This window comes from Panthera onca, chromosome B1, assembly GCF_046562875.1.
Source record: "Panthera onca isolate mPanOnc1 chromosome B1, mPanOnc1 haplotype 2, whole genome shotgun sequence".
In the NCBI taxonomy this organism is placed as follows: Eukaryota; Metazoa; Chordata; class Mammalia; order Carnivora; family Felidae; genus Panthera; species Panthera onca.
Genome location: NC_138342.1, coordinates 130,222,079 through 130,510,436, shown reverse-complemented (window position 1 = coordinate 130,510,436; position 288,358 = coordinate 130,222,079). Strand labels below are relative to the sequence as shown.

At 40.8% G+C, this 288,358-nt stretch overlaps 3 protein-coding genes, 2 non-coding genes and 3 pseudogenes across 16 annotated transcripts; 3 read left to right on the top strand and 5 right to left on the bottom strand.

The window, feature by feature from the left end:
• Positions 1-22,061: 22,061 nt before the first annotated feature.
• Positions 22,062-64,647, bottom strand: FHDC1 (FH2 domain containing 1). 4 transcript variants are annotated; one of them, XM_060653981.3, is made up of 12 exons: positions 64,510-64,647; positions 56,988-57,610; positions 47,852-47,913; positions 47,095-47,197; positions 41,248-41,333; positions 41,060-41,160; positions 37,077-37,147; positions 36,869-36,976; positions 34,780-34,850; positions 32,572-32,689; positions 28,624-28,788; positions 22,062-26,380 (listed from the first exon to the last, which is right to left on the bottom strand). In XM_060653981.3, the coding sequence occupies exons 2-12, from the start codon at positions 57,471-57,473 to the stop codon at positions 24,359-24,361; spliced, it is 3,393 nt and encodes a 1,130-aa protein (XP_060509964.3). In that variant the 5' UTR covers positions 57,474-57,610; positions 64,510-64,647; the 3' UTR covers positions 22,062-24,358. The 4 variants fall into 4 exon arrangements, with proteins under 4 accessions (XP_060509964.3, XP_060509965.3, XP_060509963.3 ...); XM_060653982.3 differs by lacking the exon at positions 64,510-64,647 and adding an exon at positions 64,050-64,280; XM_060653980.3 differs by lacking the exon at positions 64,510-64,647 and adding an exon at positions 63,783-63,905.
• Positions 64,648-80,147: 15,500 nt separating this feature from the next.
• On the bottom strand, positions 80,148-208,457 carry ARFIP1 (ARF interacting protein 1). 8 transcript variants are annotated; one of them, XM_060653989.3, is made up of 10 exons: positions 208,193-208,457; positions 193,915-193,994; positions 159,354-159,455; positions 140,648-140,756; positions 134,245-134,340; positions 132,548-132,660; positions 123,845-124,066; positions 115,710-115,867; positions 109,312-109,486; positions 80,148-82,075 (listed from the first exon to the last, which is right to left on the bottom strand). In XM_060653989.3, the coding sequence occupies exons 2-10, from the start codon at positions 193,990-193,992 to the stop codon at positions 81,920-81,922; spliced, it is 1,209 nt and encodes a 402-aa protein (XP_060509972.1). In that variant the 5' UTR covers positions 193,993-193,994; positions 208,193-208,457; the 3' UTR covers positions 80,148-81,919. The 8 variants fall into 8 exon arrangements, with proteins under 8 accessions (XP_060509972.1, XP_060509976.1, XP_078301811.1 ...); XM_078445685.2 differs by lacking the exon at positions 80,148-82,075 and adding an exon at positions 97,259-101,432; XM_078445686.2 differs by lacking the exon at positions 80,148-82,075 and adding an exon at positions 97,259-101,432 and having other exon boundaries at positions 208,328-208,457.
• On the bottom strand, positions 113,736-113,820 carry TRNAR-UCG (transfer RNA arginine (anticodon UCG)). Its single transcript has one exon. It is a non-coding gene; the product is annotated as a tRNA-Arg (tRNA).
• LOC132693380 (U4 spliceosomal RNA) lies at positions 117,498-117,601 on the top strand (annotated as a pseudogene).
• LOC132693399 (U6 spliceosomal RNA) lies at positions 127,848-127,956 on the bottom strand. Its single transcript, XR_009616785.1, has one exon. It is a non-coding gene; the product is annotated as a U6 spliceosomal RNA (small nuclear RNA).
• LOC132692820 (large ribosomal subunit protein eL39-like) lies at positions 164,305-165,867 on the bottom strand (annotated as a pseudogene).
• LOC132692821 (rho GDP-dissociation inhibitor 1 pseudogene) lies at positions 166,347-166,989 on the top strand (annotated as a pseudogene).
• A 189-nt stretch (positions 208,458-208,646) lies between the features above and the next one.
• TIGD4 (tigger transposable element derived 4) lies at positions 208,647-218,771 on the top strand. 2 transcript variants are annotated; one of them, XM_060653985.2, is made up of 2 exons: positions 208,647-208,952; positions 215,821-218,771. In XM_060653985.2, exon 2 carries the CDS (start codon positions 216,362-216,364, stop codon positions 217,895-217,897), a length of 1,536 nt encoding a protein of 511 aa, XP_060509968.1. In that variant the 5' UTR covers positions 208,647-208,952; positions 215,821-216,361; the 3' UTR covers positions 217,898-218,771. The 2 variants fall into 2 exon arrangements, with proteins under 2 accessions (XP_060509968.1, XP_060509971.1); XM_060653988.3 differs by lacking the exon at positions 208,647-208,952 and adding an exon at positions 208,964-210,918.
• Positions 218,772-288,358: the final 69,587 nt, after the last annotated feature.

The window sequence follows — 288,358 nt, the reverse complement described above, 5'->3', positions numbered from 1 at the left end:
TCGGATTCTGTGTCTCCCTCTCTCTCTGCCCCTCCCCCACTCACGCTCTGTCTCTGAAAAATGAATAAACCTTTAAAAAAGTTAAAAAAAATAAAAAAGAAATGAGGATTTCCTGAGGCAGGTCGGACGAAGCACAGGTGCTGGCTAGATGAAGTGACAGGGAAAGTTCATCTAAACTGACACCTTTGTCCCACTTTCTTGCTTCTTTTTTTTTCTTTCTTTCTTCCCCCCACCCCCCACTTTCCTGCTTCTTATTGCCCTGATCTTGCTCCCTGTTTGAATGGGACCTTTTGAGGAGCTGGAGGCCAGGAGGCCCTCCTTGCCGCTCCCATCCCTCGAGGAGATGAGGACAGCGAACTGAGGCTACATTCCACTTGACTGAAGGGCCTGCCCAAATTCCAAACTTTTAAGAGAAGGAATTTGTAAATAAATTAGCAGTTTGAACAAGTCCTTCTCCTTCTCTCTCTCCTCACGTGTCAGCATATGCCACCCTTGTTAAAAAACAATCTTCTTTTGGGCCGCCTGGGGGGGTTCAGTTGGTTAAGCGTCCGACTTTGGCTCAGGTCATGATCTCACAGTTCATGGGTTCAAGCCCCGCGTTGGGCTCTGTGCTGAGAGCTCAGAGCCTGGAGCCTGCTTTGGATTCTGTGTCTCCCCCTCTCTCTGCCCCATCCCTGCTCACACTCCCTCTCTCTCTCCCTCAAAATAAATAAACATTAAAAAATAAAATAAAATCTTCTTTTCTATTTGTATATTCTTTGAATGCATATTTATGTGCCCCACTCAGAAGACATTGGGGCACAAGGGAGATCCAGTGCTCACCGTTGTGGGACTCGAAGCCCAGTGAGAAGGAATAAAAATTAACATTTCCTATGTGAGAGGCTGTCTTTCCCTTAAACATTTAAGAATTTCTGAGACAGGGCAAGGGAACTGCCAAGACCTTACTTTATTCAGTGGGAGACAGCGATGGAGGGAAACAGGACATGGAAAAAGACAGAAATGAGAGCGGGTGGAGACTGGGAGTGAGAGGGAGAAAGGGACTGCTTTATGGCGAGGTGAGGGAGAGGAGCACAGGGTAATGGAGAGGTGAGGGAGCGGCCACTCTGAGGGGCAGTTGCCTCAGAACTGCCCATGTGCCTGCTGGACCCCACTCTGCAGGCTAAACATCTGGCTGAAGACAAATCAGATTTAGGCAGGAAAAGGCCAGGACCATTAGGGCCTGCGTGTGATTCTGTCCAGGAGTGCTGCCTGTGCACCTGTGTGTGCAGCCCCTAAAGGGAGCTGTGTGGAGTCCCCTCTCTTCTGTTCCCCCATGGGGGTCATGGCCATTCTGCTCTTTTCTTTACCATCCCCAGGAGACATCTGTCCCAAGGCATCCTCCAAGATGGTATTTTAAATGAAAAGGGGAGGGCAAGAAAGAATAGAAGTGGCCCAGAGCAGGCCAACTAATTTATCTCCTAGTCCCCCATGTCCTCCCTGAGCAGGCCAGCAGCCTGTCCCCATCCACCCATTTGGGGCCCTGGTAGCAGCAGGATCACATTTGCTATCATTTGCTATTTTATTTTATTTTATTTTATTTTATTTTATTTTATTTTATTATTTTATTTTTTTGAGGTGGGGGCAGAGAGAAAGAGAGAGGGAGAGAGAGAATCCCAAGCACGTTCTGTGCTGTCAGCACAGAGCCTGAGGCAGGGCTCGATCCCAGAAACCATGAGATCATGACCTGAACCAAGATCAAGAGTCCAATGGTTAACCAGTTAACCCAGGCGCCCCTCATTTGATATTTTAAATGCCCTAATGGGTGGCTCAGTCGGTTGAGCGTTCGACTTCGGCTCAGGTCATGATCTCTCGCAGTCTGTGGGTTCAAGCCCCGCGTCAAGCTCTGTGCTGACAGCTTGGAGTGTGGAGCCTGCTCAGATTCTGTGTCTCTCTCTCTGTCCCTCCACTGCTCACACTCTCTCTCTCAAAATAAATAAATAAACATTTAAAAATGAAAAACAAATAATGCCCTAATGAACCATGTTTCTTTATCCTAGATGAGTGACACAACACCCCCTCTGTTAGGTGACATCTGTTCCCCCAGCAACATGTCAGCTGCTAGGTGACCACCTTGTCTGCTTTGCCTGGCACTGTCCTATTTTGAGCAAAGAAAGTGGCACATCCCAGGAACCTCCTCAGGCCTGGGTCACCCTAAAGCTTCCTCAGGGCCACACTGACTTTAGGGGTTTTCTGTGGGCTCCCTTAAGCACCCATGGGGTCCCGGCCTCACACTGCCTTCACCTCTGAGGACTTGCCCAGCACTCGGTCACCACAGCAAAGAAGTCCCAGGGGACTGGGCTCCCTTCTCAGCTGGGTGTCTTCACTGGGGGCTCTTCCATACCAGGCTCACGTGGCACCTCACATCACCCTCCCCACCAGCCTGAGAAGGCAAGAAGAGGAGGAAAATGAGTGACAAGCAAGGTGGATGTGAATTAAAACCCAGGTCTGGTGGGGCGCCTGGGTGGCTCAGTGGGATAAGCGCCTGACTCTTGATTTCGGCTCAGGTCATGATCTCACGGTTTGTGGGTTTGAGCCCCGTGTGGGGCTCTGTGCTAACATCACAGAGACTGCTTGGGATTCTTTCTTTCTCCCTCTCTCTCTGCCCCTTCCCCTACTCATGCTCTAGTGCTCTCTCTCTCTCAATAAATAAACTTAAAAAAAAAAAAAAAAATGAAGAAGCCCAGCTCTGGCTAGCGCCAGACCCCATTCTCTGAATAAGAAATAAATGTGTGCCAGGGGTGTGGTAGGAAGTTATTACACAACTGGAGAGTGAGTCCCTCCTAGGCCAATCCCTTCCACCCTCACACCTGTAGAGATTTAGAACCCGGTGGGGAGCGGGCAAATACATTCTTACAAAGCTCTCCAGGAGGTTCTGGCACATCCCCCACCCCCATCACCCCGCGGCCCACTGGGAAAGGCCTGGCTCTTCAAAACAGAAGGATGGAACAAGAACATCTTGAGCTTTTGCAAATGCACTGAAACTCTGAGATCTAAAAATCTCTCAGGGACACTGGTCCAGCTTCCATAGGATCATGATTCCTCATTTCAAATCCCTGTTCCCTGTAGGGGGTGGGGATCATGCTGGGAAGGTGACATGTTTCAGAGATGGCCATTGGTAACATTTTCAGAAACGCGATGCCTTACCGCCTGAATTTTCCTCTGGGCACAGCTGTAAGGGATTGGTTGCCCTCAAACATAAACCAAAACTGAGGCCTGTAAGAAATCCCCTTGAGCCTTTCATGGCCAGAGTAAAAGCCTTAGTACCACCAACTAAGCAATATTTTTCTCATTCTCCTTGTGAATGCATCCGTGCTAATGTAGAAATTTTTATTTTATTTTATTTTATTTTATTTTATTTTATTTTATGTATTTAATTTGTCATCAGCAAAGGCTTAGGACATTGCTACATGGTTTAGAACCTCAGGCCACACTTTCCCAGGAACATCTCTTCATGTCTTTTAGCTGCAAGATAAACACATCTCTAGTCTTTTCTAGAAATCCAGGCAAGTATTTCTTTAATATCATATAATTTCTTTTAATCATAAAACGGAGATGTCTCCAATCCTTTTTCTAATTCCCAGGAAGTGTTTTCTTGGGCTACTGGGAGGAGAAAAAGGAGATGTCTCTTGTTGGCTTGCTGTTGCCCTAAAGGGCTTTCTGCCATGACCCCCACCCCCCGCCCCCAGTAGCCATCAGTTCTCAATGGTCTCCTGGGTCATCTTTGGCTTCCAGACCCGGGCCTTTAACTCGAGTGTATTGAACTTGGTACTCTGTACCGAGCACCAGCCAAGGACCCTCCTGTGGAGATGTGTTCCTTGAGGTCTACCCGTTCCAGTCTCTTATTTGATATTAGATTTCTCAGGCTGGTCACAGCACCTGTCATTTGGTTGGCCCTCAGTTAGAGTGTTTTATTGCTGTACTTAACACTGTTCCACTTAACTTTCATCGTAATCCTGAGATGGGCATCTCTCCACCTAACAGGTGAGGCTCTGAAAGGTTCATTGACTCTCCCAGAGTCATGCAACCAGAAAGTGACATTGTGGCATCTCGATGAAGAACCAGCTTTAAGCTGGTTCCCCTTCTCCCATGACTCTTGCTTGCAAATGTCCTCACACAAAAAGCAAGCACTGGGTGCCCGCTGAGCTGAGTGACACAAAGACGTACGAGACACCAACAGAGTCCAAGAGGGACATAGAAAGGGATTGTCTAATCTGAGTGACAGTGAGCGTGGAGGCGTGTTCAGCTCCTGGGAGAAACACCCCAAAAGAGGGCTGGGTCACCTCTGCCTCAGTACAGGTCAGGTCAGGTTTCCCAGAGCAAATGACCCTTGAAACGGCTCCTAAAGGCTGAGAGGGATCTCCAGGCAGCTGGGGGAGTGAGGAGGCAGCTGGCCAGTTCCAGGCCGAGAGCGGTTTGGTGTGCCTGGAGACTGGGCTGGTGCGGTGGAGGGTGTAATGATGGAAACGGAAGTCCTTCTTCCCTTCACCTGCCCCCGCCCCCCTCCCCCCCGCAACTTGCCTTCCCACAAGTATCTCTCCCTCCCCAGCCGTAGGAAGGGATTTTGCTAAAGTAGCTCTAAGCGGCACAATTGCAAGAATGAGGCACAGGAACATTTAGGGTAGAATCGGGAAGGATGGATTTTGCAGCTTTTCCCAAAGTGTAAATCTCTCTCCTCTCCGCGAGCGCCTCTGCGCTCAGCTCCAGGCAGAAGGCGAGTGCCGGACATCCCAGGGCCCACCAGCTACCCTCTGAGATCCCTCCCACCTCTGCTCATTGCTTTGAGTCCGCAGGCAGTTGAGACGTCACTGGCGCCCCAGCTCTGAGCAGCACCCACTGCTCATCTTCCCACAGTGAGAGTGGTTTGAACGGATGGCAGGAAGGAGAGGCAGCGTGAAGGCAGTGCCTGTGTCTGGAAACCTCAGTCAAGTTCCCAGAGCACAACTGCTTCCGTTGGTACCGCACCACCTCCCCATCCGGCTGTGGGCCTGGCGTCGGAATGAGAACGGCTGTTGCAGAAATGCAGAGGCAGGAACTCAGTGCACCTCACGCTCTGGAAGCCGCTGAAGCTCTGACGTGGGTGGCCTCGGGCAAATTCCCCAGAGTCCAGGCCTGGCAGGAAGCTGAGAGATGTTTGGAGGCCACTGCTGTCCCTTCTTCCCCTTTTTCTCCATCCCCGTCCCCCTTCCCCACCTGCCCCTCTTTATAAAAGTACAAAATGGGGAAGGTTCACCCACAGCCTCTGAGTAAGTGTCCTTGCTCTTTGTATGTAGACCCATCCGATCCAGAATGTTCCGGCAATGGCATGCCCCAGGTTCAGAGACTGAAGGTGACGAAGCTCGGTGCTGGCAACCTCTTCATTGGTTTCAACCCACCCCCAAGCTGCCTCTGTCTGTGGCCGTCCTGGTGCCCCGAGAAGAGTCACAAGCCTCAGTAGCGTGAATAATTGGGTGTCACAGGAGTAGTGATGTATGAGTCTCTTTGACCGGCTTGCTTTCTTGCACTAATGTGTCATTCACGGTTCCTAAGCCTGCTGCACTGTGGCTGAGCATGAATCAGACAGGAGAGGAGGTTTTCAGGGAGCCCCTGTGCCCTCTGAAATAGAGGCACCACCACTTCTGTGTTTTCAGGTGTGTGCCCGTCCCGTCGGGCCATGACAGGAACACCTGAAGCACAGGCTGACGTCCACAACGCCACACCTGTTGCAGTCCCAGGAGCCCAGGGTCGCAGACCCCCAGGCATTGTGCCCACTTTCTTGGTGACCTGTGAACCTGTAAATTAAAAAAAGGAAGAAAGGGCATGAGTCACTGCACTTTGAGGGAAGGGAAGGTAAACTCCTCTCCACTCCTTCCTCCCACCTCTGGTTCTCAAGGGCTAAACCGGTGCTCTCTGCAGAGCAGGATTTTCTTGGTGGAACTTGAACCCAGTTCCCCTTTCGGGCTGGCCCTGAGAGCACTCAGAAAACCAGATCTGCTGGTTCCGTTTGGGGCAGAGCCACGCCAATGGGATTTAGTTGGCAGAGCTGGGGTGTGCTGCTGCGGGCCCTGCTTCCCGAGGGCCACGGGGCTTCTGCCCTGCTCCATTTCAGAGCCGCCTTCCTCCGCCTCCCTCCCGGCCGTCTCAGCTCTGCCCGGCCCGGGGTTCGTGGCCTCTTGAGCGCAGCTGCCCAGGGCTCTCGCATCTAGAGAACCGTCTGCCCTTCCTCCCACCTGGGCTCTCAGCAAAAGGCCAGAGGGCACAAAGCCGATTTGAACTTGTACGGAATGAAGTGCTTTGGAGGCTGGGTTCCTCTTCCCGCTGTTCTGTGTTCTCTAGACCTTTGGCCAGTGTTTGATGAGGGATTTTAACAAACACCACCCACCCCCCACCCCCCCTTCCTAGAGGCTGCAACCACAGAAAAGGGATTCTGGGAAGAACTAGTCACAGAACATCACGCTTGAATTTCCTGTGTGCTCTCTCTATGGGTAGAAGACAGGAGGTGACCTGGCCTAACACTTTCACCGTGTAGACGAAAGTGAAGTCCGTGCCTTGTCTCTTGTCACATGGTGGCTTCTTGGAAAGACTAGAGCTGCCCCAAGTTGGCTGATGCTCAGCCACCCTTCCAGGCACTGTCAGCTCACCCTATCATATTTTCTTTAGGGCTGTGATCGTATTTCCATGATTATGTCCTGTCTGTCCTCTACCCACTCACCCACCAGCATATAAACTCCTTGGGCTTTGTTTGTCTCATAGCCATGACATCCCTATGTCTGGACAGTGACACACAGTAGGACCTCAATAAGTAGTTGTTAACTGACTGATGGGCTCAGAGTCCAGTGCCCTTTCTGTGCCTCTATCTGCCTTTAGTAGCCCTATGAACTGCAAGGAGACTCACTCAGGTAAGTAAAACGGCCCATCCTTTCTAGACCCTTTACTGAAGTGAACTGGGCTAGTAGCAAACTGGACAAATAAGGAGAACGGCGCTGTGACTCACCCTCTTCGCTAGTGCTTTGGCATCGGAGAGGTGACCTCACCCACCCCAAGTCAGGAAAAACTGCTGGATTACTCACCTGCCAGAGAGCTGGGAACCCGGCTGCCAGCCCTCCCCGAATGTGCACCGGGCAGCGCTGAGAAGGCAGGGAGGTGGCGGGCCAGTGTGCGGAGCGGGACCCACGTGGGCGATGGCACACCTGTGCAGGGAAACGGGGCCTGACGGGTGCACGTATTCCAACACCTGGCCATTAGTGGTGGGTGCCCCGGGGAGAGGGTCAGCTCGGGGGCCAGTGTCCAGGGAGGGCAGCTCTTACTTTGCACCGTATAAATGTGTATAGCGTGAGTGTTTGAAGTAAAAAACCCAAAACAACAACAACAAAAAAGCTGATGTGAATCACTAAAAGTAAATAAATTCCCCCTGAGAATCCAAAATAGCTGTGCGGTCCCCTCCTCCTTTCTTACCCCCTTCTCCTCTCTTCCTATTCTACATGAGTCGCAGGCAGACCCCAGAACTCAAAAACCTGGCCTAAACCGCAGCAAAAGAGTTGAATTCAAAGACAGAGAAGAAGGTCTAGGTTTCAGATGTGTAGGTCTCTGAGGAATGAGGTCAAAGGTTTCATTGACCAACCGGCCAAATAGCTCCCTGGGTTCCATGGACACAAATTGCCACTCCCACCCCAAGCAACCACCTTTTTTTTCTATTCACTTTCCCAGGCCTTCACTCCCTGGAGACACAGGCCTAGGTTTAGCATCTAAATGACCCGGCCCCCTCCTAGTGCAAACACTGCACTAACAATACCAGGATGGCACTTTGCAAACCCCCAGCTGCACTGAATCCCGCCCCCATGCACCCCACGGAGACCTCCTGAGGTCTACCTACAGCTCAGTGGAGTGAGGAGAAAAGGAGGAGAAGGAAAAGAAGTGGGATCAGCATAGGTGTCACAGCTGAACTTCTTTTGGTAAAAACAAAAACAAAAACAAAAAGCCAGGGGCTCTTGATCTCAGGGTCATGAATTCAAGCCCCACGTTGGGTGTAAAACCCAGTTAAACAAAAGCAAAACGGAATTTATGATGGTTTTCTTTTTAAAAAATCAGCTCCCCGGTACTTTTGAGATCTCCCTGAGAGGAGAGCCACAGGTCTCTGTCACTGTAACCACTCGGGACTGAAACACATCCCCAAGTCCTGTTTGCACTACAAGACTGAGACAGCTTAGACCTCCTTCAGGACAGGAGGGCTGCAGGAGACAAGGGAGCGTCACTAATGTTGAAATGACATTACAGACCAATTTTGGGCACCATTTCTAAGCGTAGGGAGCTCGCTTGTGTCAGGAAGCTGGTCGTTGCCTGGGGTTTTCCTGGTCGGACAGATTCCACGGCCCTTTGAGGGGACCTGGCAGGGCATGGCCTGCTGCTGCTGCTTCTGGAAGCTGTGAGGGCTGAGGGGAAGGAGAGCAGAGGCTGCACCGGTTTTCAAGGTGGCCGCCTGGCAAGCGATCTGAAGTGGAGGGACAAAGAAGAGATTCAAAGGGAACAAACAAACCAAGGGGAGCTGTTGGGTGGGGGGCTGTGGGAGGAGGAGAATAAAGACCTGAAGGCAAGGACACCCCCAAACACTTGCCCAGAGAGCGGCTGAGCCTGAAAGTCCAGTTTGGTAAATGGGTGGGGAGGAAATGAGGGTTGCTCTTCAGTAAAGCGAATGGTGAAGTAAGCAGAAAGAAATTCCTCTCTCAGGCACTGAGGCTTCCTCAGTGTGGCATCGTCAGGATGGTCTTCCTGACTTACGAGTCTGGTTTTTAGGTTTCAGTTTCAGGGGACAGGGAAGAAAGAGCCCCCCCATCATGGCCTGTGATCACAGGTACAAAGAGAAAGCGCCCCCCAAGTGCCAGGGAGCTGCTCCCGCCTGGGGCTGTGTGGGGAGAGGTGTCTGCTGTGTCCCCTCCCTCCTGAGAATGGGACAACCAGGGGAGGCCGGATGGCCATTCCTAGGGACTAGGTGGGGTGGAGACATGCCCTTCATCTTCTGGACAAAGCCGAAGTTTGCCCAGTGGCCTTCCTGGCTTCTGGAAAACAACTTTGCTGGCGCCGTTGGCTTTATAGGGCTGGGGGCCCGTATTCCATACGGGAGGCATCTCTCTGGCTCTTTTTGTTCACCCCAGTGAGAGCCTAGCCACTGGCTCCCAGATGACTCAGCTCTTCCCTGGACAACCAGGGCCACGTGTTTACACACACTGGCACGAATGTGTGGTCTTCTAAAGTGCAGATTTCTTCCTGCAGCTCTCCTGCTTCCAATTCTTTGATAATTGTCCTCCGGGATACGATCCATGTGGCCCCACTGTACCTGGCTTTTATACTTCTTTGGTCTCCCTCACACATCCTTTCTTCCCGAAGCCTCACCTACGTGCTCCCCAGACCCACTACCTGGCCTCCTACCCTTGAACCTCTCACTCCAGAAACAGATACTCGCAAGCCCCTGACCACGCCGTGTGGTTCTGATTCAGCCCTTTGCACGGGGTGCCCCTGCTCAGACACCTTTCACCTCCTGCCTTCCTGACAAAATTCTACCCCAACCTTCACCTCCTCTATGCTGTGAGAGTTACCCACCCATTCATTCTTCCCTGCCTCCAATGTCCTAGGTGAGGACTTGTTCTTTTTTGAAATTTATCTTTGTGCATGATAATGATTGTTTTCATGTCCCTTCCCCTACTGGGCAGTGACCCTAACGATTTCTCTAGGCTAGATCCTAGGACTGGGTCAGGCACACAGGGAAAGGAAAGAGGGAAGGGGGAGAGGAAGGTACTACATTAGATGCAAAGTTTGAGGCCAAAAGCTTTTCAAAGGCAAAAATATCTGAGGTCAGAGGGGGCTCTAGAATAAGGCCGAGGTGGGGAGCCTGGATGGATCAGGCAGTTAAGCGTCTGACTCTTGGTTTTGGCTCAGGTCATGATTGCGTGGTTTGTGGATTTGAGCCCCGAGTCAGGCTCTGCCCTGGCAGCACAGAGCCTGTTTGGGATTCTCTCTCTCTCTCTCTCTCTCTCTCTCTCTCTCTCTCTCTTTCTGTTCCTCCCTGCTTGTACTTTCTCTCTCTCTCTTTCTGTCTCTCAAAATAAATAAATAAACTTAAAAAAGAAAAATAAGGCAAGAGAGACCCTTAATCTCAGGTCGTATATATGCAGGTCAGCAGCTGAGAACAAGACCTTCTTAATTTTTTTAATTTTAATTTTTTTTGAAGATTTATGTTTTTATTTAAAAATGTTTTTTAATGTTTATTCTTGAGAGAGACAGAGTGTGAGCGGGGGAGAGGCAGAGAGAAAGAGGGAGACACAGAATTCGAAGCAGGTTCCAGACTCTGAGCTATCAGCACAGAGCCCAATGCAGGGCTCGAACCCACAAACCTCGAGATCATGACCTGAGCTAAAGTCAGACGCTTAAGTGACTGAGCCACCCAGGCGCCCCTTGAAGAGTTTACTTTTAAGCAATCTCTACAACCATCATGGGGCTCAAGCTCACAACCCCCAGATCAAGAGTCGCATAATTTACTGACTAATCCAGCCAGGTGCCCCTAATTTTTATTTTTATTTTTTTTAATGTTTATTTATTTATTTTGAGAGAGAGAGGGAGAGCACAAGCAGGGGAGAGAGGCAGAGGCAGAGAGACAGAGAGAGAGAGAGAGAGAGAGAGAGAGAGAGAGAGAATCTAAAGCAGGCTCCACACTCAGCACAGAGCCTGACAAAGGGCTGGATCCCACGAACCATGAAATCATGACCTGAGCAGAAATCAAGAGTCGTACCCTCAACCGAATGAGCCACCCAGGTACCCCTAATTTTTATTTTTTTTATTTGAGTATAGTTAACACAAGGCCTTTTTAAATTTTGCACCTCAGTCCTGACCCTGCCAAGGCTTCATTTGTATTCCTCGCAGCCCAAGTTCCCTCACTGATTTGGAAATCAGACAGCTGTCTGCAGGGCATCGACCCTATTAGCTCTGCCTTAGGCACAGGGCATACTGCAAACACCTGTGTGAAAAGCACCAGGCCCGCCCTTGGAGAACTTGCAATCCGGGAGGAGAAAAGACAAATAGTAAATTAAATTGTATTTAATCACACACCATCGTTCAGGCTACGAAGGAAGGGGATACGTGGCTTTCAAAATTGGAGCCAGTCAACGAAAGATGTTCCTTCCCCAGAGAACCAAATCTAGAGCCCGCGTCAGACAAGGCAGCCGAGGGTCTGGCAACCTCTTTCCCGGGCTCTGCCTCTCCTGCCCCATACATCTGTGTTCCCCGTCCCCACCCCCAGAGCGCAGGCAGTACCTAGTGACAGCGACTATTACATGGACTGTGTGAATGAGACAGCAGTTCCTGAGAAGCTCTCTCTGGGCTCCCTTAAGTACACGTGTGTGAAAATGTTCAGTGTGGTCTGTGTGTGCTAACACCATGTGTGAGTAACAAAGGGTATAGCAACACGAGGAAAGGATAAGAACAGTGTGGTGGCCACCCACTAAAGGATTCTGGGCACCAGGAAGAATTAACAAGCTACATGTACACACAGCAACATGGGAAGATCATAAAAAATGGGGTGTAGAGTGAAGAAATAGAACAGGATCCATAGTAATGCTATAAGTTACATAAATTAAAAATTCATATCCAAAACAATGCTATGAATTTTACAAGGAGATGTCTATATATAGACATATAGATATACGCACATCTGCGCACACACATATCTAAGAACGGATATCAAGTACGTTATGGTGGGTGCCTACTGAGGACAGACGGATTGAAAGTGGAGAGTAGAGAGAAGGGAAAACAAGGATTTCCAGCATGAAAGGGCTTTGCACACACTGATGATAATTGTGCACCAAGAACTGAGTAGGGTTAGCCTTCTTCTCCGTTCCTGTGGTCCATCACAGAACAAGACGGTACAATCCCAACCAACCCATCAACCAGTAAAACCCTGACGGAGGACACTTTACGTGGGCATAGTCATTTCGTTCCATCTTTCTCAGGGGTCATGGAATTATTCCAACCCAGTTCCCCACTTTAGGGTTTAGGAACCCAAGGCCCAGAGAGGACATGTGAGTTGCCCTATTGCACAGCTGCCTGGTGGCAAGATAAAGACAGATGCAGATTCGAGCCCCTGGCCAGTACTCTGGGTCCTACCGTCTGTCTGCTTGCATTTTCTGACCGCTCAACCCAATCTCCCCACAGTGTTTGTTTAAAAGGCTTGGCCATGTTTATCTTAGCACATGGGCGCCCGGTCTGAAGTCATGTACTGGTGTTAACTGGCCTTTCCTGAGTAGAGTTCAAGGTGAAAACTTCACTGGGAGCTGGGAAGCTCAGGTTCTATTTTACATCACTGTTTAGTGGTTGTTTTTTTTTTGTTTTGTTTTGGTTTTTGGTTTTTTTTTTTTTTTTTTTCTCTTTCCAGGACAACTGCCTCACAGCACAGATGAGCTCACTGACTCACTTGGGCAGGTAAGTGCAGAACCTGGACAGGGCTTTATTGAGAGCGCATCGTGTTTGCAGGAAGTGATATCACTGTGGTGTGGAGGGCAGAGGAGTGTCTTTAAAGGACTCATCTTTCCCACAGCCCACTCAGCCTTGGCCCTGCCCATGGCGTGTCCAGAAGCCCCTGCACAACGTGGGTACGATGTGTTGATGTCAACAAGTTTTGCTGGAACCCACAGACCCATAAAACTGCTAACAAGAAAATTGAACAAGGTGTGAACGTGGGCGGTTGGTGAAGGTTTATGACAGTAACTTTCCTGAGAGAGGGGAATGGACAATAGGTCTCAGAGAGCCTCTCGAAGGAGCAGCCTTTCAGCTGGGCCTATATCACTAACACTCCCAAATCCTTCATGGCCTGGTTTCTAATTAAAGCATAATAGATGCACACAGGCGAAACTGCGCATATTCTAAGGATGACTTTTCACCAGTTCCACATACCCACATAATCAATACCTTGATCAAATTTACAGACCATTCCCAGACAGCAGAGGCCCTGCACATCCCTTTCGGGTCACTGCCCGTCCTCCAAAGGGTGGTGGACCTCGAACAGGATAGGTGGGTTGTGCGTCCCCTGTTTTCACCCCATCAACATCAGGGCCGGTAGGTGCCCACACATGAGAAATCGTGTGCTGCTTGACTCCTTTTCAAGTATCCGTTCCCTTGACCCCGCTGTTCTCTAGTGAGATAGGCAGGTGACAGGATATATTCCCATCAATGGCTGCTGAGACACAGCTGACTTGCTTAGTCATAGAGTCCTACAGTAAGTCAGCAGAAACCCGAGCTTTCAGGCAGGGCCCCTGGCTGCCTCCCAGCTTGCCCGCACCATCTGACATCCGTGGGCATCATGCCCCAGGCTGCAGCTCTTTGCTGAGCCACCTGGGCCCTGCTGGGAGGGCACAGGTTTGAGATGTGATGTAGGTGCCTGGGACAAGCTCCTGGCTCTGACCTCCGAGAGGCCTCAATGATGACAAACCTCAGAGCCTTAAAGACGCATTAGACTGTGGGAAACAGCCAAACATCGGAGGCATGTGTGAAAAGCAATGGCCCAGTATGCTCAGATCACTCACAGAATTTCTCTTTTAGAAATTCCTTTGAAGCCAGATGATAAGCCATAGTTCTCTTATCTTGTGGTTGTGTCACCTTTATGATGAAAGACGGTCAGAGGCGCCTGGGTGGCTCAGTGGGTTAAGCGTCCGACTCTTGGTTTTGGCTCAGGTCATGTGCGATGGAGCACCCCCGTTCGGCTCTGCATTGACAGCGCAGAGCCTGCTTGGGATTCTCTCTCTCTCCCTCTCTCTCTGCCCCTCCCCTTCTCGTGGTCTCTCAAAATACATAAATAAACATTAAAAAAAAAAAAGATGGTTATAAGCATGTTTGACTACCCACCATTTTTCACATGTGTGCCCATCAGAGAACAGAGCCCCAGCCAGTTGTCACTAAACATACAGGACATATTAACAAAACGGACTTCCCTGATTATCCCAGTTACTATTTATTGAGCACCTTCTATGCACCAAGATATACTTCCCATGCTAGTGACTCCCCCAAAAGATCATTTTTCACATTTTTCCCATGTACAGAGGAGAAACTGAGACTGATGGTAAATGACTTCCCCAACGTAACCCAGTTAGGAATAGCAGAGCTGGGATTTGAACCGGGTCTATCCAGAACCATAAGCCCACACTCACCTGTCAGTCTTCATGGGTCCCTAGGAAGGCCCTGTGGGGGGCCACCACAAAGACCAGCAATGGCCGGGCTCTTTGAACCCCTTCTGAAGAGATGGGCAAGGCCGTTTGTGTAAGATGTGAGCAAATGGAGCAGAGAGGTGGTTTACAGTGTGGCACCAACATCCCCCACACTCTCGTAAGAACCCTGTGATCAGAATCAAAGAAGGGGCGCCTGGGTGGCTCAGTCGGTTAAGTGTCTGACTTCAGTTCATGTCATGACCTTGCAGTTTGTGGGTTCAAGCCCCGCACCGGGCTCTGTGCTGACAGCTCAGAGCTGGAGGCTGCTTCAGATCCTGGGTCTCCCTCTCTGCCCCTCCCCAACTCACACTTGGTCTCTCTCTCAAAAAAAAAAAAGCACACGCACACACGCACACACACACACACACACATACACGCACACACACACACAAGACTCAAAGAACACGAGCCCTGATGAGAACTTGGAGGGCAGGGGGCCTCACCTCCTTTAGAGGAATGAGGAACAGACATTTAGAGAGGGGATATATAACCGGCTCAGGGTCACCTAAAGCGGGATGAGGGGGCCTCATGAATTCCAGGCCTCTGCTCTTTCCTCAAGGTCTGGCGGTCTTCTTTTTCCCAGTGTCCTCGAATGCTGGGACACTGGATGTCTTTCCCCTTTTTGTCTTGCCTTTCTGGCAGCCAGGGTGGCAGGTTTTATGTGGGTGGAGGACATACCCGCCCAGGTGGCCATAGGGCAGCCGGGGATCCTACGAGTCAGAAAGGAGTGTGCTGGGCTGTGGAGAGACAGCCTCCCATCCCTCACACTTGCTTTAGGCTTTGCTGATTTGAAGGAGACTCCAGGCACAGTGTGTTCCCTGGCCTTTCCCTGAACCAACACCTGCCTGCTGTGATGTGGAGAGCACCCCCCACCCCTCCATGTGAACACTGGGCAAACGTTTTCCCAGAGAAGGGACGCCAGGAGTCCCAGGTGGGAGGGAATCCCCTGAAGACTTTGGCCTCAAGGATGAAGTCATGGGCCTTGGAAGCTAATGCATTTTATAGATCCAATAAATTGGATACAGGCTGGCTATTGAGGGACTGTCACGTGTCATGAAGCCCTGCCTTGCTTACTCTGCTGAAGGAGGAAGCGGAAACAGAGGCACAGCTGGGTTTAGTGACCTGCCCAAGGTCACCCAGCCACATAGGGACAGAGTCCAGGTGAGACCGACTGCCGGTCTTCTGTCTGATGCACGTGGGTCTCTAAAGCCTTCTTGGTGAGACAGCCACCTCACTGGAGGCCCTGAGAAGTTGCCAGGTGTGGGTTCTGACCTAGAGCGGTGATAATGGCAAACAGGTAGACTGTCTTCACATATTACACTATTTAACACCCTCAGCTGTTCTGAAGCTGAGACTTCAGATTCATAAGACTATGATTCTTGAGCATACATGCTAAGCAATTTGCCCAAGGGCACACACCTATTAAGCCACAGACCAGGCAGTGTCCCAGCTGCCAGTGGAGGGCAGGCACCCAGCCATGTCCGTCTCCCCGACATTCCCAGAAATCATCCAGGGCCTTTTGTAAGTCAAGGATGTGGGGGCCATGCTTGAAAAGCCCAGTAGCTGCTTCTGTCTGCTCTCAGTGCCCGAGGGTGTGGCTTCGGGGTGTCCAGGGCCGATGCAGGGAGCCCTGCCACGGGGCTTTGGCCCACCTTGAGGGAGTTGCCTTCCAAAAGGCCTGAGAGTTGGCGGGGTGGCCATGAGGTTCCCGTTCCTCTCAATGTCAAGCATAGACCTAGTGCCTGAGGCACTCAACACTGTCTTTATCTTTGTTCTGGTTGTCCCTTTTCTGGCATCCAACCCTCTTCTCCCAGACGCCAGCTGTACTCTCTGTGGGGCCTTCAGCTAGGAGCCCCAGGAACCACACCTTGACCTATCCAAACCAAGCCCAGGCAGACGCAGAGACCTGCCAGTGAGGGAGGGGCCCTGGGAAGTGCTACTCGTAGGTACCTGAATGTTCCCCTTCCCCTTTCAATTCCAGCCCACACTTGCTGAGCACCTACTTAGTGCCAGTCACTGGCTGGGTCTTGGAGGGCTCCACGGATGAACCCCATGCACTACACACACACACACACACACACACACACACTCCAAGGAGGTCACAGCCTCATTCAGTAGTCAAACAAACATGGTCGCCTGTTGTCTTGTTTTCCAAGACAGGTAGGAATTGGTGTTATAATCCCAAGTACTCTGAGACATCCGCGGAGGGAAAGATCAATTTCCAAAGTGAGGGGTCAGAGGAGAGTTGATGGAGGGAAAGATGTATTCCATCTGGATTTGGAAGAGGCTGCGTTTCTGAGGAGTCACTGAGCAACATGAACCTGGGCACCCTGATTTAGAGACCCTGCGAGACGCAGAGCTTTCCAGAACCAAAAACTTTTCTTTAACTCCCACTGAGAATCTGTCATAAGGTGACTGCCCTTGTACCCCAGGACCCCTCCATATGGACAAATCCAAGAGGAATAAACAGATGTTGCCTATGGCCCTACACCCAGGAGACAATTAGTAAGTTCTTTTTGGCAAAAAGGAAGGATGACTGTCATGAAGCTTCTTCCCATGACCTAGTCAGGTACAGCTGGGCCTCCCAGGAGGTGACCCCTGCAAGGGAAAAGTGGCCTTAGGTGTCACTGGTTCCACTCAGCAACTGAGTCTGGAGCAGTCATTCCACAGATTCAAAGTCTTCCAAGTGGAAGGGACTTGGAGGGCCTCCGGCCCAGGGAGACAGACATGCAGCTTTGGCATGAACTCCTCTTACACCTGAAGGTTTATCTCTATTCTGTTTGGGAACAACACAGAATGAGATTAATCCCACTACCAGGTTCTTATTATCCTTTTTCAGTTTTTTTTTTTGTTTTGTTTTGTTTTTTTTTGAGAGAAAGAGACACAGGGAGGGGGGGAGGGGCAGGGAGAGAGAGGGAGACACAGAATCTGAAGCAGGCTCCAGCCGTCCGTCTCGGTGGCTCATCGTCAGGCATGGTGCCCAACCCTTGGCTGTCCCGGTCATTCTTCTCTGTCACACTCCAGCTCATCAAGGTTCCTCCTGAAAGGTGTGCCAGGGCTGGGGACAGTGTCCAGATGTGGACTGACCAGCTGGACCTCATGCTGGGGGCCGTCATTCCATGAACGTGGACAGAGATGGGGCTATGGGTAGCCATAGGAGGCCACTGCCTCACACACTCCCCTTTCATCTCTCCTAGAAGGAATTCCTCCCCCGAAACGTGGGAATGACAAGCTTCACTGGATCACGGGGATGACGGGCGTGTGGTAGCTCCGCAAAGCTGTGAGCTGCTGGGGAGAAAAAGAACTAGCTAGACTTCAACCCATTATGAGCTGGTTGAGCAAAACAGGGGCTTGGGAAAGGGCTGAGAGGATCAGGCAACTTAGCCCGGTGCTTATCTAGTGACTTATTTTCATTCTACTGGAGTCAAATCTGAACTTAGGAGGAGGAGGCCCTGTGGGGGTGGGGAGGTGATTTTACTATCTGTCTCTCAGCAGTGGCAAGAAGCCCGCCCTGTGGGCAGCCCACCTCTTCTCCCTCCTCCCTGGGGATGAGTCAGCAGGTGGGAAGCACTGGTGCCCTGGGAAAGAAGCAAGAACAGCCGACCAGCAAAGCTGACGTCTCCACTCAGCCACAGCTGAATGGAGGCACTGTTCTTTCTGTTGGGGCAACTTCCAACACCGAACCACCGTTTTAATCCAAATATTGCTCGAACTGCTCTTATTGCATCTGCCCAAACTGGTAAAGCGGCTGTCCCTGAAAGTGGCAAGACTGTCCAGATTCTCCCAGCAAATGTCTTGGTCTGATGGGGAGCTGTTTATAGCAAGAAGTGGAGAGAGGCGAACTGTTCCGTACTGCTTTGGAAGGAACCGGGGCCCAGTCCTCCTTCCAGGGAGAGCTTCCACACTCTAAAACGTGGTGGGGGGCTACCTTCCGACATCCCTTCTTCTGCTTGCTTTCTGAACACTGCACAAGTGCACTGTGCTCCCATCCGACACTGAGTCAGCACCCTGGAGAGCTGCGCCCCACCCCCTTCCTAACCCGTGAGGTCAGCATAGATGCTGGCCTGTCTGGCCCTAGCACACAGCAAGAAGGAACTGCAGCCACCGGGCAAAACCCCCAAGAGCTGAGCTGAAGTGACGGTCATGAAGGCTGTGGAAAGTTCCAGAACTCAAGAGGCCCGGGTAACAGGGTTCCAGAGAGCATGTCTGCTGACAAAGATCTCACTGTGGGCACTCATGTGGGCGTGGCATTGCTCAGTGTGCATTAGCAAATTGCTTTACAGACACTCAATTATAATCTTCCTAAAGAGCAGCCATTGCAAGACCTGAGTGAGGTATCACTTCCCATGTTCCTCTGGAGCCACAGTTCCAGAAGCTCTGACATTGCGTCACTGAGAGCTCCAGACTCAAAGGAGTGGCCGAGCATATGCTCGAAGGTGCCTCTGTCTTAAGATCCAAATCAGAACAACCCCTCAGGATCCTATGACAAGGCAGCTCTCCTCCTAACTGGGCGCTGAGCTCAGAATACATTTTCTGCATCACTTGCCCAGGAGACAAGCACCTGCCCTGCCTGACAGAGGCCAGGAGAGGGGCCCGGCCCAGAGAACAACTCATCAGCCTCTAACCAGGAACCCCAGTCTCTGGCCTCTGTCCAGCTCACTGGTTCTCAACAGCAGGGTGAAACATGGATCGCTGGAGAGTTAAAATGCAACTTTGGGGGCCCCACCAGAGAGATTCTGACTTGGTATAGGTCTGGGGTGGGACCGGGAATCACCCACCAGCCCCAGGTGATTCTGTTGCACCCGGGAGCACTCCACACTGTGGGACAGCGTGTGTCAGTGGCCACTCTGATATTGTCAGCGAGGCTCACCACCTGCAGCAGACATCCGGCCCTCACTGAAATGATTCACTTGCCCAGTTGACCCATTGTCCTTGGCCACACAGGCAGCCTCCCCACAACCTCTGCCATCTTCTCATTGGTTACCAGGAGGCAAGGGAGCAGGACTGAACTCAGCCTCCCTTCCGGGAAACTGAAAAAGCAGAAGGTGAACACGTTTCTGATGGGCCGGTGTTCTCGGAAGAACAAATGAAAGGTAGTCTCTGAGACAGAAATGGCACATATTTACTGGAGTTGGCCTGGGGGATGGGAGCCTCTGTGTCTGACCTCCAGAGCGGAGAGGACTTTTTTTCTGCAACAGTGGAGAGTGAACATTACTGGTGCCCTCACGTTCCTGTGCCTTAACCTCTGCTTGCTGCCATGAAGTTGGAGAGGGATGTTTCTGGCACCCTGGCATTTTCCTGTAGGAACTCTGCGACAAGTGAGGTCTCCTGTATAGAGATGTCGATGCCCTGGTCCACCCATGGATGAGTTCAATAGGTTTTTCATGGGCTGGCCTAGAAACCTGCCTATAACGCATGACACAGCTGCTCTGGGAAAGTGCATTCTCAACTCTTCATCATCTAATTGCAAGCAGACGCGGGAAACATCATTGGCCTATGACTCAGCCCTTGAATGTTTCCAGGGAGGCTGGGGGCAAACTCCAGGCGTGATTCCAAAGGCCTGGCATGAATGCATCAATAGGGACCTCAAGCAGATCTTCTTTGAAGGACCAGGCACCTTTGTCCCACAGGCCGACGGTCAGGCTGTGCCAGGCTCCTGGTGGGCCCTGGGTCAAGGGCCAATGAATGACTGGACTTTGAGTGCTGTCCATGGCTTTGACCTCTCCTGTAGTGGGGTCCTACCTACCAACCAGGAAGCCAAAAGCTTCACTGCAGAGCTGTGGCCTGGAAGACAGAAAAGCCATTTTCTTCACCTACAAGAATGTTACTTTTGTCTTCACCGAGGTGATTCAATGAGCCCTAGGACACTTTACTGGAAGATATTTGCAGATGAAAAAATTCCCAGGTAGAGCCTGCTCTGGGTTATCTTCAACCCTGCCACAGATGCAGTCCAAGCTATGCATGGTTACTCCATAGACGCTGACTAGAAAGTGACTCTGCTGACCCACCGTCCTCCGTGTTTTTGTGTGTTCATGGCCCAAATAAATTTTTTTTAAGAAATTCACTATTTTATTTTATATTTTTAGACAGACAGAAAGAGAGACAGAGAGTGAGCAGGGGTGGGACAGGGACAGAAGGGGAGAGAAAGAATCCCAAGCAGACTCTGTCAGCACAGAGTCTGATGAGGGGCTCGACCCTATGAACCTTGAGGTCATGACCTGAGCCAAAATCAAGAGTCAGACGTGGGTGCCTGGGTGGCTCAGTGGATTAAGCTTCTGATTTTGGCTTAGGTCATAATCTCATGGTTCGTGAGTTCGCACCCCGCATCCGGTTCTCTGCTGTCAGCAGAGCCTACTTCAGATTCTCTCTCTCCCTCTCTCTTTGCTCCCCACCTGTGTTTCTCTCTCTCTCTCAGAAATAAATAAACATAAAAACATAAAAAGAGTCAGACACTCGACCGACTGAGTCAGCCATGTGCCCCATGGCCCAAATAATTTTCGAGAGCACTTAATGAGTTACGAGATGCAATGTTCCTTATTCTAATTTGGTTTATACATTGATGCTTATTTGTGTTTGAGGACACATACCAAAAAACCCAACCAGCCAAACAAAAAACTGCTTTTTTTTGTTGTTGGGGGGCAGGACTGGAGCATGAATCAAAAGTATAAGAATTGAGGGCTGTCTAGATGGCTCAGTCAGTAGAGCATGTGACTCTTGATCTCGAGGTTGCAAGTTTGAGTCCCACGTTGGGCGTAAAGCTTACATCATTGCCAGATGGGAGCAGGCAGGCTATTCACCCTTAGAGGCAGAAGTTGGTGAATTTGTTCACCTTGCAGGGATGAATTAATAGTTCCACCAAACTATTCTACACAAATAAGCAGAATCTTGAATGAACAATTAGGAACTGTGGCCCCATTAAACTCAACATGTATCTTCAGGAGGACTGGAACACAGGTTCCTTTTCAAAGTCATAAAATAAAAGGGTTAAAACTACTTGAGACCCACTGTGCAAATGAAGTCTTTTTTTGATGTCAGTAACCCCTGGTACAATAGGTTGAAGGTACAGGAAGGGGTCCAGTGGCCCAACCAGCTTGTAACAAGCAGAACCAGGCTCTCAGAGTTCATGGGGGCAGACAGCAACTCACAAGGACATCATCTACTCATCTATCTCTCAGTGCCTGACCCAGGGATCAACCTGTAAACCGTTTCAGATAAAGCGCAAGAGTAGCCAGGACTAAAACTTGACATGAACCCCTGAGGTATGAGGTGCACCTTCTGAACAATTCCCCTCTCTTCTCAAATAAGCACCAGCACTGCATTTCAAATAAAGCCATACTTCCCTCCCTCTCTGCTCATTCCTAAGGCAGCCGCAGAAGTGAGCTGTGATTTCCCAATAGTGTCCTGAGCCAAAATGCATGAGGACACATAGGAGCAGATCCAGACTTGCTGGCCCCACAGAGATTACACAAAGCTTGGCCCAAAACATGGAACAATGTGAGCATGTATGAGGTGCTGAACATTCCATCGACGGCCTGCGTGTCAGATGCAATGCTTGCATTCCCACGGGTCTGGCACGAGGCCTGCTTTCTAGGCCTTCAGGTAAACACAGACTCTGCTCCCGAGAGGACACACACTAACAGCCTAATTTGGCTCTTGAGCCTTTTGAGGACAAGACTGCTGTATCTCAAAGCTGTTGTACCTCCTATATCGGGGCTCTTCTGTGTGCAGGAAATTATATACTCTTCCCCCAGGATCCCACACATACACACCCATCAGCAGAGCAAGTTGAGGATAAAACACAACTCCCATAAACAGGAACTTTATTAAACTACATGTTACATAAAAGAACATATAAATGAGCCTTTAAATACATTCAGTTCATCTTAAACAAATTTATATAGAAATTTATTTACATTTCTGCATTAGATACTTAAATTATTTTTCAAAGCTTACTACCAATAAAAGGTAATAGAATGATCATCTGCTCACACAGATGCATACACATAGGGTCCACAGGGCTAAGTAAAATGCCGCTTCTCAAGAAACTCAGCTTATTAGATTTCAAAGCAACAACACATTCTGAAGGTGCTTTATTTTAAGCAGGCCTTTGACGTTGAGGCCTCTGCTATGGAGGTGCTGGGGGTTGGTTTGGAGAAGCTGGTCCTGGGGCAGGTGGGTCCTTGGTTGTTGATAATAATAGCTCTCTCTTTGAGCTAAGGGACCTTTAGAAGCCATCACTGAAGCCGTGCCCCGACTTCCGTAGACTGGGAAACAGAGGCTTAGGGAGAGGGAGTGATTTGCCAAAGTCACATAGCATCAGTGACCAAGCAGGGACTGGGACCCTGGTTCCCAGGATCCTACCTGGAGGTCCTGACCCCATCGCTATCCACAAACTTTTGATCTCTTTCGTCCTTTTCCACCCAACCACGGGCCCTGTGCCTTGAATGTTGTTATCTGCACGGTTAAATATATGATTTCTTAGGCTTTTTGAGATGGTGAAAAACACTATAGGATTCCCATAACCATTTTGTGGGGCCCGTGAAATACGTATTCAAGGCTATTTTTATAAGAGATTTGGCGGTCAGGTGCCTTACTTCTTCAATCATAAAATTTACCTTTTCAATCTGGCTGACTTAGGGAAGCTCAGTTTCCAATTAATTTGGATGAAAGGCAACATTCTACAGGAGGAAGATTGTAACATCAACCATGTGGATTCGCTGAAATCCATCTACCGCTGTTGGATCTACACCAAGGTGTCACTACAGTTTCAATAAATGACCAAAAGTGAAAAAGAGTGGGGGATGACTTTAAAATAACAAGGAAGTTTCCAGAATTGCTTCATTTCCTAATTAGCCTCAAAAGGAAGTAGTGAAATGGGCAGTGAGTAGAAACAGTACACATTTTCTCCCTTTTGAATAAGCCTTTTTTTCCCCAAAATTTCCTGATGATATAAATTCTTCTGAAAGTAGTTTCTTTTTTTTTTTTCTTTTTTGTTTTTAGTTTTTTTTTTTTTTTTTGTTTTTTGTTTAAAAAAAATTATTTTTTTCTCAGGACTTAAAAACCGTTGTACCACAAAGAACAGACATTGACATTAAGAAGCATCATCAGTGGCATAAATAATACGCACAGACCCTCCCGGCTTTGTGTTGCATTCGCAAGAGAAGGAAGGGCTGGCTGCAGGCAGAGAGAGAAGGGAGGGACAAGACTGGGAGACAGAAGGGTTTGTTGTTCCCTGTAACTAGAGCGATCCCAGATCATAGCAGCCTTCACTCAGTTTTATAACAGATACACAAATGGGGAAACACAGAAGGGGCAGGTGTGCTCAGCCAAACAGCCCCTCAATGCCTTTCCATTAAAATATGGCACTTCTAAGTTCCGGAAGATCCAGCATTTCTCCCAGGGGCGGCTCCCCGTCTGCAGGGAAGGCGCTGCCCATGGTGCCTGTCCTGAGCACATGGGAGCATCCGATTTCCACGCACCAGTCTCACTTTCCCTCCTGCTCACAAGCAAACCCTCACCCGAAGTCACACACAGAAAGATGAGCAACACAGAGAGCCTTCGAGGAGACGGTGCCAATCACAGAGCACCCAGGGCCTGCAGAGAAGTCCAGTTGCCAGCAATGGACGGTGTGTGGGCAGGTGGAACCCTGAGGCCAGGGAACACAGGAAAATAAAAATGTCTTCATATTAAGGGTTTTGCCTTTTTTCCTAGGAGGCATTTCATTCTGCAAAAGGAACTAAAATATGCAGTTTTTGTAATATTCAAAAATAAGTTTGGAATAGGCAAACTGGCCAAAATTCTTTTACTCCGTACGGAAGAATGTCATCTCAGACATCTATGTTTTTCATGCGGTCTCTGCTTGGGGAGGAGTGTGTGAGGTGCCAGCCGTCATGGTGCACATCCAGACTGGGGACTTTACAGCAGGAGGCGTCACAGTGGGTGGCAGTCCACCAGCCTCCCGGACCACACCTTCGGTGACATGAGCGTTAGTGGCTGGCACCAGGGGGTGACTTTATGCGAACAGAGACATCCGGTGCTGGACTGTCACAGGAGTCAGTCCTTACCACCTGAGCCCCCAGCAGCGAGAGGACAGACACCTATCACTTCCGTGAGGGATCGAGGGTTTTCCCCAGTGTGGTCGGATCTGAGTTTTTCAGTCTGAGGGAGGCCCTTTCCCCAGCCCCTCGGCCCTTTGGAGGGGTCTCTGTGTTGGCACTGGGACCCCCAGCAGACTCCGGACACTTTTTGGGGGCCCGGGCGCTACTGGCCCGCCGCAGGGTGCCGCTGTCCTTGGGGATGGCATCCTCGGGGCTACCCTTCGGCCTCGGCTGACGCTGGGAAACAGTCCGAGTGATGCCAGGAGCCTTGGCCACGGGAGGAGAATCTGTTCTCATGGACCGAGATGAGGACGCAACTGTGTTCCGGGCAAAGCTCGGCACAGGAGGCGGGACACGGGGCACGCTGGGGGGCGGCGGGGCCTTGGGCTCCTCTTTGGGGCTCTCGGAGTTGGAGCGGCAGATTTTATTTTCTTCGGGCTTCTGTCTGGGGACGTTCCTGAGGGGCTTGGCGCTGGGCTTCTTGAACGAGCCCCTGGGCTGCAGGGGGTGTTCCTTCCCAGGCCGGACGCTGCCAGAGCTGCCGCTCCCCCTCGCCAGCCTCGGCTCCTCCGGCACAGTCACAGCCCCTGTAGAGGGCCTCCTGGGTGACACTTCCGAGGTCCCCCGCACGGAGCTCCGGCGTGACCACTGCTGCTGTGCTGGGCTGCTGGGGGTGTCCCCAGGCGGCCGCTTCCAGCCCACCGAGCTGCGGCTCGACCTGGAGATGGGCACGACTTTACGCATGCTCTCGCTCTCGGAGGCTGTCAAGGTCCGCACAGGCTTGGGTGCCGCCCCTTGGCTCCGCCTGGCACTCACTGCCTTGGAGGTCCCCTGGGACACCTCTCTGAGGGAGCTTCTCTTTGGTGTTGTCGCATCCTTCCCTTTGGCAGGTCTGTCCCTGGGAAGGGCGTCCTTGCAGCTGGGCTCACTCTTCCCGGAGAGGGGAGCAGAAGCCTCCCCGGGGGGGCTGGAAGGAGGGTGAGAGGAGACCTGGCTGCCTGTCTCTCCAGCCCCAGAGGACAGGGAGCCATCCCCACCGCCCCCCTCCCCTGGCTCCGAGCAGTCCAGGGTCAGCGAGCAGTCGGTGGCATCCGAGATGTAGAACAAAGGGCCGGGGTCTTTGCTCTCAGGGTCGCTGCTGCCTACAGATACCAGAGCCTCACCACTAGGTTGGTCGGGGGCAGATCCGTCATCCCCCTGCAGGGCTGGGCTGAGACCCCCTGGGGCACTTGAGCTCACAGGCAGCAGGCCACTGTGGCTGACAGCGAGGGACTGCATGCTCCCATCCCCCAGAGACACAGGCTCCACGGAGCTGAGGTCATTCAGGGTCAGCCGGGGCACCTCCTCTGGGCCCTTGGGTCCCTGGAGGTCGAACTGAGCCAGTCCTGTCACCAGCTCATGCTCCTTAATCCCCAGAGCCAATGGTGAGAGCGGAGGGGACCGGGCGGGAGCCAGGCCCATGGGCTCGCTGTTCCTCTTTTGAAGGATGCCCACCCCACTGCGCCGAGCTCGAGGGAAGAGGGGCGCAGGGTCCTCGGGTCGGGGGACTGGGAGCTGGCTCTGCCAAGATGAGGGTGGCTCAGGGGCCTCCTCCTGGCTCTGTGAGGCCTGAGGTCTGCGTGCGTGGCTGGGGTCCTGGGCCCTCGGGCCCCCAGGCTCCATCCAGGCCAGTGTGGGCCGGGCTTGCCGGGGGCTGCTCCGGGGCAAGCTGTTAAACTTGCTGGGCTCCTCGGGGCTGCGGGTGGAACTCTCCAGGAAGGTCAGCAGCTCCCGGTCAGCAAAGGCGCCCAGGGAAAGGCGAGAGCGGCGGGCGTTAGGAGGTCGGTAGGAAGGGCTGACGGGCCTGGGCTGCAGGAAGGGGGGCAGGTCCTCTGTGCCCTTCTTGGTCAGCAGCTCCACATCATTCTCACTGCTGCTCCGGCAGAAGCCCCCGAGCTCCCCAGCTGCCCAGGAGCGACGCTTCTGCTCCCGCTCCTTCAGCCGCTGCAGCTGTCTCAGCTCCTGCACCGCCCGGTCCTGGTTGTCCTGAACGAGGGGTGGAGAGAAGCCCCAAGACGCATGAGACGTGTGGAATGTGTGTGCAACTCCAGAGCCACCTGCCCTAAGACTCCAGTGAGATATACACGCAGGGAGGAGAGCCCAGCGTAAGCTTCACCAAGAGAGATACTGGTGTTTGCACCTGTGTGGGTGTGGACAGGGCTAGTTCTCCCAAAGCTGCGTGGGGGTGGCCCCACCAATCTAAGCTTATCGTCCCTGGGCCCAACTTGCAGCTTTCCAGTCAAGGCACTGTCCTCTAAATGTAGGCTGTGATTCCACACATGCCTGCCACTTCATTTCCAAGGGAACCCAACTTGGCTTCTAAGCAGGGCAAGATGGAAAGAACTTCCAGGGAAGGGGGAGTTAAGCAATGGCGGAGAGGAAAAAAAGGAGTCAGAGATCAAACCTCCCTGTGGCATCTGTGTTGACTGCATCTACACACACATGAGCAGCACATTCTACTTAATGCTTTGGATGCATAAATGTATACGCTAGATATTAAGAGATGCCTTTCAAATCTCTGTTCCCTGAATGCTCTTCAGTAAAGAACACCAGAGAGGTCATGTTGGCTCGGTCCCTCATGCTCCACCCCCTTCCACAATCAGACAAGATGATTTGCTTTATAAATCCTTCGATTACCCTTCACCCAGCTCCAAGTACCCAGGCCTCACCCCAGCAAAACTGAACCAGAACAAATGTATATGCTAAAGCACATTTTACCACCTGGCTGTGCACTTTAAATATATTTGTATCACCTAAATACATCTGTATCGTTGCAGCCCAGTCCTCTCCGCTCTCGCCATTGGCTCTGGGGATTAAGGAGCATGAGCTGGTGACAGGACTGGCTCTGTTCGACCTCCAGGGACCCAAGGGCCCAGAGGAGGTGCCCCGGCTGACCCTGGATGACCTCAGCTCCGTGGAGCCTGTGTCTCTGGGGGATGGGAGCATGCAGTCCCTCGGTGCCAAGTCCCTCGGATCTCACAAGCCACGCCTGTTATTGGTAGTACTTTTTACTTGAAGATCAATTTCCTCAAATGGTGGACTTCCCCTCCAAGTTTCCTCGAGACTCTGGCTCTGGCTGGGGAGGCATGGCCCTTCCTGCAGCTCTGGTCCAGCCTCTCCAGTGTCCCAGGTCCCCCAGGCCCTCTCCCCCAAAGCTGCCTGCGGTGGGAGTGGGGCCAGGTCCTGGCGCTCAGAACAGCTGGGCGGAGAGAATCACACAGGTGGCCTCTTGGGCCTGCAGAATTCTGACAGGGAGTGAGGGCCTCAGAAAGAGCCAATTTGGCCTCTACCACCCACCACCGCCCCCCTCTGCTGAGCTCACTGCTTGGACAAGGGAGAGGAAACGTGGCCACAGGCTCAGCCTCCTTCTCTTAGCTGGAGAGAGGAAGGAGGGGTTGAGGACTCAAGTCACTCTGGCCTACTCAGGGCTGGAGGGAAATGTGACCAGTCCCGCAAAGGAATTCAGCTATGGACAAACCTGCATTTAAATACGGGGGAGGGATAACGCACACAAGTATTTGGTTCCTCACCACCACTTGAAGTAAAGGGATGTCGTTTTGTCTTTAACGGACAGATGAGAAGTTGTATTTGCAAAGCCAAGGAACCCAGAGTTTTCTGGCTCCTACACTGAACCCAGAGATGACTGGAATCGGAGGCTAAAAGGCAAGAAACGCGGCCGTATTGCTCAGACGGCAGCAGACCCCTAAGCGCTTGAGGATTTCTAAGCCTGCTCTGGCTGAGGAGGACACGGTTTCTGCAGTGCCCACTGCCTGGCAATAGCCGTGGTGCCCGAAACAGGTGAGAGAACACCTTCCAATCATCCCACCACAACAAAGGGTTCCCCCAAAGGGGAAATTCTCTCCTGGGGAGGGGGGGAGGGAGACACTCAGGATCTTCAAAGACACTTGTTAATATCACGGCTGCCATCATAGATGAACTTTACTAACATAACGCTTTCAGGGCATCAAAGCAGGTGTTGGTGTGAGCAGCACCTTAGCGAAGGCAGCCAACGCTGGGCTCCCGGCGACCGGGAGGTGCTCGGGGCCAGGATGGTACAGACACTTCCCGGTAACCCCAACTGAGAGCGTGGCAATGCTGCCTGGGCCAGACTTCCCTGAAAGCGTGGAAATGTTGACCCATCTTTCTGCCAGGGACAGAGGGCTGGGTGCGGAAAGCGAAAAACAAAAATCCAAACAACTCAGAAAACAGGGAGATGCCATCGGCCATACCTTAACCGCTTTGTTGAATTTGACACAAAAATCTCTAAAGATCTGAAGGCACTCGTCCAGTTTCATGGTTTCTTTGTCTTCACAGAAAAAGTCTATAAGGGTGTGGGCCTCGTCCTGGAGCTCTTGCTTCCAGCGCTCCAGTTCTGTCAGCTTTTCCACAGCGAACTGCGGGAAAACAAACAAGCACACGCTCAAGTCAACAGCAGTGAGGAGACTCTCTGTGCGCCGTCTAGTGCCTGGGGAAGCCCTGCTCCTGGGCTCAATTTCAAGTCGAGAAGGGAAGGTGGATTGCAAACCCAATGCACTCAGAGCCAAAAGGAAAATAATTCAACCCAAACAAAGCCCTGGGGAAGCAAGGTGAACTCCTGTGTAAAGGCCTGGAAGCAACAAATGCGCCTAAAGAGCTTTAATCTACAGAATGCCTCTGACAAAATGGTGGCCTTTAAGGCTACTGAAAAATGACATAGGCGTAACGTTGGTTTTATTAAGGAAAACTCATTCTGTATCTGTTCTTCCTTCTAAGTGAGTCTTGGGGCGCCCGGGTGGCTCAGACGGTTGAGTGTCGTTAGACTTTGGCTCAGGTCATAATCTCATTGTTTGTGAGTTCGAGACCCACCACTGGGCTCGCTGTTGTCAGCACAGAGCCCACCTCGGATCCTCTGTCCCCATTCTCTCTCTCTCTCTCAAAAATACATAAACATTAAAAAAAAGGTCTGATACTGGCCAAGGGTTCACTTCAGGGTGCCAAAAGTCACTCGTACTGATGAGTTATCCTGTGGAGGAGGAGTTTAAGCCTCACCTCAAGTGACCTGTATCAGCGTCAATGTCATCCCATAGGACTGGAAGCCCCTGTGCCTAGACAAATGCCCCAGCCAAGACTTCCTAACCATGGTGCTTATCCAAGTCAGCTCAGATGCTGTGTCGACAGTGCATGCTCATACCCCACCCATGCGATTCAGTACGTCTGAGGTGTAACTGCCACTGGTATTTTATTAAAACTGCAGGAGACCCCGATGAGCCCCCATGGACAGGAATTACTGCCCTACACAAATCCATCCTCTTCACTTCTTCACCTCCTCCTCATTCTTCCAGGACAAAGTCTCCAGTGCCCCTACAGATTCAGGTGCCGAACACAACAAAGAAACAGAAACGAAAGAGGTTTGCTCTCCTCCAGTGAGCTCTCAGCCCTTTCAGGATGGGGACCTATCAGGCGCACGAGCACACTTCCCTGACATGCTGGGGACATTTCATGTTGAGCTGAAATGAGGAAGCAGCAGGTTAGAGGAGCCACAGCCGCATGGGGACCAAATTACTTGGGATCACACTCAAGTCAACCTTCTTTTTCACCAGGGAACAAGGCTTATGTGAAGAAGGAATGCGTGAAGTACGTGACTTTATAAATCACACAGATCTTGTTCTTAAAAAGGCTTCTATTTGAGACACTTCCTTTGAGTGGAAGGACCGGCCTAGGAAATGTGAAGCGATGGACTGCCCGCCCTCATGGAGTGGGATCGCTGCTGAAACATGCTTGGAGAAGGAAGAGAAGTTCTGAGGAGACACGTCACCTCTCACCCGCTCCCACACACTCTCCCCCATAAGAGTCCTTTCCTTACACCAAACACACTCAAGAGGTAGTAGGAAACCAAAACTATTCAGGAAACCAGATACCAGAGAAAGTAACCATCTGAGTCAGTAGCCCGAGGCAGTGTGCGCATTCATGCTGCATTATTCTTTATGGAGAGAAGGGTATTCATGAAAAGATAAATCTTTGCCTGTCATTCTTCCACAGGGGGAAAGGTGGATTCCAGCCAAGAAAAACTCAACAGCAGAAAAATAGGACTCTTGACAAGAATCTATCTACATGGGATAGATTAGCTTAGCTCCTCCTCCCATGTCTCATCACTAGATCCTGTGGGGATCGAGAGAAAACCAGGAAGGAAAAACTTAACATGCACTGTGGTCACCCTTAGGACTTGGGAAAGTGAAACATTCCAAATATGGGTGTGAAAAATCACCCGGCTCAGAGTCTTTTGCCAAGACTTAATTTTTGCAGTCAGGACCACAAATGGCCGTCCAGAGCCACACTGGCCAAGTATAATGGACAAGATGTCAGTAGCCGTGCCAGGAGACTCCACTTTCCGTGTCTCACTTGTTTGCTCCAGACTAAAGTTCCAAACCAACGTATTCGTTATTTCTTGCCCAGAGGGTCAAAATACTGACAGAGATTTGCAAGACTGTGTTCTTGTCTTTTCTCTGCTCAAAAAACTTCAATGTTTCCCCATGGCTAAGAGCACAAAGTCCAACGTTTTCCCTTCATGGCCTGACCCCACCCTACCTTATAATATTAATACCTGCCCCCCCCCCCATTTAAAAAGAAATTGAATATAAAAAAGAAAAATAAATAGCTGTATGAGAACATTTTATTTACAAAGATAAAAATGATTACGAGAAAGAAGCATTTAGAGTCAAACAAGGTTGCCTTTAAAGAGCAGCCTAGGGGCACAGCTAAGACAGAGCTGCTTTTCATCATAAACCTTTCTGTGCTGCTATGTAGCATAAAATATTAATATTTAATGTAAGAGCCAGGGAATGAGAGATCCAGGATTCTCATCTCACTGTGGGATGGGCCTTCCCCCCGTATTTCTGGATTTCTCATTTGTCTGCATGTGCTTACTGCTAAGAGCTTTCCTACCTGTTAGACCATAATTTTTTTTTTAATGTATGTTTATTTTTGAGAGAGAGAGGGAGTGAGTGGGGGAGGGGCAGAGAGAGAGAGGGAGACACAGAATCCGAAGCAGGCTCCAGGCTCCGAGCTGTCAGCACAGAGCCCGATGTGGGGCTCGAACTCACAAGCCGTGAGATCATGACCTGAGCCGAAGTTGGACGCTTAACCAACTGAGTCACCCAGGTACCCCAGCTTTCCTACTTGTTAGGTATTTTATGGTGGTGTTTGCATTGTGGAGAAAAATCTGTGCACTTTAAACAGAGTATTTGTTTGGTTATATCTGAAAGAAAATACATATTTAATCATAAAAATAAACGTGCAGCAGAACCAAAGTGTTCGCTGATGGGAGCTGCAACTTCCAATATTTGATGTAGCTTAATTCCGAGGAAACGAGTCAAAGCTGAGGTTGGCAGGACCTTCGGAGCACGCCGTTCCCGGCACCAAGGGTGGCCGTGCTGCACATGTGTCGCCTCGAAAGGCGCAAAGCACGGATACTGACAGTAGCATACCACTTCCCTGGAGACCAAAAGCATGAAAAGCTGCCCCTTTTTTTTAAATAAGGAAGATACAAGAAGTATGTCAGACTATGTGATTAGTGAGTCACAGTGAGCTGTCACAAACACGTCCACTCGGCTGTTTTTTGTTGATGTTATTCAGAGCAGCTCCCGACACACCCTGTGCGGCTGATGTGTTTGGGGTGTTGATAGTCACGGCTATCGTGTGTGCTCCCGCTCTCATTATAAAAACATGCCAAAACCTGGCTTGTTTCTTGAATAAAAACAAGTGAAGGAACAACAGCCCAAGTTGTCAGGTGTCTATGATTTCCATGGAACTCCCTTCTGTTGTCCAAAAGTTGGATTAGGAGGCAAGAACTCGTACACTGCGGTTTTGAAGCAAAACCTGAACTGCCACGCATATGCCGTCAAGGGTCAGCACCACATGCCGATACCAGTTGGCTACAGCGCGGGGCAATGATGGACGGGGAGCAGGGGTAAAGGGAGGCCAGCCCTAAGCAAACACCTTACGTGCAGACCTCATTCAACAACGCCTGCCAGAAAACCAATGTGGCAAGGAATGGGCATTGAAATACAAAGTTCCTTCTACTGAGCTGGGAAAAAATACAAGAACCGGAACCCGCTGCTTCCACAAATGCGTGCAGATTTAACCAGCCCTGCTGGGTGCCTGGAGCCGAAACGAGAGACGGACTCAAATCACCCACAAACCTGAAGGAAATCTTCCACCTGCTGACAAAGTTCACCATCCCGCTGAATGTTTTCCCTCAGAGATCTCGTCCTGATAAAGAGCGAGCGCAGTTCTGCCTCTGTGTTATCCAGAGATAATCTGAAAGAAGAAAGGGGAGAGAGTGGGCAGTTGGCACAGGGAAGCCATGTGTCACGCAGGCACGTCAAACGAGACTAGCCGTTGGTCAAACCTAGAAACAGAAGGGCAGAACTACCTCGATGACATTTACCACCCCTGTACTTAGACTCAGATACTTAGACTTCCCTCTGGAACCAATGCAAAAGCTCTAACTCACGGAAAGCAAGGCAGTGTAGACATTAAGGGCAATAAGGAGATACTAAGCAGACTTCATGTGGCCACAGACAGCCAGAGTAAGCACTCGGTATTTCAGAGAGAACTAACCATGCAGCTAACAATTCTGCAAAGAAATGACAGAACTGATCATTTTTTACATTTGTTACATTTTACCTTTGTTACATACATCACATCAAGATTAGTAGTGCACTGAGTGATATTTTTGTCACCAGGTAAAGTGAATAGGTGATACCTAGAACCCAGTGCAATTCACTTAGCAAATTCATAAACTAGAATGCTTTCCTGCTTCTATCGCAAATTCTAACTTTTCGTCGTGCAATCAAGTTTTCCACCTTCACTGGTCATCAGCATCCATTTATGATCTGTCTGTACTTCACCAGGATACCTCATCTTCTATTTCAAAGAAACAAACTTTACTGACTAGGTTTTTTTCTAAGACAGCATCTAGCTGAACTTTCCCATCTAACCAGAAATGTCAGAACAAAAATGTAATGATTATTTCTATGTACACCTCTTAGTAACATTTCTATACTAGTCAGAGGAAAAAATATTCTCACACAAGTTGCTTTCAGAAATTCAAAACCGAAACAGTTTATATCTTTTAAGATGCTCATTCTTTGGGGGAATAATCTGAAAATCTATAAACATGAACTATGAACTATTCACAACTTTGGACCAATAATTTCCCTTTGGGAAAGACATGTAATCTGTGGTTAGATGTTCACAGTTAATAATACTGAGCCATTGGCCAATGACAGGGCTTAGCTTGAAAAGCTGCGGCTTGTGTATTTATGCATATGGTTCATGGCTCCCCTAACTAGAAACAGTCACACAGATAACAAGCAGGTAACACGAAGGGTGCCGGAGCCAGCTTGCAAGAGGCCACTGTGGGTGTTGGCATCCCCTCCCAGCTCCTCCCTCAGTAAGGCCACACGGGTAGCTTGAAATCTGCCACCGTAGCAGTATTTACACTATGGAAATCAGCAGGTGCTACAAATTAGGGCTTCTTTCTGGGAAAGCTGGTTATTGAACATTTACCACTGGATACATAGATATGTGTTGTAAATTTAAAAACACGGAACTCTGGGGAGCCTGGGTGGCTCAGCTGGCTGAGGGTCCGACTCTTGATTTTGGGTCAGGTTGTGATCTCACAGTTCATGAGTTCGAGCCCCACATCAGGCTCTGCACTGACATGACAATGCGGAGCCTGCCTGGGATTCCCTCTCTCCCTCTCTCTCCACCCCTCCCGTGCTCTCTCTCAAAATAAATAAACTTATAAAAAATAAAAACACGGAACTCAACATAGTACATATACACAGCTTATAGCTACATTAAGACACACATTTACACTGGGATAAGAAGCAAATTAAAGTGATGTAAACACAGCTTTATGTTCGGTAGCTACTTTCTCTGTTGAGTGACTAATTTAAATACAATCCTTTCACAACCCTTGGTATGGTTCCAACTTCTTCTAATGCAATAGAAAATCAATGTACCATGTTAGATTCTACAGGGAAACAGCCCTGGACGTTTGACTGATATATGCCAACTCCCGAGGTAATAGGCTGTGTTGTTTGAGCTCTACCTGTTGGGTGTGGAGGGATTTGAAGTTCTCAATCCATACTGTTTTTACACTGATGATATTCATTAGAAAAGACTGAAATGGGGTTTTTAGCTTAAAAATAAAAGATTAAGTTTTCAAAACCCCCAATTTCCAAAGATGCACACACACCTCTGTAAGCAAATAAAAGGAAGGTCTGAAAATTCAACAAGACAAAACTTTTTAAAGTTATAATATCTTCACCAGTTTTCATTAAAAAATAGCTTCAAAAAAATGCGAATCTTACAATTCACTTTCAGTCTTCCTTGCTTACCTAGCAGCCTCCTGAACGTGATGCAATTTTTCAGAAAAGTTTAGAAGAATGGCATCTTTCTTTTGGGCTTCCTAGAATAAAAACAGAATTTTCTCTCACTGTATGTATAAAACTGGAAGGAAACAATTTTCCCAAGGCTGAAAGGAACCTTAAAGTTCTTGTTTTTATGCTTGGTATATTCAAAGCAATTCACTGAAACATGAACTCTGATATTCTTAACAAGATTTACCAGAACTCCCCTACTCTCAAGATATATTTAACTTCCCAGAGCAACCAATCCTGACGTGAAATACAATTCATGTGCATGCAGAGTCAATGGAAGTGGGTGGTAGCTTAGCAGGGCCCATTGTTTCTAAGAGAATCCAATAAATCCTGCTTAAATACCACCCATACCTATGAGTGTGCCTGTATATGACCAAGATACCTTCAGCTGTTAAACCAGTTTGCAAAATGACTTTAATCAGAAGGTGCACGAGCCATGGAGGTATTTGCATTCTTCATCTGTTCAGAGGATACAAGGAAGGTAGGTATGAAGGAAGCAATCACCAACTCCGGAAACATCCCCACATGGGTAGGGACCAAGTTAGAGCACCTGGATACGTGGATCTAAAAGGACTGCCAGGGGAGCACCGGGTGGCTCATTTGGTTAACCGTCTGACTCTTCATTTTGGCCTAGGTCAGGATCTTACAGTTCGTGAGACTGAGCTCCATGCTGGGCTCTGAGCTGACAGCACAGAGCCTGCTTGGAATTCTCTCCCTCTCTTTGTCCCTTCCCCCACTCACATGCTTTTCTCTCAAAAAAACAAAACCAAAACCAAACCAAAACAACAACAACAACAACAAAAAACTTTTAAATAAATAAATAAAAGAACTGCCAGAAGGCTACCTTCAAGGCACATAGGGTAAGGAAGACATTTTCTGGTTTTAATGCCCTGAAAATTAACTTTTAAATTAGCCCTGAGTTCAACATGTCCTTTGTCTTCTGAAGAATGTCATAGTAATTGTTTGTATTATTTACGGGGCACTTACTCTGTGCCAAACACGAGTCTGGCACTTTATGGAATGATCCCCTTCAACCCTGTTGGTTACCTGTTTTGCAGTATCACTAGCCCCATGATTAGATGAAGAAATTGAGGGTCTTAATGTTTCAGTAACTTGTCTGAGGAAGTACAGCTAATAAAGGACAAGTCAAAATCCTAATTCCATCCTGTTCTGAAGCTCACACTAGAAACAAGCCCAGCTTCCTCCCCAGCTTAAACCTACATCTGTGTGATTGCTGTCAAAACAACTAAGGTGATCCAGTGAAGGAAAAACAAATCGATGTAATTCGTAATTTGAGATAATTTAACAACAAAGAGGCAACTGTCTTTGGCTGACTTTCCACTTTGTAATTGGTTGTTTCGGTATCACAAAGACCCAGTCAGAAATGGAGGTGATGGACGGGGGAAGATACCAAACCCTGTGCTCGTGGCAAGGCGAGCTAACCTACAGTTCACAGAGGGACACCGGTGGAGGTGATCTTTTTCATTGCTCTGACCCCTTCACTCTACACGTACAAATCTAGTCAACCCAACATTGGGAATGTCTCACACCCAGGCCTCTGCTCTCCATCCACGTGGCTACGACTCTGATTCTCAGCTCTTGCCAAGCGATCAGAGCCAACTTCTGCCAAGAGGTGCCCTATTTCTAGTTCTCTCTCCACTGCAGCCCATTCTCCATATTGCCTTATTTTCCTAAAAACAAAGCCAACCTGCTCATGCCATTATGCCGTGCATGAACTTCTGCTGGCTCCAAAACGCTACAGCATGAATCCAAATTCCCCAGCATTTAGGATGTGAACTCTTCATAATCGGCTTTTGCCAACCCTGTCCCCTGCCTCCCCCACCCCCTCCTCTTTGCTACTGTCCTACAACCCTAGGCACAGTTCAGCTCAGGAATCTGCAGAGTGCTTCTGCAAACAGAACCTTCTTAGAACCCACCACACCCTTTCCTATTTCTGTGTGATGCCCCCTTACACCTGGGAAAAACCTCTCCACCCCCGGGGACGATTCACACTCATTCTCTCTCTGAAGTCACCATTTCCACATACCTGTGCAACAAAGTGCAGAAGATTCATCCCAGGCTTGTTTGCTTTTGTGTCTGCCAATTTGAGCAAAGAAGACAGTTTAAATCCTACTGCATTGCCAGCATACCCTCCCTAAAGAAGACAAATCAAAAGAAAAAATATATACATATACCTCTGCACAGACAAATAAAGTGAGAAACGCAACATTTTAATGCTTTTGAATTTTACTTACTGCATTCATGATGTTCCCCGCCTGCAGCACCAAGTGTAATATTGAATGTAGCTCCTCACACAGCATCAACTCTGTCAAAAAAGAACACACCACAGTCCCTTCAGCTTAAATGCACACGACAGCGACCACATCCAAGTTCAGGAGAGTCTGAAGCAAACTCTGACCCTACACTGCATACAAAAACTGGAGGAAACAAATAAAGCAGCACATGCTGTGGTAGATCTAACGCACCATTTGCTACCGGTAATCCACGTCCTAGTGTTTACCTGGGAATCGAATAGGTATGATAGTTAAGTTTCACAAAATACTTCCATAATGAAAAGTTTCAAGTAGTGGAAAATGCAAAGGCCTTATGAAAAGCAGCATACTGTTACAGGAATAACCTTTTTCTCAGCAATTGTTTATTTTTTCCCTTTATATCCATTAGCCTTTGAGACTACATTTATAGAACCTGCAAACAGAGAGCAACATTCTGCTTAGTCAAGGAGCTACAAGGAGATAAAAAATAAACAGGTTGGGATGGCATGTAAATAACTTGCAAAGCACTAACCCTTAGGGGCCAAGCACCCAGAGAATCTGTTTATTTTATTCAAAACTATACATTTCATTTGGATTGGCTTAAAGGTTAAAAAGGAGCTTCTCACTGTAATATGTTTTTAAATTAGCTCTTTATTTTTATTTATTTATCATTTTAATGTTCATTTGAGAGAGAGAGAGAGAGAGAGAGAGAGAGAGAGAGGAAAGTGAGCAGGGGAGGAGCAAAGAGAGAGGGGGCAGAGAATGTGAAATGGGCTTCAAGGTGTCAGCACAGAGCCCAGTGTAGGGCTCGAACCCTTGAACCATGAGATCATGACCTGGGCCAAAGTCAGACACTTAACCGACTGAGCCACTCAAGTGCCCATTTAAATTAGTTCTTTAACAAACACAGAGGCTTTTGTACACACATCTGTGCAAATAAACAGTATTAAAAATTGTTAATGTATTTAAGAAGCTAAAAAAAAAGCTTATTAAAATTACACGATATATAGAAAATAAAATGTCACCTATGATTTTTTTAAGTTCATATTCTCCAATAAGTGTGGTATTACTTACAAAAACTTACATTTGGATCATTGCCTGTATTATGTTATCTAAGAAGGCCAGTATTTCAAGGTTAACCAGATAAGAAACGTTTCCACCGTGCCCACAAATTTGCCTTGCTCATTATGAAAACTATTCCTCCAACTCGATTTGAAGAGGCAGAACAACTCTTCCAACATTGCTGCGATAGCCTTGGTGTACAGGAAAAAATTAAAAAAAAATTTTTTTTAATGTTTATTTTTGAAGGAGAGAGAGAGAGAGGCAGAGTGCAAGTGGGGGAGGGGCAAAGAGAGAGGGAAACACAGAGTATGATATGTGCTCCAGGCTCTGATCTGTCAGCACAGAGTCCAATGCAGGGCTCAAACCCACGAACGGCAAAGATCATGACCTGAACCGAGTTGGATGCTTAACTGACTGAGCTCCCCAGGCGCCCCCAGGAAAAAAATTCTAAAAGGCCTCTCTACTGAAAGAAGAAAAATCGTCCTTAATTCTTAGTCTCCTCTCTAAAATGAATAGGATGGACTGAAGAGAAACATTTTATCTCAACACAGACCAGAGCAACTAAACAGGAAAATCAAATAGGAATCAACAGTTCTACTCTTAACTGATAACTAGAAATCTAGAAAACAACCAAGAGGGAATCAGGCTGGCCCTGAAAACCCTGGAAAATGTGAGGGGTAGGGAGCACTAGGGACTCTGCCTTGGAGATGAGGAGTGCCCACACACATGCGAGGCCTGCCTGCTCAGCGCCAGAAATGCCAGAAGGCCAAACCTCATCACTGTGGAGTGAGACAGCAGAGCAGCTCTCAGGAGTCTATCCAAGCTGCGTAAGCAAGCTATTCAAAGAAACAGACATAACCCATTGGCTGCTCTCAAATGTAAACAGCCCACCAGGTGTTAGAGTCTTGAGGGGAAGCAGGTGGGAGAGGAAACAGGGGGCAGAACTATCAGGAACCTGCAGAAGAGTCATGCTGGAGATGCCCAGGAGGAGTCAGGAGGCAAGGAGGTATGCTTCCGGCAAAGCAGGTCCTGGACACCAGGGGCCAGAGTGGGGGAGGAAAAATGCAGCTGGCCTAGGCGCCCAGGCTTTGAGCAGGAGTCAGCACCCACAAGCAGACACTACACACTGCATAGTCAGAGAAAGCTGACCTGGGAGAGGAAGAAGAGCAAGCTGCAAGCAGCAAGGCTTACTCTGAAGCTTGGAATGAAAGAAACCTTCTTCTACAGGAGGATAATATGCTCACTGATGGATTAATTGGCTAATTAATTGACTAATTAATCAATTAATTACTTAAGGAGGAAAGTAAATGGAAATAAACCTTAATTGTCATCCCAGGTAATATCTCATTTCCCTTTTTAGGGTGTAGCAGATCTAGGCGCTTGCACTTCTAATTTCAATTGAATAGTTTTTATTTATTTATTTTTTTAATTTTTATTTATTTTTTCACCGTTTTATTTATTTTTGAGACAGAGAGAGACAGAGCATGAACAGGGGAGGGGCAGAGAGAGAGGGAGACACAGAATCGGAAGCAGGCTCCAGGCTCCGAGCCATCAGCCCAGAGCCCGACGCGGGGCTCGAACTCACGGACTGCAAGATCGTGACCTGAGCTGAAGTCAGACGCTTAACCGACTGAGCCACCCAGGCGCCCCATCAATTGAATAGTTTTTAAAAATAAGCTTATACTGGGACTCCTGGGTGGGTCAGTCGGTTAAGCGTCCGACTTCCACTCAGGTCACAATCCCGCACTTCGTGGGTTCGAGCCCTGTGTCAGTCTCTGTGCTGACAGCTCAGAGCCTGGAGCCTGCTTCAGATTCTGTGACTCCCTCTCTCTCTGCCTCCCCCCTCCGCCCCACCCCACTTGCACTCTGTCTGTCTCCCAAAAAGAAATAAACATTAAAAAAAATTTTTTTAAGATAAAAAAAAAAAAAAAGGCTAATACCAAGCTGGTGCAGCCACTGTGGGAAACAGTACAGAGGTTCCTCAAAAGCTGAAAAATAGAATTACCATATGATCTGGTAATTCCACTACTGGGTATTTACCCCAAATATATGAAAACACTAATTCAAAGGGATACATGCACCCCTATGTTTATAGCAGCATTATTTACGATAGCCAAGATATGCAAGCAACCCAAGTGTCCACTGACTGATGAATGGATAAAGAAAACATGGTGTATATATATATATATATACAATGGAACATTAGTCAACTATAAAAAACAATGAAATCTTGTCATTGGCAACAATATGCATGGATCTAGAGGATATAATGCTAAGTGAAATAAGTCAGAGAAAGACAAATACCACATGATTTCACTCATATGTGGAATGGAAGAAACAAAAACAGAGAAAAAGAGACAAACAAGAAAACAGACTTAATTACAGAGAACAAACTGGTGTTTACCAGAGGGGAGGTAGGTGGGGGGATGGGAGGAAGAGGTGATAGGGATTATGGAGTGCACTTGTCATGATGAACACCGAGTGATGTATAGAATTGTTGAACACTACATTGCACACCTGAAACTAAGATCATACTGTACATTAAGCACACTGGAATTAAAAAAGTAAATGAATTTGTAAAAATTAAGAGAAGAATGCTTACTAAAAAGAATAAATATTTGGGGTGCCTGGGTGGCTCAATCGGTTAAGCATCCGACTTCAGCTCAGGTCATGATCTCACGGTTTGTGAGTTCGAGCCCTGCATTGGACTCTGTGCTGGCAGCTCAGAGCCTGAAGCCTGCTTCGGATTCTGTGTCTCCCTCTATCTCTGCCCCTCCCCCACTCGCACTCTGTCTCCCTCGGTCTCTCAAAAACGAGTAAGAAAAGAATAAATATTAAAATAAAATAAACTGCTACCAAAATTAATAAAAACAAATTACACGAAGCATCACGCATTCACTTACCTTTTGTAGCAGTTCTTAGAATTGTTATGTCCGTGTATAGAGAAGAACAAGAAGGTAAAAATTCCTTCTTTAGCACCATGGCTTCAATCCGAAGTGAATAGCTGAAAAATAAAAAGTAAAACTGTAGAATTTTATGTCATTAATTTTAAAACCTTACTCTGAAAAGAAGAGTGATGGATTATCCTTACTTTGGCACCTGAATCAAGTAGTGCAGAAAGGAATCTGCCAGCGACAGCTTGGACACATCTCCACTAAATGTTTTTAATTTCTTTATCTAAAAGACAAATGGAAAAGAAGGCAGACAAAAAAATAACTTATGATTAAAAGGTAACATTATTTTAAATTTCGTCTTAAAATTCCTTTAAGAAAATGAGACTTCAGTGCTCAATTCAAATCAAAAATGTAGGTCCAAGAAAAGACAGAAAAGGCAATCACCACATTTACTATGTTGTTTTTTGAAAGAAGATAAACCAAACAAATCAGAAAGAGAAGAGTTGTGTCACGTTTGTGGGTATAAACAATCCCAATCAAACCACAGAACCGGAGCCACAGGAATCCTCAGGGAGGTTACTAAAGGGTCAGATCTAAGGATGAAAATTTTCTGTAAAGTTATAATCTGGAAGGGAGATCACTGGGAGAAGACAGAAAAGACTGGGTTACCATTATAACATGGTCCTCTAAGTTCTTTTTTTGTTTGTTTTTAAAATTTTTTTTTTAACGTTTATTTATTTTTGAGACAGAGAGAGACACAGCATGAACGGGGGAGGGGCAGAGAGAGAGGGAGACAAAGAATCGGAAGCAAGCTCCAGGCTCTGAGCCATCAGCCCAGAGCCCGACGCGGGGCTTGAACTCGCGGACCGCGAGATCGTGACCTGAGCTGAAGTCGGACGCTTAACCGACTGAGCCACCCAGGCGCCCCTGGTCCTCTAAGTTCTTAATGAAAAAATCTTAATATTTTGGGTATTCTGGATATAAAATATTCTGACTGGGTAAGTGCTAACCGACCTTGCTGTGGCCCAAGTCCCCCTCCACAAGAGTAACTTTATAGGAAGGGGATACTGTGTGCTGAGGCCACTACACTCTGGCTCTCCAGAAGGAAGGTAAAAAGGAAAATGGCTTAAGCAGCTGAGGTCAAGGTCAAGACTTCCCCCTATGAAAAAAATCAAGTAATAAAACAATATATACAGTCAGATCCCATTTCTATAAATTTTTTAAAAAGCGTCCACTATGCCCCCCCCCCACCCTCCATGTACACACCTTATACACAGGCAAAAGACTAAAAAGGGCCACTTACACGGGTGATAGGATTAAGGCGACTATTGTTTTCTTCTGCTGCTCATTTTTATTTTCTCACGTCTACAATGAACATGCATTACTCTTGTAAAACATTAAACTCAACTAAAAGTTATTCCTTCAACCATAGCAAAGAAAAACAAAAGAGTTCTGACATGGGAACATAGCCAAACAGCTAGCAGGTGGGGATGGAAGCAAAGAGAGAGTTCTCAAACTGCATCAGAGCAAGTCAATGCCTTCCTCACATAGAAAACGGGACCCACCCAGTGGAAGAAACTCTTTTACGTCCCCTGTAGTAGTATAGCATCTTCCAACAAAAATACTTTACGGTAAGTAGAACCTTGGGACTACTTTTAAGTAGACGGCCTATCTCTGCAGCTAACTGTTGCCAATAAGCACCTACCATCTCTCAGGACTCTTTATAAAGCTTACTACTCTCTTCCATCCCCTGGGTTATGGGGGGTCCCATAAAAATAACATGATGTCTCTGTCTCTTGGAAAATAGGAAACGACAGTTCCAAAACACAGGGGAGGGAAAATCTGCAAAGATCCACAAGCTGAAGTAGCTACATCAACTACCTGAAAATTCAAAACGTAATAGTGCAGACTCACTGGTGGTTAAGACTGTGGTGTTTTTGGTTTTGGGTTTTTTTTCCCCAACGGGCAGAAAATAGCCATTTATCAAACTGCATTATTTCCCCTACCTTTAGGGCCCCAAAGTGAATTTACCATTTTTAGCCATACTCAGTTTAAGGGCAGACGGAATTTCTGGTTTAGCTAAACCCAAACCAGTGCCTGGCTGAACCGAGAAAGCCACAGGATGAATCCTGATCCCTTGTGAACTAGAGTTTGGTAGTTCACTATATATGGGCAGGGGCAGATTGAGGTTGTACCTTTTGTAAGACCATCTATGCAGCATGTGCAAAGCTTCTGAAAACAGCACAATTTTCTGTCTAAAACATAGGAATAGGTCATGCTAAATCAACTTGGTAGATATTTCTATTAAACATGTGCTCAACTCTAACTGAACAATGATTAATCTCCTTCACTTGTATAAAGAGCTAAAAAAATGTTTATGGATTTCAAGAGAATGGTGATGGAAAGATAGTCCTGAATTTAAGTGCCATGTATACAGTTCTTAGTTCCATTTCAAAATGAGCCTTATGTTCATTAAGAGGGATTATCGTACCTTCGCAGTGGTAGGGAGGTAAAAGAGAGGTGAACAAACCCTATAATTATTGTGCATTCTCGTCATCATCAAACAGCATTTATCAAACATTGTTAGGCATAATTTTGTTGGCTGAGCCAAGTGACTCTCATTATGACCTGGCTGTGCCCGGTTTCTGTCCTAATAGCAAACAGCATGCTCCTTAAGACTCACACATTCCAAAGGGCAGACCTCCTTCATCCCATCTAATTCCACTCACATGGCCTTGAAATAGCAAGATTTCCCACCAACAAACTCACCCAACAGAAGACCTTGGGGCTTCCCCCCTGTCATTCCCCTCCCAGGGGCAGAGTCAGCAAAGAAGGTAGGGATGAAGTGATGAAAATGTCAAAGGACGCAACCAACCTGATGCCAGAGAGAACAGAAAATCTCTACCACCTTCCCGCCCTTTATCCTTGACAGTGATGCAGGGACGGGGCACCAGCCCCAACACAGGGAAGGGCTTGCAGGCTGGGTCAGGGCTCCCTTCCACCGTCCTCCCGGCTCCTACACAAGCCTCTTCCCTGTCCCCTCTCTGGGCACAGGAATACTTTTCAGGACAAAGAACCCACTCCCACTGCTTTTATTTCTGGGTCTACCCTCTTCCTCTGCAAGTTTCAACTACGAGTTTAAGGCGAGATGAACAAACAACGCCAGATAAAAGATTTGTGGTGAAGGGCAGAGAGATCCTGAAAACAAATTAACCTTCTGCTGGCTTGTCAGCTGAGAATGCGGGACAGAAAAGGGCTGTTTCCGCTCGTATTTTCAACATGCTGATAAGATTACGGTATCATTCAAGTGACACTCACACTGGTCCTCTGTGAAAGTAGGGGCGATGAAAAGGCTGGGAAGCCAGTGCGGTGCAAGGCGGGGTCTTGAGAACCTTTGCCCTTCCTTCCTCAAAGGGAGGCAGTGGAGCGCAGCAGAAGGAACTGTTGTGGGCTCAAATCACGCGCAAATCCACCTTCCTCAACGGCTTATCAACTATGTGCCACTAGATGGGCTCTGGCTAACTTGTGTGAGCCTCAGTTTCCCCTCTGTAAAATGAGGAGTATCTTACAATGTTGCTAGGAGAATTAAATGAAAGACACACACTAAATAATCCCAGCTATGGTTTAGTGACTTTCTATGTGCCAGGCACTGGGCTATGGACGCACTTGAGCACATTATCTCGCTCGACTGGATTTTGCCCTGCCCAGTGCCTGGAACATGGGGACACTCAATAAATGTTTAGTCCCTTCTTGTGCAAAAAACGAGCACAGAACGTTACACCACAGACTTAGCAACATGCAGTTACGCAGACACTTGTGCATTTATTAACATATTTCTGCCACATTCCTAAACCTCTCTCACTTGGCACTGACTCCCTCTTGGCCTCATCCCCATCCTCCACCCTCCACCAAGACTCTGGGGTCGGCCCTGGTCCGGGTGGTGCCAGAGGCCATGCAGTACTCACAACAAGGCCTTGCACGGGGCACTGGTCATGAGGTGGCTTCGGCTTTCCCTAAGACTCCCCTGGCCAGGCCAGTGCAGAGCCCCAGAGTGGGTTAGGGAGGGGCGCCAAGATGCCCGGGGGACTGTCAGGGTGTTCCTGCTGAAGGAAGCTCCCAGTTGAGTGTGGAGGGTGTGGTGAACTGAAGCCAAGAGTCAGTAATGTAAACAAGAAGGAGTGTGACCAAGCTTGTCGGATATTCAGACTGAGGATGACCCTGCAGAGGAGGGAGAAGCAGCTGCAGCCTGGCTTAGTGGCTGGGACACCTGTCGGGATCCCAGGGCGGTGTTTCATCCCAGCAGGACACTGTCTCCGGGGTCAGCTAATTGTCTGGGGGTGAGTGAAAGCCTCAGGACTCAGGGAAGCGCCTGGGTGGGTTTTCGTCATCTTGCCCTTAACATCCCCCCCACCACACATTTGAATTATATCCCACACACAACTCAAAAAGCAGGGTTCTTTTAAACATGAGAGGTTTGACAGCTAAGCTGCTTCTCTGAAAAATCCCAGAGTCTTCCACAGCCTTTGCATTCTCTAATCACCTCTGAATTTAAAATTAGAAATGAAGACATTAAGAAAACTGTACTTAATCTGCCAGCTCTTCATGGCACAAAGCTGGCAGTCTCCCCCATGCCTAACCTCCATTTAGTTAGAAACTCAGAGCTTTTTAGAGCATATTCACATGTACTATCAAATCTGATCCTCACTTAAATAAACGATGAGGTCAGTTAGGAGTGGGAACCAGAACAGCCCTAAGGAGGAGGCACGAAAAAAGCCCAAGCAGGAGTAAGATTTTGAGAACAACGCAAACCTTTTAAAATTCAAATCAATTAAATCCTATCCATCCTCATTAAAGGTTTTTGGGACTCTCATTCTTTACATTAAAAAAAGAGAAAAAGAAAAAGAAAAAGACTAAGGACTGTTTAGCATATAAGACCCAGGGTAAATTATGATTTAATGTACCTTCCCTTCAGGACTTTAAGACCCTCCACTAACATTAATAAATGCTGTTAATTAATCTTAGCTTAGATAAATTACACTTAATTTGCAAACAGAAAACCTGACATAGAAAGAGAGGTTCAGGTTACCAAATACACCTAGAATATCCAGTTACCTCGTAAGACCCTCAAGTTGGCATTGTGAGTTTATCATTGATCGATATAAAAGAAAAATTACAGATATATACTTCTCTTGTTATCAATAGCACTAAAGTCGAATTCCATAAATTATGTCTGGGAAGAAGAGAGGGATGCGGGAGGAGGAAGCAGTGATATGTGTAGAAAGGATAACTTACACTTTTTACTTTAAGATTCTGTATTATTCAAATGTTTACAAGCACATGTATTCATGTAATTTCTTACTGAAGTTTTTCAGGGTCCCCTTCTTCAAAAATAATCGGCAACATGACAATGTTATAAACTGTTTTTTTCTATCAAGCTCCTAACCATTCAACAGTTAATTCAGTCCAAAAAAAAGATCAATAACTTTATATTGTAGTACTATATTGCTACCACAGCAATTTTCACCTTTTAGTCAATTAGACATTTATTAACAGTTTACCTACCTCTCCAAAATTTTAGAGCATATCCATCCCAAAGCGGTTTCGTTTTACTTTTTTGTTTAAAAAGTGTATGTATTTATAAAATAACCTGGGTACAGCCTAGGCAAAAACCATCACTGGAAGATGGAAAAGGAAACCAAAGTTCATATTCAGGTCCCACATGCCGAGTACCACATCCAGCGCATAGCTAGGCTTTCAGCATCGTGACAATCCAGCGAGGCAAGCACCATCATCCTCTCTGCATAGGTGTGGAAACTGAGTTCACTGGAGTTAGGAAACTTGCAAGGGTACAGCTCCAGTTTAAACCTAGATTCCCTAACTCCACAACTTACACTCCCTCTCTTAGGTGACTTTTTACTTTTAGGTGAGAAAACTCTGGCTCCGAGTAGCAGAGTCCCCTTCCCATGTGAGTTTTGACACTCTGAAAAATGTTAAGGTTTTATCATCACTCCTAACATCTAAAATTCATGTGCCAAATTCCTTACCTCCTCTGACTCTGGCAAAAGCTTAAGAAATTCTCGCAGGGTCTCTGATCCATAATGTTCACTCTTTCCTTGATGAATATCTTCTACGATGGACTGAGGAGACCTTGAAAAGACAATTAATCAGATTCCATTTCACATTTGCTGAAGTGCCAAAGAAACACAAGCCAGTGGAAATTAAAACAAATCACCTCCACCCTCCTGCCATCCCGCCTTCTTCCCAGTCTGAGGGACATGCTGTGTCAGTGATCACAAGAGCCCCACTGCCAGGGAAAGCAGGGATGTTGACACGCTCTTCACCCAGAAGCCCATCCTTGGGCATCCCAGAAAGGCAACAACCACTGGGGGTCTTCTCTGGGTGAAGAAAAGCAATCCCCTTTGGTCACATGGAAACCTGGCGAGCCTTTCCTTTCCACTTTAGAACACTGGCATTTAACCACTGTTGACTCACCAGTCCAACTTCCACTCGAGGGGCAACACTACAGAAGAATTTATAAATTCCCTGACATGACAGGCTTGAACAGACACCCCTAGGCAACTCTCCCTGTACTTCAAGCCACTAGGTTCTGTTTTCATGCAGGAAAACAGCAGAGAATGACAGACACTTGGGTACTCATCACACCATGTATCTAACAAGGATATACAAGTATGAGGAATGACTTTTGCTTTTATTAGAAGCTGAATTTCAGCTCAGCCACACCCAGACTGATGCTGACAGTGTGGATGAGACTAAAGTTGCAAATATGTGCAAAAACCTTACTTCTTAAATTGCTTAAGAAATATCCCAATGTTCATGCTCCGTTTTGCATCCAAGATAGTAATCTGAAAAAAATAGACACACGTAAGACTAGTAAAGTACAAATAAAAAGAGTTGGAGGAAAGGAGAGAATTAAAACCTATCAAAATACGACACTAATTTATAAAAGAATAACTTCCAATATGTAAATCTGGTGATTAATCGATATACCTAATGCAGCTTTGCAAACATTAAAATATTATCATCTCTCCAAATTTTCTGCAATGATATATTTCCTTGACTATAATAACTATACATACCTATTTTATTTTTAATTTTTTTAATGTTTGTTTATTTTTGATAGAACACAAGGTGGGGAGAAGAGAGAGAGGAAGACACAGAATCTGAAGCAGGCTCCAGGCTCTGAGCTGTCAGCACAGAGCCTGACATGGGGCTCCAACCCAAAGACCATGAGATCGTGACCTGAGCTGAAGTTGGTCGCCCAACCAACTGAGCCACCCCAGGCGCCCCGTACATATCTATTTTAATCTTATATAACTTTTTTAAAAGTTTTAAAATGTTTACTTATTTTTGAGAGAGAGAGAGACAGAGAGAGAGAGAGAGAGTGGGGGATGGGGAGAGAGAAAGGGAGATACAGAATATGAAGCAGGCTCCAGGCTCCGAGCTGTCAGCCCAGAGCCCAACATGGGGCTCGAACCCACAAGCAGTGATATCATGATCTGAGCTGAATTCAGATGCTCAATCGACTAAACCACCCAGGTGCCCCTCTTACATGACTTTTAATGAATAATGTATATTAAAATTTTTTTAATTTAGCAATTTCCTCTTAGAATAACTAACAGCCTGCATTTAAAAGCCCAAATTTGACAAGAGCACACTGTATGCATTGTATGTTAGCTAACTTGACAATAAATTATATTTAAAAAAAAAGAAAGAAAGAGAAAAAAATAATAAAAGCCCAAATTTGAAAAACAGGTGTCTTAGCATAGCAAGATCATATGAAATTTAAACTAAGAAAGTAAAAAATAACTGAAGATATTGCAGAGTCCCAACCCTGATTTAGGGATATAGAAGGACCAATACTGTTATTTTCAGAAATGTAATAAAATTAATTTTTTTTCAAAAAGAAAAATTTCTTTTCATTGAAAAAGAATATATATGTCCAATAGCCCTTTCAGGAGGAGGTAAGAAAGTCTTCTAAATTTTATTTACTCAAAATTTATAAAGGAAAATTCTTGTGCTGTCTTTCACCAAGTCTAAGATCCATGTTAACATCTCTGAAATCAGGAGGTATCTTACAATGTATGGCGTCTTTGAGTTAATGAAATACGGTGCTATTCTAATGTACTGTCAAAACCCAGATTTTGGCTGCAATAGGTTTTAGTTGTCCAAAATCAATAATTGGGCAGGGTTTTATCAGACTAGAAATTAGACAGAACCTTTTTTGGACAGTGGGGTGGATGTTGTTATTATAAACAGAAGTTTTTCTTTCTCTGGCAGCAAATATACAAGAGGCGTGGAGGCAAGATAGCCTTAAAACTGCTGCAATTTTTTTCATCTGGTTTTTGCTAAAGGGAGACTAGCTAAAACAGGAATGTTGTTATAATTCTCTTCCTTTCCAAATGTATGTGATTCATTGTGAACAAAAGAGAATCAGGTTTCAGATTAAATTCCTGGTCTCTGGGCCTGCTTCTAAGTTTATAAGCAGCAGCAAGAACTGTTAACCCAATTTAATGGCACTTCCTGGCTATAAGGTTAAATTTTTACAAGAGTATGGCTGCCTCCTTTTGAAGACTAATCTTAAACAATCACATTATTTACTATCCTAGGGGTTTACTTTATGTTCACGCAATCACCTGCCAGCCATAAAATAAACTCCCAAGCAATCAGGACAGGCTCCTTATTGGACTCCTACCCAAGGACTATAGTTCAAGTTGAGTGTGAAGGTAGGGGAGAAGAGGGGGGAAGAGAGGGAGAGAATAAAACCTGTCAACCTTAACACCCTTTAATGAGGAAAGCCCACACCAGACAGAGGAATCTAAATTCAGTAAGACAGAAAACTATGTCTTATTATAATTCATAAATTAAAAAGCCACAAGTAAGAACACGTATACTGATACAGTGACAGACATTTCCAAAGAACTTCCTCAGCACACACTTCTTGCCCCCAACTCCAATTTCCACCCTTAACCTTCTGATGCTCTGTGCCCTTGACGGATTCACAGCTACTGCTGCTGGAAGTGACAGAGAAATTACTCTTATTGTTCCTATCTGACAAATAAGGAAACCGAGCCTCAGAGATGTCATTTTTTATACTTTCCCCAAAGCAACACGAGAACTGAAGTGCTAGCCTGGGTCTCTCTGGTTCCTTTTCTCTCTAGTTCCTGTGAGTTTTAACACTGCTGAGGATACAGGAATATTAGAGAAGTGGCAATGTTCCCCCACAGCCTCGGGCGGGTATCCACATTGGGATGTTCCTCCAGGAATGGGGGCAGATCTATAGAAAGCCATCCACAGGGCCTGGCCAGGTTCCCTGGAGACTCCAGAGCTGTCTGTGTGGGATGATGGAGAGAAATCGTGTTCTCACAGCTGACACAGCCTCCAGGAGCTGCTGTCATACTTGACACAGAGCAGCCACAGCCTGGGGCAGCGACTGTCTCCACCTCTTGAAGCAAACCTTCTGAAACTGGTCGCTAATTTAAGACAATTCAGCAACAGTCCAAAGAAAAACCTGGGCTGGCCATCACAGAGCACCTTCCAGGGAAAACGACAGGAAAATGAGACAACTGGCTGCCTTCCAGGGACAGTCCCATTCTCTCCTGGCATCCTCAGATTTGCCTAGTGCACAATCTGGCTCTCTCTCACAGGTTATCATATCCGATCCTTCTAAAGGAGTGTTATAAAAGTGTCTGTTAAAGTGCTTTAAAGTGCTTTAAAGCAGATTATCATTTCACCTGTAAATTAGCTTATCTTACTTCCCAAAGGCTTGCCGCCTCAGAGCTGGGCAATTCAGGAACCCCATGCGTGTGGGACCGGGTGGTGTTTTGGAAGCATCCAGAGCAGTGGACTTGCTGGCTGCACAGGCTGAGACAGACAGCCTCAGGAACAAGGATTCCCTCCCTGCCTACCAGTTCCAGTTGAAGGTAATCTACTTTTCTGAACACTGCAGGACACGGACGCAGGACCTGGACAGAAGTCAGGGCCTGTCTTAGCAGGTGCAGCCAGCGTACTGTAGAGCTCAGGGGCTTTCCCATGAAAGGTGCACTCAAGAGTTAAGCCAGCCCTGGTGAACAAGGGGCTCACCTCGTGCCACCCCGAGGACTTCCCACCAGGATGTGAAGTGGCCCTGCTAGGGGAACAGGCTCCCCACAGACTGCCAGGGTGGCCCGGGGGGCTCCGCCACCCTGAGGCACTGAGACTGCATGCAGCACTCAGTAAAGGGTGTGATTGGCTGTACCGCTCCTCTCCTGCAAACCTCCAGATAAGTGCTCCTACCTCCTCCCACAATTATTTTTTTTGTTTATTTAGAGGCAGGGAGGGAGGGAGACAGAGAGAGAGAGAGAGAGAGATCCCATGCACAGGGGAGGGGCAAAGACAGAGGGAGACAAAGAGAATCCCAAGCAGGCTCAGTGCTGTCCGCGCAGAGCCCAACATGGGGCTCGAACTCACGAACCATGAGATCATGACCTGAGGCCAAATCAAGTGTCAGGATGCTTAATCAAGGCGCCCCCCACCCCTCTACAATTCTTGTACTTTTATCTACTACCAACTACTACAAAATCTGCCTCCCCTGTTCTTTAAAGAGAAGAAATAGCTTTTCGTTTTTAGTTGTGGTAAAATACACGTAACATTTACCATCTTAACCATTTTTTTTTCCAAGTAATCTCTACACCCAACATGGGGCTCAAACTCACAACCCCGAGATTAAGAGTTGCAGGCTCTACTGAATGAACCAGCCTGGAGGCCCCCATCTTAACCATTTTTAAACGGTCAGTATCATCAACTGCCTTCACACTGTTGTGCACCCATCACCACCACATCCACAGAACTCTTCCCATCTTGCAAAATTGCAACTCTGTACCCATTAAATCCTAACTCCCCATTTCCTCCTTCCTTCAGCCTCTGGCAACCACCCTTCTACTTGCTGTCTCTATAAATTGGACCATTCTGGGTACTTTACATTAAGTAGAATCATACAGCATTTGTCCTTTTGTGAATGGTTTATTTCACTTAACATAATATCTTCAAGGTGGAAGAAGAAATTTTTAAGCCACTTTTGTTTCAATATGTCCAAGAGGGCTTCCTTGACTACTTTAAGTACCACTAAATGGTGTTTATTTCAATGCCATGTCAAATTCTGAAAAGCAAAATTTTAAAAATCTTCCTGTATCTTCTACAGATGTAGCTTTTGGTTTCTGAGGTTTTTTATGTGTACTTTTCCAGCCCAGGTTTGGGGAAAAATATAAAAACCTAGGTTTTTTTTTTTTTTCTTCTTTCAAATGTATTTCAAATACTCATCTAGTTCTGTAGTTCTGGATTGAGCATGTCCCAGAATTCTAGAACTTACTGGGATCATAACAAAAATTGAGAAATAACTGATAACCTGAATGAGTGTGAGAGAATAAGATATTTCTTCTCAGAAACTTAGAAAAAGCAATCTTCCTTCCATCCTCTCTTCCTCTTTCTCTTTTTCTAGTAAGTGATTTCAGTTATTTCTTACATAGTATTATTAATTAATGTTAAGTGTAAAGATTAATTCAGGGGCACCTGGGTGAATTGGTCAGGTTAAGCGTCCGACTTCAGCTCAAGTCATGATCTATGGTTCATGAGTTCAAGCCCCGCATCGGGCTCTGTGCTGACAGCTCAGAGCCTGGAGCATGCTTCGGATTCTGTGTCTCCCTCTTTCTCTGTCTGTCCCTCCCTCCCTCCCTCCCTCTCTCTCTCTTAAAAATAAACATAAAAAAATTTTTTTTAATGTAAATATTACTACAGACATCATATTGTGTTCCAACATTTGTATCTTCTTTTCTTTTTTTTATTTCACTTTACTGACGTATACTTGACAAATAAAATTGTAAGATATTTAAAGCGTGCATCATGCTTATAATGATATATGTAAACATGGTAGAAGGACTCCCCCATCTATCACCTCCCATATTTATCTCTTTTTTCTCTTCTTTGGAGAAAGGCATTTAAGTTCCACTCTCTTAGCAAATTTCAGTTATACAACACAATGTTATCAACTGTAGTCACTGTATTACATCCTCGGGCTTCATTCATCTTGTGTTTTCTTTGTCAGTCCCAATTCTGATGTATCATATGGGCAAATACTCCCTTTGCATCCTTGGTTCAGTTCTGCCAGCTCAGTTACCTTTAGTTTCCTTTGGAAGATACCACTTGGCCAAGACGGTCCCTTCCCTTAAGAGCATTTCATATTCTAGAGGGAGGCAGGTACAGATCCAACTAACCAGTGTGAGTGAGACTCTGAGGGGGCTGGGGAGCCACAGTAACAGATGGACAGGGAACACCTCAGGGAAGAGGTCAGTGAACTCCAAAAAGAAGGTGGAGCTTGAGCTGACTCTTGTTATTATTATCTCCAGTAATATATTTTTGTTACTTCTAATTACTTTATTATACTTTAATTATTACTCTAACATTTGTAGCTTCCTGAAGTTAATTTATAGGTAACAGAGATACAAGGATAGCAATATTTCATAACTTCCTCCTCCACGTACTAAATGTTTTCATTTACTATTTTGAGTGTTGTTCTTCCTAAATCCGGCCATTCCTGAACCCAGCTCTTCCTTATCTTCTAGCAACTTCTTTCTTTGGAGTATAATGGAACTTATTTGTAATGCTTTATGCGCCCTTTGAAGTAGCAGTCAACCACATAATGGCAGGCCACTTCTGTAGGAGGTTATTTCACATATTTCAAGGGGACATTATCTGATCTCTGGCATGTCTGAACCTCCAGAATTATGGCCTGTGTAGTGGCAGGTTGGGATGCCATGTTTCCAGGCTCAGGATGGGTCCCTCTGCCAAGCCTGCTGTTCAGGGTATTGTCCATTCCACACAGACAGGTGGTGACAACTATTACGTTTAACCCTGGGCTCCACTTACTACCAAGTAAATCGGAAGATTTATTAACGGGCCTTGTGGAAACTATAACTGCTGAGTTGTAATTTCTTTAGAAGAAAATCTAATGGGGGAAGAAAATAGCATGTACTGTAGTCTTTTACTGAAAATTTTAAAAAGTATATATACTTCTAGCCATGTTGGAGATAGCATGAAAAATTGAAAATAATTCCGGATAACCCTCTGTTATATGACAGTATTACCTATTACACTTAAATCCTTCTACCTAACTACTTATCCTATCTGAGTACTAAAGAGTTGGAGAATTATATTATCTTATGACTACATAGTCATGGTGATTTAATTTTTCTTTCTAGCGACTCTCAGCTTAGGACCTACAAGTATTAAAAGTGAAAACACTTGCACACCCATGTTCATAGCAGCACATTCACAAGAGCCAAAAGGTGGAGCAACCCAAATAGCCATCGATGGAGGACCAGATCCATCAAAACGTGGTATCTACGTACAATGGAATATCATTCAGCCTTAAAATTCTGACACATACTGGAACATGGAGGAGCCTTAAGGACATTATGCAAAATAAACTGTTACCAAAAGACAAATACCACATGATTCCATTTAAAAACGGTTAAGATGGGGGCGCCTGGGTGGCTCAGTCGGTTAAGCATCCGACTTCAGCTCAGGTCATCATCTCATGGTTCATGGGTTCAAGACCCGCGTCGGGCTCTGTGCTGACAGCTCAGAGCCTGGAGCCTGCTTCGGATTCTGTGTCTGCCTCTCTCTCTGCCCCTCCCCTGCTTGTACTCTCTCTCTCTCTCTCAAAAATAAAACACTAAAAAAAATTTTTAAATGGTTAAGATGGTAAATGTAATATGTATTTTATCACAATTAAAAATAATTTTAACAATAATCATTATTATTTAATTTTAGTTATTTTTTAAGTGAAAGCAAAAAAAAAAAAAAAAAAAAGTAAAAATGCATCTAGGGTGAGGGGGTGGAGGGGGATGAGGGGAAAGCCTTTTTATTCCTGAATTTTAGACGCGGCCTAGAGATTGACATTTCTGCTCCTGCTGTAGTTCAGAAAAGATGCCATACTCCCTGCTATTTCCCTCCCTAAGTGGTTCTTAACCCCTCTTGAGTTTGCAGACATAAAGCTGCAAGTTCCTTGAAGCCCCTCAAACCATCATTTGGCAAAATAAAGGTCTCCAATTTATAAAGGATGCCACCCATTCCAACCTGGGAGGTGCCTTCCCAGGAACCTGGTGAGCTAGACCCCCTTCTGTCAGAGGTGGTATCCTGAGACATGTGCTCCACTTCCACATGTGCCGACCCGCTCTCTCCTTCATAGTCGCTGACATTCAGTAAAGAGAACTAGGAAACAATGGTGAGAAATGCCCCACTGTACAATAAGAAGTCTCTGCTGGACGCTGGGGCAAAGGCCAGGGTACTAAGGAAGTGACTTCTTGCTCTTTCCAATACTGAAAGGATACGCTAAGAAATAAAAGGGCTTCACATAAAGGGAAGGAGCAGGGAAAGTCTATGCTCAGCAGGGGAGGGCGCTAGGGACAGTCCTGAAGACTTCCTGTCAAATTTACTTTACACACTTAATTCCAATCCCAGCATTTCCACATTTTATAATTAATCGACTCTTGGCTATTTCAACAGAGGACCATACCACCAAGTTCAAGGACCCCCAAGTGAATTCGTGGAGAGAAGAAATTCATACGCTCCTGGGACACACAGAGAAAAGAGGTCAAGACTGTCAACTCAGGAATTCAATCATGCAGAGAGATGCGACTCCATCCCAGAGCCCTGCCTACTCTCTTACCTGATCCACTCCATCTTTGACCTATTTCTTCTGTTCCTGTAGAACAGATTTTAAAAACCATACATTTGGGGGCACCTGGGGGGCTCAGTCAGTTAAGCATCCGACTTCGGCTCGGGTCATGATCTCATGGCTAGCTTATGAATTCAAACCCCACATCAGGCTTTGTGCTGAGAGCTCAGGTCCTAGGCCTGGAGCCTGCTTCCGAATCCGTGTCTCCCTCCTTCTCTGTCCCTCCCCTTCTCACACTCTCTCTCAAAAGTAAACAAACATTAAATAAATAAATAAATAAATAAATAAAACAAATAGAAATAATACATTTGTTGCCCCTCCCCCCCTTTTTCTTTTCGGTGGGCAACATTCTTTCCTTTCAATCTCTGGTTTCCTCATGACTCCTGCTAGCAAGTGGAGGAGGTTTCTCAATTTACTTTGTTTCTAAACAATACTTTCAAATGCAATTTTTAATTCAGTTTCTATAATATATATGTATGGTAATCAATAGTTCTGAAGCCGTGCTTTTGGTGAACTTCTTATAACCTGCTAGCTTTATTCTCAGTACGACATTTATTGTTCACTGGAAATATGCTTCCTAGAAAATCCATCTAAAAACTAGCTTTATGCACTGAGCTTTCTGGAAATATCTATTCCACAGTGGCCATAGTTGAATTCAGAGCCATAGTTTAATTCAAGACTAACTCACAACACTTAGGGAAGGAAAACTAGAGGCATAGTTTTTATTGCAATAGGGGTAAAATCTTAAGGATGTAGAGTAGTTAATGGTGTATTTAACAAAAGGCATTTTGTCTCAGAAAGTTCCTGTTAATCGTAGTTAACTGAGTTCAAGAACTCCGGTTTTTGTTCCGACAGAGACTACTAATATGGACTTGAGCAGAACTGCCCCACCAGGGGAAACCACAGCAGATGTGTTGGAGACAGGGCAGTGCTGAGAGGCCAAAGGACGATGGCCCCAGATAGCATGTTCTCGGCGTGAGGTCATACTCCACCGGGATGTCTGGGAGGATGTGGCATGCATGCTTCTTACACTTTTTTGCTAGTCAGCTCAAGCTCATCGCATAAGGCCCTTTCTACATTTCCAGAGCACATTCGCTTGCATTATCGTATTTGCGAGTGATTTAGCAAGTTCTGAAATGTACACAGCGTTCCAAACACAAAACAATGCAGCATGTGGAGGATCATCCCTCCTGGATCCGTTCTTACCTCTTCCTTAGGGTCTCTGAAGGATGAGTTTAAAGTTCCTCCTCTCCTAGAAAGGGAAGGTTTGGTGGTGTCTTCTTGCTGCCCAAAGAGCTCCTCGATGGTCTTTGTATCGATCTGGTAGTGATGCTGCTGCCTGGCCGCCAAAGTCCAGATGTTGGTTTTGCCACGAACTTGCTCCTCCGGAATGGTTTTCCAAAAAAAGTTTCTCATCCGCTTTTTCTTACCCAGGTGGCTGTAGCCGTTCATGTGAGAAGCCGGGGGTAGTCCTGGAGGGGGAGGTGGGACTGGAGGCACCCCGGGGAGTGGAGGAGGGGGTGGAGGAGGGGGAGAGGGCAGAAAACCCTCCCCTGAGTATGGACATGGTGGAGGTGGAGGGGGTGGAGGTGGTGGGGGTGGGGGGGTTTGCCCGATCATGAATCCAGCTGCCGAGGCGACATTCCCATTTTCTTTATCGCTGACCAAGGAGACACAATTCATAACATGCATAGTACTGTTGCCTTCTAAGGAGATAATTTCTTGACCTTGGGGAAGCAGACACAAACATCAAACTCGTGTCATACTTTTTCACCCGCTAGTCTGCTGCCAGAGAAAAAGGCAACTGTGTTGTGTGTCATCTTCCAAACCTACAAAGATAAAACAACTTTAAATCAGTACAGGAAAACATGTGAATACCAGCTCTTCCCTCCAGAGCCTAGTGCCAGTCCTCGTCGAGTGGCTGGGTATTACAATCATCCAAAAGAGCATTAAAAGAGACCACTACTTTTCTAAATGTGAACCAAACAAATTTTACCTCCTGGAAATGCTGCCAAAGCAGAAGCAACAAATCAACTTGGAAACCTTCCGTTAATCAATCAAAGACATATTTATTGGGAACCTGCTCACTATAGGTTCAGCAAGTACTGGTCACTTTATGAATAAACTACTTGTTCACTAACTGGCTCATTTTCTTTGGGCAATGGATACCCAACCCCTAGGGAAATTACCCAAATGGCTGAAGCATTAGGTATTAGTGTATGATCCTGCCTTTCACCAGTATGGACATGTCCCCTACCAATCACTTGGTCAAAGGGCATACTCTGCCTTGCATGTAATAGGCAGGGCATCTGGAGATGATAAAATAGTGACCAAACTCCTTCTCCCGGAGTCAGGGGCCACCAAGTCCCTGCTCCACTTGGTGATGGGGCTTCCCCACAAATAGAGGAAAAAACCACTAAATGTAAAGATTAAAGGTTGTGGCTCTAAATCAAGTGGCACTGCTTACATTTTAGACAAATCACTTCGCCTCACTAGACTTCAGTTTTGTCATTTGTAAAATTAGGAGGTTGGGATCCATTACATGACCTCTCCCATTGCTTCCAATGTTCTCATTTCAGATTCTAATTAAGCCACTCTTAGGAAACAATCAGAACTTCTGGCCAACCTCTTCTGCTTCTTCTGTGACATTATTAGCAAAGAAGACATATACACACGAGGATATGCTGTCCGTATCATACCTGCCATGTCTACCCCTTATCCACAGTCACTGACTAATTTTAGTAGCTTGTGTTTTTATTGACCTTTAAATGTTTGCTTTTGGTATTGAGTTGTTATGGACCTGATATGAAAACAGAGGTCAAAACAACTACATTTCTTCAGAGATGAGGACTGGTTCACTGAAGATGCAGGGACCCTTATGAAGTGAGCACCCCGACTATGTGGGCATGTAAAAAGGACCGTTTCCTCCAGGTCATAAAGGGCCACAGGGAAAGGCTTTTTTAGACTGGCCTTCTGAGTGTAATTATCCTTTTACAACATCATTGTCAGAGCTCACACTTACAGACACACATTGGTCAAACAACACTGGATTACGTAGGAGTGATCTGTCTGATAGCACTAATTCAAATATTTTCAGATACTTTGCACAGAACCATGTACAAGAGGCAGCATTGCCTTGGGAATAAGAGTGGAGAGTTCGGAATAGATTTTTCCCCCTCAGATCTCGGTTCTGCTATTTGTTTGACTGAGCAACCCAAGGTTATTTGATCTACAGCTCAGTATCCTCGTCTATAATATAAAGATATACTGTTTCATCAGTTTGCATAAGAATAAATGAGCTACTACATGTACCAAGATGCCTGGGTACCATAGTTAGCTAGTATTAACAATAACCAGTATCATATGTCCATATGATTTCTCTTTACTTTCCCACATTTTCTTCAAAATATGTATTGGGTTTAATAGATAAAATGCTAAGTTACTCCTGGCTGCTAGAAAAATACCTTTAGTAGTCCCATTCTTTGCTTTCTAAGTTGCTAGGTTTGTCCTTTTTCAATACTCAGTGGTTATATATCATCTCTAAATTACAAGAACAAATGTTTTTATTAAACATTTGAATACTTAACTTTTGAAAACTATATGTGGGTAAAAGATGGCACTGCCAGCTACTAATTGGATTTTTTAAATGCCGTTTTAACCATTTATAAGTGTACATCAGTGACATTAAGCACTTTCAAAGCGTTGTGTAGCCATCATCACTAGATAATTTTTTAGAAAGTAAAACTGAAATTATTTACCCAAGCCAACTTACAGCTCACTCGAGATGCAACTGGCTTTTAAAAGGAGTTTTCATAATTATCATTAGGGGCATAACTAGGCTGTTTTCATAGTTGGCACCCCTTAAGCAAATGACTCATTGTCAATTACAGTTTATAGTTACATTTGAACTCTTCTTTTTTCAAGACTGTACAGGTAATCTTGGCAGTTTATCCTTACATAGTTTCAAATACTTCTGTACATAAAATATCTCATGTATTGAAGAGCTGCTAATCCTCCAATTCACCTCCAACTGCAGATATGCTGACTCGATTATAGATTACTCAAGAATAGGTGATCACCTTAAAAAGTCTCCATCCGGGGCGCCTGGGTGGCGCAGTCGGTTAAGCGTCCGACTTCAGCCAGGTCACGATCTCACGGTCCGTGAGTTCGAGCCCCGCGTCAGGCTCTGGGCTGATGGCTCAGAGCCTGGAGCCTGTTTCCGATTCTGTGTCTCCCTCTCTCTCTGTCCCTCCCCCGTTCATGCTCAGTCTCTCTCTGTCCCACAAATAAATAAAAAAACGTTGAAAAAAAAAAAAAAAAAAGTCTCCATCCTAGAAAGCAATAACTCACTCAGTGCTGCATACGTATATATACAGATATACCGTTAAACCTCACACAGCAAATACAGAGATACTAAGAGTGAGAAAGACCATACACTTGGTCCTGCACCAGCACTGCTTTGCTAACACTAAAGCTCTGAAGGATGCAAGTCTGTCTGAGTCTTGCACATTGCACAGAAGTACCAGATAAAAGCTTATCAAAGTAAAAAGTGACGGGTGTTAGTCATGCATTGGCATAATTCTAACCACTGCCCCATCTTGAGAAAGAATGTTATTTTCAAAAGTTAAAAGAACGAAATAAAATTTACAACACTGTTGCTGGTATGCTGTCTGGCTAATTTTTTCCCAGGGTAACAAATAAGGATCCTAGGCCCCCAACAGCTTCTAATGAATAAATTCTCCAGCAATGATTAGCTTAGATGCTAATGCTTTTACTACCGGCTTCAATAGGGCTTTGATAGGGCTTTCCCTTTGGCTGGGATTTCCAATGTCAAAGAGACATTGGAAAAAGAGTACAGACAGACATTCTAACCCTTTCCACAGTCTCATCAGGCAGTAAAACAGAGGATACACAAAGAACATTTGATTTACTAGGGTACTGTCCACAGTAAAGATGCAAACACATGCTCTCCAAACATGCTAGAACACAGGTATTGCGGGAGCCTTAAACCCACTGCTGTTTCTCACAGCTGCCAATTGCCAACAGGGACAATGGAATTAGCCTTGGCTCTGTCTGGAAAGTGTCAAGTGTCCCATCGATCTCTCCAGGGCAGATAGAGACAGGTTTGTATTTAACATGTCACCTACAGGTTGGGGACCTCAGCAGCAGGGAGGGCAGCTGCTAAGGCTGACAAATGCCCAGCCCTGAGTAAAATGTAGGGCTGTCACTGTAAGGTTCTGAAGATAACTCTTCAAGTCCCCTGAGTGCTAATCATGACCCATCAGGGGTGTGCCTGAGTGATGGACCCTCAAGGGAGGCGGTAGCTCCGTGGAGCATCTTTTAACCATGTGAATTTTCAATAGGGGGATTCTGGGACCATGTCTTTAGCTGATCAGAAAGCAAAACGTCTTAGAATGTGAATGTTCATAAGGGTCTTCAACGAAGCCCTCTGGCCCAACAGCAAGCATTGCTTTGCTCTTGGTGTTCTCTTAAAGGGAGTGAGTGGGAGGGAAGAAGAGAGAAAATGTACATTTCATTTCACAGCATATTTAGGAGGAAAACATGTTCCTGAAAGTCAGTTCAGAGCTCAGGGTTTTCCTCAAAGAGGGTTAGTGGGGCCCTATTGCTCAGCACCTCACTCACCCTCTAGGTCAACAATAATCAAAAGTAAACCAGCCAAGGAAAACCCTCCAGGAAACCTTTCCCCTTCATTCCTGACTTGTGTCACAGATGAGGTGGGAGCAGGAAGGGCTGGCCCACACCCTTCTGATGACAAACGGGGCAGAGTAGGCCAGGTTTGGAGAGAAGACGAACACTCAGCCCTATTTAATCTGGGGAAGAAGAAAGGGTAGGGAGAGTACGAGCGATTCTAAAATACGGAATTTTTGCTCTCACTCCACTAATTCATTGGGAAAGGCTCCTCCCCGACCACCTATCTTTCAAAACCTTTCTTGATTATTAAACACAGAATGTCAACCACGCAGTCAAATCAGAGCTGGCAACATCCAACCCTTCACCTTGGCACTCCAGCGTGCAGCGAAAGAACCCAAGACTGTTTGCAGTCAGCGTGTTTAATCTGCAGCACAACATAAACACTTCACAGATGCCCCTGAGCGCAACACCCGGAGAGCAGAGAAAGAACGCTTGTTGTTCGAATGTGCTTTTTCAATTTCTCTCAACGTCCCAAAACCAAGAAAAAAAGCAAACGAGCGCCAAAGATGCTCATGAGAGAGGGAGGGAAGGAAGCGCTCGCCACTCATTCCACGAAGACAACTATGGGTCAGTAGAGGGGGGTCACAGACGGCCGAACAGTAGGGGCAATTTCTGTGCAAACAGATGTTTGAACACTGCCGGGTCCTGAAGAAATTCGGCGTGGGGCACACCGGGGGCACGATTTCTTTCGCGAGGTCTAGACACACAGTAGTTTTCCAGGTCTCTGCACCGCCGAGCGGTCCACCGAGTCCTTCCGCCCCCAGCCCCGAGTCCTGCGTCCCGCCCCAGCCACTCACCAAAACGGCCCCGGCTCGGCCGCACAGAAGGCTCGGGGGCGCCGCGTCCGCCGAATCCCTGGGTAGCGCGTTGAGGCGCCAGCGGCCGCAGGAGGGACGCGGGAGGGAGGTCCCGCGGCCGCGCACGAGCCCCGGGCGGCGTCTTTATCTGGACCGCTGCAGGAGCCGCGGTGGGGGAGCGGGCGCCGGTGCGCCGCGGAGATAGACTCCCACACGGCCGCGCAAGCTCGCCGGCGACCCCTGCGGCGGGGCGAGGGCGCGCTCCAGGGAGACTCAAGTGCCGGCCGTGTGGGAACCAGCGGGGCCGAAAGGGCCGACGCCGGGGAAGGGCTGGACCCTCCTCCTCCCGGGAGCGCCGAGCGTTCGCCGGTCTTCGGGCAGAAGCGACTGGAGGGGCCGCCGCACCAGCTCGCCGCTCCCGCGGCCCCAGAGGCCAGCTGGCCAGGCGTGCAAGGGGGAGGGGGGGGGGGTGTCTCTCGGCCCCGCCCCCTCGCCTGGAGGGCCCGGGCTTTAGGGTCCGCCCCCCGGCCCCGCGCCGATCCCAGGGTACCCGCCCCTCCACCCGGCAGCTGCACAAAGCTCCAGAAAGCCGGGAGGGGTGGGGGGGCTAACTAGCGGAGGTGTTTCAGTGTTTGAAGCAAAGCCGGCGGCGGGGGTAGGGGGGGGTCTCCTGGTTCGCAAACGCGAGCTCCACCCAGTCCTCGAACCTTCGCGGTGACACCTCCCCCACGTCCGGGGTCCGGGTCCTGGGCGCAGGGGAGAAAGCCCTGGCGGCCGCACTGCAAATCACCAGATGGGAGCCGGGAAGAGACGACGGAAAAAATGTAGAGGAGAGACTCCTGGTGTTTGGTCAGAGGATTAAACCGAGAGCCCGCGGTCCTCGAGCTAGGGGCACCGCAGCGGCTGGAGCTGACTCACCAGCCCACCCGCTTCCTCCCCAAATTTCAAAGCTCAGGGCGCAATTTGTAACCTGAACTTCGCACGGCCAGGACAAGTGTGCAAGTGCAAGAGCCGTCTTGTCCTCAGTCCGCATCACCCGGACGCGGTCCTCGCCAACCCCGCACCCACTGTCCGGAGGGCCAAGTCGTGGCTCCCCGCTGGCCGGTTGCGCGCTCTAGGACCGGGCGGGGATCAAGCGGGGGCACAGTTTATCCAAAAGTCTTAGCAGCTAAAACTAAATTAGCCAGGTCCAACCCGGAGGCGGCCCGTGACCTAGCTCGTTCTCTAGACGCGGGTCCAGGCCAGCCCGTCTTATCCTCAAGAGGCCGATCGCTGTCCTCTAGCGCAAGCACCAAAGTCACTCGGGTGGGTGTGGAGGAAGCGCAAACCTCCCCAGCCTTCCCACTGAGGCTCGAAGGCAGCCGAGACTTGGCGCCGCAGCCCCGGGTCCTGGCTGATCCTCCACCTCGGCCCTACAGAATCGGGAAGTGTCTGGGACCCGATGCCCCCGAGCAGCGGTCACCCCTGCCTCGGCCGTCCGGCTCCCACTCACCGGCGGCCGGCTCTCCGCGCGCGCGCTCCTCGCTCCCCACCGCTGTCTCCAGCACCAACGCTTCTTCCCGGGTCTCTGCAGCCGGGGCGGCCCCGGACCGCGAGGGGGCAGGGCGGCGCGGGGCGGGGCTCAGGCGCTGCCTCAGGTAACAATGCCGCAGTCCAGGCTGCTCCCAGCGCCAGCCGCAAAGCGCAACACGCCCTTTCATGCTCGGCCCCTTCCCTCCTCCCACCCTCCGAGCGCCACCGTCGGCGCTGCGGTGCTCACCTTCACCTACGCGGGGCCCTGGGGGCCTGGAAGCCGCCACCCCGCACGCTGCTCCCCGCACCCGAAAGCCCCCGAGGGAAGTAGGGGCGGCGAGAAACCGACAAGTACGGAGTGTGAAGAAGAGTCGGGTGTCCTCGAGTAACCAGCAAGGGGAGGTGCCAAGCCGCTTCTGAGCCCGCAAGTGCTTTCCACAAAGCAGCCTCTGCCGCAACCTCCCCGGCACCCCCTGCGCACACGCACTCTCCTGCACGCACACACTCCGCGCGCGCGCACACACACACACACACACACACACAGACACGCGCGCGCTCGCGCCAGTCCACCCTCTGCCCCCGTGCTTGTTTCTCCCTGGAGCACAAGACAGCATTTGGGTGAACTGTCGCAGCCCTTAAAACCGAATCCCGGTTGAGCCGGAGCTACCCAAAGGTCAGCTCTTCCGTAGAGTCTGTAGGTTTGTTACCTTTTTATATCTATATAATCTTCTCAGTGATGATGGTAACAGGAATCTTTCAGCTATACTTAAGCAAAGCAAAGAAAAAGTCCAGTGCAAGCCAGATCTCCTGAACGGACGCTGTCTGGGAAAGACTCCTCACAGGAAGAAACCCGGGACAGTTTAATCGCATTTTTTTTTTCAAAGTAACTTGTGACTCCAGCCAGTGAGAAACATAGTCAAAAGATCCTGGGCAAGCCCGGCCCATCGGAAATCAGGTGGGGAGGTGCCCTGTGTGAGGATGAAGTCATCCTTACCTCTGACTTTGTGATCCCAGATAACAGACCGCACAGCCTTGCCAGCCTCTGGTGCCTCATGACTTCTGACTCTCCACCCTGGTCTTCAACCCCTGAACTCCCACGACAGAATTCCCGACCTCCATATGGATGGAAAAAGTGAAGCTATTAGGGCAAAAACAAAGCAAAACAAAAAACAAATTCCATGCCAGGCAAGAGCCCATATATCAGTCATTGAACAGGCTTATACTACACGTGAGGGGTAGGTCCAACCAAGCCCACAGGAAATCTCAAGGAGTGGGAATGTAATGAAAGGGAAAGTCCCATGCTCAGGAAGATAATATTAATCCCAAAGGAACAGCGACTGCACAGGCAAAAGCTGAATTATAGAGTATCAAAATCGAGGAGCCGAATGGTATCCTCTCCTTTTCTTTTATGTGGGCCTGGCCAGATGAGGGGTCTACACCCACTGAACACTTCCCACTCTTCAAGCACCCCCCCCACCCCCCCCAACCCCCCAACCTGGGCTTTACCCACACTGTACTAAGTATGCACTTTAAAATCAGCCACTTTTTTGAAGGGTCAAATCCAGTGACCCATCCTTAACCTCGTGTCTTTTTGATCTCCCTGCAGCATCCTGACCTACCGGCCTTCCCTTTGCCTCTCTGGCCTCCTCTGCTGACCCTTTTTGTCCTTTGAGGACAGTAACTAGATTCTTCCAACTCTTTATCTCTCATTCCCCCACGGGTGCTACCTTCTGACTTGAACCTGGAAGGTCCAGATTTTATGGGGCCTGAAGTTCGTTTAACTCTTGAGGGAGCTTTTTAAAGAGAAATGATAACAACCTACAGACACAACACTAGGTATGTGTCCTTGGTAGTGTCTGGGAAAGTAAGGGGCAGCAAAACTTGAGCTCCAAGGCAAATCCACTTCTGATTTCACCTCCGTGTCACAGACTCTTAAATCTTAAATTGTCTCTGTAATATCTCAGGTCCAAATTAAGTGTCCAAGGGTCAATTCTTCTTTCTCTTAAAACTAGGACTCTTCCTGCCTGCACCTCTTAAGACCTGATTTTTAAAATTTACAATCAAGGGGTGCCTGGGTGGTTCAGTCAGTTGAGCATCTGATTTTTGATTTCAGCTCAGGTTGTGATCTGATAGTTCCTAAGATTGAGCCCTGTGTCAGGTTGGGATTCTCTCTCTCTTCTCTCTGTCTCCCTCCCCTCCCTCTCAAAATAAATAAACATTAAGAAAAAATAAAATAGGGGCACCTGGGTGGCTCATTGGGTTAAGAATCTGACTTTGGCTCAGGTCATGATCTCACAGTTCATGAATTTGAGCCCCAAGTTGGGCTCTGTGCTGGCAGCCAGGAGCCTTCTTGGGATTCTCTCTTTCTGTCTCTCTCTCTCTCTCCCCCTCCCTCCTCAAAATAAATAAACTTTAAAAAATAAAGTAAAATAAAACTCACAATCCCAGCTTTCCTCTGGTTCTTTTTCTCTTCTAAATTCCTTAGATCTAAGTATTTGCCAAACTTGCTCTTTCCACAAGTCATGTCTCTTACATCTGTACTTTGTATGCACATCCATTAACCCCAGTTAGAGGAAGGAGGAGCTGATACTTGCTGTTGGCCATGTGTCAGGCATCACACTTGATTCTCACAACAATTCTAGAAACTCTCCATTCTGCATTTTCTAGCTTACAGAAGTTAAATTGGACTCCAGAGTCCACTCCTTGGCATCAGTACACGAAGAAAGCAGAGATCTTCAGTCTGATGCTGGCTGCTTCCTACCTCCCCCTCCTGCAGTCTGAAGTGTTCTATTGTGCCCAAACAGCATTGTGTGCTGGTCCTGAATGTGTCAGCCTTAATTTTTGGCTCTTATTTACGTTTTTTAAAGTTTATTTATTTTGAGAGAGAGAGAGAATGCATCGCAAGTGAGTGGAGAAGGGGCAGAGAAAGAGAGAGAGCGCTCGCTCGAGCCAGTTGGCGAGGGACAGATAGAGGGGAGAGAATCCCAAGCAGGCTCAGTGCTGTCAGTGTGGAGCCCAGAGCCCAACGCAGGGCTCAATCCCAGGACGGGGAGATCACAACCTGAGCCAATATCAAGAGTCAGAATCTCAACTGACTGAGCCACCCAGCACCCAATTTTTGGCTCTTTTTATATGGTGTGCAAATGAGGTGGCCAAAAAGTAGTTGAGTAGCACAGAGCCCAAGTCTGAAATACAGTCAGTGTCCCCACGGATTTGAATCAAAGGCTGCAAATCTGATGGGCAGTTTGTTCTTCATCTGTTTATATGCAGATTGTTAACCAAGCCTTCATCTCACCTAAGTTTGTGCTTGGGAGTTAGGGTCTGCTGTTTGTCTTCTGTACCCCAGAAACGCCAGCAGCCCTCTCTGGGAGGAAGGCTGGAAAGACTCCTGAAGCCAAGTGTGTTCCAAGTCAGCCCAGGCCCTGGAATTTGTGGCTTGGAGGAAGCTGCTGTTTGACCGCAGGGACATCTGAGCAGCAGGGAGTGTGGCCGGCACGCACTCTTCCAAGCAAGCTGACCTCTCTGGAGCGTGTTCTAGCTTAGTGTGGCCCAGGCCACGAGCCTCACAGGTGCCAGCTCCGACCCTGCAGAAGAACTTCTCTGTCTGCGGTTTGCTTTTCCCTCTCCCCAGACTTTCCTTTCCAGATGGCAGATGGCTCCTTTTCCTTTGCCCAGTTCATTTTTTCTCTTCTGGCTTCACTTCTTCAGCCCTGAGAAGCTTTCGGTTTCTCCTACATCAAGCATTTTGTATTTGAATCTGTCATTAGGAGCCACTAAACAAAACCTTGAAACCAAAATGAATCAAATGTCAGAATCCATCCTTTTAAAAACAAAACAAAACTTTCAGTTCTAAAGCAGGCGTGTTTGCTTAAGGAGTTAAGTCTAATGCATGAGCTGACTTACTGGGCCCTCTAAGGAACCACAATGGACACAACGAAATAAGTCCCCTCTGGCATAGGATTGAGGCATCAAACTGATTTTTTAAAATCTCTTTCTCTGATGCAGACTGAGATTTACTTAATCTTTGTTCTTAAAATATAGCTGATGAGATCAGTTGTTCAGTATTTAGATTATAGGCTCTTAAAATTGGACACTGCAAAAGAAACTAACTCTACCAACTCTAGATTTAAACAGACTTGCAGACAAATGCAAAGACTCACCAACCCTTCTAGTAAGAGCCATGTCTAAGAGAAATCACTAGGCCTTGTTCCATTCAAAGGTTGAAAAGTGTAAAATAAATAAATTCAACAGAATTGTTGCCGTCACCATGAATGTGAATTTGCATCGCATACCTTATTGGCAAAATGCAGACACTGGGTTGCTATAGTTTTCTAGACAACTTTGAACTGAGAAGATGATGTTTTCTTGTTGCAGGCTAAGAAATGTAGACAGTAAATTGCTTTTAAGTGTAGTAAATAATGACTGGGCTCTGATTATGAAGAGGGAGAAAACTTTTTTTGTGGGTGCTAACAAGTGATTTCTGAAAAGTTTTAAATAGAAAATGCTTTCACATGTGATGTTGATATCCATGGTAACATCAACAGGCATTTCTCTTGCCAGAAGTAAACACAGGTACTTGGTCAACAACAATGCCTGATTTGTTTGAGGATAAGAGAGATTACAGACAATCCCTACCAACATGTAAGAATGAGGTAATTAGGCAGCTGATGACCTTTTTCTCCTGCTGTCTATGTTTCCTTAGAGCACATTGTTCATTTGCTTTTTAAGGTGTATGTGTGTGTGCGTGTGTGTGCGTTTTGGAGACCAGGATGGAAGCGGAGACTAAGGTAAGAGAAATAGTGTACACATTACTGAGGCTCTCCCTCATCCAGAAAACCCTCAGCTAGTCCTTTTCTTAGCTTACAGTTGATACAGTGCTTAGAAAACCGCTCAGTACTGTTTGAAAATGTAGGTACTGGCTGTTATAACATTCAAATTTTCAGGAGAAAAATACCTTTAAAATACAACATGAAAGTGTATTACTTCTTTCCACTTACCACCATCAAAAAACAAGTATGTGAGTCTCAGTGAGAGGAATTAAGTTAACGAGGATGTCAGATGCCAATTTCTTTTGCTACTGGTTTTAACTGTTTTAAATTGTTTATCCTTTGAAGAAGTTAGAAGAACAAAGAGTAATTTGAAACCATAACACTCACAGTTACAGGCAGTCAGCAAACAGAAACTCAATGAATCAACGATATTGGTATGTGGTGGTGGTGATGGTGTGTGTGTGTGTGTGTGTGTGTGTGTGTGTGTGTGTGTGTACTTCCCTGGGGAAATAATATGTGCAATCTTGTACAAGATGTATGGCATATAAAGGTGGGCAAAAGGACATGTTGGTGACTTAGCAATTTTGTAAAGCCCTTTTTATTTCCCTTGCAAATTGAGTTTGTACTTAGTTTAGGGACCAATTATGCACAACACTTCGGCGCTAAGCTTCTATTTCCAATAAGATGGTAAATACTTCGGGTATGATAGGAAATAATAAAACCAGCCCGTAACAATTAGCATCTTAGTATTACTTAAGCCAGATACCTAGAAAGAATTCAAATGGACCCTTTTTTGAGAACGACAGTAAGCCTTTTGGTGGCAATACCATTCATTATTCACGTTTTGACAGGCCTTGGCAGCAAGGAAGATCCCCACCAAAACATGCAGCATCACAATTAGCTCATATTTGCATCTCTTTGTGGGCCTGACCAGGCCAAACCTGAACAGGGCTGTGTTGGGGTTAAACCCTGGACTTCTCTGTTCATCTTCACTCCTAACTCCTGGCCCCCTCCTGAAGAAGGAGGTTCTTATATTTAATCTAACTCAGAGAGGTGATATTAAACATCCAGCCATTTGTAGTTTACAATAAATGAAAGACATTCCCCTCACATTTCTAAGTTTCTTTTACCTGGTGTTTTTTGTGCACATGATCAACTTTTCTGTGTTAAACTGTATATTGAGCTATAAAATGGTGGTGATTTCTCAGGATGAGGCTACAGAAAAGAGCAAATAATTTTACTTTTAATTTTTCTCGAAATGTTGCTGATATCTGAAATTAAACCTAGGCTCTTTCCCCACTGCACCTCTTTGCTGAAGGCACGGGTACGTGAATTTCTGGAATATTTGCATTTTGAGTTGTGTCGTGTTTCCTGTGGGGTGATTACTAGGCACTGGCTCTCCGGGTGTCCTTTTTACACAGGGGCAGAGGGGATGTGGGCAAACACACAACTGAACACAGGACTTTAACTTACACTATGCAATGGAATCATCTTTATGTTGGAAATTGTGCCCCCACCCATCCCCAAAAAGGACAATTTCTCTTCCCAGGGAAATTGAATACCATCTCACTGTAGATTCTTATTCTCCCCAAGTTTGGGGTCACAAAGACACATCACATTTGTAATTTCAAGAGGAATATAAATAAGGGAAAGCAGAGAAAATGCTAGCTGTTCATCCGTCTTCATTTCCCCTCTACCTTCCGGCCCCCTTATCAAAGATTTGAACATATCTTCTAGCTTTGCATTCTTTTCGTTATAAGCATGCCCTTTTCAGACTTGGTCTCAATAAGGAGACTAATTTCCAAAGGCGCCTATTTGCTTGCTGGGCACAATCAGGTTAAACCTTGTCTACTGGAGGGGAGGGCAGAGGAAGGAATTCTGCCCTGGCAGCGTCCTGCACAGGAGCTCATAAAAAAGGGGGCCCCTTGTGATCCTCAGGCTCATGGTACAGAGTCTACAGAAATCAAGTTGATGGCTCAGAGACCTTTGTCCTATGTGACAGGCTAGGTAGAGCCACCATAAAGAAATCAGAGGGGCTAATTCAGAAGGCTGAAGCAGGGATGGGGGATATAGGGGGCAAAGGGGAACAAGGAAGATTATGACTCACTCCCAAATTTTTATTGGCATCTAGATTTTAAAAATGTTTTTCTAATGTTTATTTTTGAAAGAGAGAGAGAGAAAAAGAGAGAGCACGAGCAGGGGAGGGGCAGAGAGAGAGAGGGAGACACAGAATCTGAAGCAGGCTCCAGTCTTTGAGCTGTCAGCACAGAGCTTGAACTCTGGGCTTGAACTCACGAAATGCGAGATCACGACCTGAGCTGAAATTGGCGCTTAACCGACTGAGCCACCAGGGCCCCTGGCGTCCAGATTTTTAATAGTTGATAAAAATTAATCAATTTTTAAAGTAATCTCTACACCTAATGTGGGGCTCGAACTCACGACCCCAAGATCAATAGGTGCATGCTTCACCAACTGAGCCAGCCAGGTGCCACAGCATCCAGGTTTTTAACAAAAGTTACATCTTCTACTTTAGCCAAAGCTCTAACGAGATTACCACCAAAGACATCTTCCGCATGCATTTGTATTCCATGTCAAAATAAGCTGATTTCTTCTTCATCAGGCTGCAACGATCAAAACTGCAATAAAGGACTTTACCAGGATTGTGTTCAAATTCTCATGACCATGAAACACTCATGCACCCCACTGCTTGGGTGCCTACTTATAACCCACACATTTGAGCGCTAGGTAAATGGTTATTAATTTATTAGTTCTTTTCTTTCTCAAAAATGGGAGCACTCAGGTTGGCCTCCAGATGTTCGTATCTCCTTAAGGTCATATACTAAACTGCTAAACCTTCTGACCAACAATTTTCTCCCGAGAATTGAATAACCTAGAAGCTATAGACAAATTCTGTCTCTTTGTCCAAATTCACACTAGTCCTAGTTGGTAAAAAGGAATTGAGCATTCTGTTGAATGACCGGTAGGGGAAAGGAGTGTTAAGATTCAGAGCCTACAAGGAAATAATATTGTATTCATATTGAAGATGTGATTTATGTGAGGTTTAGTTTGACAACATGGATTTGGCCATTTCCACTGACCCAGCTGTGGTGGCAGGGTGGTAAAATATACTCTTCTGTACCCAACACACATAGACACATGCACAAGACATTCCAATTTGGAGCTGAAGGCTGGCCCCTTGCACACTCAACTGCAATAGCATGTTCGGCATACTGGTCCCTCTCCTTGTCCCACACCATTCAGTCCCAGGATTTGCATAGACTTTCTCCCCATTAAATCAAAAAGTTTGAGGGGCACCTGGGTGGCTCAGTCGGTTAAGTGTCCGGCTTTGGCTCAGGTCATGATCTCACCGTTCATGAGTTCAAGCCCCTCATCGGGCTCTGTGCTGACAGCTTGGAGCCTAGAGCCTGCTTCAGATTCTGTGTCTCCTTCTCTCTCTGCCCCTCCCCCTCTTGTGCTCTGTCTCTCTTTCTGTCAAAAATAAATAAACATAAAAATTTTTTTAAAAAATGTTTGAGAGCAGGGCTGTTTTATTAATCTTTATATCCCATGGCACATACTGTCAAAATTCTGACAATGGTTGGTTGCAGTGTCTGTCAACTACACTTGGGCCTCATCACCAGTAAATGACACGAGTGGGCCTCATCCTTCAAAGTGAGAGGCTCCACCAATGATAATCGCCATTACTGACAAAACTGAATGCTTTTTGTACACAAGGCACAGGGAGAGCCACACAAACATTCTGTCCTCAAGGGGCTTCCCTAATCCAGAAAGGAATCCACCAGATCAAGTTCTTTGAAGCAGGATGTAAGAGCACACAGAGAGAACGGCCAGCTATGGTAACATTTTATGGGGAACCAAAGACATGGAGGCATGCATGGGCCAGTCACGCGAAACCTCTCCGAAGACATGTTGATGATCCACAGAAAGCCATGTGGCTGGTGCCCGACTGAAAAACACTTTCAGCTCTGACATGGTTTGTGGAGAAGACTGATTGGGATTGAGTTCTGGCTTCTGAAATCAGATACAGAGGACTGGGAATCAAAGCATGAAGCTTGGATCCTCTCCTTCTCTCAGGGCTTCACCACTGAGCTGTGGATTCCGGATTTCAAAAGAGAAGAGACTAAGCATGCCCAGGTAAGCCAGCTGTCTGGCTCTGTCACTGCCTGGGTAAACTGCTTCCATAGGCTGTGTGTACAGGATTTCAAAGAGGCTACTGTAAGGAAAAGAGATACTCAAACAATGAAAAGTCAGCGCACTAGTAATTTAATTAATCATGAAGTTTTTCTTAATTAATTGGGTGATCTCAGCTCACTATGAACAGAAATTCACATAAAAATGAGCTAAAAGGACTAAACAGAAAGAGTTCTTCCTAGAATAAGTAAGTCAAGGTCAGTGTTAAGGTCACTGGCAAGGAAGTCTGGAGTGGCTTGAACTGAGGCTACTTGTGTCTTGGGGAAAAAAAGACTCGTTTTCATTGCTGTAGTCATGAGCACAAATAGTGACTCCAAAAGCTTGAAAAGCAAAGACAGCACAATGACTCTTATTATGTCACTGTAATTTTTTAAAAGGACAAAGAGGCAAGTTAAGACTAGAGTCTGCTATGAAGCTTTTATACTTTCTCTTCCATTGGCAGTTTAGGCAAGTTATCAATCTCTCTCTCTCTCTCAACATATATATGTGTGTATATGTGTATATGTATGTGGGTATATTTATGATATGTGTGTATCTATCTACCTATCATCTATAGTTGGACTTGTAGCTATTCATTTGCAATTTCTAACCAATTTCTCTTAGTTTTTGGCTGGCTTAATTGAAGGAAAATGTTAACCAAACTTTACAAAGAAAATATAGGGAGGCTTTTAGATAAATAAATTTTAGAGAATATAAAAATATATTTTTATACGAAATATATATAATATATATATACGAAATCTAAATGATAAACTAAAGGTCTGGCCTTGTCTGATGGTCAACATCGGTGCAAGAAGAAATTGTTAGACCCACTTCAGGGACCATCTGGACCTCCGGAGGGTATTAGTGGAATCAGGTGAGGAAAAGTCAACATGGGTAAACAGACTGGTCCTTCAGCAAATACTCATGACTGTTTAAACTTAAACTTACTTAAACTTTTTTTCGACTCACTTGATTGTACCAGTGATTATTATAGTAACCATTGCCATGGTAAAACTCAGTTCTCAAACATCATCTGGGCTTTTTGCTGCTCCTATTATTGAGGCAAACTAGTTAGAAAATTTCAATCCGCAACATTTTCTGCGTTTTGACCTAAGGGAGGGGAGGGGTGAGGGAACAGGAAACAGAGGATTTGAGAACAATGTAAACATCCATTATTTATTTGGGGAATTCTTTAAAGATTTAAGCTATTTTATTAATTTAAGAAGTGTGCATTAGGAAAAATTTGACCAGCTCATAAAATAGCTTTATAGATTGAAAATAACTTATTAGAAATTATCAATGTACAAGTATAATTTATTTTAAGCAGTCTAAGTTGTTACAATAAATGAACTATATAATCAGCTACGTTTTAAGAAATCCAGAGTAGCAGTATGGAATAGTAGTATATACTTATTTATGAGAAGGGGGGGCGGGGAAATTGAGACAGTAGAAACCATTGGTTTTAAGCTAAAATAAAAGTGTTTTGTTTGGGGGGTACCTGGGTGGCTCAAGTCGGTCAAGCCATCCAACTCTTGATCTCAGCCCAGGTCTTGATCTCAGGGTTGTGAGATTAAGCCCCACACTGGGCTCCACATTGGGCATGAAGCCTACTTAAAAAAAAAAAAAAAAAAAAAAAAAGTGTTTTATTTGGGGCTTAACTTCTCTTAGTTTCAAATAGCTATTTAGAAAGCTGAGAGAAAGGAGAGAAAAGAACCTAGTTTAGTGAAATGCAGATTTTCCTACATGACTTCTTTTTCTAACTAGCCTCATATCCTAAACTAGTTATGCCTCTTTAGTTGCCCTTTTTCTTCCTTACTTACTTCAGTTGCCCTAATTCTTACTAATAGAAACTTGTTCGACTTTACACTTTCTTGCATTTCTGTGTTTCCACATACAAACCAGTTTCTTTCACATGCTAGGGAAGGGATTTGGTTATTTGCAGGAGTGAAGCCAGTGTTATCATAAGCTTTACCAAAATAAGCCCTTGATTGCCACCCTGGTGCAAAAGGGAAAACTTGGCAGAATCCTACCTGCATTTCTAGACAAAATATCCTAATAATTTTTTTTTTATTATGAAAAATTTGTAACAGGAAGAGTTAAAAGACTGGTACAACAAACCCCCCCACATCCACCCATTTCAATTGCTAACATACTGGCATATTTACTTTAAAACATCTTTCTCTTCTTCCTTTTTCTCTCCAGCTTTCTTTCCACATACATAAGTACATATGAATGTATATATTTTTGCTGAGCCATTTAAAAGTAAATTGTAAGCATCATGCCACTTCTCTTTAAATGCTTTAGGCATGGATCTCCTATAAGGCTATTCACCTACAGATATAATAACATACCTAAAAAAACTAACAGAAAGTCCCTACTAGCATCAAACATACATTCGAATTGTTCTTGTTCCCCAAACGTCTTCTGTAGTTATTTTCTGAACTGTGATCTAAAGTATTTTATTTAAAACTTTTTTTTAATGTTTATTTATTTTTGAGAGAGTGAGAGCAGGGGAGGTGCAGAGAGGGAGACACAGAATCCGAAGCAGGCTCCAGGCTTTGAGCTGTCAGCAGAGCCCAATGAGGGGCTCGAACTCACAAATCGCGAGATCATGACCTGAGCAGAAGTCGGATGCTTAACGGACTGAGCCACCCAGGTGCCCCATAAAGTCTTTTATTTTATAACAGTATTTCTAAAATATTTTTTCTTTTGTGGCTCACGTTTTGGAGAGACCAAGTTAATTATCTTGTAGAATGTTCCAGATTCTGGATTTGTCCAATTGATTCCTCATGGTGTAATTTAAACTTGTATTTTAATCCCCTCTATTTTCTATACACTGGAAGTAAGGGCAAAGGCTTGAGTAGGCTTAGGTTAAACACTTCCAACAGGAATATCTCATGAGTGATGTTGCATAATTATATTGCCTTATATCTGGAGGCACATGATTATCAGGTTATTAGTGATGCTAACTTGATCACTTGAGTTGGATGGTAAGCACAAATCTTTTATTTTTTAAGAGATTTTATTTTTAAATAACCTCTACACCCAACGTGGGGCTCGAATTTACAACCTCGAGATTAAAGGTCACATGCTCTACTGACCTGAGGTAGCCAGGTGCCCCAACACAAATCTCGTATTAATGGTACTTTTTCCTTTGCAAATTGAGTAGTATGTAAGGTCATACTTTGGTATTATGACATAATCTGTTTTCCTTCAATCTGATGGTTTTAGCATCAATTGGTGATCGCTGTGTGAATCAGTATTAAGTGGGGGCTGCAAAATGGTGATTTTTCTAATTCTGCCAATCTTTCTACATTTAAAAAAAAAGTTTATACTTGAGAGACAGTACACACGCATGTGCAAGTGGGGGAGGGGCAGAGAAAGAGGGAGACAGGATCCAAAGCAAAGCAGGCTCTGCACTGATAGAGAGCCTGATGCAGGCTCGAACTCATGAACTATGAGATCACGACCTGAGCCGGAAGTCAGATGCTTAACTGACTGAGCCACACAGGTGCCCCTCTTTCTACATTTTTTAACAGGCCATTCTTCTGTAAACATCCTAGTATCTGATGTAACATCCTAACAATTTAGAATAAGTTATACATATACTGCCTTTGTTAACTCCTACCAATGAAATGGCAGTGCAACCACCAAATGCTTTATTGAATTCTGTATCAAAAAAACTGAACAAATGTTTATTACATGGCTCCTTAGAAAGAATTATGCATGGAGTTGGGAACACAGGGTAAATAAGAAAGCATACACCGTGTCTTCCTTAAGAGCTTAGAGTCTAGCCATAATAAGTATACGCTCCTCAAAGGAAAGAACTGTAATTATCTGCCTAAAACTTTAGCTAGGTTTTCATAAAGAGCTTCCTAATATAGAATTAGAAATCATTTAGGGGGAAGACAAAAATAAAGTTACATTATATAAATAATTTGGGTATGTTGTTATTCTAAAAATTTCATCATTTCGAAATTTTTTTAAATGTTTATTTTGAGAGAGAGTGTGTACATCCAGAGGAGAGGCAGAGGGAGAGACAGAATCCCAAGCAGGCTCCACGCTGTTAGCTTGGAGGGGGTGGGGGGACTCGATCTCATCAACTATGAGATTATGACCTGAGCTGAAACCAAGAGTTGGACGCTTAACCAACTGAGTCACCCAGGTGCCCCTCATCCCTAAAGTATTTATATAAACACATACACCTTTGCTTTACAAAAGCAAAGCGATATGGAAGTCTAAGTCATGGAAAGTTACTTTTGTCTGAGATCAACAAAATGGTATCTTGTCCCTTTCATCGTCCTTATGAATCAACAATTCATGATCAACCATGGTTGCAGAAAGCTCACATTCCTTTACAGAGGATATTCATGACAAACCCTAGATTTGGTCCAAACAAACAAACAAACAAAAAAGTGTTTGGCTTTTTTTATGTTTAAGTTTTTTTAAAGTTTATTTATTTTGACAGAGACAGAGACTGCGTGATCAGGGGAGGTGCAGAGAGATTGGGCGAGACAGAATCCCAAGCAGCCTCCTCACTGTCAGCACAGAGCCCGAAGTGGGCCTCAACACATGAAACCTAGAGTCAGATGCTTAACTGACTAGCTGCCCAGGGGCCCCAGTGGTTTTGTTTTTTTATGAAGTTTCATTTGTAAAAATGTCACTGAAATTCCTAGCTCTGATATTAATCCAATTTACTGCACAGAAATAGAGTCCCAGTTCTTGGACTGGGTCTAATTTCCTTTCCTTGTATCCATAGTCTTCTCTTCCCATATCAGAGTTACCACCAGAATACCAAATAGTTCTCACTTCATTTATATAAACTACTAAGAGTTAACTTTCATTTCGCAAAACAAAGATGAACTGCACAGTTTTCTGTACATTTAAGAAAACCACTTGGCAATTTATTATAAAGGCCCATTTCTGCCAGAAACCTTTTGAGCAGGAAACCTTCAATGGGAACATGGAGTATGAATTCATCTTTTTTCCTAAGTTTGTTTATTTATTGGGGGGGTGGGGTGGGGAAGAAAGCATGTGCACAGAAGTGGGGGAGGAGCAGAGAGAGAGGGAGAGAATCCCAAGCAGGTTCTGTGCTGTCAGTGCAGAGCCCATTGTGGGGCTCTATCCCATGAACTGTGAGATCATGACCTGAGCCAAAACCAAGAGTTGGCTGCATAACTGAGCCACCCAGACGCCCCTTTGGAATAGAATTTAATAAAAGTCTTCAAAAAGAAGGAAGTTGTTTGTGTTGTCTACTTTCGTGTCTTGCTATATTGTAACAATAGTAAAGAACCTGTGGCCCTTGGAAAAGCTTTGAGCCAATGCAAAATATAACTGGCCTTTTGATTAGAAAGTAGCTTATTCACAACTGGGTAGTCTGAGCCAATATAAAAATTTGCAGTCTTACAGGTGGAAGATGTTTTAAATGGCTAAATATGGTTAGAATTGAGTGGTGAAGGATCTTACGTGGTCTCAAGTCTCCTAAGCAACTGGAAGTTTCAAGGAAAGAGCTACCTGGCAAAAGATATTTAGGAATATTATTACAAAATACAGGCATTCTTAATACTTCACAAAAATTAGTACAAATTATATACAAATGTTACACTTAACTATTAGATCATTTGCTTTTATTTTTCACATCTACAGTCATCTCCAGTGAAGGAATAAGGAGACTGGGCACATTTTGAGGTAGACACATTATTCTTCAAATTAACAATTCCATGATTGAAAGACACTTACATGTAGCCTTTCCAATATGCTAATTTTACTTTATATAGCACTTATCAGGTTCACATGATTTCTTTTTCAGAACAGTTTTAAGATAAGTAGATTGGAATATATTGTAGATATATGAAATACACCTAATATGAATCTATTTTAGGGTGAATGGATTATTTTTTGAACCAAAAAGACCTTTAATACACATTGTACTTGAGGAGAAGAAATGCCATTTTTGACACATTGATTTCATTATATAGTTGAAATGGCAGGATTTAAAGGGAAATTCATATATTTAGTTGCGAATAACTTACCTGGCCTTACGCTTGGAAATGGGGGTTGTCTAAGCCAGTTTAATGTATCTTTGGGCCTTCATATCTTCACCTGTAAAAATAAAGACCTTGAACAGACCATCTCTAAGGAAGCATCTAGCTTCACACTCTGATGGGACAAGCTTGGCTAACATTATTAGTGCAGTGCACTTTGAATATGGAAAAGATGGTTCTTAAAGTCTAGCAGATTTCAGATAAATTGCTTCTACAAGCCCTGGTCCTTCCTGGGCCCTACGATTTGGAAGCTTTGGGGCTATTTAATTAAACAAGGAGGCCATTAGATTGAGGTGGTTTTAAAGACTTGGTAGCCTACATAAGCAACCCAAAACCCAAGCCTGAAACACCTCAAGGTTAAATCAAAATCTAAGGATAATGACAAATAGTCAACAAGTCCTTCCTAAATAAGGCAACGCTTCAGCTATAGCCAATCAAATCATTTCCTTGCTTTGCTTCCACTCTTCTAAAATGTCTTTTCCCTAGCTCCTGTTGGTGGAGGGATCCTAACCATTTCTAATTTGATCTTGCCTGATTTGAGTCCATTTTTATTCAAGTAAACTCTTAAGTTTTTCTTTTTAGTACACTCCACACCCAATGTGGAGCTTGAACTCATACCCTGAGATCAAGAGTCTCATGCCCTACTGACTGAGCCAGCCAGGCGCTCCTGGTAAAATCTTCCTTGAAAGCCACCAGCACTACTTAAAAGTCTTAAAAGTGAATATATACTTTGAGGGCTCATCTTCACTTCTAAGAATTGAACTCAAGGAAATAACTACGTAAGTGGACAAAGATGGATGCATGCAGGTTAAAGAATATTCAAACTAGACCTTATAATATAAATAACTGGGAACTAAAGAATCTCTAACTCCAGGGGAGTTAGGTGGTCCCATGCAGTACTTACAGACTTGGGAAGTTATTTTATCTTCAATTTTTTGAAGTTATCTTCTAATTTTTTTCTACAATGAATATAAATTACTTTCCTGACCAAGTTAATATACCACTGGCTAATATGTTAACTCTTTCTTTTGCACATTTACTCACTACTCAGAATCACTGACATTTTTAGTTTAGTGTAAAAAATCATCAGTCCCTGAAACTGCTTAATTCCTGAGCTAGTAAAATTGTTTCCAAAATGTGGTAAGACTGGACATGTTCTGCCCCCCAAAGGGGCTCCAACTGAGGAAAAAGAATAACTTACTGAGAAAAAAGCAATTATAAGTGACAGATCAACCAATTATTTGTTGTTTTTTCTTAAAGCCAGGAAAAGACAAAACATATGTCCTCAGAATTTCCAAAGAGTTGCTTCTTAAATCATGAAGAGCCAGAGAAACAAGGTACTGCAGCAAACACTTTTAATAAGAATACAAAATTCACACCAGAGGCACATTCTGGGGAATGTAAAGGAACTATCACAAGTATTAATTCTGCTGGAAGAATAAAATAAGGCTCTCTCAGAGTACAAATATACAGGAAGGAATGATTTAAAATAGGCTTATGATTTACAATCACATTACATTGTACATATTAAGCACTGAAAACAGGCATATTAATTAAAAAGCCAGCTAAAAGGCATTTGAACATATATAACAAATCTTACAGTCCACAAAGTTCATGTATAACAGTAATTTTAAGTACTTCATTTCAACACAAAAGAAATGAAGATATATTAATTTATGTTTATGACAAAAATCAAGGGAACTTATATTTAAAAGGCTTACATTACTGATAGAACCACACGGCAGACAGGTCAACCACATAACATGAAACCAACCAACAGTGCTGAGCAACTAAAACAGTACTGGCCTTTCCAATCCCCTTTCTTGTTACCACCGCGCTGTCCCGTATTACCTTTTCATTGCTCGAATGAAAAATATTTCTCTATCTTCTCATTCCACGAAAGGAATGAAGAAACACCAAACAGCAAATTCAAAAGTTGATTTTACCATAAACCTTAAACACGGTTTAACGAATACAAAGAAACCCAACACTGATACACGGTGTTCCTCTCCAAGGAAGGAATAGACACGTCAAACATTATCTGAAAGGGGTTTCTTTATGGATTATGTACATTGGTTGAATGAGAACTACTGTATCTGAGAAGGCACATATCTGTGATTTAAGGCTTAACCGGTATTGTTACATATGGAAGTCCATGAAAGCTGTCTAGGAATTCACTTCTGTCAAAATGGAATTTACCCCAAAACTAGCATTCTAAGCACAGATTTCTACTCTAGAAACCATCAAGAGTTTCTATTCCAAGTCCACCTGCCAAAAAAAAAGAAAAAAAGAAAAATTCTCTTAAGCAGGTTTCATTGTGAATCAAAAGAAATTGCTAACATAACTGCCCAATGACTTTGGGTGATGCAAACTCTTAAGCTCTAAAGCCTCACAGAAATGACAGTGTGATTCCTGCGTCTTAAAAAAAAAAAAACCAAAAAAAAAAACCCCAAAAAAACAAAACAAAACAAAACAAAAAACCCCTAAACAAAAGTACAATAGTACAGATTCATTTTTAAAAAGGTATTTGCCACAACTCCACAAGCCAATCAGTCATTCATCAGAGCTGCTGCCTCTGTGTGGATGCTGCAGGAACACCATATAATTTTACTCTGCAAAATAGTTTCTTTTTTCTTTAAGACAATACATGAAAATGAATCTCCCAAAGATGTTGAATATATTCATATATAAAATATCTGATGTTGATACAAATCATGTAAACCTCCCTTTGGAAAAGTTACAACTGGCCCTCACTGCCAGGACCAAAAACCTTGAATTTTTATCTTGTCAGTGCAAATCTATATTAGATGTTTTCAAACTACAGAAATAGCCATCAACCCTCACAATACAAAAGGATTTCTCAAAAAGGAAAATTATTGTGTTCCGATTATAGAAATTATGTTTACATTAAAATCACCCACCTTCCCATCAAATTTAACAGTTCAATTGTTAAAGTATGAAAAAGGGAAAAATTAAAGCTGTTTGTGCAAGAATCACTACAATGGTTGTGGTCACCCCTTCCCTAATCTTAACCTAACTCTGCTTAATTCTTATTAGGTTTGTTTAGAAATAGAACAACATGACTTTTTTTTTTTTCCCCAGGTATGCTTTTACTGTTCTTCAAGCCAAGATGGGGCATCCACTCCAGGGGTTTTCAATTTGATATGGAACTGTTTAAGCGTCTGTTCAAGCTGCTTCTGATTCCCAGCAAAGTAAGCGGCAATGGCATTGTGGAAAAGGACCAGCTGATTGTGCAATACCTTAACCTGTGAACAGGGCAGAGTTACAAGACCAAGCATTAACACCAATGGCAATGAAATTTAAGGTGACTTATTACATGTCCTAACTAAATGGTGTATCTCTCATCAGGAAAAGCTGCTTTAATAACGACAAAGTATTTCACACACACACCAACTGTATGTTGCTTTGCAGGGTCACTGAGGCTTTGATGACTTTTTAATTTCTCTAAAGGGAATAGGTCATTTTAAGAAGCTGAACCATACACAGACATTATTGAGGGCATTAATTAAAAATATTATTAAATATTATTAAATCCCCCCTCAAAATAAGTATATTCAAAATTAACTACTGCAGAGGGAAAATTACACAGTTACTCTACAGTATATGTTATATACCAAGTACGGACATCATTAAGGCTAAATCTTCTATAAAACTGAGTAGGTCAGATACTTTGAAATACTGCAGTTCCCTGCAAAGAATCAAGCCAAGTGGCAGCAAGTGTTGCCCAAAAGCCAATTTACTTGAAGTTCATATGACTCTCCAATGTTTTCAAATACTTAGCGTTTCTAACGATACCAAGAGTATGTTTTAACCAAGTAATGCTACTTGTGTAAATCTTTATTAAAGAAATCAGTAAAGGATTGCAAAGATTTATGAATAAAGGTGTTTCTTTAGCTCTCATTTATAACTGTAAGTGCTCGACAATAAAGTATAAAATACACTCTGACTTACCCAGCTAATGCAATATTTATTAAGATTGAACTTTAATAGTTTTAATGGTGTAAAAACATCTGATATAAATGCTAAGAAGAAATAGGATATGGCATTTTATATGTGGTATGACATTTACATTCACTTTATTATACACACCCGCATGGTCTCTCTAACTATTTCTTCATCCATTTACCTCTAATAAAGGACACAATGCAAACATTTACATTGGATATTTTTGATTTGTAAAGCCTTGATTTAAAAATTAAAATATTATAAAAACAACACACTCAAGATTATAAAGTAAAACCTTCTGATCCATACTTTTGGCACTTATCCCCTCCCCTGCCACCCAAAAATCACTATTAACATTTTACTGTGTTTCCTTTGAGAATTTTTCTAGGCATATACATAATATTTAAAAACACAAAGAGACTGCACTATGCACACTTTCAGTACTGCTGTTTACTCAAAATATCTTAGTTTTTTTATTCTAGTCATATATTTATTCACCTAACATTAAAAAAAATTTTTTTTTAATGTTTATTTATTTTTCAGAGAGAAGGAGAGACAGAGCCCAAGTGGGGGAGGGGTAGAGAGAGAGGGAGACACAGAATCCAAGGCAGGCTGTAGGTTCCAAGCTGTCAGCACAGAGCCCGAGGCAGGGCTTGAACTCACCAGCCGTGGGATCATGACCTGAGCCGAAGTCTGATGCTTAATGGACTAAGCCACCCAGATGTGTCTCAACTATTATTACTTAACTACCTTCTATGTACCACACACTGTTTTAGGTGTTAGGGAAATAGGAAAAAATCCCCTCCCTTATGAGCTTTTAACCTTAGGGGGTGGGGAAAGAGAGGAGGGAAGTAAGAAACAAAAATAAGGATTGACATCCCAGGAAATTAGTATCTCAAGCCTTGAGAAGAGGTTGGGCTAACTCTCAGACCCGGAGGGCATCTGGCATTGCTGATTTATCTAAAAGTTATTTAAAACCAAAGAAATTTCTTCTTTCCGTCTGATAAAGATTAGAAAAATTTCTAGCAAGGATATAGTTTAAGAAAACCAGATAGCATGAACCAATGAAAACTAAAAAATATCTGTACAAACTAAAAGAGGTACATCTTGCATTTACCTGGTCAGACCTTCAAGGCCTGCAACCTTTGTAAATAAAAACCTTTGGTACCGGGTACAACAAGGACAACAATGAAACATTTAACACCATGTGTCAGGCACTGTACTAGGGATACAAGAATACAAGAATAGTAAGACACGGGCAGTAGAAAATGCCAGTATGATAAATGGGCAGCACAAGTACCCTGGGTTAACTTTTTTTTTTTTTAAAGGGCACTCCTGGGAGAATAGGGTTTTTTCCAGAAAGGCTGGAGGAGAAGTCTGGGACAGAACAATAATTCCTCTGCCCTCTGCTTTTGAGATATGAGGGCTATTTCAAAAGATGATGAGCCTCAACCTAAGAGCAATTACTAAGGAAACAGGATAATCATACGGAAAGCAGGTTTCTAAAAGGCAATTTAGTAAGCAAGCAAAGTATTTGATTATATTGGATTGTTACCATGATGGCCCCAAAGAATTACTCCTTTCCGCATCCACACCCTTGGGGAGCCTTCTGCCGTGAAAATGAGCCTGGCCATGTAATACTAGAAAATGAGGCCTGATAAGCAAGTGCTTGCCTTCCTGGACTGCCTCCACCTTGAGAGGAAGCGCAGTCTAGCCTTTCTCCATGAAGCTCACAAGGAGGACCTGTCACTTCTGCTATGCCCAGTGCCCCAGCAGGCCTACCAGCTGAAAGTGAAGCCAGAAGAACCCATCTACCCAGCCCACATAATTGTGGTAAATAATAAATCATCGCCGTTCTATTCTACTAAGTTTTGGGTATTTTGTTATGCAATAAGAGAGAAGTGGTACATCTATGAAAAAGGTTAAGAATGCAGCTTCCTCACAATGAATAAGGGGGAGAACAGGCTTAGAAAGAGGAAAGGCTAAGCTGGGTGATAAATAAAGGAACTGAAGAAAGGCCTGTACTTGGGGAGGTTAGGAGTTGGGAGATGAGAGAAATGGAGACAAAGCAGCTAGGAAACAGATTCAAATAAGAGAGGCATACTGCTACTAACCAGTCCCAAGATCTAATTGCACTTTTGGAGTAAATGTAATATAGGTATCTTTGAAAACTTTTACTTCCAATTTTCTAGGAAGACCTAACAATTGCATTAGGCATAGTTTGATACTGGTCACAGCTTCCCCAAATTTGTATTTGTTATTCCTAAAATTTTTTTTTTAAGGTTTATTTATTTTTGAGACTGAGAGAGACAGAGCAGGGAGGGGCAGAGAGGGGGGAGACACAGAATCTGAAACAGGCTCCAGGCTCTGAGCTGTCAGCACAGAGCCTGTCGTGGGGCTCGAACTCATGGAATGTGAGATCATGACCTGAGCTGAAGCTGGATGCTTAACTGACTGAGTCACCCAGGCACCCCTATTTATTCTTTATTTGACAGAGAGCAAGTGAGCGAGTGGGGGAGAGGGGCAGAGGGATGGAGAGGGAGAGAGAGAGAGAGAGAGAGAGAGAGAGAGAGAATCTTAAGTAGGCTCCATGCTCAGTGAGGAGCCTGATTTGGGGCTCCATCCAATGACCCTGAGATCATGACCTGAGCCAAAATCAGGAGTCGGACACTCAACCAACTGAACCACCCTGGTGCCCTTGTTACTCATTTAGATTATTAAGTAAAACGTCCCCATTATTGGTATTGTTCCTTTACAGGAATTACCCTAAAGAGCTTTGGAATCAGAAAGCATATATGGCGATCTTAGTTGTACTACTTTCCAGTTTTCTTTGTGATACCAGGTACAGGTCACTTCCAATTTCACTGCCCAAGGTCTTTATCCGTTTATCAGGGATGCCATTACCAAACTGAATTTGCAGGGCTATTGTAAAGGGTTAAGTGAAATGAGATACTACCTAGCACAGTGTCTGACACAGAATAAGTACTCATTCAATTTCAGTGGAATCTAAGTCTACCTAGTGGACAGTCAAATCCTCAAACGACATGGACTTTTCCTGGTAAAATTTCACTTATTTAGAACCCACTGATTTGGAACTTGCAAGAAGTAAGACTGTAATATTGTGATTTAACATTAAGAAACACATACTTGGTCTTAGTCCTCATTTCTGGCACAAAGCTCCTAAAACCCTTGTAATTTCCAAAGTGGTAAGAGTGAAGGGAGCAACTTTTGTTCTAATATTTAGTGTGTGTCTTGTTCCTGAAATAGCCCCAGAGCTATACAGGTGGGAGGAATGACTTTTGTTTGGAACAATCACTTTCTAATCATACCTGACTTTGTGTTAATGAGATTTCTGGAAAGCCCCTAGAAAACCAGAGGTAAGAGCTGGTTGTCAGGGGAACTAAATTGTGATTACAGGGTGGGAATTTCAGCTCCACTCCCTAACCTCTGGGGAGGAGATAGAGGTTACAGGTTGAATAATTCACCAATGGCCAATGATTTCATCAATGATTCCTATGTAATGAAGAGTCCTTAAAAATCTCTGAAGTATGAGGTTTGGAGAGGTTCTGGGTTGGTGAATATAGCCACATGTTAAGAAAGTGGGGCACCCCCAACTCTATGGGCACATAGGCTCTTGTGCTCAGGAACTTTACAGACCTTGACCCCTATGTACTTCTTTATCTGGCTCTTCATATGTATCCTTCAATATTTCCTTGTAATAAACTGATAATCTAGTAAGTAAACTGTTTTCCTGAGTTCTGTGAGATACTCTAGCACATGACCCAAATTGAGAGGTTGTGGAAACCTTCAACGTACGGTCAGAAGCACAGGTGGCAACCTGACTTGCAACCGGTGTCTGAGGGTGGAGGGGATGGGGGCAGTGTCAGAACTGAACCAAACTGGAGGATACCCAGCTGGTGTCCAGGATCGAGCATCAGTTGGTGTAGGAGAAACCCCAGGCATCTGGTGTCAAGAGGGTTTGAAAAGTGCTATGAGTGTAAAAGAAGACACAGTTTTCTCCTTTCCAAAGGAAGAAACGGATGTGAAGTTTACCCTAGCATGATGAAAAAAAAAAAAAAAAAAAAAAAAAAAAAAAAAGGTGTGTGCTAAGCAAATAAATTTTGTTAAAAAGGTGCAGGGGCACAGCTGGCTTATCAACGCTGATTGCCTTGACATGGCCTTCCATCCAAGAGGCAGAAAACAGCCAGGGATGCTGCAGAAGGAATTCCTCTGCTTGACAGATCACTCAGAAGAACTATTTTTTTTTTAAATGTTTATTTATTCATTTTTGAGCGAGAGAACAAGCAGGAGAGGGACAGAGAGAGAGGGAGACACAGAATCTGAAATGGGCTCCAGACTCTGAGTTGTCGGCGCAGAGCCTGATGCGGGGCTTTAGCTCACAAAGTATGAGATCATGACCTGAGCCAAAGTTGGATATTTAACCGACTGAGCCACCCAGGTGCCCAAGAACTTTTTTTTTTTTTTTAAAGATTTTATTTTTAAGTAATCTCTACAAACATGGGGCTCCAACTTACAACCCCGAGATCAAGAGTTGCATGCTCTACTGACTGAGTGAGCAAGGCACCACAACTCAGAAGTTTAAAGGGTCAATTTACAACCCCACAATTCTGTGCTTCTAACATGAACATATTTTTCAAGCACCACAGAGGCACTTCTTCCAAATTATTCATCAGTAAGCACCATTGGAGTTAATAGTATTACATATAAAATTTGTTTAAAACATTCTTAATACAGACTTCTACTAAATTCATATTGACCTTTCTCCATGTCTAGACAGAAAAGTTTTACATTGCAATCGCTTTTAAAACAAGCTTTAAAATGATACACTGATTTGCATAAGTACTAAGAAAATGTCAGATTATTCTAATTAAAGTTATAACCAGGGTTCACCTTACATGGGTAGAGTTTAATTTCAGGACCAAATCTCTTTCTTTGTTTTTTTTTTTTTTTTAAGTTTTATTTATTTAAGTAATCTCTACACTCAACATGAAGCTTGAACTTACAACCCCGAGATCAAGACTTGCATGGTCTTCTGACTAAGCTAGCCAGGCGCCCCCCAAATCTCTTTCTTGTAAGACATTGGTCAATTAAAATTATAATTAGCAAAAAATAAGCAAAATAAGACACTGCAGCTTAGCTCTCATTTGATTCCTATTTACATAAAAATGTTTTTAAAAACTGAGCTCTTCTCAGTCACCTGTTCTTCTGGAGAACAGGTTATGAGGGAGTGGTCAAAAGAGGGCTCCAAGAGCAGTATGTTTTAACAGAGGGTGGAAGAGTCCCCACATGACCTTAGATAGGGAAGAACTTTTTTGTTTTTAATGTTTTTTTTTTTTTTAATTTATTTTGAGAAAGACACACACATGCAGAGAGAGAGAGAGAGAGAGAGAGAGAGAGAGAGAGACGTTTACAGTGCAAGTGGGACAGGGGCAGAGAGAGAGAGGAAGAAAGAGAATCCCAAGTAGGCTCCATGCTTTTGGCACAGAGCCCTATGTGGAGCTCGAACTCACTAACTGCGAGATCAGATCATGACCTGAGCCAAGATCAAGAGTCTGATGCTTAACCTGAGCCACCCAGGCGCCCCGGAAGGAACTTTTCAAAACTAAAAACTCATAAAGAAAGGACTGAGAAATTAAATTCATTAAAATTTATAGTTTCTATTCATCCAAAGACAGTGAAAAGACAAGTTACAAACAGAAAATATATCTGCATTACATGTACTGACAAAGGTTATGTATCTAGAAAATGTAAAGAACTCGACAAACCAAAAGCAACCCAAACCAAAAGAACAAATAACGTGGATGGGTATTTCACAGAGGAGGAAACAGCGACAGCCAATTAAATCTGAAAATATATCCAGCCTCAGTAGAAAACAGGAAAGTTCAAATTAAAACTAACTTGATGAAAGAGGACTTCAACTATCTCCATTTTGACCTCAATATCTCTAATTGACGAAGTTCTTTCCAGCTTATCTCTTAAGTCAGGCACAATACCCCGCGGGCAAGGCATCCAGTGAGGAACTAGAACTATCGCCTCAAGCAACAAGGACTGCCGAGAGCCCACAAGACCCCACGAGCCTCATCCGGAGACAGTGATTGACTTGACCTTTACTGCCTACCTGTACAAACCCATCGCCCTTTGTCCCACATTTTCCTTACAGAAACGGAGAAGTATTTCTAGCACTTTGGAGGACGGTCTTTGAGACATTGTCTTCCCAGTACTGGCCTCACTGAAATAAATTCTTTTTCTGTTTCACCACCGCTGGTCTCTCTTGCCTTTGGGTTCTGTCAGCAGTGAGTGGCCAAACCTGGTCTGTTTGGGACCCTCGGAACCAGGCTCTCTGGCACCCCTGCGCCCAGCGACACTGGGATGCCATTTTATAGCCTCTACATTAAGAAAACTTAAAACAGTTAAAACTCTTGCCCACTGTTGATGGTTGTATAAGTTCGTACAACTACATTTGAAAACGACTTGGCATTAATCCGTAACATGAAGGATGCATATACCCACCGAACAGCGTTTTAACTTGTAAGAATACACCCTAGAGAAATCTGCACCTGTGTTTTATGAGACAGGGACAATTATGTTCACAGCAGCACTGTTTTCAGCATTAAAGAACAGGGAAACAAACTAAAGCTTGTATTTACAGGAGAATGGATAAACAAACTGCAGTCTCTTCACGCAGTGGGGATACTATATAGGAGTGAAAATAAATGCACTGCAGCCACGTGCATCAATGTGGATGAATCTTGGGAACATCAGACAGAGCAAAACAACGAGCTGCAGAAGAACACCCATAGGAGGATTCCATTTATACAGAGTTCAGAAATACACGTGTGACTGAATGACACATTCACAGGTGGCAAAACTGTGAAGAAAACCAACAGGAACAAAAAAATAGGGGTTCAGAATAGGGGTTCTGGAGGGAGGAGAAGGAGAAGGATGAAGTAAGAGAAAGCATGGAGGAGGCTTCATTTCTTAACCTGGGTGGTGGGTGGATGGCTGTTTTGTTGCTGTTATTCTTCATATTTTGCCTATATGTTAAACATTCTTTTGAATGTACTTAACATCTTTACATTATTAAAAAAGGGAAAGGTTATGAAAGATAAAGTCTGTCTATATATCATAACTTTGCTGAGCATCTGCACTATTCAGTGCTCTAATGAACTAGTCATCCCCCTTTTATATTCAGAGAGAAAAAACACCACACCTAAAATGTTACTTACGTTCATTCATTCAATAAATATTACTAAGGGTCTGTTGTTGTCAGGCACTAGTCTAGGGTCTGGAATGCAAGCAATCAACAAAAAGACAATTCTGCTCTCAAGAAGCTTATATTCTATTGAGAAGAAAGAGAAACAAGGTAAGTAAAATATACAGTATGTTAGATGATGGCATGTGTTACCCAGAAAAATTAAGCAATGGGGAATATGAGATACATATATGGCAGAGTGCAGCAATGTAAACAGAACGCTAGAAAAGGTCTGAGGTGACATTTGAATAAAGACCTAAAGGAAGTGAGAGAGTAGCTTTAAGATACTTTAAGTTTTCTTGTTTTCTTTTTTTTTGAGAGAGGGCGCGAGTGAGGGGCAAGGGAGAGAGAGAGTTCACAAGGTGGGGGAGGGGGGAGGGAGGGGGGAGGAGGGAGAAGCAGGGCTCACCCAAAGTGGGGCTCGTGCTCACTTGAAGCAGGACTCGAATTCATCACGACCTGAGCTGAAGTCAGATGCTTAACCGAATGAGCCACCCAGGCACCCCGATACTTTATGTTTTCTAATGAGGCTAGAAGAATAAATAATACTCTGGATAGAGGAAATAACAAGTACTCTAGTCCTAAGGTGGATGGTGTGCTTGGTATGTTTGAGAAACAGCAAGGAGGCCAGTGTGGCTGGTCATTGTATTAAGGGTGTGGTAGGAGATGTGGTCAGGTAAGTAATGGGGGGGCTAGATAATGTGGGACCTTAGATGTCATCATAGAGCCTGTGGCTACTTTTCTGAGTGAGATGAGAAGGCACTGGAAGGTTCTGAGCAGAGACATGACAATATCTGATTTACTTTAATAAACATGCAAAGGTAGAAGTAGAGAGACCTGTTAGAATACTACAGCAATAACCCAGGTGAGATAATGGTGGCCTGGACAAAGGTGGTAACAGAGGAAGCAGTGAGAAGAGGTGGGATTCTCAATATACTGTGAAGATAAAGCCAACAGATGAGGCTGTGGGAGGGATCAAGGACAAAGAAGGTGCCGAGAGTTTTGCCCTGAACAACTAACTGAAAGCATAAAGCTACCACACACCGATATATGGCAAAGGCTATGAGAAGGGCAAGTGTGGAGGAGGGGGAAATGTGGCTATCAAGAACTCAGTTTGGGACAAGTGAGAGATGGTTTTTCAGGCAGACACATGGCAATGCTGATTAAGTAACTATTTTTGAGACTGGATAGAGTTCAGGATAGCAGTACAGTGAAGAAACAGATTAAGATAACTTTTACGGTTCCTTTCTACTAAAATTTTGAGAAAACTGCTTTCTAAATAGAGGTGTGTGTGTGTGTGTGTGTGTGTGTGTGTGTGTGTGTGTGTGTGTGTTTGGAATAAAATATATATATTTGGAAACTCAAATGGCTCCCCCAAAGCCTTTCAGTTGAAAGGCTCTCTCTTTCAACAGAAAAACATTATTTTAAGGACAAAAACTAGCTTTTCTTTCAGAGATTTTTAAAATTCAATTGAAAGTTTATGAACCAGCCCATTAATCAAACACTCTTCCCTATTTAAAGGTATTCTTAGCTTTCACACTAGTAACCTACCTGGGTCGCAAAGTAATTTTACAACTTGCCTTACTAGTATGATCTGGCCTTTCTTGTTTTTTTGTTTTCTTTGGATGATCCTTGGCTCCTGGAGTTATAGAGCAACTGAGGGGTTTCTGTATTTTTAGTGTGAGATTCAAACTTTTAGAAATAGATTCTAGACAATTACTTTATGGCTTTTTGGGTCATGAAAATTTTTGACTTGAATGTTAATTCCCAGTGTTTTAGAATGAAAGGAGACAGTAAGCACGGAGTGCGGGATTTGATTCATGTGGTGTACCTGGAGAGAGCTGTTATAACAGTCTGAAAGTTACTGTCGGAAAGTGGGAAGGGCGTCAGACAATTTTGTAGCTAACTCTACGAGTGTCAATCAACACAGATGTCCACTGAGAAGTCAGTTTCTGTACCCCCTTGAGGTGGCTGACAAACCCAACACAAAGACACAGCAACAAAGCCTCAAGCCAGGTGTATTACCTGTATGCAAAATGTTCCCCAACTCCACTGAAACTTAACCCGTGGGAAATCAAGGAAAGAGGGTGCTTTTTAAGACTGACTTCTAGTTTTCACAACAAAATGACACAATACCCATTTGCACCAAAACATTCTCCCAGTAATTGTGAGAAGGTTGATGTGTAAGCCTCTTGAAGTATATCCACACTTCAGGACAGTTCCCTGGTATAGAGACAGCCGGTGGGGATTCACAGCTTTTCAATTGTAATCATGGAAATAAAGTATAAAACTTCATTGTTACTTTCATCTCAGAAGCCTTTTTATACCAAAACAGGTTAACTTACCTCATTTTTCCATTAGCACCGATTATGTAAGTGTTATCCTAGTACACTAGTTTTGGTAGTAGGTCTTAAAAATCAGATGGACATTTAAATAGGAATGGTAAACTGACTCTTAACCACTCAAACCATTACTAGCCCAAATATAAATGGGAACTAAAATAAATTAATAAGTCAATTATCAATATGAATATACTTACTTTCTACATAAACAAATTAAAAGCTTTGGGCTTTTCTGCCTATTTTTGCTTCATTTTCTCTAAATTTTTGATAAACTAATTTTCACTATAGTATGTATTCATATGATGTCTTCATGTAATGACTGTATTATTTATAGAATATCAATGCAGCTCTGACCGATGCCACAAAGAATCCTCAGGACGTTTAAGAACAATTAAGTAATACAGAAAAAGAGCTGCAAATACAATTTTAAAGAGAACTAATTTTTGCAATCTTTATAATGACTGTGCAGTTGTCACTATGTATAAGTAGTTTTAATGAGACTTAAAAGTGTTGGTCTAAGTTACTTGGCTTGTTTATCAGGTTTACTTTAGTAGACTATTTGGCCTTGTGAAAGTCAGTGTAGGGTAGATACCAGTTTCTCAAACACAACTGGGAGGAAGATAGATGAAGAAAGTAAGGTGGAGGAAAGGTCAGAATGTACTTTCAGGAGAAGGTGCAAAAAGCCAAAAATGCTTGAGGAAGTATTTTAGGGTCATTACACTTTTGCAATTTACGTTTATATTTATATTATCGGATCATGAGAAGTGATGAGCACACAGAATAAAAAAAACGCCAAGTATTTTTGTCAGACTATTTGATATGGTGGGTGACACTCACTTTTGTGAAGCACTTTCTATGTGACAGGTAATATGTTACCCTTACATCTACTCTGTACAGGCTTCTCTTCTCTCCATGTTACAGTTAAAAAACCACTCAGAAAGTTAAGTAACTTGCTTAAGGTTAGATAGTTAGCAGATGAGCTGGGAGTGGAAGGTCTTATCCCACGACAGGTCCATGTTTTTTTACCTATGCCAACCTGACTCTATTCATAAGGCAACAGACATTTTGGAAAGCTTTTAAAGAAAGCTTGAAATAAATAAACAAAAGGTATGGCAGGGCACTTAAAGGAAAGGTAGCAATGTACAGAAGGTATGTTTTAACCTCCTTCTTCATTTTGTCACTGGCTCTGATGTGGCATTTAAACATCCTCAAGACAGGATCTAACACAAGGTTTGGAGCAGATGAAAGAACTAAAAGTTAATTCTTTTTAAATTATGAAGAGTAATGCAGTATTAAACTTTTGTACACTCTTTCCATACTTACACAGCAGGAACTATTTATTTATGTATGTCCTAACTTAGAAAAGATTTAAAGAGGCTATAAGGATGAGTGAAATACAAGAGAGAAGCAGAGACTTAAAAAAGGAGCAAAAGAAGATAGAGGTAACAGTTCCAGGCAGAAATGGGATGATGACAAATTTGACAAATTTTCAAAACCTAACAGCAGAAACAATTACAGTAATTTAGAAATACACTAAATCATTGTGAACTCAATTACAAAGAACTTTCATAAAGATCTGCCAAACAATGAGCAACCAGGATCAGACATAAGCAAAACCACGATAGCAACATCTGGTGAATGACCTAAAATATGCCATACAATACTTTGATTGTTAAAGGGCAAAACAAACTTCAACACTGACTACTAAGGCAGAGACAAGCTGAGGTTTTAAATAGAAACTGGGTAAGAGAAATTTAAGAGCAGGCCTGAGAGCTGATGCCAAGTGGATTATACTGAAAACTTTCTCCTGCTTACACAGCATATATCAATAGAAGATAAATACCATTTACAAAGTTTACCAACCGAAAAATTTAAAGTATTACTGCACAGGCATCAAAACCATAAAGAGGTACTTTATTTCTACCAAATGAACTTTTTTTTCCAAATCAAATTTAGATTATTACCTACTTTCTTATCAGAGATACTTTAAAAAAGAGGCACTTTTGGGGCGCCTGGGTGGCGCAGTCGGTTAAGCGTCCGACTTCAGCCAGGTCACGATCTCCCGGTCTGTGAGTTCGAGCCCCGCGTCGGGCTCTGGGCTGACGGCTCGGAGCCTGGAGCCTGTTTCCGATTCTGTGTCTCCCTCTCTCTGCCCCTCCCCCGTTCATGCTCTGTCTCTCTCTGTACCAAAAATAAATTAAAAAAAAGTTGAAAAAAAAAAAAATTAAAAAAAAAAAAAAAAAAAAAAGAGGCACTTTTTAAAAAAAAATTTAAATGTTTATTTTTTTGAGAGACAGAGAGACAGAGCATGAGCAGGGGAGGGGAGGGGAAGAGAGACAGGGAGACACAGAATCCGAAGCAGGCTCCACGCTCTGAGTTGTCAGCACAGAGCCCAACGCAGGGCTCAAACCCATGAACGGTGAAATCGTGACCTGAGTTGAAGTCAGATGCTTAACCTACTGAGCCACCCAGGCGCCCCAAAAAGAGGCAACTTCTAATTCAAATAAAAGTAACTTGTTTTAATATATTTATAATTGTTCAAAGCATTGACTCTCCCAATAACTCTATAAAATAAGGGTTTATATTAAGTGAACAACAATACCGAGGTTAGGTTAAACATGTGAGGAAAAGTTGAAATAAAATCTTTTTTTTTCAAGATTTTATTTTTAAGTATCTCTACACAACGGGGGGCCTGAACTTACTACCCCTAGTTCAAGTCGCATGCTCCACCAACTGAGCCAGCCAGGCACCCCTAAAATTATTCTTTAGTAAGAAGTCTCTAAACCACTAACATGTAAAGAATTAACTCCTTTCTTTACCTCTAATTATTTAAACAGGGAAGTATACCTGTCTTGGCCTTTTATTAGGTTTGTGAAGTGTAATTTTATTACTTTGTAATAGCTTTGGAAATGCCTGTCATGTCAAAGCAACAGCTGAGAAAAAAGTACGATAAAAAATATGGGTGTGGACACTGGGAAGGGAGTTAAGGGAAGGAAAGACAAATATGAACCACAAGTGGAGGTGGAAGAATAGATTTTATTTTTTGACTCACTGGGATAGGTTTCAACAAATCTTGGACAAGTATGTTTCAAAAAAAAAAAAAAAAAAGCATCCTAGGAGGGAAAAAAAAGGGCAGTCCTATTTCGAAAAGCAGATAACCGATGACACATAATTCCAGTAATGATAGGTCACAGAATGTGCTGAGGCCTTATAATTCTTTATCCAATGGTAGGTTAAAATTCTCAATGCACAGGTTTTCTCCCCCTTTAACAAAAATGTCTATCGCCCTTTCGTTCTATGGTTTACAGTGTTAGCTCCCTCCCCTTCTCCCTTCCTTCTAAGAGCTCCAGTTTTGGATATGACCCACATGGCTTCTGTTTTTCAAGGTTATCTCCCATCTTCTTCCTCTGCTATGTTAAGAACCCTACTTGGAGCAGCATTATAGCACATTAATTAAAAGCAGGGTTGTGGAGTCAAACAGATCCAGATTTGAATCCTGGTCTGGTTGTGAGACTTTGGGCAAATTATTTAACCTCTGAACCTCATTATCATCATCTGTACGCTGGTATATGATCATCTAGATTACAGTAGATAGATATACACATAGGTATTAAACAAAATACTTATAGAGCATTTCCTCCATATACAGATTACTCAAAGATCAGTGTGCAGCAATTCACTTGCTGGAGAAGGAGAATGCTCTATAGATGCAGCCATGGAGCTTACCTCTAAGGAAAGAAACTGACTAACAGACATTCACAGCACAGTATGGTATGTGCTTTAATTGGAGAAAGCCCTGGGTAGCAGGGTAGTACACAGGGGAAGAAAGAAACTTTCAAGTTGCTAGTGGAAATATTAAGTACCAACAATCATTCAAGATAGCATCTGAGCTCCTAGATAAATATGAATTTAGGTACAGAAGAGTAGTTAAGGAGCTGAGTATTTCCTTCAACCAATTAGGTGACCTTGTTCTCACTGGCCTTTGGACATTGGGCAACAAGAACTTCCAGCTAAACCAATGGCCCATTCACACCCATTGTTATATTCATAAAATAGTTTTCCATTGTAAGTGTGGTTCTGTATTATATCTTGGAAAACTTTTTTTTTTTTTTAAAGATTAAGAACCCAATCTCTTATATGAGTTACAAAAATTCTGATCGTATGTACCTAACAACTGTTTATAAGCTTAATAAAAAAGCTTTATCAAAATTTGTTATGATAAAAACACCCTTTTTCTTTAAAAAAAAAATCCACAAGCAGTTATACTACACTCTACTTTAAGAACAGAAAATTTAACAAAAGTTTACAGCTAACTTAAAACATATGCTCCAGAGTTTCTTCAAGAATTTTTTTTTCCTAACCTTTTCCACTAATGCTGTTACTCATTCTTGTGTGGTTCTGTTCAAGTCATCCCACCTAGCCTAGCAGGTACTTCTAAGAGCCCACACTGTCCACACTAATATTCTTCATCAAATTCCGTAGTTCTTCTTTCTCCTGCATAAATCAACATTTTGTATATAGTAGGTTTTACTAAATGTCTTCCATTAGATTGTATATTGCTTGTCAGCAAGAAGTCTATCATAATACCTTTATACAATACTTCCTTAGGATAAGGCATTATAATAGCCCCAAACAAGCACCTTAAAAATTTTACTGAAAGTCTGTGAAAAGTGCATTTTTTGAAAATTTAATGGGAGAAATACATATAGAAAACCAGAATATTGTAAGGTGTAACATTGTAGGTGGAAGGCATATGGTCAAAACCAAAGTGTTGAGTCATTACTGAGAGGACTTCAAGTAAAGGTTAAAAAGAACAATGCTAAGTCAAATGATTTATTTTTTTTAAAGTTTATTTATTTTGAGAGAGAGAGAGAGAGAGAGAGAGAGAGAGAGAGAGAGAATATCCCAAGCAGGCTCCCTGCTGTCAGTGCAGAGCCCTCCATGTAGGTCTTGATCATGTCCTGAGCTGAAATCGACAGTTGGGACACCAACTGGGCCACCCAGGCATCTTAAACACTGCTAGTGTCTTCTGCAATTTTACTCAGAGATGCCAATTAAAGGTTTTATTTTTAAGTAAATCAAAAGACTGTAACTAAGGAGAAAAGTACAGTACTGCCACTGCCACCAAAACTAACGCAGATTACTAGTGATCTGTTCAAATCTTAAATTGATCACTTGAAAACTCACCTTAATCACAAAACCTGGCAATCTGACTTGGGTGATACATAAGGTTGGCAAAATAAGTGAAATGTGGATCTGAGCAGTACACAGGTATCAACCATTTTATAGGACAGATAACACTACAGAAGTAATAAGAAGTAAATTTTTTAAAATGTTTATTTTTGAGAGAGAGAGAGAGAGAGAGAGAACGAGCGCAAGGAAGGGAGGGGCAGAGAGAGGGAGACACAGAATCCAAGCTGTCTGCACAGAGCATGACTCGGGGCTTGACCTGAGATCATGACCTGAGCCAAAGTCAGTCACTTTACTGACTGAGCTGAGCCACCCAGGTGCCCCAAGAAGTAAATTTTTATAACTGCACCCTATTCACACAAAGTGAAAGCAAGCAATCCATTCCCCTCTAACATACACAAAAGGAAAATGAAACTCAAACTCTAGCCTCCAAATGAACTGATCACTTCTGACCAAAAAGGGTCAGAAAACATAAGTACCTTATAACTGCCAGAGAGAGAGAGAAAGAGAGAGAGAGAAGACTAAGTCAAATCTATAAAAGCCAGAGAAGACCAAGTCAAATCTATAAAAACAACAGTTGATGACTATAAAGCTATCCCTTCTGGGAGGCTTTTAAGTCTTGTGTATAAAATACTTCTTCATGGGGCGCCTGGTGGCTCAGTCGGTTGAGCGCCTGACTTCGGCTCCGGTCATGATCTCAAGGTCCATGAGTTCGAGCCCCGCGTCGGCTCTGTGCTGACAGCTCAGAGCCTGGAGCCTGCTTCGGATTCTGTGTCTCCCTCTCTCTCTCTGACCCTTCCCTGTTCATGCTCTGTCTCTCTCTGTCTCAAAAATAAATGAACATTAAAAAAAAATTTTAAATACTTCTTCACAAAAATCTGGAAATCTCAGCACAACTGACGAATTGGTTAGCTAGTTGTACTCTCTCTCTCATTCACCAGTTGATGATTACAAATTTCATACTGATTCCAGACAGGTATGCCTTAGATGATACTAATTTCAAAAGCAACCCTCAACTCCCAATTCTTTTTGGCTGCATGGTTTATACAAAGATAGTTAATTTCTGCCTCTTTTCTGAAGAAAGAGAGGAGGCAGTGCAAACCCCAGACAACTTTTTCCTCCTTCACGTGGGTCTAGCAAAATGTTTAAAGAGACATGGAAGCCAAACCACTAGCAATAGCAAACGCAGTACTATACATGAAAACATTTTCTTTTCAAATTTGTATTTAGGAAATATTTTCTGATATAAATAAAAGGTACTATATCACACCATTTCTACATTTCTAATCTGTCACTTAAGAATAATGTAGGGAACTCATGTCCTGGCAAGTTAACAGTTTTTCTATTCTCTCCAACACAAAATTGATCATCTGATTTTAAGCCTAAAGAAAAATTATAGGCTATATAAATACATGTATTAGATCATGTCTGAAAAATAGAAATCTAGTTGGGTCTCATTTTGAAACAAAGATAAGGTGTACACTCCTTAAAAAACAAGTATTTTCTAGCTATACTTTCATTTCTTTTAAAAATTTAGTCTTATCATTTCAATAAGTAGGATCAAAACTGAAAGAATATAAAAAGTATATAATGAGAAGTCTCACTTTCACTCCTGTCTCTGACCAGTGTCCCCTTATAGGTAACTGATTTTAGTTAATTCTTCCAGGTTTTCTTATGCAAGCACAAATCTTTATGTAAAATTATACATTTTTATTTCCTTCCTTTCTTACACAAAAGATATTCTACCATATACACTGCTTTGCACCTTACTCTTTTCAATTAACACTATGTCCTAAGGATCCTTCTATCAATAGCATACTTACTCTTTTTTTCTTTAATAGCTGCAAAATATTCCATTCTGTAAATGAACCACAGTTTATTTAACTTGTCCTCTACTGGTGAACTGCTGCGTTGTTTCTCTTCCTTTGATATTACAAGTGATGCCGCAATGAATAACCCTGTACCTATGTCACTTCATCCTTATGTAGGCCCTATATACCTGTCTGGTTTCATCCAGAGCTATTCTTCCCCCATCCTCATTATGCTCTGGACTCACTGACCTCAACTGGCTTTTGCATATTCTATTCCTTTTATTTAAAATCCCTTTCCTCCACACACCTTAAGTCAGCTCCTTTGTAGCCCTCTGGAATTCAGCCTCAATGTCACTTCCTCTAGCCTTCCACAATACCCCAGACCAAGCCAAGTCCCCTTTGTATACTCACATGACTCCTCTATTTTCCCTTTACAACACTTATCATAGTTTGTATTTATATAATTATTTGGTTAATGCCGATTTCTCTTATTTGACCATAAGCTCTACAAGGGCAAGCCCATTTATATTTCTACTATTTATCCCTGGCTCATAAAAAAGCAACCAATAAATATTTGATGAATAAAAGAATAAAATGTTAAAGGTGCCAATTATGTATCGATCTGCTCTTAGTATTTTATATGTTTTTTTGTTTTACCTTTTAAGTATCTCTTGACATCCTCAGTTCATTCCATATCCACTACCACCACCCTAAACAAGTTCTCATCATCTGTTGTCTAAACTACTATATTCACTCTCAGGTTCTAACTAAGATCTATGCTCCATATTTTAGACTTCTCATTGGCCAAGAATTCTTTCAATGGCTCCCCACAGATACTAAAACAAACTTTTCCTTAATGTAGTCTATAAGACCTGCATGGATGGTCTGGCCTTTGCTTGCCTCCCGGTCAGTCCTATACTCTAGTCACATTGGCTCCTATCATATTTACTCTTTGAACATACCACACCCTCTCCTGCCACAGGGCTGTTACATATGTGGTTCTTTCTACTTGGAATACTCTTTGCTTCTCATTTTACCTAGTTAATGCTCAACATCACTTTCTCATGGAAGCCTGCCCTGACCACTTAATGAACTATGTACCTCTCCTCGAGACCACCGCTACAGCGAAAATTTTATATACATGTTTCGGTGTGATTTGATCAATGTTGTTTCTTTTATTAGGCGATAAGCTCTTTGAGGGTAGAATTTGTTTTTGTTTGCTCGCTGGGTATCAACAATATCCAGAACACTTCCTGGCACGCAGTATGTATCTAATAATTGTTTGTTAAATGAATGAAAAAAAGAACAATAACAACACGATATTATGATACCAAATTATATGATGAAATATACTCAGGAATTAAGTCTGGAAGTAAAGTTGCATGAGTAAGGGAATGTTCCACAGAATCCAAATGTAGGTAATCATATTTGGCACAGTGTTGAGGTTGCTTATTATACATACTTACATATTTCAATCTATAAATGCTTATTTTTTTATTTAGAACCAGTAGGGTTCTTTTACTGTGGAACTTAATTTCATTTGACCTATAAGCAAATACCAAGAGGTAATCCCATTTATACCTCCAGTTGTAGAAATAAAGATGATGGTAAGTCATTGGCATGAATATTTAAAAATTATCAAGAGTAAGAAGTTAGGGTCCTTTTCTTTTGACAGTGAAGAAAAAGATTTCAAGAATATCTACTTGTACAGATTAAGTAATGGTTAACATGCTTCTTAATATTTGGCAAGAAATAGCCAGTTTTAAAATTTAGACGTTTATTTTTTTTCCTCTCAAAGACAAGTTTTAGTAAATAAGAATACCTTTGCCTTCCAAGCTTTTCCAAACATTTATAGCCTATTTTTACAAAGATGTACTAGGTTTTAAATATCTCCTATTACCGTATGTATTTGCATAGTCACCGAAGCATCACAACTACATATATAGCTGGATATTACATGAATATGTTTACTTTGTTCTAGGTGTTTTATTCTCTGTGTATTCTCTCTTTCTCCTGCGTCCCATTTTAGTTTATGGATTTTCTGAAAAGCCAAATTCATAATACGATACAAATGAAATAAATCTGTAATATACTAGAAAAAATAGTGTATTAAATAATATATTAGAAAAGAAATCCTAATATTCAAGAATATTATTGTATTATGATTATATACGAAACATGGCATCAAGTGAAAACAACAGTTTTTTCATCAATCTAAGATTCAGAATGACTATGATTTTTTTAAAAAAGGTTTTTAAATTAAGTAAGTGCATTAATCAAATATGTGTCCAGGATACATCCCCAAGTCTGGTTCATCTTTTTTAGTCCCCCTTGTCATCCTCAAGTCACTGAAATATAACAGAGGGAAAAACCCTGCATTTAATGGGTATTGCTAATTAATTGACATTACCTTAAAGTAGGAGTATATTTCATCTTTCTTAAAATAATAACATAATAAAATCAATAAGATCCTTACTTTTTATTTTTACTCTAAGCTGCTTTGTTGACTCTTTTGATATATTCAAGTTTTCCTCCCCTAATACATTAGGAGCCCTGATGGGAGATTTACCACTCCCAAATTAAATTATAGTTCTGTTAAAGGAAATATTAATCTTAAATGACTTTTCATGTTTTATGTGATTCCAAGCCATGTAAAAAGTTGTTTTAAAATAATAAACATGAGGGGTGCCTGGGTGGCTCAGTCGGTTGAGCGCCTGACTTTGGCTCAGGTCATGATCTCAGTCTGTGGGTTCAAGCCCTGCGTCTGGCTCTGTGCTGACAGCTCAGAGCCTGGAGCCTGCTTTGGATTCTGTGTCTCCCTCTCTCTCTGCCTCTTCCCTGATCACACTTTGTCTTGCTCTCTCCCAAAAATAAATAAAAACATTAAAATTTTTTTTTAAAAAACCATGAATTGCTCACTACGATGTGCATATTTTTTCTGTAAATTTTTTGCCTTCTCTTCACAAGCAACAGTACACACTGCAGACGATAGAGGCATTTTTGAGAGTATGCTTTGCCCTCACTAAAGCAAAGAATGAAGTAATCAGGATTTGCCCTTTTGTCCCGTTATGGTGGACTCTCATTTTCTTCCATCTCTTTCTCTTCCCTGCAGTATACCTCAATTCTGGGAAGACACACAAACTCACGTTTGCTAAAATAACTATTATATATTTAAACACCATTGCTAGGCATCATGAGGCTGTAAAAGGAGGCATGGTACCTTTCTCACAAAGTCTACAAAATTCCAGGAATGTCTAGTCTCTTCTCGTTACTAAAGTAGCCTATGTTTTGTTTTGAACCATGAAAGGAACAATGAAAGGTAAATAAACTGCCTTAAGTCACAAAACAGCTCATGTTACATTACTGAAAAGACAGGAAAAAGAGAAATAATGATGAAACAGAAACATTAGAAAGCCTAATTAACTCTGTTGTTACTGCTATGCAACTCAATGTTGTTTAGTAAAACAGGAAGAGAATATCAGAGATTAATAAGGATTGTTTAGGTTAAAGGTAAACATAATATATCTTGGGGGTGGGTGGATAAAGAGCACAGATTGTACATAATAGAATTCAAATTTCTCCATTAAAAGTAAATGACAAGAGAGATGTGCACATATCACTCAGCATGAATGCACACACAGGAATGTGTGTATTTTACACATCTATTTTCTTTGTTTTCCCAGAAAGAAGGAAGGCTAGACTAACTACATATAAACGCTTCAATTTTCTAAAATATAGAGAAGAATCCACCTTTCAATCCTTCTCAAAAAAATTTTTTTTAAGTTGTAAGAATGAAACAAAAACATTCTCACAATGTTTGGCTACTAAAATATATTACAACAGTCACAGGAATGGTTCTTAGTCCTTTACTCAGTGACTGTTTGCTTTTACTTTATGCATCATTTTAACTGTCGGGTTATCTGGCCTCTCATTTTAGAACAGAAGTGTTGCTATGGGAAGACACTTGAAAAGCCATGAAATGAGAGATGTCAAAGAAAGCCTCCTCCCCAAAAGCTGCAAAAAACAGCTGTAAAGACAAGCATTAACCTTTGGGATATTATCAAATTACAAACTAACACACTACATTATGTTTAAAATAACCTATGTTTTAAAAAATTCAATATACAATATTTAAGAAATAGGAAGAGTATATTTTGTTAAAATTCAAGTGCTACGTGGATTACCTGACACTTTGTATAAAGGAGATATTAAGGTACAAATTCAGCTTATTTTAACAAAAGAAGAAAAAACACAAGATTTCAGGCATTTCACACTGCCAAGAAAGCAAACAGGGATAAGACAGTTTGTAAGCCTAAAGGCTTGCTTTTTCCTCCTTTTGTTAGAGTTATTAAAAATAAAAGGGTAAAAGTTGCTCAACAATAAAAAAGTTTTCTCATGAATCTAAGTCTTCATCCAAATTACAGTTATTGATTGCTTAACATAAAACAGAGACCAATATTATCTCTTTATAGTTTTTAAGAGTTAAATAAGAGAAAAAGATCAGAGTTTCTTTATAGATTTTATTTTAGTTGATTTTTAGCTGATTACGGAGTTCAAATTGAAACTTAGGTTAATGACAACTGTGGAAAGCTGAAAACAAAGACTATCTCTAGGACTCTCTAAGAACATAAATCCTTGAGAATAAAGGCAAATTAAAAAAAATTTTATAGTAAGGTCAAAAGAAGATGTGACAACAATGTTATTCTCAAAGGCAATGACTTCCAAACCTTTATCTCTGAAGCCTTGACCCTGCTCATTCCAACTCCAAACTCACATCATTAACATCCTACCAACTGTTTCTATGTGAATATTTTGTCATCACCTCAAACTGAGCACTGGGTTAAACGGAATAAATACCCATTCCTCATCCCTTACAACCTTCAAGCCAAATTAGCTTCCTCTCTTGATTTCCCAACCCCTGTCATGCAGACTTGAAATCACTGTATTCTTTCCTTTCTGCTGCTATTGGAATTTACCCTACGTCAGGCTCTTTATCACTTCATTTGGCTGTAAAAGATTCCTCACTAGTCTGCGTGCTTCTACTTTCTTTCTTCCTTTAAACTGTAGTGTTTTTAAGTCATGTATTTTTTTTTACTCCTAACTTTACAAATTCTTCAATGCCAACAAGATAGAGTTGGATTTTAAGAGCCATCTTGGCAGACATTTAAACTTCACAGAGATGACCTGGCTGGTCCATTACTCAGTATGCATCCTTTTTGAGGCCACAATTCAATCTTTATGTGAACAAGGCTCTATACAATGTGGCTTCCAATTACCTTTCTGATTCTCTCTTCCTTTAAAGCATGTGAAGGTTATGTTTCATCACGGTAGTCTATTTCTCTACTAAACATGAGTATTCCTCTATTCTTACATGCAGGCCACTGCCCTTGCCAAGAAGGTTCTCCTCCCAATTCTTTTAGGCCTGTCCTCCTGATCTTTCAAGGCTAGGCTGAAGTCCTTATCTCTTCCATGGATCTTTAAGATTTCCCTGAACAGTCAATGCATTATCTTCACTTACCACTGAGAAAGTATTGCTTATGTAATGCCAAATGATATAAATTTAATATTTCAAATTAATATGTTTGTTGAAATAAATATAGTTCATGTCTCCTGTCACATCTTTTCTAATGTCAATTTCTGCTCGTATCCGCAAAAGAGACACAAGGGAGGCAGGATATAGGTTAAGTTCAAAAACCACCAGGGGAAGGTGTGAAGGTGATGACTTCTAGAAAACAAACCCATCCTATGTTTTTGTAACTCCCTAAGATCATAAACTTTATTTTCCTTCTCCTTCATCCCTTCACCTAGCCAAGTGCCTGGCATACAGCAGGAATTCTATAAATACTGGTGAACAGTACTTTACCCCTTATAGACAGTGTGTTTTTTTTCACTTGCTTAACACAAGGCATGATTTACCCTCATTTTTCCAAAGGAAAATACAGAAGCTTGGAGAGACTTGTCCAAGATCATAATGTTATAGCAGGTGGCAGAAATGGGTCTGGAACCCAGGTTTTCATGTTCTTACTCTGGAATTTTTTGCAAAAGATACAGTCCAACTTGCCTATTCATTAGCCTATGGTGCTCAACTCTAGAGCAGAGCAGAGGACAGCAAAAGACAAGTGAGGCAAAGCAAGGACAGAGGAGAAAGTATACAATTTCTTTTCTACCTGCCACCTCTGTACTCCTTCGTATTTCTCACATTAGCAACACAGGGCTACTTCAGCCAGTCATGACACTAGATTTAGGCCCCAAATCATTTCTTCAGTCTATCTTCCACAGCTCAAATATTGATTTTGGTGTTCCCAGATCTAGAACTTTTCCTGGACACATGAAAAGGAAGAGCCTAGGTTATGTCATACAACTCTTCCTCATAAGTGAGGAGCAACTTTGCAGTGGGCAGATCAGAGAGAGGTTCAAAAGATCAGAAGTGAAGGGGATACATGATCACAGAAGATTACGTGAGATGAATTCACTCATCTGGGAAATACAGATGACGAGAGTATATGACTAATCAGAAAGTAAGCTTCAAAAGGACAGAGTTTTGTCTTTTTTTTTCACTGACCTATTCCCAGTATAGAAAGTATCCAATAATTTTTACTGAAAGAATGAAAGTATGAAGATTGTCATGAGGATTGAGAGAATACATGTAAAATGCATAGTAACTGACAAATAAGAAGTGCCTTCACTAATTCAAGTCTACATCTGGGATCTCCTAAGATCCAAAAGTAGTTCTATTAAGACACGTAACAGTCACGTGGCCACTGCTTATCTTTGTGTGGTTTGTCTATTTTTATTTACTCTGGCAAGAACCATATAAGCAGAGCTGCTTTGGGATACTGATTCTTTCAACATTACTTTCTCTTTTTTAGAAAGGGAACACAATCATCTAAAATATAGAAAAATATATAGAAAACAAAAATTACCCATGATCTCACCATCCAGAGGATAGCACACAATACCATTACATTCCGACGGAACAGTTACCATTTTATAGATTTCCTAAAGTCATTTTCTCTATTTGCAGAGGTCCTGTACCCGTAAATTAGGTGAATTCCTTTCCCTTCAAATTAGCTTTGGATAGAGCCTCTAAAATGTTAGCTGGCGCATACCTCAAGTAGCACTATACAGTATACAGTGCTGAACTGTTACAGTGGGAGTATATAAAAAATATTTTTGTATTTAAAACATATATCTAAGTATTAATATATTCCTATCCATTAAAATATTAAGCAGTGTAACTGATCTATCTCTCTGTACATATGTACCTACAGAGAGATACATCTACGGAGATATATACGAATGACTAAAAAGAATGACATCTGATGTGCTAGCTAATGAATGCTGAAAGGCTGCACTGCATTCTTGCTGGAATGATGCGGAAATCTGTCTGATAACTCTGCTCAGGTTTCCTTTACTGACACTGTAATGGCTTCTGGTGAATACTTTTCACCCACTGCTGCTAAAAAAAAAAGTGAGTGATGGTGCAGGACTTGGTCGATCCTAAGGAAATGTATTATTCTGCAACTCTTATGGTAGCCAAAAGAGGTTCTAAAAAAATGTTAAGGAAAAACAAGAAGATATCAACAGACAATTAAAACTGAAGAATAATTTTGAGAGGTACGGTACCTAAAGAAAGCAGATTTGAAGACCTACTGTGCCTTCAGAGGATGCGAAAAGCACGAGTGGACCACTAACATGCAGTGGGAAGACCCCATCGCCACAAGACTGAGCCACTCCGCCTGCTCTGTGCTGCGTCCACTACTGGCTCCTCTTTCCAGAACTGCAATCCCCCTCACAAAACTGAGTATGCAGACATGTTAAACAAAGGAACCTGTCCTATACGTAAACCAAAACTCGGGAGCTTGTTACTATGTGAATCCACCTCCACATGAAGCCTACAGCAGGCCCATCTCAGCTCTCACCATTCTCGCCTTTGGATGGGTTCACGTTACACAGAAGTAATGTGGAAAACTGATTTCTTGGCTTATTCCTTCTAGGTTATGCTAATGAGCCTTTTAGTCATTCCTCATTTATCAATTACTAGGAAGAATGTTCTTCTCTTCCTAAAATCTGTACCTATCATTAATAAAAAAGTTTCAAAATATTCAAAGCAGAATCTCTCATTATGTAACTTTTAATTTTATTATTTACTTATTTATTTGTTCTTATTTTAAGATTTTGGTTTTTTTACATAATCTCTACGCCCAGTGTGGGGCTCGAACTAGTAACCCTGAGATCAAGAGTTGCACACTCCCCCAACTGACCCAGCCGGGTGCCCCAATTATGTAACTTTTTAAAGCATCTGTCATCAACACCAATCTGAACATCAATAGTTGAAACATCAAATATTTTTTTGCAACTCCATGTGAAAGACTGGGACAGTAGGGTTGATGATGACTTTTATGACAGAAAGATAAATATATTTTTTGTTCTTCTAAAAACTCAAACACTGATTACAGCTGAAATTCCATTTTGCACCTGTAATGAAAGGGAGTTAACAGAAACAAAAAACTTTCTATTTATCTCTCTAAATTTAGGGTGGCATTTTATTTTATTTATTTACTTTTTAAATGTTTATTTATTTTGGGAAGCCTGGGTGGCCCAGTCGGTTAAGTGCCTGACTTCAGCTCAGGTCATGATCACATAGTTCGTGAGTTGGGCCCCACATCAGGCTCTGTGCTGACAGCTCACAGCCTAGAGCCTGCTTCGGATTCTGTGTCTCCCTCTCTCTCTGCCCCTCCTCTGCTTTCTGTCTCAAAAGTACATAAACATTAAAAAAAATTAGAAAATCATTTTTAATTTTTTTAAAATTTATTTTTGAGAGAGAGAGAGAGAGAGAGAGAGAAAGAGAGAGAATGAGAGAGAGAACATGAGCGGGGAGGGGCAGAGAGAGAGACACAGACACACAGACACAGACACACACACACACACACACACACACACACACACACACGGAATCCAAAGCAGGCTCCAGGCTCTGAGCTGTCAGCACAGAGCAGGATGAGGGGCTCTAACTCACAAACTGGGAGATCATGACCTAAGCTGAAGTCAGACGCTTAACTGACTGAGCTACCCAGGTGCCCCAGAAAATAATTTTTAAAAAAATGTTTATTTATTTTGAGAGCGAGCGAGCGAGCTTGTGTGCATGCCCGTGGGGGAGGGGCAGAAAGAGAAAGAGATTGAGAGGGAATCCCAAGCAGGCTCCACACTCAGCACAGAGCCCAACATGGGGCTTCATCTCACGACCATGAGATCATGATCTGAGTAGGAACCAAGACCCAGAGGCTTAACCAACTGAGCTGTAGGGTGACATCATTTTAATGTCCATAAACACATGCACCCCAGTGTTTATAGCAGCACTATCAACAATAGCCAGATTATGGAAAAAGCATAATGTCCACTGACTAATGAACGGATAAAGAAGGTGTGGTATACATACATAATGGAATATTACTCGGTGATCATAAAGGATGAAATCAAAAGGCCATTTGCAACGTGGATGGAACTAGAGTGTATTATGCTAAGTGAAATTAAGTCAATCAGAGAAAGAAAAATATCATATGATATCACTCACATGTGTAATTTAAGAAACAAAACAGATGAACATAGGGGAAGGGAAGCAAAAACAAGATAAAAACAGAGAAGGAGACAAACCATAAGAGACTCTTAAATACAGAGAACAAACTTAGGGCTGCTGGAGGAGTGTTGGGTAGGGGTAAGGGGTAAATGGGTGAGGGGGAGTAAGGAGGGCACCTGTTGGGATGAGCACTGGGTGTCATATGTAAGTGATGAATCACTGAATTCTACTCTCGAAATCATTATTACACAGTATGTTAACTAACTTGGATTTAAATTAAATTAAAATAAATAAATAAATAAAGTCGTGAAAGTTTATCTCAGAAGGTAAAGACTGAATTTACCTTATTTTCTTCTAGAAATTTCAACTTGATAGAAACATCATTGCGCATCTTATCGTATTTTTCCTTATGTGCTTGAAACAGATGCTGTGACTGCTCAATCTTTGGCAGGGTGTTTGCATCCCGTGGTCCAAGATTCAATTCTTCCAAATCAGTGCGATAGGCATCATATTCGATCCTGGAAAGAACAGAGTAAGTGAAGCATATTACAAAAACAGAATGAAATAAATTCAGGAGGTGAGCTGGAAATACGTGACAGTCTCATACATTAATAAATAATAATTCTCGTATATATTATATCTTATGCTTTTAAAGTCATATATTTCTTTAATACAAAGAGCTGTTAGTACAAGCATGAAGGGGGAGCTGGTTATTAATCTAATTAACTATTCCTTCCAAAGTACAGTATTAACTGACATGCAGAATTTCCAAAATTGAAAAACCAGTTTAAAAAACAGGTGTCAAAACCTAACGCTAACAATATCAAGTGATCTATCTCCCATGGGAATTGGTTAATACCAACAAAACAAAGCATATTAAGATGACGGACTTGAGGATGACATACTTTAAGTGGGAAAAGGAAGGTATATTGAGGGTCAGCATCCTTAAAGTATGATCTAGCCAGCAAGGCACAACAGAAACAAAATGCAAGCCACATACGTAACGTAAAATTTTCTAGCATTCACGTTAAAAGAATAAAAATTAATTTCACCTTTTAAACAAAAGATTTTATTTTACCCAATGTATCTATAATATTATCATTATAACATGTAATCAATGTAAAAAAAACCTGTTACTGAACTATTTTACTTTTGGGGGTGGGCTAGTATTGAATCTTTGAAATCCATTGTCTATATTTCACTTCTATCACATCTCAATGTAGGCTAACCACATTTCAAGTGCTAAACAGACATATGTGGCTAATGGCTACCATATGGGACAGAGCAACTCTGAGTGGATTTCTGAAACATTAGTATTGACAACGTGACAGTGCCATCTATTATAGAGCACTTAACACCTTGTGCTCCTTAAAACGCCTACTCCCTAATATTCTCCTACCACTAACTGAAATACTACCCACCACCATCACTCCATGATCACACAGCACCTCACGATGCCTCTGTCACAGTACTTGTGTAAATAGTACTACCTTGCTTATTAAACAGAGACTTATCTAGCAGTCTCTACTGAAGAACAACGTGACCTCTGATTTAGTCAAAATCAGCATTACAAAGCTTATGCCGTAGAACTAAAGCTCTTTATTCAAGTATCCAGAGTACAATCTATATCTCCTATTCTGGAAATTAAGAATATTTTAAACAACATAAACTATATCACATATGTGACTTGAGAAAGAACACATCGGTCCCTTGTACTGAGTCTAATTTATTTTTATCTTATACTGAATTTAACAAACTTGAACTTTCAGGGCCAAAAGAATCATTCATTCATTCACTGGCACATCCAACAAATATTAAGTGAGCACCTTCTAAATGTTCCTGGCACTGTACTAGAAACCAGAGCTCTAAAGATGAATAGATAAAAGTTTATCTTCAAGAAGCTTGCAGTTTAGAAGGAGAGAAGCTCTTAAACAGCTATAACAAAATGAGACAATGGTAACTGCCATGAGGGAGGGAGAATAAGGCAGGGTGGAAATCAAGAGGAAGAGTTGCCTAATTAGGTATCTCAGAACAGAATTAAAACACCACAATTAAATTTTAAAGGATGGTAAAAGCTTCCAAGGTGGACTGGGGCAGGGAAATAGAGCAATCCAGGAAGAGAACAGTACGTACAAAAGCAAAGAATTGTAAGATACCATGATACATTTGGGAAGTAATTCACTATGTTAGAACCTGAAGTTGGAACATGATAATGGAAGGAATTAAAGTCAGACAGGTAGGCAGGACTGCCATTATGCAGGGCCTATAGACAATGTCAAACGGAATCAGATTTAATCCAGAAGGTCAAGTAGTGATGGGAAGCCACTTAGGAACTCTGATCTAGAAAGTAACATGTTCTATCTATTCAGAATAGATGGATGGCTCTAGTGGTAAAAAATGGAGGATGGACTAGAGGAGATTAAGAAACAGAAAGAAGAAACCAAATAGAAGACCATGGGCAAAAGACAAATGAGTCACTGAATCAGGACAATGGCATTGGGGCTAAAAAGGGGAGACAGATATTAAAAATTTAGGAAGCAAGACTGACTTAGTAATGATAACAAATTAAATTCCATGGGTTTCTAGCCAAACTGAAACCACTCTGATCTTTGCTGGCTCTAATGTCTTGAACTAGATGTTTTTACCTTTCCGCTCTAGTTTTTCATCTATAAAGGAGAATAACAATCTCCACAAAATAATCATGTAAAGTACTTAGAATACCTGGTAATAACTAATATCTTTAGAGTGCTTATTATTATGGCCAAATTAGAAGGGAGCTAGCCAGAAGCAAATATACTAAAAACAATAAAAAATGAAAGAAAAAAACAATGAAAGAACAAAAATAGTGATACATGGTGATTTAATGTGAAGACAAATATCCTTCATTAGTCTTAGAGAACATTTCTAAACAATAAGATCAATTTCAACATATTCAAGGTTACAATACTGACCTTATATCCCTTAATTTTTACATCCAGAGTTTGTAGATGGTATCAAAGTAAAACTTTCCGTAAGAGCTTCTCTAACAGTGCTCATTACCAATAAGAGAAGCACACTAAATTTTCAAAATGCAACTCTTCACTTCAAGGGTGCCAGTCTGAACTGAATCCATATCAATATAGTTAGTGATAGTTGGTTACTCTATGGCTTATGTAAAACTTCTAGAGAACAGGTGTTGACATCTGAAAAGTCCTGACCACAAATGACTCCCTTGTTGGTGCTGCTATGGAGAAGTGCTGAATGGGCTGTTACAAGATTTTCTATACACGAAGCACCAGAGGGCTAGGAAATACTTGTACACAATGCATAATAGGGAGCATTAAAAGGCCACCCGGACATTTGCCTAAATTGCCACTTTTTGTGCTGATCAAATAGCTGACCCTTGCCCTAAAAGTCAGTAAATTCTGGTTTTGACAGAGAAGAAAATTCAGCTACTGAGAAACTTTTAATCTGGGATTCTTTTTTAATGTTATCCCTCTGTAGGCAGAGGTTGTCTAAAGGTTTCCTGATAAGTACATACAACCTGATTTATAACTCTGTTCAAAAGTTTCAAATAAACCTATATAATGGATAGATTGAGATCTTTTATCACATTGTACTTTAAACATCAGATATCTCAATATAAGATGTGAAAATTATTATTATTGTTAAAGATTTTATTTTTAAGTAATCTCTACACCCAACATGGGGCTCAAACTCACAACCCTGAGATCCAGAGCTGCACGCTCCACCAACTGAGCCAGCCAGGCGCCTTATATTTTTTAAAATAGATACGAAAATGTGAGATAAATCCAGTTCAAATTTGAGGCTGAATGATCAAAAGTAAAAGGTAGAAAGCCAATGGGCTCTCATTTTGGCTTTGAAATTGGCTCCAAATGAGCAAACCTTTTAATCTCCAGAGGCTCTTCTCTACAAATTAAACAAAAAATGATCTGTGTGCTGTTCAGTGCCTTATCTAATGACATTTGTCTTTCTCTAATACAGGTAAATATTAAGAAAAAAATTTTTTTAAGTAAGCTATACGTTCAAGGTGGGGCTTGAACTGATGATCCCAAGATCAAGAGTTGCATGCTCTACCAACTGAGTCAGCCAGGCACCCCATTATATGGGTTAATTAATTTATATTTAAAATTTTATTTTATTTTAGAAAGAGGGCAAGAGAGAGAAAGTGCGCAGGAGTTGTGGAGAGGGGTAGAGGGAGAGAGGGAGGGAGGGAGGGAGGGAGGGAGAGGGAGAGAGAGAGAGAGAGAGAGAGAGGGAGAGAGAGAGAGAGAGAGAGAGAGAGAATCTCAAGCAGACTCCACGCTCAGCATGGAGCAATGTGGGGTTCGATCCCATGACCCTGGGATCATGACACAAGGCGAAATCAAGAGTTGGACACTCAACCAACTGAGCCACCCAGGAACTCCTATTTTTCTGTTAAGGTTTATTTATTTTGAGAAAGAGAGAGAGAGAGCACACATGGATGTAGAGAGAGAGGGAGAGAGAGAATACCGAGCAGGGTCCTGTCTGTCAGCACAGAGCCTAACGCAGGGCTCCATCTCATGAACTGCAAGATCATGACCTGAGCCCAAATCAAGAGTCAGATGCTTAATTGACTGAGCCACACAGGCTCCCCTGGGTTAGTATTTTTAAAAGCATTTAAAAAAAATTTTTTTAATGTTTATTTTTCAGACAGAGAGAGACACAGCATGAACAGGGGAGGGGCAGAGAGAGAGGGAAACACAGAATTGGAAGTGGGCTCCAGGCTCTGAGCCATCAGCCCAGAGCCCAACGCGGGGCTCGAACCCGCGGACCACGAGATCGTGACCTGAGCCGAAGTCAGACGCTTAACCGACTGAGCCACCCAGGCGCCCCAAAAGCATTTTAGAAATAAAGGCTGAAGAGAAAGATTTTACATGCTTAAAATAAAACATATTTTAAAACATACTAAACAAAAATATATTTTAGGCACTAAAAACGTATTTCAGGATAGGTGGACAATTACAAAGTACAGAAACAGAAACTAGATTCCTGTAGTTCTTTACTGGGAGGTGATAGTGGGTAATTTTGGAATAAGAGAATTTTTATCTTCAAAACCCACAAATATTAAAACAATCTGAAACAACAGAAAATAAGAATGCTTAAAATAACTAAAGAGATAAAAGGAAGATTCACTATAAACAAATTAGGGCATTATGAATAAGGAACAGATTTGGAAAAGGACCAAATAAAATTTATAAAAATAAAATAGTATACATAATATTCCTTTGAAAAATATAGACAATGTCCACAAAAAGATTTAAATAGAGACTGGAGAACCAATTACTAAGAGTGTTATTGAAGGGATTCCTATTGAAGGGTATCTTACTGAGAAATTCCTTCAGTGTTACTGATAGACTCCTTCAGTTTATTTTTTTCTACCTTCTGATTTTAATACAGTGTTATTAAATAGTTCAAACGATAAGGAAAAGTAAAAAACCAAGTCTAAAACCTAAATAAGGCACACAACCCCATCTCTACCCTTCTATCAAACACCTGCAGCTATTTATCTTGACCTTCATTTCCAAGTCATTAAGAGTCACATTAATACTAAACCTAAAATTACAAACACAGAATAAGACAGAAGCATCTGTTCTTGTGAAAAGATTAAAAGTTAACTTCCCAAGGGTTTTGGACTTTACTTATGCAAGGCATAAGGAAACATATACTTCAGAATAAGCACTGAAAGACTAGAGAGATGACTTTAGTTTTCATGGCCATTTGTCATGTCATTATATTAGGGCAAGGGGCCAAATACTTCTAAAAGGTATAGTTTGCACTTATTTTCAACGATGCTATAAAAAGTTTAACAGAAAATAAGGATTTCAAGTATTTAGAGGAAAAAAAAACCCCAAAGGAAATCAGAATGAATGGGAGAAAAACTGGGCTGGAAATCAAAAGTTAAAAAATGCTATCACTGATCTGCTACTTTTTAGATCTTTGTAAGTATTTATTAAAATGTACTTGGGTTACCTAACAGGGGAGTTATGAGATAGAGGAATAATGAGTGTATGTGTGTGTGTATAAAATGTATGAAAACACTGCATTCAAACAGTTCTGAAAATAAGTAAAAGGTAAAATATGAAAGAGTTCGAAGCTGGTCATAGCCTAGATAAACGGAAGACCAGGAAGTTGGTATCCAAAACACAAACAAAATCACGAAAGCAGGTATGAGCTTGTACACTGAAGAGAAAGTGAAACTGTACGTCTGCTGTTGCACTGCTCCTACTGGGAAGCAGCAGTAAGAAGGCTGAAAAGATAGGCCCAGGCCAGACTGTGGAGAGCATCTAGTATCTACCTGGTAGAACACAAGGCCCTTGTCCTCTTCTAAGGAAGCTGGAGCTGGGAGATCCTCCACCTCCCTATTCTCTAGCAGGCAGGGTTGGGCACATGACCAAGGTTCAATCAGACACTCTCTAGGCAATGAAGCAAAGTATTCAGGGGCCTTTTGGAAGCGACGTATGGTAGCGGTGGCAACATCAAGTACCAGAGGTACCCAGCCTCGAGGTCCTAATTAGATTCTTCTGAGGCATTACCTTGACTTTTGTTCCTGCTTGTTTCTAGAATCTGTTCTCCTGCCTTTCTATTAGTTCTATGAGCTATCCTATAACCTTGCACTGCATTCTTTTTCTGGGTTGACTTCTATCACATGCAATCTAAGACCTTAAATGAATTATGTACCATCTGCAAACAGACAATATAATGAAAATTTACACCTACCTCGCACTTTCATATTGTTTCACAGTCATTAATGTATCTTCAATTGTTTTATTCACCAAAGTGTTCACACTGGCAATAAAAAAATTAATGGCTCCAAGAAGAGTCTCTCCATTTTTTGCCAGTAGCTTCTGGGTATCTGCATTATAGCCAAATTCTTCCTAAAACAAAAAAGTCACCTTAACTTACCCACTAATAAGTTAGTGAATGTGACAAAAAAAATCTCAAACATATCACTAATGGGAAAATATTTGACTTAAAATACTTAGCTATAGAAGTTTTTTCTTTTATTTTTTTAATGTTTATTTATTTATGTATTTTGAGGAGGGGGGTGGGGTACACACACACAGAGAGAGAGAGAGAGAGAGAGAGAGAGAGAGAGAGAGAGAGAGAGAGAATCCCAAGCAGGCTCTGCACTGACACTGCAGACATAGGGCTTAATTACATGAACTGTGAGATCATGACCTGAGCCGAAATCAAGAGTCAGATGTTTGACTGACTGAAGCCCACCCAGGCGCCCCAGAAGTTTTTTCATTTAATGTTTAAATAAACGGAAATCTAAATCACAGCTAGCTAGCTATATAGTTACCAAAAAAGTTTAATAAACCAAAATTGCCATCAGCTCAGATGTATAGCTAAAATTAAATGATTTTGAAAGTTAAACTACTTGAAATAGAAAGAATATTTTCATTTCCATGTTTTGTTTCTACTATACTATAAGCACAGCTGTTAAAAAGAAAAATATAGCAGATTATTAATCAAAGAAAACTATAACTTTCACAACCAAATTAGGTTAACAATTGACTAAAACTTTCAGCCATAAGACAGATTGCAATTTTTGTGTTTTGACATAATCTCCTCAGTCTATAAATATTAACAATGTACGTTTCTTTGTAAACTCAGTGACTAGTTGACTCCCAAGCTCAGGTCTACGTAGGTGCACGGCTGGGGAAGGATCACTCAACACCAGTTTGAGCACATTCTCTCTGAATAAACTGAGTCTTGGCTTAGAAAATATTACATATAACTCCTTCAGATATGGCAAGTTGTAACTCTAATTTTCAAACTTGGACTGGTTTTCCAGTCCAAGTTTGATTAATTAACCTATTATGAGGACACATCTGACCAAATAAAAACTTTGGTCATATCTTCAGAGTTCTGAAGTTATGAAACACTTTTTAATTTCAGCTGAAAAAACATATAACATTAAATTAAATATTAGAAAATGCAAGTTTAATGTTAGTGCTACAGATATAATTCAATTTCTAGGTGATAAAATATTCAATACTAATAAATAGCAAGAAAGTAAGATTATCTTTATTGTGCTAAAAGCATTTTCCATTTAAGAGACATCCATATAACTGTTTACTCTGGAATCAGTCTTCAAGATTTTATAAACCTTGATTTGTAAATATTGGCAGATACAGGATTACATAAAGGGAGTATCAATTAATGTATATAAAAACGAAAATGAAAGGCAGGACAGCTGAAGCTTTTTGGCATCAAGTATTTGCAAGCTAAGTTATATACTGAAGACTATATGTTACTGGAAGTATGAGCGCCTGGGTGGCTCAGTCAGTTAAGCGTCTGACTCTCGATTTCACATCAGGTCATGATCTCGTGGTCATGAGATCAAGCATGAGCCCCACATCAGGCTGGGTGTGAAGCCTGCTTAAGATTCTATCTCTCCTCTCCATCTGCCCTTCCCCTGCTCACTCTCTTGCTCTCTCTGTCCAAAACAAACAAGCAAACAAAAATGCTACTAGAAGTAGAATAATACAAGAGAAAACAAGCTTTGTGCAGTGGCAGTATTGTAGCCAATGAGGTTTATCCGAGGAGCTATTGTTGCTAATACAAGAGAAAACATTTTTACAACTTTTAGAAAAAGTTCACATAACATACTACAAGTACTTATTGTCTTTGGCATTCATTAAGAGACACAGGGTAAAATTAAAAATTCTATAAATAAGAGCAAGAAAAATACGAAGTTAAACTGGTGTTAATACCATGGTTCATAAAAAATAAGAAAGCCTTTTCTACTCACTGTATAACAAAGTATATATGATTAAAACATACCCCTGTAACACTGTTCATATCTAAAACTTCTCAACATCCACAATTTTACATTAACACTGAAAATGCCACAAGTCCTAACTTAACCAGAGAGATCTATACAACCTAGAAGACTACTCTTTTACTAAAAACAAACAAATAAAAAACCCCAGAGTGTACTAAGATGAAACAGCAGCAGGTTGAAAAGTTGTAAAGCAGAATTTGCAATACTGTATTTACAATAACAAAACAGGCCTAAATTCAAAGCAGATAGGAAGAGTAAACTGCCACTGTTCTGTTTCACGAATATAAATCCCACCTGTAATTCTGTGAATATAAAACTTAAGGTTTTAATGTATAATTTGAAAACTAGCTAGAATTAAAGGGCTTTTTTTATAGTAAGGTACAAGAGACATAGTAATAAAAAGATATACAACTGGGACGCCAGAAAGAAATGAATATATTATGTATATGCATTATAAAGAAACACATAAATTAAGTATGCTCTTTTATAATTAAGTATGCTTTTTTGGCACTGAAAATAAGTAAAACACGATTTGATTCATAAACTTCCTTTAGTTGATAAGTTGTCTCAGTATTTCTGGTTGGGCAGGGACATTTTATACATTGTACACTGCCTTCACAATTACAAATAAACTGTACATAAAGTAATCAAAGGGTATATGCATTAAGAACAGGGCCCTGGTTCTAATCTGCTGCTGAACAGCGAAGGCCAATACAATTCCTTAATCTCAATATTTGTTTGCTTTGTACAGGGAAAGAATAAAGTTTCAAAACATTTCAATTTTTTTTCTCTTTAGCAGCTCCTACATCATTTACAACATTTACCAGATGTAAATGACCACTATTTCCCATTAAACTTATACATTAGGACCAAATAATAGAAACGGCCACTGGATCTAAAACCTCCAATTTTAGTACTATAAATTATTACCTAATTAATAACAAGTGGGTTAATTTAAACCATGCAAAGCAATAAAAAATTAGTCTCACAGGTACTAACTGATAATTGACGATATTATGGACTGTGTGAAATTCCCTAATCTTGAAGTATATGTTACTTTCTAAACTGAGAAAAAACAACTTAATGAGGTGCCATGGTAGAACACAACTGGGAGTCAGAGGCACATAAATGGTAAAAATTGAGTTTGGGAATTCAGTTTGGGATTTCCTACCCTGATTCTGCTGACTGGATTTGTCTCTTGTATGAATAACTCAAATTCTTTTTGTGTCAATTTCTTAGTAATAAAATGAAGATAATTCCCTTACAAGTTTGATAGGAAGCGTAATAAGAGAACCTTCATAAAGTTTCTGACAGATGACAGGCATTCAATAAAGTTCCATCTCCTGTCCCCCTCAGATCTGTTTTCTCTACTGCTGGATACTGGTTGTTTCTCCAGAAAATGAAAGAACTGAACTGATCTTTAAAATCTTCCTTCCCAAATGCCACAATCCCCAAACAGCCATAACCATCATACTTTCTTCAGTGCCACTACGTGCCATGCCTGTGCTAAGTATTGTCAATGAATCTCCTGTCCTAAGGCAGAAGGAAGTGAACACCAGCTCTTCGTTACTGAACTCTATAAACTTTTTTTCAAGAACAATCCATTGACAAAGAAGAGAGTTATTTTGCTGGCTTGCATAATTGATCCCGATTACCGAAAGAAAGGAAACTGGACTGATAAGGAAGAGGTTGCCTGGAATATAGGCAACCTCTTAGGGCATCTCTTAGCACTACCAGGCCCTGTGACTAATGTCAATGGAAACTACAACAACCCATTTCAGTCAGGACTACCAATGACCTGGACCCTTCAGGAATGAAGGTTTGGGTCATCCCACCAGGCAAAGAACCATGAAAGGCTGAGGTGCTAGAGCCAATGTAATATGGAATGGGTAGTGGAAGAAGCTAAGACCTTGTAACAATTTCTACAACTGAGGACTATAACTGTTCTATTTTGTTACTAATATGTGTGTGTGTATATAAAGCAAATAACTTTGTTTTCTTCCCTCTCTTATCCCCTTAGCATACAACATAAGATATATTATTAATTTTACATCGTAGAACTTAACTTACAGGATATCAAGGAAAAAAGTGAATGTCACTCAAGAACTCTGCATCCTCTTCTGGGGAATAGGTTACTGAGTCTTTGAGAGTATGCAGGATAGTCATATCACGTTAGGTGAAAGTAAGACTTTGTTACTGTCTTTATTTGGAGATTAAGTATGGCTTAATGATGATGGTTAATTTTATGTGTCAACTTGATTAAAGTGTCCAGTTATTTGGTCAAATACCAGTCTAGATGCTGCTATGAAGATACAGATTTTGGGGGTGCCTGGCTGGCTCAGCTGGAACAGTGTACAGCTCTGATCTTGGGATTGTGAGTTCAAGCCCCATGTTGGGTGTAGAGATTACTTAAAGGTAAAATCCTAGAATAACAAGATACAGATTTTGTTGATGTGATTAACATTTACAATAATAAACATTCCAGATATGATTTAAAGTTGACTTTCAAGAGATTATTCTCCATAATATGAATGGACTTCATTTAATCAGCTCTTCCAAGCAAAAAGGTTGAGGCTTCCTGGAGGAGAATTCTGCCTTAAGATTGTGACATTAGAAATCTGGCCTGAGTTTCTATACTACTGACCTACCTTTAGGATTTCAGACTTGCCAAGTCCCACAACTGGGTGAGCCAATGCCTTAAAATAAATGTGTGTGTGCTGGTGTGTGTGTGTGTACAGTGTGTGTTATGTACACATCTCCTATTGGTTTTCTCTGGAAAATCCTGATACAAAAATATCCACCCTGTAAATACTGACTCCAAATTTCATAGTCTCTAATAGGTTCTAGTTTACCATTATTTTTATATTTACAAACACGAGTTAGAATGTTCAATCCAATAAATTTTCTATTTCTTACATTATTTCCTTCAAATCACTTCTGCATACACATTTGACTTTAGCCATTTGTTCACTAAGAAATCATATCAAGTATGTTTTGGAGTATAAGCATCATAAAAGAAGAATATAGTATGTCTTTTTAGCAAAATAGGATAGTCCAAATTCTTGTTTAAAAATGCTGCATGATGGTGTCATGCCTATTAAACTACTAACTAGATAAAACTACCTGTGATGATTAATTTTACATGTCAACTTGGCTGGGCTATGATGTCCAGATGTTTGGTCAAATATTATTCTGGATGTTTCAGTGAAGGTGTTTTTTGAATGAGAGTAATATTTAAATTGGTGGAGTGCAAAAGCAGTAAAGCAGACTGTCCTCTGCAATGTGGGTGGGTCTCATCCAATCACCTGACCTCCCTAGAAGAAAAAGGAATTCTGCTAACAGACTGCCTTCGGACTCAAACTGCAACTCACATTCCTTGAGTCTCCAGTCGGCCAGCCTACCCTACAGGTTTTAGATGTACCAACGCTCCATAGTGCTGTGAACCAATCTCTTAAAATACATCTTTCTACATATCTACATATCCTATTGGTTCTGTTTGTGTAGAGAACTGGACTAATATAGTACCACATTTCCTTTTTGTCCTTAAAAACTCATTGGCTCTTGAATTTAAGAAAACTCATCTAGTATCTCATCATCAGAAGACTCATAAACTCAGATTTCACTTGTATTATCTATTTTGTCATCACCGTTGAGTATCTTTGCTGCTGTCTCTTTGCAGTCATCTTCTGATTTGTCTAGTAATTGTGAAATATCTTCCTCTGGTAGTATCTTCTCTTTGCCATTATGGGAAAAAAAGGAAAAATTCTACATTTTCAACTATGTTGCATAAACATTAAAAAAAAAACTACAGAAACAGTTTCTTCAGATTTCATTTTGGAAACACAAAGAATACTTATCTATTTCACTTTTTCTAGGAAATGCTATCATTCTTTTATTTTCTTATCATCTTGGTAATTTTTAACATGGTTGGAAATAACTGATGAGTAATGATGAAATAATTCCTAAGATGATGAAATAGCAAAATGTTTTAAGTAGCAAAATATGATCATTAAGATCCCATTCTGTGTCTTTGATTTCCAATGGACCCGTATGGTAGTTGTAAGATAAAAAGTTGTATTCTGTTAAAAAAAAAAAAAAAGGAATAAGTACATTTTCTCACTGGACTAAAACTCATAAAATATCAATCCTTGCAAAGGGTTAGAAATGTTCAAATAAGAAATTCAAAAATTAGAGGCACCTCAGTGGCTTAACTGAGTTAAGCATCCGATTCTTGATCTCAGCTCAGGTCTTGATCTCAGGGTCAAGTTCAGGCCCCTCACTGGGCTCTGCACTGGGCATGAAGCCTACTTTAAAAAAAAACCAAGAAACTCAGGGCGCCTGGGTGGCTCAGTCAGTTGAGTGTTCAACTTTGGCTCAGGTCATCATCTTGCAGTTCCTGAGTTCGAGTCCCGCGTCAGGCTCTGTGTTGACAGCTCGGAGCCTGGAGCCTGCTTCTGATTCTGTGTCTCCCTCTCTCTCTCTGCCCCTCTCCTGCTCACGCTGTCTCTGTCTCTCAAAGATGAATAAACGTTAAAAAAAAAAAAAACTCAAAAACTCAAACTGGGTCCAATGGACATAAATACGGAGGATTAACCTCTCAGTTCTATAAAAACAACAACAAAAGGATCTGACATCTAGAAAAGATATCAAAGGTACCTCCTACTAGCTAAGACAGAGCATTAAATGAGCTAATACATAGATAAACCACTTAGAACAGTATTCGGCACATAGTAAACTCCTAATCCGTGTTAACTACTATAATTAACAGGGTCTACTGAATGTAGCATTACTGAGAACACTGAGAACACTGTTGCAGCACTTCTGCAGATCCTATACCCTGGCTACCTCCTTCCACACTGTGGGGGTTTTTCTCTAGATCACAGACCCTCTAAATATTCTACTTACAAGGGACAGCCAAAAGGCCACTGAGAAACATAGACAGGCCTGGTAGCTCCTTCCTGTGCACATGCAGAGGTGAGCTCCACCCAGAGGTGCCCCCTCCTGGCCTCACTGTCTGTACATGGCCTTGGCTACTAAACAAAACAAATACGTGTGTGTCCGTATGTATAAAATACAAATAAATTCTATATATAAAATACAATTTTAAGCTCTACCTCTTATTTGTTTTGTGATCTTATAAAAATTACCTAACTTCTCTTGGCTTCAGTTTCCTCATCTATAAAATGGGGATAACATTTCTTGCAGTCTTGCTACATAAATTATATGATATAATGGCTATAAAGCACCCGGATCATTACAGTGAAATTGTGGACACCCAATAATTGCAGCTGTTATGATTAATCAGCTTCCCAAATATTCGATTAGCTCTTTTTGTCTATCTAATGACTCAGAATTGAATCTCAGTATTCTTTGCTATTATGATATATATTGCCATGTCTAGCCAAACTTTCTTTTCCAAGACTGTAGATATTATCAAATGCCTTAATGCTCTAAATTATCTAACTCTTCAAGTTAGATGTCTGTAGGAAAGGGATTTTGCACCTTTTGGCTCCAGGTGAGGAAAAAAAAAAGACATCAAAGAAAACACTTCATATATCTTAAGAAATTCTTAGGAATTCTCTGCTGAATGCTTATAGGGATATATACAGAAAAATGATTTCATAATTATTCTAAAATTCTTAATCTCTAAAATTCACAATTCCTATTAATGAGTCAGTAAAAGTATATTATGAATCCAGTCAAGCACGTTACTATTTGTTCAAGATACTTGGACAACTGGTAAGAGATTTTCAATAGGTACCTGAATTTACTTTTTATCCATGCTCACATACACAGAGCTATGATTCTTTCTAGATTCAAGCAGGTTGAGTATTTTCCTTTTCCTTTCCTCTAACCAAGTTCCCTTCCCCTGAAACCTCCAGCTGACATCTCCGGTCACTTGGGCCTTATTAAAAATCATATAAAGTATCTTGAAAGAACACCTCAAGATTCCAGTTTTATTAAGAGTTAAGCAAATCAGAAACATAACAAATTATATCTTGGAATACTATTGCCGTTCTCCTCCTCCACACTCTCCAATAGTTATTTAAAATAATCTTACATGGAGTTCTAGGGACTTCAAACTCAGGTCAGCAAATGCATCTCCAAGTTGCCTTTGGGTATGCACCATCTGGAAAAGCTGGGTCGACAGTGTCTGAGCCAGTCTTAAAATGTTTTCATATTTTTTCTTGTTATCTCTTAATATATCAATCTGAGCTTCAAGTTCAAGGTCCACAGTTCTTGATCCACGGCCTAGCTTCTCAGAGATAATTTGTCGAGTACACTAAAAGTGGAAAGATGCACTTTGTTTAGGAAGAAAAAAAAAAAGAACAAAAGAGAAAAGAGTAATATAGGATCCAAAGTACTAATGCTAGAGCATTTGGCATGTAGCATTTTTGGCTTCAAACAAGCTACCCTTAAAAAAACTGAAAACTATCAGTCCACTTAGAAGTTCACTCAGACTCAAATAAACTTACCAGTAATATCTACTATTACTAATCAGAGCAAGTTTTTTTTTTTAATGTTTTTTAAATTTATTTTTGAGAGACAGAGCACGAGCAGGGAAGGGGAGAGAAAGAGAGGGAGACACAGAAGCCGAAGCAGGCTCCAGGCTCCGAGCTGTCAGCACAGAGCCCGACACGGAGCCCAAACCCACAAACTGTGAGATCATTATGACCCGAGCCGAAGTCGGACGCTTAACCAACTGAGCCATCCAGGCGTCCCACTAATCAGAAGAAGTTTTAAGACTAAGAGAGCTAATTTATATACTGCTAGATAAGCTCTCTCACATAATCCTATTTCGGGCTTAGTGTACTTGGGTAGATTATTTACAACAACTGAGATCCTTGGCAGTGACTTAAGAATATTACTGGGTTGTTAATAGAGGAATAATAAACATACCAAAATTCTACTCTCCTGTTTGTTTCAAATGCTTTTCTTCCTTCAATCTTCCTCTTAAACTAGCTGTGTGTATGTGTGTGAATAGGAGGAATGAAGGGAAAACAGGAAGGAGAAAGAATAAAGAGGTGGAGGTGGGAAAGAATGAGGAGAGAGAAAGGGGTAGAAAGAGAGAGAAACAGGGGTTGGGGAAGGGAAGGAGGAAGAGAAAGAGGTAGAGATTAGACATTCCTGGATTCTTTTACTTTATTCAGAAAGAATAGTATTAAATTATGATATTATTGTGTCCTAACCCAGAAATAATAATACAGGAAATTTTTGTTAGCAATAAAAAAATTATAAACAACTTCACTACTCAATAATATAAGAGTAACCGTATAGGGCACTAATAAGCTTTTCATCATTTAAAGTTAACAAAAATATTCTAAAAAAGTAATAAATAAATATTGTCATTTTTAAACTTTACAAATTTGCTCTTTTATCACATCTTTCAAAGTTTTGGTTATAGAACTAATATCTACTCCAAAAATTAACATAATGAATGAAATAAAAGTTGAATTTTCTCTTCCTTGAATCCCCCTAAATAACAGAAAACTGCTATTTACATAGTCTAAACTCTTCTGTAAACCTCTATACTCACATATGTGATATTTGTCAAGTAAACATGAGACCAGGCTACGCTATACATAATATCCTCAATATTTTTCCTATGAACAAGTATCTTGAGACTTTTCCTTGTCAATACATATAAATCTATATTTATCCTACTAATGTCAGTATATTATGTACTACTCATACTTTTCTATTTAAAATTGAAATGAATTCCCTGACATATTCTCTGTTCTCATCAACTGAGGATCTTTTTTTTTTTTTTTAAGTTTATTCATTTATTTTGAGAGAGAGAGCACGAGCAGAGGAGGGGCAGAGACAGAGAGAGAAAGAGAGAGAGAGAGAGAGAGAGAGAGGGAGAGAGAGGATCCGAAGCAGGCTCTGCTGTCAGTGCAGAGGCCAATGTGAGACTTGATCTCACAAACCATGAAATCATGACCTAGGCCAAAATCAAGAGTTGGATGCTTAACCAACGGAGCCACCCTCACACCCCAATTAAGGATCTTTGTGAATAAACCTTTAAAAATAAAGGAGTTCTTTTTTTTTTTTTTAAGGTAGAGAAATTAACTATACGGAAAGTGATAGGAAAGGTGAGAGGTCGAACCCACAGAAGAGAGATAAAACTATTTCTAAGGAAAACATACAAACACACACTCAGGAGATTAAAATCATATCCAGAGAAAAGCTTAACTGCAGACTTGTCATTTTTATGAGGGAAACATCAGCAAGAAATACTACCTGAAATGGTAACGAAATAAAGGAGATATACCATTGCATTCACCCACACAAAACAGATTTATTTCCCTGTGCAATATCATCACACACATTTACTCCATTTGAAAGCCAAAGCATGTGGTGCCTTCCACAGCAACCCAGATAAAACAGTCTGTTCAAAGTCAAGAAGCCAGAATTCATTGAAGAAGCTTGGTAGACTGGACAAAATGAAAGAAATGTCTACTGTTGTCTGAGTGGCCATTTTTCCTCAGAAATAACAGCTATAAGCAGACAGCAGGGTCAAAGGTTTAATGAGGGAATGTTTTTTGTTTCCAGGAAGCCAGGGCAGTAAGAAGCATAAGGTGACAGTGATTATGAAGCATGTTAAATCTTGACACTGGAAACAAGTGTTGAAATGGAACTTTCCAACCTTGTATTCTAATATGGATAACGTACAACCTTAAGGACAATCTAAGTAACCTGGAAGTGAGAGTACTTCAGATAGCCTACATTCCTGAAAATGCAGATGAATTACAATGAGCTGGCAGTCCCATTCAGTTTTCCATACTTATAAATTAAGAATCCATTAAGATAATGAGACAAAAGGAGCAAGATTAAAGGGACAGAAAGAAGCAAAAGTAAATTACTGCTCTATGTAGATCTCCTACTTGGGGGAGGGTGAATATAATAAAGTGATAAACAGTATACAAAATACTGTGAATCATTGTCATACAGGTCATGAATTTACAAGATAGTCACTGTGTACTCTGAGTATTTAAATAGCACCAAGAGCTTTTTCTGTAAAACCAAAAAGTGAATAAAAACACTTAAATACTATCAAAAGAATAATTTCATGGTATAAGCTGACAGACACTAAAAGAGTTATTAATGGTGAAGGATAGGGAAGTAGGGACCATAAAAGAAAATACTAGAAATTGAACAGGGGAAATAGGTTAACCAGTAAATGAATAAGGCAATATGACAAGAAAAACAGGAATGAAAGTTTAAAAGATACTGGCTTAAAGGCAACAAAGATTAATTTGAGGTGTGAATACTGATGGCAAATTCTTAAACATTTAAAAAAAGTATTTATTAATGTTTGTGAAACATGCCAAACAGCTCTGAATGCTGAAACCGAGATTATTCTTAAATAAATAAAAATAATAATAAAATGGACTTCTAAAAGTACTCTATTCTTTTCTTTTTTAAGATTTTTTAATTTTTAAGTAAAAAATCTCTACACCCAACATAGGGCTCAAACTTACAACCCTGAGATTAAGAACTGCATGCTGGCTCATCCACTGACTGAGCCAGGCAGGTGCCCCTAGTCTATTCTTTAAAAAAAAATTTTTTTTACCTTTATTTTATCTTGGGGGGCATCTGGCTCTTTTGGTAGAATGTGCAACTCTTGATCTCAGGGCTGTGAGTTTGAGCCCCACATTAGGTGTAGAGATTAGTTAAAAATAAAATCTTTAAAAAAATAATAGTAAGTTAAAATTTATTTTTTAATTCTTTTTTTTTTTTAAGTTTATTTCTTTATTTGGCAGGGGGAGGGGCAGAGAGAGACTCCCAAGCAGGCTCCATGCTGTCAGCCCGATGTAGGGCTTGATCCCATAAACTGTGAGATCATGACCTGCGCCAAAATCAAGAGTCAGACTTTTAACCAACAGAGTCACCCAGGCGCCCCTAAAGTAAGATTTATTTTATTTTAATTCTAATACAGTTAACATATGGTGTTACGTTAGTTTCAGGTGTACAATACAGTGATTCAACACTTCCATATTACTCAGTGCTCATCAAGATAAGTGTACTCTTAATCCCCTTCACCTATTTCACCCATCCCCAGAAATATGGAATGCTTCACAAATTTGTGTGTCATCCTTGCACAGGGGCCATGCTAATCTTCTCCGCATCGTTCCAATTTTTTAGTATGTGTGCTGCTGAAGCAAGCACTAAAAATACTCTATTCTCTACTAGGAAAATACAAAAACAAAAGGAATAAACCAGAGTTCACTATTCACTACTATTCCTGCAGATGAGAATAAGTAAGAACATAAATAAACTTTGGATTCAAATTTTATGAATAAAATCAGGTAGATTAAAATAATACTTAAGAATACTTATATTCAGGGCCTAAACTTACATTTGTTCCCATTATAGATTTGGTTTAAACCACCAGCCTGGTCTTAGAGCCCAAATTAACAACCAATAAAGGAAGTGCTAAATATTCTTGTTGACGGAAAGCCTTTTGGTGATTAATGTATCACAAATAGCTCAAGCCCCAAATCCACTTAGTACCTTCAAATCTTAACAGGGCCAAGACAGTAGAATTTAAAGAAGAGTTAAGTGGATGAAAGCTCTAGCTGCTCAACTTAGAGCACTGGCCATAACACTCTATTTGTGAACTGTTTGTGGCTGTAGTGGTTTGCAAATCAGGAATAGTCTGTATTTTTATACAGAGCACACGTCTCTTATGCGTCTTCTCAAGAGTAACACAGAAGTGAATTTATTCTTTCAGTTAATACTTTTAAAATATGGTCTGAAATCTTTCACAGAGGCACCTGGGTGGCTCAGTTGGTTGAGCGTCCAACTTTTGATTTCAGCTCAGGTCATGATGCCCGGGTCGTGGGATCGAGCCCTGTGTCAGGCTCTGTGCTGAGCATGGAGCCTGCTTGGGACTCTCTCTCTCCCTTTGCCCCTCTCTGCTCATGCTCTCTTTCTCTAAAAATAAAAAAATACAAAACTAAAATCTTCTTTGTCATTAAGTAGATTCTGCCTCCTTAAAATTGTTTGACTTTATCCCCTTTTCTCCGTTCCAGTCTTCACAGCCATAGTCCATGTCTTAATTACTCTCCCACATTACTGTAACAGCTTCTTTTTTAAAATTAAAGTTTATTTAGGGGTGCCTGGGTGGCTCAGTCGGTTAAGCGTCTGACTTTGGCTCAGGTCATGAGGTCACAGTTCGTGAGTTCGAGCCCTGCATTGGGCTCTGTGATATCAGTGCTGAGCCCACTTTGGATCCTCAGTCTCCCTCTCTCTGCCCCTCCCCTGGCTCACATTCTCTCTCAAAAATCAACAAACACTAAAAAAAAAATTAAAGTTTATCTGTTTTGAGGGGGGAAGGGCACAGAGAGAGAGAGAGAGAGAGAGAGAGAGAGAGTACCAAGCAGGCTTTGCTCTGTCAGCGCAAAGCCTGACGTGGGGCTCGAACTCACAAACTGTGAGATCATGACCAGAGCTGACACCAAGAGCGGACACATAACTGACTGAGCCACCCAGGCGCCCCTACTCTAATAGCTTCTTGACAAAATCTCTTACACTGCATATTCTACTCTGCTTGATGTGTAATATGGTTCACTCTTGCTTAAAATTGCTCAGTTGATCCCCACTGTCTTTAGAATGGCATAAATCAGACCCATCTGCCTTCCCAAGTTTATCTCCTACTGCTCTTCTCTCCCACTCAAAGATCCAGTGATACCAGTTATCCAGAGATTTCCCAAACCATGCTTTCTCACGTGTCTACAACTTTGTTCATGAGGCTATATTTGCCTGCTGCTTGGAATTCCTCTTTTTGCTCCCTTTCATTTAACTTATTCATCTTTCATACCAGACTGGGTTTCATTTATTTATTAAACTTATTTATTCAGCCATTCCTTTGTTCATTTATTCATGAAATTTGCCTCTAAATAGGAACATTCTATATTCACACATTTTGAAACCTAAAGAATACAGGCCTTAGCAGTGCCTGGCTGGCTCAGTTGGTAGAGAATGGAACTCTTCATCTTGGTATCATGAGCTCAAGCCCCACGTTGGCTGTAGAGATTACTTAAAAAAATTAAATTAAAACACTACAAGCTTAAAAAAAAATACAGGTCCTATTTCTGAACAAAGTTCTAGTAGTTACAAATTACGAAATTTAAGATTTTTGTTCATTTGAGCCTTCCTCTCTTGCGTCCTTTAGTTCACGTTTCCCTTGCCCTTTATCTTGTTTTCCTATATGTTTATTATCTGTCCCCCTTGTTTTGTCTTTTACTTCTACACTAATCTGAGTTGAATCATTAAGACTCCATATTTACCTCTTATATTGACATACCACATTCAGCCTTTTTATAAAAGTTTATGTTAATGAAACTGACCAGCCTTTAAAATGTTGCACACATAGCATAATACTAAATAAAGGAGTTTTTAACTGAAAACTGAAAACACTGAAAAGTTTTTCAGTTTTAACTGCATTTTTTTTCATCAAAGCTTAATCAGGAGGGGTACCTGGGTGACTCAGTCAGTTAAGCACCTGACTTTTGGTTTTGGCTCAGGTCATGATCTCACGGTTTGTGGGTTTGACTCCTAGGTTGGGCTCTGTACTGACAGTGCAGAGTCTGGTTGGGATTCTCTCTCTGCCTCTCTTTCTGCCTCTCCCCTGCTCCAGTACATGCATGCTCTCTCTTTCTCAAAATACATAAAAAACATTAAAAAAAAAAAAAAAGCTTAATTGGGATATTGTAGTGTCAATCAGAAGAGAGGGGTGCCTGGTTGGCTTAGTAAGTAGAGCATGAGACTCTTGATCTTGGGGTCCTGAGTTCAAGCCCCATGTCAGGCCTACAGCTTACTTTTTAAAAAAATTGGAAAAAAAAAAATTGGGGAACCTGAGTGGCTTAGTCAGTAAAGCGTCCGACTTCGGCTCAGGTCATAATCTCATGGTCTGTTGAGTTTGAGCCCCGCACTGTTCTCTGTGCTGACAGCTCAGAGCCTGGAGCCTGTTTCGGGTTCTGTGTCTCCCTCTCTGCTCTTCCCCCACTTGTGCTCTCTCTCTCTCAAAAATAAATAGAAGAGAAAAAGAAAGTTCTAACTTATACAATTATTCTTTTCATTTAAAAATTTTTGTAAGTGTATTTAAACTTAAATAAACTGTCAGCGCAAAGCCCAATACAGAGTTCAATCTCTTGAACCGTGGGATCGTGACCTGAGCAGAAATCAAGAGTGGGACGTTCAACCGACTGAGCCACCCAGGTGCCCCGAAGTCATGTGAGTTTAATGGAATTTATAGCCCAGTGTGTCTGGGCTGGCATATGCCTCTCTACTAAAAGAACCTCAAAGTGTAATGACCACATTGGGTGTCTTTGACTCTGTTCTTGTGGCTTTTTTACCTTTTCATTCCAAATTGTGAGCTATACTGGGCATGCACTGTCATTTCAATAATCCTTCAAGGATAAGATTTTGATTTGGTTGATTTAGGACTGTGCTTGCCATCCATTTTACTTTTGAGTAACTTGATTCTAGCCATGACTTTGATCTTCTCTTTCTTGGACTTCAGTTCCTGCATGATTTCTGCCTTTAATTTCTGTCTATTTCTTTTCTCTAACAAACACTAAATAATTTTTAGAAAGATTCATGAGCATGTTTCAGGGTACTTTTATCATCTTAAGAGAACCTGTACTTTTGTAGATGATTTCAGATCATATTTTAAAAGTATTAACCACGAAGGGCACCTGGGTGGTGCAGTCGGTTGAGTGTCCAGCTTCGGTTCAGGTCATGGTCTCGCAGTTCGTGAGTTTGAGCCCCGCTTCAGGCTCTGTGCTAATAGCGCAGAGCCTGGCACCTGCTTGGGATTCTGTCTCCCTCTTTCTCTGCCCCTCTCCCTTGTATGCACGCTCTCTCTCTTTCTCAAAAATAAACAAAACATTTTTAAAAATGTAAAAAAAAGTATTAACTGAAAGAATAAACTCACTTCTGTGTTACTCTTGAGAAGACACATAAGAGACATGTGCTCTGTATAAAAATATAACAGACAATCCTTGATTTGCAAACCACTATACCCACAAACAATTCACAAACATAGGGTTTTATGGCCACTGCTCTAACTTGAACAGCTAGGGCTTTCATTCACTTAACTGTTCTTTAAATTCTACTGTCTTGTCCCTGTTAAGATTCAAAGGTACTAAAGTGGATTTGGGGTTTGAGCTCTTTGTAATACATCAAAAATTCTATAGATTAAATAATCTGCTTATTGTTTCACAGAGGTCATAAGAAAAAGAGTCACGAATTACTCTGAAGCAATGCAACTAACAACATCAATAAACTTTTGAAGTCCAACTCACTTGCAAACTGATGCTACATGTACAGTTAATGCTCAGTCATTATAATAAGATCAGTGAATTCCAACTCTGGATAATGAATGTATCTCTTTTGCAATTCAGTTCCATAAAGTATCAAAAAGAGGAGGTAGGGACAGACATATCTACAGCAGTTCTACAGCTAAATGTGTTCTAAGGCAATATATTTCTTCTTCAATTATGTATCAATTAATAAGCATTTTGGTAACTTTACTCTTTTGCTACTATTTAAACTACAACTATGCAAACAAAGATTAATGAAACAAAATGCTTCATCTTCTAACTGTATTTTTATGTTTAGATGGCATCATTCTCTCCTATATATTCATACATTTGCAAAACACTAATTTGAATAACATACAAATGAAAATTCTTAGAGCCAGTTAGGGTGGAAACATTAACAAACAAACAAACAAACAAACAAACAAACAAACCTTGTAGGTGTTCAGACTCCATTTTCTAACAAGCTCTAACTTTTCCATTGCAGGATTTTTTATTTCATCTGCTAGAATAACTGGTCCACCTTTGGTCTGTGTTCTCTGGCCACCTGCATGATCATAACAAAAGACAAAACACAAACCAGATAAAGACAAGTAAGTAAAAAACCAAACCACTGATGCTTATTCAAGTTAAACTAGTTATGCATTTAAAAATAAAAAGGTTTTGACAAAGTGAAGAACTCAAATTTCCTGGAATCATTGAGAATAATTTCCAAACACTTAAAAAACATTTCTGTCCATTAAATGCAAATGTTATGTGGCTTGCCTGTCTTAAAAAAAAAAAAAAAAAAATGTTGTAACCAAACTTCTTTTCTAAGTAAGCTCTTTACTTCTAGAAAACAAAATTTTGACAATTACTCTTATAGCCTCATGACCCTAAAAAAACTGTGCCAGTAAAAATCTGGAAGGCTATGAACTCTTCACAGTGATCTCCTTTCATCATACTATGAAGAACAGAGCAACAACAGAATGTTACTATAATTTTGGAGGATTTAAAAATATAATCCAAATTTCAAATAGTCATTAAAAATATCTTACCACCAGTATGAAAGGCTAGGCTAAAACAAGGTCTACATTGTACCTCCTTTTTTTCTCAAGAGACCACCCACCCTCCTGCAAAAAGCCATAATTAATACAGTATAAAGCCCTGACAATGTATTGCTACAACAGCTAAGAAATTATGACATAAAAGCAACTCTGCACCTAAATAGTTCCTATAATAAAATGTTTTTCATAGAAAAAAAAAAGTTAAATGCTTAAGATACTAATGACTTAGAATAAAAATTTTCATAATTTAAAGAGAACAATGAAATAAGGAAAAGAGAAAAAGTTCTTAAAAATGGTTTTAAACTCAGAGTCAGCAAAAATTTCTTTTCTGACTTACTCTTATAGTCAGACCAGCCTTTGCCACAACTTTACCACAACCTCAGATCAAGAACGGTATGCAAAATCAAATACATGCAAGATGTACAAAATCCTCATGGAAATAAAATACAGAATGTTAAAGTTTCATATGTTAAAAGAAATATGTACTTCAACTTTTTCCTGTTTGTACAATTGAGCATATTAAAGTATAGAACAAATTCAATGCAAAGAAATGCATTTTCCCCAAGTGTTTTTCACTGGCCATAACTGGTAAATTACATATTCTTTTGTTGCAATCTGCAAGCTATTTGTAAGCTGTGGTTGAAAATAGGAAGACACAACATTTTCCACTTGACCCATTCCAAATAATGAACAACCCAATTGTTGAAGGCTCCTTTTTTGTTGAACTGACAACAGAGTAGAGCTGCAAAGCGGAGAGGATCAAATAAGTGAATCTACATTTTATAGAGCAAAGAAAACATGATTTAAAATGAATCAAATTTTACCATGTTTTTAAATCAAAGGGAATTAAATTTCAGGTTTAAGATAGTTAATAACTTTGAAAAGCCAGAAAGATAGGGATGGCTAGAAAAGATTATTTACATTATTGTTAAAAAAAGAAAAAAAAAAAAAAAAAGCAGCCACCACAAAAGCCAGAATTACACACACCTAAGAATATAAAGCAAGGGATTATGAAACTGAGTGAATTAGTTTAGTTTCAGAAGGAGCAAGAAGGGCTTTATCCAATCAGTGAGTGCAGAGAATACCTGCAGGAACAACTAAATCACTTCCTTGTTGAGCCAGGCGACTAGCTGCCACCCTGCTAGGAGACATAACAGATGGCAATGGTGGTGCCGGGGAACCTGAAAAGGGTAGACATTTAACTGTGAAAACTCTTTTCCTCCTCCACATGTTGTACACTCTGAATATAGGTTTAATGACATTTCCGTTAAAATACTCAAAAACGAGGATTAAAAATTGGAATTAATATAGTTTGCTTTCTTGCAAGAATGGACTAACAATAAATGGGTGCTACCAGGCTGAGTTCTTGTAGAAACTTTTCATGCCAACTGTTGAAACCAAACAATACACAGAGCTATAGGAAGAAACTTGGCAAGACCTCGCAAAATCAGGACTTTACCTGGGTTCTGCTATTTCCAAATCACTTAACAGAATGTGGTTAAAGTTCCACAGTTGAACGATTTAAAGCTTAAGGAAATATTTTGTACATCGTTACTCCTACATTCGAAGGAAAGCTCTTCAAGTAAAAATCCAAAGGTATGTAAAAATGTATCAAAATTATAACTAAAATTCACAAAAATGTGAATGAATCACAGCCTTCACAGGAATTATAGCCTAAAATTTTACATCATAAATCCAATAGCACATAGTGTAGATCACTGCTATTCATACTATGGATGCAAGGGAACTATATCAATTATTTCACCTGAAAGGTCATTGAAAATGCAAAAACTCAGGTCCCGCCCTAGACCTACTGAACTAGAATCTGCATTTTCATAAGATCCTTACGTGATTTGTATGCATTCTGATGCTTGAGAAGTGCTGATATAAAGTGCTATTCTAGCTAATCATAAGAATGGAGCTTTTAAAGCATAGCTGTGACACTCCACTGCATCTACTGGTCATCAGTGGGCATCTGTAAGGTTTTTGTTTTTTGGGGGTTTTTTTTGACAGTATTAATTTTTTCATTTAATTGTTTTTATTTATTAAACAAATAAAATTTAAATATATATTTAAGGTGCACAATGTGACGTTTTGATATATGTATACGCTGTGAAACGATTACCACACAAACCAATACACCTATCACCTCTTTTGCTTTCTCTTGTGTGGTGAGAACATTTGAGATCTATTCTATTAGCAAATTTCAAGTTTCTAGTACAGTATTATTAACTATAGTCACCATGTTGTGCATTAGGCATCTATAGTTTTTTAAAAGCCACTCAGATTATTCTCTAAGTCAACCAAGTTTGAGAACTGAAGGGAAAAAAAAAATAGTATTTTAATCAAACACAACTGAATTTTAAATTCTTAACTCTGTGTTTGAAATTCTGGCTCTATTTACCACATAGTATCAGGAATATGTTAGCAAATTAGTTAATGTCTCTGAGCCTTAGTTATCTACAAAGTGAGAAAACGGACTATCCAACATTGTTGATAATGTCCAGTATTAAACCAAGGAAAACTTATAACTTCAACTGCTTTCTTTATTTTAAAGCCTGAAGGTCGTACATCTTTAAGAGAATGATAATTGCAAGCTGAAAAATTATTAATGTCCTTCAGTATTCAGTTGAAAATATTTTAACACCCATAAGCATCTTTTATTTCAGCTATACTCTCTTCCAGTTCTCTAGAAATGAATCAAATTTATAATTAAAATTTTCTAATAGGACAGAAATTAAGATCAAATTTCTTTACTTAGAGTTAGTAATAACTGGTTATATTCCAGATATACTAAGATCTGATGGAGAAACAGTCACCACTTTTAATAATAAGAAAACCTTAAAATGAACTAGATCTAACATTAAAATCCAAACAATAGATCGAAATAGACTAGCATTACCCTTCAAAGTGAGAGATATTTATCTCTTTAAATCTGCCGAACCATAAAATTTAAAACTAGAAGGAATGACAGAAATCAACTAACTCTGACATTAAACCACAGAAGAAAACCCAGAGGGGTTAAAACAGCTTATCAGAGACTCAGATGTTCTGAATTCACACCATAAAAATCTCCATTATTAAATTCAATACAGGAAACACTGATCCATAAGTTACTTGTTGAGTTAGAAGGCATTTAAATAGGTTATCCAATCCAATCACCATTTTAAACAAAGACTATCTCTACTCTCCAAGGCACAAAGGTTTCTATCATAGAAGGAAGCGTTAAATAAAAGACAACTACTATAGTTCCATTTCTTGATGATCCCTGAACAGAGCTCCGTTGTTCTGGTTATTACTGTTTATTAACCTTGCATAAGAAATAATCCCATGACACAAAAGGAGATGTGTATAATATATGCAACAAATGATACAGAACTTTGCAAACTAAGATAGCAAAAGCTATGGTGCCCTGGTAACTGGGTACTTCAGCCTTCTCATTTTACTTTCAAGGGTAATTTTATCACTTCTCTGTATCTTCAATATTCCCTATCTTCAAATTATCATTTCTATGTAACTTCAACCCTTTAAACCACTAATTTAGATGAAGTTAGCTACTAAAATCATTCACTATCCAATAAAAAATAATTCTTAAAAAGCAAAAATCTTGCTAATGGACTAAATTTGGGGAATTAGCTCCATTTCACGTCAACAACAGAACTCTAGGAATATGAATATATGTATGTAATGATCGATACCCCATTAAAACAAAACTAGGTACCAAGTATACTTCACTCTCATGAGCTTTGATTTATTTATAATTTCCTTGTTATTAATTTTGCAATGTATTTGTTAGGTAGATTTCAATAATTGTTGTTAGGCTAAACTTAAGTATCATTTCTCCTAAATTTGCTCTAGTGATGGAAAAGTAAATGGTTAATACTTTTCTTGGAGCAACTATTCAAGTAATAAAGTCATTGTTATCATTCAAGTAATAAAGTCATTGTTATCATTCAGTCATTTTTCCAGAGAGCTAAAAAAACAGCCCCAACTCCTTTAACGTTTTTTTCATAAGATCTATTTCAGAAGCTTTAATCATGTTACTTTTTCTCATTCCAATTTATCTGTAAATACCTTAAAACAAGTACACTTAGGGGAGCGAGGGTGGCTTGGTAGGGGTTGATTAAGCGTGTGACTTCGGCTCAGGTCCTGATCTCATGGTTTGTGGGTTCGAGCCCCATGTCGGGCTCTGTGCTGACAGCTCAGAGCCTGGGGCTTGTTTCGGATTCTGTGTCCCCCCCTCTCTCTATCCTTCCTGTGCTCTGTCTCTCTCTCTCTCTCTCTCAAAAATAAACATTAACAAAACAAAACAAAAACAAAAACACAAACAAGGGACTTAAAACAACTACAACTTGAGGTGCCTGGGTGATTCAGTGGGTTAAGTGTCCAACTTAGGCTCAGGTCAGTGATCTCACAGTTCATGGGTTTGAGCCGTGCTGGGCTCTGTGCTGACAGCTCAGAGTCTGTAGCCTGCTTCAGATTCTGTGTCTCCCTCTCTCTCTGCCCCTACCCCACTAACACTGTCTCTCTCTGTCGCTCTCTCTCAAAAAAACAAAAACTACAACTTTTTTTTTTTTTAAGTTTATTTATTTATTTTGAGAGAGACAGAGCACTGGAGAGAGCAGGAGAGGGGCAGAGAGGTGGGGGAGGAAGAGAGAGAATCCCAAGCAGGCTCCACACTATCAGCACAGAGCCAGATCTTACAAACTGAACCATGAGATCATGACCCGCACTGATATTAAAAGCCAGACACTTACCGATTGAGCCACCCAGGCGCCCCAAACAACAACTTTCTTTAAAAAAAAAAAAACCCAGAAAACAAAAACTACAACTTTCTTGTAAGTGCTTAATTAATCTGCATATGGTAGAATGATTATCTTTTTAATATACACATCAACAATGTAGTTTATTTTAAAAAATGTTTTAATAAAGCCAATTCAAAGAGACATACATTATTGCCATTATCAGGAAACATATTTTTTATTCCAATCTGAAGGACTAGTATGTATCAATAAGAAAGTGAAACTGATCAGCATTTCCATGCTTACACTCAACAGTTTATAATGGTCAATTTCAATCATTGTATAATATTTCTCTACTTAAGGGAAAAGAGATTAACCCAAACGTCAGTTAAATAATTTCATTGGGAATACTTAAAACACCTTAATAGTAAAAGTATTTTGGGGGGTGCCTGAGTGGCTCAGGTCATGATCTCACAGTTCGTGAGTTCAAGCCCGCGTCCGGCTTTACGCTGACAGCGTGGAGCCTGCTTGGGATTCTCCCTCTCTTCTCTCTTTGGCCCTCCCCTTGCTCTCTCTCAAAATAAATAAATGAACATTAAAAAAAATTTTTTGGGGGGGCGACTGGGTGGCTCAGTCGGTTGAGCGTCCGACTTCGGCTCAGGTCATGATCTCACAGTTTGTGAGTTCGAGCCCCGTGTCGGGCTCTGTGCTGACAGCTCAGAGCCTGGAACCTGTTTCAAATTCTGTGTCTTCCTCTCTCTCTGCCCCTCTCCTGCTCACGCTCTGTCTCTCTCTGTCTCAAATAAATAAATAAATAAATAAATAAAATTATTTTTAAAGTATTTTTTAATTCTCTGTTGACATTTATTTAAAAAAAAAATTTTTTTTTAATGTTTTATTTATTTTTGAGACAGAGAGAGACAGAGCATGAATGGGGGAGGGTCAGAACGAGAGGGAGACACAGAATCTGAAGCAGGCTCCAGGCTCTGAGCTGTCAGCACAGAGCCCGACGCGGGGCTCGAACTCACGGACCGCGAGATCGTGACCTGAGCCGAAGTCGGACGCTTAACCGACTGAGCCACCCAGGCGCCCCTCTCTATTGACATTTAAATTTGAAAATTGGTGACTGGTCCAAAACTGGTCACATTACATAAAATAAGCCTTTTATCTTTAAGTACTCATAATTTTAGGCACTCAGTCAAGACTTTCAAAATCAAAGTTATCCCCTAGATAACCTAGATAAGAATGCCAGAATGCTACATAATGACTACTGAGATATGGACACATATGCTCCCTTTCTACGGTTTTATTTCTCTGAATATAAGGATGAAAAAAAATCACTTAGATAGTCCATTCACTTTACAGCCTAGAGTAGAGGTTGTTATTCTGGATTCTTCTAAATGCTTATTTTCAGGACCCATTTGGGAAAGAATATATTTCAAAACAGAAGTTGTTTTTCAATAAAGTACTGGCTATTAGTATAATAAAAATATAGAATACTATTTATCTACAAGAGGGCTAAGGATTACAAAGATGCCGAGAATTTTTTCATTTTATGAAATTATAATGAAGTATTAAAATATATTTCACTGAACATCGAATGTAGCTACTATTTTTAACTATAGCTCTGTCAAGAAAACAATCCATTATTTACATCCAAATGTTTACATGGTTTTACTTTCACTCATGTGAAAATGAAAAAAAACACTTGAAAAAGGTTATCATAGGGAAGAGTATTAAAAGCACATCACTTTTTTCTTTATATACATGAAATGGGTGTAGAAAACATTTAACATGGCAGGTCTGTTTATCTTTAAAAAGACCAGCTTACAAGATTGGCCCTTGGTTGGCATTCGGAAACTTTTTTTGAGGCGGGGGGACAATTCCCTCCATTCCTCGAATGGTTAAGACTGGCTCACTCTGCCTAAACTATTTATACAAACAATGTGGTTTATGCTAAACGCCTTTTTTTCTTCTAGGAGTCTGGAATCTTGGTACATGCTAGGCAGAGGGTGCCTATGCAAGCAATCTCCAATAAAAACACTGAGCACTCAGTCTTTCCTGAGCTTCCCTGGTTAGCAACGTTTCGTACACGTTGTCACAATCTGCTACGGGAATTAAGCATAATCAATGACTGCCGACTCATGTCCTGTGTGACTGCACTGGAAGAAGACCCTTGCAAGTTTATGCCCAGTTTTGCCAGACTCTGCCTCAGGCATCCTTTGCCTCTGCTACTTGTGCTTGGTATACTTTCCTTGTAATAATCATAGTCATGACTATGTATGGAGTCCTGTGAGTACTCTTAGCAAATTACTGACTCTGAGGGTGGTTTTGGAGACCTCTTATATGGAATGTATAATAGGAAAAATAAAAGTTATTTTTCTAATTGCTTTGAAACAGGAAATACGTACTTATACAAAACATTGACTTATTGCTATAAATTTTGTAGTTAAAAGCTAAAATAGTTTAAATCTGCATTTTGGATATAACTTTTTGAGTATTTTAATATTCTAAAACCAATCCTTTAATAATCAGTGAAATTATGCATATTGATTTATTTATATAAAGAAGACTACTAAGACAATTCCTAGATTGTTTAAATTGAAGAGAAACAGATTATGCTTATAAAATCAGTGTTTTGTCACAGAATTAAATGACTTTACTATGGTTTATAAATGAAGGCTGCTTTTGATGCACTTCTCCCATCCTCCACCCCAGCCATCTTTAAAAATACATGGGCTCTTACCTTGAAATGCTCCTGCTTCAATAACCCCCTCTTTGGTACTGTCAAAGCCATGAGATGTAATTTGGGTTTCTGAGAGACCAAGTCCAGCTGGTAATGAACGCTTCAGATCCTTGGCAACATTTGAATAAAAGAGAAAATCTTCATAAAAAATCTCACACCATGTAGCAGTTCAGCATAATGGTGCCCTTTTAATCACATCTTCAACTATCTTTTTCTCTATATGTGGTATTCTCTCATGCTGTCGTAGCATTCTATAATGATGTATAACCAGCAGCAAATTCAGCAAGATTTGCTATTAAGAGGTATAGTGAATGTCAAATACAAAATATTTGTTATTCTAGAATTAAGCAACAGGCAGATATCAAAAATTCAATTTTCAAATTTCTAAGCTACTGATACATCAGAAAAATCATTTTAAAGGACAGAATTAAGATGACTAAAAAGTCACTATTATGTAAAAACTAACTGATGTCTAATACAATCATGAGCCTGGTCAATATAAACAAATCATTCACTTGCAATATTAATTTTCCTTTGATTTCAAGGTCATCTAGGTAATAAGCAAGGCTTCTTGGATTTCAATCAGGGTGGGGAAAAAGAAATCTTCTGCTATTCATTTTATGTTAAATACTGACATTAGTCAATCCAACTGCAGATTGGCTTATAATTGGAAGCTAGCTGTAACAAATACAATATTCCACATTCAGTCTTACAGTTCAAAAAAAAAAGAGAGAAAGCCAAGAAATACAGATGTCCAAAATTTCTTTATTTCATCTGGCTTGGATATGAGGAATTACCCAATTTTCATAATCAGTCTATGAATGGATTCCACTGGTTTCCCACGATAATGACAAATGATGCACTAAAACATAAATATGTCTTTTGAAATCTTTAATACAGTACCATATCACATATAATGTAGTTATAATTTGAAAACTCAGAACTAACGTTTTGAATTTTCTAATTGGCAAAGTCAAAATTTAACAGATACAATCTCTCATAACTGGCATGTTGTTGAGAGGGATTTTCTTGAGAAGCTCATTAATTTTGTCTAGGCAATTATTTGATTGGTGTGATGGGCCATGAATTAATAAATAATGAGGTCGATTCTCATCTCATCAAACATTTGATTGATCAAATTTATCATTTACCATTTATCAAACAGGTAATTTGACACAAGTGACTGTCCTCTCCTGTGGTACTTTCAACATCTCAGCTAGCTTCAGATACTCCTGATTTTCCTCATACAACATCTGTTATGTTCTATTGTCTCCTTTGCGGATTCCTCCTCATCTCCTCCAAATTCTGGAGCGTCCCAGGGTTCAGTCAGAGGACTTCTTCTCCTATAGTCTCTTCTTGGGTGACTGTATTGATTCTTCTGGCTTTGAAAACCATCTATACATTGACAACTCCCAAATTTAGGTGTCTTACCTGGGCCTCCCTCTTTAACTCCTATATATCTGATCACATACTTTTATTTCAACTTGGATATTAAGTAGGCATTTCAAACTTGGTATGTCTCAAACTGACTGATTCCACAGTAAATCCCCAATGCCCAACAGACAAAACAAAATAATGGCATCTTTATTTTCCCTCCTTTCAGTTAAACAGCATCTCTACCACCAAAATCTTAGGAGTTATCTTCGACTCTTTCTCTCAAGTCCGTATCCAAACCATTAAGCAGATTCTATCCGATCTACTCTCAAAATACATTCAGGATGAAAGCAATTCTCACCACCTCCACTGCTACAACTCTGGTCTAAGCTAGAATCATATTTCGCCTGGATACTCTAAGAGCCTCTCAACTGGTTTCCCTGCTTCTATCCAAGACACACACCTCTAACTGCACACGTCAACCAAAATTAGCCCCTGTACAAAAACTCTCCAATAGCCTCCTATCTCACCTAATGTAAAACCCAGACTATTAAATGTTCTCAAGGGATTACAGGATTTGACTTCATCTCCTACCAGCCTCAGTCTTACAGCCACACAGTTCCTTCAAAAACAATAAACCTATCTTTGTTTCAGGGCCCTGTACTTCTGTTTTTTCTTCCTGAATGCTTTCTTGTACCTGACATCTATAGGGCTTGCTCCTTTAGGTAGAGAGGCTTTCGCCCTTGAGCAACTCTCACAACCTCACACTGGAACTCCCTATTCTGCTTCCTCTATTTTATCCTCCTCAGAGCAGTTATCACTCGGTAACATATTATGTGTATTTGTGTTTATTTTTACCTCCTCTTTCTATATGCTGTAAGTTTCACTAGAACAGGGATGTTGCTTAGTTTGTTTACTGCTGTATTTTTAGCACCTGAAATAGCGCCTGGGATGTAGGAGATGTTTAATAAATATTGTCAAATGAATAAATGAATTTGTTGAATGAACTAAAGGACTTGTGACTCAACACCATATAGATTAAGAAGCTGCTACAGCAACAGGTTTACTTTAAAATTTAATTTAATGAGTATCTGCTTCCTCTTGCTGTATGTTAGACTTTCTGCACAAAGAAAAAGGTAAGGTACAGCCCTTGCCTCATTGGAGAGACAAGATATACAAATATTAATGTAAAAGTTGAACTTGTCGCCAAAGTAAAGACAACAGGTATCAGAGGAATTAAGAAGAGGGACTCAATCCATGAGAACCAAATAGGAAAAGAGAAAGTTCTGCATGAGCTCTGGAACATAAAGGATTTATTTATTCATTGTCACAACATTTACTGAACACCAATGACAGTCACTGCTCTCGACACTACAGATGGAGCGGTGTAGGAAACAGTCTCTGTCCAAATCTGACTCTCATGGGGGGAGGAAGGAAGACTAGCCCGATAGTAAACAAATAAATGCATGCCATGTAAGGAGTGCTGTTAAGTAACAAGTAGTAAATCAGTATGTTTCTTTTCAAGTCAGGATAAAAGGGATACAGAGTGACAGGGAAAAGGGTGCTACTTTGGGTTGGGTATTGAGGGAAGGTCTCTCCGGGGTAGTAAAATGTGGGCAGATTCCTCAAAGAAGTGTGAGCGAGTGAGCCATGTGAGTTTTAAGACACAATTCCCTTATCAGATATATGATTTGTAAGTATTTTTTCCCATTCTGTGGGCTGCCTTTTTAGTTTTTTCATGGTGTTCTTTGAAGCATAAAAGTTTTACATTTTTATTAAGTCCAGTTTATCTATTTTTTTTCTTTTGTTGCTTGTGCTTTTGGTGTTCTAGAACTAAGAAACTAAAGTACCTAATCCAAAGTCAGAGAGTTATACCTGTTTTTTCTTCTAAGAGTTTTATAGTTTCAGCTCTTATATTTAAATCTTTGATCAATTTTGAGGTTCCTTTTTTTAAAAGATTTTATGTTTAAGCAATCTCTACAGACCCAACATGGGGCTCAAACTCACAACCCCAAGATCAAGAGTCACACGCTCCACTGAGCCAGGCAGGCGCCCCTGGAGTTAATTTTTGAGCATGGCGTGAGGTCCATGTCCAGTTTCATTCCCTGCATATGGACATCCAGTTGTCCTAGCACCATTTGTTGAACACTATCCTCTCCTCACTGAAAATTCCTGGCACCCTTGCTGAAACTCAACTGACTATGAATGTAGAGATCTGTTTCTGTACTCTCAGTTCTGCTCCACTCACCTATGTCTCCTTATGCCAGTCCCAACCTGTTTGGATTATTGTAGCTTTGTAGTAAATTTTAAAACCAGTGAGTCCTAAAACTCTGTTCACCTTTTTCAAGACCCTTTTAGCTATTCTGGATCCCTTGCATTTACATAGGATCAGTTTGCCAATTTCTACCCTAACCCCCCTTCCCCCCCCTGCAAAATCAAACTAAACCAAACTAAACCAAACCAAGATTCATTAGCAAGACCAAAAGAAACTGTTCGGTAATCCAATGAAAGTGACAGGTCTACCCCCAAATAGAAAACTAATTAACATCAGTTTTACCAGGGACATCTCTTTGAATTGGCCTTAAAAAAGGTGCCTACTCCAATAATTTGTTATCCAAGCAAAACTAGAACAATTTTTTTTAATTTTAAAAATCTTATTTGTAATCGTTATAGGGACAAACAAAAAATAATAAACATTTAAAAAACAGCACAATAACACAATAATAAATACAAGCAAGCCACAAAGATTTAACCTTGCTTTCTCCACCCTAATTAGAATCCCTCATGGAATTATCTTTTGAATTTTGTACAGCATATTTTAAAGATGTTTATCAAGAGCAAAGACCCTTAAATTACTTTTTAAAGATTGTCACAGTCTCATCAAGAACCAACTATTACTAGAAACATGAAAGACCTGGAAAGATAATTCAGACAGACCAGCTTTCCTATTAAGGGGCTATATGACCCTGGGCAAGTGCTTAAAAACTTTGTTAGTCCCTGTTTGCTCAGCTGTAAAAAGAAGCTAAAAATTACCTCAGAGTTCTATGAAAATTTATGTGAGACAATTAATATAAGCAAAGCACCTCGTACATATTTTTAGGCACTCAGTTAATGTTAGCCATCCCTCTCCCCTACTACAATCATATTTATAACTAATTAATGCTATTGCTAATAATTAGAGTGAAAAACATTTCGTGAACACTTCCTATGTGCTAGGATTTGTTCTAATCACTTTAACGTACAGGCAGTCCTCTCTCCGCATGACAGTGCAGGACCGTAAAAATGATCAAGCAATTGGTACTATTACTACTATTTCTCAGATGAAAAAACTGGGACACAAAAATGTGTCATTTAGTTACTAACTAGCAATATAGTTAGGGCTAGGCCTCAAGAAACAATATTAACTGTAATGTAGAGTAAATGTAAAGAGCTACAAGCAATTTGTTAGAGACTTAGAATTCATTAGCTCCTATTGTTTTCAAAAAGATTTAAAGAAATACCTTTTAAAAGTGACAATTTCAGAATCTGAAGTTTAAACACTAATGCAAATACATTTTCAACTTGTAATTTCCTAATAGCACTAAAGAAATGAGCTCTTTCGTTCCTTTTCCCTTTTCCTAATGCCACTTAAAACTTCGTCACAGGACAATATTCTTTTCATCTGAATATTGTTTTGAAGAGTACTTAGAATTAAAAAGAAAAATAATTACACTCAGTTTTATCTACTTCCCATTTTTAAACCAAATCTGAGTCTGTTCATTTCATGGAATAAATTATCTTTCCAGTTTATTTTTTAATATACTAAATCAGTAATTTCTAGGTTTTAAAAAAAAGTTTATTTATTTATTTTTGAGAGAAAGCAGGCACATGTGAGTGGGGGAGGGGCAGAAAGAGAGAATCCCAGGCAGGCAGGCACTGTCAGCACAAGCCGATGCAGGGCTTTAGGTCACAAACCGTAAGATCATAACCTGAAGCTGAAATTGTACACTTAGCAGACTGAACCACCCAGGTGCCTCCAGTGGTTTCTAATATTTTTTAAATATTAATGATCCTTTTATTAATATTTACATTAAAACCAGACGATCTTTTCTCTCCGAAAGACAAATCTATCACTTACAAAATAAATACTGCCAAACTACCAAGACATTTTTTAAACTTTGCAAGTTTGGTCATTAAGCTCAACTATTTTTGGAATGGTTTCCTTGAATGTTGCCTTGCTCAAAGTCTTGACAGCTTTTAGCTCTCGCTAAGAAAATAAGTATCGAAGACATCCCTCAAAATATGAGGAATAAAAACATGCATGCAAACAAAATTAAAATGGCATACAGTAGGTACAGGACAACTGTGTTTGCTGTATTCTTGGAACTTATCTGAAAGAACATTACTCATTTTAATCATATGTCCTGTCCCAAAGTATTGTGTAAATTCCCAGTAAAGAGATACAGCGTAGTAGTAGTTGGTAAGAGGTTAAACAGTAAACATGATGGATATCTCAGATTACCTAAATTTTCAAGAAGGTACAGGGATGTCTCCCATCTTGTCAGGCATGGCCTCTAGAAGAAACTCCTGGTTGTCTGAAGATATTACATCTCACTCAGACCCCTCCCAATGATCTCCCAGGGGTCCTTTACTCAACAAACAAAAATTCTTCCAGAAAAAACCTTTATGTAAAACAGCTGTAAAATCTGAAAAGCACTAAGGTCTTCCTAAGCCTAAACTGTCACTAACAAAAGGAGCCTAACCAAAAGTGGTACAAATGGGTCCGTTCAGATTCGGAACAGAATTATCATTTTGATAGTTGTCCAGCAGCTGAATGCAACACAAAATAATATGGGTTATGTGAGGGGAATGTATGACTTGTAAGATAACACACGTAAGTATTTTACGTGTTTGTTGACTTGTTTTTGTTTTTTTATAAAATACACACTCTCTAGCTAATATAGTTTAGCCTCATAATTCACAAAAACTTAAAATGTGCCTTTACATGATCTTTAATTCTTTTTAAAAGTGTCTTACATAGCTTAGTAACTATTCAAATGTCTGCTACTGCATTTACCCCTATGGTTTCCAGAATGTATTTCAGAGACAATGAGCCCACTATAACCAACAACATAAAATCCCTAATTTGCATTTTTATGTCACTGACATTCAATTCAAAGTTTAGGACTTAGCAGAGTCATGCTTAACAAGTATACAATAAAATGGAATAAACCCAAAGTTAACTTTCTGTTCAAGCACTAGGATAATACTCAGCATTTAATACTTTTTAAAAATAAATTTTCAAACAATTAAGCTGAAACAAAATAGAACGCTTTTGGCAAAAACGTTTCATGTATGTTTCAAATCCTTCTGAGAGGATACAAAATAGTATCTGTAGTAACAGCTTCCATAAAGCTGTGAAGGGATGGCAACAATCTGTAAGGATTCTCCAAGTAGTCTACAAATTACATGAACTCTCTTCTCCCTTAGTTTCCTTACACTACATTCTCCCAATTTTCCTCCATCTACTTCTGTAAAAATGGCTTGGTTTTCCTTACTGCTTCTAGCTTCTCCACAAGAGAGAAGTCTTACATCTAACTTCTCTACTTCCCTTGGCGACCTAACCGATCCATCTCCTGTGTCTCTAGTCTTGGCACCCCTGAAATTCATTCTTCAAACTGTAGACAGAGATAGCTTTCTAAAATGTGACTCTGTGGGCACCTGGGTGACCCAGTCGGCTAAGTATCTGACTTCGGCTCAGACATGATCTCGTGGTCTCTGAGTTTGAACCCTGCATCGGACTCTGTACTGACAGGGCAGCACCTGGAGCCTGCTTCGGATGCTGTGTCTCCCTCTCTCTCTCTGCCCCTTCCCCGCTCACCTGTCTGTTTCTGTCCGTCTCTTTCTCTCTCAAAAATAAAAATAAACATTAAAATTTTTTTTTAAAAATGTGAATCTGATTGAGATACTTCCATTTTTATGTCCTTTAGTGCCCCTCCCCCCATTGCCTTTTAGGTAAAATCCCAAACTCCTCAACATGATTTTAAGGTGTTGCAGGATCTGGTCTCTACTTAACTCTCTAGCCTCATTTCTCACACATCTGGCCCCACAGTCTCCATTTCAACAACAGCAAATTTTCAATTCTGCAGTTTCACACACTTTTCAGCTCATTATAGTTGCCTCTGATGGGAACACCCTTCACTTTTCATTTGGCCAGCTCATCCTTCAGATTCAGCTTGCCTAGCAATGCTTCAGGTAATCTTTCCATACTCTTCCTATCAGTTCTCAGACCATGCTATACTTGGACTAGTATATTACTTTTCACATGATATTAAAATTAATTTGTGGGGGTGCCTGGGTGGCTCAACTGGTTGAGCATCTGACTCTTGATTTTGGCTCAGGTCACAATGTCATGGTTCGTGGGATGAAGTCCATGTTGGGCTCTGCCCGGACAGTGCAAAGCCTGCTTGGGATTCTCTCTCCCTCTCTCTGCCCCTCCCCATCTCGCATGACCACATATGTGTGCGCTCTCTTTCTCAAGATAAACATTAAAGGAATAAAATTAATTTGTAACTTAATTAATTTCTATATTCTCTCTTCTTGCAGACTGTAAAAGCTTTCTAAAGATCAGGATGCTTATCTATCTTGTTCCCCTTTAGTATTCATTCCTAGCGGCTAGTAGATATAACACCAATATATTCATTTACTAGCAATTTTCTCAATTTATGCATCTTATCTCATCCCTCAAAATGTATAAAACCTTCCAAAACATTTACATAATTTTTAAAGAAACAAATTGAAAAATTTCTGTGAAATGTTCTATGAATTTTGGTAATTTAAAATCCCCTTTGTTGTTTTAACAGCTGCCTATAAAGAGTATCCACCAGAAGCAAAGCTATTATTCAAACAGATCTCCACATCCCCAATCCTACTATAAACATATTGCAACATCCTTAACATCTTCATAGTGACCTCTCTGCCTCTCCACAATTACTTCACGTCAAAGCTGATTATTCTCCAACATGCTATTTATCAAGTGAGTAAAAGGCAGGGTTAGCATTTTCTCAGCTTTCTGCTGGTACTTCTAAACTACCAGTTCTCAAACTTTAGTTTGGGTAAGAACCACCTGAGACCGTATTAAAATTCAGATTCTTCTCAGCTGTCCATTGTGATCTCATGAAGTTGGAGTGTGAAGTCCAGGCACCAGAATTTTTTTTTTTTTTTTCTTTTTTTTTTAATGTTTATTTATTTGTGAGAGAGAAAGAGACAGAGCACAAGCAGGGAAGGGGCAGAGAGAGAGGGAGACACAGAATCCGAAGCAGCCTCGAGGCTCTGAGCTGTCAGCACAGAACCTGACTCTGGACCCAAACCCAACAACAGTAAGATCATGACCTGAGCCGAAGTCGGACGCCCAACCAACTGAGCTGCCCAGGCATCCCTGACTCAAGAGTTCTTTAAGGGTGCTTTGTTTTGCTTTAGTTTCCAAGTAGTGTATTGTTGTTCCCTTTTGTTTCTTACTTTGTTATTTTTTTAAATGTTTATTTATTTTTGAGAGATAGTGTGAGCAGGGGAGGGGCAGACAAGAGAGGGGTGGACAGAGAATCGAAAGTGGGCTCTGCACTAACAGCAATGAGCCCAATGCACGTCTTGAACCCATGAACTGAGAGATCATGACCTAAGCCAAATTTGGTGGCTCAACCGACTAAGCCATCAGATTCCCCTCTTGCTTTGTTTTTAATATTTAGTTTTGTTGAGTGGCAAAAAACCTACATCCAAATTAGGTTGCATCCTGAGGTACTAGGGTTTAGGATTTCAACATATGAATTTTGGGGAGACACAATTTAACCTATAACACTGTGCTTTCAGCATTGTCCTTTGTGCTACTTCCCATTTAGCCCTTAGCCTATGATATTTTCATTTTTCTCTTCTACTGTTCCCCCTTATTTTTAGTCTTATTTGGTTGTCTCATTTCTTTCTTGAGCTCTTTTATTTCTACTTTTAGCTCTTGTTTGAGAAAGATAGTATTTTGTTAATATTTTTGGTCATAATTTCATTTACAACATGGGGATGTTTTTCTCATATGTGTTCTTTATCTACTACTCCTTTGTTCTCTCCTACTATTTTGTAATATTTTTGTATATCTCTGATACTGGTTCATAATTATTATTATTACTCATCTTTACATCAGGTAATATTCTTCCTGGAACAATTATTAGGAAGTTCATGTGAGAGACAACTAAGGCAGTGTTTTGGGTTAATTAATAGTGTTGGGGTTCTATGGTTAGGTTCTGTTTTCCTCATTCCATAGAAATTAGCAGCTGCAAAGCATAACATTTCCATTTTTGTTCCATGCTGCATGACTAAAAGTTCACTTCTTACAAATATGGTATATATTTATGTCTCGATATCCAACCAGGTAATCTCCACCATTTTATTTTAGAAAGCAAATCCTTGGAGGGGTGCCTGGATGTTTCAGTCGGTTAAGTGTTGGACTCTTGATGGCAGCTCAGGTCATAATCTCACAGTTGGTGGGATCAAGCCCCATGTTGGGCTCTGTGGGCTCTGTGTGTGACAGCTGAAGCCTACTTGGGATTCTTTATCTCCCTCTCTTTCTGCTCCTCCCACACTTGTCTGTTTGTCTGTCTCTCTCTCAAAATAAATAAATAAACTTTTTAAAAGTACAACCATGGAAGTTCCCATAGATAGACCTTGCAACCCTTGGTTTAAATCAGCATGGCACCAGAATTTCAAACAAATAAGCCACATGATTCTGATGCAGGTAATTCTTTGTCTACATTTGAGGAACTCTGTTACGTAGAACAGTTTTTCCATACTTGTGTAATACACGGACTCCCATCCCGCATTTCCCTGTGGGCCACACTACCTCATTGCCCTCTTCTCCACCTTAACATTGTCATCTATCTTCTTTCTAGTTAATCCCAAATATTTATTGAGGGCCTTCTGCTCTATCCTTAATTCCCACCATTATTCTCGGTGTTCCCAACCTTTTGCAAGCCATCGGGCAGTTTCAGAAAATGAAATGATTCCTTGTTCAGTCTGCAATTCTTTCCAAACTGAAATATAAGGTCCAAGCTGAGTTTTCATAGCTCATCAAAAAAACAATGTATAATGTCACGGTATGTAGTCTGTTGCTTAACTTTTTTTAATACAAAGTATCAATTACTTAAAATGAAATAAAATCTATTGCATGAGCTTGCCTACCTATGTTGATACAGAATAATGGGTTGTAGTATTAACAATCTGTCAAAGTGTATTATTTTTTTTTCCCTTAGTATACTTGTAGGAAGCCTAAAGTTGGTAGTTTGATACAGGTTTGGTAATTTGTAGGGGACAAAGGGCCAAAAAAAGTGTGAGGACAAATAAAAGATATACTAGACTAACATAGTAACTCCAACCTACTCTTCTGTCTCAGATTGCAGTAACCTCTACATCTCTAATGCCTTTCATCCTTCATGCCCCATTTTACTTCAGCCACCAGAACTCCCACGGCCACTCTTGGGAACTTGCCATCACTCAGGAAGCAACACTTCTGGAATTTTAAGTCTAATAACTCTCTTTGTGGTCACAAGCTCCTGTATCTGTTATTCCACTTGATCAAGTTAGCAAATATGACGCATCCATTTTCTCCATTTTACACACACATATACAATTCTCAGTCTCCTCTCTCTCTCTCTCTCTCTCCTCTCTCATTCATTCCACAAACATTCAACAAGAACTTACAGAATTACTATCTTTTGATGGTTTACTGCCTACCTCCTTGACCTCATCCCCATCCCCAAGTCCCCTTAGTCTAGATTCTAAGTAGTAATGAAGTCTGGTAAGAATGAATCACATACCAGCTTGCATCAAGGGAATGCTGAATTCATTCAAAGGCTTATCACCGTGGGAATATTTATACGTATCTACATTCAAAACAATTCCTTCTAGAAATAAAAAAAAATATGACAGCATTTGCTTATAAACAGAGGCAGAATCTATCTTCTAGGCACAATATGTCATAATTAAGATAGATAGGCTTCAGCCTCTCATTAAAAATTATATTTATTCATATTTTTTCAATAGAAATCCTAATCTAGAGTTAATTTAGTAGACTTCTATATAATGCACATACTTTAAAACTTAATTTGTGGCAATAGTACTAAGAATATATTCAATACTTTAATATTTTGAAGTAAATATTAAAATGAATCTAGGGGCACCTGGGTGGCTCAGTCAGTTAAGCGTCTGACTTGGGCTCAGGTCATGATCTCACAGTTTATGGGTTTGAGCCCCATGCCGGGCTCTGTGCTGACAGCTCAGAGCCTGGAGCCTGCTTTGGATTCTGTGTCTCCCTCTCTCTCTGCCCCTCCCTGCTCATGCTCTGTCTCTTTCTCTCTCAAAAAATAATAAAAAGCACTAAAAAAATTTAAAAAAATGAATCCAGATTTGCATGGGTTAAACGATCCTTGAAAAATATTTGCCATACTTCTAAAAGGGTCCAAGCTATACATTTGGTAAAAATTGGTCTTTGGAGAAAGTCTCCATCAAATCAATGTTGCCACTGACAGAACTCCTAAATTTTTCAGATGTGAGTAATGCAGAAATGTTATACTGAATAGTATATAGCACAGAGACAAATGGTCATCATATGCTATTCAAACTCTAGTGTAGGATGGCTGAAGTAGAAAACATGTTAAATTTTAAGTCTTTATACTGGAATCACTTCCTTTATTGAGCAACTACTGTGAATCATAAACTGTGCTGTGTGCACACAAGCTGCCCTAAAGGTGATTTCAATCTCTTAGGAAAAGCAGATAAGTAAATGGACAGTTACAACACTGAGGGGAGGGGAGGAAATCTATCCAAAACAAGTGTTCTGACAATTCCTATTCTTATATTCCTTTCCAAATCTTCTCCAGACTGCTAGAGTTCACTGTCCAGACTGATATGTACAGGGGAATGGAAAAACTACTTAGTTCAATAAAAGCATTAAAGAGTGAAACAACAATAACAACAAAGACCACATACACAAAACTTCAACAACAACAACAACAACAACAACAACAAGTACAACAACAGCGATGATGCATGCTGGGAAATTAAGGACACAAGATGGATAGATCAAGTCCAAAAGCAGTATAACTTCCACAAAAGTCTAGAAACATGTTTCTAGTCCTGGCTTTAACATGTGTTTATTCATTTACTCATTTATTCACCAAACATTTAAATGAAAGCCTCAATGATCTATTATGTGGCAGCACTGTAGATAAGGTAATGAATGGAAACATTTTTTGCCCTCACTTTCCTTACAATCAAATCACACAAGCCTTTGGTACAGCCAGTTAATCTGGGTAATTCCATCACAACCTCAAGGGCCCTTTTCCTCAACTGTAAAATAAAGTAGTGGAACTCAGGGATCTCTAAACTAAAATCCTGTGATTTAACTCAAAACTTGTAGACCGGGGGTTTTTAAGACCCAGAAAACTAAGGATCCATAGGCAGGCTTCAGTTTAGGGAGTCCTAAACTCCCTAAAACTAAAGGCAAAATTTGGTAGTTTTGTATATATGTACATTTTTCTTGAGGAAAAGGTCCATAGGTGGAAAAACAGAAATTATGGATTTTAGTTTTGGGCCAACCACAGAAAAAATTTTGTTTCAGTGATATATACTAAGGTAGTTTCCCTATCTGCCAAGTATAACTTAATTAACAAGAAATTTCAACTACATGGAACTGATATTTGCTTCTTCTCTTTAATTCATGGCATGAATTTCACGATTTTAATATTTTGACCAGCACTTCAACAGAATTATAAATAATATGCAGTTTACAACTCAAAGAATAATTTGTATTCTTCAGAGATTAAACTTTACTAATCTTTAAAAAGGAATTTTTATTTAGAAAAAAATATTTTTGCTGTAAAAAACTGTGATGATACTAAGATTCTTATTCTATCCTCTCTAAATCATTGTTGCTCCTTGTCTTAAGAAAAAGAGTAATAAACCTCAAAATATTAACATATGTCAAGTTGCTACCAGGGGATTTCTAGGACCAGTTCTTTCATTATAATCTCTATTAGAATGTGAATGCTAGGTTAGAGTCTAACCAGGGCCTCTTGTAGGACAGACTAAGAGGGGAAACCAAATTAAAAATGAAACCTCTGCAATGAGACACAAAAGCGAGGACAGAAACATTTAGTTTCACTTTCTGTGCCACAGTGACACCAATTGGTCAGCCAGGATACAACAACTTAAACTACCATCTTCATTTTATACAAGACTATATTTTTTAGAGTACATTATGCAGTTAAGTTGTAAATAAAAACCAGTATGTGGGGCACCTGGGTGGCTCAGTCGGTTAAGCATCCGACTTCAGCTCAGGTCATGATCTCATGGTTCGTGGTTCGAGCCCCGTGTCAGGCTCTGTGCTGACACCTCACAGCCTGGATCCTGCTTCTGATTCTGTGTCTCCCTCTCTCTTTGCCCCCTCTCCTGCTCACGCTCTCTGTCTCTCAAAAATAAATAAATGTAAATAAAAACCAGGATATGATTTTAAACAACAAACAGGTGTAAAAGGAAGATGTATATAAGTAAAATACTTGAGCAAACTCTGGTTATTATCCAGTTTAACATGAGACCTCTTTGCTAGTCTATAAAATACAGTCTAACGCTAAACAATACATTTTAACACTTATTTTCCATATGAATTTTCATCAGTAATAAAATATAAACATGAATTTCAGGCTAAATGCAATTTTCCTTTTATTTCTCAGGAAAACAAAGGAGTATGCTAAAACTGAAGTAAACATATGCCTAAAAGATCTTGAGTATAATTTATTCAAAATGGTCAAAAGTTGCTTTTGAAACATTATTTTCACTCGTGGTGAAAGGGATCACACAGCCAATTTTATTTTAATTCAACATATCAAATAAGAGACTCTTGTGATACATATATTTTTAATAAGAGCAGATACAGAAATTTTATCATGTTGAATTTCTTTAGGGAGGTGAAGTGGGGTATACTACTTGAAGTAGATATTGTTTATTTCTAAATTATTTATTTATTTTTAAATATTTATTTATTTTTGAGAGAGGGAGAGAGAGAGCAGAGAGGGCCAGAGAGAGAGGAACAGAGGATCTGAAGCAGGCTCTGTGCTGACAGCACAGAGCCCGATGCGGGGTTCGAACCCACGAACCGTGAGATCATGACCTGAGCTGAAGTCAGACACGTAACCAACTGAGCACTTTTATTTTTTATTTTTAGATAGAGAAAGACTGCATGTGAGCGGGGAAGAGGGGGAGGGAAGGAAAGGAGGGAGGGAGAGAGAGAGAGAGAGAATGAATCTCAAGCAGGCTCCACACTCTGTGGAGCCCAATGCAGGGCTCGATCTCCCAACCCTGGGATCATGACCTAAGCCGAAGTCAAGAGTTGGACACTCAACTGACTGAGCCACCTGGGTGCTCCAGGTTAACTGCTTCTTAAGGAGCCTTTCCCAGGTAAAGTGCACATCCAATAAAAGGAGGCCTCCAGGAGAACATCTTTTTTTCTTCTTTTACCACCCAAGAGAAGTGAAATAACACTGCAGGAAAATGTCCAAAAAGAATCTGATGTTAACCAATGAATAAACTTACAAAGCAGCAAGTTAACTGGCTTTAACTGCATAAGCAAAGAGCTTATACAGATATTTGAAGGTTTAAATCACTTCACTCTAGTAAGACTCTATTTTTTTTTCAGTGCTACTCAAAGGCAAATAAGGTTAAGTAAAGAGTCATGAATAAGTTTAAGTACAAGGCAACCCAGAAAAAAGAACAGAGCTGGAGGAATTACCCACCAGGTGTTAAGGTTAAAGATAATATTTGTTCCAGACTTAATTAGTGTAGTAATTAAGTAACATAGTGTGGTATTATTGTAAAGATAGACAAAAAGACAAAGAAATAAAACAGAGTTCAGAGACAGTCCCACACATATATGACCACCTGATTGACAGCAAAAGCTCCCAGTGGAGAAAGGACAGTCTTTTCAATAAACAGTGAATAGCAATAAGATATTCATATGAGGAAAAAAAAAATGAACCTTGGCACCTGCATCACACTACACAAAAATTTAATTCAAGATGAATCACAGAGCTAAGTGTGAGAAGCAAAACAAAAAAACTTTCAGGAGCGTCTGGGTGGCTCAGTTGGTTAAGCATCTGACTCTTGATCTCAGCTAAGGTCATGGTCTCACGGTTTGTGAGTTTGAGCCCTGCGTCAGGTTCCGTACTGACAGCTAAGAGCCTGCTTGGGATTCTTTCTCTCTTTCTCTCTTTGTTTCTCCCCCACTTGCACCCTCTCTCTCTCAAAATAAATAAATAAACTTAAAAAAAGACTTTTAGAAGAAAACAGTATCTTCATGATACTGGGATAGGCCAAGATTTCTCAAAAGGGTCACAAAAATCACTAAAATGACACAGATAAATTTGACTTCATTAAAATTAGCAACTTTTGTTCATCAAAAGATACCATTAATAGAGTACAAAAGCAAGCTACTGACTAGAACAAAATATGTGAAATACACATATCCAAACAAATGACTTATATCCAGAATAAAGAACTCCTGTAAAAAAATTAGAAAAAGGCACACGCCCAATAGAAAAATGGGCAAAAGGCTTGAAAAAGGACTTCATGCAAGATAATATCCAAACGATCAATAAGAATATGAAAATACGCTTAACATCATTAGTCATTAGAGAGATGAATATTATGCTTCCACCAGAATCGCTAAAATTAAAAGGCATGGCAATACTAAGAATTGGTAAGAATGTGTAATAACTAGAACTCTTACCTGCTGCTGGAACCACTTTGGAAAATTAGTTGACAATATCTACCAAAGCCAAACATCATGTATCTAGCAATTCCACACTAGGGTATATACCCAATAGAAATAGGTGATTACGTACACCAAAAGACTTGCACCAGAATGGTCACGACAGCTTTATTCATAATAGCCACAGACTGGAAACCTAGGTATCCATCAACTGAAGAATGGATATACAAAATTGTGACATATTAACAGAATGAAAAACTACAGCACAGTGAAAAAGAATGAAATACTGCCACAAACAACAGTACTGAATAAACTTCACAGGAATAACACTGAGTGAAGCCAGTCAAAAAAGAGTACATACTGTAAGATTCCATTTATTTGTAGTTCAGGAATAGTCCAAAGCAATCTGTGATGCTAAAGTCAGAGTAGCAGTGATTATTCTGGGAGACAGGGCAGTGTACTGCCTTGAAGGGGGCAAGACGGAGCCAGTTAAAGTCCTGGAAATGTTCTACATCTTGATGTGTGTGGTGCTTCCACTGAGCTGTATACTTAACATCTGTGTTTTACTGTGCGTAAGTGGTAGCTCAAAAGAGAACAAAACCAACAGAAAAGAAAAAGAAACAGGCTTAAGGTGGCAGGTGAATATCCAAAACAATGCAGCATTTGTATGTACTGCATTTTCTTGGACTAAAGTCATTAGACTGTCTATTAGAATATCAACTCCCTGATGGCAGTATTTTTGTCATTTTTATTCACTACCATATCCACAGTGTGATACACAGCAGATACTCGATACACAGCAGATATTTGGTAACTATCTGCAGAATAAGTTTGCAAAAGGACTGTTACCAAAAATAAAGTGAAGCAATCATTAACTAAAATCTTGGTATAATGAGTTATTTGAATTAACGGAAGTTTATAAAGTAATTGCTAGAGTCTAATGATGGTAACATGATTAGCTTATTATGCAGGTGTGTCTTAGTACTTTCCAACACAAGAAAGACTAAAACCTGAAGTGAAGATTTCCTTTGTGTGCCCAGAATTTAAAGAGTCTCTATTCTGTGAGTTCCTCTATTTTAAGGCCACAGGTACATAGACACCAAATTAAAGCACTCACAATTAAAATAACCCTCAAGTTTGAAGACACATTGATTCCTTCCAAAAAACTGTGAAGGCAAAAATAAGTGAAATTCAGTGGAATTTACTAAAATCAATTAAAACAATCTAAAACAGTGGTTCTCAACCAGAGGTGAGTTTCTCCTCACACCAGGGGTCATTTGGCAATGTCTGGAGACATTTTTGCTTGTCACAACAGGAGGAAGAGGCCAGGGATGCCGCTAACCATCCTACATGCAGAGGCCAATCCTCTACAACAAGGAATTTACCTGACCCAAAATGTCAAATTATGTTAAAATAAAGGATTTTATTCTTCAGCATATGAAAAAGAGTCCTATTTAAACTATAAAATAATTTGGGGCGCCTGGGTGGCTCGGTAGGTTGTGTGTGACTTTGGCTCAGGTCATGATCTTGCAGTCCGGGGGTTCGAGCCCCACATCAGGCTCTGTGCTGACAGCTCAGAGCCCAGAGCCTGCTTCAGATTCTGTTGTCTCCCTCTCTCTCTGTCTCTCTCCCGGCTCATGCTCAGTCTCTCTCTCTCTCTCAAAAATAAATAAACATTAAAGAAATTTATTTTAAAAAATTAAATTAAAAAAACCTATAAAATAATTCATTTCTTTCAACTATTCCTTTTTCAAAAATATGAACATTATATTTTTAAGGTTGTACACGTATCAAATGTAATAAAAAGGGGTATTTATTGTAAATATATCCAGAAATAATAACCATCACTACCATTTCTAGGACTATCCTAGGCATATTATTTATTTTATCTCATTTAATATCAATATCCCCATGAAAGTAAGATTCTCATTTATAGAGATCATAAAACAAAAACTAGAAGAGATTAAACACCTGCCCAAGGTTACACTGCTACAAATGACATAGCTAAAATGTGCACCCAAGTTATCTTCAAACCCATGGTGTTTCCATTAAAATGCATTAAATTTCAATTTCAAATGAGAGGCAGATCAGCATTGAAAGCACTGCATCTTTCATTGTCCACCAAGTCAAGTATGCCACTTTAGAAAGTAAATGGCAAAGTCAGGAGAAGCCTACTTAGGAAATATGTACTAAAGACACACAGAAAAGAGATTACTGCCAATTTTTGAAAGGATAACCTATAGTTAGTATTTTTTCTTATCACAAATATTAAATAATTTCATAAAGTCATATACCAAAATTATCAGATATACTTTGTTCCAGTCATATAACAGAACTACTGATGATAACATCAAAGCATGAATGTTTACTGGCTAGCAGCTTAACCTTGACAAATCACGAACATAACCCACCTAGTCATCCCTACGTGGTAACATTAGGTTCCTAACACTTCAGCCAATCTAAGAAAATATTCCTAAATTAAATTCTATTACTTTCAGCTGATAGGCTTATCGTGGTCCTCTGTATCAAGAGAAAGGAAAATATTCTTACCCTATTAAAGCCATGTTCATGAGAATCATCAACTTCTCCATTACTAGTCACTGGAATTTCTGCTGCTGAATTTTTGGGAGATTCTTGAGCCATGCTAGACTCCTACAACAAAACAAAACAAAACAAAACAAAACAAAACAAAACAAAACAAGAAACAGCTGTAAATAGCACCAAATCATAAGAGGCAAATATTCAAAAGATTGTTAATGTTTATAGCACTTAAAAGCCATCATTATAGCATTAAAAAAAATAATTACAACCTACCGAACACATAATAAATATGATATTAATATCATAAAAATGTATCCGGCTTTTAAAACTGGAGTCAACTTAAATTTCTTATTTAAGAACAAGTTACTTGCAGATCCCAGGGGGCAATAATAAATTGCCTCATAAATAGTATTATGATAAGGCTACCAGTTACAACTGAAAAAAATATCACAGAAAGCCACACTTCATTATTAATTCAACTACAGCAGCTCTACTTTTCCTGTTGTACATAATGGGCTTCTCAGGCAGCTTTTGTTTAAAGAGTTGCCCTGATACAACAAAAATGTGTAAATCTGTATACTAGGAGAATTAAAATTTTACATTCTGGCTTTACTGTTCTAACAGTCAAATAATGTTTAAAAATACATTCCTTAATTTTATAAGCACATTTTCTATAAAATATAAATTTCTTTCGGAACTTAATATAGTTAATCGGTAACAGAAAGTCAATTCTGGTTAATAAAAACTTTTTTTGCTCCAATCCTATGTGATTTAAGAAACATGCGTGGCTACAAGATAAAATGAGAATTTTATACCTGTAAAGGATCTTAAAAATTATCTAGTTTCCCTCACTTTAAAAACTTCAGAGTAAAAACTAAACCATTGATTCCACTTTTCACAGAGAACAGGTATCCCTCATCCCTCTCTTCTCCTTGCCTCCCTTCCCTTTTAAACCAGTAATGGCTTTAAAAGCATTACATGCACATACACTCACACTTATAACAACAGTGCCCACTAGAATAAAATACATGTTAGGTACACAATTGATACCTAACACTGTATGTTCTAACACTCAGACCTGAATCCTGCTACCCCTGATTCTGCACTGCACAGAATTACCAAAACCAAACCAAATAACTAAAATGTGTGTGTGTGTTTAATTTACAGAACTGAATCTTACTGCCAAGAGCATAAGAGGTTCTTGGATTTTCTCTGAAAGAATTGTTTTTAAGATTAAAATAACTAAGAGAGTGTTGTCATATCTAGCTCGTGCATTACTAATTTTTAAGGGGTTAAGGAAAGGTTCAAGACCAGAAAACTTTATTTAAGAAAAAAAAAAAAACACTTTTATTTTTTTTTTAAGTAGGCTTCACACCCAGCGCAGAGCCCAACACAGGGCTTGAACTCACGACCCCAAGATCAAGACCTGATCCGAGATCAAGAGTCAGACGCCTAACTGACTGAGCCACCCAGGCACACCAAGGCCAGAAAACTTAAAAAAAAAAAATTGCACTGAACTTTTATAATTAGGTAAGTTATACTACTAAAAGCAAGTATGAATGCAAATTGGTTTGTGGTCTAGTCTCTACTTCCATGAAATATAAAAAGGCCTAATTAAAATACTGAATGACACCCAACAATACTTTTCATATAGTGTGTATATCATTAAGTATGTGAGACAGAAGATACTGTCAAATATATAAGGTAGGTCTTAAACGAATCTATTGATAACACTATACAGATCAGCAATTCTCAAACTTTTTGGGCTCAAGACACCTTTACATTCTTCTTCTTTTTATTTTAATGTTTATTTTTGAGAGAGAGAGAGAGAGAGAGAGAGCAAGCAGGGGAGGGGCAGAGAGAGAGAGAGAGAGAGAGAGAGAGAGAAAGGGAGACGGAATCTGAAGCAGGCTCCAGGCTCTGAGCTGTCAGCACAGCCTCTGACTTAAGGAGCTTGAACCCTTAATACATGAGATCATGACCTGAGCCAAAGTCGGATGCTCAACTGACTGAACCACCCAGGCACCCCTAGACCCATTTACATTCTTAAAAATCATTAAGTATCCCCAAAAGCTTTTATTTATATGGGTTATATCTATCAATGTTTACTGTATTAGAAAGTAATGCTGTAAATTAAAAAAGCTAATTATTAATCCATTTTAAAGTAATAATACAGGGGTGCCTGGATGGCTCAGTTGGTTGAGCATCCAAATCCTGATTTCAGCTCAGGTCATGATCCTGGCGTTGTGAGACTGAGCCCTGCATTAGGCTCTGTGCTAAGACGGAGCCTGCTTAGAATTCTCTCTCCCTCTCTTTCTCTCCCTCTACCCTTCTCCCCAGCTTGCACTCTTTCTCTCTCTCTAAAAAAAAAAAAAAAAAAAAAAAAAAGTAATAATTATATACACATGTTAACATAAATTCTTAATATGAAAATAGTTATACTCAAAGCAACAAAAACTTAGAACAGTAGCACTGCTACATGGTTTTGCAAATTTCTGAATTCTTCTGCCTTTATGAGAAGACAGCTGGACTCTTCTATCTATTCCCACATTCAATCTGTTGCAATATGTTGTTTTGGTAGAAGTATATGAAGAAAACATGGCTTATGTGGCTACTGTCTTTTCAAATAATTGTGGATATACTTTTTTGATACTATATCAAAACTTGACAAGGGTCAATTTTTAAAAAAAGATTTTTATTATTATGTTTATTTATTTTGAGAGAGAGGGAGAGAAAAAGAGAGACAAAGTGAGAGCAGGGGAGGGGCAGAGACAGAGGGAGACACAGAATCCAAAGTAGGCTCCAGGCTCCGAGCTATCAGCACAGAGCCCAATGCGGAGCTCCAATCCACAAGCCGTGAGATCATGACCTGAGCCAAGGTCAGATGCTTAACCGACTGAGCCACCCAGGCGCCCCAGCAAGTGGTCTTGTCTTAAAAGTTAACTACAATGTGGAATATAAAAGCATGATACCATAATGATGAACATCTTTCATAATCTATAGCATTAAAATCCATCGGTCTACCCTGTACTTTGAATGTGTCTTTCACATATGCATGATTTGGTAACATCATGCATTGGTCATTTAGAAACCATTGGTTTGATGACTTACACATATCATCCAAATATTGACACAGTTCCTTATATAATAAAAAGTCTTACTTTTATATCTGATTTTTATCAAAAACAGTCTTTGGATTCAAATTTTCCAAAATTCTAATTTTTGCTGGAAAACTTGAATTTGACCGCTGGCAAAAAATAATGTCAATTATTTTACTTACAGTAACAGGTTTTCCAAAAGTATGTCTCCTAAATAACCAAGTCTGAATAGAGCCACAGTTTGCTTCTGCAGTTAGTTCAGCTACCCTTGTCATGCAGCAAGAGTGCTTTATACATACTTCCCATTTTGTCCCACAGAATGTTAAAAAGGCTTAATAAGATTGAAAACTTTTACTGCTTCACTAAAGACATTCTTAAGTGAAGCTGGTAATTTAAAAAAAAATTTTTTTTAATGTTTATTTATTTTTGAGAGACAGAGTGTCAGTAGGGGAGGGGCAGAGAGACACAGAGAGAAACACAGAATCTGAAGACGCTCCAGGCTCTGAGCTGTCAGCACAGAGCCCAACATGGGGCTCGAACTCACAAGCCGTGAGATCATGACCTGCGCCGAAGTCAGACGCTTAACTGACTGAGCCACCTAGGTGCCCTGGTAATTTTTTTTAAATGCAAGTACATAATGGTCTAGAATATGACTACTCCTACAGCTTGGGACAACCACCTTGATTCCTGCTAAGACACCAGCAGTTTTATTTACCTGTTCTCGTGCACCATCAGTGCAAACGACACAACAACGAAAAATGCAAACAATTCAAATGTCTTCTCAGTAACGTTTCAAAGTTTTACCTTGTAGACTCCCTGGAATATTCCTGGGGACCTCTAGGGCCTCCAAGCCACACTTTGAAAAACACTGGTGTAGACAAATTTACCCAACATTTAGTGAAGGCTTGTTATGTGTAAGGCATTCTTACTAAATTCTAGAGAATATAAAAAACAAATAAGGTAGTCACTGCTCTGGGAAAAAGCACCACTGATTTAGTTTGGGAGCCCAACTAGACTCTTTAATAAATACCTAGAACAGTAAGCGTGTGCCCCTCTTTCTTTAGGACCCTCTAATACCAAACCTACCGGAATAGTTACGGATAACATAAATCCTAGGGTCATTCTAGGCCAAATCTCTATTTCTTGGCAGCTCCAGAAATGTTCTGCCTCCCGTAGATCCTCATTTATGTTACATTCTACTCGTTATACAAACCATTTTATCACGATAAATCTTATACCTAATAATGTTTATACTATCTGGCACAAAAATGGACTATCTCTACATCCTTGTATCCCTGTTTGTATTCCTAGGGCAAAAGAACAAAGATCTGAGTGAATAAAGTAAGGTCCTTGAGGATGGAGACACTCTTAGCCATATCTGTGTGCTCAGAGATTAGCCCAGGATTTGGCAAGCAAAAGGTTCTCAATAAATGTTTATTGAACGGCAAGGAGTGCCATGAGTTACACCAAAAGTCAGATTTGTAGTTGGGAAGGTGTTAAAATAATCATTATGCATTTGTGCTCCACATCCACTCTCTCCTTTGTCCTACCCAAGGAGTACAGAATAACACATTTGTTACTTCTTGTGGATATCACTGTAGTAAAACAAACCAGGGGGAAACGTGTGGAATAGAAAAAAAAGTTAATTATCAATATTTCAAAATTAGTGCACTTTAATTATTTTGAGACAGTTATAATGAAAGACTAAAATGTCAAACTGAAATACTATTTGGTTAGGCCAATGAAAAAAGAACTTTCAAAATAATGCAAAATCCTTACACATTTAAACATTAATCATTTAATTAAACGTTAAAACATTTACCAAAAAACTTATTTCCTTGCATTCCTAAATATATTATAAAAACTACTGATTTTTAAATTTATTTTTAATTATTCTATTTTAGAGATAGAGACAAAATCCCAAGCAGGATCCATGCTCTGCACGGAGCCCAATATGGGGCTCAATCCCATGACCCTGGCATCATGACCTGAGCCCAAATCAAGAGAGGCTCAACTGACTGTGCCACCTAGGTGCCGCCCCCCCAAATACTGATTTTTTTTAAAAAGTCTTATTTCAGAGCTCATCTTATCACAGATTTCAAACAAGTGAGGAATCAGTAAAACTAAATCTTACTTAAGGCTTGCAAGTAAAGGGAAAAATAAATTAGAGAAGATTCCAAAAGTTTAAAAAGGGAAAACAAAACTCCTCCACTTTAGAGGGGATTCCAAGGGAAAGAGTCTCTGAAATAGATGTGAAAGAGAAGTTTGCATTCAGACAAGTACTGGAGAGATCTTCAGTAAAGTACTTCAGTAGAGGCCAGTAAGACTGGATAAAATAGCAATGTTATTGTAACATTATATGTGTTGGCCAATACCATAGGGAGCGCTGAAGCTGAGATGGCTCTTTACAGTTGTCCAAATTAAGGCAAGGCGGCCAGGCCCTTGTACCCCCACATCTCTACCAGTGATCATTAGGTGCAGGCTATCCTCTAGGGGTATAACCATGGACAAGGCAACTGCCATTGGCAGAGGCAATTCCTGGGAAGACTCAGCTATGAGCCCTCAGCAAGCAATACTCTTGGAATGAGGGCTTTAGTTCCAAAGGGAGTAAACGGGCTACGCACCACAGCATCCACTATATCCTCCTTATTACTATTCTATTTTTTTTTCAATCGAAAGGTCTCACATATTTATAACTGAACCAACCTATGGTATAGAAGCATAGTAACAGAGAAAAATCATTTCCCTGATAAAACATCTGCTGTTCAGGTAGTAGGGAGGTTTACAGAAGGATGGGACAGAACACATGACCTTCAGGCAGCATAAATATGTGTACCATCTCACGTGCGATCCCTTATATATATAGACCCAGCTTGGTTCTTCTCCAATGCCACCGTTTGGAGTTGTACCTGATTTTATTACCAGTTTTCATCTGAATCCACAGGCGGATGGCACAATTCTGCTTTTATTTCTTGGCAAGGAATTGCCTGTTCCTGAAAGTCTTGTGAGAAGACCTGGTGAGGAACGGTCAGCTGCACCATGATGGTGGAGAAAAGGAGAAAGCTCCTTATTACTAAGGTAGTACCTATTCTATTTTTTTTTTTTTTAAGTATTTTATTTATTTTTGAGAGAGACAGACAGAGAGTGTGAGCAGGGCGCAGGGCAGAGAGAAAGGGGAACAGAGGATCTGAAGTGGGATCCGTGCTGACAGCAGACAGCCCAATGCAGAGCTGGAACTCACAAACTGCAAGATCATGACCTAAGCTGAAGTCAGACTTGCTTCACAGATTGAGCCACCCAGGTGCCCGAAAAAAGTATCTATTTTAAAAGAACTTGAAATGTCTTGTTTAGGGGATATCTGGCTACTTTATGCATAAATTTACAGAAATTCACTGGTCTCTACTAAGAGAAACTGTTTCTTTCATAGTCCCTAATTAAGGGGTGCCCAGTAATTGAAACAAAGAAGAGCCCCTGACACAGGCTGGCTGATCCACAGGTCACAAGCTAAGAGAAGGGCCGGTTAGAAAAGTATTGCCCAATAGAGGAAAGAGAAATGTCCTGAGCTAATCAGACTCTTTCTGAAGGGTAAATAAGGGATGCTGAGAGAATTAGTCAATGCGGGTATTGGAAGACAAATGAGTGGAAAAGAAAAGCAAAGAGGAGAATTATGCAGATGACAGGTCACAGCTTAAACATTCCCAAACTCTAGCTCACAAGTGTTAATCAAGCTTGTCAAAGTTTATTGACAATGTTATCTGTGTCCAGTTCTTCCTTTCTGAAGTATGACCTTATGAAAATCTCTGTTCTTAGATTCTTTTTTTAAAATTGTGGTGGATTCTGTGCAGGAGGGAGCATGAGAGCAGCGTGGTCAAGCCTCCAGTGTCCGAGTCAGCTAGGTGTGAGCATGGCTGAGCAGGAACCCATAGCTCAGTGGCTAGCACAGACTGCGGCTGAAAATGAGGATGAACACGTGGTCAACCATAAGCCCCCCCACCCAGAAGGGCAAGGAGATCCAGGAGCTGGACAAGGATGACGAGAGTCTGCGCAAGTACAAGGAGGCCCTGTTGGGCCACGTAGCTGTGTCTGCTGACCCCCAAATCCCCAGTGTTGCTGTGACCCGCCTGATCCTGGTGTGCAGTACAGCCCTGGGTCTTCTGGAGCTGGACCTGATAAGTGATCTGGAGAGCTTCAAGAAGCAGTCCTTTGTGCCGAAGGAGGGGATGGAATACCAGATGTGAACTGGGAGACTGTGTCCGGCATGAAATACATCCAGCACACGTACAGGAAATGCGTCAAGATTGACAACATCGACCACCTGGTAACTGATGGAAAGCTATGGTCCCCAGGCAGAGGAGTATGAGCTTCTGACCTCCATGGAGGAGGCGCCCAAGGGTATGCTGGCTCATGACAGCTACAACATCAAGTCTTGCTTCACAGACGACGATAAGACTGACCACCTGTCTTGGGAGTGGAACCTTACCATCAAAAAGGAATGGAAGTCTCCTTGGCGGTCTCGCCTTGCTGCTTCTGCCTGTGCTGGGGGGTAGAGGAGAGAGGGAGCCTCCAGCCCAGGTGTCCACCTTCCCTTCCATACCTCTTCAGGTTCTCCTACCTGTCCTAGCCTGATCTGAGGTCCCGGCTTTTCCAAGGGAATCTCATGGGGTGCTCAGATCCTTGTGGGCCTTTGCAGTTGCCCTGAATCCTGTTCTTTCTCTTCTTCCAGGGTGGGAATGGGGTGGGGTGCATAACTGGAGGCTTCCTGGGGGCCAGCCACCTTCCAGCTTTCACCTGTGTCCAGTCAATTAATCCAACACTGTTAGTAACCATCTAACCATGATGCCTTAACATGTAGAACATGTGCTGTGGGCGCCGTCACTAACCTCTAATCTCCTACGTCTGCATGAGCACATGATCTCCCCCATCCCAGCCCCATTGGCAATTCCTGAGGCCCTGGGGAGGTGTGTGGGACGTGCTGCTGTTGCTCTCCTGCCTGCCGGGGATTAGCCAGCCCCCTCCCTGAGCCAGGGCTGTGGGGACGGCTCCAGGGGCTTGGGGAAAGCCAAACTGCCATAACTGAAGTAGTCTCCATTCTAACCTAGGAGGCCAGGTGTCCTGACGCCCCTGCTTTCTCTGTCCCAGCGGGCAGTGCCGGAGCCCATGGTCCCAGGAGACAGCCCCCCTCTGGACAAGGTCAGTGGCTGAGCCTTACTTATCCCACCTGGGCCTGCCAGCCTGGAGTCGTGTGCCTGGCCTGTCAGTGTCTCCATATGTGGCATCCTCTGGGCCCCCTGGCCTGCCACCTCTGCCCCCAGGCTTGGTGCCACCGTCCCTGACATGCCCTCTCCGGATCCAGCCAGGACAACTGTGGGACCAAGTGGACACAGTGGGAGCCCACCCCTGTGCCTCCCCCTCCCCTTACCTCCCCTGTCAGGCCTGAGCCTAGAATGCCCAAGAACCTGACCCTGCTCCTTTTCTAACCGGGAAATAAACTCCCCCAAAGGAAAATAAATAAATACATACATACATATATAAATAGACACATAGATAGATAGAATTGTGATAAAAACACATACCATAAAATTTACCATCTTAACCATTTCTAAGTGTATAGTTCAGTACTATTAAATGTATTTACACTGTTGTACAACCAATCTCCAGAACTTCTTCATCTTACAAAACTGAAACTCTACACACATTAAACAATAACTCTCCATTCCCCTCTCCCCAAGCCCTTGGCAAGTATCATCCTACTTTCTGTTTCTGTGAATGTGACTACTCTGGATACCTCATATCAATGAAATCATATAGTATTTGACTTTGTGACTGGCCTATTTCACTTAGCACAATGTCAAGATTCATCTAGATTGTAACATGCACCAGAATTTTTCCTTTTTAAAGATGAATATCCCATTGTATGTATACACCACATTTTATTTATCCATTCATTCAACAATGGACGCTTAGGTTGCTTCTACTTCTTGGCTATTGTGAATAATGAGTCTATAAACACGGGTATGTAGGTATCTCTTCAAGGTTCTGTTTTCAATTCTTTTGGAAATATACCCAGAAGTGGGATTACTAGATCATATGGTAATTCTATGTTTAAATTCTGGAAGAAACAGCATACTGTTTTCCGTAATAGTTGTGTCATTTTATATTCCCGCCAACAGTACACAAAAGTTCCAATTACTTCATATATTCACCAGCACTATTTACTAGTTTTTTGGTTGTAACTATCCTAATAACTAAGAGGCAACACCTCATTGTGGTTTTGACTTACATTTCTCTGATTAGTGCTATCAAGCACCTTTTCAGATGCTTGTTGGCCATGTGCATATCATGTTTGGAGAAATGTCTATTTAAGTCCTTTGCTCAGTTTTTTAATTGGGGTGTGTTTTTATTGTTGGAGTTCTTTCTATATTCTGTTATTAACCACATCAGATATATGGTTTGCCAATATTTTCTCCCACTCCATAGGCTGCCTTTCCACTCTGTTCATTGTATCCTTTGATGCATAGAAATTTCCAGTTTTGATGTAGTCAATTTGTCTATTTTTACTTTTGTTTCCAGTGCTTCTGCTACCATATTCAGGAAATATTTGCCAAATCCAATGTCATGAAGGTTTTCTTTTTAAGAGTTATATGGTTTTAGGTCTTACATTTAGATCTTTGATCCATTTTGAGCTACTCTGTGTATAAGTGTCCAACTTCATTCTTTTGCATGTGGATAATCTAGTTTTCCCAGCACCATCTCTTGAAAAGACATTCCTTTTTCCACTGGCATCCTGAATGTTCTCGTCATCTTGGATTCTTTTGAGATTCCTATTTTCCTCACTACTACTACATTCTTACAATACAGCTGGATTATTTGTGGCTGCTGGAGTTAAGGGTCTGCGTCTTGCAAATAAGAGACACTAGGTTCTTTGGTTTCTAATCCAATCTTCATGACTAAGATCTAGCTATCTAAATAGTCATCACTTTTTCAAGCTGTAAGAAAGTTCTTACTCCTCTTCCTCCTAGAAACAGCTGGTGATTCAACAAGTATTTACTATCTTCTAGGCAATGTGCAAGGAATAAAATAAAAATAGAAATAAGGTCTTGGGCGTACAGAAATTTAAAGTATTTTGTGTATTTAGGAAATAATTATAATACAATGTGGTGAACACCAGAAGGAAGCACTTAACAATGTGGTGAACACCAAGAGGGAATCAGAAGTGGTATCTAAGCTGGATCTTGTGGGGTAACAGAGTAAAGAAAAGATTCTAAATAGATGGAATAATAGGAGCATAGTGGAAAAGAAGCTGGTATAGTCTAGAAATTGCAAGTAAAGCAAATTGGTTAGAATGGTGATTACTCATTCATATACTCACGGGTTCAGCTAACTTATTGAGCTCTCTAATGTGCAGGTACAATTTCAAACAGGACACGGGACACAGGACAGAAATGGTGAATAAAACAGACAAGACTCTCCACCCTCATAAACCTTACATTCTAGTTAGGGGAAAAAACAAATAAATATACATGTCATACAGTTTTAAGTGCTAATGGGCATGTATATGTGCACATATATCAGGGAAAATTTCAGAAGTTTTAATATTTTTGTTAAGACCTGAATAAAGTGAGGAAGTAAGCCATACAAATATTTCGGAGTAAAGCATTCCAGACAGAGGGAGTAGTAAATACAAAGACGAGACAGTGAGAAGCAGCTCAGCTTTTCAAGCAAAGACAAGAAGGCCGTGTGGCTTGAGGGAGGGCAAGGGAAGAAGAGCAGGAAATGTCAAGAGGCAGCCAGTGGCAAGAACATGTGTGGCTTTAGAGACCATCATAAGAACTTTGGATTTTATTTTCAGTGAAATAAGAAGCCACTTTAGGGTTCTGAACGTAAGAATGAAATGATCTGACTTGTGTTTTAAAAGGATCACGCTTTTCCTGCTGTGTTGAATTAAACCAAAAGCGAGCAAAGGCAGAAGCAAAGAGAACAATCAGGAGGCTAACAGAATAATCTAAGCAAGAGACGATGGTGACCTACAAAGTCAATGCAGCTTTATTAATACCTGACTAAAACAGATATGAAGAAAGCCTTCTCTTCATTGCCAGAGCTAAGAGGGACATCTCATAATGATAAAAGGATCAGTTCATCAGGGATATATAACAATCAGAAATGCGTATGTTGGTCCCAATAACAGAGCTTCAAAATAAATGAAACAAACACTGACAGAATTAAAGGGAGAAACATACAAGTCCATAATCACAATTAGAGATTTTACCACTACTCTCATAGCAATTAAAAGAACTAGACAAAGAAAATTTGCATAGACACAGAAGATCTGAACACTATCAGCCACCTTGTCTACTATTTATAGAATAGTAGACTCAGTAATGGCAGGATATACATTATTTTTACATGAACATGACATGTTTAGCAAAACAGATCATATTTGGGGGCATAAACAAGCCTCAATAAATTAAATTTTAAAATACTAAAACCACACGGAGTATGTACTCGGAACAGAGGGGAATTAATTTACAATCAATCATAATAAGATATCCATGAACTGCCCCCTCGCCAAAATTTGGAAATTAAATAACACATCTAAGTAATTAATGGGACAAAGAAGAAATTATGAAAGAAAATATGTTGAACTGAAATCATAAGAAAAACAACAATGTTCGTGTGATGCTCCTAAATCAATGCTTAGAGAGCAATTGTAGCTTTACATGCTTACATTTGAATAGAAGATCTTAAACCAATGATCTAAGGTTGCACCTTAAGAAAATAAAAAAAAGGAGCGAATTAAATTCAAAGCAAGCAGTAGGAAGGAAATAATAATAAACATCAAAAATCAAGGAGGGGGCGCCTGGGTCGCTCAGTCGGTTGAGCATAGGACTTCGGCTCAGGTCATGATCTCACAATTTGTGGGTTCAAGCCCCACTCTGCACTTTGCACGGTCAGCACAGAGCCTGCTTCAGATCTTCTGTCTCCCTCTTTCTCTCTGCCCCTCCCCCACTCATGGTCACTTTCTCTCTCAAAAATAAACATTAAAAAAATTTTTTAAAAAATCAAGGAAATAGTACAAAAACTGTCCTCTACATTTAAAAAGCTTAAGCTCATAAGAAACAAAAATAGATGAATGTTGCACATAAGAAGAGTCTTAAATGACAGCTAAGTATGATGTACGATATGGATTGGTTCACAAACAAGGGAAAAAACAGCTGTAGAGCATGTTATCAGAACAACTGTGGATTAAACAATAACACAGTATCTATTTTTTAATTACATTTTCTAATTTTGATAAATATACTGAGGTTATATAAGAGAAAGTTGTTCTTAGGAAGAAAGGCACATGACGTCTGCAAATCACTCTCAAATGGTTCAAAAAAGAAGTTGTGTATACCAAGAGAAAAAATGTTACAGTAAATGGGACAAAACAATAGTTAGTGAATCTGGGTAAAGAGTTTAAGTTTTCAGTATGAAATCTTATCAAAATTAGAATTTTTTTAGTGTTTACTTATTTAGTTTGAGAGACAGATTGATAGTGCATGTGTGCACGTGAGTTGGAGAGGGGCAGAAAGAGAGAAGAGAGAATCTACACTGATAGTATGAAGTCTGACATGGGGCTCGACCTTACAAGAGCCATGAGATCACGAGATGATGAGATCATGACCTGAGTCAAAATTAAGAATCAGACACTAGAAGACTGAGCCACCCAGGCACACCAAAATTAGAAGTTTTTAAAGTAATAATAATAAGGAGGCTAGAAAAGTATGCAGCAGCCTATCATGATGGGCTTCATAATGCCAGACAGCTTGGACTTCATCTTGAAAGGGATAAGGAAAAAGTAGCAGGAGAGCCTGATCAATTATTGTTGATCTAGTGGGAGGTTAGACTGAAGGGAAAGTAGGAAAGACTGCACACAGAAAACTATTTAAGACACTATTTCACAGTTCTAAGAAATAATAATGATCTAAATTAAGGTTATGGGAATGGAAAAAAGTAGATTCGAGAGTTATTTAAAAGTCAGAAGAGACTTACAGAGTGATGAGATTGCTGAAAATAAGAAAGGAAGAAACATCTAGGATGACCTATGCCTCCTCCTGACCCATACCCAATTTGTGGTTTGGACAGTTCAAAAGACCACCATGTCACTCAACAACGTGGGAAAAGTGGAGGTTTATTTGCCTTTGGGAAGGTCAGAAAATGAGTTCTGTTGTAGATGTTCTGAATTTAAGATGTTTGTGGGGTATCCAAGTCCACTAGTACATTAGAAATTTCAAAATCAGGTCTAGAGTCTCAGAATGAAGACATAAATCTGGGAGTTATCAATCCAGGGATGTAGATGTAGATGGCATGAATTGATAAGAGTGACAAGAGAAACTGAAGAGGAGCATCCAATGGAACATTAAAAGGCAAAGAACACTGCAAAAGAGATGGGGGAGGAGGGACAAACAGTTAATGATACAGACGCAGCAGATAAAATTATAGCAGTTAAACCATGTGTTGTTTTAGTTTATAACAAATGTTCTGAAAATGAAAAGTATGATAAACTAATACCACTTTATGCCATAAATGAGGTTAATAGGAATAGTCATTTGCCAAAAAAAAATATAAATATTCCAGCTATTATCTATTCACTTACCCACAAAGAATGACCTACTTTTAGAAACATCATTTACAAAACATTAATTATAGAAGTGAAAATTAATAGCCAATACATAAATTGGCAGGGGCTCAACACCAAAAACTCCATGCCATCTTCCAGGACAAAATCCATTCACGGTACTTCACTCATGCTTTAAACTGAAACTGAATTTGAATTTAAATTTAAATTAAACTTGAATTTGAATTTAAATTAAACACTCAAAATAATTATACAAAAGGCTTTGAGGATTATGTCCTTTAGAAATAAAGTTAGAGCCTCTTCTAAGATCCATGTCATTTAAGGTTTGCGAAGGTCTTGAGTATTTGTATCCACCACTCCCCAAATTCACATGTTAAAATCCTATTACCCAATGTGATATTAGGAGGTGAGTCCTTTAGAAGGTCCTTTGAAAGGATGGATGGAATTAGTGTTCTTAGAGGCCCAAGAGAGCTCCCTAGAAGAGGGCTTTCACCAGAACCCAACTTTGCTGGCACCTGATCTTGAACTTCCAATCTCCAGAATTGTGAAAAATAAATCTCCATGGTTTAAAAGCCACCTAGTCTGTTCTGTTATAGCAGCCAGAATGGACTAAGACAAGGTCCTCCACAATAGGGTCCAATCAACTTTTCAGGCTTTATTGCTCTTAACTTTTACCCTTCTAAAGAGCCTCTACCAATAAATCTACCTGCCATTTCTGGAATGAAATCTGCAAACATTTGCTCAAATGGTTTCCAATGTTTAAAATGTTCTTTCATCTTCAAATCTAGTAAAATCCTGCCCATAATTTAAGGCTCAGCTCAAATGTTACCTCTTTAAAAACATATTCCAAAGCATCAGAAAAACAGCATGATATAATGAGAAAGGTAAGGACTTTGAAATGAGAGACTTAAGTTAAAATACCATATCTACAACATAGTTGTTTTGTGATCTTTGTTATTCTTATATTTCTCAGGTATAAAATTAAGAAAATATATACATCTTAAATAATACTTAAGGAAAGATATATTCAAACAACTGATAAAGAGTACCTACCCCACAGTAGGCATTAACTGAATAAAAGAAAGATGCTTCTAATACTGTGCTTTGTGAATGTTTAATAACCAGTTCTCCAAATTAAAAATAATTTTTTAAAAGCCCTAATTTGTGATGTTTGCCCATTTCCATGATGCTACCTTAAAAATAAAAGATCCAGTTACTTTACCAGCAAAATGAATTTATTCAGGAATAGTAGAGAACTGCAATTCAGGACATGTAAGCTACAAGCAAAACCATAGCTAAAATATGGGCAAGTCCAGAGAAAAAAGAAGAGGAACATTCTTTTATTGAAAAAAGGTGGGGGGGGAGTTAGGAGGGGCTGTTATAAACAAAAAGTCTACTGAAATAAACTGGGGGTCTTAGTGGCTTTTCATTGGATGAGTTGTGACAGTCTCTCATTGGCTGGGCTATTGCTGGGCAACAAGAAAAATCTTTTCTTGTTCCGCTGGGGTAGTGAAGTATAGGTTGTTCTTATCAGAAAGGTACTCTCTCCCTGTTGGGGTCTACAATTGATGATGAGTGGTAGGGCATGAGAGCTCCCCTTTCTGGCCTCTACCTCCATTTTATTGAGGCTTCTCTGCATTAATTTTCAGGGTGTCAATGCTCTCACTATGGCCAATTTCAAGCTTCCAACATGACCTCACTGATTACAGAGATGGAACGAGATGTGCAGTAACACATCATTATATAGTATTTCTACCAGAGAAATACCACAGACACAAATAACCTCAAGAGTACAGATAATAGTAAAATATTTAGGAACTGACAAGTTTTAAGTATTTACTGTTTTTAATATATATATTTTAAGTTTATAAATCTTAATTTTTATATAATGTCTGTATTTAACAGCTGGCTTACAAAATTCTTGGAAATTTAACAAACAGCTCTTACACGTCAGTACAAATCTGCTCCAGCCAGCACCAAATTATTTCCAAGTCAGAAAATAAGTATGGACACACATTATATAGTTCAATCTTTAGAAACAATGCTGATACGTGGAATTTGAGAAACTTAACAGAAGACCATGGGGAAAGGGAAGGGGAAAAAATAGTTTCAAACAAAGGAGGCAAACCATAAGAGACTCTTAAATACACAGAACAAACTGAGGGTTGACAGGGGCAGGGGAGTGGGGGGGAGAGGGGGAAGGGGAGAGGTGGAAACTGGGAGGTGGGCATTAAGGAGTGCACCTGTTGGGATGAGCACTGGGTGTTTTATGTAAGCGATGAATCACAGGAATCTATCCAGGAAGCAGGAGCACACTGTATATACTATATGTTAGCTAACTTGACAATAAATTGTTAAAAAAAAAAAAGAAAGAATGCGGAGATATAAATTAAAAAAAAAATTTAAATCCAATATATGGATATCACACCCCCAATTACGATTCTATTTCTTTGGAGACGATCAAAAATCATCCTCATGCAGAAGAACTACGTATCTACAGGAGGTTAGGTTTATTACTATATTCATGAACAAAAAGGTGAACACATTTTATTCCCTTTTTATTTGATACAGCAACAACAAAGTCATGCTCCTTTTCTTTCCTTCCTTGGTAATTCCAAATACATTCTAAATTCATACTCCTATTTAAGCAGACGATCAAAGCTGAGCATTTAATACTACATGTGATTGTGATAGTGCTGTACATACTAACAGTAAAAGTGCATCTATTATTTTTTTAAGTCTATTTTTTTATTTTGAGAGAGACAGTAAGTGTTCTAGTGGAGGAGGAACAAAGAAAGAGAGAGAGAAAGAATACCAAGCAGGCTCCACACTGTCAGTCCAGAGCCAGATGTAGGGCTTGATCTCACAAACCTTGAGATCATGACCTGAACCGAAACTGAGTCAGATGCTTAACTAACTGAGCCACCCAGGCACCCCAAAGTGCATTTATTTTATAGTAAGTGATTGTCTTGATCCATTATGTGCTAGAATGCACCTGAAAAGCAGAATTAGCCTTGTAACATGAAGAGAAACGCAAAACCAAAACAAGGAGGCTAGAACTGACCTGGAGAGTTAATATATTCTATGACCAAAAAAGTGCAAGCTCAGTACTAGTTTCTTAAACCCCTTCAGTGGGTCAAATTGGAGATAAATTAACATAGAAGTACCTAATAAAGGTTTTATTGTTGGTGTTTCATTTCTAAAGAGTATACAGCAAAGCCCTGAGAAGCACGGAATGTTTCATTCATATTATGCCAATGATTCTCAACCTTCTCTGCATCTTAGAACTAACTAGGGAGATTTTTTTAAAAATACCCCACAGACGAGAAAGGCTTGGGAAATTGGTGGAATAAGAGGACTCTAGGATCATCCTGTCCCACATTTACAACTAGATATCACTCACATCCTAGTAAATAAACCGGAGACTGATCTGAAGACTGGCAGAACAAACTCCACAACTACATGTAGAAAAGCCACATTGGAGAGGTTAAGAAAGGCAGAAACGGGTCTGGAGCTGCCCACAGGAGGGAGGGAGCTGCTGCCACAGAGAGGGGAAAAACGCCAGGGAGCCTGTAAGGGGAAAATGAATTCCTGTAACATCTTGCCTTGAAAACCAGAGGGGCTTAATTCTGTGAGTTTGGACAGCCAGCAGCACTTGGAAGGCTAGAGCTTTAAAAGTCAGCTGGGCAAGCTGGAAGGGAGTGTGTTGGGGGAACTTCTCTAGGAACAAAAGAGCTAGCAGGTGCCATTTTCCTCCTCTGCCACCAGCATAAACAGAGCCACCTCCAGGAAGGGATGCTGCACGGATACCTGCTACCTAACCTGCTAGCAGTATGTCTCCACAAGTTCTCCAGAGACTCATCCATTCCAAGCCTGATGGCCTTGATCCTGCACTAAGCACAATTTTTGCTAATGCTGTGGCCCTGCCCCCTGAGCCCTTCTGTGGCCAGGTCCCCCAGAGCTAGCCTGCCTGGGTCTTACTAACATCACAGACAGCAAGCACAGCCCTCAACAGGCAGAGAGTCAGCGCAAATATCTGAACTGAAAGGAAAAGTGACTCAGAGACACTTAAATGCCAGGTTCTGGTGAACAGGGGACACTGCACTCCAGGGCACCTCAGAACCTCTTCGTAAAGCCCCTACTCTCAAGAGCAGAAGAGGTAGCTGATTTTCTAACACAGAGAAACAGACGTAGAGAGGTAGACAAAGTGAGGAGAAAGAGAAATACGTCCCAAATGAAAGAACAGGACAAAATTACAGCAGGAGATCTAAGTGAAACAGAAATGAGTAATATACCTGATACGGAATTTAAAGTAATGATCATAAAGATACTCACTGGACTTTAGAAAAGGGTAGAGGACATCAGAGACCCTTGACAAAGAAATAAAAACTAACACATCAGAGATGAAGAACTCAATAAGTGAAATTAAAAATATACTAGATGGAATAAGCAGGCTACAAGACGCAGAGAAATATTATCAGTGACCTGGATAACAGAGTAATGGAAAGCAATCAAGGTGAACAGGTGAGAGACAAACAACACTGAATAATGACAACAGACTTAGACAACTCAGTGACTCCATCAAGTGTACTAATATTTGCATTATACAGATCCCAGAAGGGAAGGGAGAGAAAGGGAGGCAGAAAATGTATTTGAAGAAGTGACAGCTGAAAACTTCCTGAATATGGGGAGGGAAACAGATATCCATATTCAGGAGGCACAGAGCTCGCCCGACAAATTCAACCAAAGGAGGTCCACACCAAGTGGATATAGTAATTAAAATAGCAAAAAATAGTGATAAAAATTTTTTAAGGTTGCAAAAGAAAAGAAGATAGCTACGTATGTACAAAAAAAACCCCATAAGGCTATCAACTAATTTTTCAGCAGAAACTTTTCAGGCTAGGAGGAAATGGCATGATGTATTCAAAGTGCTAAGGGAAAAATCTGCAGCCAAGAATCCTTTATCCAGCAAGGCTATCATTCAGAATAGAAGGAGAAATAAAGAGTTTCCCAGACAGACAAAAGTTAAAAGAATTCATGACCACTAAACCAGCCCTATAGGAAACGTTATAGAGGACTCTGAGCGAAAAACAAAACCCATAAGTAAGAAAGAGTAAGAAAAACAGAAAGCACAAAAGAAAAAGGAAATTAAGCATATCTGTAAAAAAATCAGTCAAGAGAAGCACAAGATAAAGCAATGTAAAATATGATACGAAATATCTGAAACATGGAGGGTAGATGAGCAAAGAATGAGTTCGGAATTAAGAGACCATCAAGGGTGCCTGGGTGGCTCAGTCGGTTAAGCGTCTGACCTCAGCTCAGGTCATGATCTTGTGGTTTGTGGGTTTGAGCCCCGCGGCGGGCTCTGTGCTGACAGCTCAGAGCCTGGAGCCTGCTTCAGGTTCTGTGTCTCTCTCTCCCTCTCTGCTCCTCCCCCGCTCACGTTCTGTCTCTGTCTCTCAAAAATAAATAAACATTTTTAAAAAAATTAAAAAAAAAAATAGATTAAGACCTAAATGTGAGACCTTAAACCATAAAAATCCTAGAAGAGAGCATGATGTCTCTGACATAGGCTGTAGCAACACTGTTCTAGATATGTCTCTGGAGACAAGGGAAATAAAAGTAAGAATAAACTACTGGGACTACATCAAAATAAAAAGCTTCTGCACAGTGAAGGAAATAATCAATGAAACTAAAAGGCAACCTACAGAATGGGAGAAGATATGTGCAAATGACATATCCAATAAAGGATTAGTATCCAAAATACATAAAAACTTACACAAATCAACACCCCAAAAAACAAATAATCCGATTAAAAAATGGGCAGAAGACATGAACAGAGACTTCTCCAAAGATGTCCAGAGAGCCACCAGACAGATGAACTGATGCTCAAAATCACTCATCATCAGGGAAGTACAAATCAAATCAAAACTACAATGAGATACCACCTGACACATGTCAGAATGGCTAAAACCAAAACACAAGAAACAAGTGTTGGTAAGGATATGAAGAAAAAGAAACCCTCATGTGCAACTGACAGAAATGCAAACTGGTGCAGCCACTGTGGAAAACAGTATGGAGGTTCCTCAAAAAGTTAAAAATAGAACTACCCTACGATTCAGTAATCGCACTACAGGGTGTTGACCCCCAAAATATGAGAATACTAATTCAAAGGGATACATGCACCCCTATGCTTATAGCAGCATTATTTGCAATAGCCAAATTATGGAAGCAGCCCAAATGTCTAATGATAGATGAATGGATAAAGATGTGGTATATATACATACAATGGATGCAATAAAAAAGAATGAAATTGAGATTTATAACAACATGAATAGATCTAGAAAGTATGATCCTAAGCAAAATAAATCAGCCACAGAAAGGCAACTACTACATGATTTCACTCAAATGTGTAATGTAAGAAACAAAACAAATGAGCAAAAGAAAAAAAAAAAAAAGACAAACCAAGTAACAGGCTCTCAACTATAGAAAACTGATGGTTACCAGACGGAGACAGGTGGGGGGATGGGTGAAATAGGTGATGGGGATTAAGGAATGTACTTGTGATGAGCTCTGGGTGATACATGGATTGTTGAATCATTATATTGTACACAAACATAACACTGTGTGTTAACTATGTTGGATTAAAAGAAAAAAAGAAAACAATTGAAATACCACCATATATCAATGATTTAATGATGGGTCCCAGTAAGTCCCATATGAATAGCCAGTAAGTTTTATTTTATTTATTTATTTTTTTATGGCACACATTAGAATCACCTGGTGAGCTTTTAAACATATTTTTAAAAAGTACTGGCCAGGCCACCTGGCTGGCTTAGTTGGAGGATCATGCAACTCTTGATCTTGGGGTTGTGAGTTTGAGCCGAGATTACTTAAATAAAATTTAAAAAAAAAAAAAAAAAAAAAAATCACTTGCCATAAAAAACCTCACTGATTTGATCATGCTCTAGACTCTAAACAAACATATATGCAAAAAAACTTTAGTAATGGGATAGATCTACAAATCCTTCAGTTCTACTTATCATGCAGATTAAAATTACACTATTGTATACCTGTTGAAATGGCCAAAATTAGAAAGACTGACAAAATCAAGTGTTGGCAAGTATGTGGGGCAACCAGACTCTTCTACATTGTTCGTGCAAGTAAAAATCAGTAAAATCACTTTGGAAAACTATTTGGCAGTGCTATTAGAGTTAAACATATGCCTATCCTATGACTCAGCAATTCCACTCCCAGGAAATATAACCAAGAAATAAAAGTGCATATGTTCATCAAAAAATAGCTGAAAGAATATTCATAGCACCTTTATTCAGAAGAGCTAAAACCTGGAAACAAGCTGCCCATCAACAGTAAAACAGATAATAATATAGGCATACAATGGAATACTATACAGCAATGAATACTATACAGCAATGAAATAGAACTACTACTATAAAAAACAGAAAAATAGCTCACAGACATAATGTTGAACAAATGAAGACAGACCTAAAGAGTATACACTACATGCATGATTAAATTCAAATAAAAATAAATTCAAATAACCAGTAAGTTATGATGATTATAGGCAGAACAGTGGTCACCTTGTGGGCGGAGATAGGATAGGAGTACTAAGACATGACCTTGAAGGTGGGACTTCCAGTTTCTATTTCTGCGTGTAAGGAGCTTGGAAATCACCACGCCATCCTAACAAGTAAAAAGCTGAACAGACTGAAAAATCAACAACTCTGCTTGGATTTTTTTTTTTTTAATGTTTATTTATTTTTGAGAGAGAGAGAGAGAGGCAGAGAGAGAGGGAGACACAGAATCATAAGCAGGCCCCAGGCTCTGAGCTGTCAGCACAGAGCCCGATGCGGGGCTCGAACCCACAGACCACGAGTTCATGACCCGAGCCGAAGTCGGACGCTCAACCGACTGAGCCACCCAGGCGCCCCTCTGCTTGGATTTTTAAGAGTGAGGAAGACTGCTGGAGAAGGTCACTGAACAGACATGATGACAGCCAGCTGACCCATGAACTGGACCCAGGCTGTTGGAGGCTCCTCACCCTCTTCTCTGTCCTTGGAATGTGGGTTCCACTTGCCTTTTATGCTACAGAGGCTCCTCCAAGGACATAGCCTTCAGACAGTAAAGTGGTGTTTAAAACAGCTGCACGGTGTACATGTGACAGAACCCAGTTAAGGCCTCTGCATAAACTTAAGATTTGGCAGGCAGGTACAGGGATCCATTCATCTTGTTGCCACTCAAGACAAGCGTCTCGTACCTAAGTTCCCTTAGCTTATTAAAACTGACACCTACTGACCTGGAGTGGCCTGCCTCTTTCTTCAGTTTCTCCCTGCCCTCCAGGTATTTGCGGGGCAGGGGGAGAATTCCAGACTACACCAGGGAAGCTTCTGAGAGGGATGCAAACCAGCAAAGACACAGGGCAAAGTGCAGCCTCCAAAACTGGAGAGACAGATAGGTGAATATAGAGAGTCAAGGCTTAGCCGAGCAAAAACTCACTAGTAGAAATCATCTTGGGAACCAGTGCTGGGGTAGGAAAAGCTGAACCGTAATCAACAAATTACTGGAAGCTCACTGTGGAAAACTCTGAAAGTGAAAACTGCAGGGGTACTCTGTCATAAGGAGGGCCCCACAATATTGTGAGTTTTACCCCCAAAAGCTGGACGAGGTTACCACAGTAAATATGGGAGAAAAATCCCCTCATCCTTTCGGTAGGGAAAGGAGATATGAACCATTTTGAAATACATCAGACCACTCTGCTCTCCTTAAAAAGGCCTACCCTCAGGGGAAACCAGAACCTAACCTGCTTGGGTATAATCAGCCCCTAAGTGACCTCAGGAAGAGAAATAAACAAATCCAGCACACTCTAGCTATCTTGTCCCACCCAGGCAGGGGAGAGAAAAACTGAGAAACACTTATGAAGTTTACCGTCTGGAGGCACAGGCTCACTAAAAAAACTGAGACCTAATCATAGGACTATATAATGCTTCCTTTCTCCCATATCCTACCACCACATTGCTCAAGGCCTATTTATAGCAGTTCCTTTTACATCATGTCCGGTTATCAAGAAAAAAATTGTAAGGCCTACCAAAAGGCAAAAATCACAACTTGAAGAAACAGAGCAAGCATCACAACCAGATATGGCAAGGATGTTGGAAATATCAGACTGGGTATTTAAAACAACTATGATTAATATGCTAAGGGCTATAATGGATGAAGTAGACAGCACGCATGAACAGATGGGCAATGTAAGCAGATAAAGAAGTCGTAGGAAAGAACCAAAAAGATATGCTAGAGATCAAAATCACTGTAATGGAAATGAAGAGCCAGAAACGGGCTTATTTTACTATCTAATGACCTTGGAGTAGGCAAATATTTCTTAGGACACTAAAACCATAAATAATAAAAAAGAAACACTGATAACCTGGACTTCATCAAAATTAAAAATTTGTCTTCAGTATCCAAATTCTACAAAGAACGTATCAAACTCAACACCCAAAAAACAAATAATCCAGTGAAGAAATGGGCAAAAGACATGAATAGACACTTCTCCAAAGAAGACATCCAGATGGGCAACCGACACATGAAAAAAATGCTCAACATCACTCATCATCAGGGAAATACAAATCAAAACCACAATGGGATACCACCTTACACCTGTCAGAATGGCTAACATTAACTCAGGCAACAACACATGTTGGCAAGGATGTGGAGAAAGAGGATCTCTTTTGCATTGTTGGTGGCAATGCAAGCTGGTACAGCCACTCTGGAAAACAGTATGGAGGTTTCTCAAAAAACTAAAAATAGAACTACCCTATGACCTAGTAATTGCACTACTAGGCATTTATGCAAGGGATACAGGTGTGCTGTTTCGAAGGGACACATGCACCCCCATGTTTATAGCAGCACTTATCAACAATAGCCAAAGTATGGAAAGAGCCCAAATGTCCCTCGATGGATGAATGGATAAAGAAGATGTGGTGTATGTATGTGTGTGTGTATACACACACACACACAATGGAGTATTACTCGGCAATCAAAAAGAATGAAATCTTGCCATTTGCAACTACGTGGATGGAACTGGAGGGTATTACGCTAAGTGAAATTAGTCAGAGAAAGACAAAAATCATATGACTTCACTCATATGAAGACTTTAAGAGACAAAACAGATGAACATAAGGGAAGGGCAACAATATAAAAACGGGGAGGGGGACAAAACAAAAGAGACTCATAAATATGGAGAACAAACAGAGGGTTACTGGAGGGGTTGTGGGAGGGGGTATGGGCTAACTGGGTAAGGGGCATTAAGGAATCCACTGAAATCATTGCTTCACTATATACTAATTTGGATGTAAATTTTAAAAAATAAAAAATCAAGTTAAAAAAAATTTGTCTTCAAAAGAAAACATTAAAAAAATGAAAAGGTAAGCCACGGATGGGAAGAGAACAGACATAATTTATGTATCTGACAAATGCCTAGTATTCAAAATATGTAAAAAAAAAAAAAAAAAAAACCCCCCCCCCCCCCCCCCACACACACACATATATATATATATATAAATGAGTCTTACAATTTAGTAATACGAAGACGAATAGCTCAAAATATGGCCAAACTTCTAACAGGCACTTCACAAAAGAAAATATATGAAACATCACTAATCATCAAGGAAATGCAATTTAAAACTACAATAAGGGGCGACTAGGTGGCTTAGTTGGTTGGGTGTCCGACTGTTGATTTTGGCTCAGGTCTTGACCCCAGGGTCAGGGTCATGGGATAGAGCCCTGCGTCAGGCTCCTCGCTGAGTGTGGAGTCTGCTTGGGATTCTCTCTCTCTCTGCCCCTCCTCCACTCGCTCTCACATACACACGTGCATGCACGCTCTCTCTCCCTTTCTCTCTCTCTAAAAAATAAATAAATCAATAAAACTATAATAAGATACTACTAAATACCTACTATTATGGGCTGAAGTTTAAGAAGACTGACAGGTGTTGGTAAAGAGTAGCTGTAATCTGTATACAATGCTGGAGGGAATGTAAAAAAGTACTTCACTTGGAGAAATGTTTAGCAAAGTCGTATAAAAGTAAATACACACTTGACCATATGACTCTAATCATTTACCACAGAAATTAAACATCCAGAAGAGACTTTTATGAGCATATTCATAAGAGCCCCAAACTAGAAAAAAATGTCCATCAACAGGTTACGGATAAACAAATTGTGGTATATACATATAATGGTATATTCCTCAGCAATAAAAAGGAATGAATTCCTGATGTATGCAGTAACTGTTGATTAATCTCAAAACATTATGCTGAGCCAAAAAAAGCCAGACACAAAAGAATAAATACCAAATGATTCCATTTATATAGGAGTTAAGAACATACTAATCTATAATGACAGATCAGTGTTGCCTTGGGAGAAGGGTAGGAGAGGGGAGGACTGACTTCAAAGGGACATGGAAACTTGAGGATGATGGAAACATTCTGTATCTTGATTACAATTATGGTTTCCCAAGTTTATACATTCACCAAAACTCATCAGACTCATCAGACTGCATATTTACAATGGGTGCCTTTTATTATACAGAAATTTTATCTCAATAAACTGTTGATTTTCTTTTTCAAAGAAAGAGTAAAATTCCATTCTATCATGCCTAATGGTAGAGGATCCATTTCTCCTGTTAGCCCCAAATCCACCCAGAGAGCCCAAGCTGGTGGGGGAGGTTTATGGCCTTATCATAGTACCCACTTATAAGGACTGACTCACAGCTCTACAACCTAATAGCAAATGAAGTTTGTCGTTTTGCAAAATATGTCTCCATGACAAAAATGTATTAGACCAATACCCTCTCACTATAAAAATCACTGCCAAGTCCTAAGTGTCATTTACGGATATATAGTCCCCGTTTTAAGCCAGTCTGAAAATCATAAGCACTTGCTTTCTAAGAGAATATCTAATAAATGGCAGAAGATTAAAAAAAACCCTCTGTTTCTCAGATCTAGTGTCCCTCCTTCTAGATCTTTTAAATCAGCAATAGGGGCAATAATCAGTTTGCCAAATCAGACTTTAGTCAAGTATTGTATATATCTCATTCATTTGGCTGCCCAGACACAGCCTGCTTCCAATGTTGGGGAAAGCCTCCACGTGATAAGGCTGGTGAAAGGCAGAGCCTGTGTCTTCTTATATAAAAACTCAAAATACCAGATAATCAAGCAAATATCTGGATCCAGATTACTTGGGTTCAATTCCTGGCTCCTCCACATACTAGCTATGTAACCTTAGGCAAATTTCTGAAGTTCTCCTTCCTCATTTGTAAAATGATAATAGTACTTACTTTGTAGCACTGCTGTGAGAATACAATGAAATAAATATAAAGTACTTAGAAGAGTGCCTGGCATACAAGAAGTGCCATATAAGTTATTATTTATTTCCCAAGCTCTGCTGGCACTGCCATAAACCTAGGTTCTGTCAAATCGAAGGCAATTGCCCCAGACCTGGAATCAGAAACCAGTAATAAAAAGAAAGAGGGACAACAGGAACTCACTCTGGAGCAGCCATAACTTGCAGCAAGATCAAACTCTGGGTCAGCAGAGGCCATAGCACTCGTGGCAGCATCCAGGCACCATAGCTAGAGGTACTGGCAGTGCAAGCTGCTGTCTGTTGCTAGGCAATGGCAGAGCACTGGTACCCCCACTAAAACAGTGCTGGACCATGATTTTGGGCATAGTCCTAGGCACAAAGCCTGGAGTCTGATTTGTCAATCTTTCTGACAATTCTGTAAGCTACCTCATGTCCTCTTAGTAAATGTCTTTTCCATGTAAGTGAGTTGGAGTTGGTTTCATTGCTTGCAACATAAGACCCTGACATCAGACCTGCATAAGTGAATAACGGAAAATGGTCTTAGAATATCTTTGTGAATGTTTCTGAGTATCAAGTGAAAACTATGAAATGGTCTAGAAAGTTTTCAGAATGTTAGAATGCTATGAAACTTGTTTGATAGCCATGGCTCCCTAATCTAATACAACAATAGTAACTGAAAACCTGATCTTTATTGACTACTTTCTATGTGCCAGGTACTGTGCTAAGCACCTCACATTAATTATTTCATTTAACCTTCAAAGGTGCCCTGGGAGGTAGAGGAGACTTTCCCAATTTTACAGATGAGGAAACTGAGGACTAGGAAACTTAAGGAATTTAAGTAACGTATCCTCTTGTGTACACAGCCCACAAGAATATTAAGAGCTAACATTTAATGAGCACTTACCATGTGTCAGGCACTATTGTGTTTTTGTTATATTATGTGTGTTGTGTGTGTTATATTATTATATTAACTGATTTAGTTCTAATTGTTCTATGTGCATTATCTCATTCAACCCCACAACTCTCTAATATAGGTTCCATTATTATTCCTGTTTTACAGGTAAGAAAACAGAAAGATTAAGAAATTTGCTTCATAACATGCAGCTAGCAAGTGATGAACTGGGATTCAAATCTGGCTTTAAGAACTTCATTTTCAACCTCTACATTACACTACCTTTCCAAAGGTGACTGAAATACATCACTGGGCCATGCCAACCAATGTATATGCATTCAGGTTTTTATGTGGGTCAAACCTACTGCTTTCTTAATGTTTACAACTCATACTGTTGTTTCTTCTATTTCCGTACCATCATGCATAGTTAAAGAGTAGCACTGTCTTTACCTGACCCTCATTTCCAACAACTGAAGAATGAACGAAGCATCAGCCTCCAATTACATCATTAGCACTGTCTTTTGCTAACACCAGAGCCCTAGAGACAGCTGTACCCCGGAACTTCCTACTCCTCACTGTGGGCAAATGCAGAATTAAGCTAGGACATCTGTGAATCAGGAGGTTCAGGATACCAAGTCTGTTACTGCAAATGGCATCAACTGCCAGAAAATATGTATGTGTTATCAATGATCCTGATAACTCAATGGTTCTCAACCAGGCTGAATTGCACACCCCCTCCCCCAAATATTTAGCAATGTCTGGAGACATTTCTGGTTCTTATAGCTGAGGATGGTGTGCTACTGGCATCCTGAAGGGACAGGACAGGGATGTTGCTAGACATCCTACAATGCACAGGATAATCCCCCACAATAAAAAATCATCCAGCCAAATATGTCACAGTGCCAAGGATGAAAGACTCTATAAACAGCTTGATGCTATAAACTGCTTCGTACACTAGTCTTAATACTTACTCACTTTAATGTCATAGAAATAACCCATTCCAAAGCATGAGACCAACTGCACTGGGGGGAGAATTACTCCCCCCATGCCCTCCTTTGCTGAACCACTTAACACTGCCCATCATTCCAGCAAACGTTTTCAACACCATAAGAGCTATAACATGGCTCATAAAACTGCTTACTGTCTGACCCCTACCTACTCCTCCAGCTGCTTCTCATACCATTCTCTCCTCTAACGATCTCCAACTTGGTCAATTAGGCAACCAAATAACTTCATCTTCACACTCAGGATGCACAACAACTCTTCTCCCTGTCAATTCAACTTTCAGTCTATGACCTCTTCTGTGGTTACCGAAAACCTAGGCTAAAAGAAAAAAAGCTCCTCATGTAATTTTTTCTGGTACAACTTATGTTTTTCAAATTCTAAAAATATACCTTGACACTAACATTTAAAAAGGCCTTACAAATGACAGTCAACATTTATAGGCGAACACCCTATGGAAAATAAAAGATACAACATACACCAAAATTCACCCAGACTAAAAATCTAGCTTAAGTTTTTTTTAATGTTTATTATTTTTAAAAGAAATAAACAGCATGAGTGGGGGAGGGGCAGAGATAGAGGGAGACACAAAATCCGAAGCAGGCTCCAGGCTCTGAGCTGTCAGCACAGAGCCCGACACAGGGCTTGATCCCATGAACTCCAAGATCATGACCTGTGCTGAAGTATGATGCTTAGCTGACTGAGCCACTCAGGCACCCCAAAAATCTACCTTTTAATAAGGAAAGAGAAGGCATACTGGAAATACAATTAATTGTTGTTATCAATTTATTACCTTATTAATGGTAAAGCCTAATTTCTACAATGCTTAGAAACAAGGTAGAAACTTTCTAAAAAAGATGTAAAAGAACTTGTCTTAGCCTTAGGCTTCTGGAACTATACAAGGCACTATATCTTCTAAAACACACACATTTAACATTGGTTTTTATTCCAATTGACCACTGAACAAGCAAAAATAAAGTGATATAGTAATAAGCGTAAAGCTTTTCCAATTCTTTCTTAAATCTATTATTTAAAAAAAGTTATTTGAAAATTCATTAAAAAGTACTGTGAAATATTTTCAGTGCTCAGATCACTGGATGCATATATTTAATAGACCTGTTGTTCAATCACGTAGCTATATTTTCTTCTAATTTAAAAGACTAACTTCTTAATTTCAATCAATTTGAGACAAAAGAGCAATGAAAAAAGTAAACAGTGTGAAAGAAGAAAAAGTAGCCATAAATATTTAACTCTAATTGTTCTAGTTATGGCTTCAGACAATGAAGGTCGCAGTGTTTACTGGGGTAATTATGCATGTCAAGAGAGACCATACTTTGTTCCAATACCAAAAAGCACAAATGCCTTCTGTGTTAGATGAAATTATTTACATTTTTGTTTGCCTACAAAAAGAGAAAGCAATTATATTAAACTCATAATTCAAATAGTCTTTGAAATTTCCTTCTGTATTAGTAAAAATATGACCTTCTTTTAAAAATGATTAATGTATTTATTATAAAGTGTTAACATAGTTCAGAAATATTAGGTGAATAAATCTCCTGCATGAAGTTTCACGAGAACTACCCAACCTATCAGGAAACGTGGACATAAGGACCAGCTTTGCCCCTTTTTATAAGTTTATAAATATTCCTAAGTTTCAATTTCCTCCTCATAAAATGAGATTATTAACCTCACCTATATACCATAAGAATCAAATATGAAATTGCTTTGAAAACTGAAAATGCTATTTTATATAAAGATGTCATAATTATAGCACATTGGTTTCAGCTCGGCTCCAACAAGATGAATACTGGAATAGGTCCATCAACACTAATACCTGCCAGCACATCTCCCCTTGCTAACTACACTTTTCTAAACAGACCAATATCAAGACAGTTGAAATGGAATCCAGATGTTAATGTTTGTAACCTTGTTCTTTTTTATTTTGTTCTATCTCAGAGATTTCATGGTTTTAAAGGGAATATGACCCTCAAACCTATGATAAAAGGATGGATAAAGCAAATGCGGTAAAATCCAGATAATTATTGAATCTGGATGATGAACATATGGGAATTCATTTACTATTTAACCTTTACTTCATATGTTGCAAGTTTTCCTTAAAAAAATGTTTTAATATATTAGTATCAATACCTAATTTGTCTTATATTTTCAACCAGGTGCTACCTGAACACTGCATTTCAAACCTTCCCCCAACTTTCTCATCTCCTGTCATTCTCTTTTCTACATCAAGCCAATCTCAGCTGCCAGCCACCACTTGAACCACATTTCCTCCCACTCTTTCCCCACTGACACTCAGTTTCAGCCACAAAGCCCTCACCACTGTCCCTCAAACACATCAATCTTATTTTTGCCCTTCTTTCCTCTCTCTGGAAAGTTCATACTTCCAGATTTTCACACAATTCTCCTTCACCTCATTCAGGTTTCTGCTTAAACATCATCTAAGAAGGGCCTTCCCTGACCAACTAATGCAAATTCAGTTTTCATCACTCATTAGCCCTTTAGCCTGCTTTATAGCAGTAAAGACTATATTAAATTATAAAATTATTTATGCGTATGTTTAACATGTCTGTCTCCCTCCCCAATATGTTTACAACATAAAAGCTGTCCTCTTGACACTCAAGATCCTTCCATGATCTGGACTATCTTTTTTCCACCAATTATGCTTACCCTATTAAATCAAACTTAATTATTCACACTTCCACATACATGTCTCTCAATTTCCCTTCTCTATGCCTTTGCTCAAGCAGTGATCATCATCACTCATATGCTCAAATTTTACCCACACTATAAAACTAAAACTCAGTTCAAAATGCCACTTGTGCTGATATTCCTGGCTGATACTCCTCTGAACTGCCAAAATTCCTTATTTGTACCACTCTACAGGCATTATTATTCTACATTTTATTTATTTTAAATTTCCTCTATTAATCAACATGTACCTAGAATGCAGGATCTCGGGGCGCCTGGGTGGCTCAGTCAGTTAAGCGTCTGACTTCGGCTCAGATCATGATCTCACAGTCCGTGAGTTCGAGCCCCACGTCAGGCTCTGTGCTGACAGCTCAGAGCCTGGAGCCTGTTTTGGATTCTGTGTCTCCCTCTCTCTCTGCCCCTCCCCTATTCATGCTCTGTCTCTCTCTGTCTCTAAAATAAATAAACCTTAAAAAAAAAAAAATTAAAAAAAAAATTAGAATGCAGGATCTGTATTTCCTTTTTAGACCTCTGAGTTACTTATGTAAAAGAAAAATGCAATTATTTGTGTATGTTTTTTGGGTATTAGAAACTGGTATACGTATTAGTGTTACTATATTGAAGAGCAGACAGAAAAAGAGTAATTCTGGCAATAATCCTAGAACACACTAATAAATACCTAACAGAACTATTTTTCTTTTCTTTCCCTTTTTGTTGTTAAAAATACATCTTATTTGCTTGTTTTCCTAATATCCTTGCTTCTACCTTTAAGTAATTTTTCCCCTATTTAGTTTCTTAAATTTACTTCTATTTTTCACTTTAATTAACTTGGGTTCAAATCACAGCTCTGTTCCTCATTAGCTGTATAAGCCTTTTCAGGTCTTTGTTGCCTAAATCTGTAAAATGAGGGAGAAAACCTCAACTGCAAACAGGGTTATTATGGTATTAAATGAAATAATAAATACGTAAAACACCATACGGTATCTGGCACCAACAGACTCTCAGTGAATGGTGCCTACAGATAGAGAAGCAGCAGTTTAAACACATTTCCAGGTATAAAGTTTAAATATTAAAAACGCAAAGAACAAAATCCACTTTCATCTGCTCTAATCAAGACTGGACTAGGGTACAAAGCAAGCCAACCCCATGTTTTCTTCTCCTTTTCTAACTTAAAAAGAAAAGCTAATGTCACTTAAAAAAAAATTACGTGTAGAAGAAGAAAGCATTTTTATGATCACTGATGAGCATCCTGGATTCCTCGGTGAACTAGCTGAGCGAGCCTGAGCAAGGCGATTCACCTTACAGAACCTAAATGAACTTTATGTCTCTTCTTGTCCAGGGTTGACAATGCTTTTGGCTCAGTTCAAAAAGCTGGAGTTTTTCCCTTGTTTTTTTGTTTTGCCTTTGAAGAAATAAAAACTATCACCCATGTCATCATATTCTATTCCTAAGAAACAAATATTAATATATCATTTATAGCAGTGGAGTAAAAATTAATTCATTCATCAAACTGACCACCAGTGATGTGCTAAGCTTGAAGATTAGTCTGAATTACTGAAAAGTCTGATACATAGAACATTTAAGAAGTTCACAGACATAATACACACAGCAATATATTAAAAGAAAACTTTTTAAAAAAATGTTTATTTTGAGAGAGAGAGAAAGATCGAACAGAGTGGAGAAAGAGGGAGAGAGAGAATCCCAAGCAGGCTCCATGCTCAGCATGGATCTCACAACCATGAGATTGTGACCTGAGCCAAAATCTGGATGCTTTAACAACTGAGCCACCCCACAAGAAAAATTCTTGTAAGCAAATCTGACCCCTGAAAATGTTTTCATCATGGACTTTGGAAAAAAAAAAGGTTCAAGTCAGTATTATACTAATAAAGGGGGAATTAAAAATGTTTATTTATTTATTTTGAGAAAGAGAGGGAACTTGCAAGTGGAGAGGGACAGAGAGAGAGGAGAAAGATAATCCCAAGCAGGCTCCGCACTATCAGTGCGGAGCCTGCTGCTTAACCAACTGAGCCACCCAGGCGCCCCTAAAAGGGGAATTTTAAACCCCAAATAAACCCCTAAATCCTACACTGGTGAACTGTAAACTCAGACAGTATTTTTAAATTAAATTTGGACATAAATTCAGACTATACTCACACACCTGATCTTTTTTAAAAAAATTACAATATTCCCTGTGAAGAGTGCACAATGGGTATGGCTAAAAATGCAGGGAATGCTTAACATGGATTTTAATGTTAATATATATTAAATTTTCAGAACAATTACATGGCAGTGGTTTCCTTCAGATCATCGTCATCCAGGATTAACTCTCTATTAAGCAAGAAATTTCTAGCTTAGCATCTATGTGAGTGACATTCACACAGACGAAATTCAGAGTGGTAAACCACAAACACAACACTTTCATTTTTTATGAATCCTTTTATTGGCTGGGCTGCCAATCCTTCCTGTAGTTCACATGCATGAAACCTCCTCTGATCATCTCTCAACAGTATAGATTCTGAGATCTGATCATAAAAATCAAATCCATGAGTTAAGATAAATACAGCATACATAATTTCCTAGTTTCTCTGAACTAAACGTAATTAAAACATTGCTTTCACAAATAGTAAATAGCCAAACTATTTTAAATCACAAAGAATCCTGAATCCTCCCCTAGATAACACATATTTTGCCAACCAGAACTCATCTTTGACTTTTGGACTAAAAGTAAAGTATCTAGTTCTAAATCCTACATTAAAGCTTTCACACAGATTCACAGTATCTTGGCTTGGTTGAAGACACACTACATCTAGCATTGTGCACATATACTGATGGCAAATTGGTTCAGACTCCATGTAGTGTTCCAGGCTTGCCAATTCCTCTGAGGCAGTCACTATCTCTTTGAAAGTTAAGTATGTTTAACAAATAAATGGGGAAAACAATAGTTGTTCTAATACCTAACTGAATGATACCAAATTGTTCTAACGTTCAAAATGGGACAATATAAAAGTGCTACTCTGTAAATCATCAAACACTATAAACCTGAAGGCTTTACTAGTATTAGGTATTCAAAAAACATCTGATAACTTGAATTCAATATAAAACTAACTTTTTCATATCTCTTCCCTTAATCTAATGAGCTAGTGGTTCACTGAACCATCAAAGTGGTTAGAATCATTTGTAGAACTTCCAAAAAGAAACAAAAACAAAAAAATCCCACACGGCCGGTTGTCTTATCACTATAGATTCACATTCAGTGAGTCAAAAGTTAAGTCCAGAACTCAGGTTTTTGGTTTTTTTTAACTCTACACTTGGATTCTGATGCGTACCTAACCAAAGAGAGTAGACAGGAGTAGACAAGCTCAAACATGAACCTATTACTGTATTATTTCAACAGAAATCTCATTTCATATTTATAGTAAAAGCTATAGTTTGGGGCGCTTGGGTGGCTCAGTTCGTTGAGCACCCAATTCCCAATTTCAGCTTAAGTCATGATCCCAGGGTCGTGGGTTTGAGCCCCGTGTCGGGCTCCGTGCTGAGCGTGAACTCTCTCTCTCTCCCCCTCCGCCCCTCTCCCACTCATGTGCTCACTCTAAAAAAATAAAAAAAATAAAAAATAAACAACTATAGTTTGACCCCAACTTTTACATTCATCTTTATGTAACAAATATACTCTAGAATTTTAGATGCCGAAGGCAAATAATAATTTCCCATTATGAAGGAATCTCTCTCTTCCCACTCCTTAACTGTGTCTGTGTCTATGTGTGTAAGAGTTTATTCAGAAAGGCCCATGTTTAGACCAACTGAGTCAATCTGGACAGTGTGAAACTGATTGAGACGGGCTGATTTCAAAAATCCATAGAAATACCATCCAATCACCTCAGAATTAGACTTGACTTCTTCTGTGCCTGGTTTAGATGCACCATGAGTTGTAGTATCATTGTTGCAGTCAGACATACCTAAAAGTAAAATGTGTTAAGCACACATTAAATAATTTAGTTTAAAAAGCTGTACAATCTCAGTGATATTCTTATAAATATTCTGTAACATAATTTATTTGCGGTCAGAATGTGCTCTGCAAAATTACAATCACATGAGTATCTATTGATTATAACAGGTAAACAATTCTAACAACAAAATTTGAGAAAAAGTATTTATGCAGAATGTGAAAACATATACCTCAATGATTAAAAAATAATTTCATAAAACATTTTAGATATGAAACAAAATTTAAAAGACAAGAACATCAACTTGATTTGACAGATGAAAAACTCATATACAAGATATCTGAAGCAAAAATATTATTCATGGCCTACATAAAACCAAAGTTTTAGACTAGAACTCAGACCTCTTCTACCTCCCTGGCCAGTGCTCTTTCATATTGATAAACACAGACATGACTATTCATTCTCGAAGTGAAACACTATACCCAGATTTCATTAAATAAAAAGTTTGAGCTATTTCTGCTTCTAAGTTATGCAACAACATTTATAGAATGCCAACTATACATGAAGAACTCTTCTAGGCACTAAGGAGAAAGAAGAGTAAAATCGAATTCATGGTCTGCAAGTACTCTGAATCTAATCAAGGAGACAGAGAGAAATAATTACAAGATACCACGTTAGGTATTACAATGCAAAGAAACAAACTTTTACTTTTGAAATACACTGGAGGGAACAATTTTACAATTTCAGTTTGTAAACCGAACCCAATACCACATTAAGAAAATAATACAACATGAACAATTGGGATTTATCCCAGGAATACGAAACTAGCTCAATTAGGAAATCTATTACTATATACTGTATTCCTAAACCTAAGGGAAAAAACACAGTTTTCTTCACATATGTTGAGAGATCTTTTGACAAAATGCAACATCCATTTTCAGTACTCAAGGAAAAGGGAACTAAGGGAGATTTTCTCAACATGATTTCCAGTAACGACCTTGGGTAACTGAATTGGAGAAAGTAAAATTGCAGCTAAAGGAAAACGACTGTACATATTAGGGATATTAGTCTGTTGTGTTTCAGTTCCCTACAGTCAACTATGGTCGATTAGCACATTATCCTCCTCTTGATATGTTGTCAAAAAATTAATAACAGCTTCACACTGCATCACAGTGTCTACATCATTCACTTCAACTTCATCTCATCGCATGGGCATTTTATCATCTCTCATTACCATAGGAAGAAGGGTGAGTACAGTATAATATATTTTGAGAGAAAGAAAAAGACCACATTCACAAAACTTTTATTACCATATAGTGTTATAACTGTTCTATTTTATTATTGTTGTTGTTAATCTCTTAACGTGCCTAGTTTATAAATTAAACTTTATCATAGGTATGTATGTGTAGGAAAAAGCACAGTATATAAAGGGTTCAGTACAATCCCCAGTTCCAGGCATCCACTGGCAGTTTTGGAATGTATCCCCCACAGATAAAGGGAGACTACTGTAAAGAACTCTTAAAAACAAAAAGAAAAAACTCAAAAACCAGATTGAAAGCAGGAAAAAGACATAAACAGAAAATTCACACACACACAGAAAGACATTAAAACGGCCCTCCAACATATAAAAATGTTCAAATTCACTCATAATTAGAGAAATGCAAGTTAAAACAACACCGAGATAACCATTTCTTACCTACCAGACTGGCAAAAAAATTTTAAATATAACAAAACTTTCCGTTCGTGAGGAAGTACGGAAAAACAGGGACTTTCATACAGTGCTGATGGGAATACAAATTGGCACAGCCATTCTGCAGGCAACTTTAGTGATGCCTAAGATCATCATCACATATGCACTTACTGCTATACCCAGCAATCTCATTTCTAGGAATCCATCCTAGGAATATACCTCCAGCAATACAAAAAGACATAGACATTGCAGTATTCTTCATAAATGTAAAATATTGGAAACAGCCTAAGTGTCTATACATAGGAAAGTGACTGAATAAACCATGGCACAGCCAAAGAATAGAGTACTATGCAACTATTAAAAAAATGAGGAGGATCTCTATGATATGGAGTGATTTCCAGGACATACTGTTAAGTGAAAAAAACACAAAGCCCAAAAATACTTATAGGTATACTACCTTCATGTAAGAACAAAGGGAATATAAGAAAATACATGTTTCTGTTCATTAGAGCAAAAAGAAATACAAGAACAAAGAGACAGACAGACACACACACACACAGACACACACACACACAGACACACACACACACAGTCCAAAGCAGGCTCCAGGCTCTGAGCTGTCTGCACAGAGCCCGGCATGGGGCTCAAACCCATGAACTGTGATATTATGACCTCAGCCAAAATCGGAGGCTTAACCGACTGAGCCACTCAGGCGCCCCCCTAAATACCATTCTTCAGTAAGGAACTGTAACTCTTAGAAGAATTGGTTGATTCTAAGGCTGGAGCAGGGAAAATACAAGATGAGTCTGGAACATTTTCTGGAAATGAAAGAATACAGGAACCAACCTGAAGGAACCCCTAAAGGCCAATGCTAGAACAAACTGAGCAACAAAATAACTTATGATAATACTGTATTTAGACCCATAGATTAAGACAAATGAGTCCATACTGATATAAATAGCCAAATAAATAAGTAAATGGGGGTAAAGAGGCAATACTTCCATATGACAAAGTCTCAATTAATAAACATAGAAAAGAGGGAAACAGAATCACCATCTGGCAAATACCACAGTAATAAATGTTGCAGACAAGATCCACTGATAGATGCTAAAATTAGAAGGCAAAAGTTAGAGAGGAGAAACAGGGTTTACATAATTTCCAAGTATCTCCCACAAGGTACTTACGAACTGAAAAGGGAAAGACAGTAAAGGAAATCATGGTTTGTAGTGAAGAAACTCAACAGATATAACTTAACCAAGTGATCAAGCAATTACCAGTAGTAAGATATAACATCATAATCCCCTTGAAACACTGCACTGAGAAGGACACATCATTTCTGTGATATTCTTGCCAAAAATGCATAAGCTCAGGCCTATCATGAGAAAACACTGGACTAACGCAAACTAAGGGATGCTCCACAAAATAACTGATCAATACTCTTTAAAAGTGTCATGTTTCCTAGATAGGATTCTGGAACAGAAAAAAAGACAACTGAAAATTTAGTGAAATTCTAATAAGGTCTGTAGTTTAGTTAATAATATGATACCAGTGTTAGTTTCCTATTCTTGATAATTATAGTTATGTAAGATATTAGCATTCAGGGAAGTGGGGTGAAGAATCTAAGGAAACTGCACTATTTTTGCAAGTCTAAAATTAGATCAAAATTAGTTTTTTAAAAACGGAAAGAAATTCTGAACAAAGGTTGAGGAATTACCCTTAGATAAAAGTAGGAAACCTCTTCCACTGAGGGAAGAATGAAAAGGAGGAAGGAAAGGAAGGAACCCCTGGAGATAGCAAAGAGTGGAATAGAAAACAGAAGAAAATTAAGGCAATTCACTTTCACTGTCTTCTACTTTCTTATGAAACAGAAGTTATCATCGGCTTCTCTGTATTAATCAGTAGCATCAATTAGGAAAATATATCATTATCATCCAACTGAAGAAAAGGTCAAATAACCCTGGACATAGAGAGAAACAGGAAATCAAATTTTTGAGAATTACAGAGATAGGTACTAAATAATCTGTGTTTTATTGATATTCTTTAAATGCTCTGACCTACTTCACATTTATTTTTTAGAAGTTTGTTCATAAAGTTTGATAACTAATATACATGGGGAACAAAAAGATTTAAAAAGTTAATGACTTCTAGTTTGTACTGTTTAAGATACATGGTTTTTGATCTTTACACATATTCAGTTATCTTTAAAAACTGTTTTCAAAATAGAATGATAAGCTACTCTTTCAAAACTACCATTAATGCTCAAGCCTCTTAAGCAAATTTATACTGCAGGCCAAAAATGCTTCAGGTCATCTCTGGGGCTCTGATTCTATAAATCAGCCAGAGGTACTCATTAACTAAGGAGTGTTAAGAACAAATGACCTTTGGCGTGAATTATTAATGAGCACTAGAAAAAGTGCTTAAATAATATCACCCGAAGTTTATAATTCATCCAACTGTCTGGGATTATTTTTTATTTTATTATTAAAATCATATTTTAATTTCTATAAACTGAATAAACTAGATCTATCCAAGGGGAATTTATATAAGAACTTTAACCAGAATTCAATGAGGGAGAATTCTATACCCTATAATACTTAATTGCATTTAGGTTCTTCCTAAGGACCCAAGAAAGAGAGGCCAGAAGGTACCAAATTTGCCAGGATACTGGAAGAGGAAATAGAAGATTCTATGGACGCCAGAAAAGAAAAAACTACATTTACAGTCTCCATGTTTCCAATGAGTTAAAGACTAGAAGTTAGAAGTCTAACACTAAAGGATGTATGTATGGGATGATGTTGTTAAACAGAAACCCTGAATTTTCAAATTAAGGTACTCACATACCACACAGAGTCTGAAACGGTGTGCTCAAGGCACAGGAAGGCAAATAGAAACAGGGCAGAGTTAAACAGGATAAACATGGCACATCATATTGGAATGAGAATTTACATTCTTTTTATTAAAATAAGTACTAGAATATTATGGGATCCAAAACAAAATTCACTTGAATAAAACAATATACATAAGTCTTCCAAGAAATTTCTTGAAGTTTTGTAATAAAATATGTGTCTCCAAAGAAACATCTGGGGGGAGGGGGGGAGAAAGAAACATCTGAAGAGGGATACTTCCTTCTAGAGGTACTTTAGTAAAAACGTTGGAGAAATACTATAAATAATTATTAATATATGTGACCAAGGAGTTCGAACTGGTGAGATAAGGACAATGCTAAGGAGGTAAATACAGAAAATTGAAAGCAAAAATTAGCAAAACCTGGGCTTTCTTTATTTTAAATTTGCTTAGTTTCTTTAGACTATTGTATTGCTGATATTCCAGAGACTGGTTACCAGGCTAAATATTAAAGAAAGTTACTCTATTTCTTTCATTCTTGATGGAATTTATTAGAATATGTCTAGCTTTTCTCGCTTATGAATAAACAGAATGGAAAGACTTGTTTTAATTTCATAATTTAATACTAATTTTAAAGTTGAACTAACTTACAATAAAAAAACTTAGTTAAAACATATAGTGACATTAAGTAACTACATGTGTTCGAGTTGAAAAATAACATCTAAAATACAGAAGCTTTCTGCTGTAGTCAAAACAATTTAATTTTCTTTTTTATGACAGTAGTCTTAACGTAAGGAAAAAATCCTTTTCCCTACTATCTAATGCAAATGATATTGAACTAAAAATGGTTCACAACACAATATGTTCAAAGTACAATTACATTCCCTTTCATAAGTATAACTAAATAAAAGGAAATAAGATAATAACGAATCATTTACATTATGCTGCTGCCTTATGTCAACAATTATCTCATATCTGTAAAAGCTATTTTACCATACACCTACAAGTCCTTTTAGTGATAAGTTAAGATTGCATTGCTCATCAGTCTAGACAATTCAAAAGTAGAAAGCTTTGACAAAATATAGTTAATTCCCCATTACAGGTAATAATGGGAAACAATTTAAAAATCAATATTCAGGGGTGATTGGCTGGCTCAGCTGGAAAAGCATCCAACTCTTGATCTTGGGGTCATGAGTCTGAGCCCCATGCTGGGTGTATGGATTACTAAAAACAAACAAACTTAAAAAATAATACTAATAATAAATAAAAATCAATATTCAACTATTCCCATCTCCACCATCATTACTAACTTTCAACCAAGTAATAAAATTAACTGGGAAAGTCTTATTTTCCCCATTTAGATTGTGTTTCAGAGAAACTAATGAGAAGTAAAATGATAAGAGTCTCAAAACTAAAGTACTTCCTGAATTCTTCAAGATAACTAGTTGCGTTCCAGAATATTAGCAGTGAGGCCAACCAAGAACCGAAAGAACTGGGGAGTTACTTTAATTCTGTAACTAAATTCCCAAAACTATATAAAGTAAACCCCTCAATATTTTTTTCAGTGGAAAAAAGCTTCAGAATAAATAAAGTAAGAATACAGCTTAAACACAGACACAGATAGTAACATATAGAAAAATTTATAGATACGCGTATTTACATGAGTTGGTGTATATTTCTTAGAAGCAACTGCAGCCAGAATGAGCACACATAGTGCCCAGATATTGGTTTCTAATACCATTCTCCAGTAAAGGGAACCAGCACTTCTTGGAGAAATAGCTGAGTCTAGGCCTGGGGCAGGAAATATACAAGATGAGCCTGAACATCTTGTAGTGCCAGGAAGTAAAGATGTGCTAAAAAAAATCCCAACAACAAACCAAACAACAAAATCCTCACAACGATAGGGATATGTCAAAGGGATATAAAAACGAACTGAAAGAGCTCCCAATAGCCAAAGCTGGAGTAATCTAAGCAACAAAATAAAGTACTACTGGATTATATAACTCAAAGTATAAAATAAATATCCACGAGACAATATTCATGTAAATAAATGACTAAATAACAAATGAGGACAAGGAGACAAATTTCCCTTGCAAAAGAATTCCAAAAAATTTATGTACATACTGCACTGTTAAGAAGGTGGAATATAACTCCCTACTTCTTAAGCATGTACTTCACCTAGTGACTTTTTTCTAAGAAGTACAATATGCAAAGGTTAGGGAAGGAGTAACTTTACGGAGGACAAACCTAATAAACCCAATCTCAAGCCAGGGGACTAAGTCAACAACAACCACTGATAATATTTACTCTTTATATAATGAGAATGTCACTTTATTCCTGTGGGTCTTCCTCCCAAAAACATATTATCCAGTCTAATCCTAAGAACAGCACCAGACAAATCTCAATTGAGGGACAGTCTACATAATACTTGACCAGTAACTCTCAAAACTATCAACTTATAATCAAAATCAAGGAGTCTGAGAACTGGTCAAAACCAAAAGGGCACATGACAACTAAATCTAATGTGGTATTCTGGAACAGAAAAAGGACATTGGGAGAAAACTGAAGCAATCTGAACAAACATTAGTACATATAAATATTGGTTTATGAATTGTGACAAATGTACCACACTAATGCAGTATGTTAATAACAGGGGAAGCTGGGCATGGGGTATACAGGAATCTCTACATTATCTGCAATAATTCTAAAAATCTAAAATTTTTCTAAAATAAGAGCTTATTATAAAATAATCTAAGAATACTGTTATATGTTATAGTTTTTAATAATTAATATAAACTTAAAATAAGATTTTTCATACACTTAAGAAACAGTATAACTCAATTTAACTACTATTTTAACTACTATATTAAAAATAGTTATATTCAAAATCCTGTAGTCTAAAACTTCATGAACTGAAATCTTTAATACTATATACTTGGAAACTCAAGCAATATTTAGGCATGAGGTACTGAGCTAGAAGATAGGGATTTAAGAACAAGCCAAAAAAGAATGTAAGATTTGGTCCCTATCTTCATGGAGTTTGGAGGCATATAATCACACACAAAATGTAAACTGTAACTGTGGTAAATGTATGATCTGGGTGGTTAGAGTATTCCCTAAGGAAACAAAACTTCTGTTGAAGTGTGAAGGATAGTTAGGAGCTAATAAGGAGCCTTGTAATGGCAAGGATCAAGACAAGTACAAAGGACTAAAAGGTGGCCAGCACAGTTGAAGTGGAGAGTTAAGCAGAACATGGTAAATGATGAGGCTGGAGGGCAAGGATGAGTTAAGCACTGTTAAGGAGTTTTATTTTTATTCTAGAAGCAATGGGAAGTCGTAGAAAGATTGGGGAGGAGAGAAAAGTGACAATCAGATGCGTGTTTCAAAATAAGCCACTATGCCTCCAGGATAGATAATGGATTAGAGAGGGGCCAAAATAGAAGTGAGCAGAGACGAATGGAGGCTACTATAGAAATTTCAGGCAAGATGATGGTAACAACTAAAGTGGTAGCAGTGGAAATGGAAAGACGTAAACAGATTCAAGAGATATTCAAGGGGCGCCTGGGTGGCTCAGTCGGTTAAGCGTCCGACTTCAGCTCAGGTCACGATCTCGCGGTCCGCGAGTTCGAGCCCCGCGTCGGGCTCTGGGCTGATGGCTCAGAGGCTGGAGCTTGCTTCTGATTCTGTGTCTCCCTCTCTCTCTGCCCCTCCCCCGTTCATGCTGTGTCTCTCTCTGTCTCAAAAATAAATAAACGTTAAAAAAAATTTTTATGAAAAAAAAAAGAGATATTCAAAAAGTAAGAGTAATAAAACTTGTTGACAGTAACTGGGAAAGGGAGTTATTAAGGATCACTCCTAATTTTCTGTTTTGCACAACTGGAAAGATAATAGAGTCACTCACTGAAATAAGGAGCAAAGAAAAATGAACATTTGTTTTGTTTGTTTTGTTTTGTGTGGGAGTGAGGGGGAAATCAATTTAGTTGTAAACATATTGTATTTGAGAGAACTTTAATATATTCAACAGAGGGTGCCAACAAGGAAGCAAGATATACAGGCCTAGAGCACAGAGGAGATCGAAAACACACCCTTAGAAAAGCTGTCGTCTTTAGCCTAGAAAAGCAGCTAACTATAATCCCCAAATATCCAAGAAAAACATTAGACTTTGACCATCTGGATTTAATTAAAACAAAAGCTGAGAGAGAACATGGCAATAATATTTCATCAGCTAAAACGAAAACTGCTAGGCACCACGGGAAATACAGAGTTTTTTAAAATCTTGGTTCAATAGTACAGTAATTATGTCACTAATCATGCAGTATTTTAAGGTTTTAGCACGGCTGGCGAACATTGTTGGGAATGTTTTATACCTGTGCTGTCCAATAAAGTAGCCGCTTAGCTTCATGTGGCTGCTGAGCACCTGAAATATGACTGGTGTGACTGAGGAACTGAATTTTTAATCCTAGTTTATTTTAACCAATTTAAATACCCACACGTGGCTAGTGGCTACAGTATTAGAGCTGGTTTAGAACTTCTTCATCTATTTCATCTAATCCCCAACAACTACCCTGCAAATTAACTGTGAGTGGTTGTGGGTGATAGAGGGATTAGAGCACTAGAAACTTTCATTCCATCTGCCCACTACATTGTTCGAATTTTAGTTTCAAGAATATATATTACTTGTAAAATTAAACATATTTTTAATTTTAAAAGTAATTAATATGCCACATAGAAAAATTAGGAAATACAGAAAGAACAAAATAAAAATAATCTGTACATCTATCTTTAAGAAATAATCTGTAATTAACATTTACTCATATCTGAAGAGGATCTGTATTTTTAACCCTTTTGTTAGAAGTATTTGTAGCACAATGGCCCAAGTTATTCTCTGAGTTTTATCACATTACTGTTCTCTCCCACCCCCATCTCCAAACACCTCGGAAATCCTTTTAGACAGCCACTATCTCTAGAACTCAACCTTGAACCTGCCAAAAATAAACACAGTCCACTCGCCTGTCTCCCTTTATTACCATCACCCTTTGCCACTAATGTCACACACTTTAACTGGAACCCAATCTGTACCCCACAATGTCATGAAATCATTTAGTCACTATCATGAAACGAGTATAAGCTTTGGAGTAGAACAACTGCGATTTTGAGTCTGTGGTTCTCCTTTTACAGCGCCGGTGACCTTGGACTACTTACTTCTGCTGGTTTCTGTACCTGTTTCTTCATTTGTTAACAGAAAATAAGAATACTTAATATACAGTATCTATAAAGCATAATGCCTAGCCAAAGTAGCACTTAATAAACGACAACTATTATGGACTTAGCACTGCTCTAGATGCCCTGAAGGTAGTAGCACTCAAACAAAACAGATAGGGGGCTGGCCATCCTGGAGGCTACATGCCACTGATTTAACCCCTAGGGACTCTTTCCACCTGGGATTTGAACTCCATCCCTTATTAGGTGTGTGACCTTATAGAAAGCACTTTAGCTAAAATCTCAATTTCTTCATTTCTAACATGGTAATATTATCATATCCACTTGATATGGCTAGAATAAAACTATGTATATGAAAACTGAGTATATGAAAGTATATAAAACTGAGTATATGAAAGTGCTTTGTAAATTATTACATGCTAAATAAACAGAAGGTATTAAACAAAGAGTAACATATTCCTCTTGTCCCAGACAAAGCTTTCCAACGAGTATGCCGAGAATGAATTACAGATGTGCTGAAACATTGACTGCCCCCTCAGCCTTCAGGGAACCAGAGAGAGCCTGAATATAGTCTGCCCTACAAATATAATCATTTTCTATGTGTGCCATGATGCAGAACAATTTGGAAGCCTTGCTCTAAAATACTATCGCATGCTAGCAGAAACTGGAGTTGGCTAACCGACTCTCTCCTCTGTATGACTTAGGCTTCATCACAAGTTCCACTGTTCTTACGATCCTGCTTCAAAAACAGTGCCTCGCAGTTCCCTAAAGGGCTAAAGAAGATCAAGGAGCTGTTTAGTCCAATGCTATCAGAGATATTCAAAAATGAAACAAAATAAAAAACTCTTAGATGAGAATATGGCAAAGATATTGCCATATTTTCACAAAAGATTAGAGCAATTTCCAGTAACACCTATCTATGACCACCACAAGACAAAGGTTTAGAAGTCATGGAGGAGAGGAGAATCAGAGATAGGAGAAAGAGAAAAGGAATAAAGGAAAAAGAAAACATATACTTTTGTAGAAAACAGCTGAGAATCTGCGAGAATCTGCAAGAATCTGAGAATTCGGTGGCTTCCATGTTTGCCTAAAGGTAGTAGGCCAAAGATAACAAGATTATGTTCAGATTCTTTCGTTTTATAGTCTTTTTCATACATCCTAGAACTAACGCTGCTGCATAGTTTTAGACTGTCATGGTCCCTAAATCATCATCTTTCATTATGTAGAACTACTCTTTCCAGTGTGTACATACATTGTTAGTTTTTTCATACATGGCCAAAATATCTTAAATTCCCTGTTGAATTTATTCTTATTCTTTCCTTCATCCTGAGTTTATTCCTTTCTCCATCCCAAATTGATCATTTTCAAATGTATTTATACCTCCAGAATCTCACAAAGCCAAGTTTATTACTTAAAACCTTTTTCTCATTTACCACTCTTCATGTCATAAATGCACATACACTCCATATACACACAGATTTATATCCATCCTGATGGGAAAACTCTACCAAATAACACTCCATAAGCTTTCTCCAAGTTCATTTCTTTTGGTCATACTTTTAGATAGGACATTCAACAAGGTGTTCATCTACTGAAGATTATTAAGGGAAAACATATTCTTTTCTTAACAGATGGTAGAGAAATCAGGTGAGATATCCCGAAGTCATGCCAAAAACAATGTAACGGAAACACAGCAGAAGCAGTCTAGACTAGACTAGTCTACTACTAGGTTCAATCCTGGCTCCATCAGTGTAATTTTGAGCAGATTCCTTTGGCCTCAGTTAATTGTTTAGTTTCAGTTTCTTCATCTATAAAAATGGGGATTTTAGCCACCCTGTAAAAGTTGCTGTGAGGATTAGATGAGATAATCACATAAAGCAATTAGCATAAGGCCCGGCACATAGTAAGCAAACAAATGTTAACTGTTGGTATGGTGTCAGATATAACTTATCTTCTGACTCTGTCATTACCTTTTTAGAAAGAAGCTAATTTAGCATAATCCTCTCTTTATGAAATTATGTTTTCTTCTCCCCCAAGTGAGGATGCTAGACAGCTGGAAGTTCTCTTACTTTGTGAGAAGAATCTAGTTGCTCTGCGCATGAGCTTATGACAAGCTGTATAGGTTTCTGCAAGTGTCAAACATTTTACTACTTCAACCCTCAACCAATAAACATGTGGCAACCAAATCGGTAAGTTCAAGTACACACTCTAAACTCGTACTACATTTGGAGGGATACTAACTTTTTTACATGAAAGAACAATCATTAAAATACTTGATATAGAATAGAGGGAAAGGGGATGACTAGATAAGCAGCAACATACCAAAAGTTATGAACCACACTACTAAACCATCTTATTTGCCATTCCTAGCAAAGCCAAAGTCTAAAATAATGCCTCAAGTAAAAAACAAGAAAATGAAAGCATAGGATAGCCAAAATGTAATTTTTTAATTCTGAACTGTACCAAGCAGGATGGTGATATTTAATACGTATTAAATAATAATAAACACATTAACTTATAAACCCATTGGATCTCCGCAGCATTGGCCACAAACAGCTATCCCTAAAAAGAAACCTCAAAACCACAAATCAGGAACTAAGTAAATAGGCAGTCTTACTTCCTTCTCTAGGTCTAGGAAGGAATTTAGAAACGCAGATGTTTTGAAGTAGTTAAGAAATTTCAGTTTAATGCCTAGAATCTCTGCATTCTACTCTCCCAATACAAGCTATTTACAGTTTGAAAAAATAAAAAGCTCCACAAAAAAAAATTGTCATTAACTTAAACAAGACACTAAGGAATAGTTTTTAATCTATCTGGAGGTTATGTACTTAAGAATTTGGTTTTTTTAAAATGGACAATCCCCCCTACCTCCCTCCAAAATGCATTCAAACAAAACTGCACATACTTTAAAGGTGGGGATGAGGAAGACCCCTGAAAGTTACAGACTTCTAGACCATGGACCCCACGCATAACTCATGATTAAGGCAAACTAATTTATCAATTTGAAAAGGAATGAAAGTAACGGAGGCAGAGATTTTCATACAAAAAATAAAATCAGAAATATTTTCTATTTTCTCAGGTAATGAGCATTAGATGTGGTGGTTGGGAGAGGGTGTTGGTCATGTTGAGCAAGGAAAACAAAAAACCATGGGACAAACAAGAAAAGTAGAGTTAAAGCAGTATTATTAACACACAGTCCATTGTAGTCACTCTGAGACAGCAGCAATGAAATGGCCTGCAGCCTTAACACAAGACTGTTTTAACATAACCAATTCTGGTGCACATTTCCATGCCAATGAAGCTAATTAAATGGCTAATGTTAGCACACCCCTGTAGGTCAAAGCACAAGTTTATGAAAAGTTCTGTAAATATTCCATTTTTCCTTATCAGATAAGAGCTGAGTTAGATGGAGTGCTTTGGGTGGCTCAGTCAGTTAAGCATCCAACTCTTGGTGTGACCCACTTCATGATCTCGCCCTGGTCGGACAGAGCCCAGAGTCCAGCTCTGAGCACGGAGCCTATTTGACATACTCTCCCTCCCTCTCTCTCTGCCCCTCCCCCACTCGTGCTCGAGCACGCGCTCTAAGGTAAATAAATAAACCTTAAAACAAAAAAAGGACCAAGTAAGAGAAATCATGTACTTTAACCTAGGAGAAAACAAAGGGAGGGTACAGAAATCCTAACAGGGGGTGGCTTAAGGATCTGTAGGAAGTATCAACTACAATCTTTTTGAGATCAATGGGTACAAGAGGGAGATGAAAGCAAAACAAAGGAAGTAATAAAGTAAAAGGGAAAACGTCTAGAAGCTGTTCTTTGAAACAAAACAAAACAGAACAAAAACCTCTTTCCTTTTCCTAGACACGTAAACAGTAACTTGGCAAAAAGGAACGGATGAGAAGACGACAGCACGACTTCCTTCCCAAACTCCAGCATTCGTTGGCCGTCCTCACAAGCACAGTCAGACTTGGGACATTTCTTAGGCAAGGCTCCTCCCTGCACCACTGCCCAGTGAACTTCTTGGAGGGACTACCAACTATCTCCATTCCTCTCACTGCGGGAGAGAGGAAGTAGGGGATGCAGTGAGCGGAGGAGAAAAATAAAGACTGGACACCAAACCTGAAGGTGGCCCACTTCGAGACTTAGCCGAGAAAGACCTGGATCCTGCCACCCCTTCTCCCACCCAATGCATGCAAAAATGAGAGGGCGCAGCCCTGCAAGGGCCAGTCTTCCCTTTCCACCCGCTGTTTCCGGGACACCGGGGGTCGGGGCAGAAACCAAATGCCGAATACTTGGGCAGGTATGTCACAGACGAGGGGCAGAAGTGTCTAGTGAAAAGTCTGGAATGGCAAGCTCCACAAGCAATGTGTCCACCCCCGCCAACTACCTCAGACCAGCCTTCCTCCTCCCACCCCCACCCCCCTCCCACTTCTTTCCCGGCGGGCCAGCACCGCCCTCACCTGTCTGCGGGGAACCCGGCAGCTCTCACGTCGAGGATTATCTTTGCCGCTGCTCTCCGGAATAGCCTCAAACCTGGCAAGAAGTGAGCGGAAACGCGACCTAGGCCTTTTCCTTCTTCCCCTCCCCCCACGCACCTCGGATCCTCGGGGGCGGGGAGCAACTGCAGCTGTCACCGCCTCACACTGACCAACCGCCGAGGACACACAGACCGGCTGCCTCTCAACCCGGCCTGCAGCACCAGCACTGAGAGCAGCGGAGCCGGAAGTGAGGAGACCGGAAGTAGCGTTGTCCTTGGCCCTGGACGGCCTCTCTCTCCCTCAATCTGGCCCGGCCCAGCCGCATCTCGGTGGTGCCAGCGCGCTTCCCTTGAGGCCTCCTCCGCCCCACTCCTGGAGGTTGGCCCCGCCCCTCCCGTTGCGGCCCTAGCAACCACATCCGGGGCTCCGCCGGCGCCGTTGCCCGGGTAATTTTCTGGCTCCGGCCGGATCACAGAGGGGTGTGCGCTCGGGTCCCGATGCATCTGCCAGAGCTGGGAGCTTGCGGAAGGGCGCGCGCGGGCCTGGTCTTGAGGGGTCGGAGGTCTCCAGAAGCCCTCAGCATCCCTTCTTTCTTACTTATACACCCCAGCCTCACGCGTTAGGCGTTCCCCCTGCAGACGGTGAGCCGGCGGCGGGAAGGTGGAGGTGGACGTAGCTCGCCGCCACGCGTACCACAGGAGAGCCAAAGCTTCTTTCTCAGCTGCTGGAGAGCACTTAGAAGGTTGTTTCAGTCCCGCGGCGGGTGGGAGGGTGGAGGGAATGCGGGTTTAAGGGAACAGACGGGATGCGGGCTTCCCACAATCGCTTCCCCAGTGCCTGGAGCGCCCCACTCCGGCTGCGTCGCTCACGTCCACCCACTTCAGGAAGACCAGACCCCCAAGCCTGGCATCCCTGAGTTCTTGTCACTTGCTGTCTTTGTGATCACTTTCTGCACTGCTCACTCGCTAACGGTGGATCCCGGATACTTTTATTTCCTGCTCCTCTTTCTTTATCCGTATGACTGATTTCTGCTTTATTTGCCCGTCCCATTTCTTCTTAAGCAGATCATTGCCCTCTCTACGGAAACCGCCGAACAATCCTTTTTCTCAGAGCCCTTTGTAGTTTACTAAGTTGAGACCCCAACGTACTTTGGATACTCTCCCCATCCCCGGAACTCAATGGAGGGAATGTATGGCTGTGCAGTGGTGCTAGACATACCTGAAGCTCGTTTGCCTACAGTACATACAGTTGATCCATCCACATTCATCCCCCTTCAAGGCTCCGGACTGCATTTCCTTTGACAGCCTTGGGTGCTCATTTTTACCACTTCACTTGTAGAAATGCGAAGGGTAACAGTGCATTCCGTAGAATTTACCATTCTTTTACGGTCTAAAGACCGTACTTCTTACCTCCTTTATTTGTCATATTAGTTGATGATACATTTTTAGTGGCTAAGTGCCCGAAGGCAGAATTCTGCCTTTACAAATTCTAGGGAGTTTCAGCATAGTGAATCGTATATCCCTGTACAAATATCTTCCCCATAGCCGTAAATGGTTAATACCCACGACAACGCAAATGTTTCAGAAGTGAATAACAATATTTATCAGCTGAGATCTCCAGGACACTTCCTCTGACAAAAACAGTACTCAAGTCCCAAAATGTAAATCTATGTATAAAGGACCCTTATCTTAAGTGGCTCTGTCCCTAACAAAAGAGAAGAGCAAATATATATGCTAGTTCACTTAAACTGTATCTTCAGTTCTATAGCCCACTGTGGAGTTTTCTGTTTAGAGCCATCCTGTTAGTCTTTTCAATTGTAAGAAAAGGATCCCAATCTAGAATAATTACTGCCGTTCTTATATAGGAACAGAATGGAACATAGTAGCAAAGTGCAAGTATTCTTAGAGTTCTGGAAGGGTGACTAGGAAGAGGTGCATGGCTGAGCTCAGTCGTGCTTGAATGACCTGTACGTGACTGAGTTGGCTGGTGTCTTAACGATTCCTGCCCGGTGTCTCTTGAGTTCGGGAATGCTTAACTTCATTAGAATCCGTCTAGTTATTAAATTGTTAGGCTCAGAGGTGTTTCTTACATTGGAAGGGTGGATGCTTGCTTTAATTATTTGTCCTTAGCTGGATAGTTTCCTTGGCAGCTGCTGGCGGTTTTGCTAGAGATTCTGATGGACTTGGAACCACTTGGAACTCATGCTAATTTCTGTTTAGTGAAGGTGCTGTTAATCATGTTAGGTATTTTGGTCAGTGCATTTCTGGTACTGTGCATGATTAGTCCTCATGCATAGTACAGGGCGACACACAGGATTAATCTTCCCATGACTTCTGCTGCTCCGAGGGAAATTAGAATGTATGTTGGCTCAAAGAAAACACTGGAAGCTACTTCAGCTGGTGATGGAACACAGTGAAATACTATGAACTTTATTTTGGAAAAAGAAAGCAGAAGCTGGTATTCTTTGATTTGGGGGAAATTTTTGATTCTAACAGAAAGTTATTTTAAATCTAACTCTGCTTAGATGGAGACCTACCTTCCTTCCTTTCTCTCTCTCTCTCTCTCTCTCTCTCTCTCTTTTCTCTCTCTCTCTCTCTCTCTCTCTCTTTTTCTTTGCCCTAGAGTTTGGGGAATTCTGCCTGCCCATTCTCTTTAGGAAGAATAGAAGATTACTACTTTTCTCTAAATTGACATCTATGTTTGGAGAGGTAAGAAAAAAGGTAATAGTTGTCTGCCATATATGTTTATGATATGGGGATTATCTACTCATTTACCTTTGTACTGCTATTGGCTATTATTCAGCTTTTGCAAAATCAGGTGCCACTTTTTCACTTGGCTTATGGGGAACTCTGACGGCCTATATTTCATTTATTGACCAAGAAGGAAAGAGGGCAACAGGTTAAAGAATATTATTCCTTTCTGAATGAATGAAATGTGCATTCAACTTTTTTTCTTTGCTTTAGATGTTAAATACTTTATATTGTTTACAAATAATACTTTCTCAAGAGAAAGTAAGAGGTGCTACCTTCAAATCTTTTCTAGGGGGATTCTGGTAATGTCACAATAATTTTGTTACTCTCTATAATCAGCTCCCTTTTCATGGAGACATGTTGTGTTAATGATTGCACAATGTAATTCTCTGGAAACAAACCCTGTGTTGGAGGGTACTGATAAATGGAACATTTAAGAAGCCTGTGAATAGTAGTATGATTAGAACATAAGAGTAGAAATTGTTTTAACTACAAAGAGAAAAAAACTGAAGCTATCCATAATTCCATTATCTAGAATTAACACTGAACATTTTTGTCAATGTCTTTTTTCTATAAATATATATTTTTCTACATTTATTTAACAAATTGTTATTTAGAACCTACTGTTTGCTGAGTACTAAACACGGTAGGAATAGCCACGAGCCCCTGTCCTCATGTAACTTTCAGTGTATGTTGGTTTTGTTGGCATATGGTTTTGTATTTTGCTTTTTTCACTGAATATATTATGGAATTTTCTTCCAATCATTAAATGCTCTCCTTCAGTGGCTCAGTATTTTAGCATATATATTTCTTAATTTATTTACCTAATCCTTTTTGCTACACATTTAGGTTCTTTCCCATTTTGTCTGTAATTAAAACAACAGTGGGAGGAATATTGTGGTATGGTAAAATTCTATGATTTCCAGTGATTCTCACTTTGTATAATTCCCTCTCATTTGAACATGATAGGATATCATTCTCATTGTAATATTTTATTACATGTACAACGGATTTTGCAGAAGCAACCAGCTGACTTTAAGTTCATCAACAGGGAGATAATCTGGATGGGCCTAAACTGATTGCATGAGCCTTTTATAAGAGCAGAGTTTTCTCCTGCTGGTTGCACCAGAGAAGGCAGAGAAATTCAAAGCATGAGAGAGATTTGACAGGAGGAAGGTTCTCTGTTGCTGAAATGAAAAGAGCCACAGTCGAGGACCTGAAGGAGGCCTCCAGGAGCTGAGAGCAGTCTCTGCTAACAGCCATCAAAAACTCAGGGACCTCAGTCCTACAACCACAGAAGTTGAATTCTGCAAATAACCTGAATGAACTTGCAAGCAGATTCTTCCCTAGAACCTCCAGATAAAAGTCCCATTTGACTAACATCTTGATTCTGCCTTGTGAGATCCTAAGCAGAGGACCCAGTTGAGCTCACCTGGACTTCTGACCTGCAGGACTGTGAGATAATAAGAGGGTATTGTTTTAAGCTACTAAATGCAGGAGTAGGAAATGAATACATTTGTAAGCTAGATTATTTTTACATCTCAAATTATTATCTGGGGATAAAATCATAGGCATGGACTTGCTGGATAAAAGTGATGCACATTTTTTAGATTTTTGTATCATGTTACTAATTTGCCCTTTGTAAGCTTTGTACCCGTTTATATACCGCCTCACAACCTATGTTATATTCTGGCAAACACTAGATACTGCCATTCTGGTAGGCAAAAACAAAAAACAAAAAGGGTATCTCCTGGTTTGAAAGAAGATTTACATTTCTCTTATTACCAGTAGAAGTGATTATTGTTTCCTTTACTTGGAGTTCACTTGGTAAGTCTTTTTTAGTGACTTGCCAATTCTTTTTCTTTAGGTAGCTTTACCATTGACATGGAGAAAATAGTATCTAATGTGTACAGTATTTTTCTGCTGTAATATTTTCATGGAGTAGAATGATTAATGAGCATAATTGAGAGAATGGGTACTTCTGAGAGATATTAGCTACTGCCATTACTCCCTGCAAGAAATATCCCAGACATTGTACTGTGCAAGAATGGAAAATGTTAGCTTCATTGGTTAAGCAGTATTGGTGCCTTGTTCTTTTCTAGGGAAAAAAAGTCTGGCTTGTCTGGCTCAGCATCAGAAATGTGGTTGTTTCGGGTATAAACATATATTGTATATTACCATGGAAAATTATAGGTTTCACTCTTGTTCTAGAAGGAGATATATACTGTTAACTCTCAGAAAACAACTAATATCTTCCTAAATGAACATCATTATTTTCAGTTTGATCAAGATAATCACTAATCTCTGTGTATATTATATTGCTTTATTTAAGAGGGAGTGAAGGAGGAAATTCAAGTTATTTTTTCTATAATCCTTGTTATTTGAGATGAGAGGGTTTATTTCTAACAAATGAAATAAGGCAGAAAGAAAAAAGGAAGGAAGGAAGAAAAGAAGAAGAAAGGAAAGAACAGAAGAAAGAAGGAAGGGAGAAGTTGGGAGAGTCCCTTTTTCTCTTGGAGAGTAGTTCTGTGTGGTTTTGTCTTAAAAAATTGTTTCTTGCTACCTCAATTTCTAAAGGTCGGTATCTTCCTAATAAGAGCAAGATATTTAAAAATGTTTATTTTGAGGGGTACCTGGTTTGCTCAGTCTGTTGAGCATCTGACTCTTGATTTCGGCTCAGGGTCACGGGATCGAACCCCTATGTCAGGCTCCACACTGAGCATGGAGCCTGCTTAAGATTCTCTCCCTTCCTCCCCCCGCCACATCTCCCCCCACCCCCGCCCCTCACTCCCACTTGCATGCTCTCTCTCTAAATTTTTTAAAATTTGAAAAAAATTTTAAAAATGTTTATTTTGAAGTAATTGTAGATTTACAGGGAATTGCAGAAATATGTATAGGGAGGTCCCATATATGAGCAAATTTGTTTTGTTTGTTTGTTTTAGTTGAATGCTCAAAGCTTATTTACTTAGAAAGGTCAGCCCACCCTAACGTTGGGATATGGTTGCTATTTGTGTTCACAGAATTCATAAAGGCCTATTCTTCTGTAGAGGTTTGATGTTGCTTTGTTGTTGTTGTTGTTGTTGTTGGGTTTTGGATAGGCATTGCAAATGCTGCCTTGTTGGGTGCTGGGGACACAGAGTGTACAACTATTATCAAAGGAGGCCACACCAGTGTGATCCAAAGGCACTGTAATATAGTGAAGAGAATGGTAGATTTTATATTAGTGCCCTCAACCACGTTATAACTACATGAGCTTTGAAATTCAGTTTTATCTTCCTCCTGAGTTGTTTGAAATACAGGAAGTAAAGGTGTTTGGAAAATAAAGCCCTGGGCTATCATAATTATTATTAAGGTCTTTTTACAACAACAACAACAACAACAAAACTCCTTTACTGGTTGTAATTCCTATGATAAAAACTACTTTTTTTAGACAACAAAGGCGGAGGAATTTTGACAAAAAGTTTTGTCAAAAAATTTTGTGCAAAAAATGCATATGACATCTTGAAACCTGGGAGAAGAGAAAAACTAGAGGAATGGAGTGCCCACACTATATCACACAGCAGTAACACCTGCTCATCAAATTAGCTTGTTACCTTGGCCTACAGTAGGCCCGAAGCCTGTGGATTCTGGTATAGTAGGTGCTACCTGGGAAGGTAGGGGCAAGCTTATCTGGTCCATGTGACTGTTCTCACAGTACTGTTTGATTTAAGAAGATCTCTGCTTTCAGTATATGTTTAAGGTGGGATTCTTGCTTCAGTTTGCAAGTAGGATTTTGTAAAATCTTTGAATTGTGTAGATTGTCACAGCCAAAGGGACGTTAGAGAGGAAATAATGATAACGAGATCATGACCAGGCATTCACTGAACACTTTGCAAGGTGCTAAATACTGGGCTGAGCACTTCACACTCTCTCCTTGAATCTCATTGAATGTGCAATGACCCTATTTGGTAGGGGCTGTAGTTACACCTATTTTACAAACAAGGAAGCTGAAGCTTCAAATGGTTAAGTAATCTACCCAGGATCCCGTAAGTACTAAATGGCAGAATCACTTGTCAACTCAGGTGTGGCTGGCACCAAAGCCCATATCCTTACACTATAATAAGCTCTATTTTACAGATAAGGAAGTGGAGGTCCTGAGACATTAAGTAAGACCCATGGTCACTCTCCTTCTTACTCTTAGTCTAGGTCTTTTTCTGCTTTATATCCTCGTAAGAATTTGCTTATTCCTATGCATTTTGTCAACTATTTCTGGCCTCTGCGCGTCTGGCTGATGTGTCAAGTTGATGGAAAAGTTACTAGGTTTGTAAGCATTTAGATAAAATAAGACTTGGATTTTTAAAATTTGTAACCGAATCACTTGTTTTGATTTTTAGTGAAGCCTTTTCTACCAGACTCCTATAAAGGAGACACTGTCTCCCATGTGCTATTAAAAGTTGAACCTTGTGACTACTGTCTGACTATGTTTTTCTTTTAGAGGAGTCAGAGGGGGCAGGCTATGACTTCATGTGAAAAATAGCCACCAAAGATCTATCCAGCATAATTTTTAGTTTTTTAATTTTGGTAAGTGCCCATTTTTAAAACAGATTAAGTTTGTCTGAATTATTTTGAAAGTATATATTACAAAAGATTCAAAAGCAAGTGAGAATTCAAACGCATAGAGCAAAGCTACAGGGCTTTTTACCGAGGCCGTTTAGGAGGTAAGCCTTTCTCCTGGAAGCTTTGCTTATTATATTTTCAGAAACATGGTCCCATTCTTTTCTTTATTATTAAAAGCATAACTAATTAGTATAAATATTCTTTTTGATATTCGATTGACACATAATTGCTAAAATAAGTTGTTGTTTTTTTTACATTTTCAAGAGGCGGAAGATATACCATCAGGTCCTAGAAGGAGTCTACCACTTTCTTCTCTACCCTGAAGAGACTTGGAAATTAATGGGTAACATTTTGCATGAAAATTACTGAATGCTATTCCTTCTTATCTCTGAGGCCTTCTGTGGAGAATTAATAGGAGGTTGAGTATGCATGGATAAAATGGATCATCTTAAAGGATTGAAGTTCCAAAAATATATCGGCAGGACTGGACAGGTTTGACATAATGAGATTTCTATTTTAGCTTGACTTCTGGAACTCTGAATAAACTATAAACTGAGCCGCACAGGTCCTGGGAAGGAAGTTTCTCTTCTAAAATATTCTAGTTGCATATAACATTTTCCTTATTCAGAACCTTTGAAAAAATATATTTACATCTCAATTTCCTGAGAATTAAGACTAATAGACACTTGCCAACTTTTAATATATGAAGCGGGATAGAAAGCAGCAATTTGTATCATTTTGGAAAAGAAATTTAAAGAAACAGACACCAGAGAGACAAGAAATCTCTACATAAGCACTGGTTGAGATGGCAGAAGCTTCTGTGGATGCCTCGACTCTGCCCGTAACAGTGAAGAAAAAGAAAAGTTTATCCATTGAAGAAAAGATCGACATTATAAACGCAGTAGAAAGTGGCAAGAAAAAGGCAGAAATTGCAGCTGAATATGGAATAAAGAAAAATTCACTGTCTTCTATTATGAAGAATAAAGACAAAGTTCTAGAAGCCTTTGAATCTCTGAGATTTGATCCAAAGAGAAAAAGACTGAGAACTGCTTTTTACACAGATCTGGAAGAGGCATTAATGAGGTGGTATCGTATTGCTCAGTGTCTAAATGTACCAGTTAATGGTCCAATGCTACGTCTAAAAGCTAATGATTTTGCACAGAAACTGGGACATAATGATTTTAAGTGCAGTAACGGTTGGCTGGATCGCTTTAAATCCAGGTACGGTTTAGTATTCAGAGCTCAACCTGTGGAAGCTACAGGTGTTTCAGTAGACCCTTCAACTGTCTGGCACCAAAATGTACTTCCTTATTATTTAAATGATTATCATCCTAAAAATGTTTTTAATATAAAAGAGACTGGGCTGCTTTATCGAATGTTACCTACAAATACATTTGCATTTAAAGGAGAAACCTGCTCGATTGGAAAGTTATGCAAAGACAGAATAACTCTAGTGGTTGGGACAAACATGGATGGCTCAGAGAAACTTCCTTTGCTCATCATTGGAAAACACAGAAATCCACATTGTTTCAAAGGTATAAAATCATTGCCTGTGTGTTATGAAGCTAACAGGATGGCATGGATGACCTCAGATGTATTTGAACAATGGATGCGGAAGCTCGATGAGAAATTTCAAGCCCAGCAACGAAGAGTGGTGATCTTTGTTGATTCTTTTCCTTCACATCCAGAGGTAAAGAACCTAAAGTCCATTGAGTTAGCATTCTTTCCATCATGTGTATCTTCCAAATTTATAGCTATGAAACAAGGTGTTATTAAAAGCCTTAAAATCAAATATCGACATTGTCTTATCAAAAAATTTTTAAGCTCTGTTGAAGGCAGCAAAGAATTTACATTTTCCCTACTAGACGCAGTTGATACTTTGCACCTTTGCTGGAGGGCTGTAACCCCCGAGACTATTGTTAAGAGCTATGAAGAGGCAGGATTCAAATCTCAAAAGGGAGAAAGTGACAAGACAAATGCAGAGACAGACACTGGTCTTGATTTGGTTGCCCATGCTCAGGCAGCAGGTGTGGAATTTCCTGAAGGTTTATCTCTAGAAGAGTATGCTGCCCTTGATGATGATTTGGAGACCTGCGAAGCGGCACCAAAAGGTGATTCTGTATGGACCGAAGAGAGTAAATCAGATGAAACTGGGCTTTATACTTCTGATGAAGAGGATGATGGTGGATCTCTAGGAACTGAGCTCCCTTTACCATCAAAAAATGAGGCCATAACTGCTTTAGATACTCTTAAAAGTTTTCTTAGAAGTCAAGATATGAATGAGGAGCTTCATAATTCTTTAGCAGACCTTGAAATTTTTATTAACTCATCATCTAAATAATTATCTGTGGTATAACATCTTTTCCTAATGTATTTTACTAGATAAGGTATATGAAGGGAAACTACCACTTAAACACAAAAAATTTAAAAACTAGCAATCTTTAGTTTAATTGCACATGTCTTTGACCTGAATAGCAAAGTTACCCTAGGTAGATTAAATAAAGAGTAAATAAATGAAAAATATGAATTTCAACTTACCAAGGTTTTGGGGAGTAGAAACTGTATTACAGAGGCCTTGTACTTGAAATATATGGTACATATGTCAAAAATAGAAAACTCTCCAGCTATTTGATTCATACAGGTTGAATTGGTGATTGCTATTTTTCTCTTTTTTTTTTTTAAAGCACAGATCATGTTCTAGAATATTTTAATTTATCTACCTCGTCTAGGAAATAAAATATCTATTACTTAGATATTTATTTTTATAAAGACATATATTCTAGCCTCATATCAAGTATTAATTTTAAATTACTTTATTTTTCTTGTAACTAGCTTATCTTGCTAACAGGAAATTATGAATAAGCACTGAAAATAAAACCTGACCCAATTATATACCAAAATGATTAAAAATATATGTCTCACTACTTTCCAGTTATTTCTATATAAGGTCAAATGAAAGACTATGACCTTATCAGATTCTTTCTGTCATCTATAACCAGAAGATGATATAGTTTCTTCCTAAATATTTATATGTATGTGTGTACATTTAATAGAAAAATACATTACTGAAACATTTGTTAAATTCTTATAATATATTTTAATAAGATTACTCTTGAAAAGTATATATGAAGATATATATGCAGTTACTAAAAAAGAAAATATCTTATGTGGTTCTTATGTTTCTAATTTTAACAGCTGAAACTTTTAATCTATAATATTTAATTATTTCTTGATTTTACTGAATTTTATTTTCAGGAAAAACTGAGTGTTTTCAGCATATTTTGATATATTTAATCTTTTTGTCTTTCAAATTGTATTAAATTTCTGTTTGAGGAAGTTTTGTCTATAGAATATTTGAAAATACTGTATGAAATTATTTACTCTCCATCCATAAAATCGTCTTTAAAACTAGAAAAATATCATGTGTCAGACATTTCTGTTGTTACATTTTAAAAGTCATGCTTATTTAATGTATTACATATAAGTTAGGGTACCCTTTGAAAAATATTTTGGAAAAGTGTAAAATGTTATACAGATTATTTTTATTATGAATTATTAGTCTGCCAACATAAAACACATTTGGAAGGAAATATTTATAGAAAGTAGTTTTATTTTCCACTGTTGATTTACTCTGCTTTTGAGATTTAGTAATAGTAATCCTTAAAAATATATTAAGCTGAAGGAAATTTCTCATAGAGTGAAATATAGATTACTGAAGCTTAATTGAAAACATTTTAATTAATGATTTGATTTAAAATTTTAGCGAGATTGGAATTGTGTACCTAAATCATGGACCTTAATCTCTCTTAAGAGCCCTGGCTGTAATTAGAGTACCTGGCATATATCCAGCCTTCAGTAATTCTTTTCTCTCTCTTTCTCCACTTCTTTCATACCATCTTACTATCAAATGTTCTTATTTAACCATTCCAGATATTCTGTGACATAAGAATTATTACCTCCATTTTTGGTAAGGTGAGGACATTGAAACCTGAAAAGATAATTTGGTTAAAATCTCAGAACCAAACCCAAAATGCAGTAGTTCCCTATCACCTAGACCTATGTTCCTCTAACTATACACCCTCTGCTTCTTTTCTCTACTCTGTAAAAGAAAATTCTGTTGTTTTTTTCCCTTGAGTTTAGGGACCCGAGGGTGAAATATTTCAGAGAATATGCTGGATCTATGCTGATAGTTCTGTTCCCGAGATCTCTCCTGAGAACACCGAGATAATGAAACACTGGGACCTTGTGAGTGGGTAATCCTGTATCACTCTAACACAGAGGCTCTAGGGGAGTTCAAACAAAAATACTTGAAACAACTTTAATGTCCAAATACTGAAAGTACCTACTGTTTTTTCTCCTATATGACATTCCATTTTTTTTTATTTCTGGGGCATAATAAATCTAAAGGTGATAAAGGAAGATAAGGCTCCTATAGAGAATTAGAAAAAGATGCCTGCATATTTAAATTTAAAGATAAACTTTAAGTTGTTAATGTTGTATATTCTTCTGTGTACTTTACAAGCTGTATACATTTAAACTATTTTCAGAACAATTTTTTTAAATGTTTATTTATTTGGAGAGAGAAAGAGTGCAGACGATCAGGAGAGGGGCAGAGAGAGAGGGAGAGACAAAATCCCAAGCAGGCTCTGCACTGTCAGCACAGAGTCTGATTAGGGGCTGAAATTCACAAACTGTGAGATCCTGACCTGAGCTGAACTCAAGAGTCAGATGCTTAACTGACTGAACCACCCAAGTGCCCCCAGAACAAAAGTTTTTTTAATTTACTTTTCCCAGGACAATCCCTGCATACCTCACTCCTGATTTATCTTCTCCATACATAATCAGCACAAAGTTGGGACTAAATGTCACTTGTCTTTTCAGAAAATAACTTCATTTAGCAATTCACCTGCTTTTCAGTTAAATATAGTATTGTTTTTATTGTTCTTGCTATATAAATTTTTACTGTTACAACAATGTTTTTCCCTTTTGTCTGCTTCATCAAGCAACAAATCTTATGTTGAATTTAGGACACTGTTGCACTTCACTAGTGAAAGATTTGGTTCAGGATAAAGTAGGACAATGAGTAAACCAAGGCCTATGGGTTTTATGTTTCCTGCCTGGCTTCTCATCTGGACCTAAGATCAAGTGTAAAACCTCCCATTTACTGTATACAAAGCAGAATAATTGGCAGGGGGGCGGGGAATAGGGGAGGGAGAATTGAAGGAGAGCTTCTCAAGCAAACACCTCCAATGTGAAGGGAGGTCCTTTTTCAATCATTGGCTCAGTAGGGACTCCATAGAGACTGGCAGAGAGAGGTTTGTCCCTTAGCGGAGGCAGCACACACATCTGCCAACAGGTTCAGAGTCCAGTGGTGGGCTGGATCTTTGGGGTCACCTAGAGCTACCTAGCTAAGTACAGCATGGCATAAGGCAGCCAAGAAGCTACCAGTAGCTGGGAGGAATTCCTACCATCAGAGGAGAGAAAGGCCTAGATTGGGGGACCATAATGTACATCACTAAGTTCTCAGAAAAAAAATTCTTCAATGGAATAAATTAAATCTAGTCCAGTTCAATGCTACCTTGCAAAAGACATTTCATTTCTCCAAATAGCAGTTTGTACCACCCATAAAATGAGACTGACACTTCATTTGAATTTATCAAGGATGAAAGAAAATTATGCAGATGAATACACTTAGCAAACTCTGAAGTGTTCCCCAACTATAAGGTATGACTAGAAAGGCACCTCTGTGCTACTACTTCCAGATATGCTCAGATATTAGCCTTGTGGTCACTAAATACTAATGACAATTTTCCCATTGACATTCTTCGATGCAATAAAATAGGGAATTCAACATTTCTAGGAATACGCAATTTATCTGTAGAACTAAAACATTTTCACTTTGAATGAGGGAATAAGGTGACTTAGAAACTTTCAAGTTTTCCTGAATTGCTCCTTATGCAAAGCATTTCAGCAAAATATTGTAGACAGTCAATTGCTCACCATATGCTCACATGACCTCTTTGTGCCAGCATGGGGGCGGGGGGCGAGATCTCTTTTGTCTCTTCTTACAAGAGCACTGATTCCATCATGAGGCACCCATCTTCGAGATCTCATCTAACCCTAATTACCTCCCCCAAACTCCGTCTCCAAGTACCATCACACTGGGGGTTAGGGCTTCAGTGTATGAATTTTGAGGGTGACAAACATTCAGTCCATAGCAATTACCTAGTACCAATAAAGGCATTCACATATTAATTAATATGGACTTGCTGTATCAGTTTCCAACTTGCTCTAAGCTAAAAGGGTATGTATATTACAGAACCTATAGCTATTAGTAAGGTCCTTAAAGTTTATAAAACTTTGAGAAGAAATGAGGACATTTTTCATGGCCTTCAATAAATGGACAGACCCAAAATTGAAATACATATGTTTGTTTCTTCTAAGTTAATCCCAATCAAAATCCCAATGCAGGTTTGTTGAAAATTTTGCAAAATAATTCAGATTTTTCCAAAAGAACAAGTATGTATTGATATCTAAGAAAATTTTGGAAAATAAAAATAGGGAGTATTTGACCTATAGCAGAATTTTAAACAATATGGTATGGGCAACAGAATTAATCGGTCAATCAAAAGAATAATATATGATGTCTAGAAAAAGAAAAATAATATGATAAAAATGGCTTAAATTTTTTTTAATGTTTATTTTTGAGAGAGGGGGAGAGGCAGAGTGTGAATGGAATAGGGCAGAGAGAGAGAGGGAGATACAGAATCCGAAGCAGGCTCCAGGCTCTGAGCTGTCAGCACAGAGCCCAACGTGGGGCTGGAACTCATGAACCATGAGATCATGACCTGAGCCAAAGTCAGATGCTTACCCGACTGAGCCACCCAGGCACCCCCAAAGATGGCTTTTAATCATTGGTGAAATTGATGGATTATTCAGTAACCGATATTAGGGCAACTTGGCTAAAGATACAGGATTTTTTAAAAAAAAGTCCTACATCTAAATGAATCCCAAAAGGATTAAAAAAACTCTAAAAGAAGTGGAGGAAGGAAAGAAAGAAAAAAATGAAGAAAGAAGGGAGGAAAGGAAGAAAGACAAAAAGAAAAGGAATGTGGAGAAAGAAAACTTGTAAATACTAGGAAAGTAAAGGTAAATGTAAATGTTTAATAATATTTTAATAGGAAAAATATTTTAAAAGGTATGACACTCAAGAATAGTTGAGTGTAAAAATACTAATAAAGTATGAAAATATTGTTAACATCACTCAAAGAAATGCAAGCAAAAAAGTGGGACGTCTTTGGGGGGAGGGGCCGTCACATTAGACAAGATTATAAAAATGACAATACCAAATGTAGGCAAGAGCATAGAGAAACGGGTGCGCTGGTGTTGGAACTATAAATTGGCACATTTAGTTATTAGAGTTGGTATGTGTTAAGTGTTTACTAATTACCAGATTGTTCTAAGTGTTTTGCTGTGTTACTTAATACTCAGAATAACTCCCAACAGTTATCATCCCCATTTTACTGCTGAGAAAATTTAGTTATAGCTGTAGCTAATAAGTAACAGAACTAGAATTCAAACCCAGAAAATCTGACTCAAAAATATGCTGTACATGGAATAAATTTATCCTAACAAAATAAAAACATTGAGGACATTTGTTGCAGTGTATACAAGTCCATAATTCTTTATCCAAAACCCTGGGGACACATATGTTTCAGAATTCAGAATTTATCAGATTTGCAAAAGATAATATATGCATATACTTCATGTTATATAATATCCCCAGGAGATTCTAGGGCAACATCCCATAATCAAACATTAATAATTTTGTAGTGAAATGCATTCATGTGAAGTCAGATATGTAAAGGTAATAAGTAACTTAATAGCTTCATAGTTTTTATTGTCAAATAAGTTCATGGTAGGTCGGTTTTTACTATCAAATGGGTTACAAAAGGGCCTTCAGATCCTGTAGTAACTTAAAACAAAAAAATAGACTGAAAACTGTATGAATGTTTGTTTGAGAGAAAGAGAGAGCACACATAAGCAGAGGAGAGGGGCAGAGGGAGAGAGAGAGAAGCTTAAGCAGGCTCCACTCAGCACAGAGCCTACCCTGGGGCTCTATCCCACGACCCCAGAATCATGACTTGAGCTGAAATCAAGAGTTGGACTCTAAAAGACTGAACCACCCAGGCACCCCGAATGTTTTCAATAGAGAATTGGTTAAATGCACGTGTTATATGGAGTGAAATGTCAAGGTCCAAACTTTTTTTTAACTTCTTTTACTTTCATGTATATGAAAATTTGCTTGCCTGAACTGGATATTTCCTAAATTTGACTTGCAAATTCTGGAACTGAATCTCCTATTCCTCTGATTCTCCTTGCTGAACATCTTCCCATCTCTGCCAGGCTAGACATCTTTTTGCCAAGTGAAACAGGATCTATAGCATAGTATTGAATTGGTGAAAAACCAGACTTGCTGGTTTAATGTACCATAGATTACACGTTCATCTTCATGCATTAGCCCAATTTAAATTCAAAGAAATCAACTTCCTAGGTCAGAGAACTCCTAGACGGTGTATCAGGCGAAACAATTGAAAGGGTAGGGGCCCCACTTCACTCACTTCTACTTATTTTTTCTTATTCATCAAATCCAGCAAGATGATTTTTTTTAAGGTGGGGCTGTTGTATAATCCCTTTATATCTATCTCCCCAACAGTACCTATTAAATACAAACAAGCTATTGATATATTAAATATTTGCTCAGTTGGAGGACTAAATGCAAAGTTAGTCTTGTTTCCTGAATTCGTAATTAAGATGGGGTTTTTGTTTTGTTTTCTCCTAACTTCCTCTTTGTACGCTGCTGAACTCTTTGTTAATGCAAAGTCACTGCCTGTGTTATTGGCTGATACCACGCCTTATTTTCTATGTTGAAAACAGGTAACCCAGCATAGAGATAAGAGCCACTTTCCTGTCACTATCTGCCCAGTTGAGGAACCATTCCCCCAAAAGATCCAGAATCTATCTCTTAACTCTTGCAGAGATAACTGCCCCGCTCTAAAGTAAATATCTAAGAGAATTTCATATTGTTATTGAATGAACAGTTAATTACCAAATTGAATTAAACCAAACAGTTACCAAAAAAGGAGACAAAAGAAATGAAATAATAACAAGACTCAGACTTACGCAATGTGCCTCCCTTAATTTCTTCTAATTATTGTAAAGTCAGCCAACAGTAAGCTTGGGAAAAAACCTCATGTATAATGCCACAAGAGGGTAATCATTAATTTGGCATACTCTAATCTTAAATTTTTTAAAGTACAGGAAAGTATATGCAATACAAATATCTATCTGCCAATTTACATAATTACTATTGTGTTTACTTCAGATTACCATATATATCCTTTATTTTCTTAATTTATTCCTACATATTTTATAGTTTAGTTGCTACTGCAAATGCAATATTTTCCTTTTAATTTTCAGATTACTACTAGTATAGAAAAAGTGAGTGGTTTTTGACTGTTTTGTATCTAGTAACATTACCAAAGTTTCTTATTAATTCCAGTATGTTTTTCAAATCAGATCATTTCATTATCATTTATTAATAAAGATCATTTAATTTCTTTATTTTTAAATTTTTTTAACATTTATTCATTTTTGAGAGACACAGAGAGACAGTGTGAGCAGGAGAGGGGCAGAGGGAGGGAGACACAATTCGAAGGAGGCTTCAGGCTCTGACCTGTCAGCACAGAACCTGATGTGGGGCTTGAACTCACGAATCATGAGATCATGACCTGAGCTGAAGTGGGACGCTTAACTGACTGAGCCCCAAAATCACTTAATTTCTTTATACTAATTATTTTTCTTATTCCTACCTGAAGGCCAGGAAATACTCCTCTGTATTTTCTTCTTCATATTTAAATTTTTGTCTTCATATTTAAATTTATTTTGTGGGTGGTAGAGGCAAGGATCTAACTTTATTTTTCCTAAAGGGAACCCCCCCCCCCATATATTGACTAATTTACCCTTTTGTAATAACTTTGCTATTCATAACAACTTCCTGCACCTGTACCAAGAGGTCATTCTGGGGAAGAGTTTAAATCTTTCCATGTCTGAATAAATTCTAAGGAAAAATTAAGTCTCTTTTTTCCTTTTAATATTTATTTATTTATTAGGAAAGCACAAGCTCGGGAGGAGCAGAGAGAGGGGGACAGAGGATCTGAGGCGGGCTCTGTGCTGACAGGCTGACATCAGCAAGCCCGATGTGGGGACCATGAGATTATGACCTGAGCCAAAACCAGACACCCTCAAAGGACTGTGCCACCCAGGTGCCCAAAGAAATTAAGTCTTAAACCAAAAGACAGTTACATGTACGTGAAAAGATTAAGTTTGTTGGTTTTTTGCTACTGAACGGAAATGGCAACTTGTGAGCAAGTAAAGCTTATTTTTAAAAAATAGTTTGGGGCACCCGGTGGCTCAGGTGGTTAAGCGTCCGACTCCGTTTCCGCTGCGGGTCATGATCTCAGGATTCATGAATTCAAGCCCTGCTTCAGGCACTGTGCTGATAGCATGGTGCCTGCTTAGGATTCTCTTTCTTCCTCTTTCTCTGCTCCTCCCCTGCTCGCTCTCTCTCTCTCTCTCTCTCAAAATAAATAAATAAACTTAAGATTTTTTTTTTTTTTAAGTTTATTTTGAGTCACCTGGGTGGCTCAGTTGGTTGAGCATCTGACTCTTGATTTCGGCTCAGGTCATGATCTCAGGGTTGGTGAGTTTGAGCCCAGCATTGGCTCTGCACTGACAGTGGGGAGCCTGCTTGGGATTCTTTCTCCCTTTCTCTCTGTCCCTCCTCCATGCACGCGCACACACACACACACACACTCTCTCTCTCTCTCTCTCTCTCTCTCTCAAAATGAATAAACTTAACAACAACAACAACTTTAGGGCTGGGTAAGCATCAGCTCTCCTAGCGATAGGAAAAAATGTAGAAGGAAAAGAAGTCTTCCCATCTTTGTCTTCCAAAGCCCAGGCCCTAGCAGAGTAATGGGACTTGGAACATACTCAAAATGTTAGCGAGAATATGGAGTTTGAAGGAAGTGGAAGTCTCCTCTCAAGATGAACAAGAGTCCCTGCTGCCATGGAGAGAAAAGAGATAAAGGCCTGAGAGCAGAGCCATCAATGTAGCCATACAACAATAAGAAAGATGAAAGCCAAGGTCACTGAGAGGGACATTATTTGAAGGTCAAGAACTATGGGAGCTCAGTTGGCTCTGCAGATGGCCCAGACCCCACTGGCGTGAGCACCAGGATGAGCTGAAGTGAGGCCAGCCATCCTCCCTCCTCACACCTGCTTAGGGAAATCTTCCTCTGACAGCAGCAGCCAGTACTTTGCTTGGTAATCACCTTGCAGAAAGGATGCCAGTCCTAGCCTCCAAATCTTGGCAGATCTTATCTACTTCCTCATGTGAGCAACCCACTGTTAATGGCCCAAGAGAAGGGCAGATGAGCCCTGGACATCTCAAGAGAGGGTGAAAGAGTAAAACTATTTCCTTTAGGCTAATAATAATGTAAATTACAACCTAGAAGGAAAGAATAGATACATGGAACAAATAGGTAAGGTCACACTATAAGACATACATTTTTACAAAAACAAAATCGATTTCAACACTTTCCTACAACATTCTTGATTCCCTTTCTGCCACTTCTCTATAAATATGTATGACTGTAGTGTGTAATAAGGAAGCACAGGTAGAATAATAACCAGCGTTCCCCTAATTCTCTGCTTTGAGGTGTGATTTTTCATGGGGCAGCTTGAGTTAGGTTAGGCCAATGCACTCAAATGTCTTCACTGGGAATTAACATCTTACTTAGAATAACACATCTTCAATGCTATTAAGAAAGAAACAATCCACCTAAAAGGTATGCATTTTAAAGTTTGAGCCTCAAAAGGAGGATTTGACAACGTGTAAGGAGGAAAAAATATGACAAAAGGCAAAATAAATTTTTATTTAAGAAAAAATGATTCTCTAATAAATGAGTCTCTCCCCCTCCCCATTTTTTTGTATCTAATGTAGTAACAAGATATGTTTAGACTGGGGCTTAGGGGTCAAAGAGGAAGAGTAAAAGTATGTTTTAGCACAGGTAAAGCCCAACAGGCAAGGTTCTTTCCTCTAATTTTTTATTTTGAGTATTTTCTTTGGTATTTTAATCATATTCTTCAGCTATCCTCAGCATAAAAGATAGAAAAAAATATTTTTTAAAGAACTCTTTGCTGTCCTCTCCAAATTCTGTTGTCACTGAAGTGACTGCTCTTCTTAGCTGGAGTGTCATTCTCTACTTTGTGGTGAGCACACTGGCAGGAGCAGGAGTCTTTAAAATCACCTCCACTAAAAACCTATTTTTCTGGAGCGCCTGGGTGGCTCAGTTGAGCGTCTGACTTCCGCTCAGGTCATGATCTCTGGTTTGTGAGTTTGAGCCCCACATCAGTCTCTGTGCTGACAGCTCGGAGCCTGGAGTCTGCTTCGGATTCTGTGTCTCCCTCTCTCTCTGCCCCTCCCTCGCTCATGCTCTGTCTCTCTCTCTCTCTCTCTGTCAAAAATAAACATTAAAAAAACTACAACCTATTTTTCTCACTCTGCTCCACCTCCAATGTATTTAATTAACAAGAAACCAGACTTCTTAAAAACTCACTGTATTTCTCACAACACCCCTGGTTGGCAAATGGTTCTTTTGATTTTTATTTTCTGTAAGAACCTTTCCTATAAGTTCAGGAAATTTTCTTTTTCTTTTCTTTTCTCTTTTCTTTTCTTTTCTTTTCTTTTCTTTTCTTTTTTACTTTCAGGAATGTGTGTAATAGACACGTTGTGCTGAGCAGTTGGAAACATTCTTTGAGTCTAGGAAAGGCACAGTTCCTAATTAACTGCCCAGGGAACGGTTACACTGTGTTGGAATCTGTTAAGTACTTCTAGTCATTTTTGTGGGACCTGGGGGAGATGACACTATCTTTTTAATCAGGCCAACTAAAAAGCTAACACTTTTTAATGATCTAGCAGTCCCACTCTTATGAGGACTCCAGATGTTCAAAGCTCTCAAGAGCAACTCCAGAGATCCTTGTCGAGCTCCATAGGCCCATGGGATCGTTACACACATTTAGCCTTTGAACAACTACCACCTGTGGATTTCCTTTTTAATTTTGAGTCTGTTAAAGGTAGAGGTTTTTTAAAACTTACTTTGAAATTGGTGACAAAGGCATTGAAACTTGACACGTACTTGGAATAAAGGTAATTTGGAAGTGTCTTCAGCCCGCCTGTTAAACTCAGAGTCGTGAGTAGGAAGAACACCCATGTTTTCAGATCTCTTCTGATCTATAGCCCTCTTTGAGAATCCAGATAAAACTTTAGATTGTCTCCAGAAAAAGAACACGAATGTACAACTTGCTTAACATTTCGGAAGATTCACCACTAAGAAATCCTGCTTCGTCTTCCCACCATTTATACTCTTCATCATTAAAAACTATACAAAGATGTTTACAAAAAAGAAAAAACTCAGTCTCTGAGGAGATTGAGCTAACAGCCCACATCTGAGTCATCTTTTTTAAACACGTGTTTCCAATAAATACCTGAAGAAATTTTGATAGAATTCTTTTTCTTTTTTTTTTAAATTTTTTTAAATGTTTATTTATTTTTGAGAGAGAGAGTGAGACAGAGTGTGAGTGGGGGAGGGTCAGAGAGAGGGAGACACAGAATCCAAAGCAGGGTCCAGGCTCTGAGCTGTCAGCACAGAGCCCGACACGGGGCTCAAACTCATGGACCACGAGATCATGACCTGAGCTGAAGTCAGATGCCCAACTGACCGACCCACCCAGCGCCCCAAATTATTGTTCTAAGTTTGCATGTGAGTGAAGCAATTTGCTCTTCCGTTGCATATTATTTTTAGCTTTCTTCTTTGAATGTTATTTTTAATAAGTTGCTTGTATATTTTTACAAGGAATTTTTGCCAAATCTAATTAATAAATAGAACTGTCTGAGGCCTTGTGCTCTCTAGACGCTGAACACAGAGTCCAGAATGAGTACCAGGCTGAATCTCTATAACCAGGACTTGCTCATTGCGACACTCTGTGACAATATCATCTAGTGAAGCCTCAGAAACACAAGGTTTAAACACTTAGAGTTACAGCCTCCAAGCTAACATCCCAGGAATGCCATGTGTTCTATTTTTAGAGCAAAGAAAATAATGATTCAGTCATACAAATATTATTAGCCAAGCTATTTCAGAACCAGGAGGAGGACTGTCACATATGGGGTAAAATATTATTTTGAGAGCCTTCTCTGCAGTGTATTGTGTTAGGTGGTGAGGAGGGACACAGAGGAGTTAAAGACCTGGTCTCTACCTTGGATTGTGCTTTCTAGTTGGGAAGACAGAATAAACACACTGGGTGATACAAGCCGCTGTATGTTAAGTTTCAAATCAACTGCGGCAACAGAATTCCCAGAGTGCAGAGAAGAGTGTGGTGTGAGGTGCCATGATCAGTAAGGCTTCAGTCCTGGACAGGTGAAGTGCAGGGTAATAAATCCAGGTTGGAAGAATTACTGAAGGGTTTTAGTCTGATATTTTCTGTGTCATATATAAAGAAGAGTGTCCATGGCACAAAAACAGACACATAGACCAATGGAATAGAATAGAAACCCCAAAACTAGACCCACAAACGTATGGCCAACTAATCTTTGACAAAGCAGGAAAGAACATCCAATGGAAAAAAGACAGTCTCTTTAACAAATGGTACTGGGAGAACTGGACAGCAGCATGCAGAAGGTTGAAACTAGACCACTTTCTCACACCATTCACAAAAATAAACTCAAAATGGATAAAGGACCTGAATGTGAGACAGGAAACCATTAAAACCCTAGAGGAGAAAGCAGGAAAAAAACCTCTCTGACCTCAGCCGCAGCAATTTCTACTTGACACATCCCCAAAGGCAAGGGAATTAAAAGCAAAAATGAACTACTGGGACCTTATGAAGATAAAAAGCTTCTGCACAGCAAAGGAAACAACCAACAAAACTAAAAGGCAACCAACGGAATGGGAAAAGATAGTTGCAAATGACATATCAGACAAAGGGCTAGTATCCAAAATCTATAAAGAGCTCACCAAACTCCACACCCGAAAAACAAATAAGCCAGTGAAGAAATGGGCAGAAAACATGAATAGACACTTCTCTAAAGAAGACATCCGGATGGCCAACAGGCACATGAAAAGATGCTCAACGTCGCTCCTCATCAGGAAAATACAAATCAAAACCACACTCAGATATCACCTCACACCAGTCAGAGTGGCCAAAATGAAGAAATCAGGAGACTATAGATGCTGGCGAGGATGTGGAGAAACGGGAACCCTCTTGCACCATTGGTGGGAATGCAAATTAGTGCAGCCACTCTGGAAAACAGTGTGGAGGTTCCTCAAAAAATTAAAAATAGACCTACCCTATGACCCAGCAATAGCACTGCTAGGAATTTACCCAAGGGATACAGGAGTACTGATGCATAGGGGCACTTGTACCCCAATGTTTATAGCAGCACTCTCAACAATAGCCAAATTATGGAAAGAGCCTAAATGTCCATCAACTGATGAATGGATAAAAAAATTGTGGTTTATACACACAATGGAGTACTACGTGGCAATGAGAAAGAATGAAATATGGCCCTTTGTAGCAACGTGGATGGAACTGGAGAGTGTGATGCTAAGTGAAATAAGCCATACAGAGAAAGACAGATACCATATGTTTTCACTCTTATGTGGATCCTGAGAAACTTAACAGAAACCCATGGGGGAGGGGAAGGAAAAAAAAAAAAGAGGTTAGAGTGGAAGAGAGCCAAAGCATAAGAGACTCTTAAAAACTGAGAACAAGCTGAGGGTTGATGGGGGGTGGGAGGGAGGGGAGGGTGGGTGATGGGTATTGAGGAGGGCACCTTTTGGGATGAGCACTGGGTGTTGTATGGAAACCAATTTGACAATAAATTTCATATATTGAAAAAAAAAATAACAACTGTTTATACCACTTCAGATATTAGCCAGGAAAGGAAAAATTACACTTAGTTTTAAGAAAAATAAATAAATAAATAAACAAATAAATAAAGAAGAGTGTCCGTTTACAACGCTTCCAAATGTAGATTGTAGAAGCTGAGTCTTTTGATTTACCACCTAGGGCTTGTGCAGCTTGTAGATGAAGCCAGCAAGCTCCACCCTTGATCGCATAAAGCCCTAAAGAGAAAATGCCCTTCCGTGCTACTTGTGCATGTAACCTTCACAGACAAACTTTTACAAATCATTAAAGTATCAATTCCTGCCGTAGACGTGAAAGAAAAAGTCAGACAGACCTAAGCTCATGCTTTTGAATGTAAGCTCTCTGGGGTAGGCTAGCATGAGAGGATCAAGTAGGGAACACCAAGAGTCCAAGAGAGCACTGAGGTCAGGAAATTATTTTGGGAGCTAGAAGTTTATATCAAGCCTGTGAAGGAGTGGCTGGAAAGTGATCTGGCTCATGTTACTCCTTGCTGCCTGCCCCAGCAGCACAAGGTGACTTCAAAGAAGTCTGCAGGAAAGGGTGTGCGGAAAGGACAAACCGCCTCTCCACTAAAACTTACTATTTGGTTTACTTTCCAGTAATTTCAGTTTCTCGGTGACTTTAACCAATTTAAGTATAACATTTACCCTAAGTAGTATGCTCAAAATCACTTCCCAATCCCCATGCCCCAAATCCAAACCATTAAAACTTGAGGCTCCACTTACACCAGATTTGTGCTATCAATAAGGTTTTACGTAGGTCAAAAATAACCACATTAATGATATATTCTGAGGAACCAGGGCTCGCTGATTTCTTGGATAAAATCAGCTACTTTTCTCACTGTCTCATAAACATCAGTTTCTGCCCGTCTATTTCTTCTATGATGATGATAGCTACCTTATATTTGATGCTTATGGTGTGCATGGCACTATGCTAAAAATTTTATGTTCATTATTTCATATAACAGTTGAATAGCAATTACCCTGGGCAGGCATTATCCTGATTTACAGGTGGGGAAACTAGTGTTGAAGCTGGAATTTAAGCATAACTTTAGAGGATAACTCTAACTGCATCCCTAGCTACGTATCTTTTTCCTCCAGGAATGCCCTTCCCACTTCCCTCTGCCCAATAAAATTCAGTGAAGGCCCAGCTTAAATTCTGTGTGCTCTGATAAGCGCTCCTAGTGCCTATATCGATCTCATCACAGAACTCGTAAAACCTTTATTTATTGAACTCAGAGGAAGAGCGCATTAGTAAAACATGGAGTATTTGAGATTTCACAACTGATCACAGTTAAAGCACAGTGAGGGCTTACTGTGTACAAGGAATTGTTCTAAGAATTATAGACGATTAACTGATTTCATGATCACAACAAAGCTGTGTGGTCAGAACTATTATTATTTCCACTTTACAGATATGTAAACTGAGGCAGAAGTTAAATGTCTTTCCTAAGGGCACAGATTTAATATGCATGAACACATAGAGTAGTACCCAGTACACATTCTCTGTCTTTATCGTTGATTCACGTTCCCAGAAAGAAAATAAGGCCTCTTCCCTGAAACAGATGTTGGGCTAGAAAGTATCGGAATTGTTATTTCATTTAATTCACTCAACAAATATTTATCGAGGACCTACCATATGCCAGATACTGTTCTAGGCATCAGGAATACAGCATTGAAAACAAGGGCCTTGTCATAACAATCCTGTAAAGGCGATTTATCAGCTCCATTATTACCAACAATAAAACAGGTTCATACAGCTAGCCAGTGAAGGCTTAAGGTTTAAATAGAACCTTCGCAAATTTAAAAGTTCCAGGTCTTTCCCTCGCAGGAAATAAGGTTAACCTCTGCCTGTGATCCACCTAATATTACCTATTCTCCCCCGTGGGACATAATGCACTTGGAAATTAGAAACTACTGTTTCTCTTTCTTACATTTAGGTTACAATTTCCCAATAACATCACCGCCATCCTCAGATAGTATTTATGTAATGCATGCACGCTGTATTACTGGTGAGGCTGCTCCCTTCCTCTCCACAGGAAAGCCTTCAAGCAAATCTACTGTTTGTTCAGGGACTACCCTTGTTGGGGGCATGGGGTAGGGTAGGATGGATGGGTCTTAAGCCCCAGTTTCTTTGCCTTTTCCTAGAGTCCCTAAAGTGACCCCTAATAACCCCCAAAGAACTCTACTACACAGGACACAAGAGAAACCATTGTGATCAAGAGAAAAAGCTGTTTTGGGAGTCAGAAAGCCTATTCTATTACCGTTTTTCATTTTTTACTTAACTCATACCTGTGTATCAGGTACTATGATCCAGACACCGTCCAAAGCATTTTACAAATACTAACCCCTCTTCGATTCTTGATTTGAGTCCCAATTTTCCACTCACAAGTTGTGTGATTATGGTCAAGTCAGTTAACTTTTCTGAGCCTCCATTTCTTGATCTGTTAAATGAGGATAATAAATTGCAAGAATCCAATGAAATGAGTCACATGCCAGTTTAGAAACCATTACAAGTATTAGTTCTTGGCATTTTGCTAACCATCACTCTATAGGCGTTAGATGTTTTTTCCCCTGAGGAGCTCCTGGTCTGTGATGCCAGGAGTGGATGTGGACAAGCCTAAGCTTGTAGGGACTGGGTAATAGAACTGGCAACTACATCTCAGGTTACAGAAGAGCATGAAATACAGTAAGATGTCCGTGATACTTAGAGTGCCGTGTGTGTGTGTGTGTGTGTGTGTGTGTGTGTGTGTGTGTGCGCGCACGCAAATGATTACTACAATAAACCTAGTCAATGTTTAATCCACAGGAGAGTTTATCATGGTCCCCTCACTATCCCCTTTTCGAAATCCTACTCACCCTTCAGGTCTCAGCTCAGTTATTGCTTCCTCCAGGAAGTTCTCCTAATTCCCCAGACCCACATAGGGGCTTTGTCTGTGTGTTCCCCCAGCATTCTGTGCTTCCCATCCTCTTTCCTTAATAGTTTTCTCCACCCAGCTTCTCAACCAGACCACAAACTGTATGAAGCGCAAAAGCAATTGTGCTAAAGAAACATCAGCCAGACCACCAGCCACACCTACTTTCTCAGCACTGTATTCTCAGCATTTAACAGATATCCTGGCACTTAGTAGGACCTCAATAAATATTTGTGTGAAAAAGTGATCCTGTTTCTGGACTGAAGGGATATAGGGAGAACTGAGAACCACAGTATGTTTATAGAGGACCTCCAGAAAGCTACCGTGCTGGGAATAATGATCTCTTCTTATTACAATAAAGCACGTAGCAATCATGTGCTCCTAAGGGGGCTCTGAGACCAGCCCAACATCCAAAGTCACACTGCAAATGCGTAGGAAATCTCTGTTGATTTCTCATTCCTAGAAGACCTTTGCTCACTAGCCCGTTAAGCACCTTCATGTGACTGCAAATCCTTGAAGGTGGGTGTCTATAATGAAGGATTAAGTCCAGTTTTGAAAGTGAAGCTCAGGTCGGATAGGCGATCTTTTTTAAGAACTTGGTCTCCAAACTATAGACTAGTTTGGAAGAAACTGGAAGGGAAGCCAAACAGTGTTGTATTACGAACTTATTTGGAGTGTACAAGTATCCTTGTCAGTTTCGGAAGGGTCAGCGAGTATCCTGTTCACTCAAGAATTTCATACATTGCAAGGAGATGAAATAGTATTGAGAATGAAATGAAATGTCATCCACAATGAAATGCAATGTCTGGGAAAGGGAAAAGAAGACAGGCAAGGATGATAGGGCTGACAGTCATGGGCAGACAGCCGTTTAGCATAAGTTAATTTACTGGCCAGCTCGATCCAAAAGGATGCTTCTATCTGGCTTGCAGTATGATATATTAGACTCTGACATGATGGGAGAAGGGGAGAGGGGAAGAAGGACGTTTCCAAGGACGTAATATATTTTATGTATGAATTGCAGAAGCACAAGAAAGACCCAGAAGAAACTGATGAGTGTTTTCATCTTTTTAGACTATGCTGTCCTTGTGTCTGTGCCAGCTCCTTCTCTGGAATTGCCCAGCTCAAGCAATTTGATGCATGATGTTAAACTATGTATCTCCATGGAGGCAAACAAAAAGTGTCATTGGGACTCAGCCAGGGATACGCATATACCCACACCCATATGTATAAGTGTACGGTTAACTTTCCATGAGAGTCAACTAGAAGGTAAGTCAGTCCTGTTACCTGCATATTTCTTATACTATGACTTTATACTGGATATGGGTAAACAAGGCCTCTGGTTGTAATTCAGAAACATGTTAAATGTGATGACCTTGGTTTCTGAAAGCTCAAAATGTTCACAAAGATTGGAAGACAACTTGACATGGTGCTTTTATAATTATAAGTGGCTGACAAAACCAGCTCCTAGTAAGGCATCTGAAACTTTTGCCTTTTCCCCCTGAATGTACAGGGAGGGAAGCACAGAAGCAATTGTACAAGAGAAACATCAAGGAGGTAATGAAGACAAAACATGATTAGACTTCAGCCACCCTCCTGGAGCACTTTGGACAGAGGATGGGGGTACTCAATACTTCCTTTAAATAACAGGGGTGATGGGGCGCCTGGGTGGCTCAGTCGGTTAAGCGGCCGACTTCGGCTCAGGTCATGATCTCACGGTCCGTGAGTTCGAGCCCCGCGTCGGGCTCTGTGCTGACAGCTCAGAGCCTGGAGCCTGTTTCAGATTCTGTGTCTCCCTCTCTCTGACCCTCCCCTGTTCATGCTCTGTCTCTCCCTGTCTCAAAAATAAATAAACGTTAAAAAAAAAAATTAAAAAATAAATAAATAAATAAATAATAGGGGTGAGAGTTTCCATCTGAAGGAAGACAGGTCTTCTGACAATTGAAAGCTATTGTAATAACGATCTAATGACTCTGCCATTGCTATCATTTTTTGTCACATGATTGTCAATCAGAGTAAGGCCCAGGAGAAAGAAAAGCCATTGTCCTGGGCAGAATGACCGGGCTATGGCTCCTACCTTTGCAGTCATTCTACCTGCCTGATCTGAAAGTGTTTATGGGGGCAGGGAGGAGCGCCCAGGTGGCTCAGTTGGTTAAGCATTGGACTCTTGATTTCCACTCAGAACATGATTTCACGGTTCATGAGTTTGAGCCCCTTGTCAGGCTCCCCACTGACTGTGCGGAGTCTGCTTGGGATTCTCTCTCTCCTTCTCTCTCTGCCCCTCCCTTTCTCTCTCCCAAAATAAATAAATAAACTTAAAAAAAAAAGTGCCTGTGAAATACCTTGCCTACTGACAGCTGCCTCTGGAAAAAACAGGAGGTATAATTTGATTTGCAAAGTGTCTATACACTTGCAATTTTGGTTTTAAGTATAAAATGAAATCGTATTATAAATGCACTTTAGGAGTTTAATGTATAAAGGGTATCCATGGTGTACCCTCTCTCAAGTGCAAATTCTTAAAAACATTACAGATAATAATATTGTAACAAATGTATCCTTTGAGTTTGACTTTTAAATGGCAGGTTTTCTTATAGTGAAATACCTTTATATTCTGGAACCTATTTCTGTAATCATTCTTTGTTTCAAAGCAATTCACTAATAAATCACTGAAATATAAAATATGTTCAGTAAATGTTTTCTTAAAGTATGGAACCAACACAAAGTTTCCCCCTTTATATTTCCTGAGGTAGAAATCTATTTTAACTATTATTTCATAAAAGAAATAAGAATTTGGCATCCAAAAAGTAAAAAGGACATGGCATAAAGGACAGTTGATAGTCTGACGACAAACACAGATGAAATATACTTGTATGAACATATACATTTTTGAGTTTAGAAGAATTGCAACCTGAAATTTTATTTTACAGTATGACATTGTATGTAATTGTTAGTTTGATGATAAATGTTCAATTTATTTTCATGTTTTACCTTTATCATTCTCTATTAAACTCTGTTTCTCACAGATTTGTTAACAAAATTGGAATGACATTTTTTTTTTTTTTTTTTTTTTTGAGAGAGAGAGAGAGAGAAAATACCAAGTTGGGCTTTAAGCTGACAGCATGGGCTTGAACTCGTGAACTGTGAGATCATGACCTGAGCTGAAACTGAGAGTCTAACCAACTGAGCCACACAGGCACCCCCCTCAAAGACCCTATTTAAAAATAAATCCACATTCTACAATTTTTCATTGAACACAAGTTTGGGGGGGACATTATTTAACCCACTACAATGTGTGGCCCATTGCAAAAAATGGACAAAGGGGGCGGTTATCCATTTATAAGATGGAAAAGTTATTTATTATTAACTTGTTTTTCTTACTACAGCTAACTATGTAATGATTGTTGGCAATCAAAAGCAAATTTGACCTTTACCTTATCCTCAAGGACTGTGGCTCCCACGTGCTGTACCATGGAACAGCACATGTCCAGGGGATTTTCACAGCAAGGCATCTTTCCCCATAAACTCTGCAGGCTCTAAGGTGAGGCCCCCAAGGCCAGCCTCAGCTAAGAGTCACTGACTAGGAGCTTCTTTTAGGCACACGGATTCACGGTTCATGATCTCACGATTTGTGAGTTCAAGCCCCATGTCAGGCTCTGTGCTGACAGCTCAGAGCCTGGAGCCTGCTTCAGGTTCTGTGTCTCCCTCTCTCTCTGCCCCTCCCTGCTCGCTCTCTGTCTCTCTCCCAACAATAAATAAAAACATTTATAAAAAAGTATTAAAAAAAAAAAGAGAAATAGGGTCATTGCAGGGGTGCCTGGGTGGCTCAGTTGGTTGTGTCCAATTTCAGCTCAGGTCATGATCTCACAGTTCATGAGTTTGAGCCCCTCATTGGGCTTTGTGCTGACAACTCAGAGCCTAGAGCCTAATTCAGATTCTGTTTCAGCCTCTTTCTCTTCTCCCCCACTCACACTCCGTCTCTCTCTCTCTCTCTCTCTCTCTCTCAAAAATAAATAAACATAAAAAAAAAAAGAGGGTCTTTGCAGACATAATTAGATGTAATTTGTTAAGGATCTTGAGATGAAATCCTCCTGGATTTAGGGCAGCCCTAAATCCAATGATTAGTCTTCTTTTTTTTTTAATTTTTTTTTAACGTTTATTTATTTTTGAGACAGAGAGAGACAGAGCATGAATGGGGGAGGGTCAGAGAGAGGGAGACACAGAATCTGAAACAGGCTCCAGGCTCTGAGCTGTCAGCACAGAGCCTGACGTGGGGCTCGAACTCACGGACCGCAAGATCATGACCTGAGCCGAAGTCGGCCGCTTAACCGACTGAGCCACCCAGGCGCCCCTGATTAGTCTTCTTATAAAAAGAAGAAGGGACACAAAGAGACACAGAGCAAAGGAGGACGTGTGAAGAGAGGCAGAGATTGGAGTTAATGCAGCCACAAGCCAAGGAATGCCAGGAATGGCCAGAAGCTGGAAGAAACAAAAGCATCCTCCCTTAGAGCCTTCAGAGGGCGCAGGGCCCTGCCAGCCCTTTGATTTTGGATTTCCAGCCTCCAGGACTGTGAGAGAATAAAGTTTTGTTGTTTTAAGTCACAGAGTGCTGACAGAGCTGGGAAAGTAATGCAAACATCTTTTCCTTTTTATGACTCTCTTCTCTTTCTTCCAGAGCCTGCAGCAGCAAGGCTACTATGTTCCACAGGAGCTTCTGTGTGGAACCTCTTTCTGGACCACGTGACCCATCTTCACAAACTCCTCGCTGGCTCTCGGGCTTCATGTGTCGGTCATCGTTCACCATCTTGACTTCTAACCCTGTGCCATTTCTCCTGCATTTGCTTCTGTTTGCTTCCTTGTGCCCTGAGTGTGTTTGTGCAGGCAGCTGGGTGCTTTGTCTGCTGCCCTTTTCCCCCACGTAAGGCCCAAGGAGGCTCAGAACCAACCCAGTGGATTTACTTCTGGAAGAATCAGTTATGTCCAGGTCTTTTCTAAGACAGTCCTGTTCTTACTATTCATCTTCTTGCCTCAGCATTCAGGCATTTGCCACCAGTATTTATAATTATTGGCCCATTTCAGAGTCTCTCTCTCTCTCTTTTTAACCAAAACAATGTCTCCATATTTGGTGACCCTCCCTGGCCCCTGTATGTCTGCTCTGGGGCTATAATAATCCCCTACTAAATTCAAGGCTAAAAGCAGACCCTCACTGCTCTCTTTAAGACAGCCAACATCATACCTTAATCAGCCAAGAAAGTACACGAATATTTACCGAGCACCAGGTTAAGGGCCCAGCACTGCATTGGAGGGTTTCATGAGTACATATCACCACGTATCCACCAACAGAAAGGAAGGAAATCCCTTAGTCTTCCTTTCCAGCCCTCTGGCTCTCCCCAAATGCTGGCCCTCTAAATTCCTCAGGGCACCCTCACACTGCAGACAAGATCTGTTTCCCTGCTCAGATACTTGGAGTCTCTCTAGCTAATGTAGAAACAGAGGAGAAAATAATTCCCTGCCTTTCCTGCACCCTATTTTTGTCTTTTGGGTAATAATCAGAGGGAAATGAAACCAGCTATGCAGCAGACATACCTTAAAGCCCCCTGTCCTGGGTTGTCCTCTCTGGCCCCTTGCCCAGCCTCTGCTTGTTCCCAAAGGCAGCCTGCTGAGGCTGAGCAAAGCTACCTCTGGTACAGGGGCTCCCTGGAGTTTCCAGGCTACAGGGAGTTCTGGAGGGCTTGCAGGAGAGGGGCGCGGGCAGCAGGGGTGATGGGGATTCTCAGGGAGCTCGGGCAGTAGCCATTGCCAACTTGTATAGAACAATTTATCATTTTAACAACTAATATGGCCACACTGATGGGTGTCCAAGGATATGAGCCCTGCCTTATGGTGCCACCAATACTGAACAATTTAACTCTTTGAGATCTAAATTCTTCATGCATCAAAGGAAGCATATTTGTCCTGCCTACCTATAGCATTATTATGGGTCATAGTCTGTAATGAATACTCACTGCTGAATTGCAGAATTTAGATGACTTAAAAAAATTTTTTTAGGTTTATTTTTGAGAGAGAGAGAGAGAGAGAGAGAGAGAGCACAAGCCAGGGAGGGGCAGAGAGAGAGGGAGACACAGAACCTGAAGCAGGCTCCAGGCTCTGAGTTGCAGCCCGATGCGGGGCTCGAACCAACGGACCTCAAGATCATGACTGGACTCTTAACTGACTGAGCCACCCAGGGGCCCTAGATGACTTTTTTTTTGTTGTTAATGTTTAGTTATTTATTTTGAGAGAGAGAGAGAGAGAGAGAGAGGCAGAAAGAAAGGAGAGAATCCCAAGCAAGCTTCGGGCTGTCAGCCCAGGGCCCTATGAATCAAACCGCGAGATCATGACCTGAGTCAAAATCAAGAGTTGGACACTTAAACCAACTGAGCCACCCAGGTGGCCCAGAATTCAGATGAGTTTTACATAAATGTTACCTTTATATTCACCAGGACTACCTGTATGACCTTGAGCAAATTATTTAATTTTTCTGTACTTGTTTTCTCATCTGTAAAACAAGAGGTAAAAATAGCCCCTAACTCATAGGTTCATTGTGAAGATTACATGAGTTGATACACATAGGATGACTGGCACCATAATAATAATTAGGTGGCACTGAGCTGCCAGCTACTGAAGTCCCAGAAGTTGAAGGAGAGGTGTGGGTTCCGGTTATAAAATGAAAGCCCCGAAGAAGACCAGAAAGGGAGATTGTACTTTTGTTCTGTTTAGTTTGGTGGATATTTGTATTACTAGATGCTGATAGCTACTAAAATGAACAGAAAAGGCAGAGAGGATTATTTTTCAGCCCTCACAAGCCTTCTAAAAAGTTGTCTCTAACTTCCTGAGTCATCAAATACCAGGCACTGTCTTTTCTTGACAACCTTGTTATTTTTTCCACTATTCCCTTAGGGGATGTTGGGCAAATCATGTCACTTTCCAGAGCCTCACTTGCAATTCTGTCAAACAAGGACAAACAAGTGAGAATCAAGCAAAATAAGGTATATGGGAGTCCTTTGAAAATGAGAAACATTGCATGAATGTTATGGAGGAAGACATTTTATGATTTATTAAATACACAAGCACAAACATCTCTTTAAGGTTGGAAATGCTCCCATGGGAGGCATTAAAGCCTCGAGAGAGACAAGACCTATGGAGATAGTCAAAAGGATGAAGACTATGTATCGTGAAGGCAGGTAGACCAGAAGGCTGGAGAGTGACTTAACAACAGTGCTTACCTACAGAAAAGGTTAGACAGGATTATGGTCAACTCTTTACATCTTCACTGATGACAGAATACAAGAAAATGGGCGTCAACAAGAGGGATTTAGATTAGCCATAAAGACTTTTTCTGCTGGTGAGGATTTTCAAAGATTGAATGCCTGGCTCGATCTGCTTGGGGTTTCTTCCCCGAAGGTCCATAGATTTGGTAGGCAGTAAGGACATGCCAATCAGCACTCAGGGGGCAGATCAGAGGTTTTCTAGGACTGAGGAGCTCCGTGTGGGAAAGGAAAGGGAACCAACCTCCCATTCCCGAAAAGATCCCCTATGTTCCCAAACTGCCATGTCCACATCCACACTTTTCTTGAACAAACTTAAATTTTGAGCTTTTGTCAATTTACTGATTCATGGCCATCCTCTATCTAAATTAGCATTCTTGCTTATTAAAGGATTGTTGCATTTACAGGTTAGGGGCACAGACATGGAAGTGGAAAATTCTATGTTCCCATCCTGATTTTGCCCCCTTCCAGTTGTGCTGCCCTGGTTAATTAGTTGATTGCTTTACATTGATTTCCTTATCTGTAAAATGGAGATAATAAAGGTTCTTACCTTAAGGGGACTGTCAGCATACTTGGCACAGAGCAAATGCCCCAAAGTGGTGGCCAATATTATGCTAAAGCGACCTTGACATAGTTTCAAAGAGGTGCCTCTTAGATCTTGCACTTGGAGATTTGTTTGTTCTATTAGCTCAGCGTTTTAGACTCACCCACTTTCTAGTCTGCAGTGTCTTCTTTTTTATCTAAAAAAAAAATGTATTCTCACTAGAAAATACATCTCTTTCCCTGTTTACTCTAGTTGCAATTCTCTGAACTTTCTCAAACTCCATTACATCTGCCTTGAAGGGAAGTGACCTGGAATTGTCCAAGCGATGTCCTCCCCAAAGGCAGAAGGATGGATTGAATAATTTATTAAGGTACCTTCTGGCAAAATGAATCCATGCAATGATGCTTAGGTTAAGGAATTTTTGTTTGTAGCCCGCCTCATCGGTTAGCAGAGATCTCATTGTAACACTAGAGGTCACTGTTAAAGCAATATTTCAAAAGCATAAACCTTACATCAGCAATAAAATTGAGAAAAAATCCTTCAGAACACGGCAAGGGAAAAGATATTATACGGATAGTTTGAGGGCAGCAGCTGGGATTTTGTCAAGTTCTTAAATTGAAATCTGCTTCTAATCTCTTCTTGTTTCTCACCCCTAGAAAACAATTCTGCTTTCACTGTGGTAGTAAGACCTCTACCTGGGAAGACCTAGGACTGAGAAATCTGCTCTGCCTGGCCTGCTGACTTCCAAATCAACCTCTCCTGCCCAGACACATGAGCCAAGACTACTTCTGTATTTCTGAGCATCTTCAACTCCCTTCCATTTATCAATCTTCCCTGTCTGCACCTGCCACTCAAAGCCTGCTAAATGGGAATTGGAGAATCTGCTTCCCAGACCCTTCACCTCCTCCAATTTCACATCCAAATAGACTCCCTTCTTAACTTCCCCACTGGTAATTAAGACCAGATTCAACCTGCAAATTAAGGCCCTCCATTCACCAAGTCCTGTTGATTTTACATCCTACCTGCCTTCTGTGCAATTGGAATAATAGCCGTACTCCCTTCCCTGTGTTGTGGAGATCAGATAAGGCTACCTTTAGGCAGCAGGCAGAAGAGGCCACCCCTGTGCCAGAATCACGCCTCTCCCAGCAGCCATCCAGGGGGATCCCAGAACATGTGTAGCTCCTGTCAAGATCCCTCAGTCCCTCCCAATCTGCCATGTGAACATCAGGGCTGACCTCACCATGTCCCCTATCCTCACTGATGTCCCTCCCCATGAGACCCCCAGGTGACCTCTCATCCCTGGGAGTCTAATGCCCACCCTATTTCCTGACCTCATCTGGCATTCCTCCCTATCTCCGGCCCTCTGGAACTTGGGTCAGTCATCGGCAGAATCTTCCTTTCACTCTATCTCCTTGGAGTATTCCTTTCACCTCCCTAACTGAAACTTGGCTCTGTCCCCTAGGGACACTGCTTCCCCTGCAGCCTCTGCAGTGATGGTTGGATCTCTTCCATGGGGCTGGAGGTGGGATGGAGCTCTTTTTGCTCCTTGTTGCTACCTCTAGACCAGGCTCCAGTCATTGTTACCACATTTTGATTATTTTGATATCTGTCTCACCTTCACTTTCCCCAGAATCATCCCGTCTTGAGTCTTGCCATCTCAAAGGACACACAGATCAGCTTTCCAACACGCTGATTTCTCCTCCAATAACCCTCTCCTCCACCTACCGGGCCTCCATTGCTCACCCCCACGACCTTACCTTAGACAAGCACTGGCCAAAGGAACTTCGGGAGCTCATGATGGAAATGTTTAATCTACTCTGTCCGGTTGGCATACCCTTAGTCACAAGTGGTTGGTTGCTAAACACCTGAAATGTGACTAGTGCAACAGAAGGAAACAGGTTATAAATTTTATTTAATGTTTAACTAATTTAAATGTGAAGCATCTATCTATGCTTGTATTCTCCTTGTGCTGTCCTGCTTCTATAGCTGAACTTAGCTCTATACTAAGATCAACTCACTTCCAGCGTCTTAGAGCCCGCCCCTCTCACTACTAAATTCTCCCCCCTTTCTTCATCAGTTTCTCGGTCTCCACAAGGTCATTTCCATCAGCCTACACACATGCTGTTGTCTCTCCCATCTTAAGAAAAACCTCCCTTGACCCCAGCTCCCCATCTTGCACTGCTGTATTCCCCTCATTCTCTAGAGCAAAACTCCCAGAGAGAATGGCCTACACTCACAGAATCAACTTCTCTCCTCCTATTATTGCTTGAATCTCCACTCAGAAACTGCTCTTGACATAGTACTCATGACCCCGTATTGATAAATCCAGTAATTATTTCCCAACCCTCATCTAACTTGATCTATCAGCAGCATTGTACGGATTCTTGACTCTCTTCTCCTTGGAACACTTTCTTCACTTGGCTTTCAGGACAGCACGCTTGCCTGGTCTTTCTCCCGCCTTTCCGGCTGCTCCATCTTTCTGTCCTGTAATAGCTTCTTCTTCTTCAATTCTACAACCTCTGAATGTCAGCAGGCCCAGTGGTTAGCCCTGGGACCCTTTCATTTTTCTACCTATTCGCTCCTTAGCCGATCTCACCCAGTCTCATGGCTTTAAACATCACCTACATGATGATCATTCCTGCATTTTTATATCTCCAATGCAGACCACTCCTCTGAAGTCCAGCCCAAATTATCCAGCTGCCAACTTGACATCTCTAATCTAACAGGTCCCAAACTGAACTCCCAATGTCTACCTCCCTGCAAAAATAGCTTGCTCCTCCTACAGTCTTCTCCATGTCAGTTAAGGCCAATTCCATTTTTTTCCAGCTGCTCAGCCAAAACCATTAGAAATACCCCTGGTGTCTCTCTATCGATCATGTACATACACACACACACACACACACACACACACACACACACATACACACACACACTATATCTGATCCATTAGCAAATTTTATAGACTTTGTGTATCTTCAACTGTAATCGGAAACTGATCACTTCTCATCACCTGCATTGCAACCACTGTGTTTGGAGCCACCATCGTCTCTCTCCTGGATTACAGCACTAGTGGTTTCTCTGATCCTGCCCTTGTTTCTGCAATCTAGTCTCAAAAATCAGAAAAAATTCAAGTTACATCATGTCACTCTTCTGCTCAGCATGTTCCAGTGACAGTCACTCGGAATAAAAACCAAAGTTCTTATCATGGCTTTCAAGGTCCTATGAGACTGGGACCCTATTATTGCTTTTACCACTTTCATAATTTCTCTTCCCCTCCTTCACCTGAGACTGGCCAAACCAACCTTCCCACTGCTACTGGAATTTATCACGTATGCTTCTGCCTCCGGGACTTTGCACCTGCTATTCTCTCTGCATGGAAGACTCTTCCCTAGATACCTTTGTGGCTAGGTCCCTCATTCCTTTAGGTCTATTCAAATCTCACCTTTTATTGAGGTCTTTATGGACCTATCTAAGATTTTTACACCCCTCCTCAACACTGCATTTTCCCTTTTCCTGCATTATTTTTTCCCTTTAGCTCTTAGCACTATCCAACTAACTAAATTTTTTAATTTAGCTTTTTTATTGTCTGTCTCCCCAAGTAGAATATAAGCTCTATGAGGGCAAGGATTTTTGTTGGTTTTATTCACTGCTATCTCTGGATCTGTGTCTGTGATATAGCAGAAACTCAGCTATTTATTGAACGAATTAATAAAATAATTCCCATCGCATCCTTAGAACAGTGCCTAGCATATAGTAATTGTTTTATGAATCTCAGTTGGTATTTTTTTATTTCTTTTACTATCATCTTCTCCATCACTACTCGATTAGGGCCTCCTTCCATCCCTGCAGCAGTTTGCAAGCCTCAGACTCTCGCCTTCTCCGGCCTTGACTATCTCTCTGGTCTCAAAAGTTGTCTTCTAGCCGCTGGTCTTGCCTCGTGGAGACCTACCCACTGCTTCCATAGTTTGCTTCTCGAAAACAAATTTGATTCTTTCATTCCTCCTATGGTCTCTGAAAGCTCAGTTCTCACTGTTTCCATGAAGCCTTGCTGTCCACTCCAACAAACACCGGGTCCCCTTCTCAACTCCAATGGCACTCACTGTTGATGCCAAGCAAATTCAACACTTGTCAGTATACTGAGCTATCATTTCAATTCAATCTGCTGGGCTATAATATAGTGCGCTGTTATTTAGTAGTTTCATGAGGATTCATTGTTTCTCCTCAATTCATTTCTACTCCCCAGAACAATCTAATACTGCTTTTGTATAGTGCTTTAGCAACAAAGAATTGGGCTAGAAAGAGTATTGTATGAGCCCCTATGTCTCCATCCACAGCATGGAAGCCTTAATAAAGAGTAGGTTCATCCTGTTACACGCTAGCTGAATTTTCAGTACTTACAGCCCACATAACAGACAGCACAGAGGCTTCAGGGCCAGACTAGTTCTGTTGCTTTATGACCCGAATGAGAGACTTGTTTATGGAGCCTATTGCTTCACTTGCACAAATAGAGAAAATACCTAAAACACATGGTTATGTGAGCATTAAAAGTACTCATAAGTAGGGGCACCTCGCTGGCTCAGTTGGTAAACCATTGAACTCTTGATCTCAGGGTTGTGAGTTCAAATCCCACGTTGGCGATAGAGATTACTTAAAAATAAAATCTTTTTTTTTTTTTTAAAGTACTCATAAATAAAGCCCAAAGTACTCAACATGATTTGACGTTCTCCTCTCTTGCCACCATCCCTCATCTAAGATGGTTCTCAAGAGACATCCGGGAATTATTTTCTTCTGAACAAAATCAGGTAAAACAGGATTTCTCAACCCTGACATTCTGTCGCTCTGAGCCCGACAGTTGTTGTGGAGATCTGTTTTGTGCATTACAGCATCCCTGGCCCTGCCCCCTATCTACCACATGCCAGCAGCATGACCCTACCCTCCAGTCCTGAAAAACAAAGATGTCTCCCCTGGAGGACAAAGTCACATTGGTTAAGGACCACTGAAATGATGCTTATGAAGTCATTCTGTAGGACATGCAGTTTATACAAATGGCATACTATTTAACAGTTTATATACAAATCCTTTACAACTGAGAATGACCTACTTACAGCTTAGGTAATTAGACAAAACTTGGGGATCAGGTAAGGGAAACAGAATGGAGAAAGAGGTATTTGCTTCTCCCTGAAGAAGGAGATTCCTTCTGACTTTTTGCCTAAACTGCCCCTCCCTCCTGTGGGGGGACCAATTAAGGCAGGGAATGGGAGGCTGGATCAAACATACCCAGTTCCTATATCCAGGAGGGTCCAAGCAGATAAAGTGCCTTAAAGATCTGAGATACTTTCCTCTCCCCATTTGAAGTCAAGATATTAAGAAAGTAGAAAGAGATCTTTTCTCCTATATGCAAAATGATACAAAAGTCTGCTATAGTATGTTGGTAAATGTTGGAAAACCCCTGACTTGATGAGTTATAATCAATATTTAAAATAATTCATAGAGTACCTGATAAGATTCTTAAGGTGAGTATTTTGAAGAAAAAGGCAGCCTATATATAATATGATTGCTCTTACTTGGAATTTAAAGAACATTTTCAATATTTCTGAATCCAGCTTAAAAATTTTATTAAGAAAAACCATTAATGTATAGTGAAGGTTTAACTCTTCCTATGTATAGCTATGGTCATCCATTTTATGAAACAACAATTTTTCTCTTGCTTCCTTTTCCATTGCAGAGGATTACGGAATTTCAAAACTGAAAAACGCTTCTGAATTTTTTAAGTTTTTAATCTTCTTGTGTCATGGGTCCTTTTGGCATTCTTGTAAAGCTTGTTGACCTCTTCTAGAATAATTTTTTTCGGGTTAATTAATTTTTTAATTTACATCCAAGTTAGTTAGCACATAGTGCAACAATGATTTCAGGAGTAGATTCCTTGATGTCCCTTACCCATTGAGCCCATCCCCACTCCCACTACCCCTCCAGCAACCCTCTGTTTGTTTTGTGTAGTTTTTTTTTTTTTTTTTTAATTTTTTAACATTTACTTATTATCGAGAGGCAGAGAAGGAGCATGAGAGGAGCAGAGAGAGGGGGAGACACAGAATCTGAAGCAGTCTCCAGGATCCAGCTGTCAGCACAGGGCCCGACATGGGGCTTGAACTCATAAACTGAGAGATCATGACCTGAGCCGAAGTCAGACGCCTAACTGACTGAGCCACCCAGGCGCCCCGTTTGTTGCCTATATTTAAGAGTCTTTTATGTTTTGTGCCCTCCTTATTTTCTATTATTTTTGCTTCCCTTCCCTTACAGAATAATATTTTTAAATGCATAAAATAAAATGCCTAAGATTCCAGAAATGTCCATCATGTTGAGATAAAGTTATCAATATATATTATTGATATTTATCAATATATATTATTGATATATTATTGTTTATTTTTATGTTTTTCATTCTGATAAAATACACATAACTTAAAACTTGCCATCTTAACCATTTTTATTTTTATTTTTTTTTAACATTTATTTATTTTTGAGACAGAGAGAGAGCATGAACAGGGGAGGGTCAGAGAAAGAGGGAGACACAGAATCTGAAACAGGCTCCAGGCTCTGAGCTGTCAGCATAGAGCCCGACGCGGGGCTCGAACCCACTGACCGCGAGATCATGACCTGAGCCGAAGTCGGACGCTCAACTGACTGAGCCACCCAGGCGCCCCTTAACCATTTTTAAATATACTGGTTGAGTGACATTAAGTCCATTCGCTCTGTTATGCAACCATCACCACCATCCATCTCCAGAACTATTTTCATCTTGCAGAACAAACTCTGTACCCATTAACCAATAAGTCCCCATTCTTCCCAGTCCCCCAAGCCCCTGGCCACCACTATTCTACTTTCTGTCCATAGGAATTTGACTACTCTTAGTACCTCACACAAATGGAATCATGCATCATTTGCCCTTTTGTGACTGGCTTATGTTACTTTGCATAATGTCCTCAGTATTCATCCATGTTGTAGCCTGAGTTGGAATTTCCTTCCTTTTAATGCCTGAATAGTATTCCAGTTTGCTTAGCCATTCATTTGTTGATGAACATTTTGGTTATTTCTACTTTTTGGCTATTGTGAATATCGCTGCTGTGAACGTGGGCATACAAATGTCTGTTTGAGTCCCTGTTTTTGATTCTTTTGGGCATACACCCAAAACTAGAGTTGCTGGATCATACAGCTATTCTATTTTTAATTTTGTGAGGACCCACCATACTGTTTTCCACAGTAGCTTCATATTTTACATTCCTACCAACAGTGCACAAAGGCGCCAATTTCTCCACGTCCCCACCAACACTTGTTATTTTCTGATTTTTTAGCAGTAGCCATCGTAATGGGTATGAGGTAGAATTTTCAGTGTTTTTTTTTAAAAACCAGTTTGTAATATGGTAATATATATATGCTCTTTATTAACATATGAATTTTAAAAACTCTAAGAAGTTCTAATCCTTATCATAATTTCAAAGTAACAGGAGCCCGAGCAATATTTCAAGATATCTGCAACAATTGTCATATAATATGAAGATGCCCATGGTTTCTATTGGTAACAAAACCCAGCTAGTATATGGCAAATAATGCTGTAGCTTGTTGACGACATTCACAATGGGAGAAAATGCCCATTTTTGGTTAAAGGTTACTGGAAACAAAATGCAATATTTTCTCCCATACAAGTTTATAGACCCCCGGATATTATCTTTGAACATCTTGGGGGGCGAGGACCCCAGGTTAAGAATTACTGATCTAGTTTCTTTCTCATTTGATAAGTGAAGAGAGTGAGGCCTCCAGGGGTTAAGTGATTTGCCAAGAGTCGCAGTCACATAGCTGGTGACAGAGCTGGGACTAGAACTCAATTTCTCAGTTCCCAGTCCCATGTGTTCCTTATTCTAGACATCTCATGCAAAATGATCCCCACGTGAGTCCCCTCTCTGTGTACCACAGACTTTCGTGTATTCCTTTGCACACAGTAGGCTCAGTCAAAAGACAGGATGAATGGTGTATATTATAAACAAGAGAAACCAAATGCATTATGTGATCAGCGCCCTTTGCTGAGAGTCTTAGTGTGAGGCTATTTTTTTCTAGCCAGTGGCAACAATGGGATAGACATTACTATTTAATTTGTATGAATTTAAGAAAAGGAGATTAAAACTTACAGGTGTTGTTTGCTTCCAACATACGTATGTAACAAACATTTTTCCCCCCAGTGAATTAGTGAAAGGCTGATCTTTTAAAGTCATCTGACTAATATTTAGACATAGGTCTTAGAGATCAGTTTCAAGTTTCCAACTATTTTAAAAAATACTGTTATCGCGTAAGTTGGGTGTTGTAGAAAACATCTCAACAACACATGTTACCACATCTGTTCTTACCTGTTTGGTTTCTTAAGAAAGGGCTTGCCCCAGCCTGAAAGCAAAAGAAACAGAAGTAAAGCCTCAAAGAAAAAGAACACAACGAACTCAACTTTTGCTTACGTTGCCCAGGTCATCTCCAGACCCTTGCTTACACCTGAAGGAATCTGCTTAATCTTGCTAGTAGTTTTACGTTTGTTCTTAAAACTTACGATGGCTTCTGATGAAAGCTAGATGACAATTCTTCTAAAGCATGTGTCTATTATTAGATGTATTTAGATTGGTTACATTAGTCACCTGTATGACATGAGCTCTGCTGCAATGGATGATTTAATGCCCATGTTCCTAGTCGGTAGTGGGCTGGTTAGTAGGACCAGCTTTCTGCATCTTTGGTTCTGAGAGAAGTGACAGAAACTTCCAAGCATCTGTTTGCTTCAGTTTTATCTGTCCGCCAACAGGACGCTTACCTATTCATTTGCCAAATAACTAGACTGGTATTTGTTCCTGGAAGGGAATCACCTCCATTGCTGATATGTCTGTGCACTTGGCGTGTCTAGCTTTCACCTGAGGCAAAGGGCCAAGTCTCTTAAGAAGTTTTACCTGTGTCAAGGCCAAGGGACTGTTGCTCTTTTTGTCTAAACAGATGGACTGTTCCCTAAGAAGATTTTAAACTCACTAGCAGAGAGAAACATCGGAATACTTTGGCATAATCTTTATTTTGTTTTCTTGGCTTTGGGGAATGATATCAAAACCGTGTTAGACTTTCAGGCTTCTCGAGCTAGTTCCTGAGATACTTCCAGTGTTTGCTCTCTGACACACAGACCACATCTGACTCACAAATCTTATTTCTATGACACGGCATGTCCTATTTTTACTTTAAATATTTGACAATCTCAACGTGTTTAAAGATGAATAAATGCACACGTTTCCAAGGCCGGGAAGCAGCCTCTCAGGTTTCCCAGTACCACATGCCGTGCTATGCTTAAGAAACCTGCTGTTCTTAAAACATGTTTGACAAGAGAGTTCGGCCCTGTGGCATGTATCCAACTCTGGTTTTTAAAGTCCAGAACTGTCATTTTATTCGATCTCCCAGACAATTATTTCCTTTCCCTTTTTATCTAGGCACCAGAATAGGCTAAAAGTGATGAAAAAGTGTGGCCCTGGATCCTCTAATCTGCCAGATCATCAATATTCTGAGCAAAGTAATGTAAATTGCCATTTATTTATTTATTTATTTATAAGTTTCGTGTGTGTGTGTGTGTATATATATTTAATGTTTATTTATGTTTGAGAGAGAGAGAGAGAGAGAGGGAAAGAGAGAGAATCCCATGCAGGCTCCTCACTGTCAGCTTGGAGCCCAAAGTGGGGCTCCAAACTCACTGGAAGCAGTGGCTGGAGCTTGCCCCATCCGGAGCCCAACTCAGGAACTGTGAGATGATAACCTGAGCCAAAATCAGGTGCTTAACCGACTGAGCCACCCAGGTGCCCCTAAATCTCCCTTTAAATCCAGATTGCTACTGTGTGTTTCCAAAGTGAAAAATTATAATAATAAAATCAGTCAGTGGGTTATGGCTAAACCTTAAGAGATCAATTCTCACATTGAAGCTCACTGGGGAGCTTGGCGAGGGGTCTTAGTGGCATTTGAACCCTTGCATCTTTGAATTCCTGTTTCTGGTGAGAGTTGCTGAGCAAAGAAGAAGTAACACCAGTAGCAACTGAGCACCCCACGCCCCCACACACGCGTTTAGGAGAGCCCACGCAGGGAAAGGGACCATGGGGTCCAAACTCTGTTCATACGGAACAGAGCTTCTCTGTGCAACTGACATTACTGATTCCTTTCCACCCCTCAGGCCAGCAGCATGCAGAACCAGGGGACAATGTGCTCTTGACGTTCTTGGGGTAAACGATCATTTTGACTATTTATTCATGCGTTGTCACTGAGGCAGCAAACAGTGAGTTTCTACTCTTGTAGCACTATTCTAGGTGCTGGGATACAGGGATATGGGGTGAATAAGAAAATAGGTCCCCTCTCTACTGAGCTTATATTCTAGTTGGGAGAGAAACAAACTACAGGACAGGGTAAGTTCATATAGTGATAAATTACACTATGATAGGATACAGTGGGATCTATAAGGGATACCTGTTTGGTTTTGAAACCCAAAATGTAGGCTTTTAGCTCTGCCACATTGTCTGCCAGGCTAGGGCACTCTGGTTCATGGCTTTGCTCCTGTGGTTCCCTGTTCTGGAATGTTCTTTGTCCACATTTCCACAGTGCACAGTTAGGCTGTCCCTTACCACTACATACATATTAATATATTGTACACACACACGCACACACACACACACACACACACACACAAAACATACCCCTGAACCATCTGAAAATCAGTTGCAGGCATTCTGATGCCCTACCCGCAAATACTTAAGCCTGTATCTCTTTCTTTTTAATTTTTTTAATGTTTATTTTTGAGAGAGACACAGAACCAGAGTGTGAATGGGAGGTGGGGCACAGAGAGAGGGAGACACAGAATCTGAAGAAGGCTCCAGGCTCTGTCAGCACAGAGCCCGACGTGGGACTCAAACTCACAAACCCCGAAATCATGACCTGAGTGCCACTGCTCACCTGACTGAGCCACCCAGGTGTCCCATGCATGTGTCTCTTAAGAACAAGATGATTTTCCCACATAACCACAATAATGGAGATGAGATCTTGGAATCTGAACTTCTCTGGTGCAGTGTTACCCCCGCGCAATGTAACAAACCATGAAGCAGTTCTAAAGGGCCCTGGATGCACAGTCAGGGCCTCCGCAGTGTTGCCGCTGGGTGTCCATGAGTCAGAGAAGCAGAGATTTGTCGTGAAGGGATGTAAGTGTCAATGTCCCATGGGGGTCCACAAAGAACTCAGTGATTTCTGGGGTTGGAATTGCTCTGTTCTGTAGAGGTGCCTTTCCTTCCAGTGTGTGACGGGTGAAGATAATGAGTATTCATCTCCCCATTTCAACTGTTAAAGAGCATGGCCAGCAGGACCAGCTTCCTGGGCCCTGCAGTCCACAGGCTCCAAAGTTTAGAGGGGCCCAATGCTGGGCTTAATGCTCGGCTCTTGCCATCTTGAAATTCTTAAATATTTTGAGCAAGAACCCTACATCTGCATACTTGGGCTTCATACCTGTTATGTAGCTGGTTCTAATCACAGGTCACAGGAATCCTAACAGTTCAGAAAATTATCAACTTCTATCTGCTTATAGAGAACCTTAACAACATGTGAAAGTTAGTAGAAACAGGAGATTTAGATCTACGCAGACTTCTTTGAATCTGATTTCTGTGGGGATTCTGTTTTCAGAGCAAGCTAAGTGAGGATGATATCATTTTTCAGTGTCTGGCAAGCATTCTTCGGGCTGCTTCAGACAAGGATGAGGATCTGAAGGCCTACCGCACTTACCCACCTCAAGGCAACACTGGTCTAAGGCTTGAACATGGCTTTACCCAGGCCAACTTCTGTATCCTTGGTCATACTAACAGGTATTGATCACTTCTGTTCCATCATTCACTGACAACTGATGTATGCTTTTCAACCGCTAATGATTCTGGATCCAATTACCAATTTAAAGGAATGACAGAGGCCAGAGGAATACTGGACTACCACGAATGCCATCAGCAAAATCCAGACTGGAAAACTCTCAGGATATACAACTGATTCTTTCATAAATAAATTGCAAGTCTCGAAAGAGAGAGAGAGAGAGAGAGAGAGAGAGAGAGAGATTGAGGGAGAGAGAGAGAAAGGGGCAATTTAAAGATTAAAAACAACAACAGCAACAGCAACAAGATTTAAAGAACACATTGACCAATCACAATATATGGATCTTATTTGGATGCTGATTTAAAAGAAAAACTGTAGGGGCCCCTGGGTGACTCAGTCGGTTAAGTGTCCGACTTCAGCTCAGGTCATGATCAGTTCGAGAGTTTGAGCCCTGTGTTGGCCTCTGTGCTGATAGCTCAGAACCTGGAGCTTGCTTTGGATTCTCTGTCTCCCTTTCTCTCTGCCCCATCCCCACTTGTGCTCGTTCTCTCTCTCTCTCTGAAAAATAAATAAAAGCATTAATTTTTTTTAATTTAAAAGAAAAACTATATGATTATGAAACAATTCAAAATTTGAATATTGACCATTTGCTCTACAGAATTTATTGTTAATTGTTTTACCTGTGGTCATTGTGTTATGGTTATGTTTTTAAAAAACCTTGTCTTTTACACATGCACCCCAATGTTTATAGCAGCACTATCAACAGTAGCCAAAGTATGGAAAGAGCCCAAATGTCCATCGATGGATGAATGGATAAAGAACATGTAGCATATAGATACAATGGAGTATTACTCGGCAATCAAAAAGAATGAAATCTTGCCATTTGCAACTATGTGGATGGAACTGGAGGGTATTATGCTAAATGAAGTTAATCAGAGAAAGACAAATATCATATGACTTCACTCATATGAGGACTTTAAGAGACAAAACAGATGAACATAAGGGAAGGGAAACAAAAATAATATAAAAACAGGGAGGGGGACAAAACATAAGGGACTCATAAATATGGAGAACAAACAGAGGGTTACTGGAGGGGTTGTGGGAGGGGGGATGGGCTAAATGGGTAAGGGGCATTAGGAATCTACTCTTGATATCATTGTTGTACTATATGCTAACTAATTTGGATGTAAATTAAAAAAAATAAAATTAAAAAAAATCCTTGTCTTTTAGAGTTACATACAGAAATATTTTGGGATGGACTGATATGATGTTTGGAGGGCGGAATTGCCCTTGGCTTACCGGTTATTGGGGCTGGGTGACTGGGATATGAGGGCTTATTATACTATTTTGTTTATTTTTGTATGTATTCAAAATTCTTCATTATGAAAATTTTTTTAAATGCTTATTGGTTAAAGTAGTATTGGATAATAACCTGAAGTACAAAATAAATGTCCACAAGTCAATAGTAATATAAATAAGTATATTTATATTGAGTGAATAAATAAATGGGGAAGAAGAGACAAATGGAAAAGAACTCCAGTAACGAATGTAGATACTTTCCCCTCAAGGAGAGTAACTCCTCACTCCCTGAGTGTGGCCTGGGCCTGGGTCTTGCTGAGAGTGCCATGGGAGGCAGGGAGACAAAGGGGAACTTTGCAGTGGAGAAACCTGACGAACACTACCTCAAGCAGGGTGATCAAGGCTCATCACATCAGCAGTCAGGCATATTGACACTATTGTCCTTCGTACAATGTAATGAGAATGGCTCTTGGCCTCTGTGGTCTTCCTCCTAAAAACACATTAACCCAGTCTAATCAGGCAAACCCAAACTGAGGGCCATTCCACAAAACACCTGACCAGTATTCCTCAAAACTCTCAAGGCCATCAAAAACAAGGAAAGTCTGAGAAACTGTCATGGCCCAGAGGAACCTAAGGAGACATGACAAATGTCATGTGGTATCCTGGTCAGGATCCTGGAATGGGATCCATACATTTTGCCAATGGATATTAGGCAAAAACTAAGACAATATAAATGATGTATGGACTTTAGGTTAATAATGACATATTAGTATTGATTCTTTAATTGTAACAAATGTACCATACTACTGTAAGATGTTAATGATAGGGGAAATGGGGTATCTGGGAACTCTTTGTGCTGTCTTTACAATAGATCTATAAATCTAAACTGTCCTAAAATAGAAAGTGTATTGTTGGTGTAAGTTGGTTATTAAGTAGCGTGTGGTAGTACGATGGACTGAACTTCTCACTATTTTTCATTTCTTTTATTTCTCTTTTCTTTTTTGAGCGAGAGAGCGAGTGAGCAGAGGAGGGGCAGAGAGAGAGGGAGACACAGAATCTGAAGCAGGCTTCAGGCTCTGAGCTGTCAGGACAGAGCCTGACCAGGGCTCAAACCCATTAACCCGAGATCGTGACCTGAGCCGAACTTGGAAGCTTAACTGGCTGAGCCACTCATGTACCCTGAGAGAGAGAGAACCTTAAGCAGACTCCACACGAACCGTGAAATCATGGCTGGGAGGTCATGACTGTGAGATCACGACTGTGAGATCATGACCTGAGCCAAAATCAAGAGTCAGAAGTTCAACTGACTGAGCCACCCAGGAGCCCCTAATTTCTCATCTCTACTTTTAATTTTCTTTTGCCCCCCACAAACCTGCATTCCTTAGCCAAACACTGTTTTAAGTATGTCTATGAGAGAAGACATTGAAAGTGACTAAAAGGTGCTATCTCCTAGGCACCCTCTTGTCCTCCGCTTCCTCCAGGAGAGGCAGGTTGGTGCTCACTTCACACTTGGTACCAGATCCTACCTCAGGGCTGCAGATGCATTGGCATGCCTGCCTCTTCTGCAGGAATGGGGAGTGGGGGTGCCAAAGGAAGAAAGCTGTGATTAACACAATAATGTTTTCTAAGAATTCAGGTGAATTGGGCCTGTCCCCCCTCCCCCGTCTCAGCAGAAGCATCTCTCATTTACATCTTTATCATTACAGGGAGAAAACGCTTCTCTTGGAGAGCTCTCTTGAAAGACTTTGGTGGTAATTGTAATATGGGGAGGGAGAAATCTGGTGAGGTTACAAGATAAAGAATGAATCATACAGAGAAAATATTTTTCTTTATTTTTACTTAAACCAGGGAGGGAGAAATATTCTAAGCAGAGTATATTCACAGGCATTTCACTCACAAATGGGTCCACTCGCTTGGCTGCCAGCTTCTTGTTCAAACATCTAGGATGTATCTCATTTACTCTGCACTTGGTAAAGTTTGTCTAGCAAGAGAGCCTATGCCAGCAGTGTGGGACTTTCCTGTACTTAAATTATCTTTCTCTTACTTCCAGTGATGGCTGAGAAGATGCAGTTCAATACTCTGAGTCTTCCTATCACTCAGCAAGAATGCCCGGTGGGGCTTAGAAAACAACCTTATTGCTCGGATCACAGCCAGGTAGAGGGTGGTCTCCTGGGTGGAACCGTTCCTGCAGGGACAAGGTTTATCAAGCATCTACAAAGACAATTCTCTCTCTCTCTTTTTTTCTTTTCTTTTCTTTTTTTAAGAAAGGAAATGTTGGAGGCCTTGGATCAATTTTTCAATGTCTTTGGAAGCTTTAGGTGTTTGTTTTTCCTAAGTATATTCTTTGGAAAGCCTGGAGAGGAAAGAAAAGTGGTCCAATTGCACACAGATGGTAAACCCACAGCTCCCATCAACAGCAGCAAAGAAATAATCTTGACTCAAGCAGGCAAACTCTGAAATAGGAAATAAAGCCTTGTGAGAATGAGGAATGAAAGTCCCCGAGTCAGAATGATAGGCTGCTCCCGGGAGACCCACAAAATGGCACGGAGTCCTGTCCTTCCCCAAGAGAGGCATTTTAAAAATGGCAGCAAAGTAGATATTGAGCTGGGCAATCAATCAAGTCATTGGATACGTTGTTCAGATTTTCTGCAGTTTTCCTCACTGGACCATAAAGTCATGAAAGGACATTGCGAAGAACTACAAGAGAATATAAGTGAATATTCATCTTCTCTTGAGATAGGGAAATCCTTTCTAAATATGCCATTAAAATAGAACATAAGGAAAAAGATCAGTGAATATGATACAGTGTAAACTAAAAATGTCTGTATATATATTTTAAAACACTGTAAAAAAACATTAAAAGGCAAATGGAAACTTTGAATAATGTTTCCAACACACCTTGCAGACATGAGATTTAAAATCTTAATATATATGGCACAAAAACAGACACTCAGATCAATGGAACAGAATAGAGAACCCAGCAACGGACCCACACACATATGGCTAACTAATCTTTGACAAAGCAGGAAAGAATATCCAGCAGAATAAAGACAGTCTCGTCAGAAAGTGGTATTGGGAAAACTGGACAGCAACATGCAGAAAAATGAACCTGGACCACTTTCTTACACCATACACAAAAATAAACTCAAAATGGATGAAAGACCTGAATGTAAGACCATCAAAAAAAAACATCAAAGAAAGCAGGCCAAAACCTCTTTGACCTTGGCCACAGCAACTTCTTACTCAACATGTCTCCAGAAGCAAGGGAAACAAAAGCAAAAATGAACTATTGGGACCTCATCAAAATAAAAAGCTTCTGCACAGCAGTGGACACAATCAGCAAAACTAAAAGGCAACCGACAGAATGGGAGAAGATATTTGCAAATGACATATCAGATAAAGGGTTAGTATCTAAAATCTATAAAGAACGTATCAAACTCAACACCCAAAAAACAAATAATCCAGTGAAGAAATGGGCAAAAGATATGAATAGACACTTCTCCAAGGAAGACATCCAGATGGCCAACCGACACATGAAAAAATGTCCAACATCACTCATCGTCAGGGAAATACAAATCAAAACCACAATGAGATACCACCTTACACCTGTGAGAATGGCTAACATTAACAACTCAGACAACAACAGATGATGGCAAGGATGCAGAGAGAGAGGATCTCTTTTGCACTGCTGGTGAGAATGCAAACTGGTGCAGCCACTCTGGAAAACAGTATGGAGGTTCCTCAAAAAATTGACAATAGAACTACCCTATGACCCAGCAATTGCACTACTAAGTATTTATCCAAGGTGTGCTGTTTCGAAGGGGCACATGCACCCCAATGTTGCATCACTATCAACAGTAGCCAAAGTATAGAAATGTCCATTGATGGATGAATGGATAAAGAAGATGTGGTATATATATATATATATATATATATATATATATACACACACACAATGGTGTATTACTCGGCAATCAAAAAGAATGAAATCTTGCCATTTGCAACTATGTGGATGGAACTAGAGGGTATTAGGCTAAGCGAAATTAGTCAGTCAGAGAAAGACAAATATCATATGACTTCACTCATATGAGGACTTTAAGACACAGAACAGATGAACACAGGGAAGGGAAGTGAAAATAATATAGAAACAGGGAAGGGGACAAAACATAAGAAACTCTTAAATATGAAGAACAAACAGAGGGTTGCTAGAGAGATTGTGTGAGGGGGGATGGGCTAAATGGGTAAGGGGCATTAAGGAATCTACTCCTGAAATCACTGTTGAAATCACTATATGCTAACTAACTTGGATGTAAATTAAGAAAAAATCTTACTGTATAAATAAAATAAAAGAGAAGGCCCTAATAGAAAAAAGTATGTAAATAAACAAACTGGCTATTTATAAAAGAAAAATTCAAATGGCCAATAATTTTATGAAAAGAATTGTCTAGGAAACAAGTAAACAAGGAAATGCACATTAAAACAATCACGAGGAAACATTTCCACCAAATAAACCACAAAGAAAAAATAACTAGCATTGGTAGCCATTCATAAAAAATAGTACTTTCTTTTTTTTTAATGTTTATTTATTTTTGAGAGACAGAGAGAGACAGATCATGAGCAGGGGAGGAACAGAGCGAGAGGGAGACACAGAATCGGAAGCAGGCTCCAGGCTCTGAGCTGTCAGCAGAGAGCCCAGTGCAGAGATGCAACTCACAAACTGTGAGATCGTGACCTGAGTTGAAGTCCGACGCTTAACCAACTGAGCCATCCAGGCTCCCCAAAAATAGTACTTTCATACATGCAGAATACAATTTGGTATGTTCCTAAAATTTGGCAATATGCATCAAAAGCCTTAAAAGTAAGTTTTTCTTTGGCCTAAGAATTATCATTAAGAAATAATTGAGCATGTTTATAAAAGTGTTCAAGGATGTTTATAAAAGTGTTCAAAAGGATGTTCAGCTCAGTATTGCTGATGATAACAAAAAAGCCTCTGAGTTGGGTTGATATCCATCAGCTGGGAAAAGGTTCGGTAACTTATACTGTGGCGTAAGTGGTTAAGAGCATGTACACTTGACAATGCCTGGGGTTCAGATCCTGGCTCTTCACTTAGTGGCTGGGTGGTTCTCTGTGTTTCAGCTTCCCTGCTTGTAAATGAGGATAATTTTATAGCATCTGCCTCATTAAGTCACTGTGAGCATTAAATGGGTTACTGTGTGTAAAGTGCCTGCTATATTCGATGTGCTAACTGCTGTTACTATTATTGTTCTTTCTGTGGATCCAACATGGCCATTAAATATGTTGTAGAACATCTAAAAATACAGAGAAATGGATATGATACATGAAGGGGGGAAAAAGCAGATTGCAGAAGAGTATCCATAATATCGATAACAACTTTGTAAATACATGATTTATGCATACATAGGCAAAGAAAATGTATGTCTATATAGGCAACAGATCATATGTTAGCAGTGTTTATTTCTGGGGGACCTTTATTTCTTCTTAATCCTTTTCAGTATTTTATGAATTTCCATCACAACAATATATTAAGCTTTTAATCAGAGATGTAAAAAAAATACAAATCCGGGGCGCCTGGGTGGCTCAGTCGGTTAAGCATCTGACTTCAGCTCAGGTCATGATCTTGCCATCCGTGAGTTTGAGCCCCGTGTCAGGCTCTGTGCTGATGGTTCAGTGCCTGGAGCCTGTTTCAGATTCTGTGTGTCTCCCTCTCTCTCTGACCCTCCCCCCGTTTATGCTGTGTCTCTCTCTGTCTCAAAAATAAATAAACGTTAAAAAAAATTAAAAAAAAAAATACAAATCCATTTTTAAACAAGCTTTATTTATTTATATTTATTTAAAGTTTATTTATTTTGAGAGAGAAAGAGACAGAGTGGAGGAAGGAACAGAGAGAGAGGGAGAGAGAGAGAATCCCAAGCAGGCTCTGCATTGTCAGTGCAGAGCCCAATGCGAGGCTTGAGAACATGAACCCCACGAACCATGAGATCATGACCTGAACTGAAATCAAGAGTTGGACGCTCCACTGACTGAGCCACCCAGGCACCCCTACATGAAGATTATTTAGATGTGGCCCTGTTGCACATTCCCTTATCTGACAGGGGCAGGGTGAGGTGGAACATCCTTCCTGCTCCTTTGTTAAAGTCTTGAATTTCACTCCACCTTGTAGTCGGTAGCGCTTCCGTTTCCTTTCCCTGGCTCAAGGCTGGGCTCCATCCTGGTCCTCGAGGAGCTGGCAGGATTCTGGGTCCCATGAGTCCTATGAAGGAAGGAAGTGGAGCAGGAAGCCGGTATCTCCGGGGTAGGACTGGGATGAGTGGGGACCACTGCTGGTTTCTCTGTGGTAAGCAGCGGAAATTTGAGAAGACCGTATTGGGGCTTCTGCTGGAGCGGAGCCTGGTGTTAGAGTTGAATTTCAAATGTTGAAAACACTCGTTTTCCTGTTGTCTTGATGAACAGCAAGAAGTATTAGACAGGTAGCGTTCATCCCCACCTCTTGCTTTGGCAATCAGGGCAAGGTCTTTAAATGACTCGGCCTCCTGTGCTTGTCTTATTTATTTCCCAGAATTGCAAAACGATGGCTTTGCTCGCGCCTCCCCGGGGAGAATGGAGGGTGAGAGAGGCCTGAGATCCTAATTGGCTAAGGAAGGCCACAGTACTGAGATGTGCAAATAAAACAGGTTTTTCCCTTTCTCCTTGGCTGAAAGGCAAGAGAGAATTTGGGCGAGTCTAGGTCTCTGAGTCACTGATGGGCTAGTTTCAGTCTTTCCTGAGGCTTCTTGGTGTTTCTGTCTCTTGTTTCTGGAAGCTGGCATACAGTGGGTGCTTTACAAAACTTGCTGACTGGTAAACAGATAAATGAGCAGTTGAGAGGATGAATAAATGAGTAGATAGGTGAATGGCTGGTTGGCTGGAGAACAGGGAGCTGGAGGCTGACCTGCCTGAACATCTTAATCTTCCCCCTCCTTTAAACTTCCAGGGAGTAAAGAGTGCAGTTCCACTCACAATTTCTCCTGCTTTCAACACCAAAGCTGAGGCATTAGCAGGCTAAGCTAACTGGAGACAGCCAAATACTGATGATTTGGTGCAAATCAGGCAGGTTATTAATAGCTGTGGGTTAGAAAGGTGTTTTCCACGTGAAGTCTCATGGGAGAAGGACCACTAGCAAAATTTCCAAACCAAGTTCCAAATCCTGGGTGTTGATATAAATAAAGCTAGCGTGCATAGAGATCTAGGCAGACAGGTGGTCGGGAGCTCTCTGTCATTGGATATCAGGGGAATCTGGTGCTCAGGACTAGGACAACCAGTTTCTTCAGATCTTTGCAACGGGTCGAGTTTATTTACAGGTGAGAATGCAGAAATAAGGGCACTAGAGCAATGGGCTTCAAGCCACCCATTCACTCTCAGGGAATTGGAGCACAAGGGAGAAACCACAGATCACAGCAGAGTGGTTCCAGAAGGACTCAGGATCCAACCAGAGTTCTTCTGCCTGGGGCCCCTAGTCTCCCCACCAAGGGCTGCCACCAGAGGCGAAGGCTAGGTGATTCCATAGGGACAGCAGAGTCCCCAGAGGCCAGGAGCTGAAGAGGCCTGTACATTCTCCTGCTGGGATCTAGGTCATTATTATCTCCCCCTTCTTTGAACACTCCCTCTCCGCTGGCTCCTTCTTCCTCTGGAAACCAACATGCCTTGGGCTTTCTTATCTTAAAAAAAAAAAAAAATCCTAAATTGCTCCCATCTTGAACTACCAGCACTCATTTCCCCTTTTATTATCAAACTTCTCAAAAAAGAGACCCACACCCAGTGTTCCTCCACTTCTTGGTAACTCGTGCATTCCTTAATCTTTTAGAATAGAACTTCCCGATGCTTCTTGACTGAAATTGGAACCCAACGTCACCATGCCTTCTGAGTCCCTAGATCAGTCGTCTCTGCCCAGTTCTTAGCCTTCTTGACTTTTTGGTAGCATCTTCTGACACTGATGACCACTGGTATCACTTGAAACTCTTTTTTTTTGACTTCAGAGGCATTTCAGTATCTTGATTTCCCCTCCATGTCCTGCAATTTCTCTCCTCTGCTTGCAGAGTGCAGACAGTGCTTAGTGGGACACTATGGCCCAGTGGTCACAGGCCCATACTCCGTGGTGCATAGAACAGTGCCTGGCGCATTGTAAGCACTCAAAATATGTAGCCCACAGGAAAAGAGCCTTCCCTCCATGGCCCTGCCTCCTCAGACCTCTTGCCCACTCCAAGGGTCTCCCCATGGGCAGTTGTGTCTCTGCAACACCCCAAATGCCCCTCTACTGGAGCACTTCCTCCAGCCCAGGCACCGGAATCTGTTACTGCAGGAAGGACCTGTTTCCTCTACAGATCTGAGAACTGCACAAGGAAAAGACCCTGTCTTTTTTCACTTTTTCAGACCCAGTGAGTCGCACTGTGTGGAGTTCCAGAGATTCTCATGTTTTTGTCTGCTTGTTTCTAGAAGGAACTTAGTGTAACCAAATGTGTGTCTTCAGGAGGCCCTTGCTTTCAAAGCTACAGATTTATGTTACTAACTCCCTGCTGGACATTTCCCATACATGTCTCAGTTTAACTGGACCCAAACTCATGGTTCAGAACCGTCATTCTTCCAGAAAGACTCAAAATCACAGCATGCTCACTGCCTTCTCTCTATCATCCCTGACATACAGACCCCCAATTCTGGGGGTATTGTATCTCCCCGCTCCTTCATCCAACCCATCTTTTCTTTTCCCAGAGCCCCATGCTGGCCAAGGCCCTTCCACCCAGACTGATACGGTGGCCTCCTAACTGTACCCCTTACCTCTCTACTCACCTCGCTTTGATCCATCAGACCACACTGGGGCCAAGTCAACCTTAAAGCTCCATTTTGGTTCTGTCACTTCTGTATCCTCAATTAACCACTAACAGGGTGTAGATAGTAATAGAGTCTGGGTGGGCCTCTAGTCCCCCTTCCCAACTTCCTGTGCCATTCCTTCCAACACAAACACTGGGTGACTTCCTTTCCCTAAAGACAGCAGGCATTCTCACCTTTGTGCCCTTCACTTGGAATATCCCTTCCCTAACTTTCCACCTAACAAGTTCCTAGTAATCACCCAGGTACATGCTACCTGCCGTGGACTGCCTTCTCCCAGTTTACCGTGGCTAGAAATGACACTTCTCTTCTCTGATCTCCTCAAACATTTAATTTGTACCTCCCAATATGAATGAGGGTAGATATATCCGTTTCTGTCTCATCCTCCCTTGAGGGAAGGGACATCATCCCTAGTGCTTTGCACATTTTAGGGGATAAATATTCATTTGCGTGATTGAATGAATGAATTGCTTTATCAAAACTTTGTACTCAGGAGATCTGTGATCTCCAGTTACCATCACGAGCTCATTTCGACTCTAGCTAAGTCTGTGATAGCTGTCCCCTATGGAAAAAAGATTCCATTAGAGTTAGGCTCTGGGGAAGTATATACAGCCTAAAAATGAACCAAAGTAATGAATGAGCCATTCCTCAAACGTAGGAGTTATTGAGCGCCAATGAAAGTAAGGGTAGGGGCATTTCATGGAAACAGTGGACCAGATGAGGCTCATTTGGAAAGTTTTTCCTAGAGATCTAGGCCTGGAACTTACAGCATGTCTCAGATTCACCATTTAGTCCTTGGGTCCCTGGCTGGATCAGCCTGGGGAACGTAATTAGGAATTCCTCCTCCCTTTCCTGTTCATACATTTGTTTCTTTTCTCTCTTTTAGTCTCTGCCTATCCCATAACCAATTTCTGTAGAATCTTAGTTCCAGAACTTAGTATTTCCCGGGAACTAAAGGATAAGGCAGAAAACAGGAGGAGCAGTCGATATTTTGCCAGCAAGAGGTGCTGTTTGTGACCCTCTAAAATCTGACACCTTCCAGCTCAAAAGTCAGTCCTAGTTTCCACAGAGCACTACAGACATTCAGTAGGAGGCCTGACCAATTCAGAATAGCCGCAGGGATCTCCAGGAGATAGGAAGACAGGAATTAGCCTGTATTTAGTGGAGTTTTATAGGTAGTGATTAGACACTTGTTAAAAAGCAATTATTGAATGATTAAATACCTGTGACTGACCCCTTCCAAGAGCGTGGTCTGAAAAGCAACATCTTTACATCATCCAGGATCTTGTTTGGAAATCTAGAATCTGAGGTCCCCATTCAGGCCTACTGAATCAGAATCTGCATTTTAGCATGATCTTATACTGATCTGGGTCCACATCCAAGTTTAAGAAGCACTGCCATAGCTATTTTATATTGGTCTCTAAAAAACATGTTCCAAGAGCCAGTATCATAAAATCTGTCTGTGACCTGCTCCACTGCAGAGACTCGCCTTCTTCTGAAAGGGCAAATGGTGGGAGGTATCACCGTGGAAGATGTCATTAACAAACCGTCCATTCCTCCCAGTGCTCATATGGTCACCTCCCTTCCTGGCTCAGATCAAGGGGCTGTTGTGACTTAAGAGGCTGTTGGAATGGAGGCAGTGGGGAAGAAGGGGAGAAGTGGAGGGGTGTATGGAGATACCAGTTCTCCACGGCTGTTCCCGTACTCTGCACACTGACTCCTGCCACTCCCACTGTGGCAGATCAGGAGGGATCAGAGCAAGAAGCCTTGGAAGTCTGAATGTTTCCTAAAGAACTACCAGCCCTGCTGGTTTAAGAGAAAGGCAGCCCCAAACCTGGAAACAATCAAAATATCCACCAGCAAATGAATGGTATAGCAAACAAATTATGGTATAGTCATATGATAGGATACTACTTAGCAATAAAAAGGAATAAATTATTATTATTATTTTTTTTAACGTTTATTTATTTTTGAGACAGTGAGAGACAGAGCATGAACGGGGGAGGGTCAGAGAGAGAGGGAGACACAGAATCTGAAACAGGCTCCAGGCTCTGAGCCATCAGCCCAGAGCCCAATGCGGGGCTCGAACTCACAGACCGCGAGAGATCGTGACCTGAGCTGAAGTCGGACGCTTAACCGACTGAGCCACCCAAGCGCCCCTAAATTATTATTTTTTAAGTGTTTATTTATTTTTGAGAGATAGATAGAGACAGAGCATGAACAGGGGAGGGGCGGAGAGAGGGAGACACAGAATCTGAAGCAGGCTTCAGGCTCTGAGCTGTCAGCACAGAGCCCAACATGGGGGTCAAACTCACCAACTGCGAGATCATGACCTGAGCTGAAGTTGGACGCTTAATGGACTGGGGCACCCAGGCATCCCAGGAATGAATTATTGATAAATGCAGCAACATGGACAAATCTCAAAATAATTCTTCTGAAAGCAGCCAGACCAGAGAGAGACAGAGAGAGAGAGAGAGAGAGAGAGAGAGAGAGAGATAAAGAGAAAGAGAAAGAAAGAGAGAGAGAAATCCTTGTATGATTGCATTTTCATAAAACTTTTAAAAATTGTGAACTAATCTATGGTGACAGCAGATTAGTGGATCTTGAGAATGAGGGACAAACAAAGGCAGGAGACAGGGATTACAAAGTGGGCATGAGGAAATTTATAGGGGTGACAGACACATTCTCTGTCTTGATTCTGGTGATGGTTTCCTGGATGTATGCACATGTCAAAATTTATCAAAGTATATGCTTTAGAATGTGCAGCTTATCATATGCCCATCATATGTCAATAAAACTGAGAATGAGACAGAGAGGGGTCAGAGTGACCAAGAGCCAGGAAAGAACAATGAGGAAAAAAGAGTAATAGAAGCGTGGAGCCAGGGTGAGGTAGGAACCAGAGTTAAGGCCAATCCTGGCACCTTCCGACCTCCACACTGGGAAGGCAGCCTGCCTTGTTGGGTCCCATCCTGGACATGCCAGACTAGAAATGAACTTAGCGGGGGGAGCCATCGAGGCTCCCAGTTCATCTTTGGTCCAAAGGATTCTTTTCAGAACCAATGGCAGGCTGGCTCCCAGGAACATAGGCTTTCTGCGATGAAGAACCCATCCTACCAAACTGGTCCTGAAATAGACCTCACTTATCAGAGAAAAAAAGACAATGGGTGAGGAGGGACTGTCCATTCTGAGCCATACCTGGTTCTCTGTTTTCTAAGCCAAAGTCAGATGGCTTTCTGGTGGGAGAGTGAGGCATGGCTCACCAGGACAGTGGCCCCCGTGGCCTCGGTGTGGCAGAGGGGAGGCACAGAAGGTAACCTGGGGTTGGGGACCTCCTTGAACTTGGCACATGCTTAGCACATGGTAGGTGGGGCTGTCTCCCCATCACTTTCACCCTGGAGGTTATCCTCCTGTTGAATGGCTTATGGTGACCGTGTTCAACCTCAGTGGCTACCACCTACTATATGACCACTAATGATATGACATTGTTTATAAAGGACAGCCCTGACAGAGTCCCTCGCAGTTGGATTTAATCAGCCACACAAGCTGACTTTCTTTTTAGTAACACCTCTGTCAACTAATCGGCAACAGCAATTTCCTCCAGAGCTAGAAGCCTGTGAGGGAAGCTGTACTTATTTTCAGTGGTTCCGAGGTGACCTCTCTTCTATAGACGGGGAAGGAGGCAGTGACATGCCTCTTCAGGAAAGGCTGACTAGAGATACGGTGTCATGGCCATTGACACAGCCTTCTGGAAGACAGATTCCAACTCTGGCTTCACATTTTTAAAATTAAGGTATAATTTACATATGGTAAAATTCACCCTATGTGTATAGTTCAGGGAGTGTTGATAAACACATAGATTTGTGCAGCTACCCCCATAATTAAGATATACAAGAGCTCCATCTTTTCCAGAATTCCCCCATACCCCTCTGTAGTCAACCCCACTGCCCAACCCCTCTCCCTGGTAACCACTGATTTTTTTTCTGTCCCTGTGGTTTCTCCTTTGCAAAAATATCACATAAATATCCCATAAGTGGAAGCACATGGTATGTAGAATTTTGAGTCTGGCTCCTTTCACTTAGCCTGTTTTTGAGGTTCATTCATGCTTAAAGCATGTCTCAGTGCTTCATTCCTTTTCATTGCTGGGTAATATTTTGTTCCATGGATGTAGCGTAGTTTATCCATTCCCGGTAGAAGGACATCAGGGTTGTTTCCAACTTTGGGCGATTTTGAATACACCAGCCATAAACATTTGCATAAAGGTTGTTATGTGAACGCAGATGTTTATCTGAAGTGATTGCCCCATTTTATGTCCCCACCAGCAGTATACGAGAGTTCCGGTTGCTTCACAGCCTCACCAGTACTTGGTATTGCTAGCTAGGGGTTTTTTTGTTTTTTTTTTTTTAAGTTTATTTATTTATTTTGAGAGAGAGAGTGTGCATGTGCAAGCAGAGGAGGGGCAGAGAGAGAGGGAGAGACAGGATCCCAAGCAGGCTTTGCGCTGACAACGGGGCTCAAACTCATGAAAGGTGAGATCATGACCCGAGCTGAAACCAAGAGTCAGGTGCTTAACCAACGGAGCCACCCAGGTGCCCCTGTTAGGTTGTTTTTTTAAGCCCTTCTAATGGGCGTGTGTGGTGTTACATGGCTGTGGTTTTAATGTGCATTTCTCTAATAACAGGCAATACTGAGTATTCTTTCATGTGCTTGTTTGCCATCTGTGGAGCTTTTCAGGTGACCTGTTCAAACGTTTTGCTGCTGTTTTAGCAGCTGAGGTTGCCGCTTTCCACACGCCAGGGCTGTTCCCCTGACACCTGCCTGCACAGGCTGCTTTCGAAACTGAGAGTAAAACAGGGCACCCTGAGAAATTGTGGGGAGGGGAAGAGCAGATAAAAAGATCAGTGTGATGCTGTCCAAAGAAAGGGTGTTTAGGTACAGTGTGGAAAACAGAGGGGGTGTTTTCTCAGATGGATCTATAAGGAGGAGGAAGACAGGAAGGGGGAAGGAAGCCCTGTGTCTCCTGCAGGAGGAGTAAAGGTATGCTACATTTGGCCTGGGGAGATGAGAAACACTGCTATTCTGGAAGACTACCCAGTGAGATACTGTTTCCTTGGGCCTTTCTGGAGAAGTAGGGGGCAAGTAATAATATACAGAGGCTAGGAGTTACAAATACAAAAAGTGCAGCTGTGAGTATGAGACCATGGCTAGCAAACCACTTTGTGCCTCATTGTGTCTAGCTTGTTGTCAAAGTTCCGAAAGAGTCTTCTCCCCCATGTGGATGTGAGGTGCGGGGTCAGCATCCCTGCTGAAGCAGAGGCGACCCGGCCACCGCTGTGCATTTACCTCTTAGATTGGTCACAAGTGCTGCTTGTGCCCAGGGCTCGCTATGTGAGGTGCTGCCGGGTTGGTCATTTCCCTGCTGACCTGCCCTCCCGGTCTCTCTGGGGCCCCCTGGGGGTGCGCACAGGAAGAGAAAGAACCGCTCACGGACAAGCCGTGGCGCTGCTGATGGCGGGGACCCCAGCGTGGATGGGACTCATGGTAGGAAGGCAGGCTGGGGCAGGGAGCAGAAGCCTTCCACGCACATATGTTCCGAAAGATCACCTCAGAGAGGAAGTGAGCCTAGGTTACAGTTATTTCAGCAACAGGGTCAACGCATAATTCAGGAGAAATCCCTTCCAGGGGCATCCGGTGGAAATGTGGCACCGTGGTGCCTCTTAGCCATCAGGCATCCTGCCGCAGATAGTTACCATGCTCCCCGACATGCAGGGCAAGGGCTGTGAAGTCATTCTTTATGGTGGGTATTTTTTTTTTTTTAAGTTTATTCATTTATTTTGGGAGAGAGGGCATGAGTGGGGGAGGGGCAGAGAGAGCGAGAAAGAGAGAGGGAGAGAGTGAATCCTAAGCAGGCTCCACACTGTCAGCACAGAGCTAGATGCAGGGCTTGAACTCAAGAACCGTGAGATCGTGACCTGAGTGGAAACTGAGAGTCGGATGCTTAACTGATTGAGCCACCCAGGCGCCCCTAAACCTTTTCTAATTTTTTTTAAGTTTATTTATTCATTTCAAGAGAGACAGAGAGAGTGGGTGGGGGAGGGGCAGAGAGAGAGAGAGAGAGAGAGAGAGAGAGAGAGAGAGAAAGGGAATCCCAAGCAGACTCTACACTGTCAACGCAGAGCCTGATGCAGGGCTCAGTCTCACAAACTGTGAGATCATGATCTGAGCCAAAATCAAGAGTCAGTTGCTTAACTGACTGAGCCACCCAGTCACCCCTTTTTTTTGTATTCCCCACTCCCACATGATAGGGTCTAAGGGACGGTGATGGATAAGGCTTGGGAGAAGCAGCAAGGATGCCAGAGGCCGACTCTCCAGATAGAAAACATGAGATGCTTCTCTTACTTGCTCTCCCTGAGAGCTCTTTAGAAAACAATCATCCGTTTAAGCAACAGGCCTTCAGGCCAGGCCGAGTGGGCCTTGAAGAGGGGTGGACTCTTTTTTTTCCTTAGAAGGATTGTCTGGATGAAGCACTTCGGGCCAGAAACTGCTTTCACTCTCAGGATCCTACTCTGAAGGTTATAGGCCTTTATTTGCAGGCTTGGAGATGTTCTGATTTCAAATATTTCTTTTTGCTCAGTACGTGGTTCCCCCGCCCTCCAGCCTTTCAGTGAACTCACCTGAAAGAAGTATTCCTTCCCTTTCTGGCTTGAATGGCATTAGAGGTCAAGGGTGGTTCTGTTCCTGGGGATAGAAGATAGCCACCCACACTCCCTTTAAGTTGGTGGGTGGTTTGACCCAGGGCACTGTGTGTGACTAAGCGAGTTCATCAGAACCCAGGGCATCACGCGGTGGTTTCTGTTTCACTGCAGAAAGATCTAAAGAGGCCTGGCGCAGAGGCTTGCCCCTCAAAGGGCGCTCGCTTCGCACTGCACAACCTTCCTCCTCCAAACTTACACATCTCTGAGTCCTCACTGTCCTGGAGTCCCAAGCAGATTCCCTCGGGCAGAGAATTGCTAGAGAACATACTACTTACTCTATGGAAGGCTTCAAAGTCCAGCTGTTAATTTTTGAATGTGGTCTAGGCACTGTGGCAACATAGGAGTTTTGTGCATCGATTTCCGTAAGTACTGATCACAGCACATTTGCTCTTGTAAATCATTTAGATTTATGAGGTGGTGTAGTCCACTCTTACTTATACCTGGCGGAGCCCAAGAACCTGAAGAAAGAATTATTATAGACGTGCCGTTCGTAGATGCCCTTGAATAGTGCTCTCACCGCACATATAAAATGTGAGCCCAGGGAGGTTTGGTAGCAGCCCTGTTTTCTCTTCGAGGTATACTGACAGGGGAGGCTGGGGGGGTTTCTTTCTGTTCCCAGAGAGCTCTTATTTTCTGGTATAGAGAGGAGGATCGAGCTAAATATTTAATTAGGAGAATAAACACCAGGAAAAAGTGAAGAACTTTAGTTTAAAGAGGGAGGTTTTAAGGATTGGCAAAGGTGGCCTTCCTACACGGAATAATACATACCCATGGAAGAAAAATGACAAGATTTAGAAAAGCAAATTGTAGAGAACAAAAAAGTTGCCATAATCCCTCCCACCCGGGGTTCATCACCATGGCCATGCTGATGCATGCTCTTCCTGAGTGTGTCAAAATGTGTGTGTGTGCACTTGCCTATGCGCATGTGTGTTTGCTTATGATTTTATTTTTACAGAAAAAAGGTATACCTTGCATGTTTTCTAACTTGCATTTTATTTTATTTTTTAAGTGGTTTTAATTCCAGAAGTTAACATACGGTGTTACATTAGTTTCAGGTGTACAATACAGTGATTCAACACTTCCATATTACCTAGTGCTCATCAAGATAAGTGTACTGTTAATCCCCTTCACCCATTTCACCCATGCCCCCACTCGCCTCCCCTCTGGTAACCATCAGTTTATTCTCCGTAATTAAGAGTCTGTTTCTTGGTTTGCCTTTCTCATTTTTTCCCCTTTGCTCATTTGTTTTGTTTCTTCAATTCCACACATGAATGAAATCATATGGTATTTGCCTTTGTAACTTGCTTTTTAAAAAATTGCTTTTAGGGGCGCCTGGGTGGCTCCGTCGGTTAAGCACCTGACTTCAGCTCAGGTCATGATCTCACCGTTCATGAGTTCGAGCCCCGCATCGGGCTCTGTGCTGAAAGCTCAGAGCCTGGAGCTTGCTTCCAGTTCTGTCTCCCTCTCTCTCTGCCCCTCTCCCACTCATGCTCTGTCTCTTTCTCTCAAAAATAAATAAACGTTAAAAAAATTGCTTTTATGACAGTTTTTTCATTTCAAATGTACTGAAACAGAATCATATGGATGTACCACAATTTACCCAGCTAGCTCCTTCTTAGGTAGGTCTTTTGCATCAAATGAATCAGTCAACTAACAAGTGCCAACTGATTTTGGCACCAAAGTCCAGAAAAGATCTTTCTCAATTAGGAAGGAAGTCAATATCATGCCATAGGCTGGGGGAGAAAACGACTATGTAGAATGGGGGAAAGAAACATAGTTTAATGTGCTGAAGCCCTAACAAAAATTAGGGTGAATATAATGGAAATCAGGTAATGGATCTAAAGTAATTTATAGTTTTGAAGCCGGATATTCTAACTTTTTTCTTATCACATCGAGCCTCAGTTTCTTAATCTATAAATGCAAATAATTGTTTCTATATCAAGGAGTAACTGCCAGCATTACATAGGGCATGTAAAATACCTTGAAGAAAGCCTGCCACAGAATAGCATATGTGCTCAATATTTCTTAATTTTTTGCCCCGCTTCTACCTCTTTGTGGATTGTGGTTGTGGGAAACTGGGAAGAATTAGACCTTTACACTGTAAACAGATGCGTGTGCTGTTTTGATCTATTCTGCCCGTTGTTTGCAAAGGTGGTCAGAGTTAGGGAGTTCCATGGAGATGATTTTTCAAGCCAGATAAAACTTCTACGGGTCTGTCGCCTTCAGGAAAACATTTTTTTCTACGGTTAGTCTAGTCGGCCGACAGGCGTGTTGTGACGCTTTTGTTCTCAGGGTGTGGTCCCCAGAGAGCTGCAGTAACATTGCCTGGGAACTTTTTAAGAAATGCAAATTCTCAGGCCCCGCCTCAGACTTACCACATCAGAAACTCTGGGGGTGGGTCCAGCAATCTGTGTTTTAAGGAGTCCCGTAGGTGATTCTAACGTGTGCCAAAGGCTGAGAACAGCTAGTGTGGCAAGAGTCCCGGAAACCAAGACTCCTAGGTCTAGAATATACTCCAGCTCTCCAATACACTGTGGGACCTTGGGCAAGTCACTTTACTTCTTTAATCCTACATTTGTCATCTGGAAAATGGGAAAATAATATCTCCTTGCCACCTCAAATGATTGTTTCATAGATAATAAATTTAGGAAGAGGAAAGATATTCAGATAATGTGTTATCTAAGTGGAGGGAATACTCATCATCCCCTGTCCTCAGGGAGGGCACTGTATAAAACATCCCTATCTGACGAAAAATGGTTCCATTATTATTTTTTTAAAGTTTATTTCTTTATTTTGAGAGAAACAGAGACAGTGAGAGTGGGGGAGGGGCAGAGAGAGAGAGAGAGAGAGAGAGAATCCCAAGCAGGCTCCCCACTGCCTGTGCAGAGCTCGATGTGGGGCTTGAGCTCATGAAACTGTGAGATCATGATCTGAGCCAAAACCAAGAGGACATGGTTCTATTTTTATTGACCATGAAGAGTCTGTGACCTCCATGGAAAATCACATTGGATGCTTTAACAGCCCTCACAGCGTTTTCTCCTGGGTACATTTTTTTTTTTTTTCTTTCGAGAAATAAAGAGTGAGAGCAGGAGCAGGGGAGAGGAGTGGGGCAGGGCCGGTGGGGGGGGGGGAGGGGGGTGGAGAGAGAGACAGAGAGAGAGAGAGAGAGAGAGAGAGAGAGAATCCTAAGCAGGCTCCACTCTCAGTGTGGAGCTGGATGTGGGGCTCGATCCCGCGACCCTGAGATCATAACCTGAGCCAAAATCAAGAGTCAGGCGCTCAAGTGACTGAGACAGCCAGGCACCCCTGTCCTGCATAAATCTAAATCACCTTGCACAAGCATCTTCAGTATCTCAAAGATGTTCTGAAGATGGTATCATCCGATGGGAATGAAAGGTGTTTGTTTGGCAAAGTAAAAAGCACGTATGAGAGGTAACATTTATTATTTGTTCTCTCTCTCTCTTTTTTTTTTTTTTCTTGGTCTTGGAGAAAATGAACATCACCCTGTGGGTGCTAACCCTTCATCTACATGAAGAGCGTTATTAAGATGTCCCTCCAACTTCCTGACTTTTCTGGCTGAATAGTTCTGCTTTCCTTTTGCCTTTGCTTGAAAGCCTTCCTCTTCTCATTAGTCATTTTTGCTTCTCTGAGCTCTTTCAGGTTCTATAGGGACAGTCTCTCGTGATGGTGCTGCCCAGACCTCTTGAGTTCAGGAGGGCAGAAATGCACACAGAACCCTGGTCACCATCAGAGAGTGCTGGGGGCATGGCTGCTCAGTGCTAGCACCTGCCTCCACAAGCAAAGCGTTGTGCTGATGCCTCACAGCAAGGCTGTGGGGCTCTGGACACAGCTCAGATGCATTTCCCTTGGACTGTAGTTGCCCTAGCCATTCATGTTTTATTTTTCATTTCCCTTGGCGTGGCATCTATTTTATTTGTGCCTAATGATCTTTGCTCTTCTCCTGACACCTTTGATTACTCTAATAGAAAAAGAAACCTAACATATTCACATACATATCGAAATTTAGAATATATGTGGGTAAGAAATGCCAGAATCTTAAATACAGTTCTCTTTGGGAAGTGAGATTACAAGCAATTTCATTAATTTTCTTCTTGCTTCTCTGAGGATTTAAAATTTTCTATGATTGACGCATCAGTTTTTTAATTGTTTTTCAATAGTTTATTTTATTTTTTTAGTTTGTTTTGAGAGAGAGAAAGAGAGCACGAGCGGGGGAGGGGCAGAGAAAGAGGAAGAATCTCAAACAGACTCCACGCTGTCAGCACAGAGCCCATGGGGGGCTCGAACTCATGGAGATCTTGATCTGAGCCAAAATCAAGAGTCAGATGCTTAACTGACTGAGTCACCCAGGCACCCCTCAGTTGTTTAATTTTTTTAAAAAGCAAAAAATGAAATTGGAAAAGTAACTCCCTGCATGCTCACAGGACACCAAACAGGAAATGCTTGTGTTAGGTAACGTCTCACTGCTGCACCTGAGGTTCCATTCTGGAAGAATACAAAGCTTTGCTTGACCATAAGACCTGGTTTGTCCAACACTGTCCCGGTTTTAGCACTGAAGCTTGGCAAACCAGGACAGTTGGTCACCCTACCGCCTGGCCCTCTCCATCTTCTTCTTTTTGTTTGATCCACCATGGCCACCAACCAGTCTCTGCATGGCCCTTCTCTCATGTATCTGGCTCTGCCTTTGCTGGGGAGGTTCAGCTCAGTTGAGTCTTGAGGACAGGAAGGAGCCTCAGGAGCATCATTTGGGTCTGTTGGCTCAAGGGAGGCTCAGCAGTAGAGGGCTAATGTGAAGAAGCAATTGAACTACCCAGGGGAGGGAGTGTGAGCAAAGCCTTTGGGACATGAAAAGATGAAAATTCAGTAGAAGAGTCAGTGTTACGAAGGGAGCTGTTGATAGTGCTCCGTGGTAGTGCTTCTCAAGAGGGTAAAGGGAAGGAGGGAATAACAGTCGAGGTCTTCCTTTTGACATGAATTATTTGGGGACTTTGGTTAGCTGTATTTCTCCATTTTCTTTTAAATATGTTATATTTGCCTAATCTGGAGATCTTCGTTTACAAAGGGGTCATTCTCAATCAGTGGTTCTCAATCCTGGCTGCATAGGAAAATCACCTGAGAAGTTTCAAGAAAATATATGTATTATATATATATATATATAATAAATATATATTATGTATAATAAATAAATATATAATTACGTATAAGGAATTTACATATATTACATATAATATGAAAGTTTACATAAAGGAATTTTATATATTGTAATTATAGACTGTGTAATAATATGTAATTAACATATATGATAAAATTTTATATAAATTCATTTATATATATAATTATATGATACATATATATAATTTCCGAAGGATATATTTAAAAGACTTCATATAGGGGAGCTTGGATGGCTTAGTTGGTTAAGCGTCTGACTTTGACTCAGGTCATGATCTCATGGTTTGTGGGTTCAAGCCCCGCATCAGGCTCTGTGCTGACGGCTCGGAGCCTGGAGCCTGCTTCAGATTCTGTCTCCCTCTCTCTCTCTGCCACTCTCCCACTTGTGCTCTGTCTCTCTCTCTCTCTCTCTCAAAAATAAAATGTAAAAAAATTTTTTTTAAAGACTTCATATATATATAATTACATATGTAAATTGTAATACAATTATACACAAATATGTAATAACGTGTCTATTACATACGTAACATGTAATAACATGTATATGACATATGATATACATATTATATTTGCTATTTTATATATAAAATAAAATTATATATAATAAAATGTGTTAGGAATTCACATACATGATATTATCATTACATAGGATATATAAAGGAATTTACACATATGATAATGTTATATTTGTAATATATAATTATTATACATGTAAATTCCTTTAGATATATGAACTTACATATTACATGTAATAATATATTAATATAGATTCATTTATACATTATATATGTCGTTACATAAATTCCTTGGGTTCCTTACAACCTTCTTTGTTTCCTCTCTGCCCTTACCCTTGTGAGAAGCATTACTACAAAACACTATCTTTCTAATCTCAGGGAGTCTAGTCACAATTGAGAATCATTGATTCAGACATTTAAGATAAGGAAATGAGTCAGCAGGTCCTATCCACACAGTGGATAAGGGCAGGTAGGCAGTAAGGCATGCAGAAGAGAAGGAATCTGTCTGTAGAGACATGTGAGTCAAGGAAATTGTTCAAGAACTGGTCCAAAGGCCTGGATTCTGGTCCTTTAATGTTCGGGACTCCAGAAATCTTTCTCCAAGTCAATAGGAAGCAGCTTACCTTGTAGGCGCTGGTGATTCAATGAAGGGTCAGTGGTGTGGGCCATGAGCCCCTGGCATCCAGTGCATTAAACTAAGGGATTGAGCAAGCACAAATGTCAGAGAGGGGATGGAAATGAGCCAGGAAGGACACATGGCTAGGACACATGACCAAGATTGAGATAAAAGGGTTGCTCATTCTTGATGAGAAAGCCAAGTACCCGACGAACCTAGATAGGGTAACTTTTTGAGGGAGTGTTTGGCTGAGTTGTTGACCACCATGGTTTGCTTTTAATGGCCATATCCAGTCTCCGTGGGACCCACGCTGTGCCCATCCAAAGCAGCTGCACTAATGGGTTGCTGGCTAGCTGGGGGACCAGCCCTGTCTGGAGGTGAGGACATTGTGTTCCCAGCAGGTATTCAGAAAACATAAAAGACATCAGTCAAGGATTTCAGCATCAGCCTATGCTTTCCGAGCCTGGGTGGTCTTATTGGAGGGTCAGATTTGTATGGGTAGGACGGGTATATGCAGACCTGTTGGAGAAAAGAAATAAGCTGCTCACATGTTTGCTTTATCTTTTCCTCAATGTTTTTTCCTAAATGTTCTTAGCTGTGCAGGATATAAGCAGCAAGTGTGAGGAGGCAAAGAGCCACGGAGAGCAAGAGCCCTTTCTGACCCTCAGTTCTTAACCCTGAGGCTCTCAGCCAGTGGTTCAAAGTTATGGCTGTACAGAAGAATCACCTAAGGATTTCTTAAAAATGCAAATGCCAGGTCCCCACCCTCAAGGATTCTGGCTTAATTGGCTTGAGGTGGATCTGTGATACCACGTTATATAAATATCCTCCAGTGTTATTCTGACTTTGAAGGGGCAGCCAAGTAGGGGGTCAGTTGGGAGTGGTCAGAGGACCTGTTGGCCCAGCGCAAGGGCATTAACCCTGGAACTGGTCCAGTGTTGGTTTTTATTTTGCCCTTTTTGCCTATTGATCTTTTACATCTTACAAGGCTTGATGTTTTAAAATGTCTATTTTCCTTTTGGATCCTCAAATTTTATCTCCATCAGAATCACCAGGAAAACTTGTTAAAACAGAATTAAAAATAGACCCACCCTATGACCCAGCAATAGCACTGCTAGGAATTTACCCAAGTGATACAGGAGTGCTGATGCACAGGGGTATTGTACCCCAATGTTTATAGCAGCACTTTCAACAATAGCCAAATTATGGAAAGAGCCAAAATGTCCATTAACTGACGAATGGATAAAGAAATTGTTGTTTATATACACAATGGAATACTACGTGGCAATGAGAAAGAATGAAATACGGCCTTTTGTAGCAACGTGGATGGAACTGGAGAGTGTGATGCTAAGTGAAATAAGTCATACAGAGAAAGACAGATACCATATGTTTTCACTCTTATGTGGATCCTGAGAAACTTAACAGAAATCCATGGGGGAGGGGAAGAAAAAAAAAAAAGAGGTTAGAGGGGGAGACAGCCAAAACATAAGAGACTTAAAAACTGAGAACTGAGGGTTGATGGGGGGTGGGAGGGAGGGGAGGGTGGGTGATGGGTATTGAGGAGGGCACCTGTTGGGATGAGCACTGGGTGTTGTATGGAAACCAATTTGACAGTAAATTTCATAGTTAAAAAAAAAACAAACCCAGATTGCTGGGCCCCACTCCAGGAGTTTGTGATTCAGGAGCCCTGGGGAGGAGCCCAGTCATTTGCATTTCCAACAAGTCCCCAGGTTTCCCTGGTGCTGCCTTTCCAAGAACCACACTTTGAGAACTGCTGTCTTATTTTCTCCTTTCATCCTTTAAGTATTTTGGTTTTCTGGATTTAGTGTTTAGCTAGATCTTAATTTTCCTCAGCTTTTGTTTCTCTCTTCCCATTAAACTATGCTACACTTGATTTTTTCTTATAGTTTATTTAGATTTTTCTTACTGCCTTTAATTTACACTTCATTTTATCTATCTATCTATGTATCTATCATCATCTATCTTTTTTTGTTTGTTTGTTTTTGCCCTTTTGGCCCACGTAACAGAGTGTTAGTTGCCCACTCAAGGGTCATTTTATATCCCCCTTTCCTATTAGCCCCGCCCCAGTTTTGTTGAGGTGTTGAGTGGTCATCGGCCTCATGAGAGCCTCTAAAGTTTCAGGGGTGATCTTTTTTCCAGCTTCATTAAGATGTAATTTATGGGGCACCTGGGTGGCTCAGTTGATTAAGCATCCAACTCTTGGTTTGGGCTCAGGTCATGATCTCATAGTTTGTGAGTTTGAGCCCCGTGTTGGGCTCTATGCTGACAGCGTGGAGCCTGTTTGGGGTTCTATCTCTCCCTCTGTCTCTCTCTCTCCTCCTCCCCTGCTTGTGCTCTCTCTCTCTCTCTCTCTCTCAAGATACATAAATAAACTCTAAAAAAAAAAGTGACTGGCAAATATATTTTAAAAAACTGTAATTGACAAATGATATTGTAAGATAAAGTGGACATCATGATGATTTGATGTACACATACACTATGAAAAGGTTTTTCCCATTTAGTTAATTAACACACCCATCGCCTCACAGGTTTATCTTTTATATGTGTATATGTGGAGGACTTTTAAATTCTACCATCTTAGCAAATTTCATTTATGTAAGATAGTGTTATCAGGGGTGACTCTTAATTAGACCAACCCAAGAAAGGTAATTCTACCTCTTTTGCCAGTGACTAGCATAAAAATGGCAATGTGAAGGGAGGTCAGCTGGGGGGCCCTGGGAAACTTTTCCTTGTAACAGGAACCAAGAACATTCTTTGTGCCAGACTTCAGACTGTTGTGTGAAGGTTTGATCCTTAGAGAAGGAATAGCCATGTAGCATCGGTGAGGGAACAAGCCTCAAGACCAAAGTCAATCCCCTGAAGATAACAGAGCGGAAAGGTGGAAGGAAACCGGGTCCTTGATGATGTTCTTGAGCCCCTGAACTAACTCTGGACCTGCTTTGTTTCCAGACTTTTTGTCACGTGAGATTCTCCTTGTTTAAGCCATTTTAAATTAGGTCTTCTTTTTCTTGAAGCCAAAAGCATCCTATGTGATACATGTTATTTTAACCATCTTAAGATTACTCTATTTTTATTTGTTTGCAGATATTTGTGGACACATCTTAAATTTCTTGAGATCAGGGATCATGATTTTTTTTGTTTAAAAAAATGCTTCATTTTTTAAAGAGCAATTTTACGTTCACAGCAAAATTAAGGTACAGAGATTAACCATATACCCCTTCCCCCCATATATATAGCTTTCCCCATTAAAACATCTTCCACCAAAGTGGTGTATTTGTTACAGTTGAGGAAGCTACACCGACACTTTCCAAAAGTTTACATCAGAGTTCACCTTTGGTGTTGTTTGGACAAGCGTACAACGTAAATCCACCATGATGGTGGATATCATACAACGTTAATTTCACTGCCCTAAAAATCCTCGTACTCTGCCTGTTTATCCCTCCCTCACCCAACCCCTGGGAACTATTTATCTTTTTACTGTCTCCATAGTTTTGCCTTTTCCAGAATGGCACATCGGTTGGAATAATACAATATGTAGCCTTTTCAGATTGGTTTCTTTCACTTAGTAATATGCATTTATGTTTTCTCCCTGTCTTTTCATGGCACAATAGTTCATTTTTTTAATATGGTTATTTATTTATTTATTTTGAGAGAGAGAGTGTGAGCAGGGGAGGGGCAGAAAGAGAGAGAGAGAGAGAGAGAGAGAGAGAGAGAGAGAATCCCAAGCAGGCTCCATGCTGTCAGAGAAGAGCCAAGCCATGGGGCTCCATCTCACGGACCGGGAGATCATGACCTGAGCCGAAACAAGAGCCAGATGCTTAACTGACTGAGCCACCCAGGTGCCCCAATAGCTCATCTCTTTTTAGCACTGAATAATATTCCATTGTCTAGATGTACCACAGGTAATTTATCTACTCACTGACTGAAGGACATCTTGATCGCTCCCAAGTTTTGGCAATTATTATGAACAAAGATGTTTCGAACATTCATGTGTAGGAGGTTTTTGTGTGGACATAAATTTTCAACTCTTTTGGGTAAACACCAAAAAGCATGATTGCTAGATTGTATGGTAAGAGATTATTTCATTTTATAAGAAACTGCCCAACTGTCTTTGAAAGAGGCTGCACCATTTTGCATTCCCACCAGCAATAAGTAAAAATTTCTCTTGTTCCACATCCCTCACCAGTGTTTGCTGTTGTCAGCATTCCAGATTTTGGGCATTCTGATATGTTGTTTTAATTTACATTTCCCCTGATGACATAGGATGTAGGGCATCTTTTCACATGTCTCATTTCCATCTGTATATCTTCTATGGTGAAGGTCTGTCAAGGTCTTTGGCCCATTGTTCAATCAGGTTGTTTGCTTTTTTATTGCTGTTTTAGTAAGTTCTTTGTATATTTTGGATTATAGTCCTTTATCAGATGTGTCTTTTGCAAATATTTTCTCCCGGTCTGGGTCTTGTCTTCCAATTATCTTGATATTGTCTTTTGGCATCATGACATTTTATGCAGAGTTTTTCCAAGGTCTCTGATACAACTCTGAGAGAACAAATTAATTATTTCATTTCCATAAATATTAAGACTTACTTTGTATCAAACTTATGCTAATCACTTGGAACTAAAATGAAAATAAGCATATATGGGTTTTGGTTGTTCAAAACAAAAACAGGACATCTGACCACCTTTAAAGACAGAGGTTTTATTGTAAGGATGTGTGTGGATGGACCTCTCACATCTCATAGTTCTGGGCCTATCCTCTCCTTGCCTCCAGGTTATCTGACCCACGTAGGTCTCTCCTCTTATGTTTGTGAGTTCTACCCTTCTCCTTCCACTAACCAACAGCCAAAGGGCCAGAAATTCTTTCAGATTTCAGAGGGACATATTTATATTAGTTTATTATCACCTTTATAGGTAAAAGCCCTCAGGCCCACCACTTTGTGATCACTAGACAGCTTTGGGTCGAGTGCCACCTTCGGTCAGCCAATAAATACCGCAAGACAATAAAATACCCTGATATATCTTCCTTGAAACTCTAAGAAATTAGCAATGAAAGGCACCATGACTAGCATGCTTAAAGGGTTTAAAAGGGTGATTTAGAACATAACTCCAGAACTTCTATCTTTATTCATTGTTGTAATACCTTCACTGTGTGACCCGTTTTCCATGTTTTAGAGAGCTGTTAATGACTTCTACCTTTTCAGATCAGAAGAATGAAGTAAAACAGAATCAAAGTCTTCCAAAATCATTAATGATTCTTGGGGCATCTGGGTGGCTCGGTCGGTTAAGTATACAACTCTTGATTTTGGCTCAGGTCATGATCTCATGGTTTGTGAGTTCAAGCCCTGCCTCGGGCTCTGTGCTGATAGTACGGAGCCTGCTTGGGATTCTGTTCTCCCTCTCTCTCTGCTCTTCCCCTACTCATGCTGTCTGTCTCTCAAAATAAATAAACAAATAAAATAAAATCAGCAATGATTCTTAACTTCTTTTGAGGAAAAGAAAAGGAAAGTAAGTTATCAGGGTTAAAACCAAAATGTGCTCTATAGGAACAAGCAATCAATCCCCAGTGGCAGAATTTCTAAAGGACTAACAATATTTAAAAATATTAAATTAACTAGTTAAGATAAAAACAATGTATAAGGCAATGTTGTCATTCCACGCCCCCCCCCCCCTTACAGTCAAATACTACTTACAGTATCATACTGGCATAAACTTCAAGAATAAAGAGTTACCTGGAAGATAGACTAGGTTCCTCTACTTAGTTAAATGGAAAATTTTTCAAGTTTTCATTTAAATTCCAATTAACATACTCTGTAATAACATTAGTTTCAGGTGTAGAATTTAGTGATTCATCACTTACATACAAAACCCAGTGCTCATCACAAGTGCCCTCCTTCACACCCATTACTCATTTAACCTATTCCCCCCCCCCCCCACTTCCCTCCAGTAAATCTCAGTGTGTTCTCTATAGTTTAGAGTCTGTTTCCTGGTTTCCCTTTCTCCCTGCCCTTGTATTCAACTGTTGTGTTTTTTAAATTCCACATATGAGTGAAATCATATGATATCTGTCTTTCTCTGACTGACGTATTTCACTTAGCATAATACTCTCTAGCCCCATCCACATTGTTGCAAATGGCAAGATTTCCTTCTTTTTGATGGCTGATTTTCCATTATATTCATATCACATCTTCTTTATTTATTCATCAGTCGATGGTCATTTGGCCTTCTTCTATACTTTGGCTATCATTGATAATGCTGCTAGAAACATTGGGGTACATGTGTGCTTTGAATTAGTATTTTTGAGTAGTGCGATTGCTGGATTGCAGGGTAGTTCTATTTTTAACTATACTGTTTTCCAGGAACATTTTTATTTTTAAATGGGAAAACACAAGTGTGATTTCAGAATTATTCTTTGAAAAAATAATTTTTCTTTCTTTTCTTTTCTTGCCTTTTCTTATTACTTAAAAAAAAAAGCTCTGGAAAGGAAAAAAATGGGTGACGCTTTTATTTTCTGCCATCTACTGACCTACATTTTCTCATGTTTCTACAGTGAGTGTATATACAGTGAGTGTATATGACTTTAAAATATTAAAGTGTTATATTAATATAAGAACGGTAAGTAAGTAAAAGGCAGAAATTTATTTGGTGTACGGCCCAGTGGGGTGCCATAAGTAAATCAGTGTTTTCTTTTTTAATGCTTTTGAAGGTGATGATCTCTATTCCAGAGTTAACAAATGTAAATGACGCTAGATATCCTGGGGACACACTGTAGCCTATTTTGATTCATTGGAATTTAGAATTGTAGTAATAAACCTATTTGGGTAAGTGTCAGATGACAGCTACTTATACGAGTATTCGTGCTATGACTTCACTTGCCGTGTATTTAGATTGCACCCAAAACGACAGCTGTGCAAGATCCTATTTTTATGTGCCTACAATTCCTCAGTAACTTGTTTCATCCAAATTGTAGCAAGCCACCCAGTCCTCAGCGAAAACCCACCAACATCAATGCAATGCTTTTAAATGCAGATCCTTTTTTGAACATGGGCAGGGGAATAAATGTTATTTAAAAGAAAATGTTTTTCATGGGGTGGACTTTCTAGACCACCCGTCAAACCATACCGCTATTTCATTGCCAAGGCATCCAGTTCCATTCCTCCAGGACTTTGTCCCTGCCTTCCTTTCCAACATTACACTCCACTTTCCAACCACACGAGATGGCCCTTCCCTGAGCAAGCCAAACGCCTTCAGATCAACCCAAACAAACCTCCAGATACAGCTTTCAGGTGTTCAAATACAAAAACGCAAACATGAAAACCTCTATTCTATTGTGTTTGATTTTTTTTTCCCAAAAAAGAGGCAATGTGTTTTGCGAAACAAAACAGAACAAAACACCACCCTGAGGATGGAGAACAGTTTTATGCAATGGGAAAAAAATAACTACACTGGAGGAGGAAAATTTAGGCAGCGTGTGCACTGGGGAGTAAATATTCTCCCTTGTGAAGTTTCGTGAATTTAAACTCCTGGCAGGGAGAAAGCGAGAATTATCTTGTTTCTGATTTAGTAACTTGTGACCATTTACAAAGGCATAAAAGAGATTTTTAAAATCCCATTTGAAAAAGGGCCGTTTTTAGATTCTTTAATTCCTCTGTTCATTCAGCATGTGTTAATTGGTTTTAGGCTCTCTTGTGGGACAGAGCTTTGAGCTAGAGGAAGTCTTCAAGTTAACTCACACGTGGTTCCTGCTTACCAGAAGCCAATGGTCAGTTAGGGCAGAAAGAGATTGTCTAAATTATAAAATCTAAATATGTTGTGATAAAGGTCATGGGTAGAGCTAAAAGGCTGCAGGTCTTATCAATATGCTTCCTCTCCAATAAGCACTGCCATGGACAGCGTTTCGAGTACAGCTGTTCAGGGACTCAAGTCCAGAAATGCCATGAGTGGTAACACAGCATGACTCAGCCATATATATTTGCTGGCTCTGGACTGAGCAGTGGCCCTTGAAGGAGGAAGCAATACGATGGCAGTGGCGAGTTGCGTGTGAACCGCCCTCGCTTTGCTGTCCACACTATGGTGTGATAGCCACGTTATGCAAAACTTCATGGCTTTGCCAAAAATAGCTCTTATTTTCTTCTGTGATTTTCTCCACTCAGGTTTGCAACTTGTGAAGGAAGAGTCTTAAGAGATCCACTGGTCAGCTATTGCTGCAATCCTAAATCTCCCCGTAGCTTATAATCATAAACATTCATTTTCATACCCGTGGGTCTGTAAGTGAGCTGAGGTTTGGTTGAGCAAGGCTGGATTCCAGGTTTCTGACCTTGTTGAGGTCTGCTTCACATTACGGGGCTTGTGATCTCAGATCACAGAAATGCAAGAAGGCAAGCCAGATTATGTGATGGCTGTTAAAGAACTTTGCTCACACCCGGCATACTCTCTCCCCCTCCCCCCATATTTCACTGGCCAGAGCAAGTGATACATGGCCCGACCCAACATCACTAAGGCAGGAAAACAAACGCTGCCTATTTGGGTGGAAGAACTGCCAAGTAACAAGGGCGTGGACATAATTTCTATAATTCAGAGAATTATGACATACATAGGTAAGTGACGTCTTCCCACGCAGTGGAGCCGCTGCTGACCTTTGGGCACTGGAACATGGTAACTGACAGCAGTGCCTGGTGCCCCTGTGTGTTTATGAGCTGATGTGATCATAACGGCAGACTTTGAAGACTCTTGTTCCTGTCTTTAAATGAGCTTTGAGCCTGCTGCTTTCCCAAACAGTGAAGGACACACATCCTCTTTTGTTTTCGGTGCCCTTGCCTGCCTATTCCCTTCCTCCTGCCCCTGTTCCACAGCCGCCATGCTTGTCCAACCCACCATGTTTATGGCTGCTCTGTTCCACTCGGTGATTCTCAGCTGTCAGGCAGCTCTGGGAGTCCCCTGCCCTCCATTCTCATTCAGCCCGGTGCTGTCACGTTGCTGTAAATACATGCCTGCATTTCTGAAGCTCGGTGTTGAAGAAAAGTCTTGAGAACCTGGCTGGGCTGTATGTAAACAGGTCCTGTCTTTGGAAACAGAGGGCCAGCTCTCCTCTGAAAATGTTTATGTGAGCTTGCCCCCCAAAGAATCTCACAGCCTCATAGTAAGTATGTGGGTACTGGTGCTGTAGAGGCTATCTAGTCAACGCCGCTGTTTTATTTACTTTTTATTTTTTTTTTTAAGCTTATTTATTTATTTGAGAGAGAGAGAGTGCGAGCCGGGAAGGGACGCAGAGAGAGAGAGGGAGAGGGAATCCCAAGCAGGCTCTGCACAGTTGTTTCTCCTTATTTCTTTCTTATTCTGATTTGCAATTTCTCCCGAAACCTCTCTGCCTTTATATGTTCTAGTGTCGTTGGTGCTGAGGATTCAATTGGGCCGGACACCATCAGCTGAATCTAGGAAGTCAAGTGAAACACGAAAACCAATAAAAGGCAAAGCATTTGTCATTCTGAAGTGGATGGTACAGATACTATGTATTTGCTAATGACATATGCCCGACTTAAAAATTACTAGACGGAACTTAGAAAAAAAAAGTTATCGAGATATGATTTGATCAAAAATGAAGCAGCAGTGGAAGAAGCTGAGTTCCTTTTAACAGGTGTGGGAGGCCCCCGATGAGTAAGACTGGGGCAGTCATGTGGGGAGGACTTTCTCAGATCTTCCGGGTCTATTCTGACCAACGCAGTGGAGCCGGGGACAGAGGAAGGGCCTTTAGCTGTGCGGGAGGCAAGAGAGAGACTTCTGGGAGGGCTCCCTAGTGGAGGTATCTCCCAAAGATGTCCTGAAAGATGAGTTGCATTAGCCAGGGAAATAAATGTTCCTAGAAGTGGTAAGGGAAGCTGGGAGTAAGGAAAGTTACACAGTCAAGCTTTACTCTTAATTCCAGGCTTCCTGGCAAACAAGGCAAAAAGGGGAACAAAATATAAGTACTATTTATTTCTTACTATGTGAGGATGGGGAAAAATCTTTCCAGGAGCTAAAAACGAAACTCTAGAATAGTGATTCTCGAGTTTTAGCATGTATAAAAATCCCCTCAAACATCATTAAACATGCAGAGTTGTAGACCTGAGCTCCAGAGATTCTGACTCAGTAGTTCTGAGGTGGGGTCCAGGACTCTCAAATAAACAAGCCCACCCAAATAATTCCAATGTAGGCTCCTTTTTCCACCCACTTAAAAAAATACTGCTATAAAAGGATTTTTTTAATCTACCTGCTCTTCATTTGTTCATTCAAAAAAAATATTAGGCACTGCCCTAAATGCTGGGGATAGACTGGAGAACAAGACAGAAAGGTCTTCTGCCCTCAGGGAGACTCTGGTCAGTTAGAGGATGGCCTCTGGGTCCCTGGACCGGTCAGCCTCTTCTCCTCAGGTGCTCCCCAAAGGGCCCTCCAGACCCGAGATCGGCACTGCGTCCCACATGCTAATCACCACTTCTGTTCCTAACCACAGTCTTTCTCAGTTTCATTTTTGGTGACAAGGCCATCTGCCCAGACCCTGGAGACTCTGTCACAGAGCAGGGGCAAGCTGAGGCCTATGGTGGGAGGCCCTGGGATTCTCCAAATGTTGCAACAGCTTCTCTGAGTGACCAGTTGAAGAGGGTGTTACCAGAGTCAGCAGCAGCCTGAATTCAGGGACAGAGACCACTGAGGGTTCTGACAAGTACAGATGGGCACTCGGTCAGGATGGACCAGCTTCAAAGACAGTGTGCTACTGACTATTTTTGTCTCCCCCAAATTCAGATGTTGGAGCACTCCCCTGCCAATATGAGGGTATTTGGAGATGGGGCCTTTGGGAG

Coding starts and splice junctions, on each gene's coding strand:
- FHDC1 (XM_060653981.3), bottom strand. CDS start 57,473: ATGCATGTTATGAATTGTGTCTCCTTGGTCAGCGATAAAGAAAATGGG. Junction 47,198..47,851: donor TTTCTTAAGCAATTTAAGAA/GTAAGGTTTTTG, acceptor TGTCTTTTCAAG/GTCTCCTCAGTCCATCGTAG. Junction 26,381..28,623: donor AATTCAACAAAGCGGTTAAG/GTATGGCCGATG, acceptor CCCCTCGTTCAG/GACAACCAGGACCGGGCGGT.
- TIGD4 (XM_060653985.2), top strand. CDS start 216,362: ATGGCAGAAGCTTCTGTGGATGCCTCGACTCTGCCCGTAACAGTGAAG.
- ARFIP1 (XM_078445685.2), bottom strand. CDS start 193,992: ATGTCTGACTGCAACAATGATACTACAACTCATGGTGCATCTAAACCA. Junction 132,661..134,244: donor TGATTTAGTTGTTCCTGCAG/GTATTCTCTGCA, acceptor ATGATCATGCAG/GTGGCCAGAGAACACAGACC. Junction 109,487..115,709: donor AAACAATATGAAAGTGCGAG/GTAGGTGTAAAT, acceptor TGTTCTTTCCAG/GATCGAATATGATGCCTATC.